This window comes from Thermobia domestica, chromosome 8, assembly GCF_964235325.1.
Source record: "Thermobia domestica chromosome 8, izTheDome1.hap1.1, whole genome shotgun sequence".
NCBI lineage: Eukaryota > Metazoa > Arthropoda > Insecta > Zygentoma > Lepismatidae > Thermobia > Thermobia domestica.
The window spans coordinates 203,875,588-204,163,945 of NC_137461.1; the positions used below are offsets into that span (position 1 = coordinate 203,875,588).

Below are 288,358 nucleotides of genomic sequence, written 5' to 3' on the forward strand. Positions count from 1 at the left end.
TTTTATCAACAAATCAGAAATAGATTAATCGTTGACAATTTAACTTTCCGTAAATACATGTATGATTTTTTTTTTTAAACCTGCAAAGTAAATACAATTTGGGTGCTTCGAAATAAAGAGTACGTGGTTCGATGAATGTGATCGTGTGGTGGTTTGAGCGTGATAGATTGTGATAGTTATATATATATATATTTATTACTGCGTAATGTAAATATGTGTATGGCCTGCGTGAAAATGTACGAAATAGGGTGTTTATAAAATATTATTTCGTGCGGAAATTAGTAGATAATGAATGAATGTAATGAAATGTTAATAATATGATATATAATATGAATAAGATGATGACCCCTATAGTTAAATGAATAGGCCTAGTGAATTTTATATAGTGAAAATACGAATGTGTTTACGAAGAAAGAAAAAAAAAATATCTCTCGCGTTTAGACTTCTACACCGGTGCATTCATCCAACCGAGTTTGCTACTTGGATAGTAAATTATAGTTGGGAATTGTGTGTTACTTTGCATTTATGTACCTCATAATAACAGCCCCAGATCTTAAGCCTTTCAATAGATAGAGTAGTATCATATGGGAATTACTTCTAAAGGTTGACAGAAATGATAATTAAGAAAACCAACTGCTATTTCCTGTGATCATCGAAAAGTACAGGTTTCGGTCAGTTGTACCTTTAACATTCATAGCCTCTCCGAGATTTTTTTTGTTGCTTACCTTATTTATTTATGGTGCAGTGTTCATATAACTCAGTTCGGACTATCCGATTAAATTAACTGCTACTAAATTTAGCGTACCCGGATGTCGACCCCTAGTCCCCTTAAGTATTTTCGTTTCTTTTCTTAGTTTAATTAGATGAGGGAAATTAACGACATCCCAGACTGTGGCGTGTCTGCGCGGGGTAGCCATCGGTGATGTTTGGGTTATTGAAATCACCGATCCAAAATTCAGTTTATTTAATTTTTTTTAATTTTGGCAAATCACTAATTAGGGATATCTTAGCTATTACTCTAATTTCATTACTATTCTGGAATCTTCTAGTTTCCAAGTGGTCGGATGATTTTTTTTCTTTGAAATCCTAAATTAACGCCTACTCCAACCTTCCGGACGATTTTCGGGACCCTGTTGGTTTGGGCCGGATACGGTTACTAGATAATAATTTTACAAGCAATAACTTGTGAAGTTATTATTTACAAGACACAGACTTGCTCCTTGGCAGCAGGGCGCTCATCGAGTCTACGTATTTGAGTAGACCACCCTTTTGGCATTTTAATAATATTTTGGCTAAGGATTTTGTTGAGAGTGAAATTCGACTTCTGTCTTTGTAGCGTTAGTTATTTCCCACTTAAGTCTTTGGCGCCCCTATTCTTCGTCTTCCTTCTTCTCTATCTCTCTCTCTGTCTTCATTACTTCGAGATTTTTTTTTTTTAAATTTTCAACCTTCCCCCCCCCCTGGTTTCTGAAACTCATGAAAACGTACAATATTCATATAACTTATTTCGATCGTATGTACTAACTGAGATATCGAGGGATGCAATTCGTGGAGGTATTGCAGCACAACTCAGGACCATTTCCGCGATATTCAATCCACCACGGGAGAAATTGACGGGAAGGTACACTATGCTTTTAGATTCCTAGAGACCTTTGTTATTCATTGATCATACAACTTATATCAATTGATTACTGATTTCTGGTTTTTATTCCTATTGATTGGTCATATAGTGTGTATGTATTAATAGTTTGGGCCCACTAGTTTCGAATAACATTGATTTTTTTTTTGTTGTATATACATCTATATATGTACTTACATAGTTTTAAAAGTTACGTGCCTGCTCTATTTGTTGCATTTTCCACTTCTTATGTCAACTTATTAAATAACACCAACATTTTTTTTTTCATATACGCGGATCTTTAGTAAATTGAAAATGATTATTGATTATCGGGTTTATACATATAAAATACAATGTTGCAACCTTATGAAGGAAAAAGGTGAATTTTGATAGTCAGGGTTTTTGTTTTGTCTTTGAGCCAAATAAATATAAATATTTATAAAATATGAATACTTGTCGAATATGAACGGTTATGTAGAATTTAAACGTCGACGAAATATTAAGATAGATATTAAAGTGAAATTTATTGTATTGATTAATATGAATATATATATATATATATATATATATATGCGAGTATGTATGTAATGGGCTCGATATTTACCCTGGTCTTGTTAGGTTGCCATAGATTTTGACACCCGGTATTAACCAACTATTTGTGATATATAGTATTACCGCGTAAATTGTCATAAATTACTTTTTGTTGAGTTGTTATTAATTTCTGTAACTATTAAAGTGGAATATAATGTTAAATACTGCATGTGAATAAAACAAGTAGCGGGTCGTAAGATAAATAAGAATAACCCTAATCCTTACCCAAATTTACTTTGCGAGTGAAATTAGCAACCTACAAAACAGTGCGCCCCTCCAACGACTTTTTCCATCAGTAAAACATGGAACAAATCCTTCCCCTACGATCGGACACCAAACTATTCAGTATCTAGAATTTTTGACTACAAGATCTATACTAGGGAAAAATTTAGTGATCTTAAATTCAACGAACTGAAATCTGTTTAATAAGTTAATGCGAATACCGGAATATGGAAATATGTTCCCAATATCTGTGACTGGATTTGATAAGTTTTCCTTAATATTGACAAACTTTGAAAGTTTAGATAAAGTGCGTCGAGTGACGAAATGAGAAATATAGATATACATATATGTGTGATATGAAGCAATTAGTTGTCTATAGTTAAAACAAAAACAATTGAATACTCTCACGGACACAAACCACAGTGCGTAAAGAGAGTTGAGAAAAAAAAAGGGGAGCTATTATCGACGTGAGAACAAAGACTCATAAAACAGTCGATACGTCTCCTATTGAGACAAAGACTCAATAAAATATTACTAAAGTTTTTTTTAATGATTAACCAATTATTTTTTTTCTTTTCCTGCAATGATATGTATTCATTGCACTGAGTTTTAAATATATATTGACCCTTGAATTTTTTTCCTTGTCTCGTCTTTGGTTTAATTCTTTTTCATGTAATCCAACTTTTAAAATATATATATAAAGAGAAATGTGTTATTTGATCTTGTTGAAAGTAGCAAATTTCTGTGCATGGTTATGAAACATTCTTTTCATGTATTAAATTTTTTCTCTGTTATGTCAAACTACACCTTCTTCTATTGAAATGTAATAAATGTCTATAGCATTGTAGTTAGGTTAGTTTAATTCAACCAAATACAACCCGAAGTATACATTGTCCTGTATGAATGTGTGTGTGAGTGAAATGTAGGTTTAGTATTAAGTGCACCAATTATCTTGTCATACATATGTGACTTATTATAATTATTGGTAGTTATCAATTGAACTCATTGAATGTTAATACTAACTTAAGTTGGCTCTATGAAGGAAGAAAAAAGGACTGAAGTAGCCTGAACGAATGATCATCATGAGAGAACTGTGAAAGTCAAAATCTTCGACACATATGTGATACTCTGATTTTTTTTTTTCTTTCTGTGGTCGTTTCTAACATGCCATCAACTTCGTCGTTCATTTTTCAAATATTGAATATTAGTCTAGAACTTCTGGAAATATTGAAAAAACGGTAAAATTAAACTTTCTCACCTATCTCCGAGCTAGATTGGGATAATTTGGTAGTTGGGGTCAAATGGATCTAGATCGGGGATGTATGGGTTAACATGTGTCTACCGTTGATCACCTTAATACCGGACATTCACCCAATAGCTATTGGAAATGATCACAATTAGATAATTATTCACTTTCCTTTACCATATTCCTTAAAATATCTAGTAACAGCTTCCCCTTTATCACCTTATTACCTTACCTCTTTCCTCTTCTATCTTCTTTTTCTTTTCTTCATCTTCTTCTTCTATTTTTAATAAAACTGGAAGGGGGGTCGTGACTGGGAATTCTATATGTAATAAACACGGTCATGTATTCATTTATTTTATTTTATTTTCTTTAGAAGTCCGATAAAAAGTTTTCTCGTTTCGATCGAACCTAGTATGTTCGAAATTAAGAAATGGAAATTATATTCCAATGTAATTAGGCATAAGCTGATAGCTTCATGAACATCCCCACCAGGGGTGAAGGGTTCCCACTCACGACTGATTTCTGTGCATCACTTTTGTTGCAGATTTTTTTTTTCTTTTCAATCAGTTTTAGATTGACGAGCGGTGACAGGATTCGTTGTTATGGCAACAGTGGTTGCTGTGGCAACGGCCCCTCTCCCCTTTTTATCCAGTTTTATGGTGGTGTTATGGTGTGGTCGTGTTTTTCTTGGAGGGAGCTTGCACCCCTTGTTGTTTTGTGTGGCATTCTCACAGCGCAGACCTACATTGATGTTTTAAGTACCTTCTTGCTTCCCACTGTTGAAGAGCAATTCGGGGATGGCGATTATATCTTTCAACACGATCGAGCACCTGTTCATACTGCACGGCCTGTTGTGGAATGATTACACTACCATAACATCCCTGTAATGGACTGGCCTACACATAGTCCCGACTTGAATCCTATAGAACACTTTTGGGATGTTTTGGAACGCCGACTTCGTGCCAGGCCTCACCGACCTACATCGATATCTCTCTCAGTTCAGCACTCCGTGAAGAATGGGCTGCCATTCCCCAAGAAACCTTCCAGCACCTGATTGAAAGTATGTCTGCGAGAGTGGAAGCTGTTATCAAGGCTAAAGGTGGGCCAACACCATATTGAATTCCAGCAGTACCGATGGAGGGCGCCACGAACTTGTTAATCATTTTCAGCCATGTATCCGGATACTTTTGATCGCATAGTGTATATATGCTTTCATGTGTTCTTCGTTATGCTATTCAAAAATATATATATTACCGTCTTTCATTGTAATAACATTTTAAGAAAATAAAGAATCAGTATAAAACGAGTCCTAGCGAATTACGTGACTAACGTGCACAGCGTCCTATTTATCGAACGTTACGTAACTGCCGTATTATGACGTACAAAAATTTATATTGATCAATATCTGTTTATAGGAGTCCCCTGCATGAAAAGCAACCAAATAATCTGAAATAACATAGCTGATAAACTTTGTGCACTAATATTGTCCTCCCATCTGCATGAGGTCTTCCTAATGGTCGTTTTCCGATTGGATTTCCAGTGAAAACTTTCTTTCATACTTTCTTTCATACTGATTACATGACCTGCACATCTGAGCCATCTGGACTTGATGGCCCTAACAGTGGCGCACCCATGCGGATGTCCACCGGGTCTGGGCTCCCCTAAAGAAGAGTTCGTAACTTGAATTACATTGGTTACATTGGTACACTTCCTTAACACAACTATACTTGCTTAACAGAAAAAATACTGATGAATCCTAAAGCTTTGATTTTACACCGCATTTTGTGTTCTTTCTTTTCTTATAAAAATAATCTATTTTTATCATTCTTTCTGAGAATAGATATAGGTAGCAATAATTAAAAATTACTTATCATATTTTTGAGTGCAAAATAACACTGATTCAATACTCATAGATGTATTGTACCCTCCAAAAAGAAGGAAAAAGAAACCTTTGGACTCATCCCAACAAAAATTTCTGGCTGCGCGCATGACCCTAACAATATTTGGTAAACTATACGAATTATAAAGTTCCTCGTTATGAAGTTACCGCCATTCCTCATTCCCGTTCCACTTAGGTCTGAATATTCGTATCAGTGTCTTGTTCTCAAATACTTTCAATCTACGTCTTACCCTCAGAGTAAGCGACCATGTGTCGCAACCAAAGAGGACAACAGGCATGATTATCATTTTATATATTTTAAGCTTCAAATTCCTCGACAGAATTCACGACAAAAGATCTTGAACTGAATTTCCTGCTTTTAGTGAACATTTAATTTATTCGTGAATATGGTTTTGGCCTGTTAATATTGATCCTAGAAATTTGAAAGTATCCACTTTATCAAAAGTATTATTTAATATTTTAAGGAAACCATAATTTGCCGTATTACGGTCCCGACGCAATTTTATGTATTTAGTTTTCTCTGCATTTTCTTCTAAATCTTTATCCCTGCAAGCATTTAATAAGATCAGATCCCTGCAATATTTCTTCCTATTGTTCGCTTATCATCCTCCTATTATCATTATCATCATCATACGCCATAATCTGATGAATACCATTCACCTCTAGGCCTTTGTAACTTAACAAGTTTTTTTTATTATTAATCATAAACATCCGTTCTGTAGTTTTGTAAAAACGTGTGACTTCTCTGTCGTGGGAAATACTATTTATAGCCTTTTCTCTATCTTAAACACTTTGTGCGTAACGCTTCCTTGACACCAGCATATTATTTCCTCCAAAATTTGCTCACCTTTCACATTGCGTCACAAAAACAATTAAAATTATATGTTGTATTTACATTGTCTATGGTTAGTGTTTGGAATTACTGAATTCGACTATTAGCATTTGCCTCGTTAAACATTACAGTTAATAGTCAGTTATTTTTATTTTCAAATTAGTACAAAGGTAGAAATTTTGAAAGATCTGTGAGTGGAGATACAGGGAATGAGATACATATGCATCTCCACTCCTCTGCATGTCTCACAGTCACATAGCTCCATTCATGGATTTCTTAATCTATCAAAACTCATATGGCTTTACTAATTTAAAGATAAAAAATAGATAACTATTAACCCCTTACCGAATGCCGTGCCATATATGGCACATACCCTTTTATTCACTTTAGCTTTTGTGTGATTTATCAAAGGCGCTTAATGACTGTTTCGTCTGCTGTGTGAGATATTGACGTGCATGAATAAGAGATTTTGGTGTCATCTGGCATGTTCTTTGTGACTTGTATTAGGTGGTTAAACGTTGGCATGTGGTTTTTGTGAAGCAGTGGACTTTTGTCAGTGAAAATAATTTTTCAGCGAAACATTGTGCGCACTGTTCCCAAAGAACTGAGAGTATAATATAGATATAGATATTACTTACTGTATGAAGTGATATATATGGCAAGATCCACTCCCTGCACACTTCTAGGAAAGTTTACCTTACTGCATAGTGTGCCATATATGGCACGTACTTATTTCTCGTCGGAATTAAGTGAAAAATCTAAAATTCAAATTTTAATTCATTTTTCAAGTTCCCATATGAGGATGTTCCAGTATACTGATTATTTTTTTCGCTAAAAGAAAAAAAATGCAGAAAGGGTTTAATTTTAATGTTTAACGAGGCAGATGCTAATAATCGTATTCGGCAATGACAAACATTAACTACAGACACTGTAAAGACAAATTACAAGTTTAATTATTTTGTGATGTAATGTGAAAGGTGAGCATATTTTGGGGAACTTGCATAAGCGACCTATCCAGGATCCACTCCAAGATTTTTACCGTTCCCTTATTTTGTGTAACTTACATGTAGTAAAGTTATTAATAAGCGTTGAAGATGGTCACAAAACTCATGATAACTATTTGTTTTTACGAATATGGGGATGAAGCAAGAAATTGTGCAAATGGAAGATTAGTACATACGTACACGTTAAAAGTAGGGAGTTGGAAGAACATACCTATTCCCATCACGGTATAGCGCGAGAAAAATTAATACAAAGAATAGTACGTTTCAGACGTGTATTACCTCGAATTACAACATTACAAACCATTACAGTTACAATTACAATTATGCATAAACCCCAGAAGAAATCTACAATCCTTCGAAGTAATTACCAACAAATCCACTAAATGGTAGGGTCATGACGCCACAGTAACAGCGTGTGTGTAGGATCCTTTCGCGTGATGAGGATGGAAAGTACTCGAGTATTCACCTCGCCAGACATCACATTGTGATTTCAAGCTTATAGCAAAGCTGAAGGATCCATTGTATGGAATACACTTTAGAATACGTGAGACTTACAGTTTTTGTAATGTTTTAATCAATGGAATTATTTAGTTTCATAATAAGTGGAATTATTATTTACACATTTTACTATTGACTCGTTTATCATATTAGTGCATCTACCTCAGATACACAAAGTACTGATGTCTCCGCTAATAGCTTACAAGATGCATTTTTTTCCTGTGACAAGTTAGCAAGACGAAAATCTGTTATACAGAAGAATCGTACAGTAGAATAACCCTCAAAATACATATTTACGAGCAACTAATGGCCGTATTCTCGAAGGTAACAACCATGTAACTGTTTCCATTCAGTAATAACAGCAGCAACAATTCGAATTGAAACAATTGAAACACGCAGATTTTGGCTAATTAACATATCGACACATCATGGAAGCTCCTCCCATTCTGCTGCAAGTGATCATTGATTTATACAATTCAATGCTTACAACCATAGGTTAACCCACATCTTGAAATCGAAAGTTTTTACGTTCTAAAATCAAATAATTACTAAAGACAGCGACTATTCTGCCAATTGTAGAGTAGAAAAAATACTCGAAATATTTATAGTACGTCGTGTCCACATTCGCCTAAGTGGCTTCGTTCCTGTACTATTACATTAAAAAAAAAGTTTCACTTTTAACAGACCTTCAGTTAACCTACTGCATCTAAGCACACTTCAATCAGTAACCGAGCCAATAAGGAACTCTCATCCTGTTTACTACTTCTTGACTTAGAGAGCCCTCCCCGCTAGTCTAGTGGCTAGCGTGAGTGCCTTTGGCGCACAAGGTTTTGGCTCGATTCATGGTGGGAGAGCCTTAAAAGTTTTCAACGCATTTCGGTGTTCGGATCACACCTTAATAAATTATGTTTAGTCTCATATTTTTTCGGTGTTGAAAGGGATGCAAAACTTCAATCCTACCTATGACCTAAAGAAAGCATTCGATATAGTCTAGTATAATAGAATAATCCATAAATTTGATTATTTAATAACAAGCGGTGTATGTTCCTTTCATATACCACTTCCTACATAACAGAATAGCATATAACCCAGTTAATGATAACCTAACTATGAAATAATAAGGAATACCCAGAGGTTTAACGTTATCACTAGAAATGCAAGGGCTTAGAATAAAACAGTTTTTTCTGTTACATTTTTTAGCTGAGAAATTTTGAGCTTCTTTAAATATTTCAATTTTAGTGGGAGATAACTGTACGTTCCATCTTTGCTTTCACATTATAACACGAAAATCCATTTAATTACTGCACTTCTGAAGACAAAATCCTGAAAAAAGGTGGGGAAAAATCGGTCGTTCGATAGGAAACAAAAGTTCATAGATTTTCTAGTTCCAACAAATTGTTTTTAGAGCTTTTAGATTAGCATTCAATTTAAAAAAAAAAACTTTTTGGAAAAAGTTTAAGTGTGTTAGAAATAATTTTTCTGAAAGTGTACAGATTTCACGACAAAAATATCCTTTAAAATTTATGAATAAACTAAAAATTTATTGTAACTGTATCCAGGGTAAGACAAAAGTCCCTACCCCTTATAAAATGAAAGGGAGTGTAGATAGCCAGCATTGGCAATTCTAGGGCACATTAGGCCGAGGGAAAACCTTTATGGTGCGTGTTAGGTGAACGGCCGTTATCTTGCTGTCCGCCATTTTGGATCTCGCTTAAAGAGTTTAAATGGGAAGCGGATCATGTGACAGGAAACAGGGCTATAATTTTAAGAGAACCTCAATGGTATAATCAGATTGAACATAACTGTAATAAATGTTAAGTTATACATACAGTCACTACACTCACTTTTATTTTATAACGGATGGTATGAGATTTTTTTACCTACTCTGTATAATATTTAATAAGGCTGCTAAAATTCGAAAGAAGAACGTTAAAAACGCAATTCATAAGTTTCTTATTTCAAAAATCTTGACATAATTTAACAGTATAGGAAAAAAGGATTCTGTAAATAAGTATGTTAAACTTTTTCCAAAACGCTTTTTTAATTGAATGCTAATCTAAAAGCTCTAAAAAAATTTGTTGGAACTAGAAATCTATGAACTTTTGTTTCCTATCGAATGACCGATTTTTTCCCCGATTTTTGTTTTCAGGATTTTGTCTTCAGAGTGCAGTAATTAAATGCATTTTCGTCTTATAATGTGAAAGCAAAGGTGGAACGTACAGTTATCTCCCACTAAAATTGAAATATTTAAAGAAGCTGAAAAATTTCTCAGCTAAAAAATGTAACAGAAAAAACTTTAACTCATATTTATTCTAAGTCCTTGCATTTCTAGTGAGGTATCAGAAAGTGAATCTTATGATTCTGAGCATAATAACGACAAACACGACACCAGCTTCATGGCCTGCCGGAGGAGACAGTATTTGTAATTCAGACTCTCCACCACTCTCGAAAAACTGCTGCACAATTACAATTACATCAACTCGACCGTGAATTCAAGTTCGTGAGTGAAGAGATGAAGAGAGTGTAGTTGAGTGGATTCTACAATAACAGTCCATTCAATTGGAAAATCCTCCTGGGCATCCTGATTGTGTCGTAGAGCCGTAATAATAGACGTACCATAAACCAAGAAGATCAAGAAGTAAATAAAATAAATGGTATAAAATCTTGCTGACATCTTCTTTGTTACTTATTTCCATTCCCACGAATTGAGAACTGTTGGCATTTTCACTGAGACCGAAGTCGTTGATTTTTATTCTAACATGTTACAAGCGACAACCTTAGCCAATCTTTCTGCTTTACATTCATGTGCATCCACTTCCCAGACTTAACGAAGATTAGAATTATCAAAACATTGATAGAACACTTAACTGTGGTGTTATACTTCATCCACACTCAGGGCGGGATGCAAGGTATCATCCTTAGGAATGAGTAGAACATGAAGATAAAATGACGCTTTCAACAACAGAACTAGAAATTCTTGTTTATACATCCAGCATTATTATTGTAATAATTATGTCATGGAAAAGTGAAACCCTAGAAATAAGTGAGAAATGATAAATAAAATAAATCCTTTAGTTTAAGGTCTCACGCTAACTCAACTAAGGCTAAAGAAGACAATGATAATTTCAAGTGAGAGATGACCGACAAAAGTGGTGGAATGATGAAGTGAAGAAAAAAGAGAGAACATTGAGAAAACCCACGTACACAATATTAAACCATCACCAAACTCAGATGGATGTAAAAGTGCCCCCTACAAATGATCATATTAACAGATACCAAAATATCCCTATTAAAATTTGATTTAATCAGCATGTTCCAATTACGGCACGTAGTCGCTCCTGCATGCTTGCAGCAAGTGTAGATAAATGATTCTGGCTATTGCGATAGTACTGTCATACTTCTAGAATATGGGCTTCTAGAACTGTCTGGCTTTTATTCTCTTGTATTTCCACCCATTCCTGCACCAAGAAACCACATAGATGGTCCATTGGGTTGACATCAGGAGACCGTGCAAGCAAATAAATCCAGATTAATTTTGGGTCTTCTTGTAACCATCTTTGGATATGTCTGAAATATACACAGCATTGTTGTCATGGATACTAGTAAAGTATTTTGCAGAGTATCAATATAAACCTGACTGGTCATTCACCCAGATACTATAATCAGTTCTTCTGACCAGCGACTACCATGTAACCCTCGAAGTATGCCGTAATCTGTCCAAATTGTTCTCTCTTTACTATGTTCTGAGGTTCAAACCTTGTCCCTTGTGACCTTCAGAGGATGAACCTGCGTCAATGATCGGACAGAAATACCTCTTCATTAGGGTGGAGTGAAATAGTGGTCAATTTTTTTTTTAATTAATTTTTCTAATAAGGCGGAAAAGTTGCCTTACCATTAGAGTACTGTATCACAAAAATGTTAGTCTCGTTAATTAATTCCTTTGGGTGCCACACGGGACTTGAAATTTGGCTGAAATCCAATATTTTTATCCGTATTGGTAAAAGGGACAAATTTATTTTTTTCTATATTATTTTTTCTAATAGAGAGAAAATGTTGCCTTACCATTAGAGTACTGTATCACAAAAATATTAGTCTCGTTAATTAATTCCTTTGGGTACCACACGGGACTTGAAATTTGACTGAAATCCAATATTTTTATCCGTATTGGTAAAAGGGACAAACTTATTTTTTTCTGTATTATGTTTTTCTAATAGAGAGAAAAAGTTGCCTTACCATTAGAGTACTGTACCACAGAAATATTAGTCCCCTGAGTCGTTTCCTTTGGGTGCTATGCGGACTTGAAATCTGGCTGAAATATGTATTTTTAACAGTATTGTGAATTGAGGCATTTTTTTTCTGTTCGGAAAAGTTGTTATATAACAATATTGTACCACAGAAACCTCACTCCTCTGAGTCAGTTCCTTTTAGTGTTACAGATATAGAGGGCTCGAAAAGTTAGTTGTAACGTACTTATATTTTTTACATTATACTTGAATGGAAAAATGAAACTAAGTATCTTACATATATGCTATATTCGAATACAACATCTTTATAATCATTGCAAATATTACACAAGTTTCATAACATCAACTTTTTTGTTTCTTATCTTAGTTTGAAAATCAGTTGGAAAATCTTTATAAACATATGTGGACAAACATAAAAAAGAGCACTACCTTGTACGTAAAATTGGACTAGATTTATGTGTAGTCTGTATTACCCTACGTATATACTCGACTACGGGCATCATTGATAAATACTGTGTGTTAATAATATTAGAGAAGTTAGTGAGGCGATTTTTCATTCTTGTCTCTCTGAATATAAGCTAAGAAAGCTTTATAATATGATATGTGAAAAAAAAGATGACAAAAATACACCACTCAGTACAAACATAAGATTTAGAATTTTGTGTGTAGTGTATGTTACAATAGACATCTTCACACAATTTTTAGATTAATTGCGAGTATAAGAAAAGTTATGTAATGACATGAACATTTCTGATCTCAGTTTGAAAATAACCTAGAAAATTTTAATATACAAATAATATGTGAAAACATGACAAAATACATTACTTTCTATTCTTGAAAATGAGCTAGGAAAACTTCATATCAAAATAATATGTGGAGATACATGTCAACATACATTACACTGTAGAAAACTCTGACTTTGTGTTGAAGACAGGCGTACGTATTCGTGACTCGAGTCTTGCCCTTATGTATCCATCTCGTGCACTTACACCACAAACACAAGACGATGCTTCTGTCACGAATTTTACACATCGTTCTACAGCTTGGCTAAAGCATGGAATATTCTGAATTTCAATATTTGTGGTATCACTTTGAATGACTCTGAATATTCGCAGCAGTGAGATCCATAATAAGTGTGTGGGGGGAGGGGGGCAAGTTATAGCCAAATCTGTCCAGTTTATGAGTTCTGTGTAGTCTTCAGCTTCAAAATTGAATGGAATGTCGTAATTTCTGATTCCAGGCATTTGCGAGGTTTCTGCCTTAAGGACTCGTCGAAACCCCAGTTCTCTGATATGTTTCTTCTTATCTGTCATCATAGAGAGGAGAATGTTTTCAGGATGTGCAAAGTATCCATTTCTTTGAAATACAGGATTAATGACAGCCTTGTACTTTTCAGAAAGGAAACGCGATAACTGAATTATTTTGAAGAAATGTCTTGATCCATCTGTGCCAAAACGTTTCTGTTTTATGCTGAACCAAACTGGCGCATACACTTTTACAACATACTGAGAGAGCACTTTTAATTTTTCTGAAGGGTTTGGTGTAGCTACATACAATCGAATAATTCTGTTTGCTGTAGGAACCCATCTGACGTGCGAAATGTTTCCTGGATAGCGTTTTGCCAAAGAATCAGGAAAATGTCCATTTGAAACAGCCCTGCAAATCTCATACAAATATTTCTGATCCGCACTGAGATCATTATAATTCTAGAAAGCTGAAATATGGCTCTCAATTACATCTTATTCCACAACTGGTTGGTTTTCACAATTTAATAATGATCTTCCAATCTGTCCAGAAAATGCACGAGGACCTGTTGTCTTACTATCAATTGATTCTAGCAAATGTCTTAAAGGAAGCTCATTTACGTGCAGCAGACAAACCAACCATTGCAAAAGTCTCTGAACAGACTCTTCTAAACGTCGTATTATTCCACCCTTTCTGCCAGTATTTGTAGCAGTCCTTGTATTTGTAGCACGAAAATTTGAAATATTTTCACTCTACGTATTGTAAAATGCTTTGGCAGAATAAAAACACATACTCTCCATTTCAATTCTTTTTAGTTCAAGTTTCTAAGACAATTATTTGGCAGGATATCAACCATTCCTCTAGTCTCCTTGGTCGCCAACCTAAAAGCTGGAAAATTTTGCGGAAGGAAAGGGTTAACCATGCTGGTGGCACCCAAAGATAATAGATTTCAACAAAAATAAATATTGATTTTTAAAATACTTACTAAGGAGCAATAATCCCGTACTATTAGAATACCGATGTGCAAACTTCAATTTTTCACTCCACCCTAGTGTTCAATTCTTATGTATTACTAACAGCAGTATTGTGGAATTATTTCTAGCTGTCTTTTGTACTTTCTGTACTCAAAGGATGTAGGGATTGTGGCTACCCTACCAATTCAGTAGATCAAGCAATGTTAAAATCGCATGTCGTAAATGTTAGCGTGGTGTTCACACGTATACCAATGGCGAGAATATTTTTTCCTAGACACATTTCATTATTCTTTTTACACTCGTGTAATTTAGCACTTTTATGAGTAGTCAAAAGGAACCCTAGCATGCCTATATGGAGCCAGTGAAGTTTAATGTGTAATTTAAATACTGTGCTTTAAACTAAGATTTCTATCTGTAATTGCGCCTTAGTGAGTGATTGTTCTGTTTTCTTCTATGTAGCAAAAAGCGTTCATTAGCATTAATTGCATAGGCACTGTGTTTACAAATGTGTCTAATTCCTGATACAGGGAAAACAATTCGGTCAATATAACGCAAGTACTATTTTCTATAGAAATAACATGAAGAGTGGTTTTACTTGTTAAATGCTTCTTTGTCTATGGCAATTATTGACCTCGTCTTTTTAGTGTAGTAAGCATCTCTTGTCAAAATTCTTTCCAGATACCGGTACTTAAAATGATCGACCTCTTCAAGTTCAAGTACTCTGTCCTGTAAAGGCACTTTTCCACTTGATATTCTCATGACTTTTAATTTTTCAATGTTGATTTTCATTCCATATAATTTTTTAGTGTCAACTATTTTGTCAATCATCTCCTGTACTCCTTCTTCTGTTCTAGCTATAATAACCTATTATCTGCATATGTGATATTGTTAATGATCTGCCCTCCAATCTTAAGGTCTTCAAATCTAATTAATGCTTCGTAGGAACCTACAGTATATTGAAACAGAAAGTTGTTATCTTTAATCTTGCGATTGCAATAGAAGAATAAAAACCATTGCACATAATTCCACATAAAACCATTCCACGTAATTCTGAATCCACATAAAGAGTCATAAGCGCTTCCTGTTACCGTTTTCACTTTTTGGAAATGAATATTCTAACAACCGGAAGTGGTAGTAGATTTCTACTACTTTCGAATACAGTAGAAGTATAAAGAGGAAGACAGAACTATATACTGGAAATATGCCTTTTAAAAAGTGAAAGAATTATAAATTTTCTTACTTTATCATTTTAATAGGTTACAGAGTTGTACAATTCATTCAAACTACTAATGTAACTCTAATAACTGAAAATAACTACAAAAATTAGGTATATTCAGAACTATTGTATGCGGCCTTTTTGGAAAATGGACATTGTGAATGTGGCCTTTAAAACAGAAAAAAATCCCCATCTGTGATTTAGGAGCTAAAAGTAAAGGATATTACACAATTATTGTCTAGAAGCTTGTACAATGACGTCATGCATGTTATTTACAGCATATTGTCCAAAACTTTCATTCTAAGAAGCAAAGCCATACCGCATCCGCGTGGTCGTCAAAAATTAACAACAGCTCAGCGTTATGAATTTGTGGGTTGACCGTCACAAAGCCAGAATGCATCTCAAATCGCCACAACACTTGGTTTGAGCCAAATCTTCGCCCAGACCAAGTGGGTCTACGTCAACAACTGCAGCTTAGGATGAAGCGCCGATAGAAAATGTCAGGAACAATAAAATATGCCATAGATCCGTCTTGCGAGACAAAGTTGTAGAGTACTTCTGTTTCCAAAAAACCATACGCAAAGACTAAAGGGAACTTGCTTGAGAACTGTTGTTCTGCCACGAAGATTCTTCTCATAGAGTCACACACACAAGGCGAGATGAATAGAATGTGTACAGTAGAACATTGAATTACCACACGTATACTGGGTTATAACTACATCGAATGATGAAGAGTAGGGTGGAGTGAAAAATTGAAGTTTGCACATCGGTATTCTAATAGTACGGGATTATTGCTCCTTAGTAAGTATTTTAAAAATCAATATTTATTTTTGTTGAAATCTATTATCTTTGGGTGCCACCAGCATGGTTAACCCTTTCCTTCCGCAAAATTTTCCAGCTTTTAGGTTGGCGACCAAGGAGACTAGAGGAATGGTTGATATCCTGCCAAATAATTGTCTTAGAAACTTGAACTAAAAAGAATTGAAATGGAGAGTATGTGTTTTTATTCTGCCAAAGCATTTTACAATACGTAGAGTGAAAATATTTCAAATTTTCGTGCTACAAATACAAGGACTGCTACAAATACTGGCAGAAAGGGTGGAATAATACGACGTTTAGAAGAGTCTGTTCAGAGACTTTTGCAATGGTTGGTTTGTCTGCTGCACGTAAATGAGCTTCCTTTAAGACATTTGCTAGAATCAATTGATAGTAAGACAACAGGTCCTCGTGCATTTTCTGGACAGATTGGAAGATCATTATTAAATTGTGAAAACCAACCAGTTGTGGAATAAGATGTAATTGAGAGCCATATTTCAGCTTTCTAGAATTATAATGATCTCAGTGCGGATCAGAAATATTTGTATGAGATTTGCAGGGCTGTTTCAAATGGACATTTTCCTGATTCTTTGGCAAAACGCTATCCAGGAAACATTTCGCACGTCAGATGGGTTCCTACAGCAAACAGAATTATTCGATTGTATGTAGCTACACCAAACCCTTCAGAAAAATTAAAAGTGCTCTCTCAGTATGTTGTAAAAGTGTATGCGCCAGTTTGGTTCAGCATAAAACAGAAACGTTTTGGCACAGATGGATCAAGACATTTCTTCAAAATAATTCAGTTATCGCGTTTCCTTTCTGAAAAGTACAAGGCTGTCATTAATCCTGTATTTCAAAGAAATGGATACTTTGCACATCCTGAAAACATTCTCCTCTCTATGATGACAGATAAGAAGAAACATATCAGAGAACTGGGGTTTCGACGAGTCCTTAAGGCAGAAACCTCGCAAATGCCTGGAATCAGAAATTACGACATTCCATTCAATTTTGAAGCTGAAGACTACACAGAACTCATAAACTGGACAGATTTGGCTATAACTTGCCCCCCCCTCCCCACACACACTTATTATGGATCTCACTGCTGTGAATATTCAGAATCATTCAAAGTGATACCACAAATATTGAAATTCAGAATATTCCATGCTTTAGCCAAGCTGTAGAACGATGTGTAAAATTCGTGACAGAAGCATCGTCTTGTGTTTGTGGTGTAAGTGCACGAGATGATACATAAGGGCAAGACTCGAGTCACGAATACGTACGCCTGTCTTCAACACAAAGTCAGAGTTTTCTACAGTGTAATGTATGTTGACATGTATCTCCACATATTATTTTGATATGAAGTTTTCCTAGCTCATTTTCAAGAATAGAAAGTAATGTATTTTGTCATGTTTTCACATATTATTTGTATATTAAGATTTTCTAGGTTATTTTCAAACTGAGATCAGAAATGTTCATGTCATTACATAACTTTTCTTATACTTGCAATTAATCTAAAAATTGTGTGAAGATGTCTATTGTAACATACACTACACACAAAATTCTAAATCTTATGTTTGTACTGAGTGGTGTATTTTTGTCATCTTTTTTTTCACATATCATATTATAAAGCTTTCTTAGCTTATATTCAGAGAGACAAGAATGAAAAATCGCCTCACTAACTTCTCTAATATTATTAACACACAGTATTTATCAATGATGCCCGTAGTCGAGTATATACGTAGGGTAATACAGACTACACATAAATCTAGTCCAATTTTACGTACAAGGTAGTGCTCTTTTTTATGTTTGTCCACATATGTTTATAAAGATTTTCCAACTGATTTTCAAACTAAGATAAGAAACAAAAAAGTTGATGTTATGAAACTTGTGTAATATTTGTAATGATTATAAAGATGTTGTATTCGAATATAGCATATATGTAAGATACTTAGTTTCATTTTTCCATTCAAGTATAATGTAAAAAATATAAGTACGTTACAACTAACTTTTCGAGCCCTCTATATCTGTAACACTAAAAGGAATTGACTCAGAGGAGTGAGGTTTCTGTGGTACAATATTGTTGTATAACAACTTTTCCGAACAGATAAAAAAATGCCTCAATCCACAATACTGTTAAAAATACATATTTCAGCCAGATTTCAAGTCCGCATAGCAACCAAAGGAAACGACTCAGGGGACTAATATTTCTGTGGCACAGTACTCTAATGGTAAGGCAACTTTTTCTCTCTATTAGAAAAACATAATACAGAAAAAAATAAGTTTGTCCCTTTTACCAATACGGATAAAAATATTGGATTTCAGTCAAATTTCAAGTCCCGTGTGGTACCCAAAGGAATTAATTAACGAGACTAATATTTTTGTGATACAGTACTCTAATGGTAAGGCAACATTTTCTCTCTATTAGAAAAAAATAATATAGAAAAAAATAAATTTGACCCTTTTACCAATACGGATAAAAATATTGGATTTCAGCCAAATTTCAAGTCTCGTGTGGCACCCAAAGGAATTAATTAACGAGACTAATATTTTTGTGATACAGTACTCTAATGGTAAGGCAACTTTTCCGCCCTATTAGAAAAATTAATTCAAAAAAAAAAAATTGACCACTATTTCACTCCACCCTATTGAACACGTCTCTGATGTCACACGGTTGGTATACTACAGTACGCGTGAGCGCCCCGCTCACATTTGTTTTTCCTTTCGTTTTAGTATTGTTGCTAGCTTCTATCAACAGTAATATTTACATAAAGATATGAGAACTATTAATAATGCAAGAGAAACGCAGTTTAGCAATATTACTTTATTTTTCAATGTTTTGATTATGAGAAATATTGTCACCATATAGCTACTTACAAGTTCAAAAAGTCGTTTAATTTTTCAAAAACTATTATATTGACTTAGAAGCACATAGTCACTCAAAAACGTTAGCCAACGTAACGTACGTTGGTCCAGCATTTTTGTTTGATAAAACCAAATAATAGAAAATTGGCCACATCTTGCGAAGAAATTGTCTTCTGCATACCGCCATAAAAAGAAAGATGGAAGGAAAGCGAGAAATAGGAAGAACACAACAGGTCGATGATTTGAAAAATAGAAGAAAATATTGGTAGTTAAAAGAGGAAGCTGAAGATTGAGAAACGTGGAGCAAACATTTCCAGGACAAGTAGCGTATTTATGATATTGTTTCGAAAGGGAGGCTATGCACAACACGTGAATGAGCACTTATATTTTGGTTTTGGTTGGTGACAGATTTTAATGAAGTTTTGCATTTAACAAATTTATTTCGGGGGGGGGGGCTTGAGCCCGATAGCCACACCTCTAAACACCACTGTCCAGGCCCAAACCTAAAATAAAAAATAAAAAATAAAGTTCCAGAACCTGCCAACAGGCAGAATCAGTAATGAAAATTTTCCGGAAAATTATCCGATTCACAAAAACATACTCCACTTATTCCTACATCGTTGTTTAGTCAAGATGTGAGGTGTGAAATTTTCTTCTATATTTTTCCGGAAAATTTTCCGTTCTTATCAAATATCAGTGATTAAGTAACAATTCGTCAGTATTCATAAAATCAATTGAATTCATATATAGAAACGTTAAAAAGTGAAAGATCGTTTAAAGAATCTGAAAATTTTCATGGCTCAGACAATTTTCAGTACTATGTAGGAACAAGTGAAACAACTTTTCATGAATCGAAAAATTGTGTCCTGTACAGTGATGAAAATTTTCCGGAAAATTTTGAAACGGAAAATTTTCCGATTCGTAAAATCATACTTCACTTATTCCTACATCGTTGTTTAGCCGTGATGTGAGGTGGAAAATTTTCTTCTATATTTTTTCGGAAAATTTTCTGTTCTTAACAAATATCAATGATCAAGTAACAATTCGTCAGTATTCATAAAATCAATTGAATTCATATATAGAAATGTTAAAAAGTGAAAGATCGTTTAAAGAATCTGAAAATTTTCATGGCTTAGACAATTTTCAGTACTATGTAGGAACAAGTGGAACAATTTTTCATGAATCGAAAAATTGTCTGTCCTGTACAGTGATGAAAATTTTCCGGAAAATTTTGAAACGGAAAATTTTCCGATTCGTAAAAACATACTCCACTTATTCCTACATGGTTGTTTAGCCGTGATGTGAGATGGAAAATTTTGCGTTCTTAACAAATATCAGTGATCAAGTAACAATTCGTCAGTATTCATAAAATCAATTGAATTCATATATAGAAATGTTAAAAAGTGAAAGATCGTTTAAAGAATCTGAAAATTTTCATGGCTTAAACAATTTTCAGTACTATGTCGGAAGAAGTGGAACAATTTTTTATGAATCGAATGAATAAGTGGAGTATGTTTTTATGAATCGGAAAATATTCATGACTTTTAATAAATTGAAATTTTAGATAATAGAATGGGATATTTGTACTCTACGAACTCGAGGTATGTTCTCTGCACTTTGCATACACACACACACACACACACACACAGAGAGAGAGAGAGAGAGAGAGAGAGAGTAGTTGAATTGAGTTGATTTTGAGTTTAACGTCCCTTTCAACAGCGAGACTATATAAAACGGTACCAACTGATTAACGTGGAATCCGAACTACATGAGCTCCCGCTGGGAATCGAAGTCAGGTTTTCCATGCCAAAGGCGCGTATGCTAACCACTTAGCAACGAAGGAGCTCGCAGAGCAAGAGAGAGAGAGAACCACTGTAAAATTTTATTTCCCAACTTGAAATAGAAAATTTTCCGGTTTCTGAAAGCTAATTGGAAAATTATAATTTGTTGCTGACTAACTTCCCTCTACTGAAATTCAATTCTGTAGCTCTATGTGCAGTTAAATATAGTGGAAAATTTTTCACCTAACATCACTATACATAATATCCAAAATTGTCAGGCCTATGAAAAGTGTTTTCCACTTGTTTCTACATCGTGATGAAAATTTTCCGATCTATGAAAATTCCTCTCACTTGTTTCTACAGAGCAAAAAACTTTCCGATTCACAAAAAAGTTGTTTTACTTCTTGCTTCAAAATGATGAAAACTTTCCGACTCATAAAAAGTTCTTCAATTTTTCCGTATAAGGCAGAAAATATTTGGATTCATGAAAAATTGTTTAACTTGTTTCTACATAGTATTGAAAATTTTCTGAGCCATGAAAATTTTCAGATTCTTTAAACGATCTTTCAGTTTTTAACATTTCTATACATGAATTCAATCAATTTCATGATTGCTGAGGAATTGTTACTTCATTACTGATATTTTTTTAGAACGGAAAATTTTCCGGAAAAATATAGCGGAAAATTTTCCACCTCACATCACTAGGCAGAATATTTAATATGAATATTAGAATAATTGTAAAAGATAACGAGAAACTGTTTTGGTATGGATTTATTATTCGAAGAAAAGCTTCCATCTCTGATTCTATTTCTCTATTGCAATCGGAAGTTATAGATTTGCCTTTAACATTTTCGGTTTAACAAATACAGAATAAATAGGCAGAAGCGTGAGTTTAGTAAGTGGCTTGTATATCAACCTCTTTTGAAAATTTCGGGAATGTGAGAATCTCTAATATTATGCAGGCAAGAATTAACAGGGAGACATATGGTAACCAACCTTACATGCACGGTTACCGACGAAATAACAAAAATCAGAAGTATCTTACTTCGAGAGATGTTCGATCCCTACTTCCATTTTAAATAAATGAAATATTAAGTTATTAATTCAATCAACATTGATACGAAAGCAAGAGTGGGTATTGATAAAATATGTAAAAATATTCGGTTGAGCAGAGGTCAAAAACTGAAACAAAACTGTATGAGATTTGTCTTTCCATCAGTAAGTTTAGATTACCTTAACATCAATTTAAAGCGACCTTCTACCATTCGACTCAACCAGTTTTTCTCTGTTTGTCTGTCCGTCTATTTCACGATACCTGTAGTAAACTTAATTTTTTCATGATTCTTGGTACGTGTGGCTTCATCTAATCTTGGAAAATAAGGCTTTTGTTTGGGATTGCAGTCGATCAAGAATAAGACATGTAAATGAGGATACAATCCATCGCATGTTGTAAGTTTGCACAATCTATATAGAAAATAATTTGCCAGTGTAAACTGTATAAGACTTATCCGAATTTTGAGAAAAATTATTTGTAATTTCTTTTTTGTATGTGTCATCCTTATTATTGTCAGTAGTTGGGACTGAAATTGACCAATGAAGTTCTCTCGAACGTCGAAATTTTCTTATTTAAAAACACCACACTTAAAAAAATCCGGTTATTCATTGCATAGACGGGTACTGAATGAGCTCAATTGGAGGATTTATGACAACGCTTAAATATTTTGTATTTACATTACATTACATGCAGTGGCGTAGCAGCTGCCCCCGCAACCCCCGCAGTGCGGGGGGGCCGCGAGGTATAGGGGGCCCCGAAGTCTTGCGATGAATAAAGATTTAAAGAAGTAGAACTTCAACCTTACTTCTGTCGGCTTTACAACTAGGGCCCCTTCTCTATACTTTGCGGGGGGGGGGCGCAAAAGTGTGCTACGCCACTGATTACATGTCTTTATTTGTAATACAATGAGCGTTGGCCATGAGACGAGACCACGACGAGGAGTACATTTTCAAATTCTATACAAAACAAGAAATTTGTCGGATCTCATGATCAACGCTAGTTCACCGAAGTCACAGTTTTAGTGTAAATATACATGATTCATAGTTTGAAAGCTACAAAGTGATTTCACAAACACGATGAAAAGCATGTATATTAAAGTTTAAAGATACGCACGATATTACATAATATACTCCAGTAATAAATATGGTTTAAATGTTGTTTTATCACATAGTTCGTGGACCTCTAGTGACGCGGAAGTATTTTGATAACTTCTACGGAGATTGAAACTAAGAAACAAATCAGAGCATGAATTTTATACATAACTTTACAAATATGAGATGTTACGAGACAAGTTTCTCGAGAAACGAGACGAGAAAGAATTCTTCGAGAATTGGGACGAGACGCGATCAGAAAACTTAACTCCTCGTCTCGTCTTTTCACGTGGGGAACACTAAATGCAATGTAAATTCAAATTGTGAACAAATATGGTAAACAAAAATACTCTATGCTGACAATCACTTTTCTATACTTCAAAATCCAGTGACCCGAAAAAGAAAGCTGTTTTGAGGCCGAATTAGTGAGAGTGCAGTGTAATATGATTTTCTAAGAAAATCTGGATAATTTTCGCCAAAATTATCCGAATTTCATGCAAATGCACATTTTCAATGTGCAGAACGCACATTTTCTGTGAGAATTTCCAATCATCCCTCATGAATTAAGTAAAATCCAATCAAGAGTAATTGATTGAATTTCGCATCTCTCGATATTTAAAAATTTTAAACAGAAGTTCCGCGATAACTTATTAAAAATATTTTATTTATACACAATATGTCGTAATCACTATTTCTTATTCTTTCATAAAATACACAATAGTCAAAATTAAAATCAGTCAAAAATGAAAGGTGAATGAACAGCGATTTAAAAATATGTGGAACCGGAACCGGTAAGTATCATAAAAGTGGTAGAATTTTGATAAAGTGTACTATGCGTACATATTTTCAATAGGCTGTGTCTTTCTCGAAGTGTTTTAGATTGCAATTCATCAAGGATAAAGAAATAAAAGGGGATAAGTTTCCTCCAAGTTTTCTTATTTGAATAAGATGATAAAGAAATTTCTTCGATTTCTTTCTTTCACCAGAACAATTTAATTCAATATGGCGTAATAATCTTTGAGCTTTCCAATGATCTTTATTGAATGATGTTAATATCAATCAAGAACGAAGACTGCATTCATACCATCCCAGGGCATTTTTAAAAGAATTGCATTGATGACCTTAGTAAAAATTATGGTGCATATATTCTTTGAGACTTTTCCACAATTCGTACTGTCTGAGGTTGAAATTATCAAGAATGAGGGGTTAATTACCCTTGCATTATTTAAAAGTAGTCTATGTTGCAAGCAGAGCCGTCGCGTGGGCAGGGCGACATATCAACAAAATTCAAGGAATTTAGATTATGTTGGTAAATTGAACATTTTTAAAAATAATGTTAATTCAGATATTTTAGTAATGATCAGGCCACGGTTAAGTACAATTACCGGTAATGTAAAACATCGCCTTGAATTATTTAACGTGAATTCTCTCCACCCCTCTGTGAGAAGAGATTTTATCGTGGAAAACTGATCGAGATCTAGTTACTTCTTATCCGTATGGCAGTTTGGTACAAACTGAGAAAACTTTAGTAGAATTCAATATTTCTTTATTCCTGTTCCGTCCAAGAAATGTTCAATACCACAATACCACAATAACTGCAATATTACAATTGCCTGCTTATTTTGACACCACTTGATAATAACCAGCTCTCTTCATTCTCTTCAGCGTTTAAAAAACCTTTTTCCGGAATCCATTAAAGCGTCCCTGGTTCAATCATTGGTAATCTCTCATTTAGATTATTGTGATGCAGCATATGTTGATTTAACCGAAGATCTGGCAAAACGTTTACAGCGGATTCAAAATGCCTGCGTTCGCTTCATATTTAATAAAAAGCGCTTCGACCACATCTCCCATTGTTATCAGCAACTAGGATGGTGCAATCTAAGCACCCGCCCTCGCATTCATTCTCTAAAATAATTAATTGTAAAAAATCTACTTATCTATCCTCTAAATTTAAATTTCTCGACTATACTCACCCACTAAATACACGTTCTATAGGAAACACAACACTCGCCGTTCAAACGCGCAAATCTATTTTTTTTTTTTCAAATCTTTCACACTATTTGCCACCAAAGCTTGGAATGACACCCCTGAAAGCATCAAAAAGTCTGGTTCAGTGTTGACTTTTAAACGTCGGCTTAAAGAATATCTTTCTAATGAAGGTCTTCAGTTTAAAAAAAAAAAAAAAAGTTACACACGAAACTATTCCTTGCGTTACCATGCAGTTGTTCGTTTTTCTTTTTTTCTCTTTCTATTTCTTCTTATTTTCTTTTCTATTCCCTTCTGATACATGTGTATGAACGTATACATTATACACAATCACTTAAGTATGTGCATCATTTTATCTATACATAGTCAACCATAGGAATGTATTTTATATGTTATATATAATCAAAATTGATTTCTTTGTTTCCCCTTGTAGCCCTATAGTTTAACATGTCTTCAGCATTGTCGCTTGTTTATTTTAGTGTTTATTTTATATGTAATAAGTTTCATTTTCACTTTTCATGTTTTATTTTCTGTATTGTTCTGTATGTCGGTATCTCTTTAACGTACCTAAGTGTATATCCTTTTTATTGTCGTCGTAAAAAAAAAAAAAAAAAAAAACACTATTATGAGATCCGACTGTAATAGAAAAGTGTAAATGGTTGAGTGGAAGAAAAGGTTATGCCTTAACTCCGCCATTTTAAATAATAAATAAATAAATAAATAAACCAGTTATCTTCACGAACACAACTTCGCCCGTACTTTCCAATCAATAATAGAATAAATATCTTTTCAGTCCTTCAATTCTGTACTAACTTCATACAACAACAGTGTTTATTAACTATCAGGGACGTAACCATGGATGGGGCTCAAGGGTCACTCCGACTATTTTTTTTTTTTTTTTAGTCTTAATAACATTCAAATTTAAGCCATCCTATATTGGTTTAAACCGAAAATAGTTTCTAAATAGGCATTACACTGCAATTTTAAGGCTTAAGTTTGCAAAAAGTTACAAAGGACACTGCTGGAACTCGTCTATTCGGGGGGTGGTATTCCCAAACGCGTTTTCTCAATGTTCCCGAATCGAAATCCTGGCTGCGTCCCAGTAACTATTACTGTCAACAACACAAATCGTTGTCGTATCCAACAAACAAACATCTACTTTTTAAATATATATATATGGGGGGTGTAAGAATGCCTGTCCCATTGACAATTTCGTAACTTAAAGGTGATAAAGACGTATTTATGCCCAAGGATGCCCAAGGAAAGACTTAATTCATTGGTCATAGCAGCTATTGAAAATGATGAAGCCAGGAAGTTAGATTTCAAGGAAATATTGTCCACATTTGCTCACAACGTCAGACGAATACCATTTAGTGTTTGAATAAAGTATGTATGTGTCATAACGCAGTTAATTTTGCTCACTTCTGTTTTAATTTATTAGTGTTTTATGTTAGCATTTATGATCTTACACTACATGTTTAAAAACAACGTATCGTTAACATCGTCTTGCAGAAAAAATATTAATAAACCGTACATTTTGATTTTGAACATAATTTATAATTGTAGTGAAACAAATGCAAATAATTACAAACGTTACATTAAAAGTTACTTAACTATTCTAACGCTATGAAAAATAAACTGAAAAATTTGTGTTAATCGCAAGAAAAGAAGAGTTCATTTTGTTGTTTTTAAAGCGAAAGTCAGAAAATAACAAAGTTTTTTTTAATTACCTACACATTGGGCTTTAATATTTGTATTGTTATTTGTATATTCTATGCTATTACTATGTTGATGTATATCAAGTTGAAAATAAGCAAGAACAGCACTCGATTTCAATAATTCAAAACCATGTTTTAACTACAAAAGCCATTCACTTTAAATCATTTATAAAATAACAACTTCTTTTACATTCCATATTTAAATCTAGGAGTACAGAATAAAGTTTGGTTGTTTTTCATAACACACTGGGGGAGGGGACGCTGAGAATTCTCGCCCCGGGCGCTTACCATCCATGCGACAGCCCTGGTTTAAAGATGCTTCCACTAAAAATTTGACTTTGGTAGAACATATACATTACTGGAGATTTTCGATTAATTCTATTCCTTAGAGTTAAAATAAATCGATAATGATGAAGTTAATTTATACTCTCCATTCCCCGAGAAAATTTTTCACCAAAATTTCCAAATTTTATTTACTTTAAAAGTAATGCGTGTTTTGTTTGAAATGTAGAGGGCTATTACTAATGATTGATGTTGCAATTGGTTGGTTTAATTGAGATTTAGCGTCGCTTTCAGCACTGAGGCCATATGAGATACAGACTTGCAGGTTAGTGTGAGATTCAAACAACATGTGGTGCAGCTGGAAATCCTGATGTTGAAATTAGTAAGAAGGGAAGAGGGTGAATTTTTCTCATCTTATGAAAGCATGTTAATAATAATTTTTTCAAAAAAAAAAAAAAAAAAAAATTCTTGTAACATTGCGTATATTTTTCTTCAAACTTTCCACTGATACTTATTGCTTATGGTTGACGTCATTCAAGGATTGACGTCATTCGGGGCGCTCACCCGAATATTATGATCATGTTGCTTGTTGACTTCCGAAAAAAAAAAAAGCAAGAAAAGAAAAGAAAAGTCTGATTTTCACAAAGTAAGGCGTGAAATTTCTTGAAAGTCTACTGTTGGCTGGAACTGAACTGAAATTCGTAGACTAAAGTGATGTAAATATTAAATAATAATAATAATAATAATAATAATAATAATAATAATAATAATAATAATAATAATAATAATAATAATAATAAGAAGAAGAAGAAGAAGAAGAAGAAGAAGAAGAAGAAGTATAGTAAACAAGAGCTACCAATTATTCACTTGTCCTACACTGCACAGCACAGTGCTAGTACAGTATTTAATTACCAGCTGCTTCACCATCGTGTAACAACGAAAAAAGAAACTTATAAAGTGTTCATTTAGTAACGTTTCACACTAGGATCCACATTCAATTCGTAAAAAAATCCTATACCAGTAGAAATTACGTGAATTGTAATTGTTCGAGGCCGAGGCACTTACTGAAAGGAATCCAACCTTAAAAAAGCATCACTAGAAGAGATTTTCATGTATATACTAAGGAGCCATTTATGTTAATGTTGTGTTATGAGTAGTTTCTACTGAAGGTCAAGATAGAAGTTCAAGTGGGAAATCCTTTTACTTTCCACTCACAAGTTCTTATGAGTCTTCTGAAATTACTCACGATACTTTTCTCTCTCTTAATATGTGCATATAAGTGCATGCGATGTTTTCACATGCTACGCACCTACTGTATGCTAAATTTTGAAGAATAGAAGACGTAAGACGGCAATTTCACGCGTCAAACGATTAGACACAAGTGTACTTCACACTATAGTTACGTATGAGATGCGAAATTTACGTGATTTCCATTCTTTCTTTCTTGGATAGGTCTACCAAAGAGTTGATTTGGTATTAAATTTCTTTCTGGTTCATTACTTGAGAATTTATGTAATTGTACGTAACTAAGAGACTCGCTTTGCATTTTAATACTAATTACCAAAACAAATATCGTATATCTCATAGTTATACATTTTCTTCAACATTGTGTAAATTGTGGAGTTTCCTTAGTCAACAATGGTCACATCCTAGCTGCCGGTCTAGCGGCTAGGACGCTTGTCTTCGGTGCGCGGAGTTCCAGTTTCGATTTCCAGTACGATAACTTTGAATGCATTGGCGGTAGTGCGGATTCTACCAAACCGTAGGTCCACGTCTCATATAGCCGTGGTACTGAAGAGCGACGCTAAACTTCCGTTTTGATATAAGAATTACTCTCTTGAAAATCAATCGTCAATTTAATTTCGTTTTCCAGGGGTAAAAGTGGATCTGAAAAGGTATGGGGATGGTAGGTAGCGTCATGACGTCATGACGTTCCCCCTGCCTATCTTTGCCCATTGTATTTTTCAGGAACTGGGGGAGCGCTGTATATATTTTTATGAGGGGGGACGGCGTCACCCTGAGTCTCCCAATTTATCCCTTGGTTCTATCCTAATATTGCGCACGAGAAGAGAAATTTTTCGACTTCGAGAAGACAGTCGAGACAAGAAACACAATTTTAAATTCGAGGTGAGGCAAGAAACATGACAATTCTCGTCTCGTTTCCGAGACCAGAAACCCCGCAAGTCTTCTGTACAACACTAGTTTACCCAAGCCTTAGATTTCGAACACTGTTTTAGTGTTCCGTGATTCATAGTATAAAAACTTTAAAATTGATAAAGCGCTTGTACGAAAACAATAAAGAGATTTATAAAGCTTTAAATATACGCAAGTCATTACACACTATACTCCAATAATAAAGATGGTTTAAGTATTGTTATATCACATCCTTCTTAGTAGACACAGTGTCTTAGTAGCACAGCAATTACCTCTAGTGTGTAAGGTCCCCGGTTCGATCCCCAGCCAACATCGTAAGTTTGTGGTGGACAACATCGTGTCTGTGGGTTTTCACAGAATATTTCCGTTTCCCACCACATTATCATTCCACCAATTTCTCCGCCATTACTCACTTGTCTTAATCATTCGTCTCCCTTAACCTAAAGATCATAATCGCGGGACATTAAACTGAAAGATTTCATTTCATTTTCACCTTCTTAGACCTCTTGTAACGTGGAAGCATTCTGATAACTTTTAGATAAAATTAACAAACAAATCAAGTTACAAATATTGTACATAAATTTACAAAACGTGATGAGAGAAGCTTTTTGAAGATCGAGACGGGACGAGAATAGAAAACCTTATTACTGGCCTCGTCTCATCTCATATGCAACACTGTCAAATGTAATTCAATTCTTTCCATTGCTTTAGTGCCTTCTACCTTATATATTTTTTCATTGTAAAAACTCGTTTTTTTAAATCGTTTTCAATAGAGCCGAAACAGCATACTCGGTAAGGTGTCTACTTGCCAGTTGGGCGTTCCAGGTTCGATCTCTGGTAGGGGTGGTCAAGATTTATCGTTCTACTTTTCCTTCCAATATGGCTCTGAGGTTCACTTAGCCTCTGTAAAATAGGTACCTCCAGGGAACCTAAGTAAATAATGGTGTCGAAGCGTGGTGCTGAATTTACCACCTCCATGGGTTCAAAAGTCAACAAAATGTGAAGCGTTTACTTCATACACAGCCTTTTGGCCTTCATTGACTGTACCAAAATGAGAGTAACTTTTACTTATCTTATTAGGATCACGTTAATGGATCTTATAAGATTGTAATGTTACTAGGATCACACTAGTGGATCTTATAAGATTGTAATGTTACTAGAATCACACTAGTGGACCTTATAAGATTGTAATGTTACTAGAATCACACTAGTGGATCTTATAAGATTGTAATGTTACTAGAATCACACTAGTGGATCTTATAAGATTGTAATGTTACTAGAATCACACTAGTGGATCTTATAAGATTGTAATGTTACTAGAATCACACTAGTGGATCTTATAAGATTGTAATGTTACTAGAATCACACTAGTGGATCTTATAAGATTGTAATGTTACTAGAATCACACTAGTGGATCTTATAAGATTGTAATGTTACTAGAATCACACTAGTGGATCTTATAAGATTGTAATGTTACTAGAATCACACTAGTGGATCTTATAAGATTGTAATGTTACTAGAATCACACTAGTGGATCTTATAAGATTGTAATGTTACTAGAATCACACTAGTGGATCTTATAAGATTGTAATGTTACTAGAATCACACTAGTGGATCTTATAAGATTGTAATGTTACTAGGATCACACTAGTGGATCTTATAAGATTGTAATGTTACTAGAATCACACTAGTGGATCTTATAAGATTGTAATGTTACTAGAATCACACTAGTGGATCTTATAAGATTGTAATGTTACTAGAATCACACTAGTGGATCTTATAAGATTGTAATGTTACTAGAATCACACTAGTGGATCTTATAAGATTGTAATGTTACTAGAATCACACTAGTGGATCTTATAAGATTGTAATGTTACTAGAATCACACTAGTGGTCTTATAAGATTGTAATGTTACTAGAATCACACTAGTGGATCTTATAAGATTGTAATGTTACTAGAATCACACTAGTGGATCTTATAAGATTGTAATGTTACTAGAATCACACTAGTGGATCTTATAAGATTGTAATGTTACTAGAATCACACTAGTGGATCTTATAAGATTGTAATGTTACTAGAATCACACTAGTGGATCTTATAAGATTGTAATGTTACTAGAATCACACTAGTGGATCTTATAAGATTGTAATGTTACTAGAATCACACTAGTGGATCTTATTAGATTGTAATGTTACTAGAATCACACTAGTGGATCTTATAAGATTGTAATGTTACTAGGATCACACTAGTGGATCTTATAAGATTGTAATGTTACTAGGATCACACTAGTGGATCTTATAAGATTGTAATGTTACTAGGATCACACTAGTGGATCTTATAAGATTGTAATGTTACTAGAATCACACTAGTGGATCTTATAAGATTGTAATGTTACTAGAATCACACTAGTGGATCTTATAAGATTGTAATGTTACTAGAATCACACTAGTGGATCTTATAAGATTGTAATGTTACTAGAATCACACTAGTGGATCTTATAAGATTGTAATGTTACTAGAATCACACTAGTGGATCTTATAAGATTGTAATGTTACTAGAATCACACTAGTGGATCTTATAAGATTGTAATGTTACTAGAATCACACTAGTGGATCTTATAAGATTGTAATGTTACTAGAATCACACTAGTGGATCTTATAAGATTGTAATGTTACTAGAATCACACTAGTGGATCTTATAAGATTGTAATGTTACTAGAATCACACTAGTGGATCTTATAAGATTGTAATGTTACTAGAATCACACTAGTGGATCTTATAAGATTGTAATGTTACTAGAATCACACTAGTGGATCTTATAAGATTGTAATAGATATTAGCGATTATCTCGGCCAAGTTCGTTAATAAAGTCAATATGTTGGCATGTTCATGGGTAATGGCGGCTTTAATAGGCGGTTATCCATATTCCATTAGTTCTTTAAAAATGCACGTTTTCCGTAACGTTAATATGCAAGACCTCAAATCATTAAAGAATTACGAATTGTATAAACATCTAGGCGAAATCAGGGGTAAAAGTGCATTTGTAAAGGTAGGGGAAGGCATGACGTTACGTCGTCTCCCATGCCTATCTTTGCCCATTGTAATTTTTTAGGAAGTAGAGCGACGTCATAGATATATTTGGAAGTAGGAGAACGGCCTCCTTCCGCGTTCCCCCTCACTTTTACCCCTGAGCAAAAGTATTTAGATAACCTTAATTCTTATTATAAACACAGGCAGATTCATTCATAAATGTGCACATGTTGTCTTTTCAAAAGTTTTATTTTAATTATTTGCAGTATTATTAATTTTCTTATACGTTTCTTTATTCGTTTTTCATTCCACCAGCTAACTTGTTAATTTTTTTTATTTGGCTGCATTAGAAAACAGTGTTTCTTCCAGACACGTTTTTGGGGGAGCACTATCTCCCGAAGCTCTGCGAGTGCCCTCCCGAGGAGACCAAAATAATACGTCTATAATATAATAATAAATAAAATAGTACCAGCAGTGCCACCCCGGAATACTACGTGTGCCTCCACGGAACATTTTTTTTCTGAAAATACGACTGTAAGTTTTTATTCTATGTATTTTTATCGCTTTTACATGAAATCCACTTTCGGTTTATAATACAGTACATGACAGTCTATCCTCTTCCTAGAAATACCCCCCCCCCCTAATTTCTATCCTTGATTCAATTTTACGTCCAGATTTCATGTCTCTGACGACTTGGCAACACTACTGTGACCTATTCTGTTCCACCGGCATTGTTATCACTTATCAGTGTCGTGTCTCAGTTTGAGTGTTACTGAAATGACCTGCTATTGAAAGAAAGTGCTCTTTTGTATGCACATTTTCTACTACCGAATAGCGAAACAGTTGGGAAAGCATTTAAGGATTGGATTGACCAAAGCTATCGAGCTAAATTGGGCCCATGTACAAGACATTCGTGAACCAAATGGGCCCATCAAGGTTACCATCGATACCTATCTCTCAGGCAGGGGCGTACGCAGGGGGTGGGTCCTGGGGGTCTGCACCCCCCCCCGAAATCCCGACTTTTTTGTAAATGTAGTCTCCTTTAGGGGCAATTTTAGAAATTTTCATAGCCTCAAATTATATTTGGACCCCTTCAAAACGCTTTAGACCCCTCCCGAAATAAAATCCAGCGTCCTACGTCCCTGCTCTCAGGTGCTTCATGGAATTTCGTTGACTGGCAGATCAGGATAATCCACCACCCCAACACGTCAGGCACATCCTTCATCTTCTCGCATCAAATTACTGAACATATAAGAAAATGTATGAAGGGCACTTCGGAAAAAAACGGGTTCAAAATGGAACACGGTTGTTGTCACTCTGTAAGATACCTAAATTTGTGTTCAGTGTAATGGTAACATCCGGGCAATTACGTACAGTGATATCTGACATATTTTCCTCTTTACATAAATACGGAATTGAATTATTTAAAAAGTTCTAATAAAAGATTAGTAAATAAGGAGAAAATATGATTATGTACAGCTGTAAAACCACTTCAGTAAGATGTGTTAATCTTTGTTAATTCTTTAAAAACAAAGAAAAGAAAAAAACGGTGGAAGAACATAAATTACCATTCAGTTTTCATTGTTTTATTTAAATCAACTCCATATACAGTACAATTTACGATCTCAGCATATTATTATTCAAGGTCATTTTATGCCATTGAGTATGCTAATTATTATTATCATGTAGTGGGCGTCAAAGGGGCAGTTAGTTGTTTGCGCTGAATTTTCGAAGGATGTTCAGTTCTTGGAAATATACATGTCAAAACATACTAATTAGCTCTCATGTATTATAGTAATATATTTATACTAAATATTATAGTAATATAGTATATTTACTGAAGTTAATAAGGACAATTGTTGTTTTATATTATGTATTACGTTCACGCATGTATGAAATTGTGTGTGTGTTTCGACTGTTTGTGTGTCGGTATTTTGCTCCCTCTCCTTGAAATTGGTCTTTCGCCCCTTGGAAAAAATTCTGCCTGCGTTCCTGATTATTATTAATAACAATAATAATAATAATAATACGAAGGTGATTCAGAAAGTAATACCTCCAAGCACACTACTTGGTAAATAGTACTGCAAACATTCTGAACTGTTAATCATTAATGCACTGATGTTTAAGTTATAGAATGTCACTTATTTCACCTTTCTATCTCTTCTCGTTCTGGAGCAATGGAGCAATCCATGGCATCCAGTGGTGACGTCATGTTGAAATAGTGGGCTGTCATTGAATTTCTGACTACAGAAGATTGTGCGCCGAGGAACATTCATCGGCGCCGATGAGTTGTGGATACACCATTGCGATCCGGAAACGAAGCGTCAGTCGATGGAGTATTGCCACACGTCCTCCCCTCCGTCAAAAAATTCAAAGTTGTTCCATCTGCTGGCAAAGTGTTGTTGACATTCTGCCTCATCCTACCTATAGTCTGGATCTTGTGCCTTACGACTTTTGGCTCTTCCTCAAACTTAAGAATCACCTTAAGAGAAAATGCTACAGTTGTGACGCGGAGGTGGAAGCAACAGTTCGGCAAAGATGTCGCCAGCAGCCCCACAATTCTTCGCCGACGGCATGAAAAATCTTGTTTCTTGTTGGCGCAAGAGTGTTGCTTGTAATGGAGATTATGTTGAAAAAAGATGACACCATTCGTAGCTGACATTACAAGGTTTCCATTGATATCTGTATCGGCGATACAAATAAAGGTCTCACCTTGGAGGCATTACTTTCTGAATCACACTCGTAATAATAATAATAATAATAATAATAATAATAATAATAATAATAATAATAATAATAGTAATAATAATAATAATAATAATAATAATAATAATAATAATAATAATAATAATAATAATAATAATAATAATAATAATAATAATAATAATAATAATAATAAACTGATACCTGTCAACATGGAATCTCAACCTATACTACCTAAATGGGCATCATACGTTTAAATAATTATCTCATATTTGAAGAGTGCTGTTGATCTCTTTACATTTCTGATCCATACAAGATGTTGGCAGAGCAAGAAAAGGGAACAGAGAACACAGACCTCTTCTGGATGACCATCAATAGGGAGAAATATATATATATATATATATATATATATATATATATATATATATATATATATATATATATATATATATATATATATATATATATATAAAAACATAGCTTTAGTATAGAAGGAAATTAATTGAAATTACTTTTTTAGTGTTACGTCCTAAGGATATGCCTTTTAGATTAAAGGAGACAGGTAATTAATGAAAGAAAATAATTATGAATTAATTGGTGTTATGATAATGTGGGAAGAAAATGGAGAATCCACCGACGTGAAGTTATCGATCTCAAACTCATTTACCCTGGGATCAGAAACAAATGCTTCTGGCATCAGAAGTGAGTGCTCTACCAGCTTTTCCTTTTGTATATAACTATTACCACTGAGTCATCGATTTAATGCTGATATAAAACACAATAGTTTTAACCAATGATGTAATGTTAGAGATTTTGTGGGTCCATTTGACCGTTTTCTAAACTATAGCGTATACCCGCCCCATACCCGCTTATTCTTATGTAAAGTTAAGATGAATATACGCTGGATTATAAACCAGCTGAGAATGCTCCAAGAACATTGCCAGAACGAGCGTTATTTTTTCTTATTAACTTCTACAGGCTTTATACCAATTGTTCTATGTACTTTATTATTATACTCATTAGACAATTCTTGTAATATATCTATTCATTTATAATTTCCTTGAGTACTAAACTTTTTCCACATGTTTTGTTTAAGAGTTTTGTTAAAAATGTGCTACAATATGTTGTTTTACGAAGATACATGCTCAAAATGGAGGGCTTAAAATTGAAAATTCGCAAAATCTTTCTCTACGACTTATGGTTCCCGTGATATGGCTCTTTAAATCTCCCGAAATCCGAACTTTTTAAGCCAATGTCACGGGAACCGTAAGTCATAGAGTGGTGATATTGCTGTTGATCAATATCTAAGAGGATGATCAACATTTTGGTACCAAATAGTAGCCAGTGGCCACTGGCCAAATCAGTGGCCAGTTGGACAGTGGCCACCGGTTACTAATTGGGACCAAAATACATAGGGGGGGGGAGTATTTTAAAGGAGTCGCAAGTGTTATGCAGGAAAAAAATGTTCTCTCCTCCTGGCTTCTGTTTTCTTCCCTATTTGACAAATGTTATATTGTTTTGCTTGGTGAATCCCTTTCTTTCAACCTTTGGAAAATCGACTTAAACTATTGCTTTTGCAAAACTAAGCTTTCTTTTAAGCTCCAGAAAGAAACATGATGGCAGAAAGGTTTGGAAAGTGTTGCTATTTTCACTGCTGGCTCCTCATTTTAGATAGTGTATATTTACAACGAAGGGGGGGGGGGGGCATGTGCACCTTTGCACCCCCCTAAATCTATATATACCTGCTTCTATATACCTAGGTATACACATTGCTTGTAACGTTAGTATAAGATGATGTATATGTGTTCCTAAATCCTTTCCTTCAATGAATGTAAATCTAGTTATCGAAAATGAAATGAAATCTTTGAGTTCTACGTCCCACGGATATGCCGGCTAGGCTAAAGGAGACGGTGATTATGAGTAATGAATGAAATGGTGGAATGAAGAAAGTGGGAGGAAACGGGAGAACCCCGAGGAAACCCACTCACACGGTGTTTGTCCACCATAAAGTTCACTTGGCGGGGACTGGGATCGAACCCGGGACCCCAAGCACCAGAGGTGAATGCTCTACCACTGAGCGTTCTAATTCTATTTACCTAAATCTAGTTACCAATATTATACCTATGAAGTACAGTGAAACATCGGTTCACGAACTTAGCCTGTACCGTAACGCAGTTCGTGAACCTACGTTATTTTTCCCATTGAAATTACTGTAAATACCCGTTCTATTCATGGAAGCACGATACTATATGTGTGGTTTACATTTTTAGCTATTTTTCTGTGATGGAGAGCATAGAATTAAAATAGCATGTTAAGGTAACACTGAAAGGGAATTGAAAGTAGTTTTTTTTTTTTTTTTACATAACACTTTGTTAGATAATCTTTATGGGAAACGCGGAATACTACTGCTGGCGGATGGAATTATGGACATAGGCATGTGTGTGCTTTCATATCCCGAAATATTGCTCGTAGACCAAGGAAAAAGTTGTTCACAAACCTTTCCTAAACCAATTTGTTCGCGAACCGAGGAATTCGTGAACCAAGAGGCCACTCTATCGGGAAATTCTTAATTATTTTCATAAAAACCCACTAGAGAGGAATTTTGAAAAGTCGAAAATTCTTGATGCGTGAATTGCTTATTATCCTTGCTTACCAAAATATGTCCCGCAGCTACTGCCAAACAATGAACTGTATATGTGTCCGTAAAGTTGCGCAACCCAAATTTTGATTGCGTATATTTTTTAACCAAGAACTATAAAGACTTGAAACAAATGTAAGCGTGTTCTATGGAGATATTTTCGAGATCATGACCAGTACTGAAATTTCTAACGTTTATTGTGGACACCTCGTGTTTGGGGTCCCTAGTTCGATCCCCGGCCCAGTAAGCTTGTGGTGGATAACATCGTGTTTGTTGGTTTTCTCGGGGTTCTCCCGTTTTCTATCACTTTCTCATTCCACCAATTCTTCCTTCATCATCGTCTCTCTTAGCCTAAAGGACCAGTGTTGCCACACTTGGTACAATTGTACCAAATTCATCCCATTTTGTCATTGATCGGCCCGTTGGTACCACGCTGGCATTTTCAGCCCATTTTGTGTAAAAGTTGGTACAATTCTACCCAATTCAGCACCATTTAACAAATACTTGTCACATTTTCAGAAGTGTCAGTAGGATTTTTCCTACATCTCACGTTACTCATTCTGTGTGTTGGACTCTTAAAAAATGCTGCTGAACGTTCATTCTGTGACGTTGCACCGCATAACGCTACGAACTTTGTGTGGAAAATTCGTAATTCGAACTATACTGGGAAACAAATGAAGCTAGATGGGCGCATCAACGCCGCTCATGAAGGAGACGAGATAGAAGCAGGGTAGTGGAAATTTTAGCTTGAAATCTTAAAATAAAGCACATACACGTTGAATCAAGTGTTGAATACTCTGTAGAAGACCATACGCTCAAGTAAGTCTATAATTTATATATCGTTGCAAAGATTCTACACCAAAACGATAATAGCACGAAAAAATACATTGACGTAGTTGCCGGCTTACCGGGCTAAGTTGTTTACTAGTGACGCCAGTAAAAGAAAAGTTTCATCTACTTCCACGGTTGTTCGGGGTTCTCCTATTTGGATGTTTATAAAAAGTAATATTTAAAACGAGCACTTTCTTGATTTGGACTCTTGGAAGAAGGGGGGAGTGTTCTAGAACTTTACCTCTTTTAGTTTCGTGTTACTAAGCTATGTATTACACTGGTATAAAATAATGAATTCAGCCCTTTTTGTTTCAATTTGGTACTATTTTTCAGCCCACATTCGAGGTAGGACTGTGGCAACACTGTAAAGGACATAAACGTGGAAGGTTAAACTGAAAGCTTGCATTTCATTTTTTGTTTGTGTGTGAATTTGAAATTGTGTGGCGCTATGGCAGTATAAGAATGCTGAAAGAAATATCTTCTGAAAGAATAGATTAAAAGCGATGAGACGTTAATAATTCAAGGAGAAAATATATTTTGCAAAGTGTGTAATATTTTCAAAGTAAGTCAGCTTATTTTCAGAAGAGGGCATTTCCATTTTGTTCGACAGCATAAACTCAAATTTCAGCAGTGCCCTGTTTCCTGGCGTTCTTATATTTTCATAGCAGTTTCAAGTCAGGTAATGATTTTATACAACCATGAAACAATCTCGATGTATCTTTTGTTCTCTCTCTCTCTCTCTCTCTCACTCTGATTTTATCCCAGAGAAACCATTGAAAAGTGTATTTCGGGAAGAAGTAAACAACCCTTTTAAATAAGATATTCAATTAATCAAAATATTTGTTTTACAAAATTTTAAACTTGTTACAGCAGATACTTTTTGAGATAAAGAGGTAAGTTCCCGAGATTTCCTTTAAGTGAGTTTATCAATTTAAATTCAAGCTTATGTTGCTTTGATATGTATTTCGGACTCTCGAAACAACTTTCCTACTGTCTTCTGTTTTGTTTTCGATAACTTTACCTTCTTCCCATTCATGCTCCATGTCTCGCTCATATTACTTTATTCCATTTACATTGTAAATTATTGCTGTTTGTAACGGACGATGACATGCTAGAAGAAAATATTCTAGGATTTACACATAATTGGATACAAAAAGTACTTTCAAGTGGACTTATTTTCTTTTAAATAAGAACATAAGGCTTTGAATACGGGCTTTTAATACAGTAAAAATTACCTTCAACAGGCCATTTATTAAACGAAAGTTTTTCTTAAACGGAAATATTTCACGGTCCCATGAATTTAGAGGTAAAAAAAGAAATTAGTTAAATTCCTTCGGAACCTGTGTTGCGATAAACGGATATTAAAAGATTTTAACCGAAATTTCCAAGTTTCGGAGTGCAGCCTTAAAAAAAATTCAGACATTCGGTGAGAGGTTAGATACTCTTATAGATCTCTATCTGTAAAGGTCTTTGTTTTCTTGTTACCTTATTTATGCATTTAATCTTTAGTCCACCAAGCTCGTTCCGTTTCGGTCGTTCATAGCCTAATTGTAATGGAGTACGGTATATACAGCAATTTATTTTATCTCACTCTGTCCATTATATTTAGACCCCCTATGTACATTATTTATTTTTAAAGCATCATTTATCTGTGAATAATTATAGTTTTTATTTTGTATTTAAATGTTTGGTAGAGTAGGTACTTGATCTATGTATTCACAACAATAACATTTCCATTATTAAATCAGCAAAGATATGTTTGAACTGGGTGCAATTTATCTAGAAATTATTTCAATTCTATTCCAACAATAAAGAATTTATACTTGATTATTAAAACAACAATAAGTGGCTATTTTTTGTGTAATCAAAATCTCCTAGCAGCAGATGAGCGAATGAAGTCTTTTGAAGTAGACGTGATTTTCAAGAGTGGAAACTAATGTGATTTCATGTACATATTTTAACCTAAATTAATTAGAGATACGATCTCGTGACACCTTCCTAAATCAGCTTCTACGTGTTTCCATCTAATTCAGTCTCGGCCATTGTTCAAATCGGATGATGCTACAACAACCCAGATGCGAATTGTCAACAGAGCTGGGCATAGACTGCAATACTTGTTTTGTCTTCATTAGGTTAGCAATTGTACCAGTTGGATCGGATTGTGATTTCGAAGGGCCTTTTCTCGATCAACTGCAAAAACGAGAACCTTAATTGCGGGATCTATGAGCGTAGCAAATCGTGATTACACGAATTTGCAAGTAAATACACTGTTGTCAGATACAACACAGCCTTATTCTTTGCAAAACACGATCCTGATGGCCAGGAAACGGAGATGGCGGAAGAAAATAATTGAACTTTTGGAATGGTCTTTTGTATACATAAAAATTTGTCTTGAACCTAGGCCTAGGGAAGGGTCCGGCCTAGGGGGGTCCACGAAAGTCTACGGGGGGCGCCCCCCTAAATTATTGCTGTCTCCCCTAAAAGTTCCACGGTAGGCTTGCAAATGAACTATTATATAGTGATGAACTATAATATTGTTGGATCAGCTCCCCTAACTTCTACCGGCCCCCCTACATTTTTGGGCTGGCTACCGGCCTGCTTGTACCTGTCGCCTCATGGCACATAATGTCCCTTAACGAGCTGAGACGGAGGAAACATTTCCTATGTACAGAAATGTTTCGACTGACAAAAACACACATGGTTTTTCCCAGAAAATAACCAAAACTGCATAATTGTGTTATTGTAATATGAATGGATCATAGTTATACACAAAGTACATGTAGTTCAAGTAATACAACTTTTTTCCCCCTAAAGATGTAATAAAATTTCTCATTTAATTTTAGATTTTGATTGGTGTATATTTTCCCTTTTTAAGTGCATATTCGCATACTTTCAGTGCATGGTTTCGTGATTTTTAGCTCATATGGAACCGAAGTCTACTAATAATATACCAAGCCAAGTTAGATAGCCAAGCCAACAGATAGCCAAGTTAGACAAATGCACGAGACCTAATTCATAGCTGGAGTTCATAGGTTAAGCTGTAGGCCCATGTTCATTTCACATACTCTAATTGAACTCCAACTAATTAACTAAATTAACAAGTTTTACTGTATTTTAGATTCATCCATGAGGCCATTTTATGTTGTAAGTACCAATTAAGGTTACCCACGAGAATAAAGGATATAGAATTTTTCGTTACAAAACATAAGACGAGGAGACATAGCTATTCCAAATAGCTCTTCCAATCAAGGCTGGGGCCGCGGTGGCTCAGTGGTAGAGCGTTCACCTCTGGTGCTAGGGGTCCCGGATTCGATCCCAGCCCCCGCCAAGTGAAGTTTGTGGTGGACAAACACCGTGTGCGTGGGTTTTCTCGGGGTTCTCCCGTTTCCTCCCACTTTCTTCATTCCACCATTTCATTCATTACTCATCATCATCTCCTTTAGCTTAACCGGCATATCCGTGGGACGTAAAACTCAAAGATTTCATTTTTATTTTTCAATTAGGGCTGGAATAACCAATCTAGAGGCCCAGGACTAGAAAAAGTATGTAGCCCCTGCTGACTTCACCTAATACATATTTGTAAAAGTACGTTAGGAAAGTTAAGGGAAGATGCTTAATACTTTTAGTCGTATTTTATAATGATGATCGTATCTTTTCATGATTCTTTTTAGATAGTCAGTTGAGATTTTGATCAGAATGGAGACCCCCTAAGCCCCCCTTAATCCGGCCCTGCTTCCAACAGAAACAGACAGGAGCTCTTCGGGGATGCACAGCACTAACACACACACACACAAAAAAAAAACAACTAGAAAAGTAAAATAAAAATGAATACATGATTCATTGATTTAATGAGGGTGAAAAGAAAAGAAAAAAGAAACAAGCAAACAAATTCTAATATTTTGCTTTATTTCTTAGGGCCCGATATTTCCATAGAGCGGAGACGGCTATATGGAGTTTCGGAAGAAACTTTACCAAGGATATAAAGATCCAAAATTCCGGAATTGTGCCGGTGAGGATCAAAAGTGGCTAAATTCTTTTCTCCTTTTTTTTTTTTTTTTTTTTTTTGTGACGAGTTGACGATTCCGTTTCAAATGCCAGATTGAACAAGCGTTTCTTCGTGGTATATTCATCAAAAATTTTCCACACTTTTTATATCACAAAAGGTCGGCGTTCAGAATGACGTGACGAGAACTAAGTAAGATCCGGGGTTAGAAATCTAGAGGCTCCCTGGTTACACAGTCGTACTCTCATCGAACAGTGCATATTTTCTCTTATGAAAAACAAGGATTAAACTCTGTTTTCTTCAAAAATACCAAAACTTCAATTTTAGGAATTTTCAAAATTTCAAGGTGGACAATCCCTGGATCTTCTCTTAAGCCTGGGTACTACTCCAAACCCTGAGATCTCTCGTTCGTGAACTTCGAATAAGAGCCCTCCTTCCCCCTGATTTTCAAAACTCAGCGCTCCTAAAAAAGAGATACACTTTCCGAGACTATACATCACTTTCATATCTTTTTCGACGACGGGGCAGTCTCAACCGTCTCGCAGATAACTCTACCAAAAACGAAAAGAACATTTGGAAAGGAAGTTGATTAAAAATATTGTTTTCTAGGGCAAAGAATGGGTGTCAAGAAAGCATATGTGCCATCTACGTTGGAGTCTTAGGTTAGATTCTCGGAAGGAGCTCATGTGATTCGTTCACATACAGTCTTGATGCTGGAAAGATGTTAGAATCAAAATCAACCAACCAAATGCTTTTTCCCCTCTTGAAATGAAAAGTGAATATTAAGTATAATCGTATAATCAACATGACTTCTTGAACACTAATTGAAGACCTTCAAGGTCACTCTTGTAGGAGGAGTAAGGTAAACTCTCAACCATCTTTTGTTTCCATTCTTACTTAAAGTACAGAAAAAATAAAGAAAAAAATCTACAGAGGAAAGTGGCAAAAGAACGGAAAGAATAGCCCACGTCAGTTAGTAAAGTACCAATATTCTGCCTGGGGAATTTTCAAGGCCTGACTTAACTGACGTTGTATTATTGTCCATCATCATGTGTTCCCACTGTTAATGGTCACAGTTCTCTGAGTACAGTTTTAAATTCTGCTATATAATAGAAGTGGCGTGACGCGAAGCTTCAAACTGTGTTACTGCTCCCAACATCTTAGATCATTGTGATCTTTAGTTGAATAACAGCCGTCAGATATTCATCACCCGCCATCATGTTGCCATATGCATCGACAGTGTGTTATATTCTCGCAGTTGCTGGACTCATTTCTCTCATCTGTGTTAATAGTGCCACTTCGTACGTGACTGAGAAACGTAAGTGCGATTCTACATTTTCTTATTTTGTTCTTTATTTCTGCTTTAGACAGTGTAATACGATACTTATTAACAATACATGATAGTTTAGTAAGTTTGTGCCTTGTAAAACAGTAAAGAGTATCAGAATGGTCCTTGTGTTCACCTTTAGTTTCCGTGGTTCCGGGTTCTATTCGTACTAGAAGATTTTTTTATGGTACGCCAGAATTGCCTGCCAACTAGGAAATACTTGTACTGAGAGGCAACGGAGTGTGATCTCGAAATCTTGAAATATCGACGATGGGTTCTAATCTGTTGATCGCACAGTATCGAACTAAAAACTAGCTGCTTCGTAAGCCTTTAAAGCCGGAGAGTTCAGTTTCTATTTTCCTCGTTTATATTATGCATGCAAAATGAAGTTGAAAATAGACACAAGTGAACAATGAGAAACTATTGATGGAACATAATAGTTACTAAGGGAACGGGACAACCCTCAAGATAACTCAGAAAGATTGCATTATCTACCAGTGGCGTGCCCAAGAGGAAATTTTGGGGTTTAACCTCCCGCTTAAGCAAGATATGACAGAAAAATAAACATTTACTATATTCAGATTTATATGAAAAAAAAATCACATTTGTTCTGAAAGGATTTCAGATTGAGTGCTTGAACCCCTCGCTCGATGAAATTCTGAGCACGTCACTGTTATTTACCACAAACGCATATGGTCTAAGTTAGAATATACTGTAGTAAGATTTTTTAAAATCAGAAGTGATTTTTAAAAAGTTTAACACCCTTTTTACTTATTTTTTGATTTAGCATTTGAGATAGGCATAAGATCTTTTGAGATACAAGTCACTGAGAGTGGGAAGAACACTCTGGGAGGGGGGTGTACTAAATACTGACATCGTTGACAGATCTGAAATCTCAAATCATTTAAAACCTGATTTCACATGTTTTACATATCTCAAATTTCGTTTAAAATATATTATTAATAATGCAAAACATACCACTCTGTGAGTATCAAACTTTTTTTTAAAAAAACGAGTTGCGAGTTGCATAAACATCTAGGCGAAAATATGTAACTATTCTTTACCTTTATTACAAACGAAAGATGCTTCTGTCTATCAGCCGCAGGTAGGTTGCCGCTAGCTGCGCTGCTTGCTACATGACGCTGAAAGATGTTGCTAGCGTGCAGTCAATTTGGAGACGAGCCGAAGACTTAGGGGAGGAGTAACAACTAGTTTCTACAAATCGAATTTAACAGGGCCACGGTGGCTCAGTGGTAGAGCGTTCACCTTTGGTGCATGGGGTCCCTGGTTCGATCCCAGCTCGCGCAAAGTGAACTTTGGTGGACAAACACCATGTGCGTGGGTTTTCTCGAGGTTCTTCCGTTTCCTCCCACTTTCCTTATTCCACCATTTCATTCAGCTCTCATCATCACAGTCTCCTTTAGCTTACACGCCATAATCGTGGGCCGTAAAATTTCAAGATTTCATTTCATTTTTTTAAATCGAATTCAACGAAGATTTTATACATCGAAATGCATCAATTAACATTGTTTGCAACGTCTACTCTCCTTTGGACCTGCACGCAATATAGATGTATGCAGTTCCTTTGTTGAAGAGTAGGTTCCTATTCACCACCGAGGTTCTGTGAGATGTATACTAGTGGACCTACAATTTAAGAAGAAATTCCAACCACCGTAATGCGTTTCAAATTGGTTATGCTCTTCCACCGGAACTGAAACTGAGACCTCAGATGACACTTCTCCACTTCCCACAGGTTGTTTTACACAATGTTCATCCTTGTATTCTTCAATTACTTAAGAAAGAAAACTTACCTTTAAAGATTAGTGCTAATTTAGCACAAGTTCCACCGTGGTGCTATTTCTGCATGAAATACAGATACACTTATTTTCTAAAGGAAAGCTTCATTACAAAGCTTTATTGTCTACTGCTTTGAAAATCCATTTAACAATTATAGTGGCAATTATAGTTGAAAGTATGAATTATAGTGGCAGGTCCTACTTCTGAGATTCTAATTTTCAGCTACACAAGAGTTCCTCTTTAATAGCTTCTGTCCCTTGTTCTATTCTCACATCAGTGGCGATGACATACTTTAAGTAGCGAAGTATCGAAGTTGCATGAAATTAGATTATTAATAGAAAATTTGAAATCCAGCCGGATGAGAGTGCCGATATTAGGGCCTCTTGACGTAAGAGCATGAATAGGGGCCACGGTGGCTGTGGTAGAGCGATTTCCTCTTGTGTGTGAGGTCCCTGGATCGATCACAGCCCTCGTCAAATGAGCTTTGCTTTAGCTAGCACCGTGTGTGTGTGTGGAGTTTCTCAGGGCTCTCCAGTTTTCTCTCGCTTTCTCCATTTGATCATTTCATTTATTTCATCATCACCGTCTCTCTTAACGTTGGACCATAATCATGGGACGTTAAACTCTGAAATAAAATAAAACAAATAGGGCCTAAGAGCAAAAATCTTCTCTGTATTACGAGACGTATGATTTATAGGAATAGATGTGTATTGTTACAAATGTTGTTGAAGCTAAAGATCAGTGTAGCAAATTAAAACTTAATTTTTCAATTACGACTTCATTTTTTTGTTTTAACGCATAAAAAATTATATTGTTAATAACTATAATTTTCAAAACGTTTCAAAACGATGTATTTTATTTTACTTTTAATTTTTACTTTTTTTTTAAAAAATGAACTATATGTATCGTACTACCAAGTGTTCACCAGTTGAAAGAAGTAAGAGATAATAAAAAGAATTCAGTCCCCAGCACTGATGCAAATGAATTATGTATATTTTTTATTCTATTTACAAAGAAAAAAATCTTTATATGTCAAAGTTACTGCATGTACTTTCACCAACTTAAAAGAAACAAATAACATCAGTATTTCTTTTTTCCATTCATAGTATTATCTCTCTCTCTCTCTCTATATATATATATATATATATATATATATATATATATATATTGGATTCAATGATTTAACACTACATAAAAGCAATTTTGATGAACCACAGTTTAGTATTTGTTCAGCTAGCTTGCTGCTTTTTTATTTCCTGAAAAGTAATTAAGAGAAAGTGTTTTAGTTTAGTAGTTACTTAATTATTAAAATGAACTATGATGTTTTGTTTCCCGAACCTTAGTTTTCTAAACAAATATAATCTGAATTGTATGTGGTGAGAATTACAGTAGTTTTAAACACTTCCTTGAAATAGAGAAAATTTGTCAAAGGAAATTATCCAATAAAGTGTTCTTCTCCGTTTTCCGTAACATATTTTTAAAAAATACTTTTGAGTTTTATGTCTTACGACTATTTTTTAAAAGAAATGATATTTATTGTGTAAACAATATCTGAAACTGGGTAATTACTAAAATCAGAAGTGGACTCGCATCTCTCCAATTTTAACCAACTTGTGATACTAAAAGCATGATTTTAGATCAAAACTTAAAATAAAATTTCCGAATATGGTATCACTGATGCTATGGATGATAAACAAAACTACTCGGATAGAGCTAATGACGTTAGTGAAGATCTATGATTAAATATCGCTGGGCTCCAAAAATGTTGCCTTTATATTGTTGGTGGACTAGAAAGTATTCTCTTAGATCAAATTGAAGTAATTTAAGCATCCATCATTCCCCAACTAAACTGTACCGGTATAGTCTTTTAAAAGTAAAGACTGCCATTTCACAAGAACAATCCATATATATTATACATAGGCCTATAATTTTTTCTTCGGTTTCAACATATTTTAGAACTTTTGATTACTATTTCATCAAAATTTATATGAACCTATGAATATGTCAAACGCCAAGACGCTAATAGCTAAACAAGAATAGCATTCAGGAAACTGCTTATTTTATTTATGTACTTAAGTAATCAGTACGCGTTACTTTGATACACGTAGTGCCAAAAGCTCCTTCCTAGCTAAGCGGTTAGCGTACGCGCCTTTGGTGTGGGAGACCCTGGTCCAATTCCCGGTAGGAGCTCATGTGGTTCGGATTCCGCGTTAATCAGCAGGTCTACGTTTCATATAGTCTCGTTACTCAAAAGAACAGTAAACTCAAAATCAACTCAGTTCAACGTAGCGCCAAGTTCTATTTGAGATGGAAAATAGTTTACTCTGTTGGTCTAGTTTTGCGAGACAATTTGGAAGCTAAATGATTAATAGAGAGTGAACTTTGATCTAGAAAGCAAATTGTATGATTTTGGGAATAGATGTACTCATTATGATGGCCTAACTAAAAAAAAAAAAAATTAACTCATATAAGAAAAAGAATGAAACATTACACTCTTGTCTTAGGCACTTAATATGTTCGACTCTCAATGTACGTAAGAAATGTAAACATTAAGTAAGCGAAAATTGTAATTATTCTCCTTAAATTACGTGCCTCTCATATTAAAATTGCAAGCCGCACCCTGGTGCAACATTTAACAGCCCAACTTCTTCCAACTTAATTTAATTTCACTATATTATTATTATTATTATTATTATTATTATTAGAACTGAAACATTTCAGTCGCCAGGTCGCCGTGGCGGCTGGAAATACGATTCTAGCCCCCATTAGCGTAATTAGAATATTTTCTAAGGGAACCATGGCCCTTTACTTCTACAAGGACCATAGTTTCAATATGTGGTCTTATCGATATTCTAGGAGAGCAATAGTGTTCTACGGATGGGTTGTCGCCCTCTAGTTACACCTCGCTAGCTCCTAGCTAATATACGATTCAAACATGTAAGTTTATGTGTTAAACTGGATTTGAATTATTATGGCAAGTGTTTTTCAGAACTGATCAAAAAACATTGAAATAATAATAATAATAATAATAATAATAATAATAATAATAATAATAATAATAATAATAATAATAATAATAATAATAATAATAATAATAATAATAATAATAATTTTGTTTTACTCTTACATTTAGTTAATTTATTTGTTATTGAAATGAGAAACAAACAAGTAATATAAAACAATGAAGTTAACGAAGTCATACATTTGTACATTGTGGGAAAATTAGGTAGATTAAATATGTAGTAGATGTATAATTGACAGAGGTGTTACATAATAGTTACATGTGCTATTGAGATTATGCTGTTTGAAGCAATGTCTTGTGTGTCCAGATTATGAGAGGAAAATCTTGTAACACTACTCTAAGCTTCTTCTTTATATTTGATATTACCTCACTAAATAATGTTTTAATTTTTTGAAAACATCTCGTTTCATTTCTTTCATAGCTCCTTATTTAATAACATGTCATCGATTTGCACCCAAAGCAGAATTTGATAACTGCTCGAGAGAATCCACAAGGCTATTTCTGGAGAATGTCGTTGATGGTAAGTAGACTTAATTTGACCTTTATTAAATTAATTGTATTGCTAAAGAAATTCGAAACTTCACTGCCGCAGGAAAAGAATCTCAGCACTAGAAATTATCGTGCAATAAGCCAATATATTTTTATATATTTTTCCTACTTTTCTAAAATTCTTCTTTATGTTAGATTACAATCTTCTTCTTATTCTTTCGTATTGTCTCTCGCCTACAGATTTCCCTCATCTTCTACTCATATTGCCTCATCAGGCAATAATCTTTCATAGATATATGAATATAATCTAATATTAATGCATTTTGATTTACTTATAAGGAAATAAGTTTTCTTTTGAAAAAAAATAACAAGCAAAATAAAACAACTTGTACTAAAAAGTAAAAACTAAACCTATCTTCAAGAAAATTACTTTTTTTAAAAAAATTCTAAGTTTGCATGGCTAAAAAGAAAAGCATGGCTAGCGCACTAATATACAATCACTTTATAAATTCTTCAATTCCCATGTAAATCAAGTAGTTTCATATGAAAGTGCTCCGCCATGCTTCCCTTTTTACTGTTGAAAACCTAGAATTTTTTTGAAAATAATTTTCTTGAAAACAGAATTATTTTTTACTTTTTAATACGATTTGTATTGCTTAATTTTTTTTAGAAAAAATATTTTAAAAGTATTTTATTTTCATTATTTAGTACAATTTGCTTTATTTTGTTTATTTTTATTTAAATAAAGCGTGTTTGCTACTTTCTTTATTTAAAAAGAATGTTTTTTTTATTTTTAGAAAAAAAGTTTTATGATAATTGGTGAAAATCATTTTAATAGAGATAGTTATTGTTAGCCCATATGTACTAGATAATCCCGCTTTACTGACGAGTAAACCTGGGTGCATGCGAAAGGCTTATACTAATCTTCTAAAATCAAACAAAAGCTATTAAATATATAAAAGTAAGAATGAAATATTGAAAATGTAATTCTCGTCCTACGGGTAACACTAGTTAGAATTTTACCTTCCAAGAATCAACTCATTTTCGGTTTTACTACACTTTGCACAGTGTGATTACTTGATTACTTATCCCAATGCCCAATGACACACATTACTGCTTCAATTGTGCAACGTTCACGTTTCTGGGCTGTCCTTGGGCCATACCTTGTCTTAACATTTTCGTCTATATGTAAGCTTATCAGTATCAGTAGAGTTTCTTATGTCTTGAATGTTGTTTTATATATATTCCCCAATTCCTTCATTTTCCAATACGCCTACTATTTGTCAATGTGTTAAAAATGTATCGTGACATTTCATTTATTTTTAAAATATTGTTTTTCCTCTTAACATTCTAGGCGATTCTTCCATAGGATTGACTCCCACAGATCCTTTAAGAGTTTCCGAAGTACATATCTTGCAGAGTTCCGGTGGTCCTGTTAGCATCAATGCTACCCTTAGGAATGTTGTGATAACAGGTCTACGTGACGCTAAAATTCTATCCTGTATGTAAGTACAATATGAAATATTATTTTAATACATGATAAAACAACACAGAGATAAAAAAAAGAAATTTATCATAAGTAGTTTCTTTCTAAAATCTAACATAAATAACAGTTTCATTAAAACATTCAATCAAATATTGAAAATACCTTAGTACAGTTAATTGTCTAGCCATCACGTTAGGGTAACTATGTAAAGAGTACTAAATAAATTTAATGAAAAAAGTATTGTAAAAGTCTATTAAGTATTGTAAATTTTAAAGATACGTTAAAATCTAAGATTTCATCATTTCTGGTATTGTTTTCATAGAAATAAATTTCTTACCCGAATTTCTTAAATCTTTCTATTGGTTCAAAATGACAGAATATGTGCAATTTATCACAACGGTTTCTCTTTTGTCATATTACAGCGTAAACAAGGAAACATATGGTTTCACGATCAAAGCGAGGGTACCAGCCCTAAGATTGGAAGCAGAATACTACACGAAAGGAAAAGTTCTGCTCTTGCCTTTACACGGAAAGGGACATACTTGGTTTGCTCCAGGTAATTACTCAGAATTTCCTCAAGGAAGTTAATTGTATATAAAATATTTTCTTTCTAATTGTATTGGCAATTTTAAACAATTTCTTTTAAGATCAGGAAAGAGTTTATAAGCTCTTTATAACTTCAGTACCAAACGCTACATTTTCTAAATTAATTCTAAAGTAAATTTTTTTCACAATGTTTTCTATGTATAAGGAATAGCACAAATATTAAATGGCTCTCATTAGGTATTTTGTACAGTTAGGAAAGTAAGTTTTCTCATTCCGTATTTTTTTTCTGAAATTTCTTACGTAAGTACATTAAAAAATGAAATAGTACTTTTTGTAGACACGTGTAAGCATTGTAATATGCATAGTAGAAAGCTTATAAATGAACGCAATGATTTTTTTTACAACAAAGCCTTTTTTAAAGCAGAGAAATTTTAAATTTTGTTTCATGTACTGCAGAGTATGTTCACATTCGAGATGTAATTACGAGGCATGACTATCAGTGCTTATCATTATATACAATTTCATCTTACAGTAGTGAATTTGCTACTTGTTGTACACTTTAACATCCGAATATCACTTTTTGTTTGTTTGTTTGAGTCACAGTAAGCCATCTCCATCTGCCAATAAAATTCAGATGATTCTATCTTCCTGGTATATTCTAACATGGTTAAATAACTAAAAAGTCACATTTATCCAGGAATATTTCCTATAAATGTATTAAAATACAGATGTTTCAATTCCATATACTTTCTGTACATAAGCGAACTTCAGTATTTCATCTCACTGTTCTATTAAAAGTGAAGATGGACCACTTTGGCTCTGATTGCTTCAAATATGATTTTAGTTAATGAAATATTTAGTAATGTTAATTACATTTATTTATTTTTCTCTTTATTTTATTTCAGAAAATCTAGACTTTGATATATCATTAGATAGAAATATATTCGTAAAGGATGGCATCAAATTTTTCAACGCGTCCAACGCTAAAATGAATTTTGAGGTGTCTTATCTAAGTTTTTATCTGGATAACTTGTTCAATGGCAATCAAGCAATCAGTAAGTACAAACATTATATTTTCCACTCGTTTGTAACTAATTTACTAGTAAATTAAATTAGTTATTTAGTTCCGTGTTTGTTCATCAACAGGTATTATGATGGACAAACACTATACTTATCTACTTTAAGAACTAACGATCCTGTACACCACATATGAGTTTTCTGTAACACATTTCCTTTAGTTGATTGTATATAGGTTATAGCGTACGAGTATTCGCAATCATAAATATTCTGCCATCACTGCAAGTCACATATCGTAGATTGAGAAGCTTGTTTGCTTACAGTCTACAGCTGATATCTTTGAAAGGAAACAAATGAATATTCTTGAAATTCATTTAAATTGATTTGCCTCTGAGATTTTGCTGTAAAAGAATGGATGCGAAACCACAGACCAATATATAAGTATTACACTTATAATTCAAATAAATAATTATAAAATACAAATAAGGAGAGAATAAATCAATTATCAAGTCATATATCGTAGATTTAAGGCAGGAAAAGCTTACCAGGGTTTCAGTAAATTCGGTCTTCACTAGACTTGCGGAACTTCGTGCATATTTTGGAGCATCCTCGTGGATATACGGTAAGCAAATGCATTTTCGACATGAGATACTACGATTCGAGTCCCGGTAGGAGCACGTGGAATTTAGATTCAGATTTTACGGCCCAGATCTAAGTTTTGGTGCTGATAATGAAGGATCCAATGAATTACTCACTTGCTTTAGGATCGATCGAAATCTAGTGCATAATTGAATTTCAATGCATTATGAAAGTATTATCATGCCACTATTTTAGAACTTAAATAATTACTATGAATATATAAGAAATGAACATAGTTAACTTTTTTCGATTATTTAGTTTTTTGTATCCGTTTTAAATTACACTATTAATAAGTATGCATGTGAATGCAGAGGCGTGCGAAACGGAGTGTTCGAGGTTTTGACCCCATTTTGAACAAAATATTATGCAAGAATATACATTTACCATATTAAGAAATATATAGAAACATTTAAAATTGTATAAACTTGGGAAATTGAATCTTCCCCATTGACGAACTTCTGCATACGCCTCTGTGTGAAGGATATGTAAACGATTTTTTTCTACAGAATCGAATGAGAAATTCAAATGAAATAATTATGTTGAGCAGCATTGGTATCTTCAGTTGTTTTCCGCTTCTTGAACACTTGGATTTTTTGTACTGAGTAAAATATTTAGAATTAAGCCAATAGTTCAATATGTAAGACATATACTGGATGTAATTGTAAAAAGGCAAATTTCTATAATATTTGTCCGGCACATCAGAATTTAAAGAATGCTTTCAATGGGAAAAGTCAGTGGAAGCCCTATAGCCCAAGGAGGATGGGTCAGGAATGGCGGTTTTGGCGTCATTACCGATTTGACTTCTCTCTTGTAGCGCTCTGAAGCTTCCATTAGAAATAAATTGATTTAATTTATGGCATAGTCATAAGATGACGTTTCGCCACGTACTTCCTGCAAGCAGAGATAATAAACCACGAAGTTAATAGTCTTTCAATATTAGTTTTAAAAATAATATTTATTTAATATTCGACAGTATTAGTCTTTGCAAACATATAAAGAACAAATAGAACTACAATATTATAGAGTGAGGCAAAATAGGTACCAGAAATAAAAATTGTTAAAAAGCATTAGAAAGTAAGCTGTACGATGTATTCTTGCAACTACCTTTATTAGCGTAAATTTAAAGTATCATTTACCATGATAACAACGTAGTGACCCGTTGTATGACATCATATATTTGGTTGTTTGCATGAGATTTAACGTCAGTTACCAACACCAAAGCTATAAGAGATTAGGATTTACACCTTAGGATTCGAACCATGTGTTCTCTTACCGAGAAAGAGATTCGTGTATAAACCATAAAAGTAAGATTCATGTTGAGTCGCACGAATCTCTAGTTATTTCATTTTATTAATTTCAAGGTTGTTGTTCGAGATTCACTTTGACAAATGCTATCTTTTCTCCGAGTTAGAGTGTGGGGTAATTATTCCTTGTGAACTGTAAAACATCAATAACGAGGTATTGTTAAACTGTTTGGTAAAGAAAACAGTCATCAGCAATATGGAGAGGACTTTTTGCGTCCTGCATCAAGTTATTAATATCAAAGAATTTTTAACGATGATGTACTCTGTGTCGAAATGTATACTGTAATCATGCTTGGTTAGGATTTCGACAGTGTTATCAATGGAATATTATTATAATGACATGTGCACAAATAGCTGCATAATTTCGACCTTTTTGTAGAATTTTTTTTGCTCCTCTGTTTTGAAATCAAAGTCTTCTTCTGGGACAAACATTACAAAAAGGGATTAAGCCCCACACTATTTTCGCCTCCAATAGCGTAATAGAAGTGTTTTACCGACAACCTACAGCAGTATAAAATTTCCTAACAATTTTTTTTTTTTTTTTTACCTCACTCTGTAACTTTCAAGCCAATTTCATTCTCTTGATTTATTGTATACTTTTTCATTACTTTTTATATACATAAATATTTTCCATTACTTTTATATACATAGTGAAATAAATAAATATTTCTTCTTTTTATTCTACAGGTGATGCTATTAATCAATACTTAAACAAAAATTGGCGAGTTGTTGAAGAAACGTTGAGACCTACTCTATCATCAACAATGGCGGGAATATTTTTAGGAATTCTAAATCAATTTTTTAACAATGTACCAGCAAAATACATTATCGAAGATATTGATTGAAATAGAACCAATATGCTTTGAGTCAGGGTGAAACTGCCTATTGTTCTGGTCATTACCTGATAGCCAGAAGTTTTCTTCATTGAAGAAAAACTGTTAAGATTGGGAAAGAGTATTTTGTATTAATTCTTGCATCAATGCTTTCATGTGTCTGCATTTACAATTAGAAATACTAGCATAAATTATTTTGAGTATTCAAATAATATTGTTTAAGAGTGTTTTTGCCTTTATGTAATGTATCTGTTGGTAATTTTTTCAAAAGTAATACTATGCTAATTCCATTTATAATATTGCTTTAAAAGCAACCAAAATATATTCATTCATCGAACTTCACTTCAAGAACCTACTACTCATATTAATAACTAAATTATAAAAAGCGAAGACATGAACTATCGGTGTCTTCTTTGCTTATGATTGTCAATATATTGTATCGTAGCTTTGTATGAATTTGAGCCGTGTTTTGTTTCTATCTTTAATACAAGAATTCAGACATGTGAAATTCACAGCATATTGTTAAGTTATGTTAGTAGACAATGTTTCTCACGTTTTCGCTTTACGAGGATTAAAAAATATATACTAAAATACATGATTTCTGTTTAGTTTAACGTCCCACGTTGTTTATAAATTGCAATATAATCTTTAATAACTGTTAATAAAAGTACATAATACTACAATATTTTATAATGATAAAATGTTACTTTATAAATGTTTTTATACTTTTCGCTTTTTTGAAATTGTTCAACAAAATAGTTAATTAAAATTGCTCGAGATATACCTAGGTACGAAAGATACAGAGACGAAATTTCGTACTTACCACTACGAAAGGAAAAGGAACGGTTTATGAAAGGAAATAGTTTTCAGCACAGAGTCATCCGGAAAAACAGAAGTGCCATCTTTTTTAATGTCTTGAGAGAGAAATAATGATTATGATACATAAATTTGATTGTATTCTTCTTTAATTGTGCCATGTGTGTCTGATATAACCGTTTTAATCTTTAAAAATGGTATAAAAAAGATGCAACATATTCTTTGATTTCTATTTATGTATATAATAAAAACTATTTATAATTTTTTAATATGGTTGTCACACATAAAAGAATTGTGCTTCTTGTTATTAGTTATTGAAGAAATTCACAATTTACTTTTAAAAATTAGCAATGCTACAATTTATCATTCATCATAATTGTTCTAAAATATATATATGTAGGCCTATATATATAAATTAAAATAGTGTTGCTAAAATATAATCTTTTCTGTTGATGAAGCATTAAAAGTAATTAGGAAATTATCTGATTCCAAAATTATGAACTCATATTTACAAAATCAAAATAATGATATTAAAATCCTATACTGTGAGCATGCAGTGCCTTATTATCCAATTTAACATTTCATCTAGTCGGCTAATGCTCTTTGTAGATTGTAGCATCAAGAAGTTTGGTATAGTATAGTGCGACATTTCTTTTAATTCATTAGCGTTAACTGTAAATCTCAAACCTATCAAAATAGTTAAGAATATTTTGTATCTTATATAAACTATTTTGTTTATTACATGAATGTAAATATGAAAGAGTATGAATATGAATAAAATGTGCATATCTGTGTGAGAATGCGAAATGTGTATGTGGAGGAACGTATCTAAACCTATATTAAAACATTTATTTATTGTTTGTCACTGTAGTTTACCATTTTTGATCATGAAATGCATAATAAAACTAGTTGTAATACCTTTTTGTAATAAAAATATTTTTAAAAACTTAAAGCAATGTGTAAGAATATTTTCAGATTTTCTTCCTGTGCTTAATATCTTCCTCGCAAACAACGACGTTAAGAAAATCTAATAAATTGATAATATTAATGTAGTAATGCACGCAATTTATATCTATAATTCATACCATAAAAGTTCCATCATAACAAATCTGTACTGACTGACATTGGCGCAAATCCCGAGAGATGAGGGAGATATGTCTCCCACAATCTTGGAACTGGGGGCACTGTCCTCCCATGATTCGATTTGAAATGTGCTTTGTGAGGAGAAATGTGATGATTTGTGTCCGATTGCTACAAAAGGAAAGTTAGATAAAATTGTTATGCCTTGCTGTATAATATATAACAGGTTCACCTAAGAAATCCGATGCATCTACCGTAATAATGAGTCGTATCTTCTCCCCTCCCCTCCTCAAAATAAGCCTCAAAACTGTCCACTTCCTAATGTTGAAGACAACTCTGCTCCCCTGATCCTCCACACTATTGTTTTTTTTAAATTTCATAAATATTTTGAACATCACTTTAAAAGAAAGAAAAAAAAAGATTATGGTAACGATCTTACCCGTCCCCCAATGTTAAACAAATTTACGCCGATGCTGGCTGATACAAATAAGGACCTTTCATATATAATCATCTTCTCTAAGTGACACTTGTGACCTGTAAGTGACAGTCAACACTATCTCTCGACTAATATTTATTGAGATTTTCCGTTGTTTTGTCTTGGGAGAATTTGTTTATAGAAGTATAAAGTTTAAAAATAGTCAAATTTTCACAAAACTAGAAAAAAATGAAATCTTTGAGTTTTAAGTCCCACGCTTATGCTAGTTAGGCTAAAGGAGACGGTGATGATGAGAAGTGAATGAAATGGTAGAATGAATAAAGTGGAAGGAAACAGGAGAACCCCGAGGAAACCCACGTACCCGGTGTTTGTCCACCACAAAGTTCACTTGGTTCGATCTGGGATCGAACCAGGGACCCCATTCACCAGAGATGAACATTCTAAAACTCAGCCAAGGCGGCCACTTTCACAAAACTAGATTCATAAAATTAGTAATAGAGCCATAACAACACACACATACTGTATAACAAATTATTCGTAAGAAGTAATGTAAACATTATTCAAAGAAAGGACACTATAATGGGCATACGTTCGTATATCCCTTTCATGCGCTAATTCATTAATAGGGCCTTTAGAAAAATAAATAATCTGCTTATCATCGCTAAAATATTTTTTCCAACTTCGGTCCATATATTTTATTTTCGTAATATGGATCCATGGCCAACCAACACTGGAATTATTTATTCTACATTACACAAACAACAAGTACTTAGTCAAATTAGTGTTTTCCCAATCGTTCACTCGCTTTCCTTGATGCAGACGTCACTGTGCAAAATGGACGTCTTGTGACATATATCGTCCCTCTCGAGACAAAAGAGCGTATCTCATTTTTTTGACTTTTCCAGGAGACAAGTTTAAACCTTTTCTCATTATTTATTCTATCGTCCTCGTCTAAATTTAGTTTGATTTCCTTCGTTTCAGATATATAACTTACGAAATCAAATTAAATTTTAATAGAACACGATAGAATAAATTATAATAAAATCTTTAAACTGTCTGCTGGAAAAGTTGATAAAATGAGATACGCCCCTTTGTCTCGACAGGGACGATATATACATTAAACCGAACAATATGCAATATTTCCACTTTAAGAGCTCTCCATCCTCCTCACCACTCAAACGTCTCATAACTTGTTTTGGCTATTCCGAGAATCAGTTCTTGACATCATTCCTCAACAACTACATCAAGTTTCTCTTCAACCGGACATACCCTGAACCTTTCCTGTAAATAAATCATCCATACAAGAAATCCCACCAAAAAACTATGTCACTATAAAATCCTTGATTTTTACTTCTTTATTTACACCATCTCAGTTCTCGATTTTGTATATGAGCTAATGAATCTCACTATTATGGTCCTTCAGCTCCCAAATTCTTCATTTACCCATCTCAGTATACAACAGTACATTTGACCAAACCGTTTATATATCCTCAAAATCCATTCTCTACACTTTCAACATTTCTCAAAAAGAGATGGAAAAACTGAGAGATAGGACAGCTCCATCCTATCCACAAACTGCTCCTGGCATTAACCGTTCATAAATCCCACTTCACTACATTCAATTCGTTATCAATACTACTATTTTTATTCTTGTTCATTAATTTTTTAATTTTTAGTATATTTTTTGTTGGTCTCGGGTTCGACTCACAATGAGAAAGCCTCGAAATTTGAACTGATTATGATTGTGCAAATTCTACCTTAAACTCTACTTCTATGTCTCATATCTCATCGATGATGAAAGGGGACGTTATTTAACAAACAAACAAACAGATAATGTAATTTTTCGTATATGTGCTTTACATTCTGTATTACCTCTTCTTGTTACAAATTCTAATATATATTTTTCTTTGTTATTCATTTTCCCCTTCTTTTCCATTTTCTTTACATAATTATATAAATTTCTCTTAATATGTATTTATTTTCTATCTTCAACATTATTAATAACCAACTTGTTGCACTAATTTTATTTTCCAGCATCTAAGTCTCTACGTTCAACCTTACAGTACTATTACGTGATTGCATTTCAAGAAGCGCCCATCTGGATATTTCGCAGCTATTTTTCTGATTTCGTCCCAATTATTTATTTAATTTATGTTAATATTTTTAAAACTCGTTGTCTCTCTATTTAATGAGCTATTACTGAAAGAGTATTTTTTTAATGTTTTGTGACAATGTTTATGCTATATTGGTAATTCGTTTTTGCTCGCTTTATTTGTTCTTTGCTCCTGCTAGATACAATGTATATGGTGTATGGCAGCTAAAACAGAGGAATTATCAAGTTAGAAAAAAAAAGATAGAAATCTTATACTGATACATTTGATCACACAATAATACGAATATACTGACAACACAAAACGTTTAAAAGGAGGCTCACTAACCTTTCGCTTAATGTTTTATCAGAGGGAAAGAAATAGAAATACAGTACTGTAACATAAAAGAGCAGAACCTGAGAGAAATCACTAAGATAGTATCCAAATTCATATGATTCATCAGCTTGAAAGTGGGAAAAATATAGTGAAAGACACTAAATTAGTTGATGAGTTGGTTAATAGGGATACGGAAGAAAGAGAGGAATTATTAATGAAAAGGTAAAATTTTATTTATGTATATTGAATAGTAGAAGAAAGTAAGGAATATAAATTATATGAAATAATGACAATAAATAATACTGAAAAACAAAAACTAAAATAAATGTTGTAGTTAAATATCTGCGCATGAACAATTACCGATATTATGGCAACGCTCGGGTTCCACATCACACAGAAAGTTTCAACACAACATTTGATCACTCCTCCTGCACGAATATTTTCAAGATCCTTGCTCCAAATTTTATTACCCTTTAGAAAGATACGAAAACACATTATGATCATGTCCGCGAGAGTGTGAACATATCCTTGCCTTAGTCGTCTGTAACGACTCATTATATATATATATATATATATATATATATATATATATATATATATATATATATATATATATATATATATATATATATATATATATATATATATATATATATATATATATATATATATATATTCCGTTGTGTATTAGATATATCATTTTGCTCTTATTTTCATTATCACTATTATTAAATTATTATTCTTTTATTTCTATCATTAATGATTCATATGCTTTACATCTTATGTATTACTCACTAGTAATTTTTCATCTACTTTTTGATTTTCATATAAAAATCAATCACAAGAATTGAAAACATTTTATCGTCCAAGATCTACAGGAATGATTCGATCTTGACTAAACTAGGTATGGAAATAGATCTTAAATTTCTTAGCATGCATATGAAATATTTCTCTGTACAGATCTTTGATTTTCTCGTTGTTGAAGTTTTCGTTCCATTAAATTTAGAGCTTTGAACTTAAAGCCCGATTAAATATTGACTTGTGTGATCAGAACGCAATATTTGCAATCAGTTGCTACAAACGGCAATAAATATCATATGTGATGCGACTAACATCGATATATTTAATTCCATTCAAAGTTAAGATCGCAAATCAAAAAGAAACATTTAGTGTTGCTCTGCAATCACAAAGTTACTGAGGCACGATATTTAATCGACCTCTTCGTCAAATTTTCTCAAAAGTTTTCACTATTACTATTCGTACAAGAATAAGGGAAAATACACGGAACAAATCTGATATACGTTTTATGTTTATTGTTAAACAAATAGAATATATCCTATTAAAAGAAGGAGGGAAGGAGAAAGAAAAAGAAGCATTTACTAAAATCAATGAAGAACCATTTTTTTTTTCGCATACGGGAAACTCATTTCTAATAATACATTTACATAAATTTTCTCTCTCTACTAATTCTTTTCCCACTTTCTCCTCAACCTTACCAACCAACGTGCCTTGTGAGATTTTCTTCTAACTTTTAACCTGGCAATACTATCATCACATAACTCTAGATGTTATCATGGGAACGCTTCTCACGTTCTGTTCTTTTTATCTGATGAAACGTTGTACTTGAAAGTTTTAATTATTTTGTATTATAAAGTTAATATTTTTTGCATGTAATCTATATAGATAAAAATAATAAAATAGTATGTGTTTTCCCCCTATTCAGGCGGATCCCGAACTTGCTTTTATGATTTAGTGATAAAGTTCTCGTGTTCGTGTTAATTGACTATCAAAGTGTACATATAATTTCAACGTAAGGATAAACTATTCTTTATCCTATGGAAATTATTAACGTTATTATTATTATTGCTTTTACTTACACTTAGACTTAGCTATATATATTCATTTTTAATAATGTCAGGAAAATAATTAAATCTTGGTTTACCTCAGGATAAGCTAATCAATTAAAGGTTATCCTCATTTGATTGGACTGAATACATAATGTATCCCAACACTTTGACATAAATTACATCAGTTAAAAAGAGCAGGAGACTCTCGATTCAGCCTTTCTGATCTCATTTTTCCCAGGATACTTTGCGGTGGGTGACATCACGTGAAGGTATCGGCAAGAATGTTATAAAATAGAGGATCTGCCCATACCACAAAATCGTAAAGACACGTATCCTATGATTGGTGATTTTCTTACCTACGAAAGGTTATTTCGGGTAATTTCTTCTCACTCCTATTTGTACACTCATACGTGTAGCATTTAAACATTGTATAATATGAATCTGAAGCAATGACTTAAATAAAAATAAATGACAGACACACTACATGTCTACATATGAAAATCGCAATGTATTGAGCCAACATATATGGTGGTCATTCAGTTACCTAATAGGATGAAAATACATATGGGCAGATCCTCTATTTTATAACATCTTTGGGTATCACGAGGTATCGTTGAAGAGCACAAGAGAAGTACTGTATATGCAATTACGTTAGTTGGTATACTGTTTCAAGATGGGCAAAAGTTCCTCCACAAGACATCACAGACAGGAAGCCAATCAGAACGCTAAACGTAGGCTGGTGCTACCTGTTATTTTATATACCTTGGAGGACAAATTTAAACGGAATTAACTCGTGTTATGTCCCATGGGACAGGTAAGACTCATTTAAGTCTAATAAAAGCATATATGCATATTAAAGGAAGATATATCTTCAGAATTTTCTGCAAAGATTACTATCTAAAGGAAAGTAAAAGAATTGAACGTCATGATAAAAATATTTCTAGTTGACCAATATTTTTGCAACATGTTCCTACAGCTATTCACACCAATTGCGTAGAATGTGCAAGGTATATAAAATAACAGGTAGCACCAGTTCGTGTTTAGAGTTCTGATTGGTTCCCTGTCCGTGACGTCTTGTGGAGGAATTTTTGCCCATCTTGAAACAGTATACCAACTAACGTAAATGCGTGTTTAGTATTTCCCTTGTTGTCTTGAACGATACCTCGCGATACTGAAAAATGTTATAAAATAGATGATCTGCCCATATGTATCTTCATCTTATTAGGTAACTGAATGACTGCGACATATGTTGGATCAAGACATTGCGATATTCACATGTAAACATGTAGTGTGCCTGTTGTTTATTTTATTTAAGTCGTTTCTTCAGATTGATAGTATACAATGGTTAAATGCTGCACGTATGGGTGTACAAATAGGAGTGAGAAGAAATTATGCGAAATAACCTTTCACAGGTAAGAAAATCATCAATCATAGAATACGTATGGCTGGGACGTATGGCTTTACGATTTTGTGGTATGGGTAGATTCTCAAGTTTATAACATCCTTGGATACCTCCACGTGATGTCACCGATCGCAGAGTATCCTGGGAAAAATGAGATCAGAAAGGCTGAATCGAGAGTCCCCTGTAGAATGTGATTTTCCGGAAAACATTTGCTATATATTGCTTTTATTGTGAATACTTAGAACTTGGAAATCTTCATTCTTTAAATCTTGAAATACCTATTTCATATTGAGAGTTAGTATTACGAATATAACAAAAATTAATACACAACATCCGAAAAATGATTGTTTAGAGCCTTCTTACTTACAGAAAGAAATCCATTTTCATTTTCTTACTTTTATTGGTGTTTATAAGTTGCACCAGATGTCTCGTCCCAATATGCTACAAATGTTTAAAAATTGTTATATGTCGTAAAGTTATAAATGAAGCACAATAGTACTTCTATAATCATGTGCCAGCAGTGGTCATAAGTTTGAAAATTGTCCTGATACAAAAAATATTATGAATTATTTTTGAATTACAATTCTTTATTGTATAGCCTTTACATAATTATTTTGTATTAAAATAGACAGACTGTCATCATTTGCAATATATATGTCAGTAAATTGTATTTGTTCTAGAATTGCTTAGAAACATTATTTTGATAAAGTACATCAGATAATGGACCGAACAAACATCGAAATTACATCGCGTAAATAATTTAAAATGAATTGAGAAATAATTAATTAGTATATCATAAGTGTGTGCATTAGTTGCATTGATTCTTAATTGTTACGCGATATATATTTTTCCTAGATATTAATGACACTTAAGTGATTTTTCACTTTTTTTTTTTTTTTTTTTTTTTGCTGATATTTCACAGAAACTGTACTTATGTGAATTTGACCAAGTGAATTAAATACAGAACTATAAAAATCTTGTAAAGAACTACAAATCCAAGCACACACAACAAACATTCATCTCAACATCATTCTGCTACTTTCACTCCAACCTAGAAAGAAATTAAGTATTTTATATGGTGGGTCATTCCATATCAACTCAACACAGCGTTTTATAGTGACCGCTTCAAATTTGGATGATTTTTACGTCATATAAAGATATCATAGCAAGATTGAAAAATACCAAATTTCAGCCTTCAAGGTTGATTAGTTTTCGAAATTTTACGGTTCGAAATGTCCAATTTTGGTCCAAAAATTGCATATATTAGCTTTTTTAATTTGATATATCTCGGCTTCTAATTAACGTACCGAACAAAGACTTACTTCATTGCAAAGCCATTATTTTAAGCTTCTTTTAGATATATAAATCAATGGGGATGTACTAAAAAGAATTTTCGAAAATTAGAATTCAAATTTTCAAATTCGAATTTCTCGAAAAAGGACAATTTTTAATTTGTGAAAAAATCTTATATGTAGGTCAGGTCTTTATAAAGATACGGTCAAAATATAGTTTTGGGATCGAGAGATACAAATTTAGAAGGAAATTGTGTGAATAAAGAAAAAAAATGTCTTGCATGATTTGCATGTGTTCACTGAACTTTCCTTGCGCTGTAACATTTGCCAATTATTGAAACTACTGAACTGTAGCCCATCTTTAAGCAAAGATTAACCTTTAGCTAAAGTCTTTTGAAGAGATGTGTTTCTGGAAAGTTCTGGTAGTTGTTTTGCCTTATCTTGTACAACAAAGTCATAATTTTCCACGAAGTCAAAAACAACAACAAATTCACTTTCAGAAATTTTTCCTTTAACATTTTTGAAAAATAAACGTTGTTGCTTCCTTATGAAGTCGTGATAAAGATTATTTAATTTTTGACAAAATAGCTTAATAAATTCTGATGATGGCTTCTGAAGAATTTGTAATGTACATCTATCCACACAACCATTGACGGAGAGTTTCGATTAAGTTTTCCAGTAGGGTGTCTTCCAGCAGAGTTTTGATGACGTCAATTCCAGGGCAAGACGGGCAAGTTCCTCTAGAACAGTCCTCAGACATAGGTTCACACGTTATGAGGTGTAGGTAGTCCTTGTAAGTTATTATGGGGCCATTACGTTGATTTTAACGTCCAGTTCAGCAGAGAGGCTATATGAGACATAGATACTGATTAACGTAGAATCTGAATCACATGAGCTTCTACCGGCAATCGAACCCATTGTGGAACCATTGTTGAGAGTTTGTAACTTATGATTTTCCATCATTAACTTCACGTTTCGATGTGTCATACAAACGCAAACAGTGTGCGTTCCATTAGCTCCAGCTAACAACATTTTTTGAACGAAGCTCTGCAAATTTGAAAAACCCTATGCTCATATAAAGAAACCGCTCTTTAAACGACTGATATACCTGCCACAAATTTTACAAAAGACGTTTAGAAATTTTAAATTTCTTCCCACTGCTGTCTCTTACTGAAAGACAGTCTTTTATGCCTGGCATAATCCTAGAAATGTCAGCAATTTGGTAGAATTCCTTGATGGTCTTTGCGTTTTCTGGTGGAAAAACTTCACCCGGTTCGTTTTTATTATTTGTATCTCGCGATCCCATAACGATCCCAAAATTATATTTTGACCGTATCTTTATAAAGGCCTAGCCTACATATAAGATTTTTTCACATATTTAAAATTGCCCTTTTTCGAGAAATTCGAATTTGAAAATTCGAATTCGAATTTTCGAAAGTTCTTTTTAGTACACCCCATTGATTTATATATCTGAAAAAAGCTTAAAACAATGGCTTTGCAATGACGTAAGTCTTAGTTCGGTACGTTAATTAGGAGCCGAGATATATCAAATTAAAGAAGCTAATAAATGCAATTTTTGGACCAAAATTGGAAATTTCGTACCATAAAATTTCGAAAACTAATCAACCTAGAATGTTAAAATTTGGTACTTTTCAATCTTGCTATGATATATTTATGTCGTATAAAAATCATCAAAATCCGAAAATGTGAGGTGTGTTGATTTCATATGGAATGACCCTATTAATAACTTCAACAATGCAAATTATTTCGGCATTGTTGAAATAATAATTAACGTAATTTACATAGTTGGAATAGTGTCATGCTTGCTTGATATGCAAAAACTATAAAAAGAGAACTAAATTGGAAAGTAAGAAAAAAATTGATGAGCAGCAAGAATACAATTAAGTTATATGACTAAACATACACTTTTAACTTGTCATTAAAAATGGATTATTGATTCTCATGTCAGTGTTTTCTAATACGGTACAAGAGTAAATATATGATGACAAACAGTAAATCGTTAATCGAGGTGGAAAGGATTCTGATCGATATAACCAAAGAAGTGAATTTAAAAATAATTAGGTACAGTTGTAATAAATACGAATTAACTTAGAGAATAAATTACAATTAGATTGATGGTTGGAAATGAGGATTTCTAGTCTGTACAAAAGATCCTATAATCGCGATTAATATCAAATAGCTTAAAAGTGAATATCTACGGACGGTTGCCCACAATAAAAATAATTTACTTTCACCGGCCCTTGTGAACAAATATTTAACGGATATTATAACCCAATTTGGCCACACTAAGCTTTGCACTTGATAACAGTATCAGTTGAGTACGATTCGTGCAATGTTGAGTGGACATCACATCAAGTGGTGACAGAGAAAACGGATTTATCAGTCAGATAAGTGCTTCAAAGTCGATCTTCGGTAACCTTCTCCATAAGAACATTTTTCAATGATATAGGATGTGGATGTCGACTAAAAGCAGGGAATTCGTGTTACTGCTCGGTTCAAAATCTCTTGTTGTCGCGAGTTCTGTCGAGGAATCTGAAGTTTAAAATATAAAAAACGATAATCATGCCTGTTGTTCTGTATGGTTGCGAAACATGGTCGCTTACTCTGAGGGAAGAACATAGACTAAAAGTATTTGAGAACAAGATCCTGAGACGAATATTCGGACCCAAGAGGAACGGAAATGGGGAATGGCGGAAACTTCATAACGAGGAACTACATTATTTATACGGTTTACCCAACATTGTTACGGTCGTCAAGTCTAGGAGGCTTAGGTGGGCGGGTCATGTAGCTAGAATGGAAGAAAGTAGAAACGCTTTCAAAGTCTTGACTGGAAGACCAATCGGAAAACGATCATTAGGAAGACCTATTCGCAGATAGGAGGACAATATTAAGATGGATCTCGCAGAGATTGGAATACAAAGTAGAAACTGGATGCAGTTAGCTAATGATAGAAGTCAGTGGAAAGCTTTTGTGAACGCGGCATTGAACCTCCGGGTTCCATAGGCCATAGAGTTAGTTAGTTATAGAATATGGATGCAAAATTCGATTATTAACACGATAGGATGCATACAAAGTAATAGGGGAATGAAGCAACTGAAGAAGGACATCTTGAACACAATGTATACCGTTGGGGAGGGTTCAGCGGTATTGAGTTGATTTTGAGTTTAACGTCACGTTCAGCAGCGAGGCTATATGAGACTTGGACCTACTGATTAACGGGGAATCCGAACCACATGAGCTCCCGCTGGGAATCGAACCCGGGTCTCCACGCCAAAGGCGCGTACGCAAACCGCTTAGCCACGGAGCAGCTTAGGTTCAGCGGTATACAGAACCAACAGCGCCGATATTCCAAAATTTATGTGGGTGTACATCAATGGCAGGATATGTAATACATATGTTTTTTTAGTGAAATCTCCATATTTTTTGATTGCTTTCCTTTTAGTTAAAATCTTTTATGAACACTGTCATAAAGGGTTATGGTCGATTCTATTCACAATATAGTCCATTTTTATTGTGGGGAATGCCTTTGACTAGGCCAGAAAGAGGCAAGGAAGAGATGTGTGCTGCTTGGTTGGCTTGGACAAACACATTTGAAACAAACAATTATGTTTTACAGGTTAGAAATTTCAACTTCCATCTCAATGTTTTAGTTGCTTATTTTTTGATAATGACAAGTGAGAAATATTTATTTTATTTTGTTTCTATCAAACTAAAAATCTTTAGGGTACGCCGCACTCACAAGATTATTTCTGTGGATTCTAAAGCCCCTGAGCACCCACGTGGTCAACGCGCATGTATGAAACTGTATACGGAACGGAAAGTACAGTAAGTTGTGCAGAATGAAAACGGATTACGAGGAAAAACGCAAAATGTCCACATCTGAAAAAAGTAAACAAAAGCAAAGAGTAGCGGTTGCTGTACTGTTTGAGTAACCTAGTGTAAAGGCAGTCAATTCAGAGCGTGGGGTCGTGAGTTCAAATTTTACCATTAACTACTACTTACTTTTTCTGTAAAAAAAAACAACAAAAAAACAAAAATCAGTGGTGACATCTTGCTGAAAATCGGTAATTATTGTGCGAAGAGTGAAAACGTGTTGAACAAATACAGAGAAAAATATATTTAATAATTGACATGTCGAAGATCAACAAAATGATGTAAACAAAAGTATATGCATTAGAAAAAAACACTAGCAACAGTCGATCGAACTCCCTTGCACGCGATGAGTTGGCTGTTTGACGATAGTACCAAACTATTCCAAATATACTATTCGCTTTGTTAGTTAACGGCTATCAGCTCTTATACAAGACTGCTTCAACTAACAATAAATAAATAAATAAATAAATAAATAAATGAATAGGAGCCGATGATTTGAATCGAACCAGTGACCCCACTCTCACCAAATCAACTGCCATTACCGATCGGACACACAGCAAGTGCAACAACTATTATTCTTGCTTTCGTCTACTTTTATCGTGCTTAGATGTTTGTCTTTTCTCTCGCAATCCGTATTTATTCTGCACAAATTACTTACCATTTCGTATACAGCTCGCTGATCCCCAAGAACCCACATTGTGTTCTAGACTTCCTCCTCCCAGTTGCTTCATTTAGTCTTGGGGCCATATATAGGATCTGTTGGAAAAGTTGCGCATACGGTATTTCTCTTTTAGAATCGTTTCTATGGTGGTGATGGACTATTTATAGCTTGGTCACGTGGTCGTGTGAGTTTTCTTTCAGTTGAGTTTAAAACTTTAACCCTTTGGAGACGGCTGTATCAGTGGGGAATGAATTGAAAAGTTAAAAAAAAACTATACAATAAACATAGATAGAAGTCAACTTCGTACCTTATTTTATTCCCAATCCTCTGGCGTATACAAGCGTAGATAGTTTGTCTGTTTGCTCGTAGAGAAGGGGCGATGACGTTATTACGTAAATTGTAAAATACATTTGGAGAACTCCATTTTCAGAGCTGCTGCACCTATTGCAAAAGTTGTGTGTGCAGAATTTCTCTTCTACAATATTTTCTTAAGTTTTAATGTATTACTTCATTCTTGAGCAAAATATCTTAATAATACCAGAATTTTCAAAGATTTAAGACAATATCTAAGACTAAATTGACATTCATTACTTTGAACAATTTCCAGTTTTCGAAGATTAGCTCTATTTCCATGATGAATATAGTAATAATAAGTTAAGAACACGATTTCGATAAAATTTTAATGACAGATCTTTCTCTTGAAGCTAACAATTTGTAATGAAACTTATATATAATAGCTACATACAGAAATAAATTTTAACTATTATTTTGAATGTAATGGAAAACTATACATTCAATTAATATGCTGCAATATTATGGTATTGGAGAAACTTGTGTTACTTAGTACGACAACATACATGTTAAGTGCGGGGGTTACTACAACCATCAAGACCACATTCACAGTATTTAGAGCACGAAATCAATGATATGCGACATTTACAAGCAGTGCTTTTGGGACATTTTTGCATTTACAAGAGACAGGAAAATCCGGTGGAAGTATTTCTTCTACTACGGAAGACGACCAATCACCATTTTGTTCCAAGAAACCGTAATCCTAGGGATTAATTGGTGCATAATTCTCAAGTATGTGATACCAACGATGACTCTGAAGATACGCTCTCTTGAAGTGTAAATGTGTTGAAGAAGATATTAGTGGAAGCTTTGAGAAATCAATACGTTTCATCATCTTTGACACTCCGTCACTCTGAGGTCAAGTTTGCTTTTAAGATATTTGCAAGACACAACTCACATTGCTGGACCATAGTGTTGGATAATTAATTCTTTCCGAAATTTTACAAAAGGTGGGGTGATTTTTATGCAAGTTTAACAGTAGCGTGTTTCGTTGAAAATTTACGTGTAGTGTTGCATCCAGACAATTCACGAACAGCTGGTAAAACGTTGGTGAACGATTCAGATATGTAGTCAATAAGTTTGTGGACGTGTAAGTATCTGATTGTTGCTCGTGAATCTCATAGAATCCACATCTCAATAAGTCCTTTCATCTTAAACTCCAAAGCGTGAAAGAACACTGAACATGCAACCGAATCAGCATCGGATAAAGCAAGTATAACGAGTGTCATTTCTGAAGTCTTGAAGGCATGATTCACATGTAAAAGAGGTTTTTCATCTGCTTCTTCAAGATGTGCATTAGCTCTTTTATTTCAGTAGACTCAACATTCGAAAGACATAGACTCTTCTCTCCATTGATTCTAAGTCCTCCTATGTAGATATAAATATTTTACTAGGAACGACGTTCCATAAAGTATTGAACAAAGAACTCTGAACTGCTGAATATTGTACTTGTGTGAAAATGCCCAAAATTCATTCATGTCCTTTGGAAGAGGTGTTTTCATGCTGGAAATAGTAATTTTAATAGGATCATAAGTCATTCTTCTTGTCTCTGACGATTTAATGCTTCAATCCACAGAAATATCCATAACGACATCTATTTTCACGGCCCCTTTTAATAGATTAAATATTCTTTGGAACACGCGCTTCACTAGGTCCCAGAAAATTTGCAATGACTTTCCACAGGCTACTGCTACCACCCTAGCGTGAAACATGAAGTCGATCACGGTTGCGGTGAGGAAAAATGAACTGAGGCACTTGCTCCAGTACCATTCCATCCGGTAAATCTTTCTCTAGCTCACTAACAATATCTGACTTTTGAGGTTTTCGGAGGAATCCATCTTTCGTCAAGCAGACGATCGATTGAATAACTTCTCTCATGTGCTATATCAATAACCCTCAACGATCAATAGTTTCCTTCTGTACATCAATTTTTCTTGTATCTGCTTGAAATTCATTGTTCTTCATTCGGTGTAAAGATGATAGCACCTTCTTGGTATCCTCAATGAAAATATAATTCCTAAATTCATCGTACTGTTTCTCTCCAATGTCAACACTTTCTAGCTTGAATTCCATTTCTTCTTCTGTAAAACTTCGACCTGTGATAATATTTTGAATTCCATTATCTAATAAAGCAAATGTTTTGTATCTTTCATAGGTGTAATTCGCAAGTGTTGTCACCAACTTTTCATTATGAGCTGTTTGTGTTTTGAAACCTCATGATGTGTTAGGCATTCATGTCCTGAGTTGAAGCAACATTGAATGTTTTCTGCAATACCTGGAAACGATCTATTCAGTCTGTATATTTACTTGGGCCACAGTGTTTGAAAAATGCCTACTACTGTATTCGTTCAATGGTCTCTGCAACTAGGAAGTATGCGCGCACTCCCCTAGCATAATTAGAACCGTGAAGGGCACTTTCTACAACATTCGGACAAAATATATCAAGTTCAATCACAGTCTCCTTAATCCAGTGAGTAATGACCGAAACCCTATTCTTTCCTGACTGAAGTCATTTATAAATCATAATTATATGAGTAGCTACGCAAATGGCTCTATACAACAGTATTTTGCAATTTACGTAATGACGTCATCGCCCCCTCCCTGCGAGCAAACAGACAAACTACCTACACTTGTATACGCCAAAGATTTGGGACAAAATAAGATACGAAGTTGACTTATATTTATGTTTATTGTATAGTTTAAAAAATTTTTTAAATTCATTCTCCACGGATACAGCCGTCTCCAAAGGATTAAAGTTTGAAACACAACTGAAAGAAAACTCACACGATCCGGATCACGTGATCAAGCAGTAAATAATCCATCACCACCATAGAAACGATTTTGAAAGAGAAATACTGTATACGCAACATTTCCAACAGGCATGGTTTGGCCCCAAGACTAATTCCTATGTAAGAGTATTCGTAAACATCTGGAGGAAAACTTTTGAAACGAAAAAGGTCTAGCAAACAAATGATTGGGAAAGTTAAAGAACCTGTAACTCCATAATACGCCTCGTGAAATATCCACCTGCTGATCTCATGAATTCCTAAACTCCTTCCTTCGTTTGTGAAACGTCAACACTGTCGAGGAGGGAAGAAATACATCAGCTCTTGGCTCTAAAAAGAGCAGAATAAGTACTCTTCTTTGAAGAAAAGAACGATCACTTGTACAAGTATAAGTCTGGTCTCGAGTCTAAGTCCTGTACATTGTTGTTCAAATTTCGCGCAAACTTTGTTTCCTCGTGGAAAACTGGAACCCCTTGAAGTCTCATGTGAATGAATTGCGAGACTGTTCATTCGTTCGTTCGTGTAAATGGCGAGTTTATTTGAGTTCCTAAGTATCAGGAGAATGTCCCTTACCTTGCATTGGTAGTGGATGATGAATATGAAGGAAGTAGCGAACTTAGTACTGAGAATGGCAGAAAACCGACGCCTACACATTGGAGTCTTGAGTAAGTTGTGAGACCGGAGATGTGAGCATGTATATATGGTGACTCTTTGGGGGCGGAGCTATGAAACGGGGCTTGTGATTGGCTATGGGAAAAGCTGTCTTCTGGTTTGCTAAGGCTGCTAGTTTATCGTTGTCTATTGTTGTAGGTGCAAGAAATGTCTTTGTTGAATGTATTTTATCTGTACCTGAAAAAGGGCCGACCAATTAATTCTGAGTTGAAACCTATTGTCTCTATTAAGAATGTTCTTTTCACGTGAGATAGCTATAACTTCCTTTATTGTTCTGTCTCAAAAATTGCTACACTCGACTACTATGATGGTATTTATAAAATCAATTCTGAATTCTTTGCATCACTGTTCTATTGTAAGTTCAGTTTGTCCTAAGTATAATCTGCCACATTCACATGATATATTATATACATCTGGAGTGCAAGTGAAGGTTGTCTTTCACTGATTTGAGTAATGATCTAAAGTTGTCTGGAAATTTATGAATACCTCTTATACTATGTCTGACAAGTTAAGTATTCTGCTGAGTTTGCCAGAGGCGCGGCCTTCGGATAGCGATTGCGTTTGTTATTTCTTCATTGAATTTCAGTCGGGTTTCTCTCCGTAGTAAGAAGAAATAAATCCACCTGATGATTGTAGTCGGTAGATTGGGGTTGGCCAGCTTCCGAATTAATCCATCATGACACACGATATCAAATACACTGCTTAGGTCAATCAAAAGGGCTTCTAGTTTATGTATTTTGATAGCAATTGTGCGTCATTGTATATTCTGATGATGTGTTGTATGGTTGTGTACGTAAGTCTGAAGCCTGTCTATTTTTGTTCAGTTGTCTACTACTTTTCATGTATTCATGTATCCTGTTTACCAAGTTTTTCCCATTAGCTTGGAGAATGAAGCAGTTAAAGTGATGGGTCTATAACTTTTCGATTTGTTGGAAAATTTTCCAGGTTTGAGAAACAAAATGATGTGTGCCTGTTTCCAGGATGAAGGTATGTATCCTGTTCTCAGACTTGCAATGTAGAGTTCTGTGAGTTTGTGGGTAAAATTTTCAAGTGATTTCTTTGTGTATGACAGTGATCTTGTCTGGAACTGGGACAGTATAGCTTTTCCTTTTGAACACCTCAGTTAGTTCTCATCATTGCAACTCTAATCGTTTACACGATGTGGGTGGGTTTCCTGGGGGTTCTCCCGTTTCCTCTCACTTTCTTCATTCCACCATTTGCATTCATTTCTCATCATCACCGTCTCCTTTAGCCTAGCCGGCATAACCGTGAAGCGTAAAAAAAAACTCAAAAATTTCTAATCGTTTACATACCCGTCGATAGTATGCACATGTACGAAATTATGTTGACATCGGACCATTCCTTTCAGATGCATAACTTTTTTTCAGTCAGTGTATAATAATAATAATAATAATAATAATAATAATAATAATAATAATAATAATAATAATAATAATAATAATAATAAAAATAAAAATAAAAATTAAGTGTTGAAAATTCAATGCTGCATCTGAAATCGCAGAAGGGTTCAGACAAAAAACACGTATAACCAACGAGCTGGAAGAAGCGGACGAAAAGTATGGAGGATTTACGAGAGGGGAGTGCCAGATAAACAAGATTGGGAACCAATAGAAGTCTAGAGTCTACTATTAGTAACAATATAAGTATTCTAGTTTATAATTTTCACAGAAAGTCGTTGTATATATATATATATATATATATATATATATATATATATATATATATATATCCTAACTATATATAAAACTACATGAGCTGGCATAAATTATTGAGCACTTCCTGTAGGGCTACAATGATTAAATTTGGCATGATTGTAGCTTTCCAGAACTAACAAACAGGAAAATTGTCAAAAGTGAATATTTTTAATATTTAGAGGGTCTAAAGAGGGGATGAAAAATTTCCCCATGTTATTTAAATGGACCTTTTTTTGGACTTATAATCTCATGTTTTAAGTACTTAGAATTGGAATAGAAACTTGCAATTCGGTATGCTTGCACATTTTCGTTAGCACTACCTAAGTAAATCAGTACAAGTAAAAAATTCCGACCTTAGAGTGGTTTTATAGGGAACTGAAAAATCTTTCCCATGTTATTTATATGGGACACCTTTTACACCCTCAAATTATTGAGCACTTCCTGCAGGGCTACAATGATTAAATTTGACATGATTATAGCTTTTCGGGACAAACTCACAGGAAAATTGCCAAAAGGGAATATTTTTAATTTTTAGGGGGTCTAAAGAGGGGATGAAGAATTTCCCCATGTTATTTAAATGAGACTTTTTCTGGACCTATAATTTCATGTTTTAGGTACTTAGAATTGGAATAAAAGCTTCAAATTCGGTATGCTTGTACGTTTTCGTTAGCTTTACCTAAGTGAATCATCAGAAATGAAAATTTCTAACCGTAAAGTGGTTTCATGGGGAAGTGAAAAATCTTTCCAATGTTATTTATATGGGACGTCTTCTATACCCCAAAATGTTTAGGCACTTCCGGCAAGATTAGAATGATGAAATTTGGCATGATTGTAGCCTTCGAGGGCTAACCGACACAAAAATTGCCAAAAGTAAAAAATTCCAACTTTAGAGTGGTTTTATAGGGAACTGAAAAATCTTTCCCATGTTATTTATATGGGACACCTTTTACACCATCAAATTATTGGGCATTTCCTGCAGGGCTACAATGATTAAATTTGACATGATTATAGCTTTTCGGTAACGTGGGTTCCTGTCACCACGGCATGGCGCGTCCTCAGGTTGCGGATCGAGGAGAAGGCCTCTAGATATAGAGGTTAGCTGCGAATATACTGAATAAGCAGTCGCGGACAGACGACTAGGAGTGGTCCTCCAGCTTGGGGGTTTGGGTAAGGCTAACACCCTTATCCTGTAAAAAAAAGGTACTTGTTCAGAAACATTCACAAAAGCCTCGGACAAGGACTGATAACTTGGCACGACATCAGCAAAAGAAAATGGACATGAGATTTGGAACATGGAATATTAGAAGTCTTTATAGGGCAGGCGCGTTAAAATCTGTAACGAGTGAGTTAGAGAAATACAGGATGGACTTAGTAGGAGTTCAGGAAGTTAGGTGGGAAGGAAATGGATCTGAGAATTCCGGAAATTTTACGTTCTTTTACGGGGAAGGAAATAAAAATCACCAGTTAGGAACAGTGTTTTTCGTTCACAAACGAATATTACCAGCAATTAAACGGGTTGAATTTGTTACTGACAGACTTTCTTTTATTACTCTTAAGGGACGGTGGTGTGATATTATTGTTTTAAATGTACATGCTCCAACTGAAGATAAGGGTGACGATATAAAAGATAGTTTTTACGAAGAAGTGGAACGGATATTTGACCAACTCCCGCGATACCATATGAAGATTCTATTAGGGGATTTGAATGCGAAGGTAGGACGAGAGGATATTTTCAAACCGATTATAGGGAACGAAAGTTTGCATAAGGAAAGTAATGACAACGGTGTTAGACTCGTGAACTTTGCAACATCCAAAAACCTAATCGTGAAGAGTACAAAATTCCCACATCGCGACGTTCATAAATACACTTGGACATCACCAGACGGAAAAACACATAATCAAATTGATCACGTTTTAGTAGATAGAAGAAGACAATCTAGCATAATTGACGTCCGGTCGTTTAGAGGGGCTGATTGTGACACTGATCACTACCTGGTAGTAGCGATAATACGGGAGAGATTATCGTTGAATAAAGGTAATATTCAATGTCCGAAAACGGAGAGATTTAATTTAAAGAAATTAGAAGAGATACAGGTAAGAGAGGAATACCAGATTGAAATTTCAAATAGATTCGCGGTTTTAGAAGACTCGGAGTGCACTAGTGTTGAGGATACTTGGATTGAAATTAGAGATAGCATTAAAAGTTCAGCAATAGAAAAATTGGGACACGCGGAAATACGTAGGAACAAACCATGGTTCGACCAAGAATGCATTAAACTAGCAGAGAAGAGAAAACAGGCAAAATTACGGTGGCTACAAAATTCGAATGAAACAACTACACAAAATTTCGCAGATATCAGGCGGGAAACTTCCAAAACTTTTAGAACAAAGAAACGGGATATTTTGAAAGCTAAAATTAAGGAACTTTAAGATAATAGTAAAAATAAAAATATTCGGGACATGTATAAGGGGATCAGCGAATTTAAGAAAGGCTATCAACCTCGTGCTTATATATTAAAGAAATCTGACGGTACAGTTCTCACCGATGCGGATAGCCTCTTAAATAGGTGGAAAGATTTCTTTGACGATTTGCTGAACACGCAGCCAAAAACTAATGTGCGTGGAGAAAAGGAGATACATACCGCAGAACCGTATATTCCAGAACCCAATCGAATAGAAGTGGAAGCCGCTATAAAGAAATTGAAGAAACACAAATGTCCGGGTGTAGATGAAATTCCGGCTGAGTTAATTTTAGCTGGAGGCGAAAAATTGTGGAACAAGATACACAAACTCATTCTCCTTATCTGGAACAAGGAAGAATTGCCACAAGAGTGGAAAGAATCAATCATTGTTCCAATTCACAAGAAAGGCGACAAAACTGACTGTAATAATTATCGAGGCATTTCTCTTTTGTCAACATCCTATAAAATCCTTTCAAATATTCTGTTAGCAAGATTGACCCCATACGCAGATGAAATTATTGGAGATTATCAGTGCGGATTTAGACGAAATCGATCAACTATCGACCAAATATTTACCATTCGCCAAATACTCGAAAAGAAGTGGGAATACAATACCCCGGTACATCAACTATTTATTGATTTTAGAAAGGCTTACGACTCGGTTAGGAGAGAAACATTATACAACGTTCTTCCAGAACTTGGAATACCGAGAAAGCTAATTAGATTAATTAAGATATGTTTAAGTGAATCCCAAAGTAAAGTCCGGGTAGGAAAATTTTTGTCCACGAGCTTCCACGTCGAAAATGGCCTGAAACAAGGAGATGCGTTGTCGCCATTATTATTTAACTTTGTGCTGGAATACGCCATAAGGAAAATCAAAGACAGCAACCAGGGCCTAGAGTTGAACGGCATTCACCAGGTTATGGCATATCTGATGATGTAAATTTAATAGGGGATGATAGGAGAACAGTAGAAATAAATGCAGAGATCTTATTAAACGCTTGCAGGGACATGGGTTTAGAAGTAAATGCAGAGAAAACTAAATACATGGAAGTGCGTCGGGATCGTAATACGGCAAATTGTGGAGGCGTTAAAATATTAAATAATGCTTTTGATAAAGTGGATACTTTCAAATATTTAGGATCAATATTAACAGACGAAAATCATATTCACGAAGAAATTAAATGTCGACTAAAAGCAGGGAATTAGTGTTACTATTCGGTTCAAAATCTCTTGTCGTCGCGAATTCTGTCGAGGAATTTGAAGCTTAAAATATATAAAACGATAATCATGCCTGTTGTTCTGTATGGTTGCGAAACATGGTCGCTTACTCTGAGGGAAGAACATAGACTGAAAGTATTTGAGAACAGGATCCTGAGAAGAATATTCGGACCCAAGAGGAACGAGAATGGGGAATGGCGGAAGCTTGATAACGAGGAACTACATAGTTTATACGGTTTACCCAACATTGTTAGGGTCGTCAAGTCTAGGAGGCTTAGGTGGGCAGGTCATGTAGCTAGAATGGAAGAAAGTAGAAACGCTTTCAAAGTCTTGACTGGTAGACCCATAGGAAAACGACCATTAGGAAGACCTAGGCGCAGATGGGAGGACAATATTAAGATGGATCTCGCAGAGATAGGAATACAAAGTAGAAACTGGATGCAATTAGCTAAGGATAGAAGTCAGTGGAGAGCTTTTGTGAACGCGGCCGTGTTACTTAAATGAGACTTTTTCTGGACCTATAATCTCATGTTTTAGGTACTTAAAATTGGAATAAAAACTTCAAATTCGGTATGCTTGTACGTTTTCGTTAGCTTTGCCTAAGTGAATCATCAGAAATGAAAATTTCTAACCGTAAAGTGGTTTCATGGGGAAGTGAAAAATCTTTCCAATGTTATTTATATGGGACGTCTTCTATACCCCAAAATGTTTAGGCACTTCCAGCAAGATTAGAATGATGAAATTTGGCATGATTGTAGCCTTCGAGGGCTAACCGACACAAAAATTGCCAAAAGTAAAAAATTCCAACTTTAGAGTGGTTTTATAGGGAACTGAAAAATCTTTCCCATGTTATTTATATGGGACACCTTTTACACCCTCAAATTATTGAGCACTTCCTGCAGGGCTATAATGATTAAATTTAACATGATTATAGCTTTTCGGGTCAAACCCACAGGAAAATTGCCAAAAGTGAATATTTTTAATTTTTAGGGGGTCTAAAGAGGGGATGAAGAATTTCCCAATGTTATTTATAGGGATGCACGCGAGACGAGACTGAAAATTTTATGCGAGACGCGAGACGAGACTAAACCATGCGAGACGAGACGCGAGATGAGACTCAGTTAAGTCTCGTACGAGAAGTCTCGCGACACTTCTCGCAGTCTCGCAACATTTATGAATTACAGAATATTGATTTTCAGAATTAAAGCCTTCTTTAGTTTCTAAACATCATTAAAAAAGAAAAGCTTTGTAAATTGGAAATTTATTACAACATGGATTTAGGACTTTATTTTACGACACAAACACATACACGCGGGCGCGCACGAATACATGAACTTCTGTTTTTTGGTCTGAAAAGCGAATAAGACTCCCTATTGCTGCAAAATGTGATATTTTTGTTGTTTCTGCCTTTTTCACATTACTACTAGCGATTTATGTTGGGGGATGGCGGGGAAATCCCCTCTCGTGAAAGTTTATCCCGGGTCCGGCTCGCAGAAATAACATGATATTTTTACATGGAATAAGTATTTTCTTTGTATATATTTATCAGAAACATCCCCCTCTAGTTCGGAAGTTTAATTCAAACACTGGTTTGGTATAATGGCCCTATAGGTTTAATGCGAGATGGTAGGAATGGCCCTATATCTGTCAGTAATTTTATTTTCTAGATCTGGCATCACTATATAAGTTGAACGCGAAAGTTGATAAAATGCGATAATGCAAAATTGCTACAAGCGCGAACGAACCAAAAGAATTGGGTCGTATTGTGTTGTGAGGAGTTCTTTTGTTGTCTACAAGCGCTTTTGGTGGACTTTTTCTGGACTTATAATCTCATGTTTTAGGTACTTAGAATTGGAATAAAAACTTCAAATTCGGTATGCTTGTACGTTTTCGTTAGCTTTACCTAAGTGAATCATCAGAAATGAAAATTTCTAACCGTAAAGTGGTTTCATGGGGAAGTGAAAAATCTTTCCAATGTTATTTATATGGGACGTCTTCTATACCCCAAAATGTTTAGGCACTTCCGACAAGATTAGAATGATGAAATTTGGCATGATTGTAGCCTTCCACTGCATTGTCACGCAGAACCGTCGTGCCACTGCGGAGTAAGTGACGGAGGAACTCAATCAGCACCTCCCCCACCCTGTTTCGACAATCACAGTCCGCCGCGAATTACATGACATGAACTTACGGGGTCGTGTTGGACGGGCCAAACCGCTCATCAGGGACCATAACGCTTTCGCACGCCGCAAATGGTGCCGCGACCATGCAACTTGGACCGTTGAGGACTGGAAACGTGTGATATGGTCGGATGAGTCATCCTTTACCCTATTCCCAACCACGGGCCGTGTTTATGTGTGGAGAACGCCCAAAGAAGCTTATGATCTGCAGTGTCTCCGCCCAACTGTGAAACATGGCGGCGGCTCGGTGATGCTGTGGGCCGCAATATCATGATTTTCATTGGGTCCTGTGGTCACACTTAGCGGACGGATCACTGGCAACGATTATGTCGCAATTTTAGGAGACCACTTGCATCCTATGGTCCGGATGTTGTTCCCGGACAATGACGCCATCTTCCAGGATGATAATGCACCCATTCACACAGCTGGCGTTGTTGCAGCGTGGTTTGAGGAACATCGGGATGAAGTTCAACACCTTCCCTGGCCCGCCCAATCACCAGATCTCAACATAATTGAACATCTGTGGTCCGTCTTGGAAACACGACTCCGGCGACGATTTCCAACTCTATCCTCTCTCACAGAACTGGCCGATGCCCTGCACGAGGAATGGTGTAAAATTCCACTTGCTACCATTCACGACCTCTATGCCTCCATCGCACGTCGCATCAAGGCTGTTCTGAAGGCGAAAGGTGGCCCGATACCATATTAATCTGGTAAGTTGCAATTTCGTTCAGGTGTTTCCATTTTTCTGATCACCATCTGTACAAAACATGCCGCTTCCGACGCAGCACTGAAGCATTTCTTTTAGCGGTGTATTCTGACGATCATACCCCCTCCCCTCTCAAGTTGTAAAGTGGGAAGGGACAGAAACATCCCAGACACTCAGGGTTCAGTTGACAATAATAAAACTATGGGTAAGTAAACATCTTGTGCAGAGTGACGTTTTGCTTATTTTTGAACATTTCTGTGAATTTAATAATACAACAGCGGAAATACTAACTGGTTTTATTACTCCAACCATCGCTTCAACTAAGGGATAATTCCCAACGGTCAGTGAGCCATCTAAATTTTCGTTCTTTTTCTGTTCTCCAGAGGAAAGAATGAGATTTTGCCAAGATGCTAAAGTCAATATGCTAGATGCTAAATGGGAGTGAATTATGCTAGATCTAGCACCAAGATGCTAGATATGGCTTCACTGGCGGGGTTCGATATCTACAGAAGTTTCTGCCAAAGCATACAAAAAAAAAAAACAATAGCACAATAGTTTCGATAACATCTGTGTGGTCCTTCGGTAGGCTACATATCCGGTAAGAAGCTCAATCCAAAGAGTAGTTTGGACTGCACCCGTAGCCAGGCTAACAAAAGACTCGTAGCCGGCTTGTTTAGATAATTGAATTCAAATTTTCAAGTATCCATTTACTGAATGCCCATATCGTGTATGCATGCATTTGCATGTATTATTTAATAAGTAAATAAAGTACACACACAATTAATTATGTCAGTGATAAACGGTGTTTATTGAAAAAAAACCCTCTCCAAACAATGAAGATTAATCTTAGACTGGTGAAATGGTTATCCTTCGTTTTCATCATTTGGCCATGAAACAAACGCCTGACATATATACAACCACTATATACAACTATGTGATGTTGGAAAAAATAAACTGTGAGTTATTAAGCAGAGTATTAAGGAGCAAAGGATGATAAATATGAGATCTGGGGATGTTGGGCCGATTTAAGGAAACATTAAGAATAAATGCAGGAACCTATGACATGCGAGGCCGTAGGCCGAGCAAATACGGGGGTCTGGGGGCGAAGCCCCCAGCTGGCCAAAGGCTAGTATATATATAAAACTCTATACTGACACTGGCAATAAATAATTAAAAGATCCATTATTTCTATCTTATATAATAGATTTCTTGCATCCTCGTAAAATTAGTCGAGATGGAATTGAGAACCTGTAGTCTTATATCCAGTTATCTGCAGAATTGCAATTGATATGCACAGTTTCACATATACATTTCCAATCATATCATTTGTGTCCTTATACTGATACTTCTATGATCTCATCCATCGGACAGTAAACAAGAAAAGAATTGACAGTACCTATGCAGAAACTTTCGCTTGCAGAGAATCTCGAGTTTTTCAATCACGCAGCAAACAAGTCAAAAAGTGCTGAAAATGAGTTTTAAGGAAAGCAATAGGAAATTATAGTTTACATAATCTTTCTCTAATCTTTTTCAATTCGCCTAGATTCACTCTGTTATCTTTAAGTGGAAAAGGGTCTAAAATAATTTATACGAAAGGCGAAGATATTTTATTTTCCTCAATAAATAAATAAATAAATAAATAAATAAATAAATAAATAAATAACTAGAAAATGGCTCAGCTGGTTAGCCATTTGTTTATATCGATGAATAGAATTGAAAGGAATGCTGAAGTTAACCAATACTGACTTTAGCTCTTGCTTCTCCATTTCCAATTAAAGTCCCTCGCTTCATTTACTTTACATGTTTCAATGATATATCACAGTAATTTTTGTAAACAAGTCTTTCGTTAACTTGATACATGGGAAACCTTCTCATCACGAGTAAATCAAACTTAATATTACAATGTTTTGTGCTTTTTAATGGTATAAGCACACCATGTGTTAATGGTTGATAAAGGACATAAACAGAACATTATTTGTTATCCTTAACCTCTTGACAAAGGTCAATAACTTCTTTTCTGTTGACACTTTTGTGCTTTTGTATTATAATCATTAACCAGGGGATCTGTCATATTCTCAAAACAACATTAAAAAGATATTAAGAAAAATGTTCTAACTGAACTAAGGGAAAAGAAATCATACAAAAATAAAAAAATGTAATTACTAACTTACTGCAAGCTTTAGGACAATATTTTGTAAAGTCTCAGGTTAATTATCCATTAATGTTTGAAACACTTACATGTTTCATGTTCACTAACTACCTCGTGGTAATTATGGAACTAAGCATCTCTGAAACCATCATCCATTGTTTATCTTCCGAAATACTGTATAAAATACTACTCCAAAAAGACCAAATAAGACGTCCAATTTATTCATATTCCTCCTTTCCTTTCATTGAAAAAGAAGTTCGTATCCCCTGTACGTTCAACGAACAGCTTGTTTGTCTTTCAGTGTGATGTCGAATATACCTTTCGTATTGAAATAATCTTATAACAGTTGCTGAGGATAAGATGAAAAATTCTGTTTGTACCTCTTGTCTTTATTTTGACTTCTTTTCATCCTTCTTTGGAACACTCTAGTCTTACAAAGACATTCTGGTTTCCTTCTCCATACATAGATCACAAAGAATACTACGCAATGTATTTATACTTTTTGATTCTTTCATTTATTTCGAAAGATTGCTTCTGCCATTTTCCCACCTTTCCAAAAAAAAAATCTACTAACCCGCTACCACGACTATGTAGAACGAAATTGTCAGCTTTTGACAAAAGTATATATATAAGAAATGATAATATTATTCAACGAAATAAGTCTTTCTTTAAAATATTTGGTTGTAGTCATTTTTGGATTCAAAGCCAATTTGCGTGAGGGAGTGCCATTTTATACTGTTTGCCAGACGGATGCAGGTGTTGGCAAAGTATTTATGCACTGCATTTGAATGCTACTCCCAATGTTTCATATGTTTCGTACGTATTTATGGGCTTCAATAGTTTTCTCAAGTGTCTCTTTCTTTATGGCTTGTGGACATTACAGACATAGTACATTATGGTGGGGTTCTTTGCCATTCTTAAATAACTAACGATCATGCCAGTAATACAAAGTGCCAACGCTTGGATAAACTTCTAATTATGATTTGTATACTTCTATGAAAATATTGAACCCAATGAAATTATTTTAAACATATCTATCCATGAAATTACAAGAAAAATTACCTCAAAGTTGGAATATCTAAATTTCGTTCTATCCCAAATTTGAGTTCACTAACGTAGGCACTAACGCTGAAGAAATATGGATTTAAATTAAGTAGACTGCGCACTGAAACTCCACCGAGGCTCGTTGTGGCTCGATGGACGCGTATGTTTAAAAATAATTCCATTGTATTGGGTGTCCTCAAATTAGTATTAAAAACTGCAATTAGAAAAGTATTCAAGCGTGGACAATTTTACCATTGGCATAAGTGCTATCTCAAAGATCTCAAATTTTAGGTCATTTTTTTCATGAATATATTTTAAAACAGTTCCATTGTATTGAGTGTCCTTAAAATAGTATAACAAGTGAAATTAGAAATGTACCCAAGTGTAAGTACCGGTACTTTTACCATTGGCATAAGCGGTACGTGAAAGATCCCAACTGGATGATCTTATGCCAAAACGAACTAACTACATATTTGACGAAATTGAGATAGAGTGACATTTATGTTGGTAACTGAAAATGTTATCATACCAAAGTGCACTCGTCACAACAATTTACTCCATCTCTTGGCAAACAAAAGAAGCTACAGACTTGGTTCATTCTGGAATGATAAAACTTTCAGTTGTCAACGCAAGCGTCACTTTATCTTAACCTCATGGACTAACATATTTAATAGTGACTTCATTGGATTCAGCATACTCAAACTAGTATAAAAATCGCAATTAGATGTTTATCCAAGAATATGTCTGTATATTTTACTTCTCATTTCACTAGTGTTTGTTCTCAGTTTAAACTAGTAAGATATATAGGCCCATATAACGCTATCTGGAATTTCCATGTGTGACGTGTTCTCACTGACATTCCTTTTAATCCTGACGACTCCAATTAGTACAAAATAGGCAACACCCAATAACATATTTATTTAGTTATTTATTTACATGGAAAGTGTAGGGCACGTACAGTTCCACAACGTAGAAATCCGCTAGAACATTTTATGGTTTCTTACAATTTCATTCTCTAGTTTTCGTCTTCATGGAAACATTGCTGTTGCTTACAATGATACAAAAAGTCGATATATGGTTTAGTGTTCTAGCTCTTCTAGCTTGGGAACTACATACAGCTTAAACAAAAATAAAATCTGTCCAAAGTAACACTTACTATTATTAATCTGTGATACAGTTACTGCAATATACTGTATCAATGCTTTCATAAAACATATCTTACCACTATCTACTTTTCTCACAAAGACTCACAGTTTCATTTCAACTTCTTCTTTTATCTTCTATGTCACTATTTCACTATCTTGAACTTCTCTCGTTTTCTTCCTAACTAAATCTCATATAAGGTGTCTCACTACTTTCTTCATCAATTATTTATATCTCCCTTCTCCCTGTTTCACATCTTACTCCTTTTTCACTACCCCCATCCTTTCGGTATCATGTTTTCCTCTAAACACTTTTTAAGAAATCTAATTACTGTCTCCTAGATATATCTTTTCTTCTCCTATCATTTCAATGGTTCACTCTTCTTTTCAGATTTGGAGGTAATTCTATCTAAATGTTGCTCCTAGCTTTAGAATTATGCATTTCTTGAGTAAATGTAGTCTGGCCAAAGCAAACACTTTTAACTACTAAGCTGTATTATAGTTTCGGCAATACATCATTGTCTTTATCAGACATTACATAACATCTTTGAGGAAGGCAATAATGCATTGCCGAAATTATGATACAGATTAGTAATAAAAAATGTTTGCTTTATACAAATTTTATGATTATGGTAAAGGTTTATTTTACACTAAAATAACAAACAAACTGAAACCTATTTTATCACGGTACATGTACATTGATGTTACCCTCTCTCTAACAAAAGTATAGAACATCCCTTTCAGATTACAAAATTATTATACCGATACCATCAGATTTACATGTGCATGCAAGGGAATCAAAGGGTGTAAAGAGCTGTGAATATGACAAAAGATAAATCCATCCGAGAGTAAATGATCATATTAGAGACACTGAAAGACAACGAATATATACATATATACATACATATATATATATATATATATATATATATATATATATATATATATATATATATATATATATATATAATTTCTTTTCAAATATTTAAGGTCAAGAAACTACAATATTTACATTTGTTAAGATCTTGCACAAACGAAGAATAGCACGAAAAGAGAGATTTTCAAATCTAACCTAGTTTATTAAAATCAAAAACCCAGAATGAAATTAAGACGATGGAAATTGAGCCAAAGATGTGGCTTCTTTTAACAAGTAACGGCAATGTTTACAACAGAAAAAAGTAAACACAGCAGAGTTTTAAGAAACCCAACACTCATCTTTCATGGCAGTTAACAAAAGTTTCAATTAGTTATTATTCTTATTTTTTTTACTTGAAATCTCATTTTAAATTAAAAAAGGAAAGAAAATATACTAGACACTACCCAAAATTTACAAATAATTATATCAGAAATTGTTTAATGAATTTTCTTTCAAGTAAAGCTTTTTTATTCATTGTCGTTTAGAGAAACAAGACAAGCTGAATAATGCGGAAATGAATTAATATGAAGCAAAAAAGTTCTTTCTCTTGTTTGTTTTATGTAAGATGCATATCTTCCCATGAAAACCTATACATATTATTTTTGAAGTTTTTCTCTTCCTTTTTAAATATTACTAGAATGGTATAGAATAGTTCTTATCAAACACACAATGTTTTAGAAGAAACATTTCAAATATATATCTAAATTTCGACTGAGATTATTATTATTATTATTATTAGTAGTAGTAGTAGTAGTAGTAGTAGTAATAATAATAATAATAATAATAATAATAATAATAATAATAATAATAATAATAAGAAGAAGAAGAAGAAGAAGAAGAAGAAGAAGAATAAGAATAAGAATAAGAATAAGAATAAGAATAAGAATAAGAATAAGAATGCCAGTGCGAATTTTTGCCTTAGAGGACGTTGGGAATTGTCTCCAACATGAAAATGTCTGTTACTGAAAAGTTAAAAATAGATTTCTCGTGGGAACAAGCAGCATCATCGACAAATCTTTAGATTTTGCAAGTACTGTATGTAGTAACTTGAACTATGAAAGTCTGAACATTGGAATGAAAATATATTTTAATGATATGTACTTAATAATACGACATAATACGTACATAGATTTAATATCGGCAATAAAGAAGTGAAAACGTGGCAGGAATAAACTAAGACTAATAAGATTTCTGTATTGTCTTTTAAAAAGAAAGCAAAACTAAAATCCATAGAATTATTTCGCACTATCATAAGAAATGAATCGTAGGCATGGGCGGAGTTATGGGGGCATGGGGGGCATTGCTCCCTCGACTTTTTGACAAAAAATAAAAATGCCACCTATGAGATGGCCACCTACCAAGACCTCAGAGACCAACCAAAAGCTCTGCCCCCACTGCCTTCCCTAGCAGACAATTCCTAGCTCCCCTATGATGGTAGGTAGAATTTTTGTTTACTTCTGAAAAACAATAGTCAAAGTAATTAAAGAAATTCTTAATAAAAAACATAATATTTTCTGTGATAAGAAAATTCGCAAAATTCCTTTGTTCTTTGTCCATCTTTGAAATAAAATATTTTAACAGTGAGAATTGAGCATTTCACACTCGAATAGGTAAAATGTTAACCAATTTTGTACCATGACTAACGTTTGGAAATTTCTATTGTTAATATTTCTTTTTTTAAAAAAACAAATGTTTGTTTGTTTACAACATTGTAAAATATATATATCTTGTGAATTACAATCTTTTAAAAATACTCATGATGAAACAAATAACTAGTATTCATTAAGAGTTAAGTTAAATGACATTAATACAAGGGAATTGTGTTTTTTTTTTTAAACCTTTTTTGCACGTGTGAGGTCATACTCTTGGAGAGCATTTTTATGCATTTTCTTTTTCAATGCAAGGACAGTGGAATTTATTGTCACGCAAACATCTGTTTCGAAACAACTATAGCTAAATGTAAATAAACATGATTATAACAGATAAAATTCGTAATCATTAAGATACTGGTGTAGTCAGAAAATCATCATGGAGGAGAGGGTAAATAATTACCATGTTGAGTAATATCTACACCACCAACATATAAATTAGCATGAAGAGATAAAAAAAAAAAAAAATGGCGTTGAAAGTCGATGCACTGACCACCGGCTGAAATGTAGGCCTATATTTTCCTAGTCCTGCAAGGATTCTTGCAACATGAAGTTTAGTATCTTACGAGTGGCAGTCAGAAAGTCCCTTGAATGTTGTAATTCTGGCATTTGTGATACAATCATAATGAATCTTGTTGAATATAGTCCCTAGTTTGCCTAATTCTGAATAAATATAAGAAGTGTGAAAACGTCTTAACAAGCAGTGTACGAATAATGCAGCTAAACGAAGGAGTTTGCAGTGATCCGTTAGTGCAATTTCACAGATCGAGCAACGCGCAAACATGAAGTTCATGTGCAAATTGGGGAGTATCTGATTCAGAAAGTTTTGATAGCCTTAAAAATAGTTTAGCACCATCGGATGTTTAGCTCTTCCCAAAGCTTACGTTGAAGAGACAGAAACCAATGCGACAGCTGAACTTTGGAAGATACCAAAAGAGGCCTTTAGTCGGTGTTTCCACCAATCGCAGGCGGTGGAACAAGTGTGTGTGTGTTTCGAAGATTTCAACTTTGAAAGCAATTAAGTAAAGGTGTATTTATATTATGGTAATAAAGAGCTACAACAGAATTCCGATACGCAGAGTTGAGATGAAAAATGAAATGAAATCTTTAAGTTTTACGTCCCACGATTATGCCGGTGAGGCTAAAGGAGACATTGATTATGAGAAATGAATGAAATGGTGGAATGAAGAAAGTGGAAGGAAACGGGAGAACCCCGAGAAAACCCAAGAGCATAGTGCTTGTCCACCATAAAGTCCACACTAGGGATGGGCAAAACTGTTTTTTTTTTATAAAAACCTTAAACAGGTTTCTAGAAAAACCGAAACTCGAAAAACCGACATTTCGGTTTTCTCCAAAACCGGTTCGGTCTTTTCGCCGAAACCGGTTTCGGTTTTTCACCGAAACCGGTTTCAGTTTTCTTCAAAATCGGTTCGGTTTTTACCGAAACTGTTTTCGGTGAAAACTTTTGGAAAACACATAAAACTATTTCTGTGCAAACGGATTTTGTTTCTTGAGAACAACGAAACACTATTCTGGTCAGAAATAAAAACAAATTTTGGAAAAAAAACTGGAACCGGTTTTGAAGAAAACCGAAACCGAATCCGGTGAAAAACCGAACCGGTTTTGGAGAAAACCGATAACCGGCTTGGTGAAAACCGAACCGGTTTTGAAGAAAACCGAAACCGGTTTTGTGCCCACCACTAGGCCACATGGCGCGAGCTGGGATCGAGCCAGGGACCCCAAGCACCGGAGGTGAACGCTCTACCACTGAACCACCGCGGCCCCTCAGAGATTAGATGAATTGTAGGAGAGACAGATAATAAAGAAGTTACTGTTCTCTTTTCAGTTTTCTTTAATTACATGATGTCGAAATCCTAATGAACTTAGTAACAGATAGAAAGATTATTAAACTAAACTCTGTGGCGCTATAGCAAATGAAGGCCTATGCCCGGCCAGAAGACTCATGCCACGTGATAAAAGCATTTGCTCTCATGCGCCACTGTTGTTGAACGGAGTTTGCAACTTCTTAACACAGACAGCTCTCCAACAGTCTTATGATACTGATCCAACACGGGACAATTTTAGTGCTCCCATTGAGAATAGAACCAATGACCATGTACACTGAAGTCGACACCACTAATAATTAGGCTAGGCAGAAACTCAGTAATATTTTTAAAAACTTGAATATTTACTTTCTGTTAGTGACGCCTATTCGCACCCAGAGATAATAAATTTGATGCACATGAAAAAAGGGAGTACAATATATAACTAAATTGCTGACATCTCCTGAAGGGTTCAAGGTAAAGCTTGTGGAAAGTAAGTCTTTTTTGAATACGACTGTAAAATTTTTAATTTTTTGGTGATAAATTATATAAAAAATCAAATAAAACGTCGTAATATTGGGGATTACAAATTCAACAGTGCGTGTAAGCAGAATTCATTTTCAATATTACGGTAGTAACGGAGGGATGAGCTTCAGCCAAGTCAGCCTCTTCACCTGCCATCTTTGCCTACGCTATATGCATTCATACCGCATACGTATGACATATGTGATTTTGGAAATACTCTGATATTGCTAAATAAAGGGGATAATTATGAAATAAACTCAAATAAATGTAGAAACTTTATTTTTTTCACAACCATAATATTATCTACAAAACAATCATGCTTAAAAAAACTCTTTTCTGTATCTACATGAAAAAGTATCATTGGACTAACATGAATAAATATATTACATCTTTAATGTACATTTTTTTCAGTACTATACAAACTTAAAAACTAATTCTTTATTTGTTTGCTTGGCTCTGGACCTATTGAGTTAAACGGTATCATTTCTTATTTTATTAACATTAAATTCATAATTTTGGAACTTTTATCTTTTATATGCAAGCTTAAGGGTCAAAGAAATCCATCTTCATCAGTGAAAAAGTACTAGATAATACAGTTTTAAATTGTGTTCTTATATGTTTGTCTGCTGGAGAAACCTAGATCTATAAAAATATTTCCTGTGTATATAAGAAAATATGAAAAATTCAGTACAGTATGTTTATTACATCCGTATACATAAAAGTGGATATGCTTTATTCTAGCTCTACTTTTGGTATATAATACTATTATTTTTAATCTATTGGTGCTACATTATATGACTACTTTTCTTTTACTATATTTTAAGAACGATAAACATATTGAAATAAAATGTTCAGAAGTAAATCATAACGTAACAAATGGTTCAATAGGAGTTTAAGAATTAAGTGAAAATGTTTTCTTTATAGGTAAAATGTAACGTAAAATTGTAAGTAGTATTTTTATAAGTGAATATATAGATAGTCACTTATAAAAATACTACTTACAATTTTACGTTACATTTCACCTATAAAGAAAACATTTTATGTATACATATATTTGTATATATATATTTGGATTTTATGTATACATTGAATATGGAACAGTTCGTTTCATTTTGCACGATTAGAACAGAGGAATATACTAAAAATGGATATGAACAAAAATTGTCAGAAATTAGTTAAAGTACAGTATCACAAAACTAAAATAATAATAATGAAAAAAAAAAGTCTTTGTTGTGAAAACTTCACTAACTCTTCATCAAACAGAGAGCAGACGAAGTAGGAAACGAAGGAAAGATGATAATCATCCACAGTATTATATTAGCGACTAGAATCAGGAATAATTTTCGAAGTTGAAAGTAGAAAGTATAGTTGAGGAAGACACTACCCATGTGATGGATTAGTTGGAAAGGGTATAACACATACATTCAAAAATAAAATTAAATTTCATAAATAATTAAAAAAAAAATTAAATGTTCCCTACGATTACAAATTCGGTGTCATTATTTCCTCATTTATTTAAACAAAGTTTATGTATACATCAAGCTATTACGAGATTAATCTCGGAGATGTAACAAATGTAAAGGTGGTTGAAAATAAAGATATACGAATAAAATGAAACAACTTATGTGAAACACTCATTAGAAGTTGTCAAAACTGTACACATTGTCAAAATTGTATATGCATACAACCTCATATTAGGTGAACATGTTGAAGCACTTACATGAATATGATTTTGTTATATCATAATTTTACAATATATATATTTTTTAATCGTTCTGTTTTTCATTTATCAATTTGCTAAAAAAATCCACAAAATAATATCATATTCTACTTTACTGAGAAGACGTAGAAGGAAATTATGATAAAATAGAAAACGTAATAGACAGGAAGAAACTGTAATGAATGATTTAAATGCAGCTATGAGAGAACGATGAGAAGAATATACTAAGTAAATGTTTTTTAATGGAAAGAAGTGAGTTCAATGGTTTATAAATAAAATTGGGAACCAACAAGTAAGAGTCAAATAGAAGTGAAATTGACAAACGGGGGAAAAAAATAGAAATGGATGTTCTGGAGAAGTATTGATTTTCATCAACTATTTAATATATATTTAGAGGAAGTGGTAAAAATACGAGTTCGATTAAGATAGATGATATTCCGGGATATAGTAGATTGAATAAGCGTTTTTGCTTTGCAGATGATATGATACTTTCGAAGAATCTGAATAAAAATAAGTTACAAAATCTGAGGAAAAGCTGTGAAGAATGTAGAATAAAGATCAAAATTTAAAAGATGAAAGTAGTGATGGTTAGTTACTATTTATTATAGGTTACTATCTATCATAGGTTACTATCTACTATAGGATGTAAACCTATAAAAGAGAAAGTAGAACAGATGTCTGGTTTTCGGTTCATATATTGTATACATTATATTGCTAGTGAATACGTAAGTTAAAATAGAAATTCTTTCGGAATAAAATCCGCAATAGTTATCTGTGAAGTAATCGAAATTAGCCTGTAACTATTGGATAAGCTGAAGTATTGAAGATTTATTTTCAAATTACGGAAATTATTTTCTGTGCTAAATGTGTATGAACTAAGAACGATTCCTGCTCGTTATAAAGAGGTTACTAAAACGTTGGGGTGAAAGAAAACTATCCATTATCACATCTGAGTGTGTCTTTCTTAAAGGAAAGGGTTCTTCCTTTAACAGAACATACAATTTTGCGGGACCAAAAGTTTGTTCATATTATGGAGATACCCACTATTGAAAAGTACCCTTTAAGAGAGATTTCACGTATAGTGGACATTACAGAATGTATTGTAGAAGAAAAACGAGTGAGGAAAGTAAGTACTACAAATGATAAACGGTACTACAATCTATAACTCATATGTCAACACGAAAATGTTAAATCAGGGCCGCAGTATATAGAAGATACTCAATTTCCATCACAAGACCTGCCAGTGTTGGCAGAATTTTACTACAACTATTATTATTATTATTATTATTATTATTATTATTATTATTATTATTATTATTATTATTATTATTATTATTATTATTATTATTATTATTATTATTATTAGTCAGCTAGCCGAGATCAATTTTTAATTAAGATTTCTTTATTCTGATGTTCTATGCATCGTATTTACCCAGACAATTTCTTTTTATTTTATTTTATTTATTTATTTATTTATTTATTTGCTAACAGAATATTTGAAAGGATTTTATAGGATGTTGACAGAAGAGAAATGCCTCGATAATTATTACAGTCAGTTTTGTCGCCTTTCTTGTGAATTGGAACAATGATTGACTCTTTCCACTCTTGTGGCAATTCTTCCTTGTTCCAGATAATACTCATACGCCGATGAAATTATTGGAGATTATCAGTGCGGATTTAGACGAAATCGATCAACTATCGACCAAATATTTACCATTCGCCAAATACTCGAAAAGAAGTGGGAATACAATACCCCGGTACATCAACTATTTATTGATTTTAGAAAGGCTTACGACTCGGTTAGGAGAGAAACATTATACAACGTTCTTACAGAGCTTGGAATACCGAGAAAGCTAATTAGATTAATTAAGATATGTTTAAGTGAAACCCAAAGTAAAGTCCGGGTAGGAAAATTTTTGTCCACGAGCTTCCACGTCGAAAATGGCCTGAAACAAGGAGATGCGTTGTCGCCATTATTATTTAACTTTGTGCTGGAATACGCCATAAGGAAAATCAAAGATAGCAACCAGGGCCTAGAGTTGAACGGCATTCACCAGGTTATGGCATATGCTGATGATGTAAATTTAATAGGGGATGATAGGAGAACAGTAGAAATAAATGCAGAGATATTATTAAACGCTTGCAGGGACATGGGTTTAGAAGTAAATGCAGAGAAAACTAAATACATGGAAGTGCGTCGGGACCGTAATACGGCAAATTGTGGAGGCGTTAAAATATTAAATAATACTTTTGATAAAGTGGATACTTTCAAATATTTAGGATCAATATTAACAGACGAAAATTATATTCACGAAGAAATTAAATGTCGACTAAAAGCAGGGAATTCGTGTTACTATTCGGTTCAAAATCTCTTGTCGTCGCGAATTCTGTCGAGGAATTTGAAGCTTAAAATATATAAAACGATAATCATGCCTGTTGTTCTGTATGGTTGCGAAACATGGTCGCTTACTCTGAGGGAAGAACATAGACTGAAAGTATTTGAGAACAGGATCCTGAGAAGAATATTCGGACCCAAGAGGAACGAGAATGGGGAATGGCGGAAGCTTCATAACGAGGAACTACATAGTTTATACGGTTTACCCAACATTGTTAGGGTCGTCAAGTCTAGGAGGCTTAGGTGGGCAGGTCATGTAGCTAGAATGGAAGAAAGTAGAAACGCTGTCAAAGTCTTGACTGGTAGACCCATAGGAAAACGACCATTAGGAAGACCTAGGCGCAGATGGGAGGATAATATTAAGATGGATCTCGCAGAGATAGGAATACAAAGTAGAAACTGGATCCAGTTAGCTAAGGATAGAAGTCAGTGGAGAGCTTTTGTGAACGCGGCACTGAACCTCCGGGTTCCATAGGCCATAGAGTAGTAGTATTTATTTATTTATTTGTAGTATTTTTATTTTCTTCACATCAGAAACGTTATTTTAAAATGATTCGATTTTTGTGGATCAAGGTTTTAGTTTCCTGTATCCCTAACGTGCTCCTTTAAGCTCATATTTACATTTTTCATGTTATATTGTATATAAAAATTTTTTGACATGTATATATAATCTTATAAGCTCTATTCTTGTCTGTAATATACGTAAAATAATAATTATTGTAATATGTTCTTCTATATTCGTACTTGGCATACATACAACTCTAATAATACATTTATTGCGTAATGTTTTTTATTTGTTTTGTGAGTTTTCTATTAAAATAATTGAATAGAAAATTAATGGAGAATAAAACAATCAAATAAACAAATTTCACCTTGATGTCAGAAAATTAAATAAAATATGAGATAAATTGGTGAATTTTGTGTGACTTGGTTGACGAGTATCGGTAAGATGGCAAAATTACAAACAGTATGATAGTATACAAAGTCACTGTGCTCCAACATGTTCATATAACAGTTGGCTTATGCATTTATATTATTAACAATTTTTTATGTTTTTTTCAGTCTATCGTTTTATTTTTGTTTTCAGCAACTTAGTCACTTTCACATCTCTATTTGATCCTTCTAAGAAAGAATTTGAAATATAAGATGAACTTTAGTTAAGCAGATTGAACGGTTTATTTCCAATTATTTCAGTTAATGAATTTCCAATCACTTGTAAAAACTTCGAGTTCAATTTCGACAATACTTTCTATATTATTTTTATATTTTATTTTGCACTATTTTTTGATTTCTTATATCACATAAATAGAGAAATATAGATACAAATTGAAAAATTGATAGATAAATTTATCCCTTTTTCCTTATTTTCTTATTCACCTACATGACCCCATGAGTTTTATCTTCCTCAACTAAATTCTTTCCGCTTTTAACCGGATAAGGCTAGAATGTATTTTATATTATTTGAAAGAAAGTTAGAAACAGTATCAAATATCATTTGATTAACATGAATAACTTATTTTGTAAAACAATATTGAAGTATGTAACAAATTATAATAATATTAAATATGCTCTTAATTTATCTTGTACAGTATCTGGACATAAGACTTGGTATTTAACTTTTAGGTATATATATCTGTAAAACTAAAATTTGTTTGTCATTTTAAAATTTTTGCTTGCCAAATTATAATATTATGGTCAAAAATAATAAAATCACGTGATGTGTATACAACTGAAATATTCACTTTCTGAAAGGTGAATGTAAAAAGAAGAATGTGTCATTTTCTCCTACATTACTTGTCTCACTGGTTTTCTTGTTTATGAGATATCTAGAAATATATATGCTGTATGCTAGGAATATACATCATTTCATGTACTCTGCGTTGTATTTTCAAATAGAAGCACAAATCAGCTTTAAAACTTATATTTCTGACAATATTACGTTCAGGTAATATCCTTGTTAAGATGAAGTTCTGAATTTCTCTTATAACTTAGGTTGGATATTCAAAAATGATTTTTTGTTTAAATGTAATTTTCCTAATATAATAACTATTTCTTTACTTATCTCTTTTTTTTTTTTTTTTTTTTTTTTTTTTTTTTTGTACTTATGATTTAGAATGTAGTTTGAGTTTTTCTGCAAAATGTGTGCATTTACATATACCATTTATTATTTACATTTTGATGAAAGAGGATTAAGAGAATAAGGAAATTATACCTTTGATACATTAGAAATCATACTGTTCGAGAACACATGACTAAACATTAAAAAAATATCTTTTAAGATATTTCAGTTTACTATAATAGAATAAAACAATTTAAAATATAGTTTACATGAATATACAAAATATTCTTCACACACTGTTAAGTTAACTAGTACAAATGCTCACCGAAGAGCAATTAGATTACATTTACAGCTTAAATTAAATCAAATTCATTGAACTCAGTTGGAATCAGACTTGAAGTGTACAAAATAAACTTGTAGCCTACCCGTATTCAAACCTATATTTTAATTTATTCTCCGAAATGTTCTGGTGACACTATGTTCAAGAAACAATATTAGAATCAATAAAAGTACTTGTTTCTTCAATTCGTTTCCACACACATTTGCAATGCGAAGTAAATACCTTGAATAAAAAAATATTTAGATATTGCGATTTCCAACATTATACAAGACACTCAAACAGATTGTTTACTAAATTTGATGCTTCTGCTGAAGAGGTTCTAAAAGGAGTTACTATCGGAATATAAATCTTATATATAGGATTTTACGACTATATTACTGAAGTATTTTATGAGTTTTGATACAACATGTACTGTAAAATTATTTGATGTGAAGTACAATATTATTTGGCTTACTTACTATGTATATATTTGTAAAAAAAAAAAAAGTTATATAATAATGAATAACAGTTTATTTTAAATTATATGGGTGTATGAGAAAATGACTCTAATTAACAAAAAAAAAAAAAAAGGCTACTTACCAATGAGTCCTTCCTTGGGAATCCTAAACATTTTCCATGTGTTTAGGAACCACAAACTAGTTCCGTTTTCAGTGGCAAAGTAACAAGGATAGAAACGGAAAGGAAATAAAAGGTGTAAAACAAAGGATACATACCACTAAATAAATGTAACGTGAATAATGGATCCCGAAATGTCACGAGCAGAGCAAAGCATAAAAGGGTGAACTGAATCGAAGGAAGCGCGATGTCTATGTTACATCACTATTGCCAGATTCAAAATATGCATCAAAGGTAGGTAACCAGATTTTATCAATGTTACCAGTATCCAGATTTAAAGCAGGTTTATATTTATGAATAAAGAATGATTCTTTAATCTCCCGTTTGTGTTTGTTTTTGCTGAATCTATTGTATTAACGTGTTTTATATGATGTGTATGTTGTTTTAAATAAACGTTCATTCCTTACATTTATTCATTTACGTTACTTCTTTACGTTACATTTATTTAGTGGTATGTATCCCTCGTTTTACACCTCTTATCTCCCATCCGTTTTTATCCTTGTTCCTTCACCACTGAAGAAGTAACTAGCTTGTCGTACCGAAACGTACGGAAAATATTTAGGTTTCCTAAGGGAGGATTCATTGGTAAGTAGCCAATTTTTTTAACGGTTTTATTTTGTCTTTTTATTTTTAGTTTGTAGGAACGGTATAAAAAAAGAATAAATAATCATTAGATTTTTCAAGGTCAGATCAATACATCTTACGTTTCCAGTATAACTTTCAAACGTTTAAGCACACTCTTAGAATTAAAACAAAGTTCGTTCAAATTGAAGACTTCCGTGATAGACTTAAGATTATTTTAAACCTGATATTGTAAGTAATATCACTTCGATTTTAAGAAATAAATAAATTATGCACATGAGAGCTGTACATATTTTGAAACGAAGTAAGGTACGATATGAAGAAACAAGAGACTAAATACAGAGTATTATTCTAATAATATTAACACTATTTTCGTGTATGATACACGTAAGATGAATGTGACTTACCATAATATACAAATATTTCTATTTATTTGAACGTTTTAATATTGAATTTACTTAATACTATACATTTGAAAACTCTTTCCTTTCTACATAGAAATAATTAACTTGTGACTTATTTTGTCATTTGACTGGAATCAATTTGAAACAAGTAAATGGTATACAAGTTATTACAACTAAACATTCTATTCTATAAATTTTCTACTTCGACATAACTAATCGTAAATTCTCATATTTTGAAACTATAGTAAGTAAAACGCAGCATAACTTTATATATTTTTCATAATACGAAGTCCTGTTCAAAATAACTCTGGTTAACCATCTCTTTTTAAAAAGCTTTATACTTTTATTGACAAGTTGATGTAAATAGAAACAAATGCAAATTTTCTCCGGCTGTGAAAGATATTTATTTTAATCTAAAATTCTGAATTTCCCTATTTGTTAGAACTGTCTTTGTACAAAGAGAGATGAGAAATCATTATCATTTTGAACAAGACTATACTAATGTCTAACACACGAGCTTGGAACATAGGAATCCTCAAGCCGGATCTGAAAACAAATTTTACTTATAATACACAAAGCAGCTACACGATCACAGTCCATAAGCACACATGTAACATATATACTGTTTATGCGTACATACATATTGTTCACATTCATATCTCACACTGTCATGTATTTTTAAGCACATTTAATCAGATTCTGGCAACGATGGAAACAGCACGTCTAATGGATACTTGTGAAATATTCTGTTTGTGAGTTCCTTAAATAATTCCCCTGCAACACCTTCAATAGCTGGCTTCACTTCGTCAATAATTAGTCTCCAGTTGCTGTTAATAAAATTGTTCATAGCACTACCTTTAAAAAGTAAATAGAAAATTAATAAGTATCTGAACTAAATGTAAGATTAAATCTGTGAAATAAAATAAAGTAAATAGTAAAAGCTTAACGCTTACCTTTTAAGAACCTCTTTAACTTTGGTTTTAACTCTAACACTGGACATTAGTGAATTTTCTGTAAATTTCATGAAAATAAATTTGGATATGGTTAAAACAGTTATAGAAGATTATTTGATCAAACTTAATTAAAATATGTAATTAGATCTTTATATCGGGAATCCCATGTTTCTGAAAGCATAGAAAATAACTAATTTTGTTCTATAGTAGATATTTCCACAGCTTGAATAACACCTTTAAGTATCCAAGGACAATCCAAATAAGCTTACTTGTTTCTAGCCAAAGGGAGATCGACTTCCTTTTATACCAATTTACATATAAGCTCATTGAAAAATTGAAGGACACGAGTGCCATGGCAGCAAGACCTTTTAATGAGCCACCGAGATGTGAACTTGTATTGCACTGGCAGTGTCAAAACCCATATAATCTCCATTTATAGATTATAGGCAGAAACAAGAATTCTCAAAAACTTCTCGACATATGACATTTGTACAGGATTGAATTGATACGATCATATAATCCTAACTAGAGACTAGATCTTGCTCCAATGTGAGATCAATCCCTCTTTTCGTGTAGTATTCTTTTCTGTGATGAGACTAATTTTTGTATCGACAAGAAAGTGAACAAGAAATCATACGCCAATGGTCACCATAGCCTGAATTCCTAGTGAATGTAGGCTTTCAAGGCAAAATGAGACGGTTATATTATTAGGTTGACATATAAAATATAAGGTAACGAAAGAAGTTCTTGCCGTTTTAGAGCAGTGGCAAACAAAGAGCAATATAGGTACAGCACGTACCTTTAGGTTTCGAAGTAATCTCCATCAACATCCGACACCTTTTGGCAACATTCCTGCAGCTGCACAATATCCTGGTGATAAATCTTTTCGGTCGTGGATGCAAAGAAGTCCTTGAGTTCCGCAGATCTCCCTCATTTACAAAGGATCTTCCACTAAAGTAGTTGTCGACGGAATGAAACAGGTTGGCGCAAGATCCGATGAATATAGTACATGGCACAGTGTCTCCCAGCCAAGTTGCTGAAGGGTCTCCCAGGTTGTCTTTGCAAAGCCATATGTGGTTTTGCATTGTCATACAGGAACAGCATACCCTTGAGATTCGCCAATGCCAGCTCCTTTTGTCGCAATGCGCAGTGCACTCTTTGCAACTGCTGAGAGTAGAGGTCAGTAGTGATGGTCTGATCAGGTTTAAGAGGCTCGTAATGCACCATATGCAGACATTTCCGCCACACAGAGAGCATAAACTTTTGTGGGTGCAAAGGTGGTCTTGAGGTTCACGTGGCGACAAACAATGTCTGGTACGCTTGGTAGTTTCATAGAGGACCCACTTTTCGTCATCAGTAAGCAAATAATCAAAGATAAATGTGTTCAGGTGCCGAGTGACCAAGCACAAACAGGCAGTCACTCGTTGTTCTTTGTTGGCTGCCGACAACGAATATGACTTCCTTATCCCATGCAGGTGCAGTCTGACTGTTTCAGCGGAAACGGGGAGCTTCTCTGCAAGTTCATCACACGATAGACCACTGTCTTCATTGATGGCTGCTTTGAAGGCCTCCCCATCCAATACATGTGATTATTCACTACGAGGTTTATCTGAAAGACTCATATCTCCCGAATGGAATTTTTGTGGAATTAATGCCTAGCGGTGCGTTCGTTCTCCCCAAATGCAGCAAGATGATGCGGCAGCTGACAGACCCATGTTAACTCTTTAGCTCGCAGCTTTGCATACATGCAAAGTTTACTTTGAAATTGTATTGCACCATGTAGTTTCTAATTCGGAGATAGAAAAGCAGCCCTGCATATCAGCTAAGATATGACTGTTGATTTTTTTCTATGTTACGCAGAAGTGTAATGAGTGAAAAAGTGCAATTACGCTGACATTCGTCGCATTTTATTGGTTCTATCTAGTTTTAGTGGACTTTGCATATGCCAAAGCGCAACTTTGCATAGACCCTATATGCAAACACTATAAAATATTCCATAGAGCACATATTATTTGCAATAATTATTTTTTTTTTTAAAAAAATCCCCTGTTTCCTACACAATAACCACTCCAAATTGAAAAAGAAATCAGTTTGATCGAATAAAAAGGTGCGTTAAAGGGTTAAAGTCATACAATAAACACGCAAACAAACTGCTTCAATACCTCCGTTTCTCTTCAAGACTGGACGAGCTATGACTGTTGTGCATGCGCAACGTGCCTGAATTACTGAAGATTGATGATCAGACTCCCGATCACTTGGCAGGCACGTGCGTCATTTCGTTTCCTTTCTGTGAGCGCATGACTAATGAGACGTCAAAAATGGAAATAATTTCTTTGGTTAGTTTGTAAAAGAATTATCAGTTTCTTGTTTCTGACCAGAATGTGACTGAAGAGAGACACCAAACAATGCTCCAGGAAATATTTCCATCAATCTTGAATCCATAAGAAAATTTTATAAACTGGTTCCAGCAAGACAATGAACTAACGGATTCCAAATGAGAAGATCCGTACATGGCTAGACTTGCTGTTTCCTTGGCACTAGATTGGTCATTGAGGGTCCGTTGAGAGGTTTCCTGAAGTCTAGATTTGATATATCTTGATTTTCATCTTGAAGGTCATAGTACTGAGAAAATCAAGAGCGTATTTTTTCTTAATGTATCATATCATGCCATGCTCAAATCACTTCAAACACCCTTCACCGTATCATTTCAGGCTGAAGATGTCGTTTTCAGTTTTGCATAACTGTCAATGGTACTCTAGTTTACTGTGTGTGAACTAAACATTTTCGTTATATTTCAGACTTATGGGATATCCTCTATTTGAGTACGGTTACTATCTGAAGAATTTTATGGGTTATGCAAGGAAAGATTTCGTAGGATCTAAAACTTAAATGGAAATAAAATAGATACATACTTTCTTCAGTGTGTACAGTGGTGAAAGAGTCATTAAGTAATATTTAAATATACTTAGTAATTTATAAGTAATATTATTAAACACAGCTACTTATTACTTTAAATAACATAATGAAAAATACTACTCTTAATGCTACATCTTTTCACAGTGTTGTTTGTAACGCTATTGTGAATAGTAGTCGGTCTTACGAGTTAAAATTAAATAATAAACAAAGAAAAAAGACTAACTCATTATTATCATTTATTTAAAGTGGCTAGAATAATATTGCTAAGATAGAAATGTATGCAACCCTTTACATAGTGTCTTTCTCTAAGACTATATTATAAAATGAACGAATGACAGTATAGTTTTTATTTTGTGCACGGTACGAGTAAAATAACATCCTAGGATTATTCTAAATTTAAATAAACATTGAGATATAACTATTAATAGCTTGATTAATACAAATAAAAATTAATTTTAAAATTTGAAGTTTTGAACTGTATTTTTATCTTTAAATGAGCTACATAAATTTTATAGTTTGTGTTTATTACGATTTGCCATCTCAAAAAGTTGAAATGCCATTAAAACGACCAACTCTGGTTGAAACAAGAAATTTGATAGTGTTAGTATATCCAGAAGATTAGAATAAGTAGAGTATAAAGCTGGACTATACAATCTTAATTAGTAGCTTAATTAACTAAGAATTAATAAGAAAATTATAATTTTCTGTTAATTATAAACCACGTAGTTCCTAAAATTTCCTAATTCGTTCTTATTATGAGCACCATCAAAGACTGTAGCATAGGCAATCAAATTGTAGCCTAAACGTTTGAAAGTGGAAAATAGGAAAGTTAGTGCATTTTAAGTTTAATCAAGTAAAGTCCGTGCGTAGATTACCAATCATTTTTCTGTCGTGTGTTTTAAACACTAGTTTTAGTTCAGTCAGCTGTTTGTGAATGTATTGAATTATACAACAAAATGTTACAGAGCTGTGATGCTATCATATGTGCTGCCCGTATCTTTCCTCACATATTCAAGTGAAATTTTAAGTTTTTGTGGAAATATTTCGAGAAAGTATCATAATATATTTTCTAATCATAATATATTCTCTAATTTTCTAATGTCTCTATATAACGCACGACTTTCAAACGTTGAAGTCCTTTGGTAGATAAATTTATTTTTACCAATTTTCTACCTTGAATAATAAACCTTAAGACATTTCAGAGCCTTTACAAAGTGTGACTTTTTTTTTTTTTTTTTTTTTGTAATTTTGTAACGTGTGTTTTTGTGTTTTACACAATTTTTCTTTAATGCTACATCATGGGTAGTAACAAATTCTTTTATGGTTTGAACTCATCAAACAATAGCTCTACGAACTATAAAGACCTTGGTATATCAATATATATGATTTTCTGTTTTCATTCTCACTTTGTACACAAAACTTAAGACATCACGATAACTGTTTTGGTAAGCACATGATTCAAATTCACTAAGGTCATTAATAACTCGTCTTCTCTCTTGCTAATGAACATTTTAGAAATAGCTAAATTGGTTCACAGTCTCGTGTGATGGTAATTGCAAATTCTTAGAAAACTTATTAGTAAATTGATATTTAATGTCTATATATAATAAGCTGTTAGTGTTTTTTTTATAAACAGTTAGAATTTATAATATGTAAATCAATGAATCTTAATAATATATTTGTCCTTAAACTTTTTTTAAATAGTATTGTTATATCTATATTGGAATATGGGTTAGTTGTTTGGTTGTTTACCTATGAATTCATATTGAGAATTGAAATAGTTGACAAAATGTTCCTTCACGTTCTATATTTTTAAAAACATCACTTGTCTGCATTTCTGAACAGAAACTCTTATAGAAGGTTACAGAATGAGTTCGAAAATAACAATTTATTGGAAAGGCAGGTATTGGCTGATTAAATATTTTTATATAAATTGGTTGTTAATGATTTTGATAATAGTGATTTACTTTGGAGACAATACCTAAATGTTAATTTAAAATTAAAGACAATTTTTAGTTTAACCTAAGTCTATAAATGAACATTTTAAGAATTAGCGTTTAACAAAAATGTGTTCCACTTATAATAAAAGTATTTAGATTTCAGTCTCCCGCTCGAAAAATACTTAGAATTACTTAAGTTAGCATGTAAAGATTACACACACGCTTTGTAATAATTTTGAAACCTTTTTTACTACATATTACAAAACATGAAAAATAAAGTAATTGGTCTCTAAACAAATCTCTTATTACCGACTTCACAAACCCATTGTGAATATTCTGGGAATGGGGAATGGCGGAAACTTCATAATGAGGAATTGCATAATTTATGCCGTTTAACCAACATTATTAGTATTATTAAACCTAAGAGAATCAGGTAGGTAGGTTATGTAGCTAGATTGGAAGAAAGTAGTAAGATTTCCAAACTTTTAAGTAGAAACCAATCGAAAAAAGACCATTAGGAAGACATGGACTCAAATGAAAGGATAGTATAAAGATGAATTCTCAGATATAAATATACAAATCGTAGAAAATAAATCTAGTTGGCTAAAAAACAGGTCAATGTAGAGCGTTTGTGAATGTAGTATTTAACCTTTGGGTTCCATAGGTCATAGAGTTAGTTAGTGTAATTTTAATATCACAGTTATTTTATTATGTTTTTTTTAAATGAAATGAAAAAATGAAATCTTTGTGTTTTACGTCCCACGGTTAAGCCGGTTAGGCTAAAGGAGACGGTGATGATGAGTAATGAATGAAATGGTGGAATGAAGAAACTGGGAGGAAACGGGAGAACCCCGAGAAAACCCACGCACACGGTGTTTGTCCACCACAAAGTTCACTTGGCGGGGGCTGGGATCGAACCCGGGACCCCAAGCACCAGAGGTGAACGCTCTACCACTGAGCCACCGCTGCCCCCCATTTTTTTTTTTTTTTTTTTTTTTTTTTTAAAGGGATTGAACACTTTTACACTTTCACGGCTAGTTCTAAAGGAATGTCTACAATATATAGAAGATTAACCTACTTCTAATGGCATTAACACAGGAAAAAAATTGTATTTCACATGGATACTGCTATGCACAGTATAGTTAAGGTATTGCTTAAACTGGTTTAGGAAATTGACTAACCATTTTGCCAGAAGATACGTTGAGTGATTTTGCCTAAATAAAACGTGAGGAACTGGTATAGAGTCCTCAGTTCAGTACAATGGAGTATTAAATAATGAATTTCAATTTTTTTCATCTGAGCAGCAATAGGATAGTGAGAATGACTCAGCAGAATTGCTTTTCTGTTAATGCACCAAGTGAAATTTTTCCGCTTTGGCTAGTTCAGTCGCTGAATATTTTAATAATATAATTAAATCTATAATATATTATCTATAATTAAATCTATTATCTTTCATAGTATAATTAAATCTATAACACTAGTTAACAAATTTAAACTTTTTGTTTGTTACATGAGAAAAATCACCTGATCTTAAAGGAACTTTTTGCGCTGAATTCGAATATGCACTCGGTTTCTCTCCATCACGTACAGTTTTCCCGTAACAGAGGGATTTTCGGGAAATTCCCTCAAAAATTTCCCTTTTTCAGATATTTTATTCCCCTAGCTCCTGTCCCCTTACATATAGTAACATAGAAATTATACCTAAGTATACCTTGATTTATATTTAATAAACCCTAAAAGTTTCGTAAAAATCGCTTTGTTCTTTCTAGAGAAATAAATATATTTGTATGTATACTGTGTGCACTGTTTATTGCACCTGATAGTAATGCTTTCAGTGAGTTGGGGTAAAAACGATTTGCTTTATTACTACAAACACAGACATAAAAATGAATATTTACAATAGTCAACAACACACTTGTATTGCTCTCTGTAAATTAGAAACGTGTATAAAAATAGAATGTAATTCCAACGTATATTTTTTTTCAAACGTACAGTATATGTATATCTTAATACATATATATACAATTCTCCAAGTTTTTTCGTTTTGTTCATGAAATGGTTATCAATATTTGTTATCAAATGTAACAGAATGCAAAAGAACTTCCACTTTCCGAGCCCCCTACCAACTGGGAAGAGATATGGCCAAAAGACTCTGATGATGATCATGACCTTGATGAACCATCGACATCAACATGTACATCCAAGGATCCAACGTTCATCCCTGACTGTGTTCGCGAGCCACATTTCATCCGGCAATGTGAACTTAATGACCTAGTCCGTGATTTGCACCTGACAAAACAAGAGGCGGAACTTCTGGGATCAAGGCTCCAGCAGTGGAACTTATTGGATGCAGAAACGAGCATATCAGTGTACAGGAAAAGGCATGTTCAATTTTCAAGCTATTTCTCAATGCAAGATAATGTGTGCGTATGTACGGATATAAATGTGTTGATGGCGGAGCTAGGAATTCCTTACGTTCCAGAAGAATGGAGGTTATTTATCGACGCGTCAAAGGTCAGCCTTAAAGCTGTCCTTTTACATAATGGAAATAAAAAACCTTCTATACCACTTGCGCACTCAGTGAAGATTAAGGAATCCTATGACACCATGTCAACTTTGCTAAATCTTATAAATTACAAGGACCATTGTTGGCAAATATGTTGTGATCTCAAGGTAGTTGGTATTTTATTAGGACTGCAGTGCGGTTACACGAAGTACCAATGTTTTTTATGTTTATGGGATAGCCGAGCTGATGACAACCATTATGAAGTGAAGGAATGGGAACCTAGAGTGAATTACGTACCTGGAGAATGCAACGTCAAATACGCTCCTTTGGTAGATCCTAATAAGATATTACTACCGCCACTTCACATCAAGTTAGGACTTATGAAAAACTTTGTCAAAGCCATGGACACATCTGGTGAAGGTTTCAAGTATTTGCGAGATAAGTTCCCTAACCTGAGTGATGCTAAGATTTCAGCGGGAGTGTTTATTGGTCCCCAAATTAGGAAATTAATGCTTGATGATAGCTTTGACAGCAAGTTAAACAGTGCTGAGCTAGCTGCCTGGACAGCATTTAAGTGTGTTGTGCGCAACTTTCTGGGCAATAACAACGCTGAGAGTTACACAGAAATCGTACAGGACATGATACAGAAATACAAAGAGTTGGGTTGTAGGATGTCTTTAAAAATCCACTTTTTGCACTCCCACCTCAGCTTCTTTCCTGCTAACCTAGGTGCTCTCAGCGACGAACAGGGGGAAAGATTCCACCAAGATATACTGGCAATGGAGAAAAGGTACCAGGGACGATGAGATCCTTCAATGATGGGGGACTATTGTTGGGGTCTTGTTAGAGAATGCAACATTTCTTACAAAAGAAGGAAGTAGTGTACGTTTTTGTAACCCAATGGAAGTTTCATATATTGTGATAGTTTTGATTGTCTTTTCATGACCTTTTGGTACATTTGTATTATTGTTTATTGTAAATTGTCAAACTTGTAAATTATATTGTATTATATTTTATATATGTGTTTGTGGTAATAAAGCAAAACCTTTTACCTCAACTTAAGAGATCTGAAAGCATTACTATAAGTTGCAATAAACAGTACACACAGTATACATACAAACATATTTATTTCTCTAGAAAGAATAAAGCGGTTATTACGAAACTTGGAGGGTTTGTTAAATATGAATCAAAGTATACTTAGGTATAATTTTTATGTTAGTATATGCAACGGGACAAGATCTTGGGGTGTAAAATAAACGAAAAGGGAAATTTTTGAGGGATTTTCCCGAAAATCCCTCTGTTACGGGAAAATCGTACGTGATGGAGAAAAACCGAGTGCATATTCGAATTCAGCGCAAAAAGTTCCTTTAAGAACAGGTATTTCCTTTCATGTAACAAAACCTTTGTTAACTAGTGTAATTAATAAGTTGAATTAAGAAAAAGATATTTTATTTTTGATTAAAACTAGTAATTAAAATATAAGTTCTTTTAAATGTCACTACCTATACTGACTTTAGCATATTGAAGTAACCGCTATGGAAGAATCGTCTTACTCAATTACTTGCCTAATTACTGTAATTAAAATATGTAAACTTATTATAATTCGAATGAGTAAACCGTAAAGATATAAAAAAAATATATATGTTCTTTTAATGCTAGAGCGTATAAAGAACACAAGTAACATAAATAACGAAGTACGAAATTAGTGAAACTACAAAAAATTAGTTTTAAGGAATCTTCGTTTAGTTCCAACAAAGTTGGCATCCCGAGTTTAAATGTTGAATAGCTATTTTACAGACATTTCCGCGCCCATCAAGAAATTAAAAGTGTCAAATATGGTATATCTTATAATATTATTGTTGCACCTAAGTTGTCGAAGATACGAAATACATATCATTGATACTACCGTAGCAAAAATATACAATAGCCAAAAGAGTGAAAACGTACTGAGTCATATCGTAGTAAATATACATATTGCAATATATTGAAATATAATGATTTGAAGATCATCGATGGTTGTAATTTGTTTGTCATTCCAGGTGTAGACAGTATGTAGATTCCATAAGAAAAATAACGATCGCGAACCAAAGGCCTCAAAGAGTCTAGTAAGTGATTTCGAAAGTGGTTGAAAAGTGAGACCATGAGACCTCGATGCAAAAAGATAGTTTTTTCTGAACCTTCAGATTTAATTGTCTACCATCAGTTATTATTCAGTTTAAGAGACATCAAAAGGAAACTGTGAGTCCACGTTCTGGTTCACAAGATCCAAGTCAATGTCAGTGGAAAACTATCAAAAGGTGTGTGGAACAAGAGCCCAAGTGGAAAGCTTCAGATGTGATAGAGCCGGATCACGACTGTCAGATATCTATATCGACCAAACTATCATGGGAGAACTGCAAAACGTAAAGCCTTGCTTACTGTAGCCAGTATTGTTAAGCGGGAACAATGAGCAACGAACGTATGCGGCATAATGTTAACTTTTGGCGCCAGACAATTTTCTCTGATGAGTCCATATCTTCCAAATTTTTATCCGGCGGATACACATGTGTCTGGAGACAACACCTTCAAGTATACCACTTGCATCACTTACAACAAACAGACAAACATGGAGAGCTCTCACTGATAATATGGAGAGCTATTCGGAGCTCTGGGCGTTCCGAGTTGCTGGAATCTATTAACACTCTCAACAACACTGGATACATTGACATTTTGTAGAGGAGTCAACTACTAATATTTTCCCCTGAGTTGCATCCGAAAACAACTATGTTTATGAACTTCTTTTCATACTAAAAACAAAAAAATCAAACCTGGGGAACACAAAGTGGCACCCGAAAGCTGCCTTGCGTCAGTCAGTCCCCGGATATGAACTCAATTAAACATGACTCCATTCACAAAAACCAACTTTCATGGAGAACTCCTCCAATGTTTGCGTGTAGGATGGACAAAAATTCAATGGGTCAAAATCAAGGAACTCGCAAATTCCATGACCCAACGGGTTAAAACTTCGCTTCACGCTCTGGTCAATCAACAAGATATTAATCTGTATCCTTTTATTATCATTTGGTTTCTGTATGAAGTGAATACAATTCAATAAAGGAAAAGTGTGTACCTAGTACTTGTAATACGTCTCTGTATAATAAAACATTATATGCTTCTAATATCAGTTGGATTACAATAAATGTTTTGTTCATTCCCATAATTTTATCCAGTACACATGAATTATATTTTGACTGTGTTTCTTATGGTATATAAGTGACAATTTTTCTTATGAATATACATTCATTTATAAGAAGTATCATCATTGATTTTCATTGTCGTTAGTAGTTCAAAGATGACCGATGTACAAAACCCAAACCAGTGTGTTATGTGATATAACCAGTCTAAGTGACAGACCATTATATGTTTTTATTTAACTTACAAGTACAGTGGTTCAACCATGTCCTCAAATCTTGCAACTTTAATTTAATTCATTTTCCGACGTCACACAATGGGAAATTTTACACAACATAACTCCGGTGTCAAATACCATATTTCATTCTTACTTCAATGTATTTCTATATATACTCATATATTTCTTAACTAAGTGTAATTTTTAGTTGGATCGTATGGAGATAGGCTGATTGAGGAATAAAATATAAATAAATAATGTAAGAAATACTGTAACACAAAACATAAATAAAAATGTATTTAATTATGACTAAAAAGTCGAAAATAAAATAAAATATGCTATTTTTTTAAAAATAACATGATTTTTCTAAAAACTTAAAACAAATCGTACTAAAAAAATAAAAGATCGTCCAAAAAAAGTAAAACATATTTCCGATTTTCAGAAAATCGCTTTGAACACACATATATATATATACATCTATATCTATCTATCTATCTATCTATCTATCTATCTATCTATCTATATATATATATATATATATATATATATATGTATGTATGTATATATATATATATATATATATATATATATACATACATACATATATATATATATATATATATATATATATATATATATATATATATATATATATATATATATATATATATGTATGTATGTATATATATTGTAAATGGCGCTCACGGACAACATAGCGCTGTTTTTCAGGCCAAAACAAAGCTAAAATACTATATAATGGTATACCCTGCAGGGCCTCCTTCAGCCTCTATAGGAAATCAACATTTCACTATGTGGCAACATCGCGAATTAACTTGGAACCATTAGTATTGCTCTATCAATCCATCAAGCAGTTACATCGATTGTTACGCTAATAAATGGTGCTAGTGTCAACGGCTATCCACTTTAACTGCCATCTGGAAAGAATTAAGGTAACTATTTGATGAATTGGTAGATCTACTTTATGGTTCTTTACGATGTTGCCACATAGTGCAATTCGTGTCTCCAGACGAGAACCCGAAAGATATACAATTATATATATATTTTGCTTTATTTTGACATAGAATAGTAATCTTTAGTCCATGGGCGCCATTTTTAGAACACCTTATACACACACACACACACACATACATATATATATATATATATTTATGATCATATAGAAAAGCATGAAAAGCGCTCTCATATATTTATATTATAAATTGATTGTATAAGAGAGCGCTTCAATGTTTTACTTTTCAGTCATGCATAAATAGATTTTATCAAAGATGTAATATTTTTGAAAACAAAACATTTTTTAAAAATCCTTTTGGTACGATTAATTTTATTTTTTAACTTTTCGGTACGACTAATTTTCTTAACTAAAGAAAGCACAATTTTTAAAAATACGTTTGTTTTATATATATCTAATGTGTTTTTGTTATACTGGGCATAGAAAATCAGTATAGTATAGAAAATCAGAGAGTGTAGTTTTTCTTTACATAATTATTAAATAAATATGACGTTTCCTTTACTTAGCAGAGTTTCCTTTGTATCGTACCAAGTGAATTTCTGTTACTCTTAACAATTAATGAGTTTACTTCAAATTGTAAGAATTTGCTTTATCTTAATAAGTATTCATAGATTTCAACATTTTATAGACATATCTACTTACTAAGAATTGTATCTCCCCCGAAAAGATTATCATAGCGGACGGATCCTTTCTCCATATTGAATTCCACTATAAATTCTTTCACATTCATATGAGTTCTGTTCTCCTTCGTAAAAGGTTCTCCGTTCACAATAATTTTTGTTGTAATGTCGGCTGAAAAATGTAAATGAAAATTAATACATCGCAATCACTTAAAGGTAACATGTATACATTATATTGATTAGGGATTATTTATCTTATATTGTGTAAGACTATAAAGGAATCAGATAATTCAGAATACAAGTTGTAACAAAATAATGAACATTTAAATGTTCAAAGTACAGGTAATTTGTTTCAATGAAAAATTTAAAAATAATTTTAAAAGGATATGATTCTGTATATACTTTCTTTGGTACGTATGTAAAATAGTAAAAAAATGATATTAGGATTAGGATTAGGATTGGAATTTTAGATTTCTGGGCTTTCGGCAGCGATGGCCACTTAGCCCGTCACGTTTGAAGGATGATGTCCCTCGGCGAGCACACTATCCGGGAAAATGGAAGGAAGAAAGGATCAGGAAAGGAAGGAAGCAGCCTGGGACCTATTAGTTTGGTACCATCCCGGCATTTGGCTGGTGTGAATGAGGAAAACCCAGGAAAACCCTCACTCAAGATGGCTGGAATGAAAAAGCTGTTACACTTTTTCGATCGGGAAAAGAAATGATATAAAAATCTTATTTAGATGAGAAAATGACAGCAAAGTAGTTTCCAAATGTCATCAAAATTTTAACACACTAATCGAAAAGGTAGAGAGACAACTAATGATAAAATTAATTGGCTAGTAGAATTCACCAATAAATAACCAAAAAAAAAAAAAAGATAATATCTTACAAGGACAAAAACAAAAAAAAAAAAAAAGCTTTGAACTAAAAATAATTTTAAGTAATACAAGAAACTTTAATATGCTTTTAGAAAGTTTTCACTTTATTAATTTTGAGACGTCATTTCGATAAATTTGTTCTTAACATATTCCGAAGTACATTTTTTATCAGACATATAGTTATAATATACTATACTGAAAATATAATGTGCTAAAATATAACCAAAATTACTAGTAGAAGTATTATGGAAATACTAAATATAATAAAAGTACATGAGATAAACTACATAAATTTTCTTTTGTAGAAACTGCTGGAAATTGATTTTAATTAATTCTTAATCGGAGATAGAGAATAAAGATATTTGTATGGATAAAATTATGAAGAAAGCTAATGGAAAATAATGTCTGTTGATTATCATTGACAAGTTAACTAGTTTCAATATACCAGCAGTACAATAAAAATATTCTTTACAATGTTGTCGCTTCTTTCAAAAATCCAGTTTATACGTACCTCATAAACTTTCCTTTAATATTTATCACTTGAAAATAATAGGAAAACAAAAGTAGACAATACTGAAAATAAACGAAACAGTCAAAGAAAAAAAAAATGTCCTGAAGTGAGTGTGACATTGGTATCGCAGATTAAATTCTGTCTCAACCATGATCTATTTAATTACACATTGCAAGCAAGAAGGACGGCTCTGGTGGGTATTGTGTGAATTTTTGAAATAAAGTGATCTCTGGTTCTTATTATTTATTTATTTATTTATTAGTTTTACAGTTTCACTATGTCTGCGAGAGAACCTACTTTTATAACCCAAACAAACCTTCGTTAGTAGTCCGTTGATAGTGAAGCATCTTCTTCTATCTCCCTGCCTCTTCTCCTTCTTACCTGATGAAGCATTTAGTGAAAGTGTTTATAGTGTACCATTTTTTTTAGTGTAAATGATTCTGGTTTCGTAAAGATTGGAAAGGATCGAGTGGATCAGAAATATGACATGCATGACGGATATTATCATGAAAATAAAAACATGAAGTGGAAGTAACCTTGAAATATTGTAAGAAGAAATGATGATCGATGGACTAAAATAATTGTTGATTAGACACCAAGAGCTGTGATGTGAAAAACTTAAAAATCACTGTGGAGTAACGTGAAAGAGAGTTCCCCAAGATAGATGACTGTGCAGAAAAGTTGGACAAATTCTCATCCAGCAATATACTAGCAATGATTGACTATGATGATGATGATTATACTAAATCTTAGCATTGAGTTTCTGTACAATACTTGATACCCTTTACAGGACAATTTTATGATGATGTTTGATAATCGCTCTAATAATCGTTCCATAATTTAGCACAGTGACTTGACACCACTACAATGAGTAAGTAGTTGACTAATAAGAACACTCCTGAATGACTTATTAATATTGAAGGGAGTGTGCCTTTGTAAAATAATTTACTATATATTTTTTTCTAAACATGTAAATCCTCCATCCCTATATAACCTAACAAAATTTGATATCAAGGTTATAATAACACTTTATATTTTTATCTTTATAATAATGAAATAATGTGTAGCTGAGAAGTCAGTTTCAACTGCGTTTTATCAAAAAAAAAAAAAAAAGTGTTCTAAATTGTTTTATATGGCCTTTGCAAGTACTTTGAAATGAAATATCTAATGATAGTATCATTTACTTTGTAGCCTGCACTGCCTTTAGAGTTAAGAAACATTTTTACTTGAATGTTTAGAAATGTAACAGACTAACTCACCCCAATGCTATTAACACAGTATCTGAAAAGTTACTATGACCAATATTCGAATTAAACTTGAAAAAGAAGCAGTCATATGAAATTTACTATTTAATTATCCTAACGTTTGTAAACATACTTTTTTTATTTATTGCATATAATATTTATTGCACTATTAACAGCTGTTTCAGCATTTCCTGATACCTTTCTCAGCAGATCGGGCATGGCAAACAATGATGAGGTCAAAAAGCTTGTTAATATGGCAGTGTAAATTCCTTGCACTAGAATACTCTTTGTTTGAAAGTCTTGTTGGTGTGAAAAACTTAGCACAAGATTGTTTTAGGACTTATAGTAGAAGAAAGCAAAACTTAAATAATAATAATAATAATAATAATAATAATAATAATAATAATAATAATAATAATAATAATAATAATAATAATAATAATAATAATAATAATAATAATAAAATCAAAGTTACAAAATACAGTTATATTTATCTTTTGTAACAAGTTAACTAAGTATTTGCTATATAATGCAAACTTTTATTTTTTTTACAAATTCTTGGCAAGTTAAAGAAATGTTAATCATCGAAGTTAACGTACAATTAACAACCAATGTTTAATCGTAGATTTAAGATTATAACAGCATCTGCACAAAGCGCCTATTTATAAAAGTAACCAAGATTTCTATTAACTAAATTATAAATTATCTGGATTAGTTTCTCACAGTTATAAGATTTTTCTAAAGAAGAGGATTCTAATGCAAGGAATTTATATTACCATATTAATAAACTTTTTAATCTCATTATTGTATGTCGTGCACACGAAATAGTATAGCATAGAGTTCTAAGACGTGAGATGAGCTGCACGAGAATTGCCCAGAGTTGCTAAGAAAAGAGTTCTGCGGAGGGTTATTTACCTTTAACAAGGTGATGAAAGTATTGTCACACATCGTTTCATATATACTGACCAAAATATTGGTGTTAGTTTCTTGTTTATACCAATTATACTGTAGAAAAAAAAAGTACAATTAAAATATTAGGACGATCTTTATGGCTTATTTAAAGATATTTGCTCTATGGTTTTGATAATTAGCTGTTATAATTGGTAATAGAATGATATTCCAGAAATAACAAAATCAAGAATACTTCAGTCTTATAAAAAGCTATGTCCGTTTATGCGCCCGTTTGTCTGTCTGTTGAGAGGTATCAAAGCAAAAACGTTAAGAGATATCGGGAAGTGGATTTTTGAAATTCTCTCTACCCTTCTATTGCAACCCGAAGTTATAGATCTGCTTCAACATTGAACTCACATAGTTTGAATGTGTACCGTAGTTTCACATCTGTGAAACGAAATTTACTTGTTATAAACATACGTCAATTCATATTCTTAATAATTATTTTAAACGTATTTCTTGTTCTCTAGTATATATACGTAAATATATTACTTTATTGCATTTTCTAGCGATTATAAACGAAATTTAGATTTTCTTTGGTGTGCACCAGTGTTCATACCTACTCTCATTTCTGGAAATTTTAAGCAGACAGTATTGAATTATATATTTAGAATAATAATGACTTTTTTTCATGGCTACCAGACATTACTAAATTTTACTGGTTGGTACATTTTCAGGTTGTGTTGAAATTATTGACATTAATCAGAATTCTCTTTTTCTTTTTAATTGTTTGTATAAATAAGCTTTAATCAAAGTATTTGAGGAAACTGTTTTCCACAGCGCCAATAATAATGCTTATTATATCACCTTAAACTAAAGTTTGAAATCTCAAGACTAACAGGTTAAAAGTAAATGCATCCAGAGTAATATTACGGAACAGTACTCAAATTTCGTTCAGGGCATAGTTTTTTTTTTTTTTTTTTTTTTTTTTTTAAGTATTCTTGTAAATTTATCACCGGGAGTCAGAAACTTTACCATGACTACACAATTTTCGGGTTAAATATCTAGTGGAAACCATATGATTCGAAATACTAGTTAAGCTGTGGGTCCACTTCCTATACTGCTTCAGTGCCTAAAAGAACACCAAACTCCAATCAAACAAGAAATGAGACATAGAAGGGTATATCTTTTCCTGACAAGGAAGTTACAGAGGACTTCTGGTGAGACAGACTGGAATAAGGTTGAATTCCTCCCAAGTAACAAAATGATCTCCAAATTGAAGAGAAATGAAACTAAAGTAAGGAATGAAAATCTATACTTTCTTTGTTGCAAAAATATACCTTCTAAGATGAAGACACAAATACACTACAATATTAGCAGGATTCAATACTTGAATAGTAAAATTAAGCATCGTTTAGCAATAATGCCAGCTCTAAATCACACTGCGTAGAAGCTTTATAAGGAGAGATCAAGTAGACTACATATTACTAATTAAAATTTTATTTCCAAAAAAATCTTCATGAGTTATTCTAAGTTCTTGAGATACCGACAGCCGACTTCTCAGATATTTCAATATTTTCTTTACATAGTCTGGAATATTTTTTTAAAGAGATAAAAGTCATCCAAAGTTAATTCCAAACTAAATATGTTAACAAAACATTTAATTAAGCTCTGAAAGTATAGAAGTTTAATTGGAAACAAATAAATAATAAACGAAAACTAAAATTTCTAAAATGCCTTTGCCCTAATATGTTGATTTTAGAAAGTACGAAAAATTATCTTAGAATTAGATATTTTAGAAGACAATTTAAATTTTAAGATCCTGCTGTGGCTGAAGAAATTAGCCGAAGAGAAGTTCTTCTGAAACATATAAAAGTAGGACATTTAATTCACATCACCTTATATAGAGAAACAAAAGGCAGAAATGGCCTTTTGGCAGTGACTAACTCAATGCAATTTTTCTACGATACATGATAATAAAATTGAAAGTTAAGATGTATCAACTAATACCAAATATCAAATACTCTATGCGTTTCCTTCCAATGTTTAAGCTGGAACTTCTTGTGCCACATAGATCTAAATGCTCTGAAATAAAAACTTAAACAAGGGTCTGAAATGATTAAATAAATAAGGGAAAAATGAATTAAACGTTTAATTAGTTGAATAATAATAATATTAAACTAGATATGAAGAAGCCACAAAGGGAAGAAATGCTTGTCAACATTTACTTACCTGAATCTTATATTTAACGTAAAAGGTTTACATTTTCATTACAATTCAAGTGACAAAGAAAAGATTACAAAAAAGAAATTGTAGAATATTAATTACAATATTTAAACTTTATACATATAAATACTCACTATAATTTCCCTCGCTGTAACCATTGCCTACAATTGGAAGAAGAAGAACTCTTCCTTTCATTTGGTAATCGCCTGTTGTAATAAGTTTTGGAACACGGATACCAATTTCCATTTTATATCTGTCCAAATTTATGCTGGAAATAAACATTCATATTTGTATGCAAAATATAAGATAATAGATGCCGTAAAGAAAGAAAAAAAAAGAAAGAAAAAAGAAAAAACTAAAACACCTGAAATTTGATAATAAATCTTGATTGGCAAAGGTACTTAAGTTGGAATGTGTTCAGTGTGTACATATCGTTAAACGTATGAAGATTACAAAGTGTACAATTCCTAATGCTGCTAATAATTTCTACAACTACGTGCTATCTTCTTCGGTGTATATTAAAAGATAAGTTTACTTTTATAGGTCAAATAAAAGTTAAATGAATTAAGGAATTTTCATTATCTTGACATGACAGCATATATATATATATATACGATGAGGCGACTCTTTAAGTAGCTCCAATTGTACTAGCTACAGCTTGGAAACAAGTGAATACATTTGAAAACTCACCTCAATGAATACAATAAATATATTCTATTGATAACATTAAAACTAAGCATTTCCTAATTTATTTCAAAATAAAAGCACAGTGTTATTAGTTCCTGAAACTTCTTTCATATGCTCTGATAAATATAGTAGGGTATTAGCCAGTGGCGGCGATAAGGGCCCCGCAGACCCCGCGGTGCGGGGGGGCCCCGGACCTGAGGGGGCCCCTACAAGGTACGCTCAGCAAGACTTATTTTACGTCATTTATAATTTTAATGCATTTTGAAAGCGTTTTTACACAGCCTATAACTAATTCTAACAGTTTCATTACCACTTTGAGCATCGAACATTAAAAAAAAACAAAAGAATCAAGAAAAAAAACCGATAAAATTATAGACAAATTCTTGCACCTGAAGAGTAGGTAAACAGTTCTTACAAATTTTGTGTGAAATATAGTGATAGTGACGCTTACAATATCTGTCAGTTAATATCATATGTGTGTGTTGAGTGTTCAAGTGTGACAATACAAGAGTTTCCCTTTCGTTTTATTCTAGGCAATGAGAGTACTGTATTTAGGGATGCGCACGAGACAAGATTTGTGGCTGTCTCGTCACGAAAATGTGCTGTAAAAATGATGTCTCGACTCGAAAAATGTATATTTTTCTATTGGAAGAGTCGTGTCTCGACTCGAATTTTGGCAGGAAAATCCTCTCTCGACTCGTCTCGTGCGCATCCCTAACTGTATTTTACGCGAGTACACAAAAATATTCTACGTTAATTTTCCTTTGTGTGGAATGTAGTTACAGTGTAGTCCCGGATAACCGAAGCACGAATTATCCGAAATCGCAAATCCAATAAACATGTACTGTACTGTGCTGTACGGAAATAATCTAGAGGACAAGGACGCGCTAGGCTATGCCTAATCCATATGCTATAAAGATAAACTATTACAGTACTAACTACACATAGATGTACTGTAGTCCTAAAAATGTTCATTTAACTTACAAAAACTAAAAACTGAAACCACTGGCGTAACAGACCTTAAGTCCTGAGCCTTCCTCAACGCCATATGTTAACGATTGGTGGACCTACAACCAGGGTGGAAAAAATATTTTTAAAAATCATTTTTGTTGATTTTTTGATTTAAATCGATTTTTAAAATTTAAATCAAATCTTTGTCCTCGTATAATACAAGTCACGAACTGAAGAAAAAACATTAGGAATTAGTATTAAATGTTAGTTATGCCATTTAAGCGAAAGTATTTGTGTTAAATTTGGAATTAATCCCCAATCGTTAACCTATTTCAATCCCAAACAATATTTCTTCAGCATTAAGGAAAAAGTACAGCAAAATTTATCAACATGACACTTTTCTTTTCACGAAAGTTACTGATATTTCGCAGGGGCACATTTAAAAAATCGGAACTACTTAAGGGCACGAAATACACATAAAGCACACATATTTCACCTAAAAAATTAAGTAACTAACTCTATGGTCTATGGAACCCGGAGCTTCAATGCCACGTTTACAAAAGCTCTCCATTGATTTCTATCCTTAGCCAATTGGATCCAGTTTCTACTTTCTACTCTTATTTCTGCGAGATGCATCTTAATATTGTCCTTCCATCTGCGCCTGGGTCTTCCTAATTATCTTTTTCCGATTGGTTTTCCAGTTAAGACTTTGAAAACGTTCCTACCTTCTTCCATTCTGGCCACATGACCTGTCCACCTGAATCTCCTAGACTTGATGACCTTAACAGTGTTGGGTAAACCGTATAAATTATGTAGTTCCTTGTTATGAAGTTTCCGCTATTCCCCATTCCCGTTCCTCTTGGGCCCGAATATTCGTCTCAGGATCTTGTTCTCAAATACTTTCAGTCTATGCTCTTCCCTCATAAAGCGACCATGTTTCGCAGCCATACAGAGCAATAGGCATGATTATCATTTTATATATTTTAAGCTTCAAATTTCTCTACAAAATTCGCGACGACAACAGATTTTGAACTGATTAATAACAAGAATTCCCTGCTTTTAGTCAACATTTAAGTTCTTCGTGAATATGGTATAGATCTGTTAATATTGATCCTAGATATTTGAAAGTATCAACTTTATCAAAAGTATTATTCAATATTTTAACGCATTCAAAATTTGCCGTATTATGATCCCGAGGAACCTATGTATTTAGTCCATAAATTTCGCTTAGTTTTAATTTTTTTAGGAGAGGGGATCGGACCAACTCTAAATGCGCTCCTATTATCTGGAAATCAACAAATAGACGTGAATAGAAGCGGATTTTCGCTTTAAATGTCCATGGTGATTTCCCCGTTGGGATAGTTAACGATTTAAAAACCGTATGCTACGAAGAGAAGAAAGCAGGATTCACCCGTTATCCGTTCAAAACGGGATTTCTCTAATCATCGTTTGCATGATACTCGTTTTCATGCTGTGCTTACATACATTTGAGTCTCATTGTATTATGATTATTATCTTCCATAATCGAAATAACAGAACAGAAACGAGATTTTACTTATTTTCACTTTAAATTAATTTATTTCGGATTTTGATTTAAATCAACGATTTTTATTTTTAAAAAATCAAATGATTTAAATCTTGATTAAAATCGTGATTTAAATCAGACTGATTTAAATCAACCCACCCTGCCTACAACTACTTGGGTGACAAACCGGTGGTCAGCTCATTGCGTCACCCTCCACCAAGAGGCGTATCACTCCTCAGTTTTCCTCACGACGCTGGGCAGACTTAAAAAATTTGGAGTATTCCAGCGGAGGATTGAACCCAGGATCACGTGGATATGAATCCAACGCTGTAACCACTAGATTATGGAACTCCTTAACTTTAATAAAGAACATAAGTATAGCATACAAAGAAAGTTTTGAAGTTATTTGATCTTCAAAACATTTCAGATAAATAAAAAAATACTGTAATACAGACCCGGTAACAGATGTCCACGACTTTACAAATAAACAAAAAAATATCCGAAATAAGCCTCCTACTTTAGATCGATTAACCGTGGTTATACTGTATTATTATTATTATTATTATTATTATTATTATTATTATTATTATTATTATTCATAGTAGCTGTAATCATAGTGGTCATACTGTTAACATTGTAAAATGGTACATTAGTACGCATATAGAAATTGTAAATGAAGTCCGAGTAACACATGGCCATTCGGTTCAGTTTTTGCGGGGGGGCCCCAAAGCCGGTATCGCCGCCACTGGTATTAGCTGTTGAAATTATTATTACAAGTTTCAGGAATTAATAACACTACTCAACAACATTTTGGCACAGTAATGAAAATACCTGATTCTAATAGAAATTTTCACGTAGAATTCGAATCTACAATCAGTTTCTCTCCATCACCCTCAGTTTCTCCGTGACAGAGGGATTTTCGGGAAATTTCCCCTTAAATCTCTCTCTCTCTCTCTCTCTCTTTTTTTTTTTTTTTTTTTTGTTTTACAATTTTTGTCCCTGTATCTCGGGTACCCTTAGGTATATAAACACACAAATTATATTGTTTGTTAGCTTGATTTATACTTAGTAAGCCCTCTAAGTTTCATAAGAATCGCATTATTCTTTCTAGAGAAATAAACATATCTATATAAACATATGCTATGTGTACTGTTCATTTTACCATATTCATTAGTGCACATATAATTTCCACGAAATTACAATATAAGCACGGTTTGTACCTCATTGGATTTGAAATAAAACATATTTTCAATGATGTATACACCGTGTCATCATTTTTATATGAGGGAATACTAGAGGGATTTTGTGGGAAATTCCCTCCAAAAAGTAGTTTATAAGATTTTTTGGCTCATCTTGTTACTTGTATATAGTGATACAAAAACAGGAACTGCACTAAAACATAGTTTTATGTCTACTTAATAAATGATGTTAATTTCATGTGAATCGCATTATTCTGTCTAGAGATATAAACTATTGTGTCTATTTATAGGTAATAAAGAATATACTATCCAAGACTTTTACCAAACATAAAAACCTAACGTTGACGTATTATTGTCGGCACATAGATGGATACTCAAATACAAGCACAAATACACGCATGCTTTCTGTGAAAAATAAGTCACTTTTTAATATTTTGATCTGGCAACAATGCATAAAAAAATTGATGACTCACATAGCCTGATGACTGTTAGTAGCGTTGAGTGACGGTCCAAGCTGGACGTGTTTTAGATGTGGCCGCGTGTAAGTTGAAGTGTTTGTGCATTGTGGAGTTCGAATAGATTGTGTTGTGTGGTGATACACTGAGTGAGATTACGTTTGTGCTGCTTCATGATTGATGGAGTGTAGATTCGTGTGTGTATGTGTGTGTGATACCTTACAGGATACAAGATGCCGAGGAAGTGTGTAAATCACTCGGACAATTTCTGTTATGTATGTGGGGAGCTGACATTTAAATCGCAACGTCGATGTTTTACTCCACTTGTGAGGAAGTGTTATCAGTTATATTTTGGTTGCTGTGTAAGAGACCAAGATAAGAATTGGGCTCCTCACTACATTAGTTGTACTTGCGTGAAACGCCTGACTGGGTGGGCAAATGGTGAACGAAACATGAACTTCGCAGTACCGATAATCTGGAGGGAACCAAAAGATCATTCTCCAGACTGCTACTTTTGTATGACACAGATAAAAGGAATAACCGGTAAATCTAAGCACACAATACAGTACCCTAATTTGCCATTAGCAATTAAGCCAATTCTACACAGTGCAGAATTACCTGTACCAGTACCTCCTGCTCATCTTACGGTAAATAAGGATTACGTACTTGAGGCAACTACTGAAGTTCCAAATGAAGAAGATGATCCTACTTATGTAGGAAGCACATCTACATTGGATCCCCATCTGGTAACTCAGGGTGAACTAAATGACCTATTAAATATATCTAGCCAAAGGAGCTAAGTAAATTGAGTTATAATACCGATTATAATTTGTCGTGTTTGTTACATTTTGTTTTTAAACATTCTGTTGTGTCCTTTATTTGATTTATCTTTAAAAATTAATTAAAATTATAGTGTATACTGTACTCGATCAACAGAACAGAGATTAACAAGGTTAAGGCATATATGAGATATGGAATGCGGATGTTTGGTTCTCGAGTTATTGTCCATTACATTAGAAAAATGAAACGAAATGAAATTTAACAATTCTCATTTATGGCTTTAAACTGTAGAAGACGGATGGTTAATAGAAAGTGAATGATTACGAAATCAAGTTCTTGTGTTCTCCCACTGAAAATCGAACCCAGGATCATGTGCACCTAAGCTACACGCGCTAGCCATTAGACTAGTGGGGAGTGAGGGAGTGATCAAAGTTACAGTTTAGACCATAGGCTTAGCTAGAAATATTCGATGATAGGAGACATGTCACAGATCTAAAGTTCAAACAATCGTAAGCCGTAAAAGGAAACGCTAAAATCACATCAAAGGAATAATAATAGTATTTTCTACTTCCTATTGTAATTCATAGTACATATGTTAATTTCTTTCTCTTACATTCCAACTCACAAATACATGTTTGCCCTCTCCCATCCTTTATGTTTAGATGCCAAATAGAAGATGTTGGTATTCCGTCTCTCCGTTATTGCTCTATTTCACTGGAATACAACAGATAGATTGTAAATTTCCTTCTTTGTACATAAATAATAAAGTATTTGGACTTTTGACACTCCCTTATTTGAAAGATCTTGTGGCGCGGTGTCTGCCACAATACCTCCCTCTGTTAAAGTTTGAAATGCATTATTATAATCAGAATTTCAGCTGGATCTCCAGTATATGCACTTCAATTTTGGTCTGGTGCCTCAAGCAATTGTTTATACGTTATTTTCTTCCTAAGCTTCGGTTAGGTTTGCACGATTAGATGTATATTCAAATCGGTACAAATGGCATAGATTATCTATAATATCAATTCGAAAATTTTTTCGTCTCCTGATATTATTGCTGCCTTCTCTGGATAAATATATTGTATACACTAGCACAGTGGTTTTCTACCTTTTCTGACTGACGGCAAACTTTATTAAATGTCCGGACATCGCAACACACTTGTTTGGTATCTTTATTATAAATAAATAAATAAATAAATATAAATAAATAATAATATTTATTATAATAGTGAAACCTATTAGTATTTATACTTATCTATATAATACTGAGCATTATTGCTACCGCTGAAAGTATTGTTTAGCAAGTCTGTCTCGATTTTAACTAATTATTACTAAATGTTTCATGATTTTTAAATTCTAAAATTTCGCGACATACCTTAGGAGACTGCGTGATACACCCGTGTGTCGCGACACATGGTTGAGAACTACTGCTGTAGCTTCAACAATTTCACACCAAACCCCCAGCTTCGACACCAGTTTGGACTTTTTTTTTTTTATCAAGTTCAAATCTCAACTGTGGTTACCAGTAAGTCTGAAACCAAAACCCTGCACAACCTCATATATCATATCCTGACTAAACTCTTCAAGGTCTACCACCATTTTAGATGTAATCAAATGGAGACTTTTGTTTCTCAAGCTATTGGCCATCAAGGTCAAGCTTTAGACGTACTCTTTAAATGGTGGTAGACTTTCACAAGCTTAGGTATAGGGACGTATGCAGGGTCCTAGGGGTCCGGACACCTCCCCCCAAAATTTCGACTTTTGTGTAAATTTAGTCTAATTTTGGTGGCAATTTTAGAAGTTTTATCATAAAATACTCCCATATTGAGTTTGGACCCCACTGAAAAATTCCTGCGTACGCTACTGCTTAGGTATATAAAATATTATGGCGTGGATATTTTCGGTTCCCAAATTACTTGCCATCAAAGTTGGTGTTAGTACTTATTTGAGTCCAAATCCAAAATTTCCTGACCAATACCCTGAGAATCAAGAGTTTGCACACCAAGATATTTCACATGATTATTTAGTTTGGTATGGTCTTCTAATATAATAAATTTAATAATTAGAGACATTTAGTTACCGGTTAATTGGCTATTCAAGTTCGACTTAAGACTTTTTGCTAAAAATCAATGAGGGACGATTTTTGTTATTTATAGATAAACTTACTTGTATTTATTTAAGTAAGAAGATTAAAATTTTAAAGAAAAAATGCTAACTGTAACAATTTGCAGTCACTCTGAACACCAACATGATGGCCTGTAACTACGAGGAACTGTATAATTAGATTCATTTTAATATTGAAATGTTACCACATCAAAATCTTAGAAATAAAGGTGACAGTTCATTAATATAATCTCATACTACTATGCTAAATGTTGAATGTCTACAGGAAAACTCTTTTCATTAAATACAACAAATGAGAATAATGTAACGGAATATTATATGTTTGTGATGTTACAGCTTACAAAAAGGTTTGGCCGAACAAAACGGATTTTGTTTAGTAATGCATAGTAGTGTAGGACAGCAGGAAAATTGACACACTGTTTGCCTTACCAAATTAAGAAAAGATAGCTTAGATATTTTCCTATTAATAGAAATCGAAATACTGTACATGTTATGCTAAATGTAGAAAATGGAAAGATTATAACGCTTAATAGGAATAATAGATTATCGTTTTTATATTTATTTATTTGTTTTAATTGTTGAATAGTTACATTTCCGTTTCGTAAGCAACCTACATAAAAATACAACTTAAAATGGCTGAAAGAATTCAGTGTAATGTCCTCTTGAAAATGACACTCGCATGTTTTTGGGGACTCCTCACTCGGTGAAAAGCACTTGAAAAGAAATGCTTGGAGAAATATATCACCAGTGACAATATATTTAGGACAAGATCAGTATTTAAATGCAGCACAAATTTAAGTCTTTCCTCAAGATATTCTTTAATATTTAAAAAGATAGTTAAGCATTAGGCTTGTGTATAGCCCGCTCCCCCCAGTTCTTTGTCACCGTAACTGGAAGAGTCACTACTACTGCTACTGCTACTACTACTATTGCTACTACTACTACTACTACTACTACTACTACTACTACTGCTACTACTGCTGCTGCTGCTGCTGCTACTACTACTACTACTACTACTTATATCAAGAACAGAACCCAACCAACCCCACGCGGGGCTTCTAACCCGTTCCTACTACTACTATTACTATTGCTACTAACTACTACTACTACTGCTACTACCGCTACTACTACTACTACGCTTATACTAAAGCTCCCTTACCGCAAGATTTACATGTTAAATCTTTATAACATGCGATTCCGATTCATTATGAACTAGTATGAATCGTTAGAATCACTATGATTCGTTAAAAATCATTGGGAGGAGCGGGCTATACTCAATCCAAGCATTATAAAAGGAAGAACTGCAATCACTGATACACCACAAGAATTGTTGAAAGTTTTATACACCAGCAATTGTGTAAAACTTTTACAATTCAAGTTCATTTTTGCCTAATAGGAATAATGGAATATGAAAACACTGATTTCATGTTGTATAGAAAAATAACACTGAAAGTTTGCTATGCGCTGTTTTCCTTTTCATGTATTTATTTTGATAAACCTGCTAGTTGAATTTACTTATGTTTGAGTGTATGTGTATATTGAATTATATGGAAAATAAATTATCATTTAGATATATCAAAACAGCTATTGATAAGTGTCTAAACTAACATGATTGGATGATTGATGCCAACGTAAGATAACGATGAACAGCCGATATTTAATAAATAACGTGCATATACATCCGAAAAGCTGGAAAGTCGTATATAGTCTACTTGAAGATGCAAGTAACAAGATAACAGTAGGAATGCATCAGTACAAAATTGATGTTGATCAAAATTTAATCTTTGGGTGACCTATACAGTAAATAGGGTGATCTTATTGATGCTGCAAATACTGAAGAATTTTGATTGTTTAAAATTTAAGGTTCTTCTCAGCAATGAAAGACAAGATATAGATCTGCATTTTAATGCAGTGGTTCCCAACCTTTTGGTTAATGACACACTTGACTTAAAGCCCACTACATCGCGATATATTTGTTTGATTTTAATAATAATAATAATAATAATAATAATAATAATAATAATAATAATAATAATAATAATAATAATAATAATAAAATTATGATAGTGTAAGCCTAGAAATTTCTATTTACAGTGTAGTACTGACCACGCTGGTAAAGTCTGTCTCAAGGTTAAATTTAACTAATTATCAAATGTTTCATGGTATTTAAATTCTAAAATTTCGCGACACATCTTATGGGATTGTGGCCGTTGGGTACCATTGACTTAATATGCAATCCAAACTACATGCACTTACACGATGTCAAAATTAATTGTCCTGCACTAAATGTGAGATATCTAACCAAGCTTATCAACTAAGCATGCCATGAGTAAGCTAATGCTGACGCAATTATTACTTTAATTTCAAGCCTGCCATTATTAGAGACTACAAATTCAAGTGAAAATATCCTGAGAACTTTTAAAGGCATAAAATCACTCATATGAAACAGTAAACTATTATTTTCATGTTTTAATTTGTTAAAGAAAAAAATCTTTATTCAAAGACAGTGTTTTATAGAAAACATAGACAAGAAAGGTCACCGAATTAAGCTGATATATAAGGAAAGTTAAGAACTATCGGAATATGTTTTATACTTCTACAATATATGTTTAACAGAGAGTTTCCATAATTTAATACAATATTTAAAACAGGCGTAATTATCTCAACTTCACAGATAAGGAGTTCCTTGATTGTCGGTATTCTATACATCTGCTATTTCTAACGAAGCGGCATAGCTAGCGGTTGATTTCTATACAGCAAAATAGCGCAAAAGGTGAATATGGTTCCGAACTCACTTCAAATTGTAGACCCCACATCTTACGTAATCACAGTGTTAAAATGAAAATGAAATGAAATCTTTCAGTTTGACGTCCCACGTTTATGCTCTTTAGATTAAGAGAGACAGATGTTTAAGGCGAGTGAATGGCGATGGAAGAATTTGTGCAATGAAAATGTAGGAGAAAACAGTGTAATAAATAAAAAAAAATAATATTATAAAACGTCAGGAAGATTTCAAAATTTTCCTTTTATTACTGTCTTACCGTCTTCTGATGTTACTTATAATAATTCCTTTCCTCTTCTAAGTAATCAGCACTACCAAGAACCACAAAAGCCATAGACATTTTAATACCAAATACTCCTTGTGAGATCAAATCATAGTAAGATATTCCATAAGGGCTACAGAAGCCACTTGAAAGGGAAATTTTTAAAAAAGGAGGGAGGGATATTTTTATACTTACTAAAACAGTCTCTGACCTCGAAAGGAAAACTGACATTTTAAAGGCTCAGGAAAGACATATCATTATGAAAACTATTAGTACCATATCTTTGGTCAAATCCAATTATTTTCTCTTAGATATAGATAAATCCAAAGCTAGTATGGACATTAGACAAACATAAGTTATTTCACGCGTGGAGTAAATTAATCTCTTAATTACCCAGTAATAGAAATATTAACTTCTAAATACAATCTGTACTAAGTCAAATTAAAAGAGTGAGAGAGAGTAATGATTTTTTTCTCCATTTCATTTTATCATATTTGCAATAATTTAATTTCTGAATACTTAGGTTAATTGAATACTTACTCTGTATATGTGACATTAAATGTGCTGGGTCCATGTATTACAACATCATGAAATGATGACTCTATGCTTACTGGTCCAGATCCCTGATTCAGTGAGACTTTTGGTATCCTCAAAGGTTCGTATGGCGGTAAATTTAATTCCGGAATACCTGTAATACATAATAAATACAGAAACTGATATAGTATACTATAATATAGTTCACTTATGTTTTCATAAATTATATTTCAATATTACTTAGATTTCTACTAAAAACGACTGTGATCTTAGACGAAAGGATTTCACTATATTCCTATAAACATTACAGCTAATAAAATAAAATGCAGTCAGTGCCCTAGACGTAGACAAAAGGTCACTCCAAATCAACTCCATTGATTCCAAATATATTTACAGTCTAAAATGTTTGTAATACTCATCACTTTTAGGTAACTTCAATTAGATGTGAAAATACATGAAGGATTAATTTGGATAAGGGCCTATGTAACGAGAATAAAACAAAAGCCCACCGGACAAGCCCTCTCTAAATTTTGAATGGTAGAACAAAAGCCCATACTAAACGCTAAACTACCAATGCGATTAATTTTATACATTTGATTACGAGTAGTTATAAGAAAAAATGAAATGAAAAATTAGAGTTTAACATCCCACGATTATGCCTGTTAGCTTAAGGGAGACGATGATTAAATCAAGTGAATGATGATAGAAAAATTGGTGGAATGAGAAGGTTGGAGGAAACGGGAGTACCTCGAGAAAACCCATGAGCACGATGTTGTCTACCATTAACTTACTTGACTAGGGATTGAACCAGGGGTCGCATGCTACCACAGAGCCACGGTTATCCCCCGTGTAGTTATAAGAAATGTAGATAATATCAGCAAGGGGAAGGGAGAATTAGCGAATTTTGTTTCTGTTGTGACGTTTTAGTGTGTGCTGTAAGGGGATTGGCTGAAAGCTGCCAATCAGGATACAGGAATTATTTCCGCTGGACAAAATCAAATTTTGGAATTTTATTTAAATACCAGGACTTGACTTACTAATCAGTTTTTCTAAATGTTACTTGGAAGTTTGTTAAATCTGAACACAGTGGAAGTAACTACCAACTAGAGAGGAAAAAAGAAACTATTATTTACTGGTTTTGAATATGTTCTTAAGAAAGTAGGCAAAAGTGTTATTTTTTGGGCTTATAATCGCCACAGATCGGAGTATTGTGAAGGAGCAACTTCAAAAGATACTAAGGCAATCATTTTTTTAATGTAAGAAATATCAATTATCACGCCTTTCATTGACAACCAGTTGTCAACAATGAAACAACAAGGCTCCCTCTACGTAGTATGTGATGTGGTGTCTAACTCTGTTCTTTTCAGAACATGTTTTTTTTATTGTTCAATACCATTCCAGAAAGTGAAGTGATTCCTTCGTTTGTGTTATACATTAACATAGAAAAGTACTGGAATCGCAATAACTCTAAATATTTTCTTTCTCAATTAATTCTGGAAAAGTAAATTGATGTTTATGCTGTACAAGATTTCAAATATAGGAAAATTTTTGAAAAGTAGAAATGAAAATAAAAAAAATAATACACATTTTAGGATCACGGTAGTTCTAAAGACGCCATGCTTATGCTGTACCAGATTTCAACTATCAACTATATTTAGAAAATTATATAATCTATTCCAGACAATGTCCATAAATGAAGGCTCAGCTGTTCCAGAGCATAATCATTCACCGAATTCCAATGTTGGAGCTATGAGAAGATTTCGGATGAAGGAAAGAGCTTGTGCGACGTTGGAAACGACCATAGCTAATTGTAGCTGGAGCTCCCCATTCAGCCACTGTGATTGAAAAGAAAGACGCTCCTAGTATAAAAACTGTGAAACGCGACATTAGGAGATATAGACGCGACATTAGGTGACGATGGAAACTACCTCAATCTTTAGACTAATCTTGAGCACGGACCAACAACTCCAGTTCTGGAAGCTTTTCCTACATAGTTTGCTGATGGAGACTTTTCTATCATATTTGCGCAACTATATTTGCGCAACTATATATCATACATGCTGCTCTGCGAGACAGTACTGGAACTTGTGTATATGCATTTCTCTCTGGGAAGAGTTGTCATGTGTATGAAGTAATGCATGAATCTTTATTGAACGAATCTAGAGGTAAGTATTTCTTTTAAATCCAAAAGAAATAGTGGTTGAATACTATTTCTTTTAGATTTAAAACAAATACTTACCTTGCTTTTCATCAGGCAGTAAGAACTGTGTTACAGGATAGTGTTTCTTCCATTTGATGTAATCTACCTAAAAAAAAAAAAAAAAAAAATCCAACAATTAGTCCTAGCGAGCATAAGGAAAGAGAAGATATCAAACAATTTTGTAGAATGCTAGGTGCATTAGCTTTCCTCCCACTCGAAGAGGGCTTATTTTACCTAAACACAGTTATTCCAGATGAATTAATGGACCCTGTTATTTATTTATTTTGAGTCTACCTACGTCAATGGAGCATTGTATCGCGTCCGAAGTGCTTCATAAAATCCAATTGCAATGAATTTCAGAAGAGTATCGCCATTATTTGTAAAAGAACTATGGAATGTGCACGAAAGAATACTAAATGGAGGTGATAGAACTAATAAATGAAGCAGAAAGTTGGAATCGTGGTTTTACAAGTTTGGTTAGTATTAGTAAGCCATAATTTTGGGAGGGGGTTGGACGTTTTGAGATAAGAAAGGACGTTTTGAGATAAGAGAGCATTGCAGTTACATATTTCGTTCAGTCGGAATTGGGGTGGTATCTTACGAAGAGAAAAAAGAGGGAGCATTTAAAATTATATAACATACTGCGTAATTTATACTGTGAGATAAGAGATGGCACAAAAGACATTCCGAGTTTTTTTTTTTTTTTTTAATTCAGTTGCTCATAGATTTAAGTTGTAACCAATGCGTAATGTCTAGTGACCAGTTTCTTTCGTACTGTACTAATATATTTATTTCTGTACTACTGTGTATTAATCTCATTATTAGATATATGATTGTACTATATTATACTTGATTGTACTTATATGTAATGACTACGTATTGTTTTGTATTTCAGATTAGTAGTCGAGAATTATTGATTGTTTTCTTTAGTATTCGCTTGTAAATATCAATTTTATTACAATATATTGTATAATGTAGTAATTACACTGAATAAATTAGGTGTTCTTTGAATTTGAAGTACAGTGTGTTTTTTATGTATCTATACACTGCTTTCCTGTATACAGTACCAGGGTCCATTTAAGAGAGATTGCAGTTCCCAGGTCCTGAAATTCAGGAAGGGGCTTCATGAGTGAAAATTTTACATTAATTGTTTTAAAGCATTCTCTTCTAATAGAGTTTCAAACATTTAGTATTGTTTTCTATATCACATTAGTAATGTAGCGTCATTTCTTGAATTTTACCGTTTTTGCTTTTTTTGTCGCTTATATACAACGACTCTGTTACCATATACTGTATAATGTAGTATGTTTTTACTGAACAAATTAATAGTTCTCTGAACTTTAATGTATACACTGGTTTCCTAATATACAGTGCGTATTTAATATTTACTTGTAAAACATCTTGGGCTTTTGCCCTAGTCAAGAAAAGGTTCGGTGGGCTTTTATCCTGCCTTTAGAAATTTAGAATGGGCTATTGTCCGCCCCCCTATGTAACATTTTCTTCAAAGCGCATTTTAGTGCATAAATTAATATGTTTGGGTACAGGCCCGTGCTGGCCCACCGGGACACCGGGACGTGTCCCGGTACGCCCTCCGAAACATCACAGTATAAATAAAGGTACAAGTTTTTAGTTTTATTGGTAAAGAACCCGTGAACGGCGCAGTGCGCCCCTTACATTAGACGCCCTAGCGAGAACACATCAAAGATGGACGATTTTATTCACTCTTCTATATACTACAGTCAAGGCGCCCTACGAAAAATATTATAGTTAAGTGGTTTTAGTTAGCCTATCCTGTATACCAGCTTTGTATAATGAATGCAAATAGTGACTGTTAATAAAGAACCTGTGAAGGATACAAGGTGCTCTTTACATAAGATGCCCTGCGAAATATCACATTATTTATTTAATTTTTTTTACTATATTCTTCTATATTTCAGTTTTGTATTATAAATTCACACAGTTGCTATTGGCAGAGAACAGATAAAGAGTATGATCACTTACAAAAATATTATAAAGTTATGTAGTTATAAAGCGAAGCAATGTGATACATCGAGAATAGTTCGGATAGTCAAACATACGATGCATTCATGAAATACTACATTGACACTAGTCTCTAATTTACGATTTTTACGGCATCTAAGCTTGCACAGTCTTAATATGCATCCATATATCCGAGCATATTGATTGTTCCTGTGTGTTTTAAAGCAGTGTTCGGATAATCAGTACCTATTGTATTTCTAAGATATAGCTATATTAATTTCTGTAAAATGTGGCCTTCCTGTCACCACAGCATGGCGCGTCCTCAGGTTGTGGATCGAGGAGAAGGCCTCTATATATAGAGGTTAGCTGCGAATATACTGAATAAGCAGTCGCGGACAGGCGACAAGGGGTGATCCTCCAGCGTAGGGATTTGGTGTGGGGCGAACAACCTCATCCTAAAAAAAAAAAAAAAAAAAAAAAAAAAAACAACTTCAGATACTGTTCGGAGAATCCTCGGATTAGAACTGATTACTTGGCTCGAACTCAGCAAAGTAAAATCGACATGAGATTTGAAACATGGAATATAAAATCTCTATAGGGTAGTGGCGTTAAAATTTGTAAGGAATGAGTTTAGAAATAGAGGATGGACCTAGTGGGATATAGTGCATGGACATAGTGCATGGAGTTAGTGTCAGAAACCACCAAAATATTTCACTTCTGGCTACCAGTCTGCAATTTTACACAGTTCTTATATGTATACCAAAGAACAGAAAACCACCGGGAGACACTTGATCTGACGTCCGGAACTCATGTGATGACGTCATCAAAATGGCGGACAGCTCGATTCAAAAAATAAGCCATATCTCCGTTATTTATGGACCGATTTTCTTCAAACTTGGCTCATTTTAAAGGAAAGTAAATTTGCAATAAAACATGTAACCAAAATATTTCCTCTAAAATTAACCGTTTCGGAATTATTTAAGAATTTAATAAATTAATGAGTATTTATTGAAGAAAAATACAAAATAACTCCGAAACCCTTAGGTTTAGACGAAATACTTAGGTAACGTGTTATATTGCTAATTTTATTACCTTTAAAAGGAGCTATTAATGAAGAAAATCGATCCATAAATAACTGAGATATCCCATATAACGTGTTAATTACATTATTAAAATGGCGGTCACAACTTCTAACAGATAGCGACAAATTCAGCCAAAATACTTCACTTCCATATACCAGTTCCAAAAATTGCACAGTGTTTATATACATAATAAATAATTTTATAATACCTGGGAGACACTTGATTTAACGCGCTGAACTCCTATGTTGACGTCATCAAAATGGCCGCCGGGATTAAAAACATAGGTTTGCTTAAATACAACTATCTCTCTTACCGATCATTTTATTGAGTCTTCCAATTGTTCCATTTGAAAGAGCATGAAATAAGCTACAAAAATGTTATTCGATTTAGTTTATAGGTAAATAGTTTATGAACTATATATGGCGATGACAACTTGGAAGTGGATGAAAAGAAGATCCGTACATTTTCTTCTAGTAGATGGCAGAAGTTTCTGCTTGAAGAAAACGCAAAAATATTTCTTTTGTTTATGCTAGTGGTGACTTCTGTTACTTACCGAATTTTTAGAAAAGAAACAAATATTCTATCACACAATGTACTGGAAGACCACCAGGGTGCTAGAATGTCTCCTTTTAGATTAGGTCCGCAGCATTCGACAGGGCAGTTTGATAGACTTTATTTCTACTCTATAGAAAATTTGTCCATGGATGTATGCTCTCGATCATACTAACTATGCGCGATGGCTGCCAGTGTTTTTGTACAACTTAAAGCAACTGCCAGAGATGCATCCAACAATGTTCTGTGAGTTTCAAAACGGAAATATATCTTGCTGAAAAACTAAAAGAAAATTTTCCAGGATGGCACATGACCAGTTACATGAGCCGAACAACAAACTAATTAAAAATTCTTCATTTAACCTATCCCGTCTTAGTCAAGGGGAGGGATTATTTCAATGGGTGGTTGCAGGACACGAATTTACCGCATGATTGGAGAGCTCGAAAAGGATCGGAACCTGAAATCTAACATCACTTCCGAGGAGCATCATGAAAATACTCCAAGTTTTCATAAGAAATCCCAAAACAATGTTTCTGCCCTTGTTGAAGTCTTTGAATCACACGGCAACCCATTCGAAGATGACGAGTTAACTACAGTCAACAGCAGTAGAATCATTCTCCCAGAAGAAAATGCTATGAGCGTCATGTCGGCAAATGCTACAGGGAAAAGCCAATTTGATACGTTTGACGAAGATCGGTTGATCCTTAGAAAAGTTTCCATCCATGAAGTCATCAAAAGAAATAACCTTCCCTTGATGAGCGCTAAGAAAGTTACAGTTAAGTCCAAAGATAAGCAGAAAATAGTAGACCTGAGAAAAGACAGTTTTTGCCAAGTTGTACCTTGCTAGTCAAACAAGGTCAAAAAGTTTTTTACCCATGAAAATAGCTCATGTCTACCTTCCATATCCAACCGCAGTAAGCTCGGAAAACCAATAAAAAAATCCGACGTGGTATCCTGTATCGTCGACTCAAGTGGAGTTCGGGTGACCACTGCTCATGAGCCCGAAGTTTCTTCGCTCATAATCGATGCAGCAGCCTTGATACATATGCTTGTCCCTAAATCCAGCCGGACATTTCAAGAGTACTGCAACCAGATTGTTAAACCATACATTCTAATGAGAATAAGATCTGTGGAAAGAGTTGACCTAGTTTTTGACCGCTACCTAGAAGGAAGCCTAGAAAATGACGTAAGACAGTCGAGAGGGTTTGGGCTCATAACAAATGTAAAATCTAATGTTGTCATCCCCAAATCTTTCAGTAAGTTCCTTGCTCACAGTAAAAACAAAGAAGAACTCTTTGAATTTTTAGCTGAAAACCTGGTCAAAATGGATCTCCCCGCCGGGAAAAAAGTCATTTGCATCTACAGAGACATGATAATTGGATCGCAAATGGAGGCGATATTTGAAGCTATATCTTCCGAATTCCATGGAGAAGCTGATGCCCGTCTCCTACTTCATGTATGGCATGCCATGGAATACTCGGGTTGTTCTTAGGTCATAGTGGTAACTGTTGATAGTGGTAATAATTGCTATATATGCCTTTTCTAGACTCAATACACTGAAAGAATTTTGGATTGAATACGGCAGTGGAAAGCACCTCCAATACCTTCCGATCCACGAGTTGCACAACAAAGTTCCACGAGGAGTTCCAGATCTTTTGCCTTTCTTCCATGCGTTTACGGTGGCTGACATTGTGTCAAGTTTTGCAAGTATTGGTAAAACCACTGCATGGAAAACGTTAATGACTTTCCGAGATGTAGACAAAGCTTTTTCGGCATATTGTCAAGTTCTGGACAACATCTCTGAAGATGACGACACGTTTTTACTCATTCAACGCTTTGTAGTTCTTATGTACCATTCATCAAGTTCTTCAGAGACCGTCAATGAGGCCAGGCGGATTCTCTTTACCCAGCAAAACAGATCAACTGAAAATATTCCACCAACCAGCAACGCTCTGTTGCAATACTTGAAGAGGGCCATCCTACAATGTTCTTTGTGGACAAACTGTCTTCAACGGAACAGCCAACGTTTGGATCCTTGTGAGTGGGGATGGAAGAAGACCGCAGATGACTACGAGCCCCTCTGGTCGACAAGCCCAAACTTCACCATGGAAAAGCTAAATAACTTGACAGCATGCAAGTGCAAACAGATTTGCACGCGCTGTCGATGTGTAAAAATACACGAACTTTGCACTTTACTTTGTAGTTGTGAGGGTCAATGCAGAAATTAAGTTTAATCTTACAAACTCTTCAGTTTGTTTAAAGTTTACATTGTTTTCAATAGTTGTGGCTTCCGCGTTAATAATCCATAATCCATATTGGGAAACTGTTGTAAATATCTTTTACCGTTCCTAAAAAAGAAAAGTATTTTTTTCATTTTTCCCAATCAGTAAAAAGAGGGCATTGGATCCACTAAAAGATGTAAATAACTATTTTTATTTTCATGTTCACTCTTTTGTTGTATAATTTATAATTAAAGATGAATCACTCATAAAAAAAATATACAAGCATGCAACATTGCAATGGATGTAATGTGTTTACTTGAGTTAACGCCTCTTATAATAACAGAAATGTCATTGCAAAATATATTAAGCCAACAGCAACCATTTTAAAACATAGCTTTTACTCCTTCCACGTTGTCAGCGCCATAAACCATTTAAAATCGAATAAAATTTTTGTAGCTTATTTCATGCTCTTTCATATGGAACAATTGGAAGACTCAATAAAATGATTGGTAACGGAGTTAAGTGTATTTAAGCAAACCTATGTTTTTAAATCCCGGCGGCCATTTTGATGACGTCAACATAGGAGTTCAGCGTGTTAAATCAAGTGTCTCCCAGGTATTTTAAAATTATTTATGTATATAAACTCTGTGCAAAATTTGGAACTGGTATATGGAAGTGAAGTATTTTGGCTGAATTTGTCGCTATCTGTTAGAAGTTGTGACCGCCATTTTAATAATGTAATTAACACGTTATATGGGATATCTCAGTTATTTATGGATCGATTTTCTTCATTAATAGCTCATTTTAAAGGTAATAAAATTAACAATATAACACGTTACCTAAGTGTTTCGTCTAAAACTAAGGGTTTCGGAGTTATTATGTATTTTTCTTCAATAAATACTTATTAATTTATTAAATTCTTAAATAACTCCGAAACGGTTAATTTTAGAGGAAATATTTTGGTTACATGTTTTATTGCAAATTTACTTTCCTTTAAAATGAGCCAAGTTTGAAGAAAATCGGTCCATAAATAACGGAGATATGACTTATTTTTTGAATCGAGCTGTCCGCCATTTTGATGACGTCATCACACGAGTTCTGGACATTGGATCGAGTGTCTCCCGGTGGTTTTCTGTTCTTTGGTATACATATAAGAACTGTGTAAAATTGCAGACTGGTAGCCGGAAGTGAAATATTTTTACGCTAACTCCACGCACTAATCAGGAAGTTAGATGAGAAGAAAATGGATGAGTCAAGTCGGGAAATTTTACGTCTTTTAAGGGGAACGAATTAAAAATTACCAACTAAAAACAGGGTTATCCGTTCACAAACGAATAATATTAGCAATTACATGGATTTAATTTGTTAATGATAGATTTTATTTTACTTCTCTTAAGGGTCGGTGGTGTAATAGTTTGTTTTAAATGCACCAACATAAAATAAGGATAACGATAAAAAGGACATTTTTTACGAAAGAATAGAACGCGTATTTGATCATCTCCCGCAATATCATATGAAAATTCTGTAAGGCCGTTTCAATGCGAAGGTAGGACGAGAGGGTATTTTTAAACCGATTATAGGGAATAAATGTCTGCATAAGAAAGGCTGTGACAACGGCGTTAGACTCATGAACTTTGCAACATCCAGAAACCTTATCGTGAAGATTACAAAATTCCCACATCGCGACATTCATAAATATACTTGCATTTCATCAGATGGAAAATCACATAATCAAATTGATCACGTTTTAATAGATAGAAGAAAACATCTAGCATAACTAATGTTCGGTCGTTCAGAGGAGTTGATTGTGAAACTAATTACCACCTGGTAGCAGCGATAATAAGAGAGAGAGAGAGAGAGAGACTATCGTTGAATAAAGGAAATATTCAATATCTGATTTAAAGAAATTTGAGGAAAGTCAGGTGAGAGGGGAGCCAGATTAAAGTGTCAAGTAGATTCTCGATTTTAGAAGGTTCTGAGTGCACTAGTGTTCATTACTTAGGATACTTGGTTGAAATTAGAGATAACATTAAAATTTCAGCAAAAGAAAAATTAAACGCAGAGATACGTAGGAACAAACCGTGGTTCGACCAGGAATGCACTAAAGTGGCAAAGAAGAGAAAATAGAAATAACGGCGTTGGCTAAAAAATCGGAACGAAATAACTATATAAAATTTCATTGTCATCTGGCGGAAAACTTCCAAAATTTTTAGAACAAAGGAATGCGATTTTTGAAATCTAAACTTAATTAACTTGAAGATAATAATAAAAACAAAAACAAAAACATTCGGGACATGTATAAGGGGATCAACGAATTTAAGAAAGCATATCAACCTCGTGCTTATATATTAAAGAAAACCAACGGAACAGTTCTCACTGATAAGGATAGCATCTTAAATAGATGCAAAGATTTCTTTGACGATTTGCTTAACACGCAACCAAAAACTAGTGTGCGTGGAGAAAAGGAGATACACACCGCAAAACCGTATATTCCAGAACCCAACCGAATAGAAGTAGAAACCGCTATAAAGAAATTAAAGAAACACAAATCTCCGGGTGTAGATGAAATTCCGGCTGAGTTAATTTTAGCTGGAGGCGAAAAATTGTGGAACAAGATACACAAACTCATTCTCCTTATCTGGAACAAGGAAGAATTGCCACAAGAGTGGAAAGAATCAATCATTGTTCCAATTCACAAGAAAGGCGACAAAACTGACTGTTATAATTATTGAGGTATTTCTCTTCCGTCGTCAACATCCAATAAATCCTCTTAAACATTCTATTAGAAAGATTGCCTCCATACGCAGATGAAATTATTGGAGATTATCAGAGCGGATCTAGGTAAAATCGATCAACTATCGACCAGATATTTGCCATTCAACTAATACTTGAAAAGAAATAGGAATACAATATCCTGGCACATTAGTTATTGACTTTAGACTTGGGTAGGAGGGAAACATTGAACAACATGCTTACAGAATTTGGAATACCGAAAAAGTTAGATTAAGATATGTTTAAATGAATCCTAAAGTAAGGTTCGAATAGAGAAAAGCTCGTTCACGAGCTTTCACGTCGAGAATGGTCTAAAACAAGGAGATGCGTTGTTGCCATTATTATTTAACTTTGCTTTGGGGAACATTATAAGGAAAATCAAAGACAGCAATCAGATCCTAGAGCTGAATTGTATTTAATGCTGATGATGTAAATTTTATAGGGGATGTTAGAACAATACAAAGGAATGCAGAAATCTTAATTAACGCTTGCAGGGAATTAGAAGTAAATGCAGAGAAAACTAAATACATGGAAGTTCGTCAGGATCGTAATACTGCATTTTATGGATGCGTTAAAATACAAGATAATGTTTACTTTCGACAAAGTGGATACTTTCAAATATCTAGAATCATTATTAACAGACCAAAACCATAATGACTAAGAAATTTGACGTCATCTGAAAGCAGGGATTTCGTGTTATTATTTAGTTAAAAATCTTTTGTTGTCGCGAATTCTGTTGAGGAATTTGCAGCTTAAAATATAAAGCGATAATCATGCCTGTTGTGCTGTAAGGTTGCGAAACATGGTCACTGACTCTGAGGGAAAATCACAGACTGAAATTATTTGAAAACAAGATTCGGATTCCAAGAGGAACGGGAATGTGGAATGGCGGAAACTTCATAAGGAGGAAGTGTATAATTTATACGTTTACCAAACATTGTTAGGGTCATCAAGTCTAGTAGTCTCAAATGACAGGTCGTGTAGCTAGAATAGAATAAATTAGAAACGCTTTCAAAGTTTTAACTGGAAATTCAAATAAGAAAACTACCATTAGGAAGACCGAGCAGCAGATGGGAGGACAACATTAAAAGAGTTCTCGCAGAGATTGGAATATAAAGTAGAAACAGCCCAGTTGGCTAAAGACAGAAATCAATGGGGAGCTTTTGTAAACGCGGCACTAAACCTCCAGTGTCCAGAGGCAATAGAGCTACATTAAGTTGTTGATATATTTAGCTTCCTTTTATTTGACAGAAATGCTGTTACAGGAACTAAAAAGTTTGTCTCTATTAAAGAGGATTTCGATTCGAGATTTTCACAAATTAGCTATTTACGTTAATACTAAAACAAATTTGGTGGTGATTTTGATATTAAATGGCACCCACACTTCCTTTCAAAGTCTGTGCATAAGATATATATATATTTTCCCCGTTTGTATTGGCGCCCTTTTAATAGACTTGTCCACCGCCCTCATTAGCATCCCAGCACGGGCCTGTTTGGGTATGAAATTGCGTCGAAGCTTATCAAAGTAAGCGACATAATAAGGATAAGCCTGTAACTAAATAAATAACCAACCCAAGAGAACAAAATATATAAAAATTGGAGTGAAAACTTAAAAATAATAAATAAATAAAACATCCTCTCTTGTGAAAATTTAAATTTGTAACATTTTCCCTTACCCAATTTAACCCTTCATATCAAGTGTTAGAAGCTATGAAATGTTGGAGTAGGCCTATACCATGGCTTAGACATATATGCACTGTAAGTTGCGAGTTAGGCCACACTATTTGTGAAGTGCTTTCATTTGCCGCAGTTCTAATCATCTTTATCGTAAAACAAACTATTTTAATTTTATTGGAGAGTACTTGAATATAATGTTCCACTTAAGATTTTCACTTTCTGATCAATCTGAAACTAATACTACATTGATTAATGTCATTATCAAAAAATTATCAAATCAAATATCTTAATTTTCTATTTGTTATCTAATTTTCTTGTGTGATGAAAGTTTACTGACATTGTTTTATATGTATTTACTTTAATGTGTTTTGCTTGCTAGGAGTAAGTTGATATCATATTCGTTATTGACTATAACAGCTACTTACTGTATGTTATCTGTGAAATGATTGTTTTTAGTTGGCAAGAGGGCTAGGGGTAAATAACATTTGTTTAAAGTACTGGTAATAATATTTTGTATATTGTTATTTTATAATTTAATATGTTTATGTATTTTTATGTATATTCTTTAATATATTGGATTGGATATTTCATTTTTAGTACTCTAGAATATACACCATTACATTTATATATATATATATATATATATATATATATATATATATATATATATATATATATATATAAACTTAATGTAACAAACGCCAGGAAGTGATTTCTGACACCGAGATAAACAGAAAAGATCCTATGAACATATAGCATATTGGGCATATTGGCAGAGTTAGAGCCCAAAGCATGGGAACAATAAGTTCGAAGTGGAAGATATCGATGTGCAAAGACACACAAACATACGTTCGTTGGGCACATGACTGGAGGTGTTCAAAGTATCTGCCATGGTTATCAATGCATGCATGACCGCAAGGGATTATGGATTAGCGAGCATGTTCGAAGATGCCTGGATCATGGAGAACAGTTGCACAGGCGTATGGATACGATGTTTCAAGTCGTTGACATCGTTGACAGGAGTAGCCTACACCACACTTTTAATGAGTCCCGACAGACAGATAAAGTCCAATGGATTCAGATTCGGAGACCGGATAATCCAAATCACTGGACCGCCACGTCCGATCCAATGTCTTGAGAAGTTGTTGTTCAATCACTGGCAGACATCCACACTAAAGCGCGCGAGAACTCCATCATCCATGTAGCTCATTTTGGGGCGAATCGCTAGGCGAAATATTCTAGTAATTCGGGCAGTTTATCCTGCAGGAAGGTCAAATACTATGTTCCATTCAGTCTTCGTTGTATGTATGGGTTGATCAGTTGATCATGGACAATACCACATCGTACATTGAATCCAAATTGGTGTTGATTAATGAGTGACAACCGTACCATGAGGAAGTGCATCTGTCCACGTGTGTGTACTATGCATGGTCATGATACCATCTCTTCCAAACGTGTTCTTGTCAGTGAAGAATACTGATGCCTGAAACAGCATGATGGTAGTAATCTGTTCAATGAACCACTGGCAAAATGTTTCATGTAGTTACAAATCCGCTTCTGTCAGTCCTTATATCCTTAGCAGGTACTATGGGTAGCTTACAAGGCATTTCCATGTAACACACGCCACACAGTCGTGTGGCTAACAAGCATTTCAAAGCTAAGTTCCCTCGTACTCGTACCTGGCTCATTGCCCACAGCTTCTAACACATGTTTGTCTATTACAGGTGTTCGTACACGTTGGAGTCGACCATCATCCACGTGAACAGGTAGTACAGTCCCTGTTTCAGACACGCGCCGATAAATTGCTGCGAACATCCTGTGTGATGGTTGGCATCTAGTATAAAATCGCTTGTGGTAGAGTCGTGCTGCTTCACACCCATTACCATTTGCATGAATAGCAAGTTGAGTTGTTGGCAGTTTGAATAACGCACCATGTTTTAGTCGAGCACTGTCACTTACTTGCTCTATTTAACACTTCGTAGCACAATGCTTGCACTTCTGTACTGCAGTATCTTAACTCAAACTTCACCTGAGTGTGTGTACCGATAAACTATGTATTGAACACTAGCGTCACCTGTCTAGACTTTCTAGACAGTATAGACTTTCTAGACTGTCATCTCTCGGCTTATTGGTTTTCGATATCTACCACTTCAAATTACTGTTCCCGCGCTTTTGGTCTTCGAGCCCCAATATGCCATATGCTCATAGGATCTTTTTTTTTTTTTTTTTTTTGCGCTTATCTCTGTGTCAGAAATCATTTCTCGACGTTTGTTACATTAACTAAGTTACATTCTACATATGTGGCCACTAACATCGTAATTTCCTGTTTTACTGAAAGTACGGATGTAGAATTAAATTAAAAGAATTTTACTTTTCAAGTAATACTCCAACGCATCGAGACTTTCTTACTAAACAGTTCACATATATCTATTCTAAAAAAAAAAAAAAAAAAAAAAAATCTAAAAGTTCAAGTGTCTATCGTTCTAACACGGCGAAAAACATTAAAGAACTTTAAGGCGCAAAAGAAAAGGAATTAGTGAATGAAATTATAAAGGAAGCCATGGTTAGGGTGTGCTTTTGTATTTGGAACCATTATGTTTTACAAAGACACAAAGGCGAAATACAACGGGCACAGTATGGCGCAGATACAACGTAGAGATGTTAAAGTTGCACCACTCAGGCAATAATGTGGTATGTCTGCTAACCAGTGACGGATCCAGGCCCCCCCCCCCAGAAGAGGAAGTTTTTTTTTTATTTTATATATAAATTAAACCCATCCCAGAGTTTGGAGCTCTTAAAAGTAGCTCTTAGTAGCAGTATTACAACCCCCCAGAAGTCCGTTCTGGATCCGCCCCTGCTGCTAACAATCCAAGGGCTACCTACAGTTTACAAAATTTTGAAATCTTTCATACCTCAACTACTAACTGGAAAAGATGTTATAATTTTGATTCGATCGTCCCCTTGTCTCAAAAGGAGGCGGAACTTTGTCATTATAAAGGTAACCAAAAAAGTTCTGTCGCTTTGTCACCCACAACCTTCGAACATCGATATGTCACCTAAGACATACCTGGAAGATCAAAATTAGTCCCACCAGCATTGACGACCTTCTGCCAACGCTCTGGAAGGCCATAGATTCCATCGCGGTAGAACAGGTGATAATCGGATGTGCAATGTCCGGGGAGTATGGCGGATGCAGTAGTGTTTCCCATAAAAGGCATAGAATGTTGTCCCGGGTCATCCTAGCCACGTGGGGCTTCGAGTTGTCCTGTAACATCGACCCTTTGCGATTCAGACGTGCTGGCTCTAGAGATTTGAGTTGTTCTTGAATACAAACCAACCACTCACAGTACACAGTTGCATTGATGTTCTGACAAGTTGGTAGCAGTTCCCGATGCACGATGCCACGAGCATTCCACCAAACACACAGGAGGACCCACTTCTCATCATATGTCAACACCCTTCTAGGAATTTCTCCTTCCTCATAGAAGACAGATAAGAAACACAGGTATCTGCTCGTGTTGCATTCTGGCTCGGATCCAATCATGTGTAACCCATCGACCCAACAGTGCTTCCCAAGTTGATGGAGGTGCTTCTTCACTCACACTTCACTCACACTGCTTCTTCACTGAATTGTAGTCTCAGTTCCTCACATATAGGTGCCACTGTTCGCCTTAATTGCTGCCTGAAGATCTTCATTTTGTACATGTGTTGGTCTTTCGGCACGTGGTGTGTCTTCCAGTGTTTCGTTACCGTTTTTAAACTTGTTAAACCGCCGTTGCACTGTCCGTGTAGTCACAAGACTCTCACAAAAGGCCTGGTATATCTTCTCTCTTGCTACAGCGGCGTTTGACCCCAGTTTGAACTCATACACCATACTTGCCCTTAGGGCTCTCTGTGGAGGTCCCATGTTTACTCTGTTCTTACGCAAGTTCACTGTGTAACTGAACTGCCACAATGAGGTAGTATGTTGGGTATATCCACAACAACAACTGACCTTGGCCTTATCTCCATTCACATTCAACTCACTGTGTGAGGGCCAATTGAACACAGACATCCACAAAAAGCAACAGAACCTTCTTGGTTACCTTTATAATATTAAAGTTTCAAGAACTTCGTCGAATAACTTTCAAATAGGTTACTGAAAGTCGAATAAATACGACGCTTACTACTCGTTGGCTTTTAGCATCCATGTACAAATATATATTTGGGGTTGATTTTTGTTAGACATGTGCCTATTAAAAATCTCTCGCACGTTATGGCCTGAGGGAAAAAATCTTCACATTTTTGCTATCAAGGCTCCTAAATGGTTAAACAATTTTCCATTCGAAAGTTTGTGTACTTATCGACTATACCTATAGTTCCGTATGGTCAGAAATATAATAATAGGAAAGTTGTTCATATGATTTTGGTTATTTTTTTTTAATGCTTTGATTACAGAAATCAAGCGATCATACATGAGATAGTCTATATTATTAGTAACTTGTTCTACTTGATATTAAACACAACGAAAACTATGATACATGGGAAATGTACAACTACAAAGTTTACAAAGTAGTTTACCCTTATAATTACAAATGGAAGGGGTAGATTGGTACAGAGCAGTGGGGGCACATTGGTCCGTACCAAATCACCCCACATGCATGTGTACTAATGTGCCCCAACCGAACTTCACGATCATTAATTCCTATAACTGAAAAACTACTCCACGCAGGGCCATTTAACATAAATGAAATTATTTGTAAAGAATTACACTTCCATGCAACATACATAAAAGTGTTAAAAAATCCATCGCTTATTACAAATATAAGCTTACAAAGACATAAGTGAAAACTTACTTTTGCTCTAAGAAATCAAGTTTTTTATTGCATAGAGAAAAGAACGCTGCGTTCATCCATGAACTGTGTCTCACGATGTTCGTTTGTCAGCAATGTTACCAACACCAAACTGTTGTCCATTTACCTCTTCACAGTGGAAAAATATTTACCTTGTACCTATGTACCCCGTGTACCAATGTCCCACCCTCTCCCCTATTATCTGTTGCACAGTTCAGTTGTTCCTGAATAATTAAGGAGTACCACGAACAGATTTTTTCTGTTGCACGCTCCACCACTATTCAGTGGCGGCTAATGTTAGTGTTGCAGCGTTGCACAACGACCGAAATATTTCAAGAAAAAAAATATGATTGGAAGTAGTAGTAAAGAACAGGAAAAATACTTTCTAATACTACCATATACTTTAAATAACTTATTTTTTACTTCTATAACTGTAAAATCCATTAATCCGTTTTAAAAAACGAAAAACTATCCGTCACAGTCTCTAATTTATATTGCGCTGCAGCGAGCATACAACGACCAGATTTCTACAGCGCGGCAATTGGAGCGAATGTTAAGTCTCATTTCCCCTATCTCAGAAGTTAAAGGCTCTGATCTTTGTAGTGGTTGTGCAACAACAAGGCACGGTTTCCAGTGAACGAGAAGGTTTTTCGCGCTAAATAAGATTTCTGAATTTTAGTACACTAGCAATTACAAATGGAATTTATTTTTATGCATTCCTATTTTTAAATTACGGGACTATACTGAAGCAAATCAATATAATGACAATTAAAAAAATTGTAGAATTACAAAATAAGATAGAAAATATGTAATAGAGTAGAAAACAAATGAAAGTAAACACCCATTTACAAGTTAATTCTTAGCATATATATATATATATATATATATATATATATATATATATATATATATATATATATATAATAAAGGCTTCTTGTACAGCGATTTGTGAACCAGATATTAATAAGTCAATATATAGAATCTCCCCTCTGTGGACAGTATTTTAGTATATGCATATTCGTTTTTTAAAAGAAATGTATTTTATACTCTTGATAACTTTCCACATAAAACTGTATGATGGGAAACGTCACATTGAATTTGGGACTAGTTAGTAATGGTCAGGTACGCAGCCACGAGGGAGGGGTCCACCGGGTCCGGACCCCCCTAAAAATTTCCAAATTCGAATAACATTTGTAGACTTTCTTAACTAACTATACTTGTTTAACAGAGAAATGATTCATGCAGGCTAAATATTTTATTTTACGCTTCATCATGTACTCTTTCTTTTCTTATAAAAATAATCATTCTATCTTGTTTTTTTAAAAAAATGTAGGTGACAGTAATTAACTACTTATCATCTTTTCGGGTGCAGAATAAGACAGGTTCGACATTATATAGACGTATTGGACCACTCCCAGCAAACACTTCTGGGTGTAGAACTGGCAATGCTGTTTGTTTTGACGTTCTTTGACTTTTGGCTTCTGTTATATGCTGATCCTTCATCTGGCGGGTTTCAAAGGACGCTTTTCACAACGTATCACATTAATAAGCATTGTTTCGCCTCGTGTTGAAGTATATTGTGTTCATCGTGTCCACTTATGTTCTATTAAGTCCACTTTTTCTATTTAATGGATATCACGGAAACTGCTATACTGTATATAGTTAATCATAGTTCTTCATAAATTGTGTAATTCTTCATCTGGTGAAGAACTTTTTGTCAACATGAATCTAAATGTTGGTCACACTATTAACGATTGTGAGTTACTATTGTAAAAAACTGCATTTAGTACGGATCGGGTCTAGTTCCGTACATGGTATACTTTGAAATGACAAAAATCAGTGAAATTTTCTGTTATACTAAGCATAGTTTGGGGGGGGGAGCGACCATCCCCGGTGCAGATACTTCAGTTGATTTCTTTGAGGGGGGAAAATTCCCCTCATCCCCCCGGTAATTCGCACCCTCTATGTCAGTCATGTTTCATACAGCACTTAATTCCACTGATGGCTCAGCATAAGGGCACACACAGAGAGGGGTCCACTGGGCTAGAGCTCCCCAATAAAAGTCCATTAGGAGCTCTTCCGTTGCTAAGAAATTAGCGTACGAGCCTTTGGCGTGAGAGACTCGTGTTTGATTCTCGGAGTGAGCTCATGTGGTTCTGATTCTACGTTACTCAGTAGTTCCACGTCTCATATAGCCTCGTACCTGAAGGCACGCTAAACTTAAAATCAATTGAAAAATCCTTAACTCTTTTTAATATTTGTACTTTGTAAGCACCAGGGGCGAAATTACGGGGTACCACAAATTCCAGATTGTGTCCAATCTTAGTGACTCAACAGATATTTGTACATATTGTTAATAAAACTATAATTGCTTTAGCAGAGAAATTATTGATATGGCCTAAAGATTTGACTTTACACTATCTCGTACTCTTCTTTTCTTCTGAAAGCAATTGAATTCTTTTTTTTTTTCTGAGAATATAAGTGAAAAAACTTGAAAGCTACATGTACTTATCGTTTTCTCGGGTATACTGTATAATACCATCAGTTTAGTTCTAAATTGATGTTTAAATTGATAAAGATTTCACATTAGATTTCACTATTATGCAATACAAATATTCTGCAATAATATAAGTTAAATGAATAACATTCTTTTTTGCTTCTTGATTAATATGCCATGTTACATACATTTCTTTCATAAATTAAACAGAATAAAATTTATTTATAACTAGGTTACAATAACAACAAACGAGTCAAAAGTATTAGGAAATACATTGAAGTTGTGAAATCAAATCTTTCGTTTTTTAATGATCAAGTACTTTTATGACCAGATGTTTACACATTTTAATTTCTTTTTTCCTTCCAAGTATCACAAATAGCATTACTTACATTTGAGGCTATATCGGTAACATACATCGAAGCTATATTGTTGTATTATTTTAGCAGAATTGATTGCGTTCACTACGTTGATAGCGTCTTTTTCTATACTTCAAATTAGTGTACTTTTTTCAATGTAAATATGTACAGCACGTACAGTAATTAAGTAAATGATTCATTATTACTAATATTAAATGACAAATTACAAACATTTGTGTAGCATATTAAATTCTTGTGTTGTGTTTCTATATGCAACAGTATTTTGCCTGCTAAAACTGAAAAAAAAAAAAAAATGATTGAGTAAGGGTTAACCCCTCTCACAAGTGTCAGACCCGAATGGCCAAAGTGGCACACACGGGTGTCTCACTTTTTAAATACGCTCGTATGTGGACACTAATTAAGATATTGGGGTAATTTTGTTTTGGCGAAGTATGGTTGGACATATTGGTTTCTCGTATTAGTTTCTTTTTCTTCTGGACGAATTTCTTTCTCAAATTCCAGCCCAAAGTAAAAAAATCAAGGATATTCGAATTTCGAATTTTCTTTTTTCCCTGGAACTTCCTTCGCAGTAGAGAGATCTCCTTAAGACTTGTCAGGTAGATATCTAGGATGGATACCTAATTGCTGACATCAATTGGACTGGCCTTCGTGCAGTGTTACCAACTAGGGAAATTAAAATTTCCCTAATTTTGGGCAAAAATTGAAATTTTCGAAATTTTTGTTTATAAATCCGTACCTATACGTCCGAGCGTAAGTCAACTTACGTCAGTCGAACATTGGTCCTTACGGAAAATTTGAATTTAGGTTCTAAACCTTGATTTTTTTACTTTTCTGTTTACCATAATCTATTTTTTTAAAATAACTACAAGCTTTGTTTCTTAGATAATGACATGATACTTCTACAATATATTAGTGGTGTACGAAAGTTTAAGATAGTCTGCGTTTGTCTGGTAGCAGTGTTTCCAGATACGGAAAATTTTAATTCCCTTTTCTAGGGGGGAATTTCGGAAAAATAACTTTCCCCTCTTGTTGGCTACTTTGGAAAAAATGTACCAGTATCTGAAAGCCTCGTCCTTATCCTACACAACGCATCATAAAAAGCTTCAGTAGGATAATTAGAAAAAAGTACAGTTGAGGTTTATAGTAAACCGTGTTCTGTAAATGTCAAGAAAATTGTGAATTTATGAGGTAGAACGTGATATTTTTTAATTTCATGCTTACTTTTTAAGATATCACCACAATACTTGTAGGATATATTAGTGGCGTTCCAAGGTTTATTTTTTTTAGATAGTTCGTTTTAGTCTGGTGGCAGTTTCCAGCCCAAAAAAAAATTCCGATTTTAGGTAAAAAATTCGGAAATTTTCCCTTCCCCCTCTATTATTTCCCTCTTGCTGGCTATATTTTAACAAACGTACCACTATCTGAAATCCTGCTCTTTGGCCTATAGAAAGCACCATTAAAAGTTTCAATAGGATAATTAGGAAAGTTTTAGCCCCGTCATATCTTGATTTTTGCTTCTGAGGCGTAAAAAAAGTGTCGAAAATTTCATGTGTATGATGACAGAGAATTTTTTCTTTCTCTCTTTGTATGGCAGCCAGCGATTTCAGCTTTTCACTGCACCTTGTCTTTATACCAGAAAATGTTTTTAGGTGACTTGGACCCATGTGGCAACAGTGGTGTCTGCTAACAAAAAATCTTCAAGTTCGGTTAGGGAATTTTTTGTAAATTTTCACACAGATTATCTTCCGTTTCAAATAGCTTTGTTAATGTTTTCTCCCTTCGAATTGATTAGAGTTAAAGAATTGTGTGTTTGCTACTTTTCTTTGTATTAACCTTATTTGTATACTTTAAAAGATTTTGTCTCAGTGTGATGATTTTTGAACGTTTAGGCAGTGATGCCAACCTGAAATGTTATAAAATCTCATTTGGAGAGGCAGAAATTCTTATTTTGCTCTTGAATTTCCCACGCTATAATAATAAAGAAATTTCTAATCTTAGAAAACAAGAAAAATGAAATTAGGATATATCAGTCATTTTCTTCAATATATGAGTGAATGATCCAAATATCCCGATCGTCAACATTTATCAAACAGCTTATGAACAAATATTTTCCTTAATTGAAAGAGACAATTGAAAATGCTGATGATAATAAACCCATTTTCTTCTGAGTTTAATATTCTCATCACGCATTCATGTTATGATCTTCAGCTGAAGTAATAAAACTAGATAAACTTCATTCTTCGATCATTTCATATGAAGTTGGAATTTCCTGTTTTACCTTTTTCCGTTAATTTTGTTCTTTTCTCTTTTTTTAATACTAGAGTACAATTAACGTTTCTTGTGTTTGTTTTTTGAGATTCATTAGTCGCTGCATAACTTTCAGACACTAACATGTATTTTACAGTAACAACATTAGACAATTAGCATTACTTTAACGTTTATTGAAGACTAGTTGAATATAGCCATGCTTCGTACGGGGGCTGTATTTGGAAGTCAACGCCTGTGGGACTATTACAATTGATCTCAGCGAGCGCAATTTGATACTAATATCGGTCATTTTTGACTATTTTTTACATGTCTCGGTATCACCCCGCCCCGCTGACATGCAATTGTAACTAAATTTGCAATTCATAGCTAATGCAAGTGTCACCATTGATTTCAGCGAGCGCGAAAACTATGGATTTTACACTAATATCGGTCATTTTGGATTACTTTTATATGTCTCGGTATCTCCCCCCTCTCCCCAGTGACCGCCGGCCCGGAGCCGAATAGCGTGAATTTGGAAGTTAATGCGATCGGAGTTTCACCAATGATTTCAGCGACCGCGAAAACTATGAATTCGACACTAATATTGGTCATTTTCTACTACTTTTACATGTCCCGATAAACGCCACCCCCTGAGACCCCCTGGTTCGAATTTTGACAAAAACGTTTAACTCTGGTCTGGAGTCTGGACCAAGGTATTCGTGATCAAGATTTGGTAACTCTCGGTCCACTCGTCTGGTCCCCAGGTCGCACACAGACAAACAAACAAACAAACACACAAACAAACTCTTTATTTTATTTATATTAGATTAGATTAATTTGTCTACTCGGCCATAGATAATTTTATTTGAGTCAATAGAATAGATATATGAAAAATTCCATATATTCTGCCAATGTTTACAAAAATTCCCTTTATCCCATTTTGAGAAATCATTGTCGAAAATCCCACAATATGGGATTTTTCCCCATGGGTTGGCATCATTGTGATTAGGAGGGAAAACGGCTCAAAAAACATTAAAGATACTGAAAAAAAAAGTCAACAATGAAATATGTGAGAAAGAGAGGGAGAAAAGAAACGAGATCACAAATGCTGTGAAGAAAAATGAAAGTGATTTTGTTTGAGATCACATCGTGAGAAAACGATTGAATCATTTGAAATGAATTTTTAAATAGAACTATAGCATCAATTACCCGCTTCTCTGGGTTAAATTAAGAAAAAATAGGAATATGTTCCGTTAGTCAGTCAGTCACTTTTTACTATTATTAAAGCGCTCTTTGATATCGGTCATTTTCGATTATTTTTGTATACCCCCTCCCTTCCACATGTTACGGGGCACGGCATCGGAAGTGTCGTTGCTCATCTCAGCGAACCCGAAAATTATGAATTCCACACTGATATTGGTCATTTTGATCATATATATATATATACCTTCTCCCACCTTTAAGTTACAACGTCAAAGTGATATGCCAGAAACCATCTCAGGTTTAAACTTCATCTAGGTTGTAAATCTGATCGAGATTGGTCCGGTAGTTGAAGGGTTAATGAGTTTTGTTTATGTATATCCCAGGCCCGAACTTCATCTATGTTCAAAATTTGACGGAGATGAGTCGGGTGGTTCAAGAGTTATAAATTTTATTTATTTTTATGGATCTCTCTCCTCCCCTCCCCTAAGTTTTACTGTTAAAGTGATATGATGAAAAACAATCCCAGGCCCCAGGTCTGAACCTCATCTATGTTTAAAATTCGGTTAAGATCGGTCGGGTGGTTTAAGCGTGATGAAGTCACAAAGACAGTCACTTTAAATTTTGCTTTTTTTTACGTATATCTCCCCCTCCCCCTCCCCTTCGTTGCACCGTAAAAGTGAAATGAAGAAAACATCCCAGGCCCCAACCTTATCTATGTTGAAAGTTTGATCGAGATTGGTCGGGTGGTTTAAGAGTTACTAAATTTTATTTATTTTTATAGATCTCTGATCATGGCTGAGATCTATAATAATAGCAGAATACCTATGATGATAATGATGTATTTGCTTGTTTGTGAGCTTGTTTCACATGGCAGTTTATTTATAAGCCCCACGACGATTTTCTGGTTCCGCCACTGAAGTGGACATATTTAATTAGTTTTTTTTTTTTTAAAAAAATACTATTTAATATTCTTTAAGTTTTATTTTCATATGGGAAAATTAAGTTAACAGCCACCTATGTTTTAGTGTTTGATCCTATGTTAAGTAGTTTAACGTATTCAGCTCAAATTGACTTAAAATATGTATACAACTGCTTTCACTGAATTTGAAATAACGTACAGAAACAGAAATAGTACACTCATATGTCCGGAAGCTTAATTTGTGTTACATCGTGAGCATACGGTAGTAATGTCCTACACCATAGAAAGAAGTTATATACATATGCATGCTATGTTAAAAGGCGGCGCTTTAGTGCGCGTGGACTCTGGTTCGAGTATTGAAGTTGATACATTAGAACTTAGTGACTGAAGATACGAAATAGTATCTACACCTAGTGCTGCAGTACTAAACTTTTCACATTGTGTATGCTGTTTTGCGAACTTACACGTTTGTTACAGGAGTCGCAATAGAGAGGGATTTAAAAAAAAAAAAAACAATAAAATAAAAGGGCTGCGATAATGTTTTACAATCTAAAAGCATTTTACATTAATTTTTGATGATACGCCTTCGTTACAAAAACAATCCTATTAATAACATAATTGGGTGTGGGTACGCAGAAAGAACTAGCCTGCTTCAATATATATATATATATATATATATATATATATATATATATATATATATATATATATATATATATATATATATATATATATATATATATATATATATATATATATATATCGGGTGTTGCAAAATAAGTGTTACAACTCTTGAGAGGTGACTCCTGCCACTGAGACAAGAAAAAAAGTTCCCTTCAACTTTCTGCTATCGGACATAGTTTCAGATCTACAAGGTGCCGAAAGCGTGGGAAAATGACTTTCGGACGCCAATAGTTCGGAAACTATCCAACATAAAGAGGGCGGGTAAAAAATTCACTGAAGAAGTCATACCTGCTCTATTGAATTTTGCATGTTTCACAATTCTACCGTGCACGCGCAAGCGATTCCCCAAAGGAACGTAGGGAGTCCCGGATAATCTGCCAAATGAAACTTGGTCTAAATGGATGTGAATTGATAGGCTTTCTACCAGGTAACAATAATTCGTTTGTCTTAAGTCGATATCTGGAACAAATACAAAATGGCGGACACCTTTATGCCCGTTGTGTGTGGTTGCATAATCGCAAGATACGGATGCTGACCAACAGTGACGTTCTGAGTATTAAGTGTACCGAATTTGTACTCAAATGCTCTAGAAAGACATCTGGAGTGTCGGTAGAGCATAACAGATGAAGCAGGGTGATTCACATGTGTGGAAACACTTAATGAAAAATGCCCAGAAATGCACTCATACTCAGTAAACGTGAGTTCAAAGCGTCGGAAATGTAAGGATTAGCGTCAAGAACATGAAAGCCATTGCCAATTCACCAATAATATTCCCTCAAACTGATGCAATATGATGTGCACGATTGCATACCAATAAGGATGCAACAACTGAGTCCAAGTTCAAATTGTGCAATGGACTCAGTAAGAAACTGGGTAAACTAAAGGAATGTCACTAGTGGGATCGCATGATCGATATTGAAATGTGGCCAATGTGTGTGTTGATATCAACATGTAGCTAATGGACAAATGTCAACATGTCGCACTACTGCTGGGACACCATCTCACGTGCGAAAACTAGGAAAATAACGTTGTACATTCTGCTATTACATCTGGTGTACCTTTTGCTAGAACGTAACTAGAACACGATTGTATCAATGTCCCTCTTTGTTTGGGACATTGTCCCACAGTCGATACATATGAAAAGAAATCTCTTAATGCATGGTTCAAATTCTGAGTTGAGTTGAGTTGATTTTAGTTTAGCTTCCCTTTCAGCAGCGAGGCTATATGAGACGTGGACCTACTGATTAACGTGGAATCCGAACCACATGAGCTCCCGCCGGGAATCGAACCCGGGTCTCCCACGCCACAGGCGCGTACGCTAATCGCTTAGCCACGAGGGAGCTCGGTTCAAATTCTGATAGAGCGTGAAAATAACAAACTTGTATCATGTCCCACGTCTTGTGAGATATATGACGTACTCGAAATATACGAAAATACCTCCAGAAATTCGTATCTTACACACAGTGCACATACCAAGACAAAGACGAAAATGAACCGATTTGGCACATTTAACACTACAGCTGGAACACCATACATATGGAAAATAAAACGACATGAGAAATAGGAAGAAACATCTTAAAGCTCTGATTGTTTACAACTGTGCAGTAGGAGTAACAAAATGAAACACACAAGTATGTCGGAAGGCTGTACAAGAGGGCTTGCCGAACAAAGTGTGTACTCCTCAAAGAAATGAATACAGAGAAAGTGAGGCTCCTTCGAACCTCAGGGCTAGAGCGCTCGCTTTTGCTCGCGTGGTCGCAGTTTCCAATCCTACTTGGAGCCCACGGCCTCAGATTCAAGACCCGAGTGGTTATTTTCCTATTTTTTGCACGTGGGACGATGTCCCGGCAGTAGTGGGACATGTTGACATTTGTTCATTAGCTACATGTTAATATCAACACACACATTGACCTATTTCAATATCGATCATGCGATCCCACTAGTGACATTCCTTTGCACAATTTGAACTTGGACTCAGTTGTTGCATCCTTATTGGTATGCAATCGTGCACATCTTATTGCATCAGTTTGAGGGAATATTATTGGTGAATTGGCAATGGCTTTCATGTTCTTGACGCTAATCCTTACATTTCCGACGCTTTGAACTCACGTTTACTGAGTATGAGTGCATTTCTGGGCATTTTTCGTTAAGTGTTTCCACACATGTGAATCACCCTGCTTCATCTGTTATGCTCTACCGACACTCCAGATGTCTTTCTAGAGCATTTGAGTACAAATTCGGTACACTTAATACTCAGAACGTCACTGTTGGTCAGCATCCGTATCTTGCGATTATGCAACCACACACAACGGGCATAAAGGTGTCCGCCATTTTGTATTTGTTCCAGATATCGACTTAAGACAAACGAATTATTGTTACCTGGTAGAAAGCCTATCAATTCACATCCATTTAGACCAAGTTTCATTTGGCAGATTATCCGGGACTCCCTACGTTCCTTTGGGGAATCGCTTGCGCGTGCACGGTAGGATTGTTAAACATGCAAAATTCAATAGAGCAGGTATAACTTCTTCAGTGAATTTTTTACCCGCCCTCTTTATGTTGGATAGTTTCCGAACTATTGGCGTCCGAAAGTCATTTTCCCACGCTTTCGGCACCTTGTAGATCTGAAACTATGTCCGATAGCAGAAAGTTGAAGAGAACTTTTTTTCTTGTCTCAGTGGTAGGAGTCACCTCCCAAGAGTTGTAACACTTATTTTGCAACACCCGATATATATATATACAGTATAACCTCGTTAACACGAACTCGCTTAAGCCGAACACTCGGTTAGGACGAACAAAATTTCGGTCCCGGCATCGCTGTACGTTATCTTATTGGAAGTTTTATCGGTTAACACGAATTTCGGTTAGCAAGAATTACGAACTAATTTTTAGTCCCTTGAGTGAGTAAATGTTTTCATTTAACACGAATTCTCAATCCTTAGTTTTTTTCCAGAGCGTTTTTCTTATTTTAGATTTCACTCTAGATCAGTTTTTGTCATACAGTATTTATACAGACGAAAATTGTCTTGTAAATAAGAGAAAAACCAGAAACGGGTATCTTTCCTCTCTTATGAGGTGTTGATTCTGTCCTCCGTCAAGCGCTGAACATGCAGGTGCTTGGCAGACGAGCTGGTGACAGCTCGACACAAAACGTCTTCTCTCCCCTGTAACTCCAAACTGGCGACAGCAGTCATAAATATCTTTCCGTTACTAGTGGTACCCAACCTGCTAGCGGAGTTGTCAATTTTATAACTTGACCTTGATTTTCTGCGTGGAAACATTCTTTTTTTAATCTTCGAAGATAGGATAATAAGCTTACTGTAGTGTTTTCACTTTTCAGAGGACGGTACGGAGACCGAAACTAGTCTCGATCTCGATCTTAACTCGAATTTGAGACCGAGCCGTGCTTTTCGAAATCGAGACGAGACCGAAACTCTCAGTCTCGTCTCGATACAATTCTGTGGATGGTATCAAGACGGAAAATAGTCTTGATCTCGTCTCGATACCATCTCTAGTGTTTTCTATGACATACATAATATACTGTAGTGGTATGTATAATCTGTATACTGTAGTGCGTATGTATGGAGAAAATGTATTCAAATAATAAAATTTGGGTCCCCGGTTAACACGAATTCTTTTAACACGAACTCCTGATTTTTCAGTCCCTTGGAATTCGTGTTAACGAGGGTTTACTGTATAAAAAATGGCGAACGATGCACCAGATTAAGAAAATTGTGGTGAGAAGTACTGTAGGATGGAAATAAAATTATCGCAGTTAAACAAAGCTTCGTGGTGATTGATCAAAATAGCACAACTTACAAGATACATTTACGAAGTGTCCCGTCGAGATTTGTGTAAAATTGATTCAAATGCAAAGTTCTCCGCGGCCCAATGTGTATTGTACTAATTTTAGCGGCCCATACCGGTAATTTACATATCTATGGACTTTCATATATCCGGAATTCAATCATACACTACTATGACGCTCGGACACAAAATTGCTTTTAGTTTCTTTATATAACTGGACATGAATGTCGGCATACGCAAAACAAATTGGATCAAGTACTGCTTCTCTGATACATGTTACGCACCCCGGCCGTCATCTTGGATCCAGCATATTGAATTCAACTTTCGGTTTTTCAAATGGGAATAAGTGCAACTGACACATCAAATTCATGTACAATTTTCTCAGAAATTCACTGGTATAGTGAATTTTACCGTAGCTTGTGCCTATGACTTGAACGAAAACTTGGAAAAATTGAATAATTATTATTAATATTCGAAACTCGTAATAAAATATTAAGTTATAAAAAATTAACACTGTAGGAAAAATTAAAAATGAGATTCCTACAAGTTACAGAAGATGTTTTTTTCTGATCATATTATTTAGATAAGAAAATGTTCGTAATTTGGGGGAACTTATAACCCCTGTACCTGCTTATCCTTGGTCAATTTCAACTGTAGCCAATGAGCTTCCAATAGCGTAAGCTGGCATTATACAGCAAGAAAAGAAAACTTCACTAATATGTCCAAGTGTAAGTGGTTGTTGCAACTATACTTAACCTCAAACTTTAAATTGAACTCTGGCTATATCAAAATGTTGCATTATGTAGGTTGTGAATGTGATACATTTACTCGTTTTTAGATAATGCGTGCACGGGGGGCTATGTTTAGAGCGTATAGTTATAGTTTCGATGCAATATTTCAACATCAGCAACGAATGATTTATTATTTCGTTTATAATTTCAGAATTTCGTAATGCTGCTGGTTAAAAATCAAGTACAGAAAATTCATAGTCACCATTTTAGACGAGATAGGATTAGGTAAGAAGGGAATTCTCATCTTGTCTATTTCTTATCTTGGAAATATTAGTGGCTGATAAACCTTTGGCGAGATGGAAGAACACTACAAGTGGATACAAACGTAATAATAATAGAGAAAGTAAATTGATTCTTGAGTCGATTTGTATTCTTATTTATATTAAACTGGAAAACATATGTATTAAGGTACTGAAACAAAGCAATAGATATTGAAGTAGCCATTTCACGTTAACTTGTATCAATGAACTTCATTGATATCTTTGAAATGAAATTTTTCGGTTTATCGTCCCACGTTTATGCCCATTAGGCTAAGGGAAACGAATGATTTAGGCAGGTGAGTGATGGTGGAGGAATCAGTAGAAGGGAATGGGAGTACCCAGAAAAAAAATCACGTCACAATGTTGTCCACTACATACTTGCCCGGGAATCGAACCAGAGACCCCACGTACCAGAGGTAAGCACTCTACTGAGTCAAAATATGCCTTTGGTCCTAATCGATTTTAATCAAATTCGGTAAGATTTAGTAGAACATCAATGATCTTCGTATCCATTTTGGTCAAAGTTCGATTTAACCATTGACTTCGTCAATCACAAATTTAGCATAGATTTTGTATATTGGCAGCTAATGACCTTCGCGCCAATTTTGGTTCAATCTGAAAGTTCATAGACTCACAAAACGACATGATGGAAAACTATAATAGTTTCAATATGGAGACACCATAAAAGATTATATCACTTTAGGAACCTCCTTGGTGACATTTTTCCTTTGCTGGAAATTGTCACTAGAATCTGGTTGAACTTAGAAATTTGCAGGTTCTTTTAAAACAAAAGAGTCAAAACAATGAGCTATGCATCAGTTATCAATCCATTACGACACAAGCCTCATTGAGACGTTCAACAGCAAACTACAATACTTGTCTATGTTGAGTTGACCAGAGATGGAGTGGGTCAGTGGGTCAAGTGGGTCAAGTTTTCTGGGTGGGTCAGTGGGTCGTGGGTCAACAACATGTGACCCACTGTGACCCACCACCCACCGTGACCCACTGCGACCCACCACCCACCGTGACCCACTGCGACTCACCACCCACCGTGACCCACTGCGACCCACCGACTCAGTATGATCTACCGACCCTCTCTGCTCACTGCATTGTAAACAGTATCTTCTGAGGACTGGTAAATTTGCCTCCGTTTTGCTTTGAAGACCTTCATTTCCCTTTCTTTTCCACTTGTTTCTGTCTACTTACCTGAGGCGAGTAAATCTAACCAAGTGAAAAAAGAACTGCAGACACTTTTGGATATTGATATTTTTAATTGTAATAATAGCAATAGGACTTATACTACTACTTGGCTTTCGAGACCTGTAAGTTTTTAGAGCTAACTACTGGAAAAAATACATTTTTGAATCACTGTAATATATAAATTATTATATAAAATAATTGAATGTAACTATGTGTGCCTGATCATCACGGTCAAATTGCAAAGTCAAATGAAATTACTTTTGGTATATAGTTAGGCCTTAATCCAAATTGGGATGTTATATTGCTTTTATTATAATGAATAATATTCTAAGAAGGTAGTGAGGATCAGAATTTTTGCGAAAAAAAATGAGTATCTTGCAAACCGTTAAACTTACGGAGATGAAATTCAGTGTATTAACTCTTTATTGAAAATAAACAGAGTAAGTCCTAGCATTTTTAAAATTCTCCTTTATGTGGGGAGGGGGATTTTTATATAGGGAAAATTGGTAGTGAGTTGGTTTGTAAAAATGATCGAAAACGATCGATGTTATTTAAGAAAAAAATTAGAAACAAAAAATACAGTGCTTGGCTTCATATATCCATTGCTTTCTGCTATAATAATTACTGAAGCTTACGTTTATTATATGGAGCGCTTACAGTACAGGGCAATCAACCCATAATGTTGTGAGAAAAGTAGGCATAAAATTTGTACTGTAAGCTTAATTACACGGAAATTTGAAGTTTGGAGTGTACGCATAATTGTATGGAAAATTTTACACTTTTTCTCCCTTTACGTTGGTCTACTTACTTTGATTTGGAACTTTGAAATTTCATCCTTTTTTCCACTGAAAAGTATTGATAATTCAACAAGGAAATAATTATAATATGATAATTTAATTGGAATTCATCGTAATTTGGCACATGGCAAACAGCAGTGTGATAATTGAAGTTGAAGAAGAAGGGAAATTCCCATTCGCCTCTAAACACTTTTTAGGAACCTCGTTTCCTTTCGCTTTCTAGACGGGGGAGGGAACTTGGTAATGGTATCAAACCGTCATGTGTAATTACAAAAATTAAATTTATGAACAAATAAGAAATCATCAGTTTATCAGGCTTTAATTGATAATTTATTCATAAGATTCTCTATCAAAGGCGTGGTAGATGAAGTTTCTGTTCTACATGAGTCGACATTGCCAACTAACATGGTCGATATGGAAAAGATGTTGTATGGTGATAGAGAGATGATATTTCTTGCTGAGTATTTCAAACCTGACCAAGAAAAATCGTTATCAGACTTAAGTCTAACAAGCAGATTGTCGATGAGAAGTTGCAGAAATCGGGTAGAAATATTATCAATTTCCACGACAGAGTGCGAACGGGGATTTCCCCTTATGAATTTACAGATGACTGATATTAGAAATACAAGTGGTCAAACATTGTCTAACTTGTTGCTCATCAATGTTAATGGCCCGCCGCTAGACAAGCTCAAAGTAGACGAGCTAGTTATTTCTTGGCTGAAGGATGGACATCATTCCACTGCGGATGATTTACCGCCAAAAAGTTACCAACAGGAAATAAATCCGATTTCAGATTTGTTTTAAGGTGGAAAATTATCAGTTACGGGAAATGTTTACTTGTATTACTAATGGCTTATTTGTGTTATTCAACTTTATACCTAATTTTTAGTAAGATTCTTATTTGCTTTAGGTAAACTACTTTGAATAAATATTCATAATAATTGCAATTATACATATTTGTAACTTGAATTTAACGTGGTGTTTTAGTGATTACACAAATTACAATTATGAGCATACTTTATGGAGACGCTCTCACAGAGGGTACCCGAGCACCTTTACACCCTATGAACAACTGATTTTTCAAGTCTTTTGTGAGAAAAATACTGTGAACTGAGAAACCATAACCTTTTCCATATTGTACAGGGGTATTTTCCTGCGAATAGAAGTTTCTTGTGGAATGTGTTCAGAAATTAACACTTGAAAGAATACTCTCTTAGTACAAGTATATTTTAGGCACACACTAATTCCCCCCCCACCTCGAACTGTTTCAATTTCCTCACTGACAAACACTTTACCAGTTTACATCGTAAAGGTCAGATCCACTGTTATTGCAACAGAGTGGTGCTTGAGCGATTGACTAGAAATTTAAACTTCGATTAGTAACAATTTCACAGTCTTGTTTTATTACAAGTGTAAACTCTTTAGTCAGTTCAGAAGAGGCCGTGGATCGTGTTCAGAGTTGATGACGATGGATTTTGGTGAGTCAGAGTAGGTCAAAGTGGATGAGAGTGGTTCATGGTGGGTGGTGGGTCAGAGTGGGTCACCGTGGGTGGTGGGTCACGGTGGGTGGTGGGTCAGAGTGGGTCACGGTGGGTGGTGGGTCAGAGTGGGTCACGGTGGGTGGTGGGTCAGCGGGTCGTGGGTCACGGTGGGTGGTGGGTCGGTGGGTCGTGGGTCAAGTTTTCATTGACCCACGCCAACTCTGGAGTTGACGGATGAGTAGAGAGTTGGGCAGTGAGCTCAGGATGAATAATGAATCATTAATTACATTTTGAAAAAACACTTGTTCTTTTTACAGAATCAGTTGATTGCTTCAAACAATTAGCTACATAAGTCATTTCCAATAGATAATATAAACTTAATTTATTTTTTTACGATACCTTTCCTCAAATACGGCCTTAGCAATTCCACAGACTCAACGACGCAATCGTTTAAGTTCGGATCATTTCTGTAGCATACTTTGATGAAAGGAGCTGAAAATAGATAAGAAAATTATTATTATTATTATTATTATTATTATTATTATTATTATTATTATTATTATTATTATTATTATTATTATGTTTACATGTATCTTAAGAGTTAGCGCTTAGAGTTGTCTGAAGACAAAGATTGAAGTTGTCTCGTCTCGGAAAATAAATTTGTTTTTATTGGTGAGCTTTGTTAACTAAACTTGTCACGAAAATTCTAACACATTTTGGCTGGTGGGCAACCCTACTAGCGTTCGTATCTTTGTTGTATGTGGTCTTGGGGCTTTGATTCCACTAGAAGGAAACTCCTGCGCGATATATCATTGGGAAGTGGTTTACGAAGCTTCTTGAACAGAGAGTAGTAAATGCAGAAATAACAGGACGGAATCCGATGTGCTGCCTTCACATCATCCAACTAAAAATCCGTCTGGTCCGCTGTAGATTTCGAAAGGTGTAAAAAGGAAGTTTAGCTTTTAGTTTATTAGACTTTCGAATTATACTATGCATAAGTGTGCGAAGACTTTTAGAACGGCTAAAGTCCGTATCTCCGTCTGTCCGAAGATATTAGAGCAAACCGGAAATGTATTTAGATATGGATTCAGTGTTTTAATAACTCGTTCCCGTATCTCTCTCTTAATCCCCTATTCAAACCAACCGTTCCCGGTTTCAAAGTTTATCATCATAAAACAAAACTGTAAAAAACTTAAAATATGGAAAGATATTAGATAAGTGGGTTTTGAAATGAATTCAGCGTCATTGCAGTGGGAAGAAGTATTATTACTTGTTCATTCAAGTGCTTATCCAAATGGGGAAAGAGGGTTAAAACACTTTCCACAAATCTATTCTCAACGTGAGAAGAACGGGGATTTCAGCTAGTGTTTTACAAATAAGATGCAAAACTCAGTGGGCCTTATGCATAGTCGCTCTATATGTGATTAGAGCCATACTAAATAGTTCGACTAACATTCGTTTCCTGTAGTAGTCAATCCTTTAGTATGACGCTAATCATACGTCAGAACGACTCGCGCATAAGGCCCAGTGTGTGTAAAGTTCATTCAACGAACCTTCTGATCCTGATGTAAACATTGTAGAATGGTATTACTCCGCCAGTCATCGGATGATTGGCTATCGGTCACCGCTTCTTTCGAGAAACACGTGCTTGTACCCTGTCGGCGTTCCCCGCACGCAACCATATTGTAAACTGCGATTCGCGCATAAGGTGGGCCAAACCCAGTTTCTACGCATGCGTATTCTCTTTTATTGTATTAATTCAATTTAGTTCCTAGATAGAGTGTTGTTTTTGTTATTTCACTGTAAATAAATTGTATTTCTGGTAATGAGCCTTATAAGCAACAAAAACATTAAAAACAGCTTACTTGACAATGGACTATTTTCTTCTGCCGCATGGATGTGGCAAATTAATTTAACCAATAAAATGAAACAATCACCACGTGTATTTGTTTACATCAGGTACTGAACGTTACTTGAATGAACTTAGTACAGTTTACGACATACAGTGTTGCCAAATTAGCACGTAGCTCATGAATCATTCACTAGATGGCTATCAAAATTAAATTTAGAACATTAATGCTATTTCTTGCTTCAGATGTAAGTATCGTTCGTAAATTTTACTCATACCTATCGGAAATTCCATACGCAAGCATGAATTTACGTAACCCGGAAACAGTCTGTATTTACATTTCATATTTCAGGACTCATTTCAAACGAGTAAGCCGTTTCCGAACCTCTACAAATATGATTCGAACCTTTACTAATCTTGGTCGTTTTAGACATTTTATTTCTCATCTCTTCTCACCCCCATGGCGACGGAGTTGAAATTGGATTTAAACGATATTAAGTGTCAATATTCAACTTAGTGACCTTCAACTATGGATTCGACATTAATATAGCATGTTTTCAATATTTTTGTGTGCACTTTTTTAAAGATTGTAATTTACGTACAAGTTTGATTGAAACTGCTGTTGCTGGAACATATACATACTTTTTTATATATACATATAGTAGATCAAGATGATTTGAAACCAAATCAACTACATCACTTTATTACTCTCACCCATTTGAGTTTGGTAACTGTGAAATTGCAGCTTATTGCTTTTCTCTTTTCTTTCTTTTTTTCTAGGTCTATCCTACCAAATTATATTTTTCATGTGATCATTAAGATCATAATTATTATTTCCATATAGCCATTTAACAGCCAATTTTTTTCTCGTCTTAAGAAGTTGATGACTACAGAAGTACCAAATCAAAATGTATAAACTCAGACAGACTCATTTCATTTCGTTAAGCTCATAATGTTTATGCAAAATGCAATACATGTGTTTTAAAAATTTATAAATTTGTTTTCAGGTAGATTTTCTAACTTCAATGTCTTCACTTTCAAACTAACGAAACCTAGTTTATGTCTTTCTCTTAATGTTTCACTAACATCCAAAGAAATATTTCTAACGCATTGACTGGAATGTCTTATTTCTCAATCTTGCTTATTGCATCATAGAATACACTTTGTGACATGGTTTTTATCAAATTACTTTTACGAAATGCGATTGTCAATCGCAATTGTAATCTCTAGTCTGAAAAGTATTCCAATTCTATTTGTATTGTTCAATTGTTAAAATCATCCTCACCATGATTTGAACTACAACCGTAGGAATTCCTATGATTCTATAAACTTGACTGTTGAAAGAACTGTTATCTTCACTCAAGAAACTCTTCCTATTCTCTTTAGCGCAACTTTTTGATACTTCTAGCAAAACTCTAAGGTCTAATCAGATACAAAACTAATTTAACTACCATAAATGTCCTGGAACTGATTTCATTCTACTCCAGACAGAAGGTACAGCCTTAATTAAAGAGATCTGTTTATTAATATGACAGAAAGAAAAAAGTAATAAGAAATGGAAAGGATCGGTAGTATTGCTTGTATTCACAAAAGAGCAACACAAGAATAATATTGAGGAATATCGCTATTATCAATGTGCTACAAGATCTTGTATAGAATTATTAGTTTTGTATGTAGCTAAATTGATCAGAAGTTACCAACGGGAGCTCACACGTAAAGGTTAATAATAGGCTATAAAATTCTGTATCAGAAGTAGAAAAAATGGGTATATCACATTACCACCACCACCTATTAGTAGTGAGACCCTTCGTGGCTATATGGTTAGCGAACACGCTTTCGACCTAGGTCAGGATTCAGACTCATTGTGAGAGCTTATATGGTTTGGATCCCACATTAAGCTATAGATTAAGGTCCCTATAGCGCTACTTATGAAAGGGACGTTAAATTACAAATCAATCAAATCTAAATGAGCTAAAGATATTTAAAATAAATAGCCCCTACAAGAAAGAGAAAAACATTTAATATATAAAATAAAGGCATTGTTTTCTCTTTGAAAGTAATGATCCAGTTTCATACTATCTACGTTTAATTTCCTTAATGATAGTTATTTATCATGTACAGAGTGTTAATGAACTATATCGACGAACTTTAAGATGTTATTCTTAACCCTTTTAAATTACATCACCTATTTTTATTCGACAGGATAGAATCTTCATTATTCGATTAAAAAAGTACCAATAAAGCTTTTTTACTTCGAGTTTTCTTGTTTGTTCAAGCCTGGAGGCATTGTAGAATACTTTCATGCCTTTTCCGCGTCGAGACTTAGGGGTGATGACGTCATAACTTAAAAAAATGCTATGCATATTATTATTATTATTATTATTATTATTATTATTATTATTATTATTATTATTATTATTATTATTATTATTATTATTTTGGGCTGGCTTACTTTTGCACCTAGAATATTGAAATTTTGCACATACATTCAGTGTACTCGTTTGTATTTTTCAGATTTTTTCGGATCTATGTGTTAAAACAGGGGGATCCAGAGGGACAAAAAGGCGAAAAATGGGATATCTTAAAAAAAAAAAAAAATCCGTTCTTTCGCGATTTTCAAGCCCCAGATACATGATGGAAACATGTGAATGGTACCGTTTGAAAGGCTGTTCTATTTTGAAGAGAAAGATGTACGAACCATAGGAAATTTTTACCTGTGATCCTGTTTTCTACGGGAATCTGCGGTATTGTAGGAATACTATTTTTGGCGGGCTTACATTTGCACCTAGAAGATTGGAATTTTGCACACACATTCAGTTCATCCCTTTGTATTTCTCACATTTTTCAGATCTCTGCGTTAAAACAGGGTTCCAGAGGGACAAAAATGTAAAAGGAAGGGATATTTTTAACAAGAAAACCCTTTTTTTCATGATTTTCACGCCTCAAATACACGATTGAGGCATGTGAATGATACTATTTGAAAGGCTATTCTATTCTGAAGAGAATGAGGCAGAAACCATGATCCTAGGATAAATAGGGATGATAATATAGCTGCTTGACTGAAAGTCTATAATTTACCTTAAAACAGCCATAATTTAAAAGGAGTTCTCTACAGCGTTAGTTATGAAAGGGACGTTAAATTACAAATCAATCAACTCTAAGTGAGCTAAAGATATTGTTTAAAATAACTAGACCCCTACAAGAAAAGAAAAAACACTTAATGTATAAAATAAGGGCATTGTTTTCTCTTTGAATGTAATGATCCAGTTTCATACTATCATGTTTAACTCTAGAAAGACCAGGTGGGGGTCAATTTTGTTCACGAGTTCTTTTTTATTTAGTTTACATGGATTAATATGCATTCAGGGTTCTTTTTTTTTGTTACTGTTTCTTTAGATGAAAGTTCCATTTTCATTTTTTCAACTGAAATATACTGCATTGTTTTTGTAAATAATAATAATAATAATAATAATAATAATAATAATAATAATAATAATAATAATAATAATAATAATAATAATAATAATAATAATAATAATTCATGCTGCGCGGGCCGATTTGACTCCCCTTGGTCAAAGGTGCTACCCATTTTTGTTTTCCCCAAAATTCCTTTCTTTCTTTTTTTTCTTTTTTTTTAATATTTGAAACTTGTATTACTTTTTAAAAATGTGACTTTTATCCTTTATATAAACACTTAGGCTTTCATAGATCTGTTCGAGTGTTAGTTATAATACTGGTTTTCTGCATACTATTATAAGAACTTTGGTATAAGCAATTTTACGCACTGTATTTAGCCAGTTCTTTAGAAATAAAAAGTACAATTCCTTGGAAAAAATTCTAGTTTGAAATTTAGTTCAACATGTTAACTCAAATTGAACAAATATACTCCGAAAGCTACTTAAAACCAGCACGAGCAAATCTGACCCTCCCCCTTCCGGTCATTCTCGTAGCACATGCAAGCGTGGCCTTTCTAGGGTTAATTTCGTAATGATAATGATAGTTATTTATCATATACAGAGTGTTAATGAGCTATACCGACAAACTTTCAGATGTTTTTCTTAACCTCAAACTAAGAAAACAACCATATGAGCCTGTGGGGAAAAGGTGCACAGTCCAAAAGCGTGAAAGAAATGTAATACCGTATTTCGAACACAAGGAACTGTAGAATAGAGGTCCATATCGGCCTAAAGGAAGTCACACATACTCCATCCAAAAATGAGTATTTAACAGTCTTGGGAAATAACTTAACCAAGTAACGTTTCCTAGTAACGTATTACATTTTTCCAAAGTAACTGTACCGGTAACGCATTGCATATTTTTAAGTAACGTACCTAGTTTGAGTTACTTTTTTTCGCGTTACATTTCAGATGAGTAAATTCAATATACCTGTACATATCCTTTTTTCGGAAACAAATGTTTCTTTGCTGTAAGTTAATGTCTCAGATTGGATCCATGGAGCATGAACTACGTATGTCAGTGACCGACAGTCAGTCACCGTCACCGACACACAGAGAAACAGATAAGTTCGTGGTGCCACTTGCTGTTTTTGCAAGATGAGGACAACCTCAGGGAAATCATGTGTACTGATTGCAAGCACCTGAAAGATTTTGTCATAGATTTTGACAGCTCCAAATCAAGACATTCAGTGAGTGAATTACGAGTCCAACGGTACTGGTAGTCTTATTTTACTTTGATTGGTGTTGTTTTTATAAAGATGGAGAACGAAACTATTTTACCGTTCGAACATTTGAAAGAATACTTTTTCTTAAAAGCTGAGAATGATGGTGGACAGAATTTAAAAGTGTAGTGTCTGAAGTGTCCCGGCTGGAAATATTTATCAACAACTAGGATGCCATAATTAATGATAAACAGTAAAGGAAATGTGAATAAACTATGTTCTGATGAGCAGGCCTACTTAATTGATGTAATGTTGATGGTATGTAATATTGGAGTTCTTTCAGATCAGTGTACGTATCCTAGAGTCCCGTTGATTATAGAATTTGGAACAACTATCTTTAAAAAGCATGTATCGATTTTAGAGTTTCTGGCAAGTTTTGATTCAACCCAGTTCATGTGTTCTGGGTAATCGTTTATTAGTTGTAGTGTAATACTTCTCTATATTCTGTATTTTTAATTTTACATAACAACATTGTTATTATGATATAATTAGTTTAACAGAATAATAATAAGCAACCATTTTTGCGAACGCACAGGGATAGGCACGAGTCAAGTTACAACTCGTCTCGATTCCAATTCAAGTCGAGTTTAAAATCGAGTCAAAGGTAATTTTCTCGAGTTGACTTCCGAGCCGATTCACCATTTTTGACGTCGAGTTTAAAGTTCAGTCGAGTTTATAAATGGCTCGCTCGTTCAGCTCGTATTGAAATCATGGCCTGATTATACTAGAAAGCGAAAACCATGAGAAATGTAAACAGTAATATGGGATACTTTTAGTGTTGCTCACGAGATTGGACACTGCTCGCATTTCCTCTCGTCTCGATAACGAGACCACAAGAGATTTTTGTAACAAGTTTAGTTGCTCGAGATGGCTCGCTTAGGGTGAACCATCGGCTCGAGCCGGCTTGGTTGGGATGAGCCACCTGTTCGGTTCGGCTTAACTAAGCCGAGGGTTCTAGCCGGCTCCGCTGGGTGAGCTATTGACTCGGCTCACTTCTCGATTCGGGTCTATAGTGTATGAACTGTGAGCCGAGCTGTTCGAGTCCTTGACAATTCTAAATCCGGGCCGAGCAGTTTTGAAGATATTTGGCCAGCGCCCTATAACTTTTAACAATGTTTGACTCGAGCCCAAATACTCAACCTAGACCTTCAACCCAAATTCAGAAGCTCGTGAACAATGTCCTTGACTCCTAGACTTCACAACTACCGAGGTTAGCAATCAACTAGTCTTTTAGTATTCAAATACAAACCACCTATCTTTCATGTTTATACACAGTGTTATTATTATTATTATTATTATTATTATTATTATTATTATAAGTAGTAGTAGTAGTAGTAGTAGTAGTGTCATTGATAATAATTATGTTGTCTATGTAAGATACTTGAAGAGAGTACTCGAAACTACACACAGGATTTGGCTCGATTTGTCTCGACTCTACTTGAAACTCGATCCGAATTCGAGTCGAGTTGGAGGAAATTTTTCGAGCCGAGTTCTCGGATCGAGCTCAAAAATATATGTTTCTAGTCGAGTCGAGTTTCAAAGTAAACTTGCTCGAACTCGTTCGTGGCCTTCCTTACGAGTAACGCAGTATGGCATTTTAGTTAATGACGCAGTATGACATTTTAGTCAATGTTACATTATATGAAAATGTTCATATAGCTATCAAATAAAAATTTGTTTTTGCATCTACATAAAGAGATTCAGAACGTGCAATAATAATAATAATAATAATAATAATAATAATAATAATAATAATAATAATATAGTGGTAGTAGCAGTAATACGGAAAATTGAAGTAACAAGATTTTTTCACATATTCAAAGTTTTGGACCTAAAAGTAACGTATTAGTAACGCGTTACTTTCGAAGTAGAGTAACAGTTACTTTTTGGGGCAAGTAACGCGTTACATTTTAAGGGAAGTAAAGTAAGTTGTAACGCGTTACATTTTTACAAGTAACTTACGCAACACTCGTATTTAAGTAATCTGTAAGGAATTCCCAAAAGGCATAATTCCCAGGTATGCTCTTAACAGAATTTCCAGATACTCACAGCCACCCACAGCAGGCCTGTAGTCGAGGGTACACGGCGATACACGCCGTATACCTTCTGCTTAACCTTAGTCATTAGAGTGTACCTTCTGCTTCAAAGTGTATAGTACATTCTCATTCTACTTTTGTTTAGTTTATATTTATTTATTTAATCGGGCCACGAATCCAGTGGTAATGTGACTATATCACTTTCTTCTCATATTCTTAAGAGGTGTTCAAGAAAAAAAATCCGGCGCGATTTTATCTGTTCCTTCTGGAAGTGAGTTGGTTCCTTTTCCATACCTACAGCCATTTATGTTTTAATGGTGTGATTTAAGTAAAGAGTGTTATCAAGGAAATAGCATGAAATGCTTTTAGACTATACAACAGTAATGTATTCTTTATATTTTAATAGAATTAGTTAATACATACGATTTACATTTGATCATTAAAATGCCTTCAAGCCTCTTACGACAATCATAGATGATCACAAAACAGCGTATACTCTCTGAAAATTTTAGGACTACAGCACTGATCCACAGGTAGGTGAAAAGAAGCAAAAAGTAAGCCCTGACACCAGTGAGCATGGAATGCGTGGGGAGTCGGAAGTGTTAGGTACCGGCAGTTCTGCGGTTCCTCGTGTTCGGAATAACGCTTGTGGCGATATATTTTTCACTCTTCGTATACCCTAGCTCCGAATCTATACATCTTTTTCTACGTGCGCATATGAGTTTCTTTTCTTCTAATTTTGATGTAGGGAATCACCTCTTAAAGTTTTTTGGTATAGTTCATTAACGTTCTAGGTTCTATATATATAATTGACTGGAAATATAAATTTGTATTTAAGTCAATATGCACTAGGTTATCTCTTTAAATGTTACAAATTATATGTATAATTTATGTGTAGAGTTGCAGAAATAAAGTTATCTTACAGGAGTTAGAAGTCAAAGTGATGTAAGTGATACTCTACAGATCTCTCTGCATATGGTTAAAATCACATTAAAGCATGAGAATGAGACATTAGGGTAATTTCTGTCCGAAGATATTTAATACTAAAAGCAATGTAGAGCAATGATGGCCAAATGTTGGCTCGCGGATATGTTTATCTGACCCGCGAATAAAAATTAAAAAGTATATGATTTGTTCCTTTTAGATTTGCAAACTATGCTATGCATAAGTGACAGAAATTTCTCTAGGTCTTGTCCGTCCATCTGTCTGTCTGTCGACAGGTATCAGAGCAAAAACTAGAAGAGATATCGAGATGCGGTGTTTTCAATCGATTCAGCATCCCTAGAATAGGTTCCAACTCCTCCGTTAACTCTCTATTTAGACATGAAGTGGTTCAAATTAGTCATTTTCGGTTCAAACGTTTATCGCCATAGAACGGTAACAAATAGCAAGATGCTGTTTCGTGCAAACGATTTAGTGTCTTTAGGCAATGTACCATGACCATAGCGAACACTCTGTGTGGTTGAAATCGTGAGTAGTTGAAATTTAATATTACTTCTGGTTTGAATACAGATTTTCATACAACAGAAACGGTAAGAGATATCGAGATGCGGTATCCTACAATTGGTTCAACTTTTAAGAATAGATTCCATTTTCTCCATTAACCCTCTGTTTAAAATAACCATTTCCTGTTTCAATATTTACCACCATAGAACAAATATAGTAATAAATAGTGACAAGAGTTTTCTGTAATCGATTCAACGCCTCAAGAGAACATACCATCCCAAGCCGAAACACTGCAAAAACTGAAAGTGGTTGAAATTTACTAGTACTTCCGGTAATAGTGTTTCAATAGTGATTTCAGTAGAGTAAAAACAGCAAGAGATATCGAGATGCAGTTATTTTTAATCCATTTAGTTTTCCGAGGACACCGGTACTCAATCGTTAAAGGTTACTGAAAAATGCATAGAAACAATCCAGTGTTTGGTTGTTATTAACCTATAAAGTAGGTTAGAAGAAGGTTACCAATTCAAGTAGGTTAATTTAATTTACAACACTTTGTAGTTATCAACCGATTTTCACACAAGGTAAATTTAACCCTTCAGAACTTGTTTACTGGTAACACTGCATTACTAGTAGCACAAACAGCAACGTCGCCATTTGCAATTTTAAGAACGAAAAGTTTTAACAATTCTGAATACATCCGAAGGAATAGAAAATCAGTTATTAAAATATGTATACTTAGAGAAATGTAAAGGAAAGTTTATTTACGGAGGTTTATGCATTTTCTGACATTTAAATGAAAATAATTTTGAGAAACATCTTTCTAGTACAAATAATCACACTAGATGGTAGTACTACTAACCATGCAACTGGCGTCAAATAATTGAAGCGCTTGGAGGATAAAGGTGTTATGATACATTTTTCGAAATGTTGCATTCTGGCTGTTACTTTTAATCATATTGAGAAAAACCTATGTGGCGTACGTAAAAACGTGGCTTACATGCGTAAATCCTGTAGTTTTAGGGCTTCACGTACAACCCTATGTAACATACTTCAGCAAACATGTAACTGAAAACGTATGTTTTATACTTATTTTTCTTATAAGTGTTCCGAATAAACGTAGTTTCCATAAGAAAGAAAAAACTATATATATATATCAGGATCTCACAAACAGATGGACGTATATAACATATAGACGACTTATGTAACATACGTATACATATGTAATATACGGGAGACTGATAGATATCATACATTCTGCAGCGGCATGATGTAACTTCTAAGCAGGAAATGAGCAGTACGTATGTAGCACATGGATAACGTATGCTTCGTACAGATTTCCGTAGTAAACATAAGGATTCCGCACATTTGTACAATATATCACTGTCCGGATAACGAATATTCCTCAGAGCATGCGCCTAAAAAAGAATATTTTTATTATCTGTTTAAGCCTGTGCTGCTATAAATTATAAACTCCTGTCGATCCTGTGCCGGTGCGGATTATATGCATAGACTGCGTACGACCGAAACGACACACGACTGAAATGTTATAGGATCGAAACGGGATACGATTGAAACGGAGTACGAAAGAAACGGTATAGATCGAAATGGAGCACGATTATCGACACTGCATAGAATCGACTAAAGAAAATATTTCTTTCTCAAGAAAGCAAGCAGAGCTCTGCAAATTGATTTTAAATTATAAAAATTATAAGATATTCACAACATAAGTACGAATAATTGTAAGTGACAAAATAATCATAGTGTTAAATGGTAGTGGGTACAAGATACCATTTCTTGTGTGCTTGGCAAGGATTATTTCATTCCCATATTTATGGATACTTTTCTCCACTCCTAATCTGAACAGACGAATATGATTATTACACTAAGGAAAATCCGTTATCCGGACTGCGGTATATTGTACAAATACACGGTATCCTTATGTTTACTACAGAAATCAGTACACGGAGCATATGTTATCCATATCCTACATATATACAGCCCTTAAATGTTACATCATGTCATTGCAAGATGTCTGACTTTAAACAGTCTTCCGGATGTAACATACGTATACGTATGTTACATACGTCAGCTATATATTACATACGTCCATCTGTATGTGAGATCTTGAACGCCTATATACAGTTTTTTCGTTCATACGGAAAGTATGCTTATTCGGAACATTTATACGGAAAGTGCTTGTAAAATATTCTTTTTCAGTTATACGTTTGCTGTACGTTAAGTCCAAAAACTACAGGATTTACACAAGTAACCTACGTTTTTACGTAGGTCACGTAGGATGTTTTCCTCAGTGTATTATTATTATTATTATTATTATTATTATTATTATTATTATTATTATTATTATTATTATTATTATTATTATTATTATTATTATTATTATTATATTTCTTGTTTGTTCTATAATATTTACAGTTTGTCACTGATAAGGCATGTTCCTTACGTATTCTGGATGTTACGAGCGGATAGTTGCGCTGTAACTTCCTGAATACATACGAAATATTTAATGCATCATTACAGAACATATTGTTACATGTGCTTGGTAAATATTTTAGACGTTTTTTTTTCTCCATGTAGTGCAGCAAAAACACTTAAGATCAGTCCGTTTTAATTACTGTACTTTGTGACAAATTTACCTGCCATTACTCATTCCCCGCTCCATCTACATACTCTAATGCTGGTAGTCCCTGTGCTAACAACGAAAATAATTTAACTTATTCTGTTCAATTGACATCCATGTATATAGGCCTATTGCAGATTCCGATCTGAAATGTGAGAATTAACGTTGAGTAGAAGTCGGTCTGCCGAGCACACATCACTCTGTTGACTGTACGCCAGAAGGGTGTCCATAACCTTCCATGGAACATGGTATAAATTAGAGGGAGTTTTGATTACTATTCACTTTCTAATAATTACTTTTTACTTTACTTTTGATTGCTTTACTTTTTACTTTAAATTTCCATCTCATCTAATCTCATCTCGCCTAAAATGGCGAGGATATAATTTTGGTACTATTGAGAAAATTTCAAAACTAAATTAAACTATTTACACTACAAAACTGTGGTCAAACTCATTTGAAAAATCTAAACCTTTTATTGATCTCTTTCAGAGATCTTTCATATGAAACTCAATAACCTAATTTCAATATTGACAATTTCAGTTAGCTACTCTATGAATATGAAGAAATAATTTCTAGAGTATAAATAAAACTATTAGAATTGTTTGCAAGTAAATTGAATTTCGATTTATCCTTATTCTTGGAGAAAGAGCTGAAAATAAAAAAAAAAACTGTTCTATAAAATCCCATGAAGGCCTTAAAATTTCTCATCTAGGCATGTTTACGTACCAGTGGATGAATGTAAAAATGGACGTCTGACAGACAGAAAGACACAAAATTCTACTTCTTAGTATGTATGAGTCAAGAAGCATGTAAATCGGTTTAAATATCGAATTCAATTTTGATCACAGCTAGTGTCATATCTTCTACTTCTGTTCGGAGGAAACAAAGAGTGTAATTTCCAAGTTATAACTCAGACGATGGATAAACTAGTGAAGACAACATTTTTCTACATTTTTAGGACTGACCAGCTCTGTAGACACTTTTTTGGTGTACTAATTTATGAAGGAGCATGGAGCCGATTCTTCTACGGTAGGAAAATCATTTCCGACATGGAGTTGGTGGATGGAGTCGTAGCGATGGATAGGTCTGGGTCCCCTGAGCAAAATGGTAATGTCAGAAATCTGGCCCTGGCACTGAAGCCCCGCAAAAGGAATACTGAAGTTTTTGGACTTGTTTTTTTTTTCTATTTGCCTATTAAACATGAAGTTACTGGACGCGGGTGATGGTATTCAAAAGATCCGGATCCTCTGATCACAGCGGTAAAATCACAAATTGGGTACGGGGTTGACGTTTTGGAATGGGCTTAAACCTTTGCTGTGGCCTAAACTCAATACGTGATTGCGCGAGATCAAACCATAATTCAGCTATTAAAAAGATAGAGAGAGGAACGAGCAATTCGAAATATATAAATCTTCATCAAATGTTTGTCATTACATCAGTTAATATGCACAGATTAGGCGCCGTCATTTTACTGTGCAAGTTGGAAGCGTTTGTGATTCGATGTTTTGTAGGAACTGTTGTGTACGACTGATACGTAACTTTTTTTTATTGCTACGCAATCAATAATTCTCTTTATCCATCGAGCTCTCACTCTGTTGGTGTAAGTAATCGAGTATAGATAGTTCCAAACGATTTCTTGTAGATGCTTTTTTCAAACATTGTCAAACAGTTCTTTCTATTTTATTTAGCTAGTTCTTTGCTTTTTAGGAAAAATATTCTTTTGAGTGTGTCCTTTGCGTTACCTTTCCAGAGTTAATAAGAATGGTTCGAATAAATGTGTCGAATGCGGTACGAAAAAATGTTAATGCTCGATACTATCCGATCAGCCGCACATGCCAACATTCGTCAAGTATTGTCGCGATAAAACAAATGGGGTCGCTATGACTCATGACCACAAAAGGCAACTTCAACGCGTAGATTCTGCAACTCCACCAACCGAATGAAGCCTTGTAAGAATTGTATCAACATTTACCAGATTTGCAAATGGCAAGTTAACTTTAAACAGTGAAGGTGACCAAGTTCAAACAGTTGTTCATAGAAACCTGCTATCATATGATCCCATGGAGATCAGTCACAATGACGACTCGGACAACGGCAGTGATCTCGGACTGATCGGCGAGAAGGTCCACAATGAGTGTGGACGAGAGACAGAGACAGAAGACGACAATAAGTAGCCTGCTCAGTCCATTACCAAACCACCTGAACCTTATGTTGATGATTTCTTACAGTAACTCAAAGGTAGATCTGGTCACGCATGCACATTTGGATCACTGGTTCCAGACAAGTGTAAAAGGTCACTGTGTGCAAGGTCCTTCGAATGCTGCTTCCTGTCGGCTATAACTTCTTTGTGCCTCAAGGTTCCTTCATCTGCTTCTCGCAGATGGGTACCATGGACTGGAATCAACTGATTCTTGGCTCGAATGACTACTCAGCTGGCAGGATCCCTTGGCCATCAATGAATTCCATCGCGATTACGTCTGTATTTTCAAGCTGGTGGCAACAAACGCTTCCTCATGGACTATTAAACTTGCGGGATCTGGTTTAGTTACAACAAGGTTCAATTTCAGGATATCTTACAAGATGTTGCCCCTCGCTGCACCTGCTGCCAGCTTTTATGCAAGACCAGAGGTGCCCTTGCCAACAGAAACATCGGCTTCCTGGTGAACTGACTGCTATCGGTCGAGAATTTCGTGCTGCAATCGCTGCGATGCGCGAAGTGATAGTGAAGCTGATATGCTTGATCGAGTTACATTACTCGGGCAATCCAGTGCCCAACTGCCCAACTTCTGTTTCAAATCAGTGAACATTGACTGCTAGCCATTGCAGTTGGTGGACATCGAGAATGCGAGAGCTTGAAAAACTATGCTCCTCAGCCCAAAACCTGGTCCGTGCAGAAGAAGAACAGCTTGTACAAGTTTATGGCGTTCGTCCACTCTAACAGGTCCACTCTGGCTTTGCTTGATCCTTACTTGCAACCGAACGATGTCTCCTTTCGCAAAAATATTCTCCAGAACAAGCAGCTGCCTCTATGCAAGACCGATACACTACTGGTGGACAGTGGCTTTCGGGATGTCAGAATAAGTGTGGAGGCAAGTGTCGTCCATTTTTGTATTCCGTAGAGTAATTCCCCAGAATATTCGACTGAGCAAAACGAGTCAGGAATATGCGATTGGTTATCAGGCAGTTCTTTAGCTGGCTGAAAGCAACGTTTATCTACTTCACTATCCCAGTTCGCATCATATTGCTGACACACGACTTTTAGGCGTTCGAAATTGCTTATGCACTGCTCAATAAGTTTATCCCGACAAAGAATGCGGACCAGGGCAATCCAGCTATGGCCCAACGCCTATTGGATCACATAAAAGCGGGGAATAAGATGTGCAAGTTGCTTGTGGAGATTTTGACTCCATCAAAGCTAACGTGGAGGAATGTACTTGGTTACACGTCTATCTTAGTTGACAATATCGCCACACTCTTCCCGCATCTCACGAATGATGACCTCCGTTTCAATGCCTGTGACTCCTACCAACTGGACAATGTAATTTCATACTTCGAGACTGCAACCAATGCTGATGTTGTTGATGATAAGGACCGCGATGCCTCCATCCATTTGCAAATTACACAGCCCAGGCGAACATCGATTTCTGCTCCGTTGACACCGGTCAACGCCATTCTGGTGAAGAGTATCCTGCAATCGCGATATTCTGGCCAAAATAAACCACGAAAGGTTTCAGTGCTGTTCCAATCGGACACCATCCTGGCTTCAATTGATAGTGTAGTCGGGTATTTGTGTAGTTACAACAATGGTTCAAGGATTGTGGGATGCTTTAGCCACATCGACTACACTTTGGTATCTGTGCCACGATATCAAAATTAGAGATCGCCCGTTTGGCCACCTTGGTTAACTCGGTTTCTTTGAGGACCTCGAGCGCTAGGCCATTAGCTGTTTTGTCCTCATGATCACTCATCTTAGTTTGGTACTTCGTCGCAAGTCAAACTAAAGGGCTGTTGACGCTACTTCAGAGAACACTCGCTGATTTTGATACTACTGAACAATCTTTGTTATTATGAATTGGTATGTCAAACATAGTGCTCTGCATATTCCGTGACCAAGTCCACAATTAATGTTAGCTGCCATTGCACCTAGCCCAAATTTTTGGGACCCCATTTGTGAGGCCTTGGGGCCTGGATCCCATTTCTGACATCATCGTTGTGCTAAGGGGATACGAACCTTCTCAACGCTACTACTCGTGTTCAATAATTTCATGTTTAATAGGCAAATAAAAGGAATTCGAGCCCAAAACTTCTGGACCCTATTTCTAGAGTCTCGAGAACTGTGCTAGATGTTTTACATTACCGATGTGCTCAAGGGACCCCGACCTTTCTAACTTGACCATACGTGTTCACCAACGCCATGTCTAAAACTATTTGCTTACCATAGGGATATTTTAATGGAATGTTCTCCATACGCTTTTGATATTTGGGCCATTCCATATGAAATCAGCAAATCAAGGTGGCTCATGTGTTTTAGAATTTCTTCAAATTTTGTACAAATGTTGTGATATCCTAACATAGCAAACCTGTCAAATTTTACAGCTCTACCTCAAAGGGGACTGCTGTAGGAGCCATTCGAAATTTGAGTTTTTTGTGCAAAAAGCACCTAAGTCCTAAAATACTGAAACTCCTAGATCTCTGGAGATATTGAAACTATTTGAGAATGGTTTTCACTAAAACAAGCTTAGAATTTGTGGCATTTAAAATATTGTACTAATAAACTTCTCAAGTGGGGTTAAGCAAATGAATTTTGCCATCAAAGAGAAGAAAAATAATGTCAAAATTTGGCAATTATTTCTGAAAAAGGCCCACCTAACACCAACCTCAAATTTTCAAAATAAGTAGCTCTGGTGTTCCTCTTTAACATACAAAAAAATAGGAGGGTGTTTTTTGGTATGGTCAAGAGATTCCGTGCATTTTCACACGGTGCAATCTCGCACGTTGCTCATTATCGAGCAATTTCACACGGTCCTGGTTATCGCATTAATCAGTCAGCAGGTGTGGTGCATTTTCACAAGGTCCATCTGCAATCACGTGATTCACCCTGAAACTCCTTTCACTACAAGGGGAGGGAGGACAGAACAAGTATGAACTAAGTAAGAACAGAGAAAGAGCAAATACAAGTTAAATATGAACAATTGCAATTAATACTAGAGAAGCTAGAAAAAAGAAAAAATTAACAAACACACGTTATAATAAAGAAGAGGAAAATAATTACAAAAATAAAATAAAACTAATAACGAAAATAATAGCAAATTAAAGTACATGAAAATAAAAATTCAGAAAAACAAATAATCTTGCGAAAACAGACTAAAATGTGTTACTGGTTTCCATTCTCCACAGCAAAGAATAAAATAAGCACTTTGTTAATGAAGTCGGAACCCATTGTTTAAAAATAGAAAGATGAGTTAAATAAACTTTTATTTTGTGATTATTCTTTTCCTGTTACTGCTTAGTTATCTCTGCAGGTGCGTATGGCCATGGTACACCTGTGAATCATGTCATTGGAGGGTGGGGGATAAATAGGGTATAAAAGAATCGCCCTTGATGTCTAATTCCTTAATTTTAGTGTTTTCGTTGTTGGGTGAACATAGTGATTCAACGTAGAAATGGAGTTTATAACAACTAGCAGAGGTAATCGTCTCTTAGTTCATGCAGGGTTCCAGTACTACATGCAGAGAGAAAACAGAGATCATACAGTATGGGTAAGTATCGTATTAATAGAATTAGGATTTTCTGTAAAAATTCATGTTTCCTTTTTTTATGTTCTTAATTTCTTTTCTTTTTTTGGGGGGGGGGGCGAAGGCTTGTACTGCTCCACTAAAGTGAATCTGTACACTTGTTATGTCAATATCATTTAGTATTGTATGGTGATATTCTGTCAATATCATTTAGTATTTTATGTTGGTGTTCTAGTTTATTTCATTTACTTTCATGTTTTAACTGTTTAATTTTATTATAATTTATACCAAGGAGTTAGCTTTTTCCTTAATAATCTTGTTTGACAATTTGGGTGATTCGTGTATAACCGTTGCACCTGAATAAGAAGAGAAAGAAATATATAATATAATTTATATACTCGAAATGTTTTTAAAGAAATGAAAAGTGTAATAATTTCATGAAGTTTAAATATACGGAATAATCCGTATTTTAGTGTTTTCGTTTTACAAAGGAAAAGGGACCAGAACTAAATACTAATCTTTAAATATTCTTCAAAGAGCTTCGTAAGTAAAATAATATAAATCTAAGCAGCTTAACAACGATATTTTGACTTTCAGCTCATGTACTTAATTTGGTATTTCGGAAAGAGAAGAAACCAAATAATCATGTGTAGCTAATTATTGGAATCTTTTTCAGGAGGTGAAACCTCCTGAATACAAATTTCCCCTAAAATTAAATGGAAACGTTCTAAATTTTATGTCCTATTAACATCAATATGTTCCAAGTTTAGGCCTATTTATTTTCAAATCACCAGTTTGGAAATTGTAGTATACGTACTTTTATATCCTACTTAAAGATTCTCCACGGCTATGATAAGTAAAGAAATGCCATATATATCTTTATATATGTATATTTAACATCTTTTAATATTTACAAACGATATGGAGATAATAAACTTATAAATAAATTACCGAAATATATCAACATGGAGGTTACGTCATTAAGTATGTGACATGATTTGATATAAAGAAGATTTAATTATTACATAACTAATTATAATGAGTCGTCGAAGCTGTTTACGCATTAATGAATGGTCCTAATGTTTGCGCTAATGAAAGAGTAAAGATGATTACATGAAATAATTTTAAATAAAACAGTTATGGTTAAATACGATGAAGATTAAGGAAGTAGTTAAACAGAACTATAAATGTTATGCCTGCCTCCCATGCTGAAAATGTCATTTATATCTCCATCATTTTCTTGTTTAGCACACCGAATGTATGTTGGTTGTACCTTATCAAGCTGTTTGAAATTACACCTTATAATGCACTCGTCTATGGGAACATCTTTAGTTGATACGTATACGAATCATGTTTTCTTGTGAAAATAGGAATCTAAATAAAATCTGTTTTAACATTAGCATGACGCAGAATAACCTATTTATGTGTATTTCTGTATTTATTCGTTATTGTCTCCAAAGCAATATTTATGTTTCAAATTTATTTATGTATCATGTTTTCGGTTCACTAATACTTGTGTCAACTACCGTGTCATGTAGATTGTACTTTGTTTCTACGTCCATAGCACATGTTGAAATAATAACTTACAAAATCATATACGGTATCTGAAATGTTAAATACTTATAATTCATGACATGTACTAATAAAACTTGTATTTGAATCCTGTTCAATTTGATACGTTATATTCTATTCAATTCTGATGAGTCGTACATGTTTTCTTTATAAACTTATACTTTAGTCGTTCACTATCCGATGGACTCAAGATAAACTTCTTTCCGGAGAACAATCCGGTGGCGATCTATGGGCCGTGTTTGATGTTCCTAGTTCCAACAATTGTGTACAGAGGGCGTCGAACAGAAAATCACCGTTGCGCAACAACTGCCACCTTCAGTCTGATGTAATGTCACACGTCTGTCAACGGTAAGGATGTTTTCGGGGCTGCAGACCTGGACATCGGAGCCAGCGCTTGCGTGACCGGCATTACGGGCAGTGGGGTAGGACAGAGAGTGGCTACCGCAGCCAGGATGTTTGGTATCCTTAATTTGGAGCTAAGAATTTGGAAGAAGTCCGTCGAGAAGTTACGACAACATTAGTACGTTCTGAAGAAAGTTCGGTAAGCAAATGCTGTTTAAATTAAAATAAATTTATTTGTAATGAAGAGAGATTTACATAATTAAAGGGGAAGATTGTATTCAGAGGAATAGCCAACTGGAGAAGATTTTTAAGAAAAAGTGTATAATGGCGTTATGTTCGAAAAGTAAGGACAATGTGGACAGTGAATTTGTGTATACATGTTGTAATATGTCAGCCGAACAGATAAATATGTCGGAAGATGGAAAGGACATTCAATGTGATGAATGCCAAGGCTGGTTTCATTTTTCGTGTGTTGGAATTCCTGATGATCAATATGATCATCTTAGTGAAGAAAGTGTTAGATGGTTTTGTCCGAAATGTAGAATAAGTGACACAGTGGAAGGAGATAGTTTGAAATTAGTAACAGAGAAAGAAACACATGTAACGAGTACGGAAGTTGACAATTTTATGGAGAACCAGAATGTTGTTGTTGCACACAAAACTGGAAATGAAAATGAAGAATTGGATGACAATCTAATTATAAGAGATGAGACAGGAAGTGATAATTCAAATGAAAATAATGGGAAGAAAAAGGAAAGTTTGATCTCTAATCAAGACGACATCCTTAATTTGATACTACAACAGTTTACTGAACTGAAGTGTGAAGTTAACTCAAAGTTTAACAAAGTAGTGGATATAAACAATGACTTGAAAAGAGAGTTGAAGGAGGATATTAGGAAATTGAGGGAAGAGATTCGAGGAGATATGGACCAGACAGTACAACGATTGGATGGAGAAATCCGAGATATTAAGCAGAGAGAAGAAGAACGCACTCATCGTATTGAGAACATTGAAACGAAGCTGGAAGATATCGTAGAGTATCAGGACGTTTCCGAGTCAAGATTGGAGAATCTAATAAAGGAACACGAAGACGTAAAGAAACTAGTTATTCAGAATTCAGATGATTTGAGGAAATTAGAGGATGAAATGAAGGCAAGGTTGCAAGAGGTTGAGAAAAAAGTGAATGTACTCACAAATGATCATGCTTCAATTGTAGTTCAACCGAGTGTCACAACCACTAACACAATAGTTCAACCGAGTGTCACAACCACTAAAACAATAGTTACTACTACAATTACTAATACTGTGAGTACGCTTAAGCCCATTGTCAGCCCAACGTTGTGGCCAAATGTAAACACCGTTCCCAGCTATCAAACGATAAATTATATTAATGCTACTTCACCACCAACTAGTAACGAAGATACGCCAGTCGCTAATACGTCAAATTCAGAGCACGTGCCGGAAAACATGTTGATATCAAGTAAAAATCAAAATAATCCCGGAATTAATACCTCATCTGCTTGCTTAAATAAGATCAAATATAAAGATTTACGTGATTTTCCACGATTTAATGGACAGAATTCCGGAGCTGCGAAATCATTTCTAGAGGAGTTAACAGAAACAATTGAATTGTTTGAGCTACATGAGAAAGAGAAGCTAGTCATAACCCAACGATGCCTAACAAAAGGTGCAGGCGCTTGGTTCAGAAGCTTACGCCAGGAATTTAATACTTACGAGGATTTTGTCAAAGCATTTAGGCGTCAATATTTATCACCTCGCCTAGAGCGCGCCCATAAAAGACAACTTCAACACATGCGTTATGACAAGTCAAGATATGCCTCAGTTTCTGATTTCGTATGGGATCTTGTTGAGCGATATCAGAGTATTTCGAGTACTCCTGACGATGCCGAGCTTATGGACCTAGTTTTAAACAGCATTCCACCAGCTGATGCGAAAATTTTACGAGCGACACCAAGTAAGAATTTGGACGACTTAATGCTGAGATTAACAGATACAGACGAAGTAGATGATAGTACTTTCAACTCGTTTAGTAGGTACAGTCACAACCGAGACAACAGAAGACCTTTCCTTCGATCTCCAAAGGTGAATTATGTTAAGAGATTTCGAATTGATTCCTCAGTACAAACGGATATTGCTGGAAATGAGCTTAATGTAAAGCCGCCAAGTCCCACGTTGGATTTGGATTATACTCCGAAAGGAAATAATAATTGGAAGTATGGTAACAGAAGAGGACAATACCGGGGAAGCTATGGGTTTAGGCCATGGAAAAGGCCATACGAAAAGAGTAGCGCTACACAGACATGTAGTGCAAATGAACCAAAGATTTCCTTAGGAACTGGAAATTTGGAACAGCATCCTACCATTTCGTCTGGGTTAAGCAATGCTACTACTTCGATAAACCCTTAGCACAACTAATTGTAAAAAAGGAAACCAGTTCGCAAGTAAAGAAGCACTTAGGAAACAAACAACAAAATATATGCCTTGTTATGTGGGACCATATATAATCGATAAAATCCTGAGAAATTGTGCCACACTAAAAACTTTAGACCAACAAGCTGCAGGAACACAGAACTTTCGTAACTTAAAACTGTACAATTTATCTGATGACACGAAAGCTGCTTTATTGGAGAAATATCGAACAAAAGAAAATACGTCTTAAATAATGAAAAATTTTACATAAATATAAAATTTTTCAATTTACAGAAGGGGGTAAACTGTACTGCTCCACTAAAGTGAATCTGTACACTTGTTATGTCAATATCATTTAGTATTGTATGGTGATATTCTGTCAATATCATTTAGTATTTTATGTTGGTGTTCTAGTTTATTTCATTTACTTTCATGTTTTAACTGTTTAATTTTATTATAATTTATACCAAGGAGTTAGCTTTTTCCTTAATAATCTTGTTTGACAATTTGGGTGATTCGTGTATAACCGTTGCACCTGAATAAGAAGAGAAAGAAATATATAATATAATTTATATACTCGAAATGTTTTTAAAGAAATGAAAAGTGTAATAATTTCATGAAGTTTAAATATACGGAATAATCCGTATTTTAGTGTTTTCGTTTTACAAAGGAAAAGGGACCAGAACTAAATACTAATCTTTAAATATTCTTCAAAGAGCTTCGTAAGTAAAATAATATAAATCTAAGCAGCTTAACAACGATATTTTGACTTTCAGCTCATGTACTTAATTTGGTATTTCGGAAAGAGAAGAAACCAAATAATCATGTGTAGCTAATTATTGGAATCTTTTTCAGGAGGTGAAACCTCCTGAATACAAATTTCCCCTAAAATTAAATGGAAACGTTCTAAATTTTATGTCCTATTAACATCAATATGTTCCAAGTTTAGGCCTATTTATTTTCAAATCACCAGTTTGGAAATTGTAGTATACGTACTTTTATATCCTACTTAAAGATTCTCCACGGCTATGATAAGTAAAGAAATGCCATATATATCTTTATATATGTATATTTAACATCTTTTAATATTTACAAACGATATGGAGATAATAAACTTATAAATAAATTACCGAAATATATCAACATGGAGGTTACGTCATTAAGTATGTGACATGATTTGATATAAAGAAGATTTAATTATTACATAACTAATTATAATGAGTCGTCGAAGCTGTTTACGCATTAATGAATGGTCCTAATGTTTGCGCTAATGAAAGAGTAAAGATGATTACATGAAATAATTTTAAATAAAACAGTTATGGTTAAATACGATGAAGATTAAGGAAGTAGTTAAACAGAACTATAAATGTTATGCCTGCCTCCCATGCTGAAAATGTCATTTATATCTCCATCATTTTCTTGTTTAGCACACCGAATGTATGTTGGTTGTACCTTATCAAGCTGTTTGAAATTACACCTTATAATGCACTCGTCTATGGGAACATCTTTAGTTGATACGTATACGAATCATGTTTTCTTGTGAAAATAGGAATCTAAATAAAATCTGTTTTAACATTAGCATGACGCAGAATAACCTATTTATGTGTATTTCTGTATTTATTCGTTATTGTCTCCAAAGCAATATTTATGTTTCAAATTTATTTATGTATCATGTTTTCGGTTCACTAATACTTGTGTCAACTACCGTGTCATGTAGATTGTACTTTGTTTCTACGTCCATAGCACATGTTGAAATAATAACTTACAAAATCATATACGGTATCTGAAATGTTAAATACTTATAATTCATGACATGTACTAATAAAACTTGTATTTGAATCCTGTTCAATTTGATACGTTATATTCTATTCAATTCTGATGAGTCGTACATGTTTTCTTTATAAACTTATACTTTAGTCGTTCACTATCCGATGGACTCAAGATAAACTTCTTTCCGGAGAACAATCCGGTGGCGATCTATGGGCCGTGTTTGATGTTCCTAGTTCCAACAATTGTGTACAGAGGGCGTCGAACAGAAAATCACCGTTGCGCAACAACTGCCACCTTCAGTCTGATGTAATATCACACGTCTGTCAACGGTAAGGATGTTTTCGGGGCTGCAGACCTGGACATCGGAGCCAGCGCTTGCGTGACCGGCATTACGGGCAGTGGGGTAGGACAGGCTTCATATAATATGACTAGACATCGGATTTTTATGCAAATGCATTGTTTGCTCGTATGCATCTCTGTTAAATTTGGTAGGGGTTTCTAGAAATAATAATATAGTCCGATATTGAAGCTTTGTAGTGCATATAAATGCATATTTCAAAGGTTAGAGCATATATTAGTACTCAAGAGCATATTCAGCACATTTTATAAGTTTTTATTTCAGATGTATGCTTACAACATGGAATAAATCCAGCATTAGTTTATATTTTCAATACATTTACATGCCTATGCAACGGAAGGGCTTTTTGCATGAGAAGATGGAAGAATTCCTAATTTATAGACGTCCAATAATGTTAGAAACCGATCACCAGAGCAGAAATGCCCACAATTACCAAAACGTTAAGAGAAATCTGATAATAATAATGACATTGTAATATCGTGTCGACATCAATTCAGAAACAAGAGATACGAGTATTGCTACTCAGTGAATGCTTAGCTCTAGTTGGTGAAGTTCGACACGAGCTCCGGTCATTTTCTGGTAAATTCGGGCACTCCTTGAAAAAAAATGACGGATCTTATTGGGAGAAACTCCAACTAAAAATAATTGAAGCCATGGGAAAATATCTCCAAGGGTTAAATTTCAATTTTCCAGAATATATATATATACTACACTTGCTCCTCTGCGTAAATATTGTATAGTAACATCTATTGATGTTAATAGTTCATTTTCTGGCTACAAATTCATAAACGGATACCAAAAAATGAAGAGAAGCATCTTGTGATACACTGTAAGGCTAATTGCGGGAAGAGTAAACCCTTGAAAACGATTATTATTATTATTATTATTATTATTATTATTATTATTATTATTATTATTATTATTATTATTATTATTATTATTATTATTATTTGTACAATGGAAACGTGTAGACTCGTATTATTTCGTCCCGGCGGGAGCTCATGTGGTTCGGATTCCACGTTAATAAGTAGGCCCACGTCTCATATAGACTCGATGCTGAACGGAACGTTAAACTCAAAATCAACTCAACTCGTATTATTTCGTGTTAATTGAATCCACTGTAAAATACAAATGTCAAGAAAACCAGAGATCGTGTTCTCATATAACTTAATTCCATTATTTGTGTGTGTTTTAAAACTTTAAGAGTATGTAACCTATAACTATTATAAAAGTAAATTCTAAAAAGAAGTCCCTGAAGTTGTATGCATATTTCATAAATTTTAAGTGCATAAAAATCCGATGTCTAGACATGACATGTTCTCGTAATACATGTTAGTTTCTTTTAATGAAGTAGGTTGGCTTATATTGTGGATTTAATACATTCTTAGTTTTCTTGGTGGTTGTTTTCATAAACTGGGCACCGATCGTCTAAGGCACTCGAAAATATGCAATAATGTATATCTTACTTTATGATATCTTACATGTATGATGGTATTTTGAAAATTTCGTAACTTTTAATCTTTATCTGAATTACAAGAACAGTATCTGTATTACTTTTAATCTTTATCTGAGAGGACAGTATACTTGCTTCTCTAAAGCATAAATATTTTTTCACGTTGTTTTAGTACTTCTAATATAGTAAAGCCCCAATTATCCGCGGAATTTGGTAGCAAGTGCACCAGAGATGGCGAAAATCTCCGATAACCCGAAAATATTTCAGCATAAACACTGTTTTATTGTACGAACAAGACATAATAAAACTTTTAAAATATGTACAATACAGCAGAAAATTGGAAATATTGATTTTTACAATGCAATTTATTTTTATGTATTAGAACATACAGTACATATCTGCGTACGGATTGTCATTCCGCAGCGACTCGAGTACTTATGAAAAATAATAGTAGGCGGCTGCAGCAGGGCTTAAAAAAAAGTACTCGCGGATAATCGGAGCTTTACTGTGTTTAAAAATTAACTTTCTTTGATGTGATATTTTGCCTAAACAAATATCTACACATATATAATTGCGTAAAAGGAAGTAATAACACAAATTCGCATGTTTTTATGTTTCATTTTTTAAACAAAAGATACTTATGAATAATAATTTATTTTGTACATTTGTAACCGAGCAAACACTTTTTTATGTGTGTGTACGTATATGCGAAAACACATTTCAATTGTTTATTTCAGAAGCCGATGTTTTCTTTATTATTATTATTTTAGCTATGCATCAACAGACAGAAGGTAAATTGCCATGGCAGGCTCAATCTGCCCAAGACAGAAGATAAAATAGCAGTTGTGGAAAGAGATCATCAGTGTGTACCTGATGTTGCAGTTTGCGAGATACGAAAGCGACTTTCAAATTGCAAGAAGAGAGCAAGAGACGAGATCCTTACACCAGTGTCTGTTATCTTCAAAGAAGAAATGGCTGTTCCAATTAATCAAGGTCTGGACCTAGTAACCTCCATACCATCGTATGATCAGAAGAAAAGGGGTTTAAATGGTGTTAGAAGGAAATCACTCGGCATACATCAAGGTGCACCGACTCCTAGAAATATCTGCTTTCCCGATTATATGATTCGGTTTGAAGATGGTACCTCGTTTTTACAGTACTACGCATTGGAAGGAGACGGACGAATTCTGTGTTTTGGTTACGAGGGTTTGAAACCAGCACTGAAGGAAAGCGAACAATGGTTTTTTGACGGAACGTTCAAGAGTTCCTGTAAGTATTTTTCCCAGTTATACACCATACATGCAGACATAGGAAGCACACATGATAAGACACTGGTTGTACCGGTCTTGTATGCATTGTTGCCAGATAAAACAGAGCGAACATACGAACAACTGTTTACATTTCTTAAAACGTGGTCTGGCCAGAACGAACCTCGAGTGTTAAAAATAGATTTTGAAGTTGCTGCAATCAATGCGTTGCGTGCAGTGTTTCCCAATTCACAGGTTTCCGGCTGCCATTACCATTTCAACCAGAGTATCTGGCGGAAGATTCAGAGTATAGGTCTCGTCGAAGAATACCTCCACAATGAAGATGTACGCAATCATGTTCGCATGTGTAGTGCATTGGCATTAATACCAACAAGCAGGATCGATGAAGATTGGCTCACCGTCATGGAGGACTGTCCATCTGGCCAGAAAATCGAAATGTTCAACGATTATTTCATTGAACAATGGATGGATAATCCAAATGTTCCAAGAGAAATATGGAACTGCAACGGCAACGGTCAAAGGCACAGAACAAACAACCCAGTGGAGGGTTGGCACAATAAGTTAAATCGCACCATATCTAAGAGTACACCACATATCTTTGAGCTTGTGAGTGTATTAAAAGCAGATGCGACAGCTAGTTTTCATGCTTTCGCGAGACAGGGCTTAGACTGCAATTCGGAGAAGCGTAGAAAATTCACTTACATCCGTCTTGACGAACGATTGCAATTAGTCCTGGAGAAGCTAGAAAATGGCGCAGACCTTAAAAATTGCTTGAGAAGCTTGAGCTATCTCCAAAAGCTAAGATAATGGGCTATGAATTGTAAAAATGGGTTGACGACGTACAAAAGTAGAAGGTTCCATCTTAACGACGTGCTGTTCGCTCGGAAAATAACAAGATGACAAGGTTCTTCTTAGAACCGCCTTGGAGTATGGAGCTAATATTGTGTGTTTTACAAATCACAACGTTTTTCTATGCTCTAGGGCGGGCACATTTTTCTTCGATTGTTGAACTACCTGTCTGAATTCTCTGATGTGTTGCTTATTTTATTCTTTATTTATTTTAATATGTGATTATTCTATCTTCTGTCCCTAATTATTTTAATTTTTGATTATTTTTTATTTGTTCTTATTTTCATTTGCTGTTCTTTATGTATTAATATCAATTTCCGATAGTTTCTGTTATTTTTTTTATTTATTTCAATTTCTTATTGTATATGCTATTTTTCTCTTCTTCTTTACTATTGTTTTTATTTGCTGATTTCTTTGTTCTATCTTGTTCTTTGTTATTTTAATTTCTGCTTACTTTCTTCATTATTATTTTTGTGAAAGTGAAACATTTTCTAAGCTCTCTTTCTCTAATATTAATTGCAATTGTTCGTATTTAACTTGTATTTGCTCTTTCTCTGTTCTTACTTAGTTCATAGTTGTTCTGTCCCCCCTCCCCTTGTAGTGAAAGAAGTTTCAGGGTGAATCACGTGATTGCAGATGGACCGTGTGAAAATGCACCACACCTGCTGACTGATTAATGCGATAACCAGGACCGTGTGAAATTGCTCGATAATGAGCACCGTGCGAGATTGCACTGTGAGAAAATGCACGTCACCGGTCAAGAAAAACAAATTATGACAATGTAAATTGAGGACCGACTTAAGCACTTCTTGTACAAAACTCCCAAATTCCAATGACTGTTTCCAATTTTCCGTGTTGAAAATGTTCATAATTGTCAAGAGTGAGGTAATTGAATAAATGAATTGTGCCAGAAATTTGAAACTTGTTGAAAGGACTCAAATTCTGCCATTAGTATCTCGTTCGTGCATTAAAAGAAGTGACTCACTCAGAAGATATAAGTACAAACAATGGGTTCAAACTGACGGAACCCAAATGGATACAATTATTAAAGAAACAGACGACTACATTGAGATTTTTGTAGGAAAAAGTGACAAATTAGCGCAGCATCACTTCATAGCCAAATCCCAGAGTGACTACTTCAAATACACACAGTAGAGACTTTGGACAAATCATGCTTAATTTTAATTAATTTTGCTGAAAACTATTCCCGTATTATTCAATATGAAGTTCATGAGTAGCACTAGACCAACATACTATTCAACTCTGCAACATTCCAATCTTTTTAAATGCAACATCCTAAGAGATCCTGTAACTTCTGTTATCAAATCTTTCATTATGTTGTGTCAGTGATATGTTAAAGCACGACACAGTTACATTTTATGCTTTTCAAGTTATTCTTTTGAAGTATGTTCTCAGATTAAACACGTTATCTACTGTGGAGATGGGTCAGAAGCTCGATATAAAGACTAAAAAAAAAAAAAAAAAAAAAAACTTTGTCAACTTGTGCCTGCATGACTGATTTTGGACTCACTTGTGAGTGAAATTATTTTGCCACAAGTCACGGCAAAAGTGTTTGCGATGGAGATTCTGAAATGTCTAGCGAGACATGCTAATTTACAGAGACCATTGGATGATCGAATTGTTACTGTTGCCGATTTCTTCGAATTTTGTCAAACTATAACCAACTATAACCAAACGCTTTTTTATGCTGGAATATGTTGGAAACCTTCGTCCAATACTTCAAAAGAGATTGTGAAACCCATAGCGTTGCAAGAGATGCGTGAAATTCATCATTATGAACACATCAGTCTGTTGAAACTTGAAGTCAGTCGCAAATCTTCTTGAAAGTAGATACTTTCATTCACCGCATAGTATTCTCATTCACCCTAAATACTTGAGCAGAATCGAAAGATATTAATCTTTTCATGTGAGCAATTTATTGCGTGCATTTCTGAAGAGAAATGGTGGATTGGAAAAATAGTTAAGAATTAGCAAGAACACCGTGGCTAATGTGAATTTCCTTCATCCCTATGGACCCAAGAAAATTTTTTTCTAGTCAAAAACACCTGACAAATGCTGGATTCCAAGCGAAAACTGCATCATTAATATTGGAGTACCCAGTATTTCAGCTGGTACTGGCAGAAATTACAGCATTTCTGAAGAAGAAATTCAAGCTACTGAGAACACCTCTGAAATTGGTTATAAGAGATCTTAGGCTCAATGTTTCAAATTGCTTACAATCAATCAAACATGTAAATGTTACAGTAGGACGTCGATAATCCGGACGTCAAAAATCCGAACGCGGTCCCTAGAAGCTAGTGACAGTACACTAATTGAGTTTTCTTTATGTGAAGTCATGTTTTTACAAAAGCTCATTCATATGTAATTACTTGTCATACATAATTTTATTTTCCCTTAGACCTATAAAAGTTATGTTTTAAGTGTGAGTTACAAGAACAGGGTAATTTAGTATACGGGCAGGTTCTTCAGAAACATTAAATGTAAATAGTCTTACGTACGGTATTGTAATTACTGTATGTACTGTATAACCACTGTATCGATAAAAGAGCATATTGTACGATACATTTAAGCCTAAATGGCATTTTCCTAGTCATTTTCGAAAATCCGAACAATTTGAAAATCCGCACTACCTATGGTCCCAATTAGTTCGGATTTGTGTATTATATAGCGATAGTTCACTATTGTTCAGTGTTTCTTTTGTTAAATCCAACAGCATTATATAGGCTGCGTAATAGGCACATATTGTTTTAAAGTAACTTTATAAATTACATTTAAGGAAGGGTTTCTACTTCTTCTTCTTCTTTTTTTTCATAAGAGCCATCAACTATTGTAAAGGAACATACTTAGCCATGCAAGTCGTATTACTAGAAAATTAAATATGAAACTTGATTTTATAATACCAAAAACACACCCTCCTAATTTTTTATATGTTAAAGAGGAACACCAGAACTAACCATTTTGAAAATTTGAGGTTGGTGTTAGGTGGGCTTTTTCCAGAATTAGGTGGGTTTTTTCCAGAAATAATTGCCAAATTTTGACATTATTTTTCTTCTTTTTTCTCTTTGATGGCAAAATTCATTTGCTTAACCCCACTTGAGAAGTTTATTAGTAAAATGTTTTAAATACCACAAATTCTAAGATTGTTTTAGTGAAAACCATTTTCAAATAGCTACAATATCTCCAGAGATCTAGCAGTTTCAGTATTTTAAGTCGAAGGCGGACTTAGGTACTTTTTGCACAAAACCCCCAAATTTCGAATGGCTCCTACAACAGTCCCCATTGAGGTAGAGCTGTAAAATTTGACAGGTTTGCTATGTTAGGATACCACAACACGTGTACAAAATTTGAAGAAATTTTAAAATATATGAGCCACATTTTAGTTTCAAATTTGGTGATTTCATATGGAATGATCCATTTGTTTTACTATTCGTAATGCCGTGCATTAAAGAAGCAGAGATTGTTATTGGAAGAGATTCTTCTCAATATTATTGGGAAAGCCTCATAAAATATATACACCATTTTCTACCAAAATCGAATAGAATATTTTTGTAACGAAAGCTACGAGGAACAATTTCCTAGGTTGTGAGGAGTAAATTTACTTTCATTCTCGACTGATTGTAAACCTAAGCGGTGGGCCTCAGAATAATGAAAGTCACTATGTTTGGGATGTTTTTCTCATTTCAGTTTCACATGAAACCTAGGCGGGGGGAGGAGATATATAAAATTACATAAAAATGAAAGTGACTACCTTTGTGACTTAATAACTCTTGAGCCACCCCCAACCGGTCTCGATCAAATTTTCAACATAGATGAGGTTCAGGCCTAGGATAGTTTTTATCATTTAACTTTGAGGGGAGCCGAAGGGGGAGATATTTAAAAATGATCGAAAATAACCGATATTAGTGTCGAATCCACAGTTTTCGGGATTGGTGACACGAACAGTGTCACTTCCGATTCCGTTTAAATCCAAATTCAGCCCCTTATGTTCGAAATGAAATGTATTCTTCCCGTGTGAATAATGGGTATTCTGCTAGTATATCATATTTAAAAAAAACGAATATCCTATTTGCGAAACTAATCTTCGAACATATTTTTTAAGTGTAGGGGAGGTAAATTCTCCACATTATTCTCCGCTGATTTTGACTTCATGTGATTTGTATTATTAAGAAGCCTCAAACGAAATATGCTTCAAAACCAAATATATATAGCTATAGATTATGAAAATTATTGTGCAAAATACTTGTTAAATAGCGGGTATCCGGTAAATTCACTCGTTTATTCTTGAGTATATAACTAAAACTCTTTGTTATTTTGATCTTAAACTGTGATTTGAATTATATTTCTTTTGGCTATATCAAAATGTTGCGTTTTGTAGGTTGTGCATATTTTTTAATTACTAGCATTGAGGTCAACTCTCCAAAGGGTTACGCACTTTATTTGGGGCATTTACTTATGATCTGCACGCAATATTTCAACACCACCAAGGAAAAGAGAACGAATGATTATGATTTCGCTTTATGATTTCACAACTTTTAGCGCTGACGGTTAATAACCTAGTACAATAATTTCCTTTTATTACAGAAATTCTCTCGGCACCATTTTAGGCGAGATGGGGGTTAGACAAGACGAGAATTTCCATCTTGCCTAAAATGGCCGAAATTTTTATCTTGGAGAAATCATTGGTCAGAGAAGTCGTTACGCAAGATTAGAAGACATCGACTTTTAGTAAACCCGTTTAAAGAAGAGGGAGTATCTCCATTTCAAGGAAGGAGATAACAATCCTCACCCGAACCTGCTCAAGAAGCTTGTAAAATCCCACCTCTATCCATCACGACTCTGGTACTCACTAAAGGAATAATAAACACTTCTGACCAGAGAATATACACTTATTTATTGAAAACTAAAATACAGTGCAACGGTTTCGACAACTGAACGTTATCTTCATCAGATACGAGGAAGATAGAGGTATGAGGTTGGTAGGTGATCTCTGCTCTATAACATTTAACATTGAAAATGATGTGGAAGAAAGAAGACGAAATAAAGAAAATAGGAAGGCACGATAAGAATATGACTTTGAGAGAGGGAGTAAATCTGTTAGGAGAAAAATGGTAACGACCCCTATCGAAACCTGATCATGAATTTGTTAAAATAAAATTTGAAATGATACGAATAAAAATAACATCTATAATCAAGAAAAAAATACACTTAATTTACAAGGCTAAAAATAAAAAATAAAAGGCAGGTAACATCACTTCTACTGGAATAGCATGGGCTACGGGCATCCGTTGGGCACTTGTAGATAGACATGTCTTGAAGTTTTACATCCCACGCTTATGCCGACAAGGTAAAGGAGACGCTGATGATAAGATATGAATGAAATGGTGGAATGAAGAAATTGGGAGAAAACGGGAAAATCCCGAGAAAACCCACACACACGGTGTTTGTCCACTACAAAACTCACTTGGTGCGAGCTGGGATCGAACCGAGGACACATATACTAGAGGTGAACGCCTTGTTTATGAGCCACCGTGGCCCCTGGCGTGGAATCGAATAAGTGAATCTTAGCACCAGAGCTGAGCTCTCTATCACTGAGCCACTATGCATGTTGAAGGTAACAGAAAAAACTTCTAGTAAGATTAATGAGATGTCATTACATCACGAAAATGCAAGTTACGATTTCCTGTTTATAGTATTCCGATATGTAGGGGCCTATTAGTTTAAACATAAGTTAAATGCAAGCAGCAATATAACATTATGATTGCTTAGGAATCATTACACGTTACACCTCAAGAGAATACAAGATTTTTCAACTAGTTGCATGATGATGCGTGAGAGAAAAAGCGGTGACTCCCAATAACTTGTTCCTTGTGAACTGCGATGACGTAATAGGCCGCTAATGTAATAGTGTCCTCCAGGGACGAATGACCTCTTATGCCGGCTAAGAGAGAAAGAACAGCAAGATGCATGTTTATCTTGTCTATAGCAGTAACACTTTCTCCGCGGCCACTGTGTCAGTAGGCTTCTCTGAAGAAGACATATCTTGCCTCAATTGCAGAATTTCCTTTCAGACGATTCATTTATTGTTAGCAGCGTTTGTCAGAAGCTCAGTAGAAAGTTATCTAAAGAAATATGACACAGTGAGATTGAAAGTGCAAATATTTCATCACTTCTTCTGTTTATATATTTGTAGAACAGACCACAGCCCAACATAGAGGCTAATATTGCACAAAGAAAAGCTAATTGCTCAATGTTTTCTACTAACAACACATGATGTTGAAGGTCAATGGCGAATTTCGACAGAGATCACAACAAAAATGGTACATCAGAAGAAAACAAAGACTTGAAGCATCGTTATATATTTTGTTATGCGAGACATTCTTCAATCCTGGGTTTCTGAACCTGGGGGTCGCGACTCCTAGGGACGTCACGAGAGGGTTTCATGCGGGTCGCGAAGATAAGCGGAAGAGATAAGTATAATTAGAATCTAATACCGGAAAATATTTTTAAATATTATTTTGAATTTTGTTCTAATACGCATATTTTTTATTTTTATACATACTGTTTTAACAACAAAAAAATAGGTCTACTAAACATTTTCAACAGGTGCAGAGTTATTTAAAAATCATTTTAAATGAAAGAGGTACGATGTGAAACTAATGAGAACTGCATATTGAAATACCAGAAAAATACAAATGCAACAAAATCTGGATATTGAAATACAATGAAAATGGAAAGTTAATGAGATACCTGAGCATGGTATGATTTACTAACGCGGCAATATCGGGTTCAATCTTTGTGACGCACATTATCAAGTCATTTAAAGTACTCAATAACTTTTTTTTAACACTCTTCAAGTTTTTTTCAACCAAAATTAGAAATCACTTTTGACCCAAAATAATGGGAATTATGAAGTTTTAAAATATTCAAACGGCCTACATTTTGAAACAGTATGATGGAGTGGATTCGATATTTGTAATATGAATGAACTGACCAAATTTGGTTTTAATCCTTTCCATTTTAGGAAAGTTACTGTATCCACTGACTATATACACTACTATTATAGAAATAGATGGATATCGTGAGATTTTCTCAATAGGTATATTAAAAATCCTACACAAGCTTGTTACAAAACAGAAATTATAAGGAGGGCTCTAACAAGAGGATGTGATAAAATGGGGGTCGTGATTGTGTTGAGAACCACTGCTTTAATCTGAATGAAACTATTAAATAACGCACTGAAATGCCTAACTCAGTAATACAAGTAGATGCATAGATCACTAAAATAAATAGTTTTGTTGAACAATTAGGAAATGAAGTAATTTGTTCTTGAGAAATTTTATGTGTCAATGATTAAGGATGAGGGAAAATTTTCGTCTGAATATGATATCCCTTTCCTAAACTAGGTATCCTCGCTCGAAGTCCCAGAAAACTTCAGCCGATTTTCTAGGATTTTGAAAGTGTGTGTGGGAGGAAGGGGGCGGGCGATGTTATTAAATGAGTCAACATTTTTTTAAAATGAGAATCCTCAGACAACTTTGTAAGCTCCAAAATTATTTGAATGCCTCAATATAAAATTAATACTACTTGCTTTTCTCCTTCAGTCATTCGTCTAATTACAATGCAAGCTTAGATTCAGTGATGAAATGGGAAAATTATTGCAAGGAGTATGTACCATATAAACAATTCAACGTATATTCTTCATTATGTCATTTGTTTCCTTCAATACCTTTCTCCTTGTTGCAAAAGTCCTGTAATTCACACACTATTTTTTTCCCCTATTATCAAATTTTAATTCAAAGCAATGTATTACAAATACGTTCATATTGGTACTTCAGTATTTCAGTACAAGGACACAGTACTTAAGCAAGGAAAGTACAAACGTATACTGTCATATTTAATTTTTATTTAAATATATTTTAATAAATTTCTACTTACGTATCTAAATAAGTATATAGTTTCATGAGTACCATTCCCAATTGGAAAGTGGGGGAAAAGAGGAAAAATAGAAGACTTGATACAGGGAAACTGAAGAATAAGGGAATCCAAGAAAGATTATACAGAGAAAATATTATACAAGAATGGTTTACACAAAAACTGAAAAGAATTCATCACTAAGGAAGTTCTGGAATTAATGGATGGGAAAAGAGAATTGATGAATATTAACAACGCTAAGGAACAATACGAAAGAAAAACAAATAAGATTATTCGAAAATAGGTGTAGATGAGATACACGCAGAAACCATACAAAGTGTGGAACAAGTACGTCAGGACAGGTTGTATAAATTAATAACATGTGTGAAACAAGGAAGGTTCCTTCAGATTTCCAGACGAGCAAGAAAATGACAATACCAAAATCTGTAGGTGCTGAGGAATGCAAGAATCACAGAATGATGAGATTGCTTATTCAAGCTTCAAAAATCTTTACAGAAGATCTCTATAGAAGATTGGTAAGTAGTACAGAAGAAGAACTAACAGAGGACTACTTTGGTTTCAGGAAGAATATGGGAACGTCTGGAGCAATACTTACATTAAGAGAATTGATACAAGAAAATGGAATGGGAAAAAGAACTTATGCAGTATTTGTGGACTTGGAGGAGTGTCTGATAATGTCAAATGAAACAAAATGTTTAAAATTCTGATGGAATCGAGAATCAACTATAAGGAGTGAAGAATACTATATAACCCATAGAAAGAACAGAAGGCAATAATTGAGGTAGAAAGATAGAAGAAGCAACAATTCAGATAGGGAGTCAGACGAAGATACTCCTTGTCACCAATTTGTTTAATCTCTATATTGAAGAAGCAATAAAATAAATCAAGGACATTCTCAACCTTAGAATAACTGTTCACAGTCAGAAAGCACACATGCGGATGGTATGTAGCTGTTGCTAGGCAGCGAGCCAAAATTAGGGACAGGTCTAAACGGAGTGAACAATCGCTTACCAGGAAATTAAATATGAATATGAATTGAATCAAAATGAAAGTTATGAGAAACACCAGAAAAGAAACAAGAGAATGAAAATCAAAATAGCTCACCTAATGGAAGAGGTGCAGGAATTCTGTTACTTATGAAGTCAAATAAGAAGCTATAACAGTTGCAAGGCGAAAAATGGAATGATAATATTAATAAACAGCTTCTAACCATAAATATCAACCTAAAACTTAAGGAAAGTTGATGAAACCATATATGTGGAGTGTGGTATTGTATAGAGGCGATGCATGCCCCTAAGTGAAGTGGAAAATGGGAGACGTGGTGCCGTAGAAGGATGTTAAAACTAAGATGAATGGATAAGATATCGAATGAAAGAGCATTGGAAACGGTAGAAGAAAAGAATATACTGAAAAATATACAGTAGAAGAAATAAGATGATTGAACACATTATGGTACATGAAGGAATTAATTTATTAGCTATGGAAGGAATGTGAGACGAAAAAATATCTAGAGGAAGACCGCAATTGGAATTTACGTTTCGAATAAGATAAAACGTAGAGAAGAAAAAGTATACGGAAATGATAGGTTTGGCTCACTATAGTAAAGGGTGGAAAGCTACATCAAACCTATCGAAAGAGAAGAAGAAGACTTACGAAGTGACTTACGAAGAAGAAGAAGAAGAAGAAGAAGAGTGCCATTAGCTAAAAGTTTTCATTATTATTAGATAACATCCTACAGGGTTGCCAGAAAGTCCTATTACACCTGCACATTCTTTTGCCCGCTTGAAGACGTTCCTACCCGCGAACCCCAATAAATAGCATATTCATTAGAGAAAAAGAACTCACTTCCGAGCGGAATGGTGGGGAAAGCATCCAACAAAATCCTGTATTCTTTCTACCGGAGTCGGTTAGTTCATTCATGGCTATTGGCCGAAATGCGTGCACGACCAAGTCCATTTTCATGTGAAATTGCGTTGTGATCCTTGCAATTCCAAGTTCTGCAGAACGCTTTCTGGTCGACTTGCAGAGTGAATGTATCAGTGACGCACTAGCTTCTGCACACATTTCCTTTCGAGTTGATGAACGAACAGAACGAGGGGCACTCAAAATACTTCCCAGGCGAAAAGCTGTCTTCTTCCACGTGATTCAAGTCTGATGACTTGGTGTATTCTTACCGAAGCTTTCACGAAATCTATCCATCAGCTGCGTCATATTTTTGTTGTTGTGCTTCCGTTCATGGACCCACATACTTACCACTAAGAGATGCTCCAAAGTGGAGTCACTAGTATCTGCTATTCTTGTTCACGAAACAGAAAACCAAGACAATGAACCAGCCAAAGCCCAAACTTTATTCTCCTTACACCGTAGGCAGTCACGTGGTAGTTACCCAGCAATCAAGTGCCAATTCACATGAGGAGCACTGCTGCCGTATTAATGACAAGGATGAGAGGTTCAAATCTTACATATGCTAACAACTTACATTGTTACACGCATTGTTTAGTCGGGTGTAAAGGGACTTTCTGGTCATCTTGTAGTTTTCTAACATATTTACAAGACTGGTAGCCCTGATATTTAACAAGCATTTTTGGTGGATATATTCTTTTGATTTTACCCAGATTGCTATATCACTGAGATCAGAAACGTGTGTTTTCTGAGTAAGAATGCGGCAGTTCTCGAAAACTGCTTTTATTAAAAAATTGTGTTCAATTAAGAATATATGTTTATGTACAGGTATAATCTAATAGTCTCTAATAGTTCTGAATATTTTTGAGACATTCAAAATTTATTCGACTGATATTTAAGTTGAGGAGAAGCTTTACATGTAGAGGAAAGTACTTAAATGTGTAATAGTCGTATAATATAAAATGTCTTCAAATGTGCTTTAGTAGTACATGTTACTGGAAACGCTTGACCCTATGTGCTATAAGTCATTTCTGTACAGAATATGTTAATATGAGTTAGATTATAAATAACATTAAAGAATTTACGAATTGATTCTTAGTTTGTTCATTATCAAATATAAATATATACAGACGACATATAAACATATAGAGACGTTTCATCTAACGTTTTGACCTCAAATATTTTCGAAACAAATCAAAGTATGGAAAATTTACTTGCGTAGGAATTATTTCTCTTAATTATGCATATATTTTCATCTTGTGTTTCTCTGACGTAAGCGTATTCATGTAACAGTAAGTTCTCCATATTTCGTACAATTTTGAAGATTTGAATCCGTAATATTAGACGGAACACCTTGTACAATACTGATAAGCTCGTATAATAGGTTTCTACTTCACATTTCAAATAATGGATTTCCACTTCACAATTCAAAAATTTGAGGATTTAAGGTCAGGTTTATCTAAAGAGTTCTTAAAATCAGATATATTAGGCTTCCAATGAGGAATTATGGAATAATACGAGAGTATAAATTGCTGTAATATGAATATATTACACTTTATCAATATACAGTGAGAAAAAACTGCTGACTGAGTAATTGATCACTGTTTCTCTGTACTCTATCGACCGAATGAGTTTATGTTAGAGGTAGCATAAGAAAGCTGATCTCAGATTTTTCAATTAGGAAAGTAGGTAAACGTTCTCTTCCTTGTTCAAAATCTGACACATAATAACTCTTCTTGTCGAGCTGAATAACAGTATCTACACTTTTGCCGCGTCGCAGAAGATGGAAAGCACAGCAGCAGTTAATTGTACAGTGCGTCCCACTAGCTTTCGAACCCGAAAAAAACGTTATAATTTCCTAACAAATGTACATAAGAAAATGAAATTCACAAGACACGTACCTTGTTTCATGCTAAACACGAGAAAGGATTGAACAGAAGTGCACACGTCAAAACAAAGACGATAGGTGGCGCCAGGGGAAGTGCTGCTTGGCGTGGTGCGCGTGCGTTAGTGTGACTCGAGTCGCTGCATCGCGAGGATGGTTCTGTACACCGTACAGGAACGCGTGTTCATTGTTAAAAAATATTATATATTGGGATCGTATCAGACCGTTCAACGTGAATTTTGCCGTGAATTTGGATGCCGTAAAGGACCATCGAAATCATCAATACATCATTTGGTGAACAAGTTCGAAACAACAGGAACGTTGCTTACGGGACATGGAGGCGCGCGTGCACGGATGTCCGAGAAGACAGTACAGAATGTGCGGAAACGTCTTTTGCAGTCCCCTAAGAAGAGCAGTGTCGATTATCACAAGAGGTAGGGATGTCAAAGTCAACTGTGCAAAGAGCCGCCAAAAGAGCCAAGCTATTTCCATATCGTGTTACAGTTGAAGGCTACAGATTGGGTGGGAAAAGCGCGTGATGTATTGTCGTTGGTTGCAAGCTTTGTTGCATGACAATCCAGGAATCCTAGACTATACTTAGTTCACAGATGAAGCTTGGTTCCATCTCTCCTATTATGTGAAGTCCCAGAATACTCGGGTGTGGGCCGCCGAAAATCCGCATGTGTACCATGAGATTCCACTTCATCCCTTGAAGGTGGGAGTTTGGTGTGCAATTTCCCGTCAGCGTATCATTGGACCCATCTTCTTTGAAGATACAGTAAACACACACGTTTACTTACACATCTTCAGTGAATTTGTGAATCAGCTGGACGATCAAGAACTGCGTCGCGGCTATTTCCAACAAGAGGGAACAACATGCTATACTTCCAACGTGGCCATGGCAGAAATTGAGTCCTTTTTTGGTGAGAGGATAATCTCCAAAGGATTGTGCCCGCCAAGATCCCCGGATTTGCATCACCTGATTTCTTCTTATGGGATTTTCTTAAAGGTTGTGTCTATAGAAACAACCCACGATCACTGCAAGAGTTGCGAAACAACACTGAGAATGAGATTCATGAGATCACACCGGAGACTTTACATCGGAGTTTTCACATTATTGAACGCCGTGTACAAACATGTCTTGACGTCCAGGGAGGACACTTTCAGCACCTGCTGTGCCGGTCATGTATTCAGCGTGAAACAAGGTACGTGTATTGTGAATTTCATTTTCCTATGTACATTTGTTCGGAAATTATAACGTTTTTTTCGGGTTCGAAAGCTAGTGGGACGCACTGTATATCAATTTAATAGCTCAAAATATTTAATGTTATTTGTTATTACATTATTACAATTTTCTAAGTATTTGTTGTAAATACAAATATTCAGACAATTGTAATAATGAAAAGTTTATTATCAACATTAATAATAACATAAATTATATGTTTTCTTGGTAGTTTTTCTTCATCTTCTTTAAAGTAGAAAAACGGAGATACGTCTCTATTATTACTCAGCTATCGATAAATAGCAATGCATTAATATTAATACCACAATAAGGCATTCTTGGTTTACAATTGTTGATTTACTACTAATTTGTCAAAATAGTATATATATATATATATATATATATATATATATATATATATATATATAGAGAGAGAGAGAGAGAGAGAGAGAGAGAGAGAGAGAGAGAGAGAGAGAGAGAGAGAGAGAGAGTAGAGGGGGGCAAGAGTACGTGGGGGGTAAGAATACGATTCCCTAAAATCAAGTGAATATATTCGCGTATCGCAATAATGCGTCATGTGGAGTATGATGTTAACGGCGTCTAGAACCTAAACAAGTTTGAGTATGCTATGGAAAACTACAAGCTATCTAGGTAAATATTTATGTTTTTCTAATAGTATGATATAATATTGGGACATAAGTACTTAAGTCATAACTTACTCAATTTTTTAACGATTTCAAAGTACTATAAAGCGTTAGTTTCTAACATATCCATTGTTTGACAGGATGGAGTAAATTGACTTTCTTCCAACAGTTGGCTGTACAACATCACGGGAAAATCAATTGTGTAGTGAGGGGGCAAGGGTACGCAGATACCGACGGGGCAAGGGATACGCGTGCGTACCCTTGCCCCTTCTGTTCTATGAAAAAACAATCCAATTTTATTTAGATCTAACAATCAAAAAAGAATGTAAATTCCATTGTAATAGAGAGTGAAGGCAAATTTTACTAATAATGGTTCCCATACGTAGCCTCTAACGTTAAGAATCCTAAAGAATCCTGATATCTTCTTATGTACGAGGGATAAATTGTTATTCTAAATACCACTCCTTACATAACAGTATCTAAGGTGGTGTTTGGGTTTTCGAAACAGATAAACGTGTAAGATAGTTAAATCTGCAGTTATTGAATAACATTACTCTTGCTTATTTTATTCAGGTTTCAGAATCGCTACGCTTTATCCTCTTTTATCTTAAATTTCAGTAGTCTTCAGTAATAAATTTCAATGAGCCTTATGCAGGGTCGTTCTGACGCGTGATTAGCGCCATACTAAAAAGTTCGACTACCATATGTTTCCTGTAGTAGTCAGTCCTTTAGTAATTACACGTTAAAACGACTCTACATAAGCGGTATCAGTCCAATGATTGGTATGGAATTTTATAAAGATATACGAAGCTAACCTAACCGAACATTTGACAATATGTAGCTTCATCAAGGATAGCTCGAGAAGTTTTCAAGTTACCCTCGTAGGTGACAAACATTCTGTAACTGATGGAATAAGCTGAATTTGGAAACATATTTTTATAAAGGGTCTAAATACAGTGAAACCTTCCTTAACGGACACCTCTCAATAACGGACACCTCTATAATACGGACAGAATTTTTTGTCCCGGCAAAAATATATGTTCCCTTATGGAACAAAACCCTCCCTTTTACGGACACTCTCAGATACGGACGCGGACAGTCCTTTTTCCCCCCAGACGTTTTAATAACCTCTTCATAACGGACAGGAATTATTCTCGGTTCTGAAATATATTATTCCTCACAAGCGTATCTATCATGAGTCTAGACCTGGTGAACCATCAAACAGAACAGCTTCAAGCTGAACTCGAAATTCTTTTTTTCCTGCACGCAATAAACTGCTTTCTGGTGGAAATCCTAGAAAAACATCCTAGAAATCCTAAAATAAGCAAAAACACTCATGCAGGGTCAGTCGTATGGCCAAGAATTCTAAGCGAAAGATCTTCATTTACCTAACAAATTTAATCCTTTTTCCTCTGGACCTTGCATCTTTCCCGACAATTTCATAGATTTTTTCCCGAGAAAATCATAGTTGGAGAGTTTGTTGTCCACATTTTCAGTGTTTAATAATAATATTGCATGCTCTTATTAAGCTATTTTTTCTTGTAGTATAGGAGGTATATGAATTAATGGATTTTTTTTTTACAGAGTGATAACATGTACCGTACTTAAGAAAATTACCATACACGCATTATCTTTTGCAGTATACGAATATATTAACAGATCCCCCCAGCAATAATATTACTTAACAGAAATGAATTTCTCCTTCATCCCTCTCAGTAATTCAAATATGTACTAAATAGAGTATTTTCATATTGAATTTTACGTATTTACGCTCATACATAATGTATATACTATATATTACTGCATACACTTACTGTTGTGAGAAATTAAATTTCTGTAACCTCCCTGTAACGGACAAAGATTCATGTCCCATTGATGTCCGTCACTGAGAGGTTTCACTGTATTATCTGATTTTTTTTTGTATCCTATGCATTCTCATTACTGATATAAGGAGAATTAAGAATTTTTCTTTCCTTTTTTTAAAATGAGAATCTGCAATGTCTTTAGGCACAATAAAGCCAGTAGGCCTATTTACCGAAGAAATGGAGAACGAATTAGTGGAATATATCACATTACTGGATCAATTCTTCTATGACTTAACTTTAAAAGAACTAAGAAGAATGGCATACAATTTTGCTGAACGTAACTAGTTGCCCCATATCCTTTAGCCATGTGGATCAAACGGCAGGAAGAGTTTGGACAGAGTCTTTCCGTCGTAGACATTTAACAATTGCTTTGCAACAGCCTTCAAAGATTGGTCTGGGGGGAGCTCGTGGTTTTAGCAAGCCACAAGTTGAACGCTTTTTTAATTGTCTAAAGGATCTTGTAAGAGAAAACGGCTTTCCTCCACGGGATATCTACAACATGCACGAAACTGGCATAAATACGGTTCCTCATAAGGTTTCAAAAGTCGACTAAAAATCAGTTGTGAATAAAACTGTATCTAGTGATTTTGGAGTTAACATAACAGCTGTTTCCTGGTGAGTGCATCTGGTTCCTTTATTCCCCAGATATTTCCCAGAAAACGAATGAAACAAGAATTATTCGATGGCTCGCCGCTGGGTTCTGTGGGAATGATATCTGATTCCGGTTCATCAACTCACAACTTTTCGTAGAATGGTTATATTATTTACACTAACATGTACGATCAAATTCGGTTACGAAAAAGGTATTGTTACTTTTTGACAATCAAACCTCTCACATTTCAATCGAGGCGATTGATTTCTGCAGGCAAAATGTGATAGTGATGTTGAGTATGCCACACCATACTAGCCATAATTTGAAACCATTAGATCGCTCCTTTTTTGACCCACTGAAATCCTGGTATTCAACAGTGTGTGATAAATGGATGAGGAATCATCCATCCCACCTAATTCCAAGTTGCGAGTTTGTCTACTGAGGCTTCGTATCCAGCCTTCAAGAATCTGGAGTTGTTCCACTGAATCCAGATGTGTTCAATGAAGAAGATTTTCTTCCTTCTATTGCGGATGTGGTAGACTTAAATGTAGAAGCCAGCTCTGAAGATGAAAGCATTCCTGAAGCAACAAATCAAGCATCAGACCTGAATAGAGCCCAAAATCGTTCATTGGATGATTCACTGGAAGTAAAAATGGGCCCATGTGGCGCATCCAGATCAAACACTCCTTTGCCAGTTGCTCGTTCTCCTCCATCTGTTACCAAACCTTCAAACAGTAACGCTAGATCCCCACTAGAAGCAAGCAAGAGCTCATGCGGACGGCCCACTTCAAACAGTCTTTTGTCGGTTGCTCGTTCTCATTCATCTGTTACGAGATCTTCAACCAGTAACGTTAGATCCTCACTAGAAGCAAGCAAGAGCTCATGCGGACTGCCCACTTCAAACAGTCTTCTACCGGTTGCTCGTTCTCATTCATCTGTTACCAATTCTTCAATCAGTAACGCTGGATTCTCACTAGAAGCAAGCAGGAACTCATGCAGATTGTCCATATCCAACACCCCTCTGCCGGCTGCTCGTTCATCGGTTACCAAACCTCTAACTAGTAAAGCTGGATCTTCACTGGAAGGAAGCAGGAGCCCATGTGGACCGTCCACATCATGCACTCCTTTGGTGGTTGTCAGTCCTCCTCCGACTGCCACCAAACCCTCAAATAAAAAAAATCTTGATCTTCCAGAGGTCAATCAGAGATTCTGACATCCTCTCCTTTCAAGCAGAACTTACTTCTGAAACGGCGCCCTCCAAAGAGCAAAGGCAAACATGAACTTGTACCAAGAAAGCTACAACCGAAGGTAACTCCTCAGGTCAGCGAGGAAGTAGTGTACGAGTGTCCATTATGCAATATCACCTACAGTGATCCACCAATAGAAGACTGGATCAAGTGCGCAAGATGCCATGAATGTTGGCATGAACAATGCACATCATATGATGGAGTAGGCACCTTCATCTGTGATAATTGTTAATGCTCTTTTGAGTGCGTGCTCTTGCCCCTTTGATTTCGTACTCTTGCCCCACATATCGGGGCAAGAGTACGAATTTGAATATTTTCATTTTACGAATTATAGTTCCTCTAAGGACAGAGGTGTATAAAAGTTGAGTTCACATTTCGTAAAGGAGAGTTCAAGTTTTGTGTTCCATGTAAAAGTTTTCCGTTGTAACTATTTTTTACCAAAGTATGTAAGTTTAATTGAAATTTGCGTACTCTTGCCCCCCTTTCCTATATATATATATATATATATATATATATATATATATATATATATATATATATATATATATATGTCCTTCAAGTTTATATACTTTGCAATTTGTATGTGTTTTTCTAAATTTAAAATAGTGAAAGAAGTATATCTGTCATACAGTCGCACACATGCTATATGAAAAACAGCACTAGGATATGTCAATATCTAGAATGATTGAAGTATATTTGATATTTTAAACGTGTCGGAAGATGTTTGTTTTGTTTTCCTTAATTAGAACAGGTTTCCAACATGTTGCGTCAGTTATATGATTTGTAGTAATTAAGCAATCCTCTTTTGTTAGGTATGGAAAAGAAATAGATATATTTATATACTATATTTACATGTCATAACACTACATTCAATATTTGTTCTAATACTGCAGCTTTAAAAGCTATGTCAATTCAAGCTACCAGTCCATGCATAGAATTGCGTAATGTGCTATAAAGGAATAGTCAATATCATTATGTAACACTAATGTCTCTTAAAACGAAATGCTATATTAGATGATGAAACATCAAAGTTTCATATAGCTATCTAATTTCGACTCCACCAAATGTAAATAGCAGGAAAGTAAAGCTGTTATCCTTGTAAGACTTTGGTTTAGATTTTAAATTTAAAAAGAAATTTGACTATGAGTATATTTCATAATATTAAATTCAATAAATTTCACGAAATTAAATATGTTTTAAATTAGGTGTTTCACAAGTAATTGTCTTTGTACTGTGGTACGTACTATGTATACGTTTGGTACAGCTAACAGGCTACTGAGTTCGTCTCCACTCCGAAAACACATAATTTTCGAATTATGTCACTCATCGTCGTGAGACAAATTAGGATGCTACATGAATTAAGAGGCAGCGAGCCCCAGTATACAAAAACGTAAATAAGAAAAAATAATAGTCAAGGTATAGTTGATTACACGGTGCCAATAGACGGGCGATTCCCACTTCTGGGCTTTTAAACACAATGTTCGGTATTTCAATTAATATTACTTTATACACCTAATAATTAATTTTAACTATTGTTCTTCTACTTAATTTTGTTTACTATTTCTTTAACCCTCAGACTACTAACGGGGAGTGGGGGGTACTTTGTGCCCTCTTCAGTATATTTTTTGTAATTATTCTTCTAATCGTTTCTTTAAAATTGTAAGAAAATATGTTATTGCTTAACATGTTTAGCTAAAGCTTACGGTCGTTCAAATTGAACGTATGTGTGTCTCAAACTTTACGAGTTTAAGTTGGTAGGACATGTGATTGAAATTTAGTAGTCTCTCTCCTCGATGGCAGTATAATAAATAGCAGTGTCTCGTCTTTTCTGAATTTGGAGATTAATCTTATCCCTTGTACTGTCAATTTTGAAAGTTTCATGTTAGTCTCATTAATTTGCTATTTTAAGTTGGTGGGCACAAAGTATCTCCCCCAATTGGTAGGAGATGTGACTGACATTTAGAATTACCACTTCTAGATGGCAGCATAATAAATAGCTGTAAGCCTCATCCTGTATACTGTTCACTTCAATCCCTGTAAATTTTTGTGAGAGTTTCCAATTAGTTTGTTTTGCAAGATATATTTAATCTTAACAGGTGGGCACAAAATATCCCCCCTTTGCTAGTCCGCGTTACAAAAAATACTTAGGTTGTGCGAGGGCTAAGTTTCATCCAAATTCGAATCTTTAGTGAAAAGTGTTTCAAAAGCGAGGCAGAGCGCCGATTTATAATGTCACTACTATTTAAGATTCAATCATGAATATGAACAAAGTTAAATTACAAGTTGTTTATTTATAGTTATAGGCCTATCTGTAATTCTTTGGATGATTTGTGATCTTCTTGCTATATGCAAATTATTTACATGTATTACTAACATCACAGTATCAATTTTATACGAAACTTTTTATTATCAAGTAATCGAGGACTTAGTGGTATGCATTACTCAAAATGGAATAAATCACCCGCTTTGTTAGCATTTAACATTCCACAGTTGTGGTTCGAGGCTCAGGGAGACAGTGATGATGGGAATGAACGAAATGGTGAAAGGAAGAAAGTGAGAGAACCTGGAGAAAATCCTCGCAAATGGCATTTCTCCACCACAAAACCCATGTGGCGCGAGCTGGGATCGAACCAGAGACACCATTCTCCATAGGTAAGCGCTCTATCACTCAGCCACTTGGCCTCGACAGAAGTAATCGGTTTCATTGTGAAAATGAAGGTTTTGTAGTGGAAATAGTCTGGACATGCTGCAAGGAGAACCGATGATCGATGGAGAAGAGCAATCATTGCCTTACTAGGGAAGATCGTGCGATGTTACTCTGACTTCATATCAATACTATGCTCAATCGACTCGCTTTTACATATGAAACAATTACGCAAACGGAGAAATCCTCGATCGCAAGCGTGTTTGAATTACGAGCGTTAAAAGTTCAACATTGAACAGATTTTGCAAAAAGTTTAAAGTAACTTTTTTTATTATTATTATTATTTAGATGTACGCTTCACTTGTGGTATCTTGGCTTTTCTTGGGTATCCAGCAGAGTACTGAGTTCAAAACATGCGTATTTTGCAAGATACCACTTATTAAAGAAGAGGTCAAGGGTAATAGCAGTTTACAAATTGCCTTCTGTTTGGCACACAGGCTCGATAGTCTGATAAAATGTATTTACACCCCAATTCGTCTGTGTTGTCATTCAAATATCACTTTCCTGTGTGGCTACCTTCAAATTGAACAAACAACACTTGACACAACTTAAAGCGTCTTAAGGCGTTTCTATTATTTTTCTTACATATATTGAAACGACAATATTATCTTGGCTGATTTAAGCAAAATGTCTACTGTTAGGGCCTCCAAAAATAATACAAATACTTTAAGTTGTGCCAAGTATTGTCCCCTCAATTTAACTCATGAAACAAGGCCCACCATACAATTTCCAAAACAACTTTAAATAGTTTAAGATTAAGTATAAACGTAATCTAGGGCCTACTTCAGTAGAACTCCAACTGGAGTCCATACAAATAATAAACATATGTATTAATGTTTTAAATCCTAGGTCAAATTTTCATATTTTATGTTTTTCTAGGAGACCTAACTTCATATTTCTCTAAGGGGGTCCAAACATTAATGTTTGTCTCCTTAGGAAAAGTTCGAAGTTATGGCTGCCGTGACGGGACACCAATAGACAAGAAGAGACCGCAGAGATGTTCTCATGCAAAGTGTGTCATCAAGAAAGTCTGCGCTTATAAGATGGCTATGATGAACAGTTGGAAAAATATTCATGATCAATGGATTGATAGATGGAAAATGAATTGCTATGTACAGGGTCGTCCAAAAATGTAGAAACACTCTAATAAATGGTAAATGCTGCAAAATATAATCAAAGCAACAATTTAGATGGGGTATAGGAATGCAGAAAACTGTTAAGGACACATCACAATGACGTCCGCCATCTTGAATTTTACCCAATTATCTTAAATAGAAACCAGAGCACAAAATGTCATTTTAATAGTAAATTTTGTAGAAATGGAATGGCACTGTTATTTTTTGCGATTAGCGCTGCTCTTACAAAGTTATGATTGTACGCGAAATCGTTGTAGACGAATTGCTAGTAGAAAATGTCCTTCAAGCATGCAGAGAGCATTTAGATCGTGCTGATCTCTGGAGAAAGAAGCACCAGGATTATTACAGATAATAATTAGCTTGATGATAACGCAAGTGTTCTCGGCAAGATGGTGGTGTGATGTGCCTAGTGAGGTACTAGCATTGTGGAACCATTCTTCGTCGACAATATTCTTACGGCAATATATTATCAGCACGTGACAGAAGACGGCACCTTACTATCACTTGTCGGAAAATAGATTATTTCCTAAGTCTTCCCAGCACAATGGCACCCCTACCCAATTACGTTATGTACCTTGATCAGCTGTTCCCTAATGCATTGATTGGTAGGCGAGGTGCTGTGGAATGACCGCCGTGTTCCTCTAACTTAACCCACTGGACTACTACTTATGGGACCATGTGAAGTATGTTGTGTGTGCGGTGAAAATTAGAGATGTTCAGCTTCTAGAAACGAATTCTGGACGCATATTCCAACATTACAACCGACACTTTGTGCAAGGTTTCGCGTGACTGGGAATTCAGAATGCATCTGAAAATAGATCGGAATGGGGAACACATTGAACATGTAATGTAACAGTGACTAGTTCTTCCCGTATGACTAATCTGTTTTGTGGGGAACACAACAAAGAGACAGTCATTATTTCGTAATGATGCTAGAGCAAAAATAACATTGCCATTCAATTTCTACAAAAACATTGCTGTTAAAATGGCGTATCACAAGCTATGGAGTCCACTTAGGACAATTGCTTAAAATTCAAGATGGCAGACATCATGGTGATGTGCTCTCAAACATTTCCTCCCATCCTTATTCTCCACCTACATTGCTACTTTGGTTAGAATTTACAGCGGTTACTATTTACTACATGTTCTTCAGACTTTTGGACAACCCTGTATATAATGATGTTAATATATACATTGTCTTAAATTAGAATTATAACCTTTATTGGAAACACCCAGTTCGTTACTTTAACTTCCGTAATAATTAAATAACTACTTGTAAGCTCCCTTTGAACACTTCTTATGCTTATATAAACTAACACGTTGCAAAGTCAGACATATTCATAAAATTTATATTTCCCTAGTAACATGTATCATTATTTTAACGTAACGATGCTATAACCACGTTGAATATTTTCTTTTTCTTTTCTTTTCTTTTGGGCGAGTGAAGAACATAAAGTACTTTTTCCATTCGAAATTACGTATTATCGTATGTACGTATATACCTACGAACATAGGTCATGTTCGGCAAAACTGAGCTTTGTTCCCATTGGGAATTTTGGCCAAGAAATCGAGAAGTAATTTGGATCGATTTTTAGCAAATTTGTCCTTAACCCATTTGTCGTAAGATGATTACAGACCTCTTTCTCTGAAATTTAGTTTATTTTCTTTTTATTGTACAGACGCACCATAGATTATCGTATAGTTGCTAGAAGTTTGATTTTTGTTACTTTAAAAGTATAATCACACTGCAATTTATATTACACGTGTAAGCTAAATACATGTTACAATTTTGTAACGTTGACACAGAAAACGAGAAACTAGTAACCGCTTTTTAAACTTGTAAAATAATATTACATAATTCAGCTCTGACTGCATACTTTGCGATTTCACGGAACGAATATTCTCGGGCCATAAGAATCCCAGCGTTACACATCAGATTAGGTAGTTTGCAAAAACACTCTTGTTTTAGGTTATGATTACGAAGACATGGAATGGTATACTTGATTAATTGTAATGTCAGGTCATGAAGTACTTTGCGAATGTCAAGTGCCTCTGGCAAACCAACATTCATGGTTATTCAATAAAATTATATAACAATGATCACAAGTAGGAAATTCTGACATTTATTTGTTCGCAATTATTATGTAAATTTTTATATAGGAAACATAAAGATTTTAGTAGTGGACGATTTGTAAACGTACAAGATAAATAATATAAATTCAATATTTAAAAATCTATCTGAAATTTGTACGATCTTTATGTTTATTCCCTTCTTTACAAGTAATCTATATAGTATAAAAATGAAAGTAACTATGTTTGTGACGTAATAACTCTTGAACCACCCGACCGATCTCGATTAAATTTTCAATATAGATGAGATTCGGGACTGGAATCTTTTATTCATTTCACTTTGGCGGTGCAAGTTAGGGGAGGAGAAGGAGGATATATATATAATGGAAAATGACCGATATTAGTGTCGAATCCATAGTTTTCGGGGTCGCTGAGACGAACAATGACACTTCTGATGCCGTTTAAAACCAAATCCAGCCTTCATTACTACTCCTAATGGGGGATGATGACATCTAAAAAAAGAAAAAGAAAGAAAGAAAGAAAATGACCGATGTTAATGTCGAATTTATAGCTTTTCGGATCCCTAAGTTGATTGGTGACAGTTTTGGTGACCTTTATGTCTGAAATGAAAGTTTTTCTTCCCGTGCGAAGAACGAGCATTCTGTTAGTACTATTTTAAAAATATAAGTATACTGGCATGCTGGTATATGATCAAAACAAAGGAAAAGATAAATGTTCTTTTTAATGGGATAAAAGTATGAAGATCCATAATACACTGTGACTAATAAAAGTGGTAGCCAGTTGAAAAAAAAATCAAAAGCTCGTATAGTAAATTACGATATCACCAAATTCAAATGCCAAGATTTTAATGAAATCGATTTTCAACGACTGAGGTTAAACACCTAAGACTATGAATTAGGACTTTTCACTATCAGATGGATATATTGGCTCAGTGACAGATCACTCGCCTCTGGTTCGAGGAGTCAATAGTACGATTCCAGGTCACGTAAGTTTGTTTTAGGTAGCAACATATTTGTGGTTTTTCAACCTTCTTCCGTATCCAAATCATTCACTTTCATTAATTTATTATTCGTCTGCTTTAGCCTAGAAAAAAATAGCTATAGAATGGAATTTCATTTTATTTGTTTTTCATTCTCCTGGCTATCATTTGGTGAATAACATAAAAACACAATCAATAACGTAAATAAAAAGAAAAACTTATTAAATAAGATATGTAATATTTCCAAAATGTATTTCAATAAGTAACATATATTTGTAAAGCTTTTTCTACTGTTCCCGAAACTACAGACACGGTATATAGTTGCATTAAATTCTGTACAAACCCTATTAAAGATCTTCAAAAGATCCATTAATTTACTTAATTATATGGTAATCTATAATTATCATATTGATCATCCTTATTGCATTATTTACATAAATTCATTAAAGGAAGGTGGTGAATAAAGAAAAGAATTTTAAAAATCAGGTACATGCGACATGTTCACGCTGATGGCCAAGTATGATACCTCAAGGAAACAGACAATACCCGAAGAAAAGCTAAACTCCCAAGCTTAATGTAAATTTGCTTATCTGAGCGACAGTTACCAGTCTTTAATGAAAGAAATGAAATGAAATCTTTGAGTTTTACGTCCCACGGTTATGCCGGTTAGGCTAAAGGAGACGGTGATGATGAGTAATGAATAAAATGGTGGAATGAAGAAAGTGAGAGGAAACGGGAGAACTCCGAGGAAACCCACGCACACGGTGTTTGTCCACTACAAAGTTCACTTGGCGGGGGCTGGGATCGAACCCAAGACCAGTCTTCAATGAATTAGAAATTTAGTTTAATGTTCTCTAATAGAGTTCAATCAGATATACCTGTATTAGAGATATCCATTAAAGTATTCAAACAAAACACAATGTGTAAAGTTTAAATACAATACAGTGAAACCTCCCTTAACAGTCACCTCTCAATAACGGACACCTCTATAATACGGACATATTGTTTTGTCCCGGCAAAAATATATATGTTCTCTTACGGAACAAAACCCTCTCTTTTACGGACACGCTCAGATATGGACACGGACAGTCCTTTTTTCCCAAAACGTTTCAATAACCTCTTTATAACGGATAGGAATTATTCTCGGTTGTGCGATATATTACAGTAGACAGAAAAATCTTTTCCCTATAAGTGTATCTATCATGAGTCTAGACCTGGTGAACCATCAAACAATACAACTTCAAGCTGAACTTGAAATTCTTGTTTTCTGCCCGCTAAAAAATACTTTCTGGTGGAAATCCTAGAAAATCTTCAACAAGCAATAACACTCATGCAGGGTCAGTCGTATGTGAAAGATCTTCCCTTCCCTAGCAAATTAGTCCTTTTTTCCTCTGGGCTTTGCATCTTTCCCGACAATTTCATGTGAATTAATGGATATTTTTACAGGGTGATGACATGTGCTTAAGAAAATTACCATACCCGCGGTTATCTATTGCGGTATGGCATACGAATATATTAACACATCCCCAGCAATAATCTTATTTAACACAAATGAATTTCTCCTTCATCCCCCCAGTAATTCAAATACGTATATTATAGAGTATTTTATAGAGTATTTTCATATTGAATTTTACGTATGTACGCTCATACATAATTAATTCACTGTATATTACTGCATACAATTACCGTTGTGAGAAATTACATTTTTGTAACCTCTCTGTAACGGACACCTCTCAGTAACGGACAAAAATTCCTGTCCCAGTGGTGTCCGTTATTCAGAGGTTTCACTGTATTACATTTAGCTAATAAGGAACGCAGTATTCATTTTCCATATTTGACGGTATGCACTTTTGAAACTATTTTCTTTCTTCTTGTAAGCCTGCTGTTTAGGCATATGAAAAAATATACAAACAACCTTCACACTGAACTTGTATAGACGACTGTGTTTGTGAACAAAATGACCAAGTATCTCTCTATCGCATTCATTACTTTCAATCATGACACTAGTAGTACGTATTAACAGCCTTAGCACTAGTTTCTCATTTTTACATCAGGTATATGTATTACTTATGTACTTACCTTGAAAAAGTTGATTTTTTCCCTTCCACCAGTAATATGTCTGACCTCCAGAAACATCATAGCTCAAACGCTATGACAACATACAGGATGGCCCAAAAGTAGGTATACAGTACCATACTGGTCAGCTCATTGCATTTTATATCATTTCTTATTGTTATCCATCAGGTAGACTTAGTTTCTTTATTATTTGTCCTTAATGCGTTTTTACTATATGTTAAGCTCGGAACAGCAGAAGCAAATAAACCCATAAACTAGAATGTTATTCTTGATTAATGCAGGGGTAAATACCTTCTTTTGGGCCACCCTGTATGTTGACAGTTGACATCTATTTCTTTTTACGAATAGATTAATGTGTGAAATTCAGAAAACCAATAATGTTTAGCAGTGACACACTTAGAACAGCTCACTTAACTCTATGTTACTCTATTATTTAATATTCTAGTACATTATACATTTTTATAATTATTGCAAATGTGCTCTAATATTTTAGTCGTGTAGTGAATGAAAGAGACTTTCATACTTTTGACACACGTTGCAAGCTGTGTACTGTAAATGTTTCACTGTCTAAAGGGGAGTTTTGAAAAGTACCGCAAATGCCCCAGAAGGATTAGCTTTGTCGTTGTAGGCCTACAACAAACGGCCTGACATGGATGATAAGCTGTTAGGTGAGATAGGATTAGGTGAAAGGGATTTGTACCTTCTTAGTTTTGTTTTCTAAACATCCTATCTTCTACAGCATAATTCATAAACGTAATATAAATTTTTGCTTGACAATTTTTTTGGTTTTAGCTCAAACCAACCATGTTACCGAGGTCAAAATTAAAATAACACAAGTAATTTGTATTCCTCAATAAAGCATCTCACATGACATATGTGGATGGGACAGCAATTTAGCTGTAATATCTATGCAATGCATCTTATACATACTGTACATACATTCGAGAAAAAGAAAGTGTTAGGTAAGAAATGAATTGCATCTTGCATTTTATGAAAAGGTCACATGCTTGAAATGTCAAATGCAATTGAAACATAGATAATGTTAAATGGGAAATGAATAATATTTATTGTTTGTCTGGTTGTTAGCAACATGCATGATTCAGTAAATATCACCTACCTTTGAGTTCACCGAACTGTAACTACTTTCGTAAAAGGAGCTTAATAGTAAGTACTGTAAAGGGAAATTAAAGAACGGTCTTTGTGTCTAAATTAATTTCGAAAGAAAGATAAAATTATTTATTTATTATTTGTTTTTCATATGAACAGTTGCCAGTAAGAATTGAGAAATGGCAATTTAATGTTAATTGATGTGTCATGTAATGATCAACTTGAGCTTTGTTTAACCATAGAAATGCTGTAAATATACATGGAATGTCTGTTTCTTAAGTTTAATCTCCAAGGAAGATTAAGACTATGATTTCATCTTTTTTCTAGTAAAGTCATGTTTCTAAAACTTATAGCTCACGTATCTGGCCGGAGCCATGTATCTCAGAGTCGTCTTACTAAAATTTTTATAAGTAGTATGAACGTTACTTTTAGTGTTATGCGTGTCACTGTTAGTTGTATGGTATCACCGTTAGTAGAAAACAAACAACAATAGGTACAGTCTGCTAACCAATATTGTATTTTTTTTTCATGTACAGTACATAAATCAAAAACCTATTCGAACAGAATAAAAAAAAAACAACATATTATTGGCATTGGCAACAAACGATGTACTTTCTAGCGCCATAAAAATCGGGGTTTTCATTTTTTTTTAAACTACTCTTGATAATTTACCATCAAGCATGCAATTCTTTTGATTTCAATGTCATCTACCCATTAATATGTGGCTAATCTTTGTACAATGTTAAAGGATAATGTAATTAAGTGAAAATTATAACTTTTCAAAGTTTATCATACTTTTGGCCTATCGAACTCGGGTCTCCCACGCCAAAGGTGGGTACGCTAGACGTTTTGCTGCGAGAGGGCTCTTCGTTTTTCATGAGCCAGTAATTGAACACTAGAGAACTAAGATGGGAAAGCGCTTACCTCTGTGTGGAGTCTCAGGCTCGATTACAGCTCGCGTCAAATGGGGTTTATGGTAGGCAAATACTGTATGCGTGGGTTTTCTCGGAGTTCTCCATTTACTCTCACTTTCCTTATTCCAACCATTTATCTCACTATAATCATCCCGTCTCCTTTAGCCTCTGTGCATAATCGTGTTATGTTAAAATAGGATATTTGGAATCAAAGTAGCATAGTGGTAAAGCGCTGCTCACCTCTTATATGAAGGATCCCTAGTTTAATCTTTGGCCACGCAACTTTCTAGCAGATAAGGTTCTCCCGTGTCCTCTCACATTCTCATTCTACTATTCTTACATGATCATTTACATTAATTAATCAGCCTTCTCCTTCAGCTTAAAGATTCTAAAATCGTAAAACGTAGTAAAGAAAGAAAATCTGATTTGTACTTGAAAATCTGATTTTATGCATAATATTGCTAACAATACACTAGAGAATTTGGTATGAATGAAAGGCTCAGAAAGTGTGACGGACCTTATTATGCGATTTGAGTTTACTACCTGATTAGAAAATCGTTGAGGAACTATTGAATATTCTTCAAGCAACCGATTTGAGTGACCACTTTAATAAGGTTACACTTTTTTTTTTTTTTACATAATTATAGTAAACAAAAAAGTGAAAAAGAAGTTCCAAATATGTGGAGATCACACTGGCGGATCTAGAAGGTAAAAACTGGGGGGGGGGGCAACCAGAAGCCGGACTATGATAGGTATATCTTGAGTTTACTAAAAACTTTTAAAAATATATTTAAATAATAGCTAAAAATTAGTTTTGATATTCTAAAACTGAGGGGCTTATACCCCCGGCCCCGGGCTATATGCGCCTCTGGGAGATCACCTCTCTACAGACAACTGATTTTAATTGAAAATTTTGGGTGGTCAGCTTAATGAGGTTTCACTGTAAATTCTTTGTACATAATTAAAATAAAATGGTGAAAAAGAAGACGAATAAACATGGTAGGTAAATTAATATGCTAAAACGCTACACTCGAGAAGATCTAATTGCCCGAAATTGTGTCGAAGTTCAATAGCTTATGGCGGCTATGCCTATTCCATATCTTATTATGTCATATCATTAATAAATCGGTTGCTGTCCTTAAGCAGTTGTCTTAATATTATACGTGATTACGTGTTAAAATCACGTTCAAGTTTTCACTGCTAAATAGGCCTATATTCAGCGTACGCAAATGTAAGAAGCAGTATAAAAAAAATATAGACCACGCCTTAAGAGGCCTCATCACTGCGAAATTAAAATATCGCTAATTTTACAGTAAGTATGTGATATGTTCAAATAGATAAAAGATAATCGAAAAGTGGAACAAGACCTCCCTAGACAATATTATTTTACATGAGATACCGTTATCATGACTCATTTATCTGCTTACGATTTCCAGCCATTTAGAAAATCGGCATTTATTTTCGCGTTTCTAAATAACTGCAAACGGAAAGCTACTAGGTGACTCATCATAATGGTACCTAGAGATGCAAGGGCTCGGAAAAAACTCGGTTTTTTCTGCTTCGCTTTTTTGCTTGGGAAATTTTGGGCTTTTTTGAAAATTCTGCTTTAAATTGATAAACCAGATTTTGTTTCGCTTCTCTACAACACAAAAAGTCATTTAATTAGTGGTTGATGCCGATAATAATATAAAACCTCGAAAATAAAGCATGAATTTCCAAAAGATATTTCAAACAGTTTTACTTCTCAACATATTTACATTATGAATTCCAAAGGATTAACCAATTTATATAATAAGATTTTTTTTTTTAACCTCCTACATACAAAAGTAAGCAGGGTTGGCAAGAGCCATGGTTGTTTTTGAAAATGCCAAAAACTCGTTTTTTTGGGGGGAGTTTAAACTAGGCTTTTTTTGGTTTAAACCAGCTTTTTTTGGGTTTAGATATTTTGCTTTATGTATTTATATTACATATTGACAGAAATAAGTTTGTTTCGCCTTGGTGTTATTATGCAACAACGGGGTTATGCTGGAAGAGGTCACATAAGCTTAAAGAAGTCCGGTCAGTAAATTTCTTAAATTGAGAAACTCCCGCCCTAGCCATCGGGAAAATCCCGTCATTACTCTACATGTAAAACAATAACGGAAAAAATCCTGTTATTGCTTTGCATGTAAAATTTAAAGGTCAACGTATCATAATCAGTACGCTAAAACTGAGGTATTAAATTACAAATTTACTATGTAGATATCATTGAAAGTACAATCCAAGCTAATGTTGGAAGCTACGTAGGCAATCGATAAATTTTGTCAATTTATGTCAGTATATTTAAGCAACCTTGGCTTCTTTATAAAACAACAGGCATTCAGGCATGCAGAAATATACAATTTAGTTTCGTTTCGTATGTTCAGGCTTAACATCCTTACGTAATACCGAGGTTATCAAGGAGAAGACTTTCGCTTAAAGTGACATCCGAACCGCTACTTTGTTTACGCATGAAAGAAGGGTTGTGGTTCGACCGAGAATTGAACATGGGACACCTTGATTAAAAGGTGAAAAGGAAATAAAACTAATGCAGATGGTTTGATGTATGGAAACGTCACCATGAAGTTCACACGATTCGCATTTTTCGTACCTTTTATTTTTTTTTCGGTTTAAACCAGTTTTTCGGTTTAAACCAGTTGTTTATTTTAAAAAAAAGAAGAAAAACAGCTGGTGTAAACCAGCCAACCCTAAAAGTAAATACTTCTTTTAAAAAAATACTCAAATAAGTAGCAAAATTCTATATAGTATTTTTACTTCAAAATATTCCATACCCTCTTTTTGGAACAAAATAAAATTAAAATAAAACATAAGAAAAATACTTAGATTTATATGATACACTTAAAGGCTGTACACCTAGAGCTTTTGGTTTTGTATATTCTTGAAATTCTACAGTTTTATATAAGCACCATCACGGTTTATTCAGTCCTCAAGTTTTCTGTATTTTTAACAAGAGGGATTGAACATGAAGGGTGTGAGATAAGAACATGGTAACCCATAATTTTACTATTTTAAGAAATTAGAAATTTTCTCCTGCACAATCCATTTTGAAAGTCGGAAAGCTGATTTTTCACATAAGTCTATACATGAGGGATTAAACGAAGCGGTATGCGTTGCTGCCTATCTGATGCTGCGTAACTCAGCAATTGAAAATTTGTTAGTTACCATGTTCTTGGCTCACACCCTTCATATCATTATGGAACTCTCCCCACCCCACCAACACCAAAAAAAAAAAAAAAAAAAAAAAAGGACTACGGAATATATTTAAGTTAAGATAAATACAACCGCACAACAAATATGATTGACTGGAGCTTTTGCGCTTCTATCGAGAAGTCCGGAATTCAACTCAGCATTCGATCATTCTGACAAAGCTTTTCTTCATTTCATCTATGAAGTAGAAATAGTGCGTGTACTGTGAGTTGGCTGACTTCATTTCTTATTGTTTTTAAATCGTTATTATTACTAATTACCAGCAGTGACGGTTTTGCGAGGGTTAGGGGGGGGGCGGTCTTTCGGACTGAAGCCTGTTCCCCAAACTTTAAGCTGCCGTCAAATAAAAATTACGAATGTTTAGAAAAACTAAACATTAGTAAGAAAAAAACCCTCCCAAAATACTTTTCTAAATCCGCCACTGATTCTCAGTATAAAATGATCTTCAAGGTTGTATCCGGAAGATTATCGCTAAATATATAAACGAAACGAAATACAGTATTAGTTATGCCTGTACTCATAAACTTCAAGCTCCTCCCAAATAAAATTGAGATTTTAGAAAATGAAACAATCAGAGAAACCCGTCCCAAAGTACGTTTCTAAATCCGCTACTGATTATTTGTATAAATTAGTATTCAAGGTTGTATCCGGAAAATTATTGCTAAATCGTTGCACAGCTACAGTATAACAGAAATGTGGAAGTACGGTTAGACGGATATATTGAAAAATGTACGCTTTGACGGATATATAGAAAAACGTAAGTTTAACTTCTGCGTTAGAAGCTAGAGTACTAAGCTCTTAGAAATAAAACAGACGACAAACTGAAATGATATCGAGAAGAAAAAATATCGATAACTCAAAAGTTAAAATAAAGTTAAATAGCCTCTAAAATTGCCCTCAAATACTACATTCTTCATGTTAGCTTTAATTCGTAAAACATGTGCTCCATCCATCTTGATGGTGAATTTTAGAGCGAAATATGGCATTTAGGTCATGGAATTCTTATCTTAGTATAGAATATACTATAAGAAAGCTATTTAGATAGAAAAATCATGAAAATGAAAAAAGCCAAAATTTCCAAAATTCTCGTTTTTTTCCCAAAAAAAAGCCTGCTTTTTATGTGAAAAAAAACATCGATTCAAAAAAAGCCGGCTTTTTTGCATCTCTAACGGTACCTCATACAAAATAACATCGTCTAGGGAGGTCTTGATCCACTTTTCGATTGTCTTTTATCTATTTGAAGATATCACGTAATTACTGTAAACTTAGCGGTATTTTAATTTCGCAGTAATAGGGACTCTTAATAAGGAACGGAAAAATTTAGTTCAACCTCAGTACTTTGACACAGAACACGTTAGAGGTAGAGTAAAAGGTAAAAGAAAAAAATCTAAAATATTTCTAGGTAGGGCTAAAAAATACAAAATGTCCAAAATAAGACATTGAGTCACATGCCAATCAATAAATCTTGCTGAACTGCTGACGTCAATAAAATAACGGGTGATTGCAAACATCAAATAAATAAAATTTCTAGTTTTACGTCCTACGTTTGTGCTCTTTCTGCTAGAGGAGACAGATGTTTAATGTATGCGGATGATTAATGTAGAAGGAAACAGAAGAACGCCGAGATAACTCTCGGACGCGATGTTGTCCATTATAAACACATTTAGCGTGAAATTGAGACAGGAAACCCTAGTAAAACAGATGAACACTGTACCACTGAGCTACCATACCTAACATGCAGTGGCGCATTTCAGGGGGATATCGGGCTCAAGGTCCCCTCCCGAAATAAATTTGTTAGTTTCTAGCATTCCATGTACAACAATAATCTTTCTTACCATTTCGAAGAATTTCATTGACTTTCAATTTTCTTATGCTTTTTGTTCAGAAATAATACTGCATTTGTCAAATTTCATTCCATGTAAGAATTGCGTTCTTTTTCCTTTCTTTCATTCATTCTACTCTTCTCTTTCTTTTTCTTAGTTGTTACTTTCTTTCGTTTCTCTTTTTATATTTAGACCGTTGTTAGTTGTGATTCAAGTCGGCCGTCGTCATCAGGAACACCAAAGCTAAGACGATCTGATAAGCGAAACTGGTGTTCCACAACTTGCACAGATATCAACATAACGGGACGTTAGTTATTATAGCAAAGGAATATTTACATCGTTTAGTTATAAAGAAAGGTAAATGTTTGAATTAAGAAAATTCAAGAGGGGGGAATAAGTAGCCCTGAAAATTAGGTAGGCCAAGAGGATGCTTCCTTTTTCTTCTATGAATAGAATAAAAGATTAGATTCACTGATAAACTTTTGTGTCATATCACATAAGATTCACCAGTCTGCAATTCCTGACATTAAAACTTTAATTTACGCACAAATTAAAATATATTTAATATATTAAAATAATTTATGCATAAATTAAAATATATTAGACCCCGTGTTGTGCGTAGCCCCTCTCGAAACAAAATCCTAAGAACGCCACTGCTAACATGTATGAAGTGCAAATCTCTTGCAATTTTTGAAAAAAAAAAAAAAAAAAAACGAAATTTTGTGTATAACTAAAGATTCATGTGACACCATCTACTGTACTAACAGGAACATGAAACGGATGTTTAAGAAATGCTCATCAAACTTTTTATTATGATACCAGTAAAATGACAGTATATATTACATTTAATGATATATAGCCCGAAATTGTTATGATCTCTCAAACTTTAATTTTGGTTTAACTACCAAAGATGGGACAACTGCCAATTGATAGATCACATCGAGTTCTACAAATTTACATGTTTAAAAGTAAATTATTATGCGTAGTTTTTGAGCAAACGGAAGAAAGTAAATTTTTATGGCTGTTCTTCGTACTCCATGTAATTTTTAATCTGCTGAATATGTAAAGAAATATTATTACTATAAACTAACAGATATTATCTCTCATCAGTTAGGGCCGGATTAAGGGGGGGCTTAGGGGCTTAGGGGCTATACCTCCGGGCGTCCAGGTGGACAAGGATCTCCACTCTGATCAAAATCTCAATTGGCTATCTAAAAAGAATCATAAAGATACAAATATAATCATACGACCAAATATGACCAAAAATAAAATATGATCGAAAATATGTAACATATTCCCTTAACTTTCCTACTGTACTTTCACAGAAATTTATTAGGTGAAGTCAGCAGGGACGGTGGGGTGCTGACTGCCACGGGTGCTGACTGCCACAGCCAATTATTGGTGCTGACTGCCACGACTTGTTCTGATTACCGATAACAAGGTGCTGACTGCCACGACGGCGTGCTGACTGCCACGATCCTGAGAGAAAGTTGCTAGACGTAACGTTACCGGACGCCAAGAAGCATGAAAGAAACGCGATGAATTTTAACACCACATTTATTCCATACGTTCAGGCGGCTCCGATAGGAACCTTGTCACTTGCTTTCTTCAGTACGCACGTCGTCCAGGAGACTTGTTCAATACTACGTCGTGAAGTAAAAAAGAAAATAAAAATCATTACAAAAATGCCTCTAATATATACTGGCTTATACTGATATATAAAAATCATTACAAAAATGCCTCTAATATATACTGGCTTATACTGATATATACTGATATATAAAAATCATTACAAAAATGACTCTAATATACACTGACGACTACTCTAATTTATGTATGTAGCCCAAACTTCTAAGACTTTTTTTTTAATACTTGAAATGGAAATTATCTTAAACTGTTCTAAAAGTTATGAAACAAGTTCAAAAGATATTGAAAACACACACTATCCACAATACCATTGGACTGTTACCCTCTTCCAGGACAAGTCCTTGGTCAATTCCAATGGTCTGTTAGGTTTTTCAAGAGTTTGTTTTTCTTAATACTTGGAATGGAAATTATCTTAAACTGTTCTAAAAGTTATGAAACAAGTTTAAAAGATATTGAAAGCACACACTATCCACAATACCATTGGACTGTTACCCTCTTCCAGGACAAGTCCTTGGTCAATTCCAATGGTCTGTTAGGCTTTTCAAGTGTTTTTGTTCTAAATATTCTCAAACATGTTTGAAACAAATTAGAAAAAATAAATATTGAGAATAAAAACGAAAATAAAAAGTCAAATCATTTGCCTTACCCATACACTACCGTCTTCATTCTCTCTTTGGAAATGATACTGGAACCCATGGTGCATTAAAACAGGTTTTCCTCTCTGTGACGTTGTAAACTCCATTTTAAACTCAAATGATATAACACAATTCTCGAGTTTTGGTTTCTCTTAATTAGTGATGAGCAAATGCAAGACCAAGACCAAGACCCGGGTGGTCTTGGTCTTGGTCTTGGTCTCGCACATGCGGTCTTGGTCTTGGTCTTGCACTGGAACTCTCGGTCTTGGTCTTGGTCTTGGTCTTGCACACCTAGTCTTGGTCTTGGTCTTGGTCTTGCATACCCAGTCTTGGTCTTGCTTGCAAGAGTCTTGCAAGTTTTGCTTTTAAGAAATCTATGATTTTCATAAGTAAATTTTACTCTGGATATAAGGGATAATAAATCCTACATTGCGTCAATAGTGAGGGAAATACAATGTATGTTTCTAAATGTAATATATTTTACCTTCGTGTAAGTGTGATGATACTGTACAACATAGGCGATGACCTTTATTTTTTTTTCAATGGGTGATCACGCTTCACTACTTATAAGATAAATCACAACATTTCGTAATATTTTTATATGTTTTAACAGATCCAATACTCCACTGGTTCCCAAACTGGGGAGGCTACCCCTGACAGTGAGACGCATGAAAGAAAACCAAGACGGCACAGATTACTGAAATACCATAAATTGCAAAATTATTTTTACACTCTAAAGGCGTCAGATTTTTTTCTTTCCAACCACGATTAGCTCATCTTTGTATTGAACAAACTCCCAATTAAATATCGAAATTTTGTTTTCCTGATTCTAATATGTACTGCATGGGGCAGAAACAAGGTCATTACGCAAAAACGATGAAACAGTTAGACTTTCGAAATGTGGGCATGGAGAAAAAAGGAGAGAATCAGCTGGGTTGAACGGAAAACGAATGCAAAGGTTTTAGAAATAGTAGCAGTAGGGAGAAAAGAAGAATTTTAGATGTAATTAAGAGGAGGACATTAGCTGAGGAGGAACTGTATTATGAGGGACGTGCTAGAGGGAGGGGGCGAAGGAGATTGTAGTTGAAGCTGCCAATAATGGCAGAATAGCTATTATTATGACGATGATGATATGTTTTGCAATATTGACCAAAAAAGAGAGAAAAAATTAAAATAATAATAATTAAACCTTTTCATATTTTAGAATATAAGTGAAATTAAATTTGTGAGTTTTACGTCCCACGATTATGCCGGTTAGGTTAAAGGAGACGGTGATGATGAAAAATGAATGAAAATGGTGGAAAGAAGAAAGTGGGAGGAAACGGGAGAACCCCGAGGAAACCCTCGCACACGGTGTTTGTCCACACAAAGTTCACTTGGCGGGGGCTGGGATCGAACGCGGGACCCCAAACACCAGAGCTGAACGCTCTACCACTGAGCCCCAATATTTTAGAATAATTTGAGTGAAAACTGAAAACGACTCAACTGTCTGTGTCTTTTGTGTAAACTCAATTTATATAAAAACTTTTGACCTACATTAGAAATACATAATAACGGCATCAAACTTCAAGTTATTTGAAATAAGTACGAAATCACTCTCAGTTGTGAATATAGATTATTTATTGTTGTATAATGTTATATCGTTGAATCCTAGATATGCCGTATACCTAAGGGGGCTATAAGTTATATTGATAAACAATTATTCAACGTATAAGCATCCACCTATGAAATCAAACTTGCGGTCACATGCGCTAAGTTTTTGTCAATGTCATGAAAATGTTATTTCAATATTAATTTTATAAGTACACATTAAAAATTTCCAACGGATGCTTGAACCTCAGAGCCAAGGCCATACCCATGTAGTCGGCACCTATGGTGTACGGAATTGCCGATGTTCAATACTACATTTCTTTAGTTTTGGAACGTCCCACGATTATTACACTGAGGCTAAGAGAAACAGTGATGATGAGAAATGGTGGAATGAAGAAAGTATGAGGAAACGGGAAAACCCACGCACAGGGTGTTTGTTCACCAAAGAAGCTCACATAGCGCAAGCTGCGATCGAACCAGGGCCCCATGTATCAGAGGTGAACGCTCTGCCACTGAGCTACCGTGTCCATAACATGCTCTAGTTTATTTTTGCTTATCTACTTCTTATGGACACAACTATTCTTCGTATGATTTCCCAAAATCCAATCATGGGCCGTCGTGAATGATCAAGTGATGACCAAAGTAAATCAGACACTGAAGTTATTATAGCTGTATGCTGTCGGTCGTCTCGTGAACAACCGATTCAAAAAAACGACATACTGTAGCTATATGTTACAGGAGCAGATCGACTCACATGGATTGCATAAACTACTGGGAACACATTCACTCCGGCGGGATTTTTACTGGAGCTAAGAAGTTCACGTGAAAGATATAATGATTTTTCCCCTTCCTTTTTACATTCTATAAAAAATCAAGTAGTACCATACTTGTGCAAGACTCTTGCGCAAGAATCTTGGTCTTGGTCTTGGTCTTGCAGGTATGGTCTTGGTCTTGGTCTTGGTCTTGCACTCCTTGGTCTTGGTCTTGGTCTTGCATCGGGATTCCTGGTCTTGGTCTTGGTCTTGGTCTTGGTCTTGCATGCAAGACTCTTGCAAAAACTGCAAGACCAAGACTCTTGCGCTCATCACTACTCTTAATACAAAAATTATTAAAAGATTTGCAAGAGTTTAAAAGACATTATTAGAGTGAATATATACATATCTTTTTTCTTTACAGTACTCGATCCATTAAATAATAAAATAAATATAAACAACGAAACAATTAATATAAACAACGAAATATTCAAATTATACGTATAACGGAAAAAAAATAATCCCTTTATAAACATCAAAGCTTATGTCGTTCCACCTAGTGAGGAACTTTGTAACTTAAAGCGGGGGGGGGGGAGCTACTGCCCACTTTTCTTCAGGCTCGTGGCAGTCAGCACGCCGTCGTGGCAGTCAGCACCTTGTTATCGGTAATCAGAACAAGTCGTGGCAGTCAGCACCAATAATTGGCTGTGGCAGTCAGCACCCGTGGCAATCAGCACCTATCCGCAGGGACCACATATATTTCCAGCCCCGGGCCTCCAGATAGGTTAATCCAGCCCTGTCTCTCATTACTTGCTTTTCCTAACGGCGATACAAATACTTCTAACAGTGACAGATTATTCCTGATAGCGAGCCCGCGGCGACTCAGTGGTAAAGCGTTCACCAGTGGTGCATGGGGTCCTTGGTTCGATCCCAGCTAGCACCAAGTGATCTTTGTGGTGGTCAAACACCATGTGCGTGTGTTTTCTCGGGATCCATCAGTTTCCTCCCAATTTCTTCATTTTACCATTCCATTCATTTCTTATTATCACTGTCTCCTTTAGCCTACCAACATAAACGTGGGATGTAAAGCTGAAATATTTCGTTTCATTCTTGATAGTGCCAGGTCAACGAATATTTTTCTTTTTTAAAAAAAAAGGCACATGTGAACTAGAGACATCTTAATGCAATTGTACTGTACCAATGGAAGCTTCATGGGCTTATTTGAAGTTGTCACTTATTACATTTAATCAGAAGCTCTATAAGGTAATCGGTTACTATTATAACAAATTACATATTTAATATCCAAAGAAGCTTGCATTGGTACATCAGTATTAAGACATCCGTAGTTTACATTCAACTATTGTACCACACACACACACACACACACACACACACATACATATATATATATATATATATATATATATATATATATATATATATATATATATATATAGGGTGTTTCAGAACAATACCGACAACGTTTGGGAGGTAATTCCTAAGATAAGACAAAAAGTATAGACCAACCTGGGTGCACAAATGCTTCGTTTCGGAGTTATAGACTGCCGAAAACATGAAAAAATGAACTTTAAGGGTCCATAGCTCCGTACAGTTTGACTACAAGCATATCATTTGAAGTATTCACCAACTACTTATATAAGTTGTTGCGGAAGTACCTTAATATTCTGAAACATGTATTCTTGGATAACGCATATATTAGATCCTAAGTGAAGTCTTGACCTGACTACGGCACGTCCCATAGTTTTGGAGCTATGGACCTTTAAATTTCATTTTTTTTTTCATTTTTACGGCAGCCTATAACTCCGAAAGGAAGCATTTGTGCACCCAAGTTGGTCTATACTTATTGTCTTATCTTGGTGTCAGGAAACACCTCTCAAACGTTGCCAGTGTTGTTTTGAAACACCCTAGATATATTTAAAGTATTTATGGTCCATATTAAATCGAAGCTGTTAAAAAAAAAAGTGAAATGAAATATTTCAGTTTAACTTCCCACGATAATGCCCTATTAGGCTAAGCGAGATGATAATTGAGGCAAGTGAATGATGATGGAAGAATTAGCAGCATAAAAAAAAGTAGGAGGAAACAGTAATACCCCGAGAAAATCCACGAACACAATATCGTATTCCACAAAGTTACTTGGCCGGAGATCGAAGTAGGGCTACCACTTAACCACCGTGCTTCCCTATCGAAGCTGTTATCTTCCAGTCCATCTTATAACGTCTTACTGCGATATCAAGACGAAGAGGCTATTTGAGGATCGTAGTGGATATAATGCAATGAATCTGTGGTAGGTTTGACTAAATACTCATGGTTAACATTAACTTTTAGTTTATAACGTGATAGGTATGTATTTACTTCCGAGATGTTAATATCGTGGTGTAACACTATTTTTCTACAAAAATCGAAAAACTACCATAAATCTGATTAAACTGTAACAATCATGGCCAATGCAACAGTACTTTATCTACTCTTCTTGATTTTGGCGGGAATCTAAAGCTTTAGAGGAGCGACTATATTCATCAGTTACATTTTTAATTATACTTATGTCTTAAAAAAAATCTTCATTATCGGGAAGAACCCCCATCTTTTAACATTTCTGGATAAGACACTGCTAATACAATCATCATATACTGACAATCAGCACACAAAATTACCAGTATATTGATTATATCATTATCAATGTTAGTAATATAAAGAAAAAAACAATTACTTACGAAGCTTTGTTTCGGCGAAGTGACTAAGGCACACTATCACAGATGCAAGCAATAGTCCAGCATTTCTGCACATTGACTCCATGGTTAAAGGTTTACGAGAATGAAGAAAAAAATTAAAATTTGGCGTAAGAAAGAGAAAAAAATCTACGTAACAATTGAACAATTAAGTAAAAGGCAGGATTTTGCTAATGGTGGTCAAACAAATATAACCCCTTACACAAATAAAACCGAAAATCTAACCCTGCAGAGCAGGTTTAGTGACGACAAACCCACCGTAACGTGTGAGTTAAGTATAAATGTGTTAAAAAGTTTTCGTTGCTTTTGGTAAAATGTGTGTAATAACCGATGCAGCAGTAGAGGAGAGGGAAAAGTAACTGTTACAAGCGGCAAAATTAAGTAAACGATCCTCCTCCCCTTTTCTTTCACACATACGAGTTAAGTTTAGAAGAAGAAGAAGAAGAGGGAGCTGTCTCGAAGAGTTGAGTCACCAACTTTCCTTTTGGTGTTTTATAACAAACTCGCCATAAGCATTCCTTTATCTGCGTTTCGTCGTCATCTTTATTATTTTTTTTTTTCCTTTCTTTCTTCTCCTAGCTTAAGAGCGTAACCAGAGAAACCACGCGCACAACAATTACATTCTGGAAAAAAGAGAAATCATCTTGCATGTATATGAGAAATGGCATACATTGTAGGTAGCCACAACAAGCAGAAGGTCACTCACTCATAAGTAAAAGACGTAGAGGGGTGAAGGACATTCATTATTATTGTACTTTTTAAGAGTTGTCTCTATTATTGTTTGGCGAACGTGGAAACGTTATATTTGTGCCGGACGCAAGGGAATTCCATACAAATGATCTCGAATTGACCTCAATATAACGAAAGCGCCTGTTCTTTCATTCTATTGACTATTACCACCATGCAGATCAGATAGATACCTTACCACGTCATTTTGTACACACACATTTTTTTCTTTATTTATTCAATCTCTTTATATATATATATATATAAATAAAAAATACACGAGCATTTTCTCCTTTTCTCTATCTCATTCTTACTTGTATTCACCACTCTACGTACGATCTAGTACTCTTACATAATCTTTGTTCTACTTACTTGGAAATGGTTGCATAAAAGATTTCTTAACAACGACATACCAATGCCAAATTGAGAGAGGTAAGTAAATCTTTTGTTTGATGGTTAATGTTTAAACTCCAACCATCTAAGATACTTTTTTTTTTTTCAGTAAGTAATTGTCCCTTTGGTCATTGCATTGCCGGTCATGAGTAGATTATTATCGGCTTCTTAATTGAATTACCTTATCAGAGGCTTGTGACTACGTTTAAGGTGTAATTATGTTGAGGAGAAATGAGAGGAGAAATAATCTTCTCTGGAGAAATTATGACTTCCTTATTGGGCGATTCTCTGGCAAGTGGTCCATTGTCAGTAAATTTTCAAAATTAATTTGAAACTATGATATTTATGTTTTCCTATTAAGAAATAGTGTAACTATATACTAAGATATTTAAAATCTTTTTATGAAATATATTTACAAGATTTTGACCACATAAACTTTATCCGTTCTACATCATGCTCAATGCTGTTCACATATCCCAATTTTCAAATAATTTTCAAACTCAATTCTAAATGTATAGTTATATGAACAATAGAAAAAAATATGAAGTGGACCTTTGGCAAAAATTTGCCTATTTTGTTTTAATTAATATATTATTCTGGTAGGCAAAAAACGTAGTTTTCTCATGTAATGTTTTGCTGTCCCGTGCGTAACGGAAAACATGTATTTTTCGTGTTTTCTTTGTAATTGTAGAAGATAAAGTATTGAAACTTTTGCTCCAAAGTAGAATTATTATTAGCCTGTTAGTGGTACTTATTAAGTTTGTTTATCATCCTTCTTATGTATTTCATAAAGTATAGAAATGTTGTCCCGTGCGTAACGTGACGCACGGGACATTTACAGATTTATCCAAGGAAGTGAATAAAATTAAGTTATTGAGATTTCAATACGTGTTTATTGTTATTAACGTTAAGCAATGAAGAATAAACTTCTATATTTACTCAAAGAAACATGAATTTGCTGTAAGAAACTAAACCAAACATAACTAAACATAACTACCTAAAAAGTCTACGTTAAGTTACATAGAGACATTTACCACGAGGCTTAAAAAGAAATTATCATGATAAATCACACTTTTTTCTTTTCATTAGAAACGTGGGTATCAAAGTTGGTTTCACAGTCTTGTAGAGGATTCGCTTCAAAACTCTTTAGCTCTTTACAATAAACGGCTACTGGTTCTGGGACATTATAGTATATTCTTTCATTCTTTATCAGCAAATTAGATGCTTGAAGTATATTTAAAACTTGATCAAATGAGACATAATATCTGTTCTTTTCATCGAAACAAAAATTTGTACAACTGTTATCCTTGCATTTCAGATTTGTTACTCTAATGTACCCATCTTCTACATCACTTTCAGACACACATACATACCAATATTTAATCCTATATCTGGAAGAACCACAATCAAATTTTACTAGGGAAAATCCACCTGCTCTAATATTGTCCATTCTGAGCTCGACAGTTGGTGGGTTGGAATATCATTATGAACATCGTCTTCAAAGTTGTATTCTGAATTAATGTCGCTGTCATCATTTGATGAATATATCATTCTGTACACTGGATCTCTTTTCGTTTTCCTTGAAACAATCTGACTTGAATTACCTTGTTGTTCTTCACATTTTAGAGTGATTTCCTGTTCTAAAGGACTAACAACGAAACAATGCAGAATGAGTTTCGCAAAAGGAATGTGAGAGGAAAAGAGTTAATCTTATCACTTGTCTATAATGCTGCATTCTCACTTTATTTTTCAGCCTCACCTTCTTTTTATGTTTAAGTCTTAATTTTCTAGCCCTTTCAGCGTCGCTCATTGCTTTTGTTGATCGATTCAGTTCACCACTGACAATATTACTTGGAACAGAGTTACTTGCTTGTGAATCCATATTACTTTCTTTAAAAAAAAAAAAAAAAAAAAAAAAAAACGCAAATCTTCACTGTGAAGTAACAAAGCCCATACCAAATAACCAAAACCCAACAATTTCCCTTCAATTCACTTTCCCGTATTTCAGTTGACAATGGCAGCGTTCAAACGAATGAATGTTTGTTAGGTAGCACAGAAAATCGAGCAGCTCAACAGTTGTACAACATTATGTGGTTTGAACGCCATCAATCAGCGCTCAGACAAATACTCTAAAGACATGATAATAACACTAAGCGAGTTGCCTAGCAAAGTTCGACTTTGATACTTTGGAATGTAATTTAATGCATTTAAATTAAATTATGGTTGCAAATTTTTTGTGCTTGTTAATGTCCAAATGTTAATCTTAAAATATCAATCTTTTTAGTAAGGATATTGCATACTAACAGTCTTAGAGCAGCCAATCAATTGCATGGTTACTTTTCTGTCCCGTGCGTAACGTCCCGTGCGTAACGGTGAGTCGAAAAAGAAAACATAGTGTAAAGCTAATTAAATTCTATTTTCCAATTTAAAAAATATAATGCACAGTAAGGAGAATGAATGCAGAACATAAGTAATGGCATATAAAATGAAAATTCTGCCATAAATCGCAGAGAATGTCCAATGAAATTGAGGTTGTCAAATGAGCTTTTTGTCTGAGTCCCGTGCGTAACGCTTAATTTTGGCTTATAACTCAAAATTGCAATTGTTTTGTGTGTTTCATTTTATTTAACTATGCACTAATAATTTTCCCCCTAATTTTGACATACTTTTTATTTTATTTGAAAATACATTTTTGTTTAAAAAAGCAGTTTTTGTGTACGAATGTCCCGTGCGTAACGCCGAGAATCACCCTATTGTTACATAGTGGGGACTTTTTCATTTATTTACTTATTCACTGAATTACATTTTCTATTTGCAATTCAAATTAACACTACAAAATCATTTTTAATATGTTGTTACTTGATAGCAATGTCTTTAAGTTTGTTTTTCATCTGGAATTATTGAAGGAGTAGAATATGTGTTGAAGACAGAGAAGTTTGAGCAATAGGAAATTTTTACAAATATTTACAAGGCTAAAATTAACCAATTACGTCTTTACAAACAACACTTAAGTTGGATATAAAAATCCCAAATTGCGATTTTTTAAAAACCAATTTTTCAAAGTACTCATCATCATCTTATGCAACATTGTCAATCACTTGACCAGAGACGGATTTAAGTTTGATGAGGCACTAAGATATTGAAGGTAATGGGCCATTTGTATGTCCAGCTTTTTAACCACTCCATGCAGAACGTAGGGACTCTATATACAGAAATAAGCAAACGAGTGATATTTTAGGAAACAGGCTAGCAGTAGGGGAATCCCATTACTTGCATCATAGGAGCCTACACAGTTATGGATGTGCACGAGACAAGATTTGTGGCTGTCTCGTCTCGAAAATGTGCTGTAAAAGTGATGTCTCGACTCGAAAAATGTATATTTTTCTATTGAAAGAGCCGTGTCTCGACTTGAATTTTGTCAGGAAAATCTTGTCTGGACTCGTCTCGTGCGCATCCCTATACACAGTACAAATTATTATTCCTGTTTGTAGGTATTATTTTATTTTATTTTTATCTTACAGTATATTTTGGAATTGTACATCCAGTTCTCTTTTCCTTAATTTTTTGTCCCCCCCCTTCCCCTAAGAGAGTGGGGCCCTAAGCTATAGCTTGTTTAGCTTATACGTAAATCCGGCACTGCACTTGACATTAACTAAACAATTTCGTCCATCACATTCTTTTCTCCCTCATTTCCACCTATAGTACTATCAATCAAATAATTCAGACTACGGCATCTTCTCAAGTAACTCTTAGCCAGTTTTATTCATATTTTAATTATGTATAACTTGTTCTTTTTACTAATCCTTCCCTGGTATTCATAATTGATTTTTTGGGTAAATACCATTGCAGGAGTATACATATCTTATAATCTTTCTATCAAAAGATTTGACTCTTTTCTGGAAATCGTTCCACCTGAGCAGTTTTGTCCTGACATAGTTCTTATAAGTATCAGCCACTACACGATAGGCCTAAGACTTACACAATCTCATTTCAGGTGTACCTTTCCATAAATTGTCACGAAAGTCCGTCAATACAGTTTTGTTAATACAATTATTTTTAATAGTTGCAAAGTTATAAGACTTTAATATTCTGGATTAGGATTTCTAAATGACGATACATTTATATTAGACACTATTTGTTTGCTTATTAATGATATAAAGTGAAGATACATTTTCCTTTTTAATTCAAATATAAAATTAACAGTGATGCTTAGAAAATTCAAGTGTATTGCAATGTACTATAATTACTCTTAAAAAATATACATACCTCAAGTGCATTTTCCACCATCATATTTATTTTAAAAGTGAAAATGAAATGAAATGAAATCTTTAAGTTTTATGTCCCATGGTGATGCCGGTTAGGCTAAAGGAGGTGGTGATGATGAGAGATGAGTGAAATGGTGGAATGAAGAAAGTGGGAGAAACCGGAGAACCCCGAGCACGGTGTTTGTCCACTACAAAGTCCACACGGCGCGAGCCGGGATCAAACCAGGGACCCCAAACACCGGAGGTGAACGCTCTACCACTGAGCCACCACACCCCCTTATTTTAAAAGTGTGACTATAAAGGTACTATATTCAGAAAGTTTGTTGTATTTTTTCTTTTAACGTAACATATTTACCAATATACAGGGTGGCGCAAAAGTCGGTATAGGGCGATTCTCTGGCAAGTGGTCCATTGTCAGTAAATTTTCAAAATTAATTTGAAACAATGATGTTTATGTTTTTCTATTAAGAAATAGTGTAACTATATACTGATACATTTAAAATCTTTTTGAAAAATATATTTGTTCGGTTTTGACCACATAAACTTTGTCTGTTCTACAACATGCTCAATGTCTTTCCCATATCCCAATTTTCAAATAATTTTCAAACTCAATTCTAAATCCGTAATTATACGAACAATAACAAAAAATATGAAGTGGACCTTTGGCAAAAAATTTGACAATTTTGTTTTAATTAATGCTTGATTCTGGTAGGCAAAAATCGTAGTTTTCTCATGTCATGTTTTGCTGTCCCGTGTGTAACATAATTGCCAAAAACGTCTACCGTAAAACGGGGCTACTTTGACACTGGGGGCTTCTTTGACATAGAGCGGGGCTACTTTGATATGAGAGATTCTTCTTTTCTGTGAGCGTCGTTGCATATTGACGCATCTGCTCCAGTCGCTACACATGAGTGTATAGGAAACTAAAGAAGTGGAGAGTTGTACTGAGCTCATGGCGGAAGGAAATCCGACGAAGCGGATCGATTCTCAAGGAACAGTTCCCTGATCTACTGTCCCGATTAATGGATTCCCTGGCTCCCAACGTAGGCGAGAACCTGAAGGCATGATTACGCGCTTCAGATCTGGTTCCCCTAAGTGTTGAAGCTCCTCTCTCAAAGTTATCCAAAGAGCCCGACAGCACACAGGTTGATAAAGACATAGATGCAAGTCTCCTGTAGTTTCTTCACGATTCCAGAGCGGGGCCAAGCACCAGAGTGAGAACGAGCGGACGGAAGCGAGGGAAAATGATCTTTATTTCTCCTGGAAAACGGATGCTCCCATGGGAAGAAGAACCGGAAACTGGGACCAGATATGAGGGTGGAAGAGGAAGACATCGGAGAGTCCTTAGTGACGTAAGAGGTGGTTGTCGAGGAATCCCTGATAGAAGAACTGGAAACTGGACAACCGTGACAGCTCCAAAAGAAACCCTGCCAGGGAAAGAAGGCGAAGAAAATAAAAGGGTACGACAAAAACACCTGTGCCGTCTGTGTAAGTGACTTTCGAAACTATACTGGCGGAAAAGAGTAGATTCAGTGTGTCAGGTGCGAAAAATGGGTGTGTTGGTTTTGCAATATTGGATCCAAAAATCCACAGTATGCTAGTTACGATTGTAATGTTGACGATTAAGGTTTTCATTCCGTTGTTACATGTAAAGTTATGTTAATAGTAAAGCTTTAAGAAAAAAATGTATAATGGTGTATAATGATGTAAAACAATCAAGATTTCCTGGTTAGAAAGCATACAACATATATTACGCATAACCAAAACAGTGTTTTACACTGGATTTACATTAATTCCATTTTAAAGTAAACCGATACGTCGGGTAACTTTGACCTTACGCAGCAAATACATAAGATGTCAAAGTAGCCCCACCCTGGGGGTTGCTTTGACAGGTAATGCTTTAATTTTTACCGCCAAAACTTATTTGCAGAAACAAGTTCAGTAGTGGATGTGATAACCTAGATACCTATTGTTATGATGAGAATAGTATCATTGACTGGTTGCAGCCAGTGTCCCCTGTACACATCTAAAATAATACAAAACCTGTCAAAGTAGCCCCGTTTTACGGTACGTTAAGTTACATAGAAACATTTACACGAGGCTTAAAAAGAAATTATTATGATAAATTACATTTTATCTTTTCATTAGACAGGTAGGTATCTAAGTTGGTTTGACAGTCTTATAGGGGCAAGTGGATTCACTTCAAAACTGTTTAGTTCTTTTCAATAACGTCTATTGGTTCTGGAAATTTATAGTACATTCTTTCACACTTTATCAGCAAATTAGGTGACAAAGTAAATTTAAAACTTGACCAAATGAGACATAGGATGTGTTGTTTTCATCAAAACCAAATTTTTTACAACTGTTGTAAATGCATTTATGAATTGTTACTCTGATGTCCCCATTTTCTTCTACATCACTTTCAGTCACACATACATACCGATATTTAACCCTATTTCTGGAAGAACCATAACCAGATTTCACTAGGAGAAATAAACCTGCTCTAATATTGTCCATTCTGAGCTCGAAAGTTGGAATATCATTATGAAAATCGTCTTCAAAGTTGTATTCTGAATTAATGTAGCTCTCTTCACTTGAGAGCGACTATATTATTCTGTACACTGAGACTCTTTTCATTTTCCTTGAACCAATCTGGCTTGAATTACCTTTTTCTTCTGCACATTTTAGAGTCTTTTCCTCTTCTAAATGGCCAACAACGAAACAATGCGCAATGAGTTCTCAAAAATAAATAAATAAATAAATAAAAAATAAGTGAGAGGAAAAGAGTTAGTGTTTTAACTGTTAATACTTGAAATGTGGAGCTTATATACTTTCATTATATCATATTTTTGCTTCTTTCTAATAATTGGATAACACTGTGAATGAGTGTGTGGTTATTATCTGTGTGCGTGAGTGTGTTTCTAATATGTGGATTTTTGTGTTGATGACTTTTAATTCAATCTGCTATTGTTAGTTAATGAAATTAAATATTTGCAATATGGAACCGATTTTAGTAAACATAAAAAGGCATATAAACATCAGATGAAGACAGTGAGCAGGAAGACTTAAAGTAAGCAAACTACTACTGTAGCTCCAACTCTCTTACATGCTTCCCGTACAAATTCATTTATCAAGCAAGAAATTAATCCTCATGGTATGAATTTTGCTGTATATCCTGATTATCTAACTAAAACACAATGGGAGGCCAAATTTAAAGAATAGTCGTGGCTGACATACAATAATGGTGGATTTGGTTGTTTTGCATGTAGCCTTCAAGTGTGAAGGGAACTTTCGGTGCATTCAAATCTGAAAATCTGAGCATGGGGAGTTTAGGAGTTGTCTGTTACAGAGGGGCTAGACCTTCCGGAAGTGTGAAATACTCCTCAGTTGAGTGGCAAGGTCCAAAAGTTTTCTCGTGAAAAATTGTTAAAAAAATTGTTAATATAAAATCTCTGTTTTTGAGCATTTTCTTGAATAATTCTCTATAATACAATATGAGGGAATATTTTTATATTTTCCTCAGAAAGTTGGGGACGGAGACTTTGCTCATCATGCAGCTACGGAGAAGTTCTCCCATAGTTTTGAGTCATTAAATAGAAAAGCAATATTTTAAGCAACATACCCTCACTGTATTTCAACATTTAGATAGCGGTATGTCGAGTCAAAATCGTAATGAAACATACCGCCTCTGCTTTTTTTCCACTTCGAACACTGAATAACACTAAGCAAATTGCTTAACAAAGCAACTTGATTTTGATACTTTGGAATGTAATTTAATTCATTCAAATTAAATTATGGATGCAAATTTTTATGATTGTTACAGTAAGGAGAATGAATGTAGAACATAAGTGATGGCATATAAAATTAAAATACTGCCATAAATCACAGAGAATATTCAATGAAATAGAGATTCAATCTATAACGATGTTATTTTTTTTTTCACCTTTGAATGTTGACTGATAAATATTAACATTCTATGTATACTCTCACACACACACACACACACACACACACACACACACACACATATATATATATATATATATATATATATATGTGTGTGTGTGTGTGTGTGTGTATGCATGTACTTAATACCTTTCCTTGTGTTTTATCCTTAGTATATATACTAAATGTTACAAAACTGTAGCTAGGTTATAGTTTTCTTTCAAGTAAGTTTTGACAACTCTAGTTTTAAGTGGTAAATTCTAAGGTTTAATATGAAGTAATAATCTTCATTTATGTATGTGTACCAACTGAACATGTGTATACCTGAGTCATGACCGAGGTCATGAAGGTAACTAATCCGTAATTAATCCAAATCGGGTCTCAGAGGCAAGCCGAGAAAACGGTATAAGCTGGAGATAATAACAGTTTCTTCGAAACTTCAAGACATCCGATTTATGGAAGATATGTGTATCACTTGATTTTTTTCCTTGCTAACTCAAACATGTGTTCGACTTTTACCATGTAAAAATCAGTTATAGGACGAAAATTATTTAATGATCAGAAACAACAAAAAATAATTAAATTAGTACTTTTAATCCGGGCTGGATCTGGGTAACTCCAAATTGAGTAGTTGTCCGGATCCAGTTCAGAGACGTATGAGGGAACATGTGTCATCATGAAAGGTTCAAAATCGATTCTCGAGTAATAAAATTGGGATATGAAGTAGCTTTAGTACCTATTTGAGCTCCCTCACTATATTTCAATAATTATCTAGTATTTCTCTGTTTATAATTTCCTCTATCTCTCCCTTTTTTATCTTCTTCCGTTTTAACCATATTCCGACCATTATTCCTTTCCCATGGCCTTTCCCTCTAGTATTTCACCATCTCCGACTTAAAATGTTTTCTTCAAATGGTCTTTTTAACCCGTCTCCCTTCTATTCTCCTTCTTCTCCCTCTCCTTTCTTTACCTTTCTCTTGACTTTTCTGTATCTCTTTCCAACCTTTTCCTATTTTAAATTAAATTTGAAGGGAAGTCGTGGCTGGGAATTGTCGCTGCAACCGCGGTAAATGAATTTAATTAGCTTTATCTTCGGAAGTCCGATGCTGGCAACTATTAAAAAAATACATGTAGAATATTATATTTGGAAATCTCTTTATTTTATTTTCTCAAATTGACATATTTGAGTTAAAAATGGCGACAACCTAGTGTGTCTTTTCCCAATAACGATATGTTTGATTACAGTTTTAAATTGGCGGACCTTTAGAAAACGTTGGCCAGAAACCAGCGACTTCGCTTCAAATTGATGTAATTTCATATATTGATGCTGTTTCATATTATATCCACATACAACGTTGATGTGCTATTTTGGATTGATAGACTAAAGAACAGTGAAATTGATGTATTTTCATATATTGGTGCTGTTTCATATTATAGGCACACACACACACAAAAAAAAAAAAACTTGATGTGCTATTTTGGATGTGATTGACTTAAGAACAGTGAAATTGATGTAATTTCATATATTGATGTTGTTTCATATTATATCCACATACAAACTTGATGTGCTATTTTGTGTGTGATTGACTTAAGAACAGTGAAATTGATGTATTTTCATATATTGGTGCTGTTTCATATTATAGCCACAAAAAAAAAAAAAACTTGATGTGCTATTTTGGATGTGATAGACCTAAGAACAGTGAAATTGATGAAATTTTATATATTGATGTTGTTTCATATTATATCCACATACAAACTTGATGTGCTATTTTGTGTGTGATTGACTTAAGAACAGTGAAATTGATGTATTTTTATATATTGGTGCTGTTTCATATTATAGCCACAAAAAAACTTGATGTGCTATTTTGGATGTGATAGACTGAAGAACAGTGAAATTGATGTAATTTCATATATTGATGTTGTTTCACATTATATCCACATACAAACTTGATATGCTATTTTGTTTGTGATTGACTTAAGAACAGTGAAATTGATGTATTTTCACATATTGATGCTGTTTCATATTATATCCACATAAAAACTTGATGTGCTATTTTGGATGTGGTAGACTGAAGTTCAGTGAAATTGAGGTAATTTCATATATAGATACTGTTTGATATTATATCCACATAGAAGCTTGATATGCTATTTTGAGTGTGATAATAAAATTTATGTTTGAGATATTTGAGTTTAATTTCTCTGAAATAAAAGATAGGTTGCAGCTGAGGATAAAATAAATTCCTGTTTATTACAGATATGAAGTAAAAATTCCCTTGTATGTTATAAGGCGAAACGGGAAAAGACAAACGGGAATTCCCGTTCCGCGGTAAGATAACATCCTTATCGGTTGTCTGTCAAAATATGTTTTGAGAGCATAAGGCGAAACGGGCATAATTCCCTTAAATGGGATTTACCATGATTTTCCTTTAAACTCAAGTTAATTTTCTACATACTTCTCTATATACCATTTTGAAAGCCTGTAGTCATTCTAATCCAAATGCTTGTACACTCCGCATAAAAAAAATTGGGACAGCTAACGCCGTGCAGCTAGGCCACCCAATATACACCTTATTATCCCATAATCGGGTCTGGTAAAGAGACTCCCTCTCTCCCCTCCTTTCTTCTCTCCCATACTAAAATCAGCTAACAACATGAAAGCAATTCTAATTTCAAACTACACATGTATTAGTATCGATAAAATGAAATAACAAAACCGAGACGAAACAAGATTCATAAGTTGATTTAGAGAGAAAACGAAACACACACGATGAAAAAATGAAAAAAATGGATGTCTATTACACAGAGGTTCAGAAATGAGACAGAGAGAGAGAAGGCGAGAGAAGAAGGAAAAGAAAAGCGAGAACAGATAAAAATGTGGAATTTTAAACTTAGTAAGAAAAGAACCTAACATTATAAAGTTCCGTTACCAGAAATCCAACAGTAATATAGAAAAAACGTTTGTTTTTATATATTTTTTCAGGACTGTTCGAATATATAGAGGATGCTTGAAACATTCATTAAGTCACTTTCAAAAAGGATAGCATACTCAATTTCCAGTAGAACTGTAGATCTCACAGACACATCTAAGATAATGTCAACAGTTTAACACATGCTTTGTTTTCGCATGGTTCGGTTGTAAATTCGGTAGTGTTCATTGGACGTACTGATGCAAACTACATTCTAATAAACCCAGTAGGTGGGGTAGGTCATATCTGCCATCCAGACTACTAATGCAAAGTGAACAAAAAAGAAGAAAGAAACGAAAAGAAAAAGAAAGAAAGATAAAATTGTATGAGTGCTATTTTACTGGTAAATTTTTATCAGAAATATCCTATATTAAAAGTCGAAACCGTATCATAAGAAAAGTTACAAATGTTCAAATCGAAAATTGGATGTTCCTTATAGACGTAGGCAGACCGTGCATGTTTCAAATTTCAACGTGAATAAATCACATTGAATTATAAGATGGAAACAAATTTGTGTTGAACTAGTATAAATAAAATTTTGTTTACAAATAACCAAAGATGTTGCCATTTTCTAGTCTTTTCCGAAGATTTATCTGTTCCGAACATCCAGCATCACTTCCATCTCGTGCGAATATAACGTTGTAAATTGCACAGATAGAATGAACACGCTAGAGCTCAAACGGATTATAGTGTCAGTCGAATGATGTTGGTTAGCTTATGGACCACCACTGGGTCGACTATTCAAACCCGTAGTGAACCGGTGATTCGATTGAGACTCGGTAACCCAGATGATAAAAAAGACATTTTGTTTATTCCGTTGCGTTTAAACAGTATTGCTTTGAGAGATGACCAGGACTGGAGATATTATCCCCAGAGCACGAAAAACTCGACGCTGAAGTTGCCAGTTAATTACATTTTCCAGACCAGATCTATCAGTCTCTTGCTCCGTTTTAACTTTGGAACACGCACACGCACATCAAGTGCGTGTGTATGTGAGAGAGAGAGGAGATAAGTGAAAGATGCAATGACAGGATAAGGAAACGTTAGGAAAGAGAGAGAGAGAGAGAGAGACGAATATAAATATGAAACATACTTATCATTACATTGTATGATGAAGAACGCACACACTGTTTATTCGAATTCTCGCACGTGATGCTTTGTAAGTTCTCCAACAGAAGATAAATCTCTGTTCGCAGCCATTATTTTATGCGAAAAAGTTATATTACCTGACGCGGAATCGAACCGAGATTTTCCGCTTGGAAGTCTGGTAATTTACCACTACACCACCGATTGCTTTACCCAAACTTTGTCCAACAAATGCTGTAGTATTTCTTTTTCAGAACAATAACACGAAAAGTGTTTACTGCAGATCAATGAAGTGTTTCGAATGTCCTGGTAAATCCCTTGCCCTTTCCCAACCAACGTCCGTAAATCGTCTCTATCATGATAAAGATGTTTGCTTCCACATTCTTAAGCATTGCATGTCCAATATGAGAAATCGATTCTTCACTATCACTTTGTAAAAAATGCAACTTCGGTGCGATCAGGACTTGACCCTATGCTAGACAGTTTTATTAATTGTAACTCCATTACGTTATCGCTACACTAACCTGCCACCTGAAAGTAGAAGCCAAATATTATTTATTTCAGTGTTGATCATTGGATCGATCAAGCTTCTTCCTGCAAGGTTATTTGCACTTAAGTGCGCAACGAAATTCATCTATTCGACGACCTAGAGAGCAATTAGTGTCCACTAATAAAAAAACAAAATACAATCCACACTGGTCCAGAATCAAATTCTAGGTGGCCAAAAACGAAAAAATAGAAATGCAATTCTTAGGCGCAATTTGTGCTACAGTGTTTCTTTATTATATACCTGAATAATTCTGTACATTTTTAAGTTTTCTTCTCTTCGCCGCATGGCGCCACTGTCGCTGAAAGAAAGAGCAACGGATGACGCGTTCGCTTAGTCATGATTTTCATAGTTGTTGTGACTGTGGCTTGTCGTTTACGAGTCGAATGTAAGCCTTTTGCGATTTTCTTTAGTTAATAAGTTCCTAAAGCTTATAATTTGTGTAATCAATTTGCTTTTTTGTCAAGTTGCTTTAAAGAATGGACGAGTGATGTAAACATATAGTGTTTTTGTTTACATTTCGTAATTATTAGACTGAGAAAAAAAAGTGCCTATTACTGCCAAAAGATTTCGACATTTTCATATTGTTTTGTCAATATTAAGTGCAGTGAAGTGGGTTTCGTTGCCGCCGTGCGCCGCCGGTGTCAGATAAATGGACATAATGCAGCTATAGGTGAAAACCGTTGAGGAAAATTATATGTAATCGACTTTGTATGATTATTGTTTAAAACTGTGTGACATAAATATTTTTTTTTATTTGATCATGGAAGAAGTTATTACTTTTAAGACTCTTTTTGAGCAGTGGAGGAACCAAATTAACCCACAGGGGCCTGCTACAAGAGCCACAAGGGATTATCTTGTCGCCTATATACAAAATTTGAACACAGGTGTAATCGACGAAGAACTTTTAACATCAAAAGTAGCTAACTTTTGTGCAACACTACACAAATATTGGAAAGCAGCAGATCACAGCAGAAACAAATTTTTAGTGAAACATTCGGAGTGGCTAGAAACAAAATTCGAGATAAAACCGAACGTTGCAGCGTGTCCTGGAAGACCTTCAAAGAGTTTCGAGGAAAGTAGTGAGCGTTCGAAAAGGCGAAAAATACAAAAATTGAAAGGTGATGTGTCAGTGGAAGAGGCGACTACTTTGTCAATGTCTTATCTACGAGACGAGGGAAAGCGAGCAGCCGCCGATTTGTTAAAAGATGTGTTGCAAGGTTCGCCTACGAGACCTATAAAAATCAGAAGAGCATACAAACAAAGCATGGATAGGTCAACCGAAGTGACTCAATACACAGATGACCAACCCCTGGCATTGGTGATGGATGGTAAGTTGTCAAAGCATAGCTACATCACATTACGAAAAGGGGCCATAGAACATAATTTGAAAAACTTTTACCCTCCGTACAACAAAATAGTGGAAGCAAAAAATCGCTGCTATCCTGAAGGGATTGAAGTGAGTCTAGAAGGAGCCAGAATTCCTCTTCAAAAGTTATTAGATCACACTGCCGTAAGGCTTATAAAAATAGCAGACTGGACAACAGTGGAAGCGCTCCCACATTTAGAATTAAAGAAAGTGGTTTTAACTGTAAAATATGGCTGCGACGGTAGCTCAGGACACAGCGAATACATGTATGTACCTCCAAAAAATATACATTCTAATGAACTCCCGCCAGACGATAAAGGCAAACCTCTGGCAGCCGACACGATGGGACAAAAGGAGAAAGGAAAAGGGGGGAGAAAACGACCACATGCACCAGAAGAAACTCCGGATGCAGCACAAGACCAAGATGAAGCACTGGATATCGACGATGAACATGAAGAAGGTGACTCTCAAACTTCAAGTCTGCAAAGTGGAAATCTGTTTTTATTTTCTATGGTCCCTTTAAAACTTGAGGGTACTTTAAGTAATGAAGAACAGCAGGTCATCTGGATCAATGATAGGCCATCGTCAACAAAATTGTACCGTCCTATAAAATTTATATATGTTAAAGAAACTGCCGAAGTGATTAAAAACCAAGTGAATCAAATGAAAGCAGAAGTAAATGATTTGGTTCCTTTTCAAGTGTATGTAGAATTCCAAAATAATCCTATTTTAGTTGAATATAAGGTTCTTTTTACTATGATAGACGGAAGAATTATAAATGCATTGATAAACACTGGAAGTCAAATATGTTATATTTGTAAATGCACACCGAAAGAGATGAATGATTTACAAAATTTAAAAAAAAATTAATATTAATCCTGAAACCTTAGAGTATGGTTTATCTCCTCTTCACAGTTGGATTAAATTTTTAGATTTAGTGTTAAAAGTTTCGTATAAAAAAAACTTAAAAGCTCCGACAATAAGAGGAGCTACTGAAGCTCAGCGACAGGAAATGAAGATGATCAAAAAAGAAATTCAGACCCGATTCCGGAATGAAACAGGCCTACACATAGATAAGGTGCTGGCAGGAAAAGTCGGGACTTCTAATACCGGCAACGTTGCCCGACGTTTTTTTCATAATGCTCAACAGTCTTCAGATATAACAGGATTTGATGAAGACTTGATTCGAAGATTTGGAAACATAATGATTGCAATTTCAAGTGGAGAGGTTATCAATGGAGAAGCCTTCGCTAAATATACAGAGGAAACGGCAAGGAGATTTGTCAATCTATACGGGTGGTACAGAATGCCTGTTAGCGTTCACAAGATTTTAATGCACGGAGCAGAAGTTATTAAAAGCGCCATCTTTCCAATAGGTATGTTATCGGAAGAAGCTCAGGAGTCTTGCAATAAAAAATACAAACAGTTTCGTATGCATCATACTCGAAAAGATTCATGGATGCATACCACGACAGATTTAGTTCATCAGTTACTCGTGGATTCAGATCCAGTAATAACCACTCTTAGGAGAGCAACAAGAAATAAGCGTACAACTCTACCGGAGGAGGTAAAAGCTCTGCTATTGCTCCCGAAAGAGTTAGACACCAGAACAGAAGGAGATAGCAGTGAGGGTGAAGAACTATGAACAATCCGAGGACGAAGAAAATACTTTGGACAGCTGAATAGACGATGATTTATGTGATATGTTTTTTCTTAGTTAAAATTCTTTAGTGATCTTTATTATCTCATTTTAGAATAAATTACATACTTCAAATTGTTTGTTTACTTTCTAAAACTTATTGTTGCAGTTTCCAGTAACATTTATTTATTTTCAATAACCTTAACTCATATTCAAGGAGCCATATAGTTAATTTTACGAATAGTCCGCCATCTTGGATCCGCCATTTTGAATTTTAAACAAAAACTGTTATCAGATTTGAAATCAGCGACCCCGAAAACCCCCCGACACTCACTCTTGAGCGATAGAAGGAAATGTTTCAATTGTCCGCCATCTTGGATCCGCCATCTTGAATCCGACATCTTGATTTTTTAACAAAACTTTACCAGATTTCAAATCAGCAACCCTGAATACCCCTCTGTAGCAATTTTTAGCCACCAGCTATTTGAAATGAATTTTGGCCACCTAGAATTTGATTCTGGACCAATGTGCAATCCAGGAAAAATTACAGAAATAAAAACATAGTATGCAGTTATTTCGCCGTGCAAATTGAAAAGTACTCGAATAATAATAATAATAATAATAATAATAATAATAATAATAATAATAATAATAATAATAATAATAATAATAATAATAATAATTATTATTATTATTATTATTATTATTAGTAGTAGTAGTAGTAGTAGTAGTAGAATTAGTATTAGTATTAGCATCAATTGGCCGTTTTGCTAGGCTAAATTGAGAAAAATAATATGCTCCGTTATTCAGTCACTTTTTACTACTACTAAAGCGCTCTTTGATATCGTTCATTTTCGATGAGTTTTATATATACCCTCCCCTTCGCATGTTGCGGAGCACGGTATCTTCAGTGTCATTGTTCTACTCAGCCACCCGGAAAACTATGAATTCCACAATGATATTTGTTATTTTGATCATTTTTATGTCTCCCCTTCTCCATGTAGCGGGCTGAATTTGGATTTAAACAGCATCAGATGTGTTACTGTTCATCTCAGCGACTCCAAAACTTATAGATTCGATACTAAGATCGGTCATTTTTTGTTCTCTTTTAAATGTTGCTATCCTTCCCCCTTTCTTTAGTTACACCATCAAAATGATATGAGGAAAACCATCTTGGGTACGAACTTCATCTAGGTTGAAAATTTTATCGACATTGGTACGGTGGTTCAAGACTTATTAAATTATATATATATATATATATATATATATATATATATATATATATATATATATATATATATATATATATATAGATATTAAACATTCCACTTCAATAAGTTCTAGGATCAAAGTGAAGTAATAAACACCATATCAGGCCCGAACCTCATCTATGTTAAAAATTTGATCGAGATAGGTCGCGTGGTTCAAGAGTTATTAAATTTTATTTATTTTTATATATCTTTCCCCTCCTTTCCACTTCCCTAACTTTTACCGTCAAAGTGATATGATCAAAACCACTCCAGGCTCGAACTTCATCCATGTTGAAAATTTGATGCAGATCTGTCCGGTGGTTCAAGACTTATTAACTCATTAACATAGTCATTTTTATTTTTATTTACATTGATTTTTGTATATCTCTCCGTCCTCCCCCTTCCATCAAAGTGAAATGATTAAAAGCATTCCATGAAGAAACGTAATCTATGTTGAAAATTTCATCCAGATTGGTCGTTTGATTCAAGATTTATTAAGTTTTGTTTATTTTTTCAATTTTTCCATCCTCTCCCTCCCCTAAGTAACACCATCAAAACGAATAGATAAAAATACTCACAGGTCCGAACATTACCAATGTTTAATATTTGATCGAGATCGGTAGTGTGGTTCAAGAGACTGTAAGTCAAAGTCACTTTCAATTTTATAATATAGGTTATTATTATTATTAGAATTATTATTATTATTATTATTATTATTATTATTATTATTATTATTATTATTATTATTATTATTATTATTATTATTATTATTATTATTATTATTATTCGCGTACTTTTCAATTTGCATTTCGAAATAACTGCATAATATGTTTTTGCTTCTGTATTTTTTCCTGGATTGAATGTGGTTTCCTTTGTTAGTGGGCACTAATTTCTCTCTAGGTCGTCGAATAAATGAATTTCGTTGTGCACTTAGGTGCAAATAACCTTACAGGAAGAAACTTGATCGCTCCAATGATCAACACTGAAGTAAATAATATTTGGCTTCTACTTTCAGGTGGCAGGATAGTGTAGCGGTAACGTAATGGAGTTACGATTAATAAAACTGTCTAGCATAGGTTCAAGTCCTGATCGCGCCGAAGTTGCTTTTTTACAAAGTGATAGTGAAGAATCGATTTCTTATATTAGACGTGCAATGCTTAAGAATGTGGAAGCAAACATCTTTATCATGATAGAGAAGATTTACGAATGTTGGTTGGGAAAGGGCAAGGGACATACCAGGACATTCGAAACACTTCATTGATCTGCAGTAAACACATTTCGTGTTATCGTTCTGAAAAAGAAATACTACAGCATTTGTTGGACAAAGTTTGGGTAAAGCAATCGGTGGTGTAGTGGCAAAGTACCAGACTTCCAAGCGGAAAATCTCGGTTTGATTCCGCGTCAGGTAATATAACTTTTTCGCATAAAATAATGGCTGCGAACAGAGATTTATCTTCTGTTGGAGAACTTACAAAGCATCACGTGCGAGAATTCGAATAAACAGTGTGTGCGTTCTTCATCATACACTGTAATGATAAGTATGTTTCATATTTATATTCGTCTCTCTCTCTCTCTCTTTCTCGACGTTTCCCTATCCTGTCGTTGCATCGTTCACTACTCTCCTCTCTCTCACACATACACACGCACTTGATGTGCGTGTGCGTGTTCCAAAGTTAAAACGGAGCAAGAGACTGATAGATCTGGTCTGGAAAATGTAATTAACTGGCAACTTCAGCGTCGAGTTTTTCGTGCTCTGGGGATAATATCTCCAGTCCTGGTCATCTCTGAAAGCAATACTGTTTAAACGCAACGGAATAAACAAAATGTCTTTTTTATCATCTGGGTTACCGAGTCTCAATCGAATCACCGGTTCACTACGGGTTTGAATAGTCGACCCAGTGGTGGTCCATAAGCTAACCAACATCATTCGACTGACACTATAATCCGTTTGAGCTCTAGCGTGTTCATTCTATCTGTGCAATTTACAACGTTATATTCGCACGAGATGGAAGTGATGCTGGATGTTCGGAACAGATAAATCTTCGGAAAAGACTAGAAAATGGCAACATCTTTGGTTATTTGGAAACAAAATTTTATTTATACTAGTTCAACACAAATTTGTTTCCATCTTATAATTCAATGTGATTTATTCACGTTGAAATTTGAAACATGCACGGTCTGCCTACGTCTATAAGGAACATCCAATTTTCGATTTGAACATTTGTAACTTTTCTTATGATACGGTTTCGACTTTTAATATAGGATATTTCTGATAAAAATTTACCAGTAAAATAGCACTCATACAATTTTATCTTTCTTTCTTTTTCTTTTCGTTTCTTTCTTCTTTTTTGTTCACTTTGCATTAATAGTCTGGATGGCAGATATGACCTACGCCACCTACTGGGTTTATTAGAATGTAGTTTGCATTAGTACTTCCAATGAACACTACCGAATTTACAACCGAACCATGCGAAAACAAAGCATGTGTTAAACTGTTGACATTATCTTAGATGTGTCTGTGAGATCTACAGTTCTACTGGAAATTGAGTATGCTATCCTTTTTGAAAGTGACTTAATGAATGTTTCAAGCATCCTCTATATATTCGAACAGTCCTGAAAAAATATATAAAAACAAACGTTTTTTCTATATTACTGTTGGATTTCTGGTAACGGAACTTTATAATGTTAGGTTCTTTTCTTACTAAGTTTAAAATTCCACATTTTTATCTGTTCTCGCTTTTCTTTTCCTTCTTCTCTCGCCTTCTCTCTCTCTGTCTCATTTCTGAACCTCTGTGTAATAGACATCCATTTTTTTCATTTTTTCATCGTGTGTGTTTCGTTTTCTCTCTAAATCAACTTATGAATCTTGTTTCGTCTCGGTTTTGTTATTTCATTTTATCGATACTAATACATGTGTAGTTTGAAATTAGAATTGCGTTCGTGTTTTTAGCTGATTTTAGTATGGAAGAGAAGAAAGGAGGGGAGAGAGGGAGTCTCTTTACCAGACCCGATTATGGGATAATAAGGTGTATATTGGGTGGCCTAGCTGCACGGCGTTAGCTGTCGCAATTTTTTTTTTTTGATGCGGAGTGTACCTCGTAAAGTACAATAGTTCACATTAAATATTGACAAATTTTCCTGTGCTTGGTAAAATTTTTGTATCGGTTTTCTGTTTTTAATTTAAAGAAAAGCAAAAGTTTCCTTGTGGTTTCGCCAATCTTATCTTTACTTACTCTTATTTCACGTTCATACTTCATGCTGTTCATGTCATGACGACAATGTCACATTCTTAAAAAAAAATAATGAAGTGACTTCCCTCATAAGCAGCCAATGGTGTCTTCCTAATAATAACATTTCGATACCAAAAACTTAGTTTCTTTTCACCTACTTCTACAATAGTCGATATTGACAGCTCCATTACAATCATCATGTGTTAGACTATCGCCCTTTTAGACTTCCTAATTATGCCATGCGTAAGTGTCAGAAGTGTTATAGAACGGCTTCGTCCGTCTGTTCGTCTGTCGGCAGGTATCAGAGCAAAAACAGTAAGAGATATCCAGTGTTCTTTTTCTTTTGCAATCTATTCAGCGTTCCAAGGATAGTTAGCATCTACTCTGTTACCTTTCTACTTAAACCGGAAGTGGTTCAAATTAGCTAATTCCGGATTTTATATTTATCGCCGTAGAACGAAAACGGTAACAAAAGGAGAGTTTTTTTGGCACACGATTCAAGGCTCAAGGCAACGAGGCATGACTGTCCCGAGCATTCTAGTAATACCGGAAGAAGTTGAAATCTGCTTCTGCTTCCGGTTTCAATACTGATTTTCATGAATCCCAGTAAGACACATCAACTGTTTTTTTGTAATTTATTGAGCGATCCAAGAATAGGTTCCATCTGCGTTAACACGAGCTCCTTTGTGGCTAAGCGGTTAGCGTACGCGCCTTTGGCGTGCTTGAATTCCCGACGGGAGCTCATGTGGTTCGGATTCCAAGTTAATCAGCAGGTCCACGTCTCATATAGCCTCGCTGCTGAACGAGACGTTAAACTCATCATCAACTCAACTGAACTCCTCCGTTGACAATCTATTCGAAATTGAAGAGATTAAAATAAAAAAAAATCCGGTTTCAACATTTATCGCTGAAAGAAGAAAATAGCATTAGATAGTTGCCAAAAATTTTTGCAACGATTCAGAGTGTAAAGGTAACGTACCATCACAACCCGACCAACCCACATAGTGGTTGTAGTTTACTATTATTTCCAGTTACAATACTGATTTTCGTAGAGCATAAAGGGTAAGATATATCGAGATGCAGTTTCTTACAATTAATTTAGCTTTCTAAACGTAGGTTATATCTTCTCCTTTAACCCTCTATTAACCCAAAAGTGTTTCGATTTAACGATATGTAATTTCAACCTTTATTACCATAGAACAAGAAGACTAAGGTATAGTGAGTAATGACTTATTGATATGGATTCATCGTCCGAGTATCAGATTCTATCTTTGATGTTATTAATCAACTGCAACCAGTAATTATAGATGCACTACTTCAAATTTAAGTATTTAATTTCTTTAGTTCGGTAGTCACTGTAGTTTCAGACTATGAAAGAGAAAACTCACTTCTTAATATTTGTTTCCATCACACATTCTTTACAGCTTTTCTAAACATTTCGATCATAATGTTTGCGGCTTCGCGTAGCATAATCATTAACGTTTTCGCCTTTGGTGCGAGCGGCCACATATTCGATTGCCTTGGGTACAGTCGGTCGAAATGGTGTAACAGTTTTTTTTTTTTCGGGTCAGCCATCGTGAATGAGCCTTTTTCTGGTTTTCCTAGTTCATGAAAGGCAAATGCCGGGATGACACCTAATATACAGTTGTCAGGCAATTCCTTCTTTTACTATTCCTTTCTTGCTTCAAATTCACCTTTTCCGGTTTCAACGTTCTTCACCATAGAACAAAAATGGCAATAGATAGCGACAAGCTGATTTTTTTCTGTAATCCATTCAGGGTATCAAGACACCATCACAAGCGCAACACTCTAACGAAACCGATGAAATTCACATTTACTACTACTTCTGGCTTCAATATTGATTTTTTACAGCCAAAACAGCAAGATATATAGAGATGAAGTTTTCTGCAATCGATCCAGTTTCCCAGATGTGGGTTCTATCTCCTTCCTTAACCCTCTGTTGAATCCGGAAGTGGTTCAAATTAACGATATCTGGTTTCAGTATTTATCGCCAGCGTCTGAGGAACATTTTCTATCTTTGTTTGATCTTAATAGTCTATTGGAACAGTAGATATAGTTTACAACTTCAAGTTTGATTGTTGAATTCCTATATTTTGAAAGTCTACCGTAGTTTCACACTATAAAACGAAACTCACTTATTAAATATACACTGTGTGTTCGAAAAGTATCGAATCTTTGGTTGGAAAAAATACATTTATTGATTTGAAAATTCGAAGCACTAATCCCCTTCAACGTAGTCTCTCTCCTTGGTAATGCACATTGCACACACTTCTCTCAGAGCTTCCACCATTGTTGCAAACACTTCTGGAACACAGTTTTTGAAACGGCGAGCAATCGTGCCGTCACATTCTGCATGTCTTCTCTTCACTTAAATCGGGCCCCTTTAAGTGCCATTTTGAGCTTGGGAAATAACCAAAAGTCACATGGAGCCATGTCGGGTGATCAGGTAGCCTGAGGACACAGGAATATTGTGTTTGGCGATGAAAGCCTGAATCAAATTTCGGGGACATTCTCTTCATGCACAAATTTGCGTTTAAGATTGAATGTACCGATCCGATTGAATGGTTTCCGCTTCGGTATTGCCAAGCTCTTGGCAAAATCGCTCCTCAAGTCTTTCCGTTATTTTACAAAAAAACTGAAATCCGACTACGCTCACTACACATCTTTATTCGTTGGCCGATTGCCAGTACTGACGCTTTCTGCGGGCGGGAAAAAATTCGCGACTGCGCATTAGTGTCCGTTCTACATCTACACTGAAGAAAATCTACCACACGTCATTAGTTTAAGTGAAAAAAATGTTCGATACTTTTAGAAGAAACCTCGTATATAAATATAGTGATAGAAGATAGGGTGAAATAATAAGGTTCTATTGTGAGAAAACGAATATTTTATTATACTGAAGGTTATGTAGTGGGAACACCTAGACAGTATCAAAGTAGAGATTTTTGAGAATCAATCTGGTTTGTCCTTTTATGATGGAAGTTTCATGGATATACAACCGAGGTCATGACTGCCTGATTCGTTTCCATGATCTAAGTTACTTCGTCCTTTCTTCTCTTTTTCTCTCTCTTTTCATCCTTCTTCCTTGACCTCTGTTAAGCGAAGTTTTTTCTCCTGAAGTGAACATTAGATGATTGTGGATATTGTGGTACATTCTTTGCCCTTCTGAAAGAGAGAATTTTTTTATTAGTATGGCCATCATTAACATCATATAAATATTCTACTTACTGTCATGTCACGTGACACAATTTGAGAAGCTACCGTCCGCTATAGTCTTTAGCTAACTTTTTTTTATCTTCATTTATTTTCTACTTTAATAATCTGCGTCATCTATAGTCTTTCTTCTACTCTCTTTACAATCCTTGTAACAGACTACTTAATGTTAGAATACAATTAATTATCAAATAATGTAGTAATCAGTTTCTTTTTTTTTTATCATTTTAATTGAGTTCCAATTTGTCCTTTTCTTCCTTAGGCTACTTGTGTTACCTCAACACGAGAAAGTTATCGTCTTTTCTCGGAGCCGAAGCGAAAGTGGGGAGAAGAAGTGCATTTTACATTCAAGACGGAACGACAAACATGATATTTCGCTTCTCGTTTTCTAGGTGAAAAATTTCACTCTAGTTCACCCAAATCTTAAATTTCAAACACGTTTTAGTTTTACATGATTAATAGTATAAGACCTATTAATTGATAGAGTAATTGTACGAACATAATGCAGGGTATCTAACAATGAACTACGCAAGTGACTACACAATATACTTCAATAAACAACGTGATTTAAATTTGGGGGTAAATCTCATTTCAGGGAGTAGGCCTACACATCTCCTATCGTGGCTGGGTCAATCCAAATGAAATCGACCAATAATAGTCGTTGAGCCAGGAGGTTTCATGGTTTCATCTCTGAGGACTTGGTGTACCATACATTTTTTGATTCAAAACAATACCAGAATGACTTTTATCCATGATACTGTCAGTTACAGGGTAGCTATTGGCCGCCATATTGGAAAATGGCCGCTAATATTGCAATTTTTGAGACCATTTGTTAACAAGGGAGTTGCATGATTACATCTCTGTGGACTTGGTGTACTATACATTTTTTGATGCTAAACAATACCAGAATGGCTTTTATCCATGATACTGTCAGTTACAGGGTAGCTAATGGCCACCATATTGGAAAATGGACGCTAATATTGCAATTTTTGAGACCATTTGTTAACAAGGGAGTTACATGATTACATCTCTGTGGACTTGGTGTACTATACATTTTTTGATGCTACACAATACCAGAATAGCTTTTATCCATGATACTGTCAGTTATAGAGTAGCTAATGACCGCCATATTGGAAAATGACCACTAATATTACACTTATTTTATTTTTTCCTTGTTGATAGTTACTCAAATTAACGGAATAAAATTAACAAAAGTTATTGATCTTAAAATGTTCTGAAAATAATATTGAAGAAACTATAAATATAGACACACAGGGAACAAAAGGTTCAACGATGTTCAGCAAAAGACCTGCAGCAGTTGAAAGTTACTATTTTAATTCTGATATGAGAGCAGCATTTCTTCACATGGTTCGTGAAAGAACAAGCTGCAATTCTTCTTCAGGACAATCTGTGCTATATCCAGATCTTTCTTTGCCTAGGATCCAAAAAGATGAACGTGATGTTTCAGCGTTACAAAACCTGATGACCAATGAATGGATAAATCCGTTTTAAGAAATAGATATGATCAATTTATCTACTGGAGCTGTGCCAACTCCAGACATTGTCAAAGACATGGTCACAGCACATGAAGTAAGCCAAAAAACTTATGAAAAATTCAAGAAAGATCATCTGTCTGAAGACTCAAAACCAGAAGAATTTTTCAAGCCTCTCAAGAAGCAGAAGCTGAAGACGTTCTCCGATTTGAAAAAGAAAGAGAGTGTGAAGATGAATAACACAGAGTTCGTTTTCCCCTCTGGGACCTCTTCCATGGTCTTTGGCTACTCCTGATGGTTCGATCTGCTAAGTCCAAACTGATGGAAGTCCTGACCAAAGACTTTGCAACTGATTGGCAGATTCCTAGTGACGCTGTTAACATCTTTGATGGAATGTGTCTTGTTCAAAAGCTGCCACAGGGACTACAAACATTTGGCGAAGTAGCTGACAAGCTCTTTTCGAGAATATTACAAGAATCCGTATCTCCTCAGACAATTCACGTTGTCTTTAATACGTACAGACAAGTGTCTATAAAAAGTAGCGAACGAAAACATCGAGCTGTCGGTTATTCTATAAAAGTGAAACATATAACTCCTGCCCATTCAGTCCGAAAATGGAAGCAGTTTTTATCTGATGACGAGAACAAAAAAGAACTTATACGTTTCTTTTGTAAAGAGTGGCAGGGCGTGCAGTATCTCAATCAGCTGAATATATGAGTTATGTATGTTACTTGTGAAGAAAAGTGCCATAAAATTACAAGCAAACTGGCACAAGAAGCTCCTGAGTTGACATGTTTCCAAGAAGAGGCGGATACCCGACTTCTTCTTCACGTACAACATGCTCTTTTTTCGGGATTTAGAAAGACAATTATTAACTCCGTTGACACAGATGTTGCTGTTATTACACTATTTGCTATAGAAGAACAGTTGAAAAAGTACAAGCGATCAATATTACTAAAATGTGGATCTAGTGACAGAGTAAAGTACTACAACATGAGAGATGAATGCTTTTCTAGGTCAAGAAGTGTGTAAAGTATTGCCCGGACTTCATTCATTTACTGGGTGCGATGCAGTAAGTGCATTTGCAGGCAAGGAGAAATCTGCAGCCTACAAGATAATGACTCAAAATTCTAGACTCAGAACCGCTTTAAGTATTCTTGGAACTCAAGCTGAAATACCAGAGGAAACAAAAAAGCAGCTTGAGTTCTTTGTTTGCTAGCTCTACTCTAGACAGCAAAAGTTCACTGACATCAATGAAGTGCGTTACAGCATATTTTCCGCTAAAAAGGGATCTGTTGAACCTCATAGCCTTCCTCCATGTCGGAACACGCTCCATCAACATATAAGAAGAGCAAACTACCAAGCAATTGTTTGGAAGAAATGTATACAAGCTGATCCAGAGCTTCCATCGCCAGTGGACCATGGCTGGATTTCTACAACGGACAGTGAGGGAAGATCTTGTCTGGGAGTAAAATGGATGGACTCTCCTGTCCCTGAAGCTGTTTTGGAACTGATGTCATGTTCTTGCCCAAGAAAATGTGCCATGCCTTCATGTGTGTGCCTTTCCAACAGCCTCAGCTGTATAGACATGTGCAAAATACAGACCTGTTCCAACTATGAAAAAGTCACTGATTTCGACGCTGGACTGTCATCTGATGACGACAGCAGTGAAAATGAAGACTAACATGAATAATTTTTGAAGGAACTTATTAGTACAAATATTAAATACTTCAGAAATATGTATCTCGGTGAAATATTTCCAGGGAAAATAACAAATGTTACAATTTAAAACAAGGCCGTTTCTCCTTCAATCGCAAATATCTCCTAATCGATTGGTTCTAATAAAAAATATTACTGAACATAATATGTGCAAAATTTCATTCCTCTTCATTTTCTCGATAAGAGGAACCGTTTATGAGATAAATGCGCAAAACCTCGTAAATATAGAGACATGGCAGCCATTTTTCAATATGGCGGCTTTAAGCTACCACAAATTTCAGGGTATCATCATTTGATGAACACCTTGGACCACTGTGAATACAAAAAGATATGTATCATCAAGTCCTTAGAGATGAAACCAAAAACCTATTTTTTGGATTCTGGCTCAACGACTATAATGGTTGCTGATAAAATTTAGTTTTTCATTATTTTTTTTAAAAAAAAAACATAAGATCGTACCATATTCTGGGAGTTGAAAACGGGAAGGCTATTCATTTATTTTTTAGCCGCGGAGGTTTTGTTGTAACTGCCATTTTGTATAGACGCCTGAGCGTATTTTGAACTTTTCAGAAGATTTCGTTAAACGCTGTAACTTTTTACGTTTAGAAGATAATGAGTTCAAACCAAAACCATATGAAAGATAATCGAATGGACAAGATTCTATGTTCTGTAAGCATTGAGACGTACTTTAGAACGTCGGGGAAAATGCTCTGAACATTGATGTTGGAAACCTGAAAATGGCCGTTTTGGAATGTACATTTTGAAATGAAATAAATGCGATTCACCTTCTATTTTTGTCTACACAGAGAATAGATAATAGACAACGTCCGAAACAAGTTTCAGATGTCTATTTTCTTTATAACATTCGGAATATTCTCAGAGATCAGAGTTAAAATGAGCCTAGAACGAAATTCTGAATTCAATTCTCATCCAATTTGAAAAATATGTTCAACTATAATTCTTGTTAAAAAATATTCGATTATGGACATTATATATTATACATTTTCTTTCAGGCATCCCAATAATCTCCTCCGTATGGGATTATAATGAACACAGAATAAAGAAGTGTATTTCCCTCCTAGCCTCTTCCCCTTCTTGATTTCTTTTAGAGTTCCACAATAAATTTTCTAAAATTTATTCAATTTTTATAATTATAATGTACATTTTCTTTTATATTTTCCATAATCTCCAGTGCATGGGATTGAAATAAGTCAAGAATGAACGATGAATTCAGCCCCTCATGTGCTATGGATTAGTGTACTCCTTTCTCGAGAATGGTGGAGTGAACCTTCCTCCCCTACTCCAGGTTTTTAAAGATATGATCTATGATAATTTTCGTAAATATTATTCGTTTTTAACACAATATGATGTATGTGTTTAATGAGGTTTTCAAATAAATCCCGCACAGTCAGTTGAAGTCAATTAAATATGGGAACTCACCTAACTCTCCCCTCCCGAAGATTTAAGTAAAAATTCTATGATAACTTTTGTATAAAGTACAATTTTGTCGAATATTTTTTTAAAATTTTTTCTGAGAATTTGTATTGCTTATAGTTGAAATGATCAATAATGAGAGAGTGCGCTCTCCCCAATTTTACATAAGATATTTTCCTGCCTATCTAGTAAACCTACATTTTGCCAAAGAATTTAAATTTGTCCCAAATAAATATAGGAATCGTAGAACAATCTTTATATTGATGTTATATCTGTTGTTTTATGACCCATTTTCCTTACGGTACATTAGACCATTGATAAAGATTAAGGACTAGGCTAACTATTCCTGAAAAATTAAAACGAACATTTAGAAATCACAATTAATTTCCTAAACTTCTTTAATTGAAGAGTTTCATCGAACAGTGCTGTAAGTATTTTGTAATATTCTGAATTGCCAGTGAAATCATGCCTAATGGAAAACAGTGACATATGCTGGAATACTAGTTGCTCTACTGCTTAAAAGATGGCAGTAGCGTCATATTAAACTTGTCATTCTCCATAAGAACGCTGTAAGGTTTGAGCAGAAGAATATATGTTTCTTGAGATCATAGAAATTTTCTATAGAGCATTGTTCGCTGGATAATTCTTTGCAGTGTGGATAACTTTGCGTGAAAAATTATCCTGAGCTTTGGCTACCTCTACAAAGCGAAACAACCATTGCTGGTCTGCAGTGGAGTATTTACGATTTTGTTTCGGGAGGGACTTTGCTAACTTTCGGGGGGGGGGAGGTTGCTTTGCTGACTTATATTTTTTTCTACGATAGGGTCCCATTGAGTTAATCAAGGAACAATAAATAAGGCCTAGTTTAATTGATGGTTTAATTTAATATAAGGCTTGCCTCGGTACGTTATATATCTCAACAGCTGCCTTTTGCGACATATTCCCTTCCCTAACAGCTATAATGGCAGCTTTCATGTCTTGATCGTTGTACATCAATAATAATTTCTTATTGGGAGGTATTTCTTTAGTTCTGGAAAGATATTCAAAAATAACATAGGTCTACTGATTAGGATTACAATAGAGGAAAGAAAACAAAGAAAGTAAAAATAAAAGAAATGAAAGATTAGGCCTACAATAGAAGAAGGAAAAGAAAATAATTTCAGAAATATTGTGTGACCAGTACTAAAATATCTTTATTGTAGTTATTTCTATATCTACTACTAAAATTGAGCTTTCAATTATGGTAACCTAGTGTGACCGTTACTTTAATATTATTATTATTATTATTATTAATAATAATAATAATAATAATAATAATAATAATAATAATAATAATAATAATAATAATAATAATAATAATAATAATAATAATAATAAAAATTAAGTATTGGCCATCCATACAACTCGTGCCTGTTTTCCCCTAGTTGTGAACTCATGCTACAGACACTTACATTTCCAACCATCCAACACAAAGAGACCTTATATAGTGTGTTCCAAAGCGATCCAGACACTACCTTTTTCTCGAGAACGGTACATGCTATCAAGTTGAAATAAAAAATTGCATTACAAATGTGGGTCCAAAGAATCCGTAGAATTTATTTACAAAATCCCGAAAGCCACCCTTTGTGGTGTAATGGGGGGGGGGTCATATGCCCCGTTCTTGCGATTTTCAAAGGGGAACGATATGTTTCGAATGCACATTCGAAAAGGTGAGGAAAAGGTGAAGATTGCCCTATGAAACATTTGTCCGTACTACCTACCGTTTTCCGTGTACCAATTGTTTTTTTTTTTTTTTTTTTTTCAGAAAAATGAAGGTGGTCGAAATAGAGAATACGGAGTTTGCTAATTAAGATAATGTAACTACCGTCACAGTTTCGGGAAGTGCAAGACTTTCCAATAATATGCCACATGGTGACTCGGGGTCTAAAAAAAAGGAAACTGCGTGACCCAAAAAATAGGGTCCAAAAGGTCAGAACTCGAAAATTTCAAATGGAAAGGGGGGTCGAATAATACCGGTACCTCGTTGCAAAGGTCTCTGCAAATATTAAAAGAATTCGAACACGATTTTTTAATCCACTAAACACTTTCAATATGGCCACCATAATAATATTAAAACCCTGAATTTCTGGTTCATCATGAAGAAATAATGTAACTTGGACCGCCCTACACACTTTTTCCAGGTTTAGGACTGGCAATGATTTCCACTCACAATAAGGAATTCGTTGGCGTGTTTAACGGCTGTTTCGCCAACTAAAAAGGCCTTCATTGTACAGAAAATTATTGCCACAACGTTGCCTGAGAAAAGATAGTACGTTAGTCTTAAGTGAAATAAAAACGAAACACAATGAGAAACGAATGATGAACGAAAAGGAAAAGAATAATTAAAGCACTGACTTAGATGCACATTTACCAACTTGCAGTAGATGTCAAAATACCTGTCCTGTGCCTCAATGCATTTCTGCACACGGTAACTGAAATGATTTTGTGCCTCCTCAGCAATCTACCTGCATGCAGCAACTATGCGCTCCATCATGTTGTCCCTTGTTGTTGTATGATGTTGATAAACTATTTCTTTAAGTCGTCCCTATAGATAATACTCTAAACATGTTAAGTCTGGTGACCTAGAAGGCCGGGGCACAGGTCCACCCCTACCTACCTAGTGACCACAAAACATTGCATTCATCTGATTCCTAGCTGTCAGTTCAAAATGTGCTGGGCAACCATCTTGTTGTAGCCACATGTGTATCCCGATGTGTAAGGGGACGCCTTCGAGAAGAATGGACAATTGTTCTTGCATAAACGTACGGTAAACAGCACCCGTAAGACTCACTTTAAAAAAATGAGGTCCAATTATTCTTCCGCCGATGATTCCACACCACACATTCACAGACCATCTCCGTTGCTGATCAACCTCTTGCATCCACTGTGGGTTTACAGCTGCCCAATAATGCATGTTGTAATGCTTTTACATGACCATCACTTTTAAATGTAGCCTCATCAGACCACAATACTATTTCGTTAAAGAATCGAGCATTTGCATGCACTTGAGCTTGAGACCACATGCAAAAGTCGAACCTGCTTTGAAAATCATGCCGTGTAGCTCTTGATGCAAGGAAATATGGTATAGATAAAATGTGTTAGCCTTCAAAATCCTTGACAACGTAGTTGCGCTGACACCAGAATCGCGAGCAACTTGCCTGATACTCGTGTGAGGATTAACAAGGAAGGCTGCAAGTACATCAGCAGACCTATTATCTCGAACATGCCGAGCTATGCGTTCATTCCTGTGACTGCTAGAAGACTGAACATTTCCACTTCAGCGTAGACGTTCGGTAAGTTTGCGAAACACATGTCTTGAACGACGTATATCTAGCAGCATACACACGAGCAGCAGCGGAACTATTTCGTTGGCATTAACCCAACACCATGAGCATATCAAATGCTTCTTCGTTTGTGATAGGCATTTCAACTTACATGCCACGATTTGCCAATGCAAAGTATTTGACAGAAATGCACACGACCACGAGGCATGTACGTTAACAAATCCAGACTTTCACACAATCCTTTCGACGACGCAAAGTCTTGCAACAGACAACGGTAAATGAAACCAAGATTAGAGTGGCGTATTCATGTTATCAGAGGAAGCACATTAGAACTGGCAGAAGAGCTAGGCACACCTCCACCTGTGAGACATAACTTGCGTTGAACCGGGCAGTCAAATGTAACTTGCTTCTTTGTGGTACTACTACGTGCCCGCCCTTTTTCTGGTCAAGTGGGCAACTTCACTAGCACGATTTATTTCTTTATGACGAACCAGAAATTCAGGGTTTCGATATTGTTATGGTCGCCATATTGAAAGTGGTTTGTCGATTCGAAAATCGTGTTCAAATTCTTTTAATATTTGCAGAGACCTTTGCAACGAGGCATTACTCGACCCCCCTTTCAATTTGAAATTTTCGAGTTCTGACCTTACTTTCGACCCCTTTTTTGGGTCACGCAGTTTCTTCTTTTTTTAAGATTCTGAGTCACCATATGGCATATTATTGGAAAGTCTTGCACTTCCCGCGCACCTTCATTTTTCTATAATAAAAAGTGGTACATGGAAAACGGTAGGTAGTACGGACAAGTGATTCGTAGGGCAATCTTATTTTTTTCCCCAACTTTTCGAATGTGCATTCGAAACATATCGTTCCCATTTGAACATCGCAAGAACGGGGCATGTAACCCCCCTCCTCATTACACCACGACGGATGGCTTTCGGGATTTTGTAAATAATTTCTACGGATTCTTTGGACCCACATTTGTAATGCAATTTTTTATTTCAACTTGATAGCATGTGCCGTTCTCGAGAAAAAGGTAGTGTCTGGATCGCTCTTTAACACCCTGTATAGGATATGTCACATTATTTCGCGTTGCAAATTTTGGATCTTTTATATCTGGTCACTGCAAAAGAGAAATAGGTTTTACACGAGTTGAATTACATAAAACTTGGTCGCCGAAGTAAACAAATCTTGACTTCTCAATGGCGGAACAATTACATACTGTTACATGTTACAATATGAAGGGCCGTTCATAGGTATTGTAATCTGAACACATTTGGTCAACAGTAGTTGGAACTCTGAATCTTCTATTCTTTTAGCTGATGAACTTATCAAATAACCCGAATGAAGTTCATTTTAGAGGCAAGTTCATACTCTATTAACAGCAGTGCTAAATGATTCAGTTTTCTTGGCTGAAAGACCTAACGCTAATGATACTAGCATAAAATGTCCATAGTTGGATAAATACCCTGCACTTCTAAAATTAATTGAAGGACGCTGAATCAAGTGAAAATATCTCTAAACATATTCGTGCATGGGGTCAAGAGAAAAATAACCTCAAGTTTGGGCTCTTTGAAATACTGCTTGTAATAATGGTGAACGTGCCCACGTTTCTAAGTACGCTTTCCATACTAATTTGAGGATTTTGAATCCAATGGAACCATTTTAAACATGTTTGTCCACTTCATTACGAGAAAAAATTACCTTAGAATTGATCTCAAATTATTTCTGATTTTACGAGCATTTACTAAACTCTTTCTCATCTGAAACAACAGTCATTAGCGCGGTAATGAAAATTCTGAGTACAATGCAAACCTCAGGAAACGCAAATATTATAATTGCAATTTATAAATTTCATAAAGAAGTAAGAATGGAAACTTTATTTTCTGTAGCTTGGTCAGATGAGAGAAACTAAGCTGCACACACACTTTTCTCTTTAACAAAATTATGATTCCGATCATCACAATAGGTTGTAATTAATTTCTTGATCGCATCACTGATCCAAAGTGTTTATCCTGAGAATGGCTTCAAAAGTTTCACAGTATTTCTTATTTCTATATACCGAAAGTTCTATCTGAGATACGGTCTTGTGTACAATTATATATATAAAAAAACAATATTTTGAATTGTTCTTCTTCGGTTTCTTCTGGGAGTGTTTCAGTATGAAATGAGATGTTTTTCTATTGCAGGATTTAGTTTCTTACATCTGTATGGTCTCAATTTTCCTTTCAAACATCCAAGCGAATCAATGGTTCAAACTTGGAGAAAGATAATCTGACCGTTTACTTTTACTATCCCATACTTGTTTCTATGTGGATAGCGTACGCGCCTTTGGTGTGAGAGACCCGGGTTCGATTTCCGGGGGGAACACATGTAGTTTGAATTCCACGTTAATCTGTAGGTTCAGGTTTCATATAGTCTTGCCATTAAACTCAAATTCACTCCATTTTGGTTCAGAAAAGATATGAAGAGATTCTCTCCCGTGTATTTTAATAATAGAATATTTGAAATAATATCTGATTTTTTATAAAATAGCCAGTAACAATACAAAAGCCACCAATTTCTTGTATTATCAGTGGACTAAACTTCATTTTTATCACCAAAGGTGTTAAAGAGATTTCTAAATCCATACATGTGTCGGCCATTTCCAAAACGTCTCTTGTCCATTTTACAAACCTTTTGGGAAATCTTTTCTTTGTTATCATGTTCATTAGTACATCTGAGAACGAGTAAAACAATTTTTGTATACTCTAAAATAAATACCTGAACCATTAAATGGGATAAATAGCTGAAATTAAGTATTGATAAAGCCCCCCTGAAAAAAAATCACGAAAAAAAGTCGTTCCAGAAAAGTGGACAAGAGTTTTGACATTGGACGACTCACATATAAATCAATCTTTGTTTCATTTAATCTCTAGGGAAGTTATGAAATCGTAAAAGAAAAAAAGTCTGGGTTCCCGGCATATGTCAGAATTTCTGTTCCCTCCCTGTTATGAGTTGTCCTGATGAGATGCCATATTCAACGTTGGCTACACACACAAATAGACATGAATTGACGTAACATCAATTTTGAAACGCCATAGAAATGTACACATATGATTACCGCGAGTGCTTGAACTCAACTTGAATAAATTTAACTTTAACGTTAACAGAAGATAGTGCAGTAATCCAATAATGAACTTGTGACCATTTATATGTATTCTATTTATAAATAAAATTGATGTGATTGTTATAATATAGTCATCTGGTAATTCTTAACTTAACAGTCGATTTTTGTGTAAATCTTCAAGATTGTGATACAACAAAAATCGACAAGAACAACACCATGGCAAGCAGCATCAAAGTCGAGTCGTGGCAAATGGCACCGTAGCCAGAGATGGAGTGGGTCAGTGGATCGGTGGGTCAGTGGGTCGAGTGGGTCAAGTTTTCTGGGTGGGTCAGTGGGTCGTGGGTCAACAGCATGTCACCCACTGCGACCCACCACTCACCGTGACCCACTGTGACCCACCACCCACCGTGATCCACTGCGACCCACCAACTCAGTATGATCTACCAACCCTCTCTGCTCACTGCATTGTAGACAGTATCTTCTGAGGACTGGTAAATTTGCCTCCGTTTTACTTTCAAGACCTTCACTTCCCTTTCTTTTCCACTTGTTTCTGTCTACTTACCTGAGGTGAGTATATCTAACCAAGTGGAAAAAGAACTTCACGCACTTACGGAGATTGATATTTTTAATAGTAATAATAGCAATAGGACTTACACTACTACTTGGCTTTTGAGACCTGTGAGTATTTAGAGCTAACTACTGGAAAAAATACATTTTTGAATCACGGTAATATATAAATTATTATATAAAAAATTGTATGTAACTATGTGTGCCTGATCATCACTGTCAAATTGCAAAGTCAATGAAATTACTTTTGGTATATAGTTAGGCCTTAATCCAAATTAAGATGTTATATTGCTGTTATTATAATGCATAATATCCTAAGGAGGTAGTGAGGATCCGAATTTTTGCGGAAAAAAAATGAGTATCTCGCAAGCCGTTAAACTTACGGAGATGAAATTCAGTGTATTAACTCTTTATTGAAAATAAACAGAGTGTGTCCTAGCATTTTTAAAATTCTCCTTTATGGGGGGAAGGGGGCACTTTCTATATATGGAAAATTGGTAGTTAGTTGGTTTGTAAAAATGATCGAAAACGATCGATGTTATTTAAGAAAAAAAATTAGAAACAAAAAATACAGTGCTTGCCTTCATATATCCATTGCTTTCTGCTATAATAATTGCTGAAGCTAATGTTTATTATATGGAGCGCTTACAGCACAGGGCAATCAACCCATAAAGTTGTGAGAAAAATATGCATAAAATTTGTACTGTAAGCTTAATTACACGGAAATTTGAAATTTGGATTGTACGCATAATTGTATGGAAAATTTTACACTTTTTCTCCCTTTACGTTGGTCTACTTACTTTGATTCGGAACTTTGAAATTTCATCTTTTTTTCCACTGAAAAGTATTGATACTTCAGCAAGGAAATAATTATACTATGATAATTTAATTGAAATTCATCGTAATTTGGCACATGGCAAACAGCAGTGTGGTAATTGAAGTTGAAGAAGGAGGGAAATTCCCATTCAACTCTGAACACTCTCCAGAAACCTCGTTCCCTTTCGCTTTCTAGACGGTGCAGGGAACTTGGTAATGGTATCAAACCTTTATGTGTAATTACAAACAAATAAGAAATCACCAGTTTATCAGGCTTTAATTGATAATTTATTCACAAGATTCCCTATCAAAAGCGTGGTAGATGAACTTTCTGTTCTACATGGGTCGACATTGCCAACTGACATGGTCGATATGGAAAAGATGTTGTATGGTGATAGAGAGATGATACTTCTTGCTGAGTATTTCAAACCTGACCAAGAAAAGTCGTTATCAGACTTAAGTCTAACAAGTAGATTGTCGATGAGAAGTTGCAGAAATTGGGTAGAAATATTTTCAATTTCCACGACAGAGTGCGAACGGGGATTTCCCCTTATGAATTTACAGATGACTAATATTAGAAATACACTAAGTGCTCAAACATTGTCTAACTTGTTGCTCATCAATGTTAATGGACCATCGCTAGACAAGCTCAAAGTAGACGAGCTAGTTATTTCTTGGGTGAAGGCTGGACATCATTCCACTGCGGATGATTTACCGCCAAAAAGTTACCAACAGGAAATAAATCCGATTTCAGATTTGTTTTAGGGTGGAAAATTACGAGTTACGGAAAATGTATACGTATTACTAATGGCTTATTTGTGTTACTCAACTTTGTCCCTAATTTTTAGTAAGTCTCTTCTTTGCTTTAGGTAAACTGCTTTGAATAAATATTCATAATAATTGCAATTATGCATATATGTAACTTAAATTTAACGTGGTGTTTTAGTGATTACACAAATTACAATTATGAGCATACTTTATGGAGATGCTCTCACAGATGGTACCCGAGCACCTTTATACCCTATGAACAACTGATTTTTCAAGTCTTTTGTGAGAAAAATACTGTGAACTGAGAAACCATAACCTTTTCCATATTGTACAGAGGTATTTTCCTGTGAATAGAAGTTTCTTGTGGAACGCGTTCAGAAATTAACACTTGAAAGAATACTCTCTTAGTACAAGTATATTTTAGGCACACACTAATTTCCCCCCACCTCGAACTGTTTCAATTTCCTCACTGACAAACACTTTACCATTTTATATCGTAAAGGTCAGATCCACTGTTATTGTAACAGAGTGGTGCTTGAGCGATTGACTAGAAATTCAAACTCCGATTAGTGACAATTTCACAGTCTTGTTTTATTACATGGGTAAACTCTTTAGTCAGTTCAGAAGAGGCCGTGGTCGTGTTCAGAGTTGATGACGATGGATTTTGGTGAGCCAGAGTAGATCAAAGTGGATGAGAGTGGTTCATGGTGGGTGGTGGGTCAGAGTGGGTCACCGTGGGTGGTGGGTCATGGTGGGTCACGGTGGGTGGTGGGTCAGTGGGTCGTGGGTCACGGTGGGTGGTGGGTCAGTGGGTCGTGGGTAAAGTTTTCATTGACCCACGCCAACTCTGACCGTAGCAAACCGCACCTAATCAATGAAACATTTATTTATGAAAAATAAACAAAATCGCCTGAGCCTTTTTTTGAAAAGGCCATCTAAAATGAAACTCCTCCTAAAATGAAAAAGTTTGGCCCTCCCCCAAAATTCGAAAATAGACCTCTTCTTTCCATCTTTCTTTTACTCTTTGTGGGACCCTGGAGCCCGTGCGCCCTCCTGCACGTCCTTGGGCCCGTTCCTTGGATGACAAATTAATTAAGGGAACAATATTGACAAATCTCAAAGCCATACGAATAAATATTATTTCTAGGGCTCCTAGTAGACAGTTTTTACTGAAATGGACCAACCAGTTATTTTTGTTTACTTTTTGTGCTGTTCTGTTTATGTAATGTATTGAAACTGTTTGACGCTTCATTTATAATTTCATGTTTTGTCTTAAAGTGAATCCCCCTCGAACGGCAGAGAGCTTCCCTGGGGGCAGTTGCCCCTCTGCCCCCCACAATTTACGGCCCTGTTCGTAAGGAGTAATTTGCAGAGTTATTAATGAAATATTTCTTTATGAAATAGGAACAAAATCGCCTGGGCCGTTTTTGAAGAAATTGCCCGAAAAAATTCACCTCTAGACTAAATCACTTCTAATATACACTATGTGATCAAAAGTATCTGGATACCTGGCTGAAAATGACTTACAAGTTCGTGGCGCCCTCCATCAGTACTGCTGGAATTCAATATGATGTTGACCCACCCTTAGCCTTGATGATAGCTTCCACTCTCGCAGGCATACTTTCAATCAGGTGCTGGAAGGTTTCTTGGGGAATAGCAGCCCACTCTTCACGGAGTGCTGAACTGAGGAGAGGTATCGATGTAGGTCGGTGAGGCCTGGCCCGAAATCGGCGCTCCAAAGCATCCCAAAGGTGCTGTATAGGATTCAGGTCAGGACTCTGTGCAGGCCAGTCCATTACAGGGATGTTATGGTCATGTAACCACTCCGTCACAGGCCGTGCAGTATGAACAGGTGCTCGATCGTGTTGAAAGATGCAATCACCATCCCCGAATTGCTCTTCAACAGTTGGAAGCAAGAAGGTGCTTAAAACATCAATGTAGGCCTGCGCTGTGAGAGTGCCACACAAAGCAAGAAGGGGTGCAAGCCTCCTCCAAGAAAAACACGACCACACCATAACACCACCACCTCCGAATTTTACTGTTGGCACTACACACACTGACAGATGACGTTCACCGGGCATTCGCCATACCCACACCCTGCCATCGGATCACCACATTGTGTGCCGTGATTTGTCACTCCACACAACGTTTTTCAACTGTTCAATCGTCCAATGTTTACGCTCCTTACACCAAGCGAGACGTCGTTTGGCATTTACCTGCTTGATGTGTGGCTTATGAGCAGCCGCTCAACCATGAAATCCAAGTTTTCTCATCTCACGCCTAACTGTCATAGTACTTGGAGTGGATCCTGATGCAGTTTGGAATTCCTGTGTGATTGTCTGGATAGTTGTCTGCTTATTACCTTTTACGACCTTCTTCAACTGTCAACGGTCTCTGTCAGTCAACAGACGAGGTCGGCCTGTACGCTTTTGTGCTGAACGTGTCACTTCACGTTTCCACTTCACTATCACATCAGACACAGTAGACCTAGGGATGTTTAGGAGTGTAGAAATCTCGGGTACAGACTTCTGACACAAGTGATACCCAATCACCTGACCACGTTCGAAGTCCGTGAGTTCCGCGGAGCGCCCGATTCTGATTTCTCACGATGTCTAATGACTACTGAGGTCGCTGATAATGAGTACCTGGAAGTAGGTGGCAGCACAATGCACCTAATATGAAAAACGGGGAATATCCGGATACTTTTGATCACATAGTGTGTTTTTCGATCATGTGCTGTTTGCCACTACTCGATTTGGTATTGTCTGCCACAATATTGTCTTAGCTTATTTATCTTACATCATAATCGGGAAGATTTACACAAAATCGACTCATAAGTTAGGGGTTGCCAGATGACTATATTATAACAATAAAATCTATTACAGGTATTTATAAAGAGGATACATAGTTTACGAAGGGTCCCAAGCACGTTATTGCATTACTGTATTATCGGCTGTTAACATCACAGTTAAATTTCTTCAAGTTGATCAGTTCACATGTGATTCCGTTAAGTAACTGAATCACTCTCTATGATAGCGTCATTGCATTTGTCACCTAGCGAAATTGCACTGGTATTTTGGTAAATCACCTGACCACTAAGCTGTTTCTAGTGAAAATATCATATGACTTACTTATATTCCGATAAAAATGCAGTATTAATACGAATAGATCTGTATCATCAGTTAGAAGTTGCACACATTTCTTTTCCCATTTCCGGAAACCATTCCAAAGCGAAGTTAATGAGTATGACGTTTGTTTCCTCATGGGTGAATTTGCAATTATCATGATTTATAACTGGTATATGGTATATGAGGATTAGGATGTACGACAAAGCATATAAAATTAATTATCTATTAGTTATTAATTACTCTACTAAGGATTACGCTTCGCGCAGGCTAGGGTTGAACATACTCAAAAGAAGTTGGGTTGTATAGGGTGGGCCACATTGATAGGATATTTGTATTTAGAATACAGCGAGCAATAACATTCATGCGTGTATTTCATGTAGCTTAGCAGGAAGTGTAGGGATGTAAGTTACTGACATATGTTTCTTTCATTGTTGTGGGGAATCATCGTGATGTGGATCGTAGTGGAAATTTCGTACGTCGTAGAGTTCTTCAGTAGTGAAAGCTCGATCATCAAAGGGCAGCGGCGTTTCAAATTACAACGGTATGTTGTGTACGATTATCTATCTGTACTGGTCTTAGGAATAAGATCAGAGGTGCAATAACGGAGCAGATTTTCTATAGAAAAAAAGGAAGGAAAGGAAATTGTAATTTATTAATCTTTTTCCTTAGTGACAGTCTTGAAATAAATAGTAAGATGATAGGTAGAAGATTAGGAAGTCCTGAGAACAAATTGATGTTAAAGGAATTAAAAGTTTGTATTCCGAACACTAAACGAAGGTAAAAATAAATAATATTTGCATTTTAATGTTCTTTTATATATATATTGTGGCTCAAGCGATATTTATTAGAAACCACGGGAAAGAGAAAATATAGATTTTGTTCTAAAATAACATTTTAAGAAACGGTTAGCATCATCTCGAAAGTTCATACTGGTGTTGTTTACAACTTTTGAGACCACAAACATGAACAAAAAAAAAAAAAAAAAAAACAGTCGCCTTGGAGACCTCGATCGTCGAGTAGTGTAATAAATTGAACATATGTCCAATCCCTTTTACCAAATCACAAAGAAGTCAACTCAGCAATTGTGTTATCAAGTACATATTCAACGTACCAGTGCGTAGTGAATCCTTAAAAAGGACTTACAGCTGTATCAATATAAGCTACAGATGGTGTATAAGTTGTTAGATCAAGATAAGGGTCAACGAATCACATTCTGCAATTGGCTTTCAGCAGAAGTTACACCTTGTTACACTTAATCACGTCTGACGAAGCACATTTCCACCTCATTTCCATATCAATAAACCAACTGTTGATTTTGGGCTAGACAAAGTCAGCAACTGTTTCATGAAACGCCATTGCATATTGCCAACCTTACTGTGTGCTGTGTGTGTGTAGCATGGAGGGAGTCATGCCTATGTGATGTGTCCCTATTTTTCTGAAAATGAACATAATGTCACCGTCACAGTTACTGCTGAGTGGTATAACAGAATTGTTACGAGCATTTTTCATTCTCGAAATGAGACGGATTGACCCAAGGGACATGTGTGTGCAGCAGGACGGTTCCACTAGTAATGTTAATCACAACCCTTGAGCGATACATTCCAGGACGCCTCATCTTCAGATTCATTGATATTCTTTGGCCACCCAAATCCCCTCCTCTAACTCTATCGGACTACTTCATGTGAGACTATCTGAGGAAGAACGTGTACATCACAAAATCCACTGCAATCAATGAACTGAACAACATCCGAAGGGAGATAGCAACCATCCCTGCACAAATCTTGGTCCGTACTATGCTGAACAAGATTGTTACGACCAAAGAATGATCTCATCGAGGTTGTGTCATCTAAGGGATGTAATCTTCAAAGACTGAACACAGTGTAAAACTTCCGTCTTTTTGCAACATAGTTGGTAGTAAACGTTGTGTCAACATGCTTCACAAATTCACCTTAAATGTGTCCCACCAATATGGCCTATTCTGTATTACCAGTTGAACGCCTGCCTCAATCATAACACAATGGATAAAGCCTTATAATTGTCGAAGATAACGTGCTGGGTACGTACAAAAATTCTATCTATGTTTGGTGTACATAGAAGAGCAAGGAACATAAAAATATAACTCACCTAGAACTGTGCATCATCACCAGCATGATTAATGTTCTCTTGCCATCTTTCCGATAGAATATGAATCCCACGCCGATAAAACATCACAGATTTGAACTTGATGAACTCACGTAAGGCACTTGTCACAGTCTGCACATCAGCAAAGGTCTTCCCAGTGAAGGAGATCCTCAAATTACCGAACATGTGTAAGTTTGTGGGCCATCGCAGCAATATGTGGGTTAGCGTTAACATGTTTGGATGATAACCCCTTGCCGATTGACAAGACCTGGCCGCTTCAACTGCAATGATTCCTGCAACCTTTATAACTGTTGACAGTAGAAGGTTGCATTATTGGTTTGATTTGGTTCCAGGACCTCCCAATGAATTATGCCTGGAACATCCCACCACACACTCAATAACACCTTCCTTGGATGAATTCCTTGTTTGGACATCTATAAAGACAGTTGAGAAAAGCGACACAGTCTTACGACGCTTCATATTCCGGCACATAACCACTTCTCATTTCCTGTAACAATTCTTGTCAAGAAGAGTTATTTTTGTACTGGGAATGCAAGAGAACATGTTACGACTCACCCCTCTCGTTGAGTTACACCCCGTTGAAATGGAATCCAAGAATCGAACAGTGGTGAAATGCAAACACCACAAGCCTTCTTATCATTATTGCTCTGTGTATTCAGGAGGTTTCCGCTAATTCATCTACAGTCGAATTCGGGCTGACTGTTACGTTTTGGTCCAGATCCTCTACGGAAAACGCTGATGGATGCCCAGATTATGATTGATCCTTACATTGATCCTTTGGTCGTCCTTGAATTTTAGAAAACACTGACATATGCGTTCGTCCATTTTATCCTCAGTGTAAACTTACCTAATGTTGCGGTAGTCCAATGCCGCATTACTGCCCTTATTGAACTCAAACAGTAAGCAGTGCTTAGTTTGTTCCTTATTGGTCTCCATTTGACCAGGACAAGACTCTCAAGTTTTGAGCCACTAGTTCACATTCACTGCCTGCTGTTGTTGTAATATTCTCCCTACAACATGAAAACCATTCCAGCTCTTGGAACACCATCTATTCCAGCGACCTATCACGAATGCGTAAAACTTTTTATGTACCCAGTAATATATGTACCGTGTTATGCAAAAGTGAACTAAGCGCCAAATTTTGAAAATCCACGTAAATGCGACGATTGGTTCCTGATAAGCATTAAAACGTTTTGCACAATCGAAAAGAGAGGAAAATCAACACCTTTCCAAGAAAAGAAACATAATTTCACTTTTGATTACGGCTACACTAATGCTGGACATCAACCTTTAAACGTAATTTTCTCACAAGTATGAAAATGGCGCTTAGTTCACTTTCGCAGGACACGGTACATATGTATCATGAACAAATGTGATTACTTTTTCATGTCGGAATCAAGGTAAGATATTATACCTCCAATAGGTCACTGCGCACAAAATAGTAGAGTATTTCCACCTAGAGGCTAAATATCTTGTTGTGGGTCTTCTGAAGGGATGATCGCCAGCTTGCTTGTCAGTATAGCTTTATTTTCTTTCTGGATGTTACCCTATTCATCAGTTAGAGACATCTATTATAGAAAAAGTTCAAACCGAAGGACATACATAGCTTATACGTTATTTTATTAAATGATGACCAATAATCGAGAACACGCCTATATGCACTATTTGTATGTAATTGCGCTTTTGGAATCTAGTCAGTTGTTCATTCATTCTTCAGTACAGGCCGGTAGCCAGCCCAAAAATGTAGGGGGAAGGGCGATCCAACCATATTATAGTTCATCACCACATTATACTTCATTTGCAAGCCTACCGTGAAACTTTTAGGGGCTAGCAAAAATGTAGGGGGGCCTGGCCCCCCTAGACCCCGGATACGGGCCTGCTTCAGTAATTACTGAATTGTTAGTAAACTACATACATAAGATCGTGTAGTTAATTATGCATTTTATAAAATATTTTGGTTTACAAACAAATCTTTTAGACTCATCAATAAAAGTGAACGAAAACATTATTTTCATATTCTGGAGTTAGGCCACTTTACATAAACGATTCATTTAGTGACCCTTTCCATGGTTGCATTATGAGTTTCAAGCAATATCTCGTTTTATTTTTACAGAGGTTGAACCGAGTGACGCTGTAACAACATGCTTGGATAAAGAAGCCTCCGGTGAGAGGTGTCATCAACTGTTCTGTGAAGAAGGAATGGCTGGTTTCCAACATACATAAGGACTTGGAAGAGACACTAAGGACTCTTCTCCATTGTATAACATGGTGAAGAGATGGTGTCGTCGGTTAAGTGTGATAGAAAGACGTGTGTGGATGAACATGCAGGTAGAGCACTATAAACCGAAAACGTCAACAAAGTCCACGATATTGTGCTGCAGGATCATCAAGTCCGTATCCATTATGCCGCCGACATACGTGGCCTCTCACATGGCAATATGCAAACTATAATTATACTGACCTTGCAAATGAAAACAATATCTGCAAGATAGGTCCCTCCAGACCTCTCTGCAGTTCAGGAGCTCACCCAAGTGTTCATCATACGAGGGCCACATTAATATTTTGAGCCTAATAATGAAAAAACTGTAATCTTTCATTGAATTGATTTATTGTTTTTCGAAATATTCTCCTTTATGATCAGTACACTTTTGCATTTGTTCAATCTATATGTCAAAGCATTTTTTCTAATCTTCTTGAGACACCTCCATAATATGGCTTTTGAACGCATCAACGGCTTTTTCGGCCGACGAAAGTCGTTGTCCACGCAATTTATTCTTGACATTTGGGAACAAGAGGAAGTCATTGGGTACCAAATCAGAATTGTACGGCGGATGACCCATCAATTTGATTTTTTGAGTGTTCAAATAGTCGATTGTTAGACGAGATGTGTGAGAGCTCGCATTGACTTGATGAAGAGTAATCCGACGGCGCTTGCTTGTTTTCCGTATTTGACCGAAGACCTCAGGAAAACAAATTGTTGTGTACCATCCAGAGTTGACCGTTCTACGTTCCTTAAAAGGCACAGTCGCCACATGACCAGTTTTCCTGAAAAAACAGGCGATCATTTGTTGCGATGGGCTTCGAGCGCGAACAACTTTTATTGGATTTGGTTCATCTTGAAACACCCACACAGACGACTGCTGTTTACGTTCCAACTTATATGTATATATCTATGATTAGTCACCTGTTACAATCTCATACACGTCTTTTGAACCACCGACATTATATTTATTGAGCATTTGTGTGCACCAATCGACACGAGCTTCTTTTTGAGTTTTTGTCAAATTATGTGGGAATTAACGAGAACAAAGCTTTATCACAGCTCAATGTTCATGTAATATTTTATATATGCTGATGGAACTAGTGCCTAGGGTTGCCTCAATCTCACAGACAGTCACATGACGATCTTGCAGTATTAAATTTTGCACAGCATCAATGTTTTCTTGTATAACAACTGATTTTGGACTACCTTCGCGAATTTCGTCAGTGTGCGAATGGCGGCCGCGAGTAAAATAGTTATACCAGCGTTTCACAGTGGCAAAGGATGGGGCTTCATCGCCAAATGTGGAGGTAAGTTGATCGACGCACTCTTGTCTTGATAATCCACGTCGAAAATCGTAATAAATCATCGCACGAAAATTTTCACGAGTTAATTCCATTTTTCTGTTGTCACGCAATCTTCAAGTCAAAGTAAACAACATAAATAAAACTATTGAGAAAACATTTGAAGTACGTTATGGTCAACAATGTCAAACGTTTCTGTGCAAACAAAAACCTAGCGGGTAACCACAATCAGTGTTGCCGAGGCTCAAAACATAAATAGTGGTCCTCGTACATGCCTTGAGAAGTTTCGTGCTGACAAAAACGATTTCTTTGCCTGGTTTGGAACTTTGGATTATGTGATCTAGGGACTAAAACACAAAGCATGGAGTAGGAAGATCCCCATTTTTTACGAGAAAAAGGAAAAGCGCTAGGTGCAATCGTCAGTCAAGAAGGCGAATTTTCTGAAACTGCAAAGATGTTCGTCATGTGGATTATCTACAAAGAAGTCATACTATCACTAGCACCTACCACAGTGACGTAATCAAGATATTACGTTATTACACCAAGAAAAAGAGGCGTGGGATGTTGAACTATTGTATGCTGTTGCACCAGAACAACGTACCTGTCCGCACTTTTCGCATTGCAAGGACCATTATCGCAGATAGATCGATTGAATTTATACACCACTCCCTATTTCCCAGATATGGCCCCAGTGACTTCATTTCTTGAAACAGATGAACGACTTGCGTGGACATAAATTTCCTGCTGATTATGAAGTGATAGTGGCTGTAGACTCAGGGTTGGAAGACCGGTTGGAAGGCATTCAGGTATTGAAGCATCTTTGGGAAAAATTCATTGATGTTGCAGAGAACATGTTAAAAAATAATTTTTTAAAAAGTGTTAGAGAATAGTGTCTATGTTTTATGATGCCTTCTCACAATTCCTACTATTTAGAGTGAAAATCAGTCAATAATTAACTAACTAAACTAAAAAACTAACTAACTCTATGGCCTATGGAACCCGGAGGTTCAGTGCCGCGTTCACAAAAGCTCTCCACTGACTTCTATCCTTAGCTAATTGGATCCAGTTTCTACTTTGTATTCCTATCTCTGCGAGATCCATCTTAATATTATCCTCCCATCTGCGCCTAGGTCTTCCTAATGGTCGTTTTCCTATGGGTCTACCAGTCAAGACTTTGAAAGCGTTTCTACTTTCTTCCATTCTAGCTACAGTCAATAATTAGGGATTGTATTTATCCTCGCTTCAAATTTAAAAATATGCTTCAAGAAATCTTCCTAAAAATATCCAAGTTTTATGAAACATGCGAAATAAATCTAAAATTTACTTGGAAAACGATAAGATGATGAGTATCTCCAATATTAACAATGATAAGGAAACAACTCTCTCTCACATCTAGTGCACCACATCACTATTGCAAAAACAAACATCCAAATTTCATAAAGACCCAGGAAATGACTTACAGAGTTGCTCAGTCCTAAAAGATAAAGAATCACTGTATTGAATAGTTTGTCCATTGTTTCCGTTATAACTTCACATGATTCGTGAGATCTCAATCAGCAATTACAATTCAACTTGTTTCTTCTGAACAAGAATAGGAGAGATGAGAGTGAACAAAATTGAATCGATACTCCAACCGATTTATATGTTTTATGATCCATATATGCTGAAAAAGTTATTTTTAATACATGCCTATCTGTTTGTCAGTCTTCTATTTCTCCGTTCATTCATTGGTATGAAAACATACCTATTTTAAGGTCTTCTTGAGCTTCTACAGAGCTTTGTTTTTTAGGTTTTCAGCAACTTTTTTCAAGAATAAGGTACTGTAAAGTAAAAATCACAATTCGATTTAATTTCAAGCAACTGTAAGAATTTCTTTTATATTTTAGAAATCAAATTTTCATATTGGTAGCATAGCTGAGAGTAACTACCAATATTAAAATTTGGTTATTGATTTTTGTATATGCGATTTGTAATAGGGATTAATAAATAATGTAGATTTTTCCAGATATGTTTACGGTTCCATAATATCCAAATAATGCTGATGGTTATTAATGTATTAAAAAATCTCACATTAGTACAGAAATTCCATCGTCGCCATTTTAGGTAAGATTGAAATACCTATCTCGCCTAAAACGACGGAAATTCTTATCTGGAAAAATTCGTGGCTGATAACCTGTTAGTCAAGATTTGATTGAATAGAGAAAAAATTATTTGACTAGTCTTGTCGCTGTGAGAAGTGAAAAGCTCTTAAAACGCGATTGGAAGGAGGTGTACGTAACTCCCATGAAATCGAACATTTATCAACAAGTACCTCAAACCACAAAAAGTTTACATATATGTATTCCATAAATAATTTTCTTCCCTGTGAACAAATGTCAGCTCTGTTACTGGCAAAATTTCGGATGTTCAGAGCAGAAGAGAACCAAATCCAAGTACCAAAGATGTAGGGAAGAAAGCATAAATGCACCTAAGTAAAAGAAAAAGTTAATACTTCTTTTTTTCATAAGAATTATTTACATTGTCTAGACATGAGTCTGTTAAACTCTCATGACCAAAAGTTGACTTGGTTTCCGTATGGACTGAACTCGAAACAAAATTCTAATGAACATTTAATTTCACCTTCTTTTATGAATAAAGTAGTTATTTGACCTATTACACATGTGAATTTCGAAAAAAAAGACGTTATTGTTTATTTATTTATTTTATTACTCCTAAACATATTCTTATATATTTACACAAACATACAAACAATTAGGCATACAGAACAGTAACATGATTTTTATGGGATATGTAAAGGAACAGTTCATTATAACAACATATGTTTATTTTTGGCTTTTTGGAATTAATGAAAGCTGGTTAGAATTAAAAACAACTTATGTTATCATGTTTTGCTCTCTTCTCTGGTAATTTTTACCTGAGTTCTACAATTAATACAATGTACACTTAATTCACTTTACGATTAATGATGTAATATTTTGGTAGGCTTATTTTCAACAATTTATCTATGTAGCCCAAAATGTTCCCATATGCTCTCATACAGTGTAATACGTTTAAATAATTATGCGTTAACATAAAAATATTGTCTAATAAACAGTTACATAAAATGTTTATGTGTCAGGCTAAAAAGAGTAAAATATTCAAGATAATTCTAACAATACAACTTTAGATATAAGGGGAAAAATGAACAAAATCCTGTAAAACGTATTGAATAATGACTGCATTGTGTTAAATACCTAGTAATATGTTCACTAAATGATCATGCTAGCTAAATAGCATCATACTCAGGTGGTAGTTTCGTACCATTTATTACTTCGCGTTCTTTAAACTTTAAATTAAACTATTTGAAAACGAATATTAGTCTTGAGACTATGTCTAGGTGAATATTGAGGGAAGAGTTTATGTGTTTTTTAATAACGATTTTTTCTAAGTACTGTAATAATTGTCCTAATTGTACAGTAGCTTAAGCTCTCAGAAATAGTATTTGAAAGCAGATAAAATTATAGATAAATGAATTGTCTCACTTGTTATCTATTGGAGGAATATTTGTGAAAGAAAATCAGTTAATAGATGTAGGTTATAAAACAGCTTCGAAGAATTTGGAAATCTCTAGGCAAATGTAAAATTCGGTGGTCAAGATGGATATTAACAGAGTAAGTTGTAAGTACGATTAGGAAGATAAATCTCAAATTCTTCCATAAGTTATAACTTATAACAATCTGTCGAAAACATATATCTAATTCCCATTAGTTAAAAAAAAAAAAAACTTGCTGTAGAATATGCGATTTAGAACATTAAGAGCTGTGTACAGAAGTAGACATGAATGCACTGAAGCAGTTGATCGTGTAATCGGAAAAGATAAGCTTGATATGACACAAATATAACATGAATGAAAGAAAATGTAAATCTTTCAGACAGGGTGGAAGGAAATCGATCTCGAAGTGAGTGTTAATAAGACAAAGTACATATATGATGTAGATAAGTCTAGGTTGTATTCATACAGACATCAATAACGATGAAAAGAAGTAAATAAATTATTAATTTTAGCAGTAACAAACATTTAGCTACTGTAAGTCAACTAGAGAATAGTAAGTGGATAAATAAAACAAAAAGAAATATTCGTTACTACTTGAGAAAATAGATCATTTTATCATTGCGAGTAATATCGAAGTAACGATGAAACAACTGTGCAAGTCACATTACATGAGGTAAAATTTGTTCGGTGTAGTGCAAACAAACTGGAGTTTTAAGGGAAAAATGCTTGTTGAAAAGAGATGTACAAATTGATGAGTTTCGAGAAGTACAGAATGCGAGACTTAACACTAATTTTTGTCACCAAATATATGAAGAATAAATCGAGAGGCTTAAGATGGACGGGACAGGTCACTTGCAGTGAGTTCTAACAGACGTATTATGGAATAAGGCTGAAGGAAAGAAACTTTTCGTTAGACCGAAGATAGGAGAAGGTAGTTACGGAGAGGGTAATTACAATTTAGATTGGATTGTGTTACGACAGAAAGGAAGCTAATGAGAATAGAAGTGTTGTGGATAAAACTTCAGTTTTCTTAAGCCATAATTTAGTTAGTTAGTTATAATTCCAAAGTAATATTTCGCGATAATTACGGTTAGTTAGTTTACATCTTAAAGAAGCCTAATTAAGAGCACATTATGTTTCCAGTAGGTAAATAATTTTAACGGATGAGAAGAATAATAAACACACATTACCTTTGTATTGAAGTAAACGTTCGTTTATTTAAGTTATGAGTAATGTGCAATATTTTAATGAAAAGTATGGACGCAATTTTAGTGAGTGGCTATAATTTCTTAGGATCATTCCCATGTTAAGCCTGAAAGATTAACTCACGAACTTGCATAGAATTTTCTCAATTGGCATGGATAGTCCACTGGTGACAGAATGCAATTAGTAGTAGTAGCAGCAGTAGTTGTATATTTTAACTTGTGAGATGTTTTTCAAGTTAAATTAGGCTTCCATCACCAGTAAAGACACGTGTTTATGTATTAAGAAAGATAGTAAGAAATTTGTAATATATCACCATTGTTAAAAAGTATTTATTTACGCAATTGTAAATGTCATTACTAGTATTTAATCTGGTTGCAATAACATTAATCACTTTGTTAGAATGTAAGGAAATGAATAATTGCAAGTGAGATTGTGTAAGGTAAGTAGTAAATATCGTTCCATAGGTTAAAGTTTAGATGAAAATATTCGAAGTGAAAACAAACCAGAAAATGGATTACATAATGCATGCTTAATAGTACGCTTGAATAAATATATTGCGGATGGATACATCAAGGGCGTTTTGAGGGGCAGGACGTACTTCTCTCGTGGGTAAGAGAGGACATAATGATGGACAAGAATCATATAAATTTAACTAGGAACTCCTTGAGAAGAAGGCTTTTGGGTAGATCAGAAAAATGTAGAGAATGATTAGTATGTAGCAGAATCTTACTGAGAAGAGTGATATCAATTCTTATTGGACTAGCAATGGCTGATTTTTTCTGCGGTAATAAATCATGCTGTAAGTAAGTTAGTAAGTTAATTAGTGAAGGAAATCAAAACATAATTATTTATTCTTAATAATAAGCCTGAAATTATTAGTAATAAAACGATCACCTAAAATGTTTTCTGGTAAAACAATGAAATTAAAGTAAACTACAAGGGTGTTTTTATCCTTTATTTTAGTATTTTTAATCACAAGAGCGATATATCGTATGTCTTCGGATGACCTCATTTGATTTTCATCAAACAATATATTGGTATGCCTTGACCGTCTTAGTACTTATGTGGAATATTTTTTTTGGGTAGACTTTAATTCCTGAGTTATGACCAACCAAAGCTAATGTTTGGACTTGGTGAAATTATATATAGACTCATTGCTATTTAAAGCAAAAAATCGTGGAACAAGGAAGCTATTAAACGTTAATGATGTAATGGTTGATTAGCTGTTGTAAATGTGGTGTTTGCTTATGATAAAGATTTATTAAAATCGATGAATGACGAAGTATATCTGCAATAGAGAAACTTACTAGTTATAGTACTTCCCATTCTTTTCTTTCAACTCTACGATATTTAATAAAGTTAGTTAGTTTACTAGTTTTACACTTTACTGATTACCGTCTGCTTAATCTGTAATTACGCAAACTTAAAAATACTAGACTCAAAGGTGAATATGATAGTTATTCGACTAATGTAATTTTTTATATTTTTGGACGGTTAGCTGTATAAGAAAACATATTACTATTTAATAGATTTGCCACATTATTGAGTATTTTGTACAAATAAGATCAGTATTTTATTCAATAGACGTGACTATTTATTTTATTATATATTATTAACATCATTGAAAAGACTTTGATAATGAAGAAACTATATGCTATTTTAAAAGCTTAATATTTACATTAGAAGAAAGCGTGAACACTTTCCACAACCAACTGTTTATTTTCTGAAAAGCTTATTTATTCTCTTACGAAAGTACCAGCAATGAGTGGTAAGAAGTTTTAAAGAGTCCATTTTTAGATTTCACTTTGAACATAGCCTTCAATGTATAAAATAATAAATCTACATACATATTCAAGTTTGAGAACATAATTGAACAATGGAATTACATAGTGGATTCTTAAAAGAGAAAACAATCTACTGAATGGTTCTTAATACGATACGTGATCACTCTTGTCATATGTGGAGATGGTATGACTTGTTCAGAATATCATAATTAGAAGAGAGAAAGATAATCAAGTTACATCACTATTTTATATGCATCTTATATTTTACATGCTAGTCCTGCATGTTTTATCTTCTCTGTATTTCCAACACTTATGCAACAAAATTACTGTCATTATCTTTATCACGTGACTCAATGATAAACGTACCGTCCTTTATAGGCAGTCCCATATTCGATGCCGGTGGAAGCTCATGTGGTTTGGACATGGTGTAATATTTGACTTATGTAGTACATGAACTTGGCTAAATGTATTGAGATTTGTTTACCAGCTTTCCTTGGAAGAAAAAGCCATAGTTTTATCTACAAACTACTACTAGTACGGTGGTCTTCTTTGAAACAGAAGAATATCACAGAATTACTGCTTAAATTCGCAGAAACGATTATTTTTTTCCTTCTAAAAAGAAAGAAGTTATTGTTAGTCTTTGGTTATTCTTCAGGCAGCAACATCTTCACTGGGAATTTGTGGAAAATTCTGTTTGTGATATCACGGAACAAAGAGCCAATGGTTTCTTCCAAAATTGGCTTGATTTCTTGGAGAACCTCCCTGATGTGTTCATTGAAGAATTTATTTGTTGCTTCTCCTACAAAAAGAAAAAAGAAACACTTAATAAGTACTTGAGAAGTGATTGTAATATAACATATTTTTGGGTCATTAATTGGGCAATAGTAGTTTCCGCTTCATATTAGTCAGTGAGGTTTTCCACAAATATGATACTAGAAAGTAGCCTTACTCAAAACCCTTACAGCAATGATTTCTGTTCCAGTGATTCTATAGTTGTAACTTTCTATGTTTGTTGTTAAATTAATGTAGTACACACATTGGGAATGTTTAGAAGTACCCGTTTTTAAAAACCTGAAGAAACAACTTTTAAAATATGCATTATAAATGAGGCGCATCTTTTAAAGTAAAGGTACAGATTGTTGTGGACCATTGTTTTCAAGTTGAAGGACGCTCTGAAACGGTCTATTCTCACACAGGTGTACGAGTGGGTTAAAACATTTTGAAAGAAAGTTCATAAACAAACTTGTATTAAATCTTTCTTATGTCAAGATTCAAATGGTAGCAACACGAATTTTAATAGTTTCTATTAATAGAAGATCAGTGCAGTATTCGAAAGCTATTACACTATTTGGTTAGATATTTTTATAATAGTCTACTCTTTTACTTTCAATTTTGTTTTTCTTTAAAAAGAAATATTAAATTCTATAGTAACAATCTCTAATATACAGACAGAAAAACGGTATTATCATTTTATTTTACTCTATTTTATTTCGTATAAGGTGATTTTATAGTAGTTTATTGATGTGTTTAATTATTCTGGACTAACATATATGGATACTTTCTAATAAAGGAATGATTACAATAATTTATATCCTAGAGGGTACTCAGAATAATGTAATATATGAAAATTTTATGAATAATTGTTCAGATAATCAAATTTTAGTAACTCGAAATAAATACTAAGTTGCTAATTTAAACGATTATTTCTATAAAAATACGTAACGAATGTATTTTTTTTTCTGAAAGCATAGACATTACCGTTAAGTTTGAACTTCGTCGAGAAATCTTACATGTGAACTGAAGCTTCTTAGTACTTCTAGTATTAGGACGTGGACACACAGAAACACAATCTTATTTGATGACTAGGAAGATTCTATAATGTGATTATACCTGACCTTTTATGCTTTGTTTCTATTTGTGAATAATACCAAGGTTTTCAATCAATCAGTATTTTATATGAATATACAGAAATAGGTATAAATATTTATCAACATGGATATTTTTTTACTTACGAGTAACGATAATCTTCTCCATATAATAGAAGAAAGTATTCATGATAAAAAATAATATCGAATTCGAGATTTAAACTGGTTCTACGTACTGGAAATGTAATTTTTGAATTTTGTTCATCTGTCACGATGTATGTACCATCGTTATTCAAAATACCTAAATCAAATTTTGAATTTGAGTTTTTTTTAATAAGATTTACCGAGCGTTTTTGAAATAACTTTCTACCTCCAGAATAAGATGAAAATAAGATGGAAGATGAAAATCAAAATTTGTTAATTTATTGAAATTGACATTAGGAATTATGTTTATGGTTCATAACTCTATATACCACTAACAACCTATAATGTGGTGTCAGCTTTCTGGGAAAATAAAGAAGGAGTATTTTATTATTAGGAGTAAGTTCATTTCGGAAAATTCAGGTATTTTTCTAAATTTAACAAATGGGACAAGGATATTTGAATTAGTTTATGCAAAAAGGGCTTTAGTCACCCATATGGCAAGATTGAGTTAAGAACAGATTTTTGTTTCTATAGAGTATACTTATATTTCCATGCATAATGAGCTTCAATTTCATTGGTCTATCATGTTATATTTCATAAGTAAATATAAACTTTGATTATTCTACGCAGAATGAGCTTATTCTGCAATGTTTTTTTGTAGTTTCCTAAAAATTAAGTTTGTTTGACTGAAGCCCCTTTTTTGCATTATCTGATTCATTTAATGTGAGGCCCGTATTTTCTTTTTTTTATTTGATATGGGAATTTTAATATAGTTTTTCTCCTAAATCATCAATTTTTTTTCGCAGAGTGTTTCACAAATTCTCCTCAATGTTTCCAGAAACAAATTGTTAACACTGAAAAATCTTAAGAGAAACAAAGAAATTAAAGTTTTCAACTTGTTTGTCACTTTACTTCCATCATATAAGATAAGGTACTCTAAAGAAGACAAGCAAAGAAATCTCAAGTTTACCTAAGGTCTTATCTCCGTTGAAGAGATTATCAAAATGGAGAATGGCATTTCCAATGACGATATCCAGTTTGACATCTTTTACGTCCATATACTCCTCGTTGTTACGATAAAATGGTTCACCTCGCATTACTGCGTGAGCTACGACATCAGCTGCAAGAAGTCAACAAATAGTAATTAGACAATAAAATTAATGAGTAGACATTTTATATAATATTTCATTAAATTAAAATATTAGAATACAATCATGAATATAAAAATAAGTAAACATATTTTGAATACGACAGCACTTCTGCTTTTAAAGAAGACAGTATTTTTAAAATAAATGTATAGCATAAATTTACGTTTATTAACATCCTCATATCATTATTATAATGACGTTAAATTCAAAGATTCAAGATTTGTATGATGGAGTTAAGGTACTTACACAGTTATAATGTTCTATTGAAATTACAGAGTATTACTTTTAAATGTATTACAACGTTATTATTTTATTATTATTTTCCGCGTTTAGCGCTTTTACTATCTTCTAATTTTAGTGCTTTCTTGAAGTCGATTCATATATATATATATATATATATATATATATATATATGGGAGTTTCGAAACAACACCGACAACGTTTGGGAGGTGATTCCTGACACCAAGATAAAACAAAAAGTATAGACCA

The 288,358-nt window shown here is 34.7% G+C and overlaps 3 protein-coding genes across 3 annotated transcripts in view; 1 reads left to right on the plus strand and 2 right to left on the minus strand.

Moving 5' to 3' along the window:
* The first annotated feature begins 43,629 nt into the window (after positions 1-43,629).
* LOC145691926 (protein takeout-like) lies at positions 43,630-55,266 on the plus strand. Its single transcript, XM_081767232.1, has 6 exons — positions 43,630-43,860; positions 49,110-49,208; positions 50,532-50,682; positions 51,086-51,219; positions 52,115-52,264; positions 54,857-55,266. The coding sequence occupies exons 1-6, from the start codon at positions 43,761-43,763 to the stop codon at positions 55,012-55,014; spliced, it is 792 nt and encodes a 263-aa protein (XP_081623358.1). The 5' UTR covers positions 43,630-43,760; the 3' UTR covers positions 55,015-55,266.
* A 42,844-nt stretch (positions 55,267-98,110) lies between these two features.
* On the minus strand, positions 98,111-231,835 carry LOC145691927 (protein takeout-like). The gene is made up of 6 exons (XM_081767234.1): positions 231,466-231,835; positions 162,696-162,788; positions 128,723-128,870; positions 117,552-117,685; positions 111,691-111,840; positions 98,111-99,170 (listed from the first exon to the last, which is right to left on the minus strand). Exons 1-6 carry the CDS (start codon positions 231,545-231,547, stop codon positions 99,004-99,006), a joined length of 774 nt encoding a protein of 257 aa, XP_081623360.1. The 5' UTR covers positions 231,548-231,835; the 3' UTR covers positions 98,111-99,003.
* Positions 231,836-284,636: 52,801 nt separating this feature from the next.
* Positions 284,637-288,358, minus strand: part of LOC145691928 (protein takeout-like) — a 16,028-nt gene continuing 12,306 nt past the window's right edge. Inside the window, exons 4-5 of the mRNA XM_081767235.1 lie at positions 287,692-287,841; positions 284,637-285,511 (exon numbers count right to left, since the gene is read on the minus strand). Of these exons, the coding sequence (XP_081623361.1) occupies positions 285,357-285,511; positions 287,692-287,841 (305 nt within the window). The 3' untranslated portion in view covers positions 284,637-285,356. The remainder of the gene's footprint in view (positions 285,512-287,691; positions 287,842-288,358) is intronic.

What these genes read in the sequence shown, in the direction of transcription:
- LOC145691926 (XM_081767232.1), top strand. Translation starts at nt 43,761, where the DNA reads ATGTTGCCATATGCATCGACAGTGTGTTATATTCTCGCAGTTGCTGGA. An exon ending in TTCGTACGTGACTGAGAAAC is followed by an intron (nt 43,861 to 49,109) that starts GTAAGTGCGATT and finishes TTTCTTTCATAG; the next exon opens with CTCCTTATTTAATAACATGT. An exon ending in TCTGGAGAATGTCGTTGATG is followed by an intron (nt 49,209 to 50,531) that starts GTAAGTAGACTT and finishes TTAACATTCTAG; the next exon opens with GCGATTCTTCCATAGGATTG.
- LOC145691927 (XM_081767234.1), bottom strand. Translation starts at nt 231,547, where the DNA reads ATGGAGTCAATGTGCAGAAATGCTGGACTATTGCTTGCATCTGTGATA. An exon ending in TTACAGCGAGGGAAATTATA is followed by an intron (nt 111,841 to 117,551) that starts GTGAGTATTTAT and finishes TACATTTTTCAG; the next exon opens with CCGACATTACAACAAAAATT. An exon ending in CGGGGGAGATACAATTCTTA is followed by an intron (nt 99,171 to 111,690) that starts GTAAGTAGATAT and finishes TACTTTTTAAAG; the next exon opens with GTAGTGCTATGAACAATTTT.